The sequence below is a fragment of the Epinephelus fuscoguttatus genome, linkage group LG5, assembly GCF_011397635.1.
Source record: "Epinephelus fuscoguttatus linkage group LG5, E.fuscoguttatus.final_Chr_v1".
Classification (NCBI taxonomy): domain Eukaryota; kingdom Metazoa; phylum Chordata; class Actinopteri; order Perciformes; family Serranidae; genus Epinephelus; species Epinephelus fuscoguttatus.
The window spans coordinates 12,377,851-12,623,770 of NC_064756.1; the positions used below are offsets into that span (position 1 = coordinate 12,377,851).

The 245,920-nt window shown below is 41.1% G+C and overlaps 12 protein-coding genes across 21 annotated transcripts; 7 read left to right on the forward strand and 5 right to left on the reverse strand.

Moving 5' to 3' along the window:
• The first annotated feature begins 612 nt into the window (after nucleotides 1-612).
• On the forward strand, nucleotides 613-31,249 carry vaspb (vasodilator stimulated phosphoprotein b). 3 transcript variants are annotated; one of them, XM_049576623.1, is made up of 14 exons: nucleotides 613-1,086; nucleotides 17,821-17,992; nucleotides 21,920-22,100; nucleotides 23,670-23,736; nucleotides 25,194-25,306; nucleotides 26,526-26,773; nucleotides 27,047-27,174; nucleotides 27,405-27,456; nucleotides 27,611-27,638; nucleotides 27,755-27,794; nucleotides 28,016-28,072; nucleotides 28,641-28,719; nucleotides 29,620-29,677; nucleotides 29,776-31,249. In XM_049576623.1, the coding sequence occupies exons 1-14, from the start codon at nucleotides 1,082-1,084 to the stop codon at nucleotides 29,808-29,810; spliced, it is 1,263 nt and encodes a 420-aa protein (XP_049432580.1). In that variant the 5' UTR covers nucleotides 613-1,081; the 3' UTR covers nucleotides 29,811-31,249. The 3 variants fall into 3 exon arrangements, with proteins under 3 accessions (XP_049432580.1, XP_049432581.1, XP_049432582.1); XM_049576624.1 differs by having other exon boundaries at nucleotides 27,050-27,174; XM_049576625.1 differs by lacking the exon at nucleotides 28,016-28,072 and having other exon boundaries at nucleotides 614-1,086.
• A 1,338-nt stretch (nucleotides 31,250-32,587) lies between these two features.
• On the forward strand, nucleotides 32,588-59,890 carry LOC125888642 (clathrin heavy chain 1-like). 2 transcript variants are annotated; one of them, XM_049576130.1, is made up of 33 exons: nucleotides 32,588-33,103; nucleotides 34,902-35,109; nucleotides 38,625-38,893; nucleotides 40,361-40,522; nucleotides 40,685-40,798; nucleotides 41,237-41,410; nucleotides 43,220-43,417; nucleotides 43,773-43,973; nucleotides 44,782-44,934; nucleotides 45,157-45,279; nucleotides 45,539-45,676; nucleotides 46,000-46,164; nucleotides 46,282-46,462; nucleotides 46,576-46,739; nucleotides 46,868-46,993; nucleotides 47,618-47,760; nucleotides 47,861-48,095; nucleotides 48,255-48,377; nucleotides 48,525-48,670; nucleotides 48,975-49,158; nucleotides 49,308-49,500; nucleotides 49,679-49,836; nucleotides 49,924-50,088; nucleotides 50,247-50,354; nucleotides 50,976-51,143; nucleotides 51,291-51,440; nucleotides 51,626-51,757; nucleotides 51,930-52,040; nucleotides 52,267-52,437; nucleotides 52,555-52,776; nucleotides 54,356-54,376; nucleotides 58,064-58,139; nucleotides 58,250-59,890. In XM_049576130.1, the coding sequence occupies exons 1-33, from the start codon at nucleotides 33,062-33,064 to the stop codon at nucleotides 58,378-58,380; spliced, it is 5,055 nt and encodes a 1,684-aa protein (XP_049432087.1). In that variant the 5' UTR covers nucleotides 32,588-33,061; the 3' UTR covers nucleotides 58,381-59,890. The 2 variants fall into 2 exon arrangements, with proteins under 2 accessions (XP_049432087.1, XP_049432088.1); XM_049576131.1 differs by lacking the exon at nucleotides 54,356-54,376 and having other exon boundaries at nucleotides 32,589-33,103.
• A 3,283-nt stretch (nucleotides 59,891-63,173) lies between these two features.
• On the forward strand, nucleotides 63,174-68,830 carry slc37a4a (solute carrier family 37 member 4a). Its single transcript, XM_049576235.1, has 9 exons — nucleotides 63,174-63,386; nucleotides 63,528-64,182; nucleotides 64,478-64,710; nucleotides 65,380-65,623; nucleotides 66,014-66,172; nucleotides 66,269-66,354; nucleotides 68,061-68,174; nucleotides 68,279-68,417; nucleotides 68,563-68,830. The coding sequence occupies exons 2-9, from the start codon at nucleotides 64,035-64,037 to the stop codon at nucleotides 68,727-68,729; spliced, it is 1,290 nt and encodes a 429-aa protein (XP_049432192.1). The 5' UTR covers nucleotides 63,174-63,386; nucleotides 63,528-64,034; the 3' UTR covers nucleotides 68,730-68,830.
• Nucleotides 68,831-69,347: 517 nt separating this feature from the next.
• Nucleotides 69,348-72,173, reverse strand: trappc4 (trafficking protein particle complex subunit 4). Its single transcript, XM_049576237.1, has 5 exons — nucleotides 71,920-72,173; nucleotides 71,396-71,570; nucleotides 70,120-70,223; nucleotides 69,751-69,877; nucleotides 69,348-69,623 (listed from the first exon to the last, which is right to left on the reverse strand). Exons 1-5 carry the CDS (start codon nucleotides 72,092-72,094, stop codon nucleotides 69,545-69,547), a joined length of 660 nt encoding a protein of 219 aa, XP_049432194.1. The 5' UTR covers nucleotides 72,095-72,173; the 3' UTR covers nucleotides 69,348-69,544.
• Nucleotides 72,174-72,343: 170 nt separating this feature from the next.
• On the forward strand, nucleotides 72,344-74,961 carry rps25 (ribosomal protein S25). Its single transcript, XM_049576238.1, has 5 exons — nucleotides 72,344-72,408; nucleotides 73,010-73,099; nucleotides 73,227-73,410; nucleotides 74,708-74,806; nucleotides 74,896-74,961. The coding sequence occupies exons 1-4, from the start codon at nucleotides 72,406-72,408 to the stop codon at nucleotides 74,800-74,802; spliced, it is 372 nt and encodes a 123-aa protein (XP_049432195.1). The 5' UTR covers nucleotides 72,344-72,405; the 3' UTR covers nucleotides 74,803-74,806; nucleotides 74,896-74,961.
• Nucleotides 74,962-80,390: 5,429 nt separating this feature from the next.
• On the forward strand, nucleotides 80,391-96,198 carry sgcg (sarcoglycan, gamma). Of its 2 annotated transcripts, none has more exons than XM_049575760.1 (8): nucleotides 80,391-80,629; nucleotides 86,383-86,580; nucleotides 87,146-87,250; nucleotides 89,573-89,660; nucleotides 90,535-90,654; nucleotides 92,307-92,379; nucleotides 93,534-93,657; nucleotides 94,689-96,198. In XM_049575760.1, exons 2-8 carry the CDS (start codon nucleotides 86,386-86,388, stop codon nucleotides 94,854-94,856), a joined length of 873 nt encoding a protein of 290 aa, XP_049431717.1. In that variant the 5' UTR covers nucleotides 80,391-80,629; nucleotides 86,383-86,385; the 3' UTR covers nucleotides 94,857-96,198. The 2 variants fall into 2 exon arrangements, with proteins under 2 accessions (XP_049431717.1, XP_049431716.1); XM_049575759.1 differs by having other exon boundaries at nucleotides 80,393-80,629; nucleotides 86,379-86,580.
• Nucleotides 96,199-96,281: 83 nt separating this feature from the next.
• On the reverse strand, nucleotides 96,282-132,733 carry sacs (sacsin molecular chaperone). Of its 2 annotated transcripts, XM_049575756.1 has the most exons (12): nucleotides 132,518-132,733; nucleotides 129,478-129,548; nucleotides 129,135-129,243; nucleotides 127,757-127,907; nucleotides 117,164-117,254; nucleotides 117,000-117,085; nucleotides 116,390-116,501; nucleotides 115,340-115,486; nucleotides 112,763-114,248; nucleotides 112,149-112,240; nucleotides 111,167-111,193; nucleotides 96,282-110,548 (listed from the first exon to the last, which is right to left on the reverse strand). In XM_049575756.1, the coding sequence occupies exons 3-12, from the start codon at nucleotides 129,155-129,157 to the stop codon at nucleotides 98,997-98,999; spliced, it is 13,767 nt and encodes a 4,588-aa protein (XP_049431713.1). In that variant the 5' UTR covers nucleotides 129,158-129,243; nucleotides 129,478-129,548; nucleotides 132,518-132,733; the 3' UTR covers nucleotides 96,282-98,996. The 2 variants fall into 2 exon arrangements, with proteins under 2 accessions (XP_049431713.1, XP_049431714.1); XM_049575757.1 differs by lacking the exon at nucleotides 111,167-111,193.
• Nucleotides 132,734-138,117: 5,384 nt separating this feature from the next.
• Nucleotides 138,118-160,403, forward strand: LOC125889291 (tumor necrosis factor receptor superfamily member 19-like). The gene is made up of 10 exons (XM_049577144.1): nucleotides 138,118-138,513; nucleotides 139,516-139,600; nucleotides 140,375-140,488; nucleotides 146,384-146,562; nucleotides 146,681-146,766; nucleotides 155,756-155,920; nucleotides 157,449-157,577; nucleotides 157,764-157,866; nucleotides 158,675-158,955; nucleotides 159,619-160,403. The coding sequence occupies exons 2-10, from the start codon at nucleotides 139,535-139,537 to the stop codon at nucleotides 159,621-159,623; spliced, it is 1,128 nt and encodes a 375-aa protein (XP_049433101.1). The 5' UTR covers nucleotides 138,118-138,513; nucleotides 139,516-139,534; the 3' UTR covers nucleotides 159,624-160,403.
• Nucleotides 160,404-163,324: 2,921 nt separating this feature from the next.
• mipepb (mitochondrial intermediate peptidase b) lies at nucleotides 163,325-201,003 on the reverse strand. Its single transcript, XM_049577300.1, has 19 exons — nucleotides 200,481-201,003; nucleotides 200,128-200,301; nucleotides 198,007-198,095; nucleotides 197,783-197,869; nucleotides 197,585-197,648; nucleotides 197,291-197,473; nucleotides 196,553-196,709; nucleotides 196,280-196,328; nucleotides 195,387-195,447; nucleotides 195,158-195,210; nucleotides 191,395-191,548; nucleotides 191,126-191,203; nucleotides 190,372-190,579; nucleotides 189,515-189,624; nucleotides 189,196-189,270; nucleotides 187,325-187,441; nucleotides 182,973-183,094; nucleotides 179,670-179,743; nucleotides 163,325-163,948 (listed from the first exon to the last, which is right to left on the reverse strand). Exons 1-19 carry the CDS (start codon nucleotides 200,625-200,627, stop codon nucleotides 163,848-163,850), a joined length of 2,103 nt encoding a protein of 700 aa, XP_049433257.1. The 5' UTR covers nucleotides 200,628-201,003; the 3' UTR covers nucleotides 163,325-163,847.
• Nucleotides 201,004-202,185: 1,182 nt separating this feature from the next.
• brwd1 (bromodomain and WD repeat domain containing 1) lies at nucleotides 202,186-229,437 on the reverse strand. Of its 3 annotated transcripts, none has more exons than XM_049577299.1 (44): nucleotides 229,213-229,437; nucleotides 229,039-229,097; nucleotides 228,899-228,928; nucleotides 228,622-228,681; nucleotides 226,880-227,030; nucleotides 226,547-226,645; nucleotides 223,900-224,060; nucleotides 223,377-223,598; nucleotides 222,423-222,523; nucleotides 220,639-220,709; nucleotides 220,385-220,485; nucleotides 220,184-220,224; nucleotides 219,970-220,071; nucleotides 218,212-218,365; nucleotides 217,984-218,118; nucleotides 217,382-217,510; nucleotides 216,942-217,090; nucleotides 216,661-216,737; nucleotides 216,220-216,450; nucleotides 215,913-216,096; nucleotides 214,380-214,470; nucleotides 213,913-214,035; nucleotides 213,732-213,802; nucleotides 213,221-213,461; nucleotides 212,946-213,062; nucleotides 212,477-212,584; nucleotides 212,110-212,234; nucleotides 211,720-211,802; nucleotides 211,090-211,201; nucleotides 210,485-210,546; nucleotides 210,204-210,359; nucleotides 208,933-209,053; nucleotides 208,675-208,800; nucleotides 208,501-208,567; nucleotides 208,200-208,250; nucleotides 207,823-207,948; nucleotides 207,553-207,705; nucleotides 206,627-206,787; nucleotides 206,282-206,454; nucleotides 205,574-205,699; nucleotides 205,280-205,456; nucleotides 204,856-205,185; nucleotides 204,524-204,679; nucleotides 202,186-204,409 (listed from the first exon to the last, which is right to left on the reverse strand). In XM_049577299.1, exons 1-44 carry the CDS (start codon nucleotides 229,247-229,249, stop codon nucleotides 202,971-202,973), a joined length of 6,789 nt encoding a protein of 2,262 aa, XP_049433256.1. In that variant the 5' UTR covers nucleotides 229,250-229,437; the 3' UTR covers nucleotides 202,186-202,970. The 3 variants fall into 3 exon arrangements, 2 of the variants coding, with proteins under 2 accessions (XP_049433256.1, XP_049433255.1); XM_049577298.1 differs by having other exon boundaries at nucleotides 205,280-205,462; XR_007449453.1 differs by lacking the exons at nucleotides 202,186-204,409; nucleotides 204,524-204,679; nucleotides 204,856-205,185; ... (9 more) ...; nucleotides 208,933-209,053; nucleotides 210,204-210,359 and having other exon boundaries at nucleotides 211,090-211,281.
• Nucleotides 229,438-233,452: 4,015 nt separating this feature from the next.
• On the reverse strand, nucleotides 233,453-237,423 carry si:ch73-1a9.3 (non-histone chromosomal protein HMG-like). Of its 2 annotated transcripts, XM_049577350.1 has the most exons (7): nucleotides 237,245-237,423; nucleotides 236,135-236,161; nucleotides 235,491-235,505; nucleotides 234,946-234,981; nucleotides 234,806-234,835; nucleotides 234,553-234,684; nucleotides 233,453-234,450 (listed from the first exon to the last, which is right to left on the reverse strand). In XM_049577350.1, the coding sequence occupies exons 1-7, from the start codon at nucleotides 237,260-237,262 to the stop codon at nucleotides 234,337-234,339; spliced, it is 372 nt and encodes a 123-aa protein (XP_049433307.1). In that variant the 5' UTR covers nucleotides 237,263-237,423; the 3' UTR covers nucleotides 233,453-234,336. The 2 variants fall into 2 exon arrangements, with proteins under 2 accessions (XP_049433307.1, XP_049433308.1); XM_049577351.1 differs by lacking the exon at nucleotides 235,491-235,505.
• A 131-nt stretch (nucleotides 237,424-237,554) lies between these two features.
• On the forward strand, nucleotides 237,555-241,985 carry get1 (guided entry of tail-anchored proteins factor 1). 2 transcript variants are annotated; one of them, XM_049577348.1, is made up of 6 exons: nucleotides 237,555-237,635; nucleotides 238,008-238,148; nucleotides 238,648-238,813; nucleotides 241,036-241,103; nucleotides 241,308-241,422; nucleotides 241,611-241,985. In XM_049577348.1, the coding sequence occupies exons 1-6, from the start codon at nucleotides 237,570-237,572 to the stop codon at nucleotides 241,682-241,684; spliced, it is 630 nt and encodes a 209-aa protein (XP_049433305.1). In that variant the 5' UTR covers nucleotides 237,555-237,569; the 3' UTR covers nucleotides 241,685-241,985. The 2 variants fall into 2 exon arrangements, with proteins under 2 accessions (XP_049433305.1, XP_049433306.1); XM_049577349.1 differs by lacking the exon at nucleotides 237,555-237,635 and adding an exon at nucleotides 237,653-237,674.
• Nucleotides 241,986-245,920: the final 3,935 nt, after the last annotated feature.

A 245,920-nucleotide genomic window follows, 5' to 3' on the forward strand; every position in this document is an offset into this window, starting at 1 on the left:
GGTCTTACTCTCATTTGCCTTTACTATGACATTTGTGGGTTTAATTTTCATGGTGTTGCACTGTATTTTTCTCGTTTTATCCAATTTGATCTTGCCTCTGTTTTGCCTGAGTTTTTGTTATGTGCCCATGAGTATTAAACTCTGTTTTTAAAGGTGCTATATAAATAAAGTTATTATTATTATTATTATTATTATTATTATTATTATTATTATTATCATTATTATTATTATTATTATTATCATTATTATTATTATTATTATTATTATTCATGACGACAGAGTGAAAACAATGAATTTCCCCTTGGGGATTAATGAAGTATATCAAACTAAAAAATTAAATTATTGGGACTAGGCTTTTAATTTAAGTTTTGGGGTACTGGAGTAAGAAAATATAATATGCCTCCCTGAGATGTTGTAGCAAAAACCAGTAATGAACACATTCACGGAAACTGTGCTTACAGTTAAAGCTCTTGGGTAAATGTTTGTGTTGCTTTCCACCACCGCGTATCACATTTCCAATTTTAGTTTTAGTAGAAACACCTCTCACATTCCTGCATTGGGGCTTTACGAGGAGTCCGTGAACGCACCATGGGATTGTAGCCTACTTTGAAGCTGGCGGGTTGGGCCAGACACCAATGAATTTACACAGACCTACCGACTGACCGAGGGAGCGGAAAAAAAAAGTCTGGCGCAGACACACGGGTCCAGTCTCCAGGAACGGAGCGGTAAACCATCGCAAAGTGTGTAAAGAGAAGTTCAGGTTTCGGTGTAGACCCGCTTCTCCTCGGCTTCACCTCTTTATCAGGCAGAAACCAATGTGGGATAGTGATTGGAGTTGACAAGCCCGCTCCACTACTGTATCTCCTCTCCCCCTCCTCTCCCGCTCCATACAACCAGGAAATCGTCGAGGTGTGCTTTCTTTTACCCGCTAGTTGCTACCCCGGTTTGCGGGTGTAGATGCGCCTTTTTCCGCCGGTTTTCCTCGTTTTTTATTTCACTAGTTTGACTTTGAAAGCCGGGCTTCAGCTCTGAAGTCTGCCAAACTTGCCGACGAGGAGAGGATCTCCACTCTGGCCGAACAATGAGGTGGGTAAAGCGGCTCAAATCCCTTCATCTTCATTGTGTTTCCAGGCTACATTTCGTGTTTCGGCCACTGGTTTCACAAAGGCGACTGCTCATTTCTGACCCATAATATCTACTTGTAGTAATTGAACCCCCTTTGCAGTTTTTTCCAACACATTAAATGGCGTTTTCACTCAGAAATAACTCGGGCTTCTGGCTGTTTTGGTGTTGTTTCAACTCCAGGGGCACACATGACGCTGGGTGGCAGCTTTTTGTGACCTCTCCCAGTGGATAACTTGATGGTGTGTGTTGCATAAAGTGGTACTGAAGGCTTAGTGCTACCTGTTCAAGTGTGGCTGCCTTTGGGAGAATATTCCCAGTGTTGTGGGGTTGTCGAGCCGGTCAGATGACAAAAACATACTTATGTATGTGTTTCAAACACTGCAGCTTGTTTTGCTCCCTTGGCTCTGCAGCAGCTCAGTGTAAATGTGCATGCACCTGAACTAAACCACAACCATGCAAAATGCTAAATAACCGTGATATAAAAGCCCCATAAGTGAACAACAGTGTATTCATAACTGAGGTCAAAGGTCAGGGGTAGTTTGTGGAACATGTGAAAGGGATTCAGTGTCTGGCTCAAAGGCACTTCAGCATGGTGGATTCTCCTCTATACAGGGGGCTCCTTCTGCAGCACAATGAGCACTCTGACGCCCTGCTGCCCCCCAAATCCACTTGCAGTTTGTATCATGTCACGCGTTCCCACAGTCAAACATTAAATCTACACCCTCGTCTACTATTTTTCTCCCTTTGGGAATACAGAGTTTGCACAGGGACCCAAATTTCTCAGGAAAGCTCATGTCCACAAATTCCACATCCTGTTACAGCCTGTGCAGTTGGCAATTACATTCTTTGAAGCCATGGCTCCGAGCTTGGGCTTTTTTTTTTTTCCCCCACTCCTTCACATTTAAACAGAGCAGCGCTCCACTTTTGTCAAGGAGCAACTTTTGTCATTTGAAAGCTTGACAGATGCGGGTTAAATTCAGCAGCGGTGCAGGGCTGATAACCTGTGTGACTAGTTCTTTATCTCGAACCAATTGCGCTGCCCTTTCAGTAACAATATCTCAGCTCAGCACATGGGTTGGTCCAGGGTTTGTATTTGTTTTGCACATAGTTCTGCATGGTAACTTTGATTACAGAAGGAACAGGAGGTGCTTGAGCTGCCAGAAGTCCTGCTACAATCACAGTAATGCATTAAAAATATCCTACTAATGAAGCCATTATGTCAATGCAATGATCAGCAAAGATTACTTTGCAGAATACCTAGGCAGTCAAATATAGTTTTGCTAGCAAAGCAAAATACATAATAGAATTAATAGACCTGCTGTGTAAGAGTTATTGTCAGACACAAACACCCACACATCACCATGACAGCACACTGGCATATAATAAAACCATTACACCACTATACCAGTATAGTACATAATTGAATTATTACACATCTCACAGTGAGATAAGCAAACTGCTTTGTTGTTTTAGCGCTCTGCTGCACTCAAAAAATACTTCCCCAACCATAAATTACTCCAGCAACTAGACTGCACCCAAAACACACAATGGAAATGGTGAAGTTTAGATGCCTTTAAAAGTGGTCTGTCCTAGCTGTTGATAGGTGACATCTGTCTTAGAAGTTTTAGGTTTTACAATATCTGGATAGTGTTCCTATTGGCCCTCCATTGAGTGGTACAGGGATGAAGTTTATTTGTTGGCCAACCTGGAAGATAACACCCTGGTTCCCTGAACTAAAACACAATGGAATTTTTCCATTGGATTTTGGATTGTTGCAGTACGGTCTGTGGCTAACAAAAGTTTGATACTTAAACATTTTGTTCTGCAAATGAATCTTCATAAATGAACGCACTTGTAAGCAACCCCTTTTTTTAGACATGTAAAAGCTTAAAAAAATCATGAGTGGGGTACTCTGCAAAAACTTAAATAAAAATTCTGTTAATTTATTTATTTATTACACTTAAATTGACTCAAGATATTTTACTTTAATTTTAGTTTTTGTTTGGCAGCGGCTGCTGCCAGGTGTTTGACCATTTTTCACTGTATTAAACTGTGCCATCATTTAATTGAAGGTGTTTGATCGTAAGTAGGAAAAAAAAAACTGTAAAATAACAGTGTTTGTCCACAAAACCTTTAATGAAAACTTCTGTAAATGTATGATTTTTGCCACTTTTATTTGAATTAGGATATATTACTGTAATTTTCCAGTTTTTCCAGTCATTTGACTGTTTTCCACTGTATTAAAGGTATTTTATTGTAATAAATCAGAAAAACATCTGTAAAATAACAGTGTTTTTCTGTTAAACATTTAGTGCCATCACTTAATTGAAGGTGTTTAATCATAATCAGGAAAAAAAACTGTAAAATAACAGTGTTTGTCTGCAAAAACTTTAATGAAAACTTTTAATATCATTTATTGTTTTTGTCATTTTATTTGAATTAGGAAATTTTACTGTAATTTTACAGTTTGTGTTTGGCAGCCACTGCCAGTCATTTCACCTCTTTTTTGTTGTACGATTTTCTTTCTTTTTACAGTGTGTTTCCTGACGAATTTTATGTTGTAGAACAAATCCTGAAGATTTCCTAAGCTTATGTTAATCACAGATGTTAGTTCAAGCTAACCAAAAACCCATTCAAAAAACCCACCCCCACTGGATTTGATATCAGGGAACCAGAAGTGCTAACATACTAACCTACTTCCGGGTTTCAGGACTCGTTCCCTGCAGCACTCTGTTGTGGCCTGAACAGTTGATGTCACCTTGCATAATAGGTAAAGACTGGAATGCAGCTCCGCTCCATGTTCATTGTCACTCGTCCCTGTGGTATGTGAATGTTGACACAGAAGTGCAGTCAGTTGGTCAAAAGTTCAACAATTTGACCCAGTTAACAAAAATGGTTTATTAATGCATCCCAACTTTTAGCTGCAGTCAGTAGAAACGTCCTGCTCACCCACTCATACAGGGTTATCTCATCCAACCACCTTCAGCGCACACCTGTTGGTTCAAAGCAGATGCTCCTAAAAGAAAATTGATGCTAAGTGCACTGCGTCAGCATTTCAGACTGTCTCATCCTTTGGTTAGGTGGCACAGGAAGTGCATCCATCTGCATAATGATTCACTGTTATTGTCAGTGGTGACTCCTGTCTCCCAGCCTGACTCACTGACTGGGTCTCTGTGACTAAAAGACCTGTCCTAACTGACATAAGCAATATGGCTGCCTCGGGCTCAAGAAAAGGCATGTGACGTGGGCAGACAGGTGTAATGCATCTGCTTAGCACACTGTTTGCAATCTAACGAGTTCCCTGCGCTCAGTTTAGAAGCTCGACATGCCTGGAAGCGATGCCAAACAGGGCTCCTCCGCTCTACTCCTTACACTCATGCATGAGCTTTTTATTGATCAGCCTTAAAAGCAGGGAAATGGCCTCCCCCTCAGTCTCCTTTGTGTCTCGGCTCCAGCTTTATTTTCTGCCTTGGCAGTAACTGCAAAGGAATGTAGCTCTAACAGTGATCTTTGCAGTTTTTCTGTCATTTCCTCTTCCTCCATCAACTTCTTGACCTCATGTCCCAACAGGCCAGTAGCTGTTATTTAAGGCATTTAGCAATATTATTGCGTAGCTTTCCATGTAAGGATAACAAGATGGAACTCATTGGTGTTGCGATCGCAGTGTGTTCATGCCTCAGTGTTGTGTAATCTTCATGAAGGGGTGTCTGATGTGTTGGATGCTGATTTTTCATGTCTCTACTTGTCTCTTAATTCCCTTGCACAGTCGTTTGAAGTCTGATACCAGTGGCAGACTATAAACAGACTTCAGGTTGCGTACAATGAATACTACACCCTAAAATCTATCTATGATTCAGAATAATATGTAAAGAAATACATGTCTACACCTTCAGTTTTCTGAACCGACAGCTAATTTCTGACTCACCGTCATTGTCCTTTGCAAACTGTATCCTAATACACGGGAGACATTCCGCATACTATACTGTTAACATAATGCAGCCTTTTTAAATATGTATTTCAACCAGAGAGACGTCCTAGTATCCACACTTACCTCTGCAGCACAGAAGCAGTAGCAGTTTAAGGTGATTGAGACGTGCTTGTGGGAACTCTTATCCATGAGAGATTGAGAATAATGGCTTTTTTAATGCTCCAAAAAGAGTTGCATGTTGATATTCACTTCAAAAAACTCGCTGTACAGTTGGTGTGACAAAAGCCTGTATGCTCTTGCCTTGTGAGTTTGTCTCCAACAACACCCAATCGCTGCAACCCCCTCCCCTGAACCAATTTACCCCTCTGGGTCCTCCCACCTCTCATACTCATAAATAGGGTATTATGTCGGTCTGCCCCTTGGATTAGACGCTTTGCTACAGGAGTTGCTCAACATACAAAACCTACTATTGTCTACATGGCGACAAATCCAGTTTCCTTAGTGGTGGCTGGCCTTTTTCTTCTTCATTTGTGCCGTTGTGTTACATTAGGCTGTTATGTTGTTGCTGCATGGTATTGTTTTTTCTATGATCACTTATTTTTAAACTTGACCTTTACCCTAACTAGCCTGTTGATCAAGTAGATTAAGTAGTAGGTGTTTTGAAAGTGAATCTTGTGTCGCAGGAAATTAAGTCAGTACATGTGAAGATGGTGTAAATCGCCTGCAGTGAGTATTATACATACAGTCTTTTGTCATGGTATGGTGCATTGATTTAAAATGGATCAACAATTCTGATAATCTATAAATCATGTGATACCAGAAGAAAACGACAAACGTTTCTCAGTTCAAGCCTCTCAGATATAAAATAATGCTGCTTTTCTGTTTTATATATCTTGGCAAATTGGATATCTTTAAGTTTTGGATTGTTGGTCTGATAAAACAAGCAATTTAAAGACATCACTGTGGGCTTTTAGTACTTAAAATAAACAATTACTGGATTAATCAAAAATAAATGATTTATAAATTGTTAAAAAAAGAAAATAATTGTCAGCTGTACCCCATCAGTGATATACATATTCCAGGAACTCAAATTAAGAAACCTATCATGGATAAAATAACCAGATTGGACTGCATCTGCTTATGGATATTGCAGTAATTAACTACCTAGCAAAACATGGTTCATCATCAAATTTATGTGGATGTTGTGTAAATCCAATATGGCCGTAAAACAGCCCCCATTGACTGGTTAAATACACCCACAGATATCAAATGGATGCCTACCTTGTTCTAATGGTATGGCAAAGATCTCTGACAGTCAGTACGTTTACGTGGACAGTTTAATTCCACTTTTATTCGGAATGAAAGGCCATTCCGATTAAAAGTGGTCATGTAAATGGTCATTCCGATTGAAAATGAAATCTGACTAAAGGGGGTGGTTTATTCCGTTTGTCATTCCGAATGAAAGAATTTTGTGTACATGTAAACGCTCATTCCTCTTTAAGTTCATTCCGGTCTTTCTGCACATGTTTGTTTCCTTGCCCTTCTGGTGCGATGACGTATATAGTGCGCATAGCAACGCGCTGAGATAGGGCAATTGGACTCGTTGCACTCACCGGTTTCCATATGCCAAAGCGCGGTCTTCTGTCTCCCTTCTTCAACGTTCTACCTCCCTTCTCCTCCTCAACAGACGAAGCATTAGCAGAAAAAGGTTGTTGTCGTACTGCTGCTTCAAGAATATAAGCAAAACAAGCCCGAAAAAGGCACTAAGAACGGCGTCGTCAAGCATCTTGTTATCCGGAGCGAGGACTACAGTGTTTTCTTCCGGTAAAAGTAAACATGTAACATCTGCCCTGGCCCCTATCCAATCAGAAATCTTTCCTGCCCCAAACCTTGCGCAGAACTGAATAAAGGCGATTAAACTGATCTCTGTGTAAACCCTCATTCTGAATGAATATTTCTCATGTAAACTACCTGGAAGAACTGATGAGAAGCGTTCATGTAACCGCACCCATTGTCTAAGGGTATTGTCATTTCTCCCAACCCTAAGAAGTAAACCAGGTCCTTCTAATGCCAAAGTTGTTGCTGATAAAGCTGCAAAACTCAAAGCAAATATTCCTCTGGAGACTGACCATTGTGCCGATACAGATAAGCATGACTTGAATCATAGGAAACTACCTCTGTTTGTTGGGTGTTAGGGTCCATTACAAGCAGAATATATTGGCCTGGTACTCACGCTCACTTCATTAATTCTGCCTGACACTGTGTTTAGGTGATGTTTGCAAATTTCTTGCTTTGAGGGAGTAGATTTTGTCTGGTTTTGCTTTGACCAGTTAGCAGCAGGTGATGTATCTGTTTGCTTAGGTCATTTTCTGTCAACACGGAAGCTGTGGTCGTGGTTACCCAAAGCAGTTATCTAAAGAGGAGATGTTGATTTAAGAGTCGTAATGTCTGTTAGTTGGCATGGAATAATCTGTACAGCTGCCTTGATCTCATCCAGCTGCTTGTGGCAATTTTGCTACCCATTCTTTGGATGCAGTTTTTTGACGAATGAAGTAAGGTGACTAGAAATAAAGATGGATGACACCACCGTTCTTCATCTGTTCTATAAAGCTCTGACTGGACAATTGTCTCTCTTTCAGTGGGCACAACACCAGACATTTGAATCGCTGAGATGTTTCAGAGATCTGACACCAGGCTAAAAATATAAGGGTTTTTGGATTTCAGTATTTTAGCATGTATGTCTCATCTTCTAGCCGTCACCAGTGTTAACCCGAGCAGAACAAAGAGCTCTACAGTAGGATGAAGTTACAGACACATCTACAAATCCGTTGGTCGTTTTGCATTAGTCAGACCGAGTGACCTCATCCCAGCTGATGGAGAGCCTGGGTCTAACAACGTAGTGAAACCCAAGCTTGTTGTGGGCAGAAATGCTATAGTGATATACTGTATGGTCAGCACTGCTAATGGGCACAAAGATACATCAGGTTCATCAGGGGTCTGCTGCCTAATGGAGCGTAATGGATGCCAGTTAGTATAAAAACTGCTTTATGCTGTTAGCCATCTTAAACATTCCTATCTGTCAGATGGTCAGATCTTAACTTCACTTATCTGATGGTGATTGCTGATACACAAAGGCTGCATTAGATAAAACGGTATTGGAGGAAACTCAGCAGGTGATTTGCTGGGGAGCAGTTTCCTTACATTACCATTAGGCACCACTTAGATTCTGGGTTGTAAAGGAAAGATAATATTGTCCCAGGAGAGTTTGACCAGATAAGGGTTTATAAGTTAACAGAAAAGGAGAACCTGTTTTGTCTTCTTCAGTTAAGGACTGAACCATTTCATGCATGGCTGACACTTTTTTTTTCTTTGCATGATTAGTGATGCACATAATCTTGTTTACAGAAACCATTCTCATTGTTGTGGGTGCTGCATGACGCTCCCACTCTGTCTCTTTCTAACTATTCTGTCTAAGTGGTATTCGTATGGTGCAAGTTTCATTCAAGGACTCGATGTTAAGGTCAGCTGAGAGGTCAAAAGAGGACTGTCCTTTCGTTGAGTCATCTGTTAAAATAGTTAATGCTCAACGCTTAGTCATGGGTGAATATTGGCCTCAATGTAACTTCTGCTGTTTTGTTTGTGCATAGTTCCAGTCAGTACGTGGATTAACATCACTATGCCAACCAGCCAGTTTATAGGTCTGTCTTTTTCATTATTCTTAACTTAGTAGTGCAAAGACATATTGGATATTAATCTCAATTATTTTGCTGACCTCTATATTGCCCGTTGCGTGTAGGCTACATGTATCTTTGTTAACATGAGAATGTGACCCAACGTGATGCCAGAATAAACAGAAGAGTTTTCCCGTCCGTTATAAGATTTGGGCGCAAAGATTCTCTCTTTTTTGTTTCTCTCCACCCGCACCTACTTGTGCAGCCCGAAGAAGAATAAAACAATACTTGAAAGGTGACACTGCAGGTGCACTTTTGGAGTGGAAGATGCTAGAGATGCACCGATCCAGCTTTTTCAGTTTCGATACCGATCCCAATGCTGTGGCTTTGAATATCAGCCGATATGGATCCGATACTATGGTTGACCTAACAGCTACATACCTTTACATGTAGAACAGAAAAGACAAGAGGCATCAGGCGTTGATGACGACACAGTTCTTTCCTAAGATAGAATGAAAAAAGATGAAAGAGACTATTTATTTTTAACAGAAATAAACAATTGTCCAACAGCAGTTGAAATAGTGTGAAATACCTCCACATAGCAGATTCTCTCCTTCGCTCCATGACGTATGGTGTAGCTCGCATCGCAATACATTTAAAGGGGAAGGATTGCCTCAGGTATAGGTTGCATTTTCCGCTACCCGATTCATGTATTTTGATGATATCGGGACCCATATTTGATCCAAATATCGGATCAGTGCATCCCTAGAAGATGCATAGTCTTGATAGTCAGGCCTGCCAACCCCTGACAAAGAGCCAAATAGTCCATCCTTTGCAGTTTTACCCTCCAAGAACTTTGTCCTGAGCTGTTGGTTTTGTTTTTGTTGGCCAATTTTTGTATTAAGTCCCTAGATGACTAGGTTTGGGCCACTTTTAGAGAGGTACTATAGCTTTACACATGATTTACTCGTTAAAAAAATCCATCTTTCAATTCTAATGTCTGATATTATCATGAAGTAACAGATGGCTGCTCTTTGAAAGGGTACTTGCAATTTTATGCAATTATACTATTATGTCAATGGCAAAAAAATGGTGTTAAAGTGAGAACAATATTGTTTATTGCAGCTTTTTTCTGGTAACAGACCTAGCTGTTATTGGCAGCAGAGCTTTCACATGTGAGAAGAAAGAAAGAAGTGTATTTCAAGGCTTCAGACTCTATTACAGTTTGTTTGCCATCATCATAAACTTGGTTTCCTTGCTGATTAATTTATCTCAGCTGGTGTAATGCATTGTACGGCTATGATCCAAGTAGCCACTATCTGCAAAGTAGACTAACGTAAGGTCAAAGTCTACACCGTCGGCTGCTCGGTGTCAGTGAGAAGCAGGAAATATGATTAGGTGTTGGCCCATTGTTTTTAACAACTTATCAGTCTTTTCTCATCTATGGGCTCAGAGCTGAGTGAAGATTTTCCTCAGTAGTGTTTAGGAAAGAGTGTACAAGTCAGGGCAGCTGAGTAAGAAGGAGGTTGTCTCAGTTAATTGTTCTTCTCCGGAGAAGTGGGCCGGCCTCCTCCTCGGCCTGAGTCGAGGAAGATATGCTCCAACCTGTAAAAGGAATTGAGCTCGGTAAGGAGGACAGAGGTGAGATGGTTCCAAATATGGGCATTGAGTGTGCCAGGAGTGCCTCGCTGTCCACACACACACACACACACACACACACACACACACACACACACACACACACAACTGCCCCACACTGCCTCACAAGCAGGAAGGAATTCATCTCCACTCTTGATGTGGCCACAAAACAAAATGAAAGTTCCTGGCCAAACGTCTATTCAACTTTTCCACAATGCTGGATAAACGATGCCAGGCAAAGGATGAGTCAGCGCTCAAAGAATGCTGAGGGGTTTTCTTGGTAGAGGAGGTTCAGCCGAAGATGTCTGACTCCATTCAGACGGAGATATTAAAAAAGAAGAGCGTAAGAATAGCTGAGATAGCCTGGATGCCTGTTTCTGTGTGGCTGACTCGTGGAGGCAGAAAGCAGTAGCCTGCAGCAAATGTGTGTGTGTGTGTCTATTTGTGTGCTTCAGCAGCATGCAAGGACCTGTGTGAGTAGAAACAGGCATGAGGGGAACGACAAAGAAAAGGGGGAGTTAAGTTAGCAGAGATCTCCTTTTCCAGCCATAACCTTAGTCTTAAGTCCTTTCATTTTTAGGGCCTGAGCAGCAACTGGTGCAACAACCCTATTGAAGTCGCTACGATAATTACCTGTGCAAATGAATTTAAACATGCTTTAAGTTATTCAGTTGGATCACTGTTGGATATTTAACTAAGAAGAAAGCCTCTCTGTTTCTTTCATATATTAGTACAGCAGAATCCTCTGAATAATTTGCATTTGAGTTTAGATTCTGGTTTGTGTTTTATATTTGAAGCAAACAAGCTGCATCAACGGGGAGTTTATTCTCAAGTCTGGGCGTCGGGCTACATATTAACATTTATGGGACAGCTGGCTCTCACGACTCAACAGCTTATCTTGAACTACTTTTACAGTCCGTTACAGTCACTGATTATTGACACGAGAAACAAATAGGTTGGATGATGTATGTTGTTCAGAGAGAGTAATTTGGGCCCAACTTAACATCACTGGCAGCCCGTTTACATGGCCCGTGGGTGGGTTGAGGACAGTGTACTGTCAGATGTCCATGCCAACATCAACAGGCTATTGTGTGAGCTTTCCATGTCCGAGTCAGCACCAGAGGTCAAGTACTTTACCACCATCATGACCTCGATCCAGCAAGTGCAGTGAGGCAGCAAATTAATTACTTCAAAGGAAAATTCGGTCTCCTGCGATATGGAAATGAGTAACAAGCAAATGCAGTGATGCCACACCAGATGAAGTGTGCAGCCCGGGTTTGAGAATATTGTGCATTCAGATACTGTCACATGCTGGGTTTGCCCATATTGCCTCTTTGCAGCCGACACTTCCTTCTTTCACTTCTCTCTGCAGTCTGTGTGTCTGTCTCGAACGTGACTTTCCCATGTGTGCCTCGTTTTGATTATCCAGGTGCTGGGGTGGAAAGGGAAAGTTTCACTCTTCACTTATGAATGAGTTCTCACTATATATATATATCCACCATAACATAAACCAACCCTGTGAAGTCCAAGGTTTCGTTTTCTCACATCCAAAGAAAAAAAAGTAGCTTTCAGTCGCCCATAACATTAAAAACACGGAGAAATTCCCCTGTAAATTGTTGCTGTAAAAACATATATAACATTGTTCTTCTACACATTATGTAGATGCTTTTTGTCATATCAGTATTTACCATGTGTGACTATCATCTGTGAAATGTGGTCTCTATTTTTATCAAGCGGTGAAGGAGGGGGAGGAAGTGGTTTGGTTAAACACAGACATTACACACTATAAAGTGACTTATTTTCGTTTCCTGTCTGGTTTTAATGTGACGCTTTACTGTAGCAGAAGAAGAAGAAAAAAAGGTAATGATTCACTGTTCATTCATCGAGGGTGCAGCACAGCCACCTATGGTTTACTAATTCAAGTGTATCACCTGTTTCTCAGCTTATGTTTCATATTTGGCAGTGAGTGTGTGTGTGTGAATCAATTATCGATGCTGTGAAAATACATTCCTCTATTGATGAGACTTGAAGCTGTATCGTTCGATTGCACGAGCTTGTCAAGTGTTGCGAGTTACTCCTGCAGGTTTCAGTCTTCCCTGTTGTCTCTTTACCACAGAGAAAGACACTTATTCCTGGAGGCAAGACTACCTCAGAAAGCCAAAGTGAGCATCATTAAAAAATGATAGTTGGCTGTAGTTGTGAGGGCAAAAAAGGCTTTTTATATCGTGGTATTATGAGCTCCTGGAGGAGAAAGAGGCCTGATGAATTAGGAGGGACAGTGAGGCAGGAGTGGACACAGAGACAAATTCCATTACTCTACTTAGTGTCTAGACAACACTGTGTAACTTCAGTGTATCTTGGCTCAGCTGAATGTACTCTTTCCATTTTCGCTGTACCTTAGGCCTTCTTATCCCTGCACCAGACATAGATGTGAACTGTAGTATTATGTAATGTATATGTCTCTGCATTAATGCCACCAAAGAGGCATCTCTCAACAGATCTTGGTGCTTTGTCATTTGATTAGGAGAGAATGATGAGGAAGTGGAGAGGAGTGGCAGAGGAGTGTGGTGGGAGGGTCAGGTAAATGGAGGAGGAGGAGGAGGGAAGAGACAGAGCCACTGGGCCTGACTGTACTTGCCAGCACATTTGGGGAAAAGCTCTGAGAGCACAGCCATATACAGACATTTCCAAGAGAGCTTGTGCCCCGGCCGTGCACTGCGGTTTCCTGTTAACCCCTTACTGACCGAGAAACCGCAGAAGGATGAGGAACTCACTGGGGCTGTGATAACAACAAGTGAGGACAGACAGTTTTTAAGTGCTTTTCAAAGTGTAGGTGGAATTTGAATATCATCTTGGCAATCAGTCTCTGTCCTCTGCTGTATTGAGCAAGTCCTTTGCTTGAGGTATTTGGTGGCTCAAATCCCTCCCAGAGCATCAGCCAGTGACCTATTTGTGCTTAAGAGAAAACCTCTTAAGCCAACTAAGTGACCAGTTGACTTAGCTTTACGGCCAGCGTCAGGTCCTCACTAGTGGAGTGGTGGTCCGTGTTCGAGAAGGACAGGAATAGTTTATGGCAGCGCCTGTCACAGTTTATTCCAGTACCAAAACTCCAGTCCAGTCAAACCCAACTGTGAGTCCTCTGCAGCCTGTTATATTCAGCGGACTGGGTCAACACATGGACACGTGTTGGCAGGTTGACAGGTGCGAGGGTGCGCACGAGTCCTCGTCTTTATGCGCGTGTGCCACACGCTTTTAGCGTCTCGGTGTCCGTAGTTCTATCAATAATGCAGCCGCTCACTCTCAGTCTCACTCCCAAGCCCTCGCTTTCTCTGCCATTAAATATGCATCCATTTCCCAGTCCGGAGTCTCTGTCCCCTCCCAGTTCCCATAAGCCCTCTCTGCCCCGCACATCAACAGCATGCTTGATGCAGATGAGATCAGAGAACGCTGCAGTATTTATCCATCCAGCCTGAGGTGATTTTAACCTGCTTGAAGTGGCCGCTGAGTGTGGATTTAAGGCCACTGTCAACGTTAAGCCTGTTTCTAGAGGGCCTTGTCTTCCTTCTAAAAAGCTTGTCTCAATTTGCTGTTGTTCAAATAGTTAGTGACTTAGTTTTCAAGTGTAGTTTTCGTTCAAGTTCAAATATTAAAACCACAGATCCCAGATATTACAGTACCAACCCACAGGGCTGTAGCTTTGACAGACCTCCCAAAACTGAGAATCAAAGATTATAACTCTGTGAAAAAAAGGAACTGATTTCAAAACAGTTAAGTATTGCTTTTATTAAATTATTGCACACCTTAAGGATATAACTTGGCAAAAGAGACACCCAAATATTACAATATTTGTGTCCATATACCTCAATATTGACTCAGTACTTCAAACCTGTCCAAACATGGTCCAAGATAAGATCCCACCTCATACAAGCCTTTCCCTTGATAGCTTTTGTCATGCAGAGGAAGCTAAGACTGACCATTAAAAAATGCTGACACAAATATGGTAAAATAGAAACATGTTAATTGCTACCTGATTTATTTTGTCACACTTAAGTTACGTCCTGGATATCTGCAGAAATCTTTGTAGCTACACGTTGCCAAAAAGCACTGAGGAGGGGAAGGTATGATGAAAGTTTGGACTAACATTCACTGTGGGCACACTCATAATAAGACGTGCCAAATAACACAATTGGCGGAAGGTGTTTTGAAGTTTATATAACACACTTTTCCGTGATTGACAGCGAATCCCAGAGTGATCTGATGTGTTTTGAAATGTTAACTACTTGCAGGATAATATAGGACCCACGTGTGTGTGTGTGTGTGTGTGTGTGTGTGTGTGTGTGTGTGTGCGCATATCGATTGTTCAGGCTGAGGCAGTCCTTATTTGGCAGTGTTGGCAGCAGGAAGTGGGCTGTGGCTTTGGTGTTGTGTCACAGGAAGAAGCAGATTGTATCACGGGCGGGACAGATGGAGGGAGACGGGGAGAGATGGAAGACATGGATTAGGGGACTATAGGGAGAGCACGGGGGGTAAATAAGGAGAGGAAGGGGAGGTATGTTTAAAAAATGGGATTGACAGTCAGCCACCTTTGTTCCTCTTCTGTCTGTATTTTTTTGTGGTATTCAATTCAACAGTGAATGATTCACTTATCACTATTAGATCTCAGTGTCTGAAATGCAAATATGTATGCACACTGTCTGCAGCCTCTAATACTGCTACCTAAACCTGCATATGTGCAGGCATTCCTCTGTGTGTCGTAACTTATGTGTATTCCGCCTGCATGGCGCTATAAATAAATGTTTTGTCACTGATCTCGCGTGTTTTCTTGCAAAGTGTGTGGAGGTGGAGGTTGATGTAGAGCAGGTGGAAGATTCCAGAGCCTCGTCCCTTTGGCAGAGCTCGACACAACTTCCCGTCTTTGTCTTTCTCCATTGTTGTCTCGCGGCAAACTAATCTATTTAACTATTCTCAAGTCAACACTTTGCTGCGTTCACTCTCTTGGTCTTTCACTTCTTACCGCTTGTATAATGTCAAAACATATTGTTTTGACATAAGAGGTCCTGATCTTTGATCTGTGTAGAGTTTAGTTCTCCATGACTGGCAGCTTGCCAAAGCACTGTATAAATTTCAGGAACTCCATCATCAGCAACACTCAACATGTAAACAAGTCATACTCTGTGATCCATCAGATGTATGTTTGTATCCATGCACACTTTTAAAAGCACTGTTGTGACAGTGTGAGATCTGGAGAGGATGCCTGGATGTTTGTCCATCCGGTTCCTCCTCACCTCCCCTTGTGTTTGCTTCTTCCTTCCAGCTGCAGTCCACACTACACATTACATCATGTTAATTAGCCTGAAATCTGATAATAGAAAAATAATTTCAGCTCTTTCATACTTGTACACAAGGTAACATGTTGGGCTCACCAGCTCTTAGATCGAGTACATAACCTGTCACTCATAGGCCCAATAGACAAGATGTGCCGCAGCATGCTGGAGATATGGCTTTGAAGATTTGTGATCTCTGTAAAAAAAAAAAAAAAAAAAGAAGTCAAATGTTTGTGGTAGTGACCGCAGAGATCTTTGATCACCCCTTTTTTTAGCTGACTGTGCAGTCACCAGCACAGACCCCTGTGGTTTTATTTTTGTCACTACCGCTTTATGGTTTGTGGTTGCCAGTATGTTCTGCTTTAATGTACACACTTTGTGCAGAAGCGTCTTTTTGTTCTTCATGGCTGCATGTACTGTAGATCGATACCATATGTCTTGTGCGGGAATGATGCACCTTTCAGCTGGGGCTGGACGATACGGACCAAAATTTATGTCTCAGTATTTTTCAGACTGAGTGGAAATACACTATATAGCTCAATATTTTCTACAAAGTGGGCTAAATGTTCAGTTGTCAGTAGGGCTGCCATGATTAGTCGACTAATCGATGATTAATCGACTATTAAAATAATCGGTGACTATTTTAGTAGTCAACTAATCGGTTTGAGTCATTTTTCATAGAAAAGTACTAAAAATGTACCCCAAAATACTCTTACTGCAGCTTCTTACGTTCAGATATTGGCAGCTTTACACACTCTCCCGTGACAGTGAACTAAAACCCTTTGGCATAAGTATGAAACAAGACATTAGATGATGTAATTTTGGGGTTTGGGTGAGACAGGCCGACATTTTTCAACATTTTAACACATATTTCGATTAAATGATTAGTCGACTAATCAAGGAAATAATCGACAGATTAGTCGACAATGAAAATAATCCCTAGTTGTCAGTCAAAGCTGCATGTGAGATGCCACAAGCACCTTAAATTTAACAGACTGTGATCAAAATAAAATGTAAAGACAGGGTTTCCTTCCCTGTTGACAAATTTACACCTGCACAACATATGAATAAAATAAATAAATATGTATATATATAAATATGTGTGTGTATATATATATATATATATATATATATAGTAAAAAAAAAAGGTAAGCAGGACTGTACATTGACCTTTTAAGCGCACAGAACGGTCAGTTGCCCATCCCGCCGCCATCTCACCATCGCAGGATAGACTACAACTACCAAGTAAAGTAACGATGTGCTATCAATTTACCTCACCTCTGTCTCACACCAGTTGCACAGCTGTATCACATGGATGCAACTGCAGTAATTGTAATTTCATTCATTACACAGACTGATTAATTCAACAATAATAACATTCATTCATTTTCTGTAACCGCTTCGCCTATAAAGGGTCGCGGGGGCTGGATCACAGCTGACACTGACCCTTGAGAGGTCGCCAGAGACGGGGCTGACACATAGAGACAGACAACCATTCACACTCACTTTCACACCAACGGGCAATTTAGAGTCTCCACTTTGGTTTGTGGGAGAAAGATGGAGAACCCGTGGAGAACACAGCAGGGCCCCAGCCTGCTGGTGGATTTGATTTCGGCAACCTATTGCTGTGAAGCGCCAGTGCTAACCACTGCAGCACCATGCCGCCACAATAATGACAGACTGACTCAAATAGAGTACCGGCGCTGTGTTTACCTCCACGTTGCAGGAGAATTGGTGAGCAAGTGTGGGCAGGGTTGTGCGGAGAGTGTGAGAGAGGAGAGATGCAAACTGGCATGGCATTACAGGTTATGTAACGCAGCATTAAACTATATCTTTATAAACAGTATTCTCTCTTAGTCTTAATCTTGTTTCAAAATATATTGATTAATATACCTGAAAAAGTTGCCATATCGCCCACCCCTTCTTAATACGTATAATGAGATTCGTCTCATACTGTTTTGTCATTAATATGAAGCTTGGTTGCCACTTGCCAGTACCTTTTATTGAAAGTATAACTGCATCCCAAGTGAGATTTTTCACTTGTGACCCTCATACTTTCAAAACTAAACTCACATTAATGTTCGATCTTAATTAGACCTAATGTTCTCTTTCTGTCTTCCTCTCCATTTTCCAGTGAGTCAAGTATTTGCCAGGCTCGGGCCACTGTGATGATCTATGACGATGGCAACAAGAAGTGGATACCGGCAGGGGCTGGACCCCAGTCCTTCAGCAGAGTCCAGATCTATCACAACCCCACCAACAATGCCTTCAGGGTAGTGGGACGCAAGATGCAGACAGACCAGCAGGTACATTACATCTGCTACCTTTTGGGCTCACTGTGCATCTGACAAACATTGTATGTTTGGGGCATGTGTATATGACTTTGCCTCTGAAAATATGAGTGTACGTATTTGTGTGTGGGTGTGGGGGTGTGGGGGTGTGTGTGTGTGTGTGTGAGTGTGTGTGTGTGTGTCATGTGGCTCGTGGGTGCTCGTGGTCTCCAGGAAGTACCTTAGGGTGTATGACTAAGAATGTATGTACGAGACAGTCTATCTTTGTATGTGTCCATTCATTCACATTATCACCATCTATCTGCTGCCCTACATTATAGCTGAGTGACTATAGAGAACATTTACTGTATATGATATGATCATTTTATAAACAGTACCTAAGATGGCCTTATTGTCAGTTGCTCAGTGATTTTATAGCTGATTTTAAGTGCATTCATTGTGTCAATTATTTACTTGTCATATATGACAGCCTGGACTGTGTTCCAGCAAGACATTTAGTGTAAGCACAGCCAGCATCAGTCTGAAATAACTGGTGACCTACTGAAGGATTACACCAGTTCACAGTTTCAGCAGAGGCAAAGAGTTCATCACCCCGAGTGATTTATTACATTTAATTTGATTTTAAATCTTAACATATGAGAGTGACAGTGGCTCAGATTTATTTATAGATTTATTGCTGAAGTCTGAAGTCTCTTGCTTATCTGGTCAGCAGCCGCAGTCACTGTCTGTGCTTTTGTTCTTTGGTAATGAGAGAACATTGAGAACAATTCTGCAGATGCTTGAGAGGAAGCAGGAAAACAATACCAAGCTCACCAATGAGTTCGTGTTTTGATTGTGTAAAACTTGCTGTGATGATTTCAAGTGTTGGTCATTTGTAACGTTGCTGTTATTTGCAGCCAAAATTATATATTGAATATAATAAAAAAAAAAAATGCCTGCATTCAGCCAAAACCTGCCTTCTGGTCATCTAAAGGTTCTGTATGCCAGTGGTTCCCAATAAGCCACAGGGTCCAGATTTCTCCTTAGTCATTAGTTCAAGGTCCACAAAGGTTAATCTATTCAGCATTATAAGCCCCTTTTACACTGCCAGATTTTCGGCGAATGTTGGGCCGTTTTGCCGGCAAGCTGCGAGCGTTTAGACACACACAGCCGGATTGGCGAGTTGATCCGAGGTGCCCAGTTTTCCACCTCTTAGGGCAGACATATTGGCAGAACCTTTTTGGTTTAAAAAGAACAAGGCAACCTTCCACCACAGAAGGGGCTGTTGATGAGTTGTGGGAGGAGCTGTTGATGACGCTGCTCGTGCGACCCGCTGAAGGTGGATAAACAGGAAACAGCTGATAGCAGGAATGAGCAGCTAGTAGCAAGAGGGAAACACAAACCTGACAGACACTGTAAAGATGAGCAACTGGGGAGACAAGGAATTGCACGCCCTTCTTGTCCTCATAAACAAAGAGGCCATTAACTGTCAATTGAAGGGGACGGTGAAGTACGGGCCGACTTATGAGAGAATCGCCGAAGGACTGACCAGCCGCGGCTTCCCTCCCATGTCACTGTTTACGTCACATGCTGAGCTACACGTTTTGTTACTTGTTCACACCTCCCATTGACCCGAAAAAGGCGCATTCTGTATGAACAAAAGTAAGTAGACGACATTTTGCTGCACTCCCTGATTTTGTTTTTATACTGCCAATGATCAACGAAGACTGATTGGGCTTTCCTGCAAATTTGCACAATTCCTATTTAAAAAGGGCTATACTTGCGTTGGCCATGTCGTCAAGCTAGTTTGCTGTCTCTGTTTCATAGCTGCCCATTATTTGCTCACTCTACAGCAGGAAATGGCACTTTAAAAGCTTGTGACATAAATTACTTGTACTTCTAAAATAAAGCATGTTTTCTGCACACTTGACACGTTTGTGGGCAACGTGGGCGGGGAAACCCACTTTTGGACCGCAACCCACCAGTTGGGAACCACTGCTGTATGCAATATTCAGAGCATTAACATAGCAGCAAACCACTATTTGCTATGTAAAGATGTAGTGGAGTAGTGGTGTCACGAGCAGAGAAATCATGGTCCCTCTGTGTTAGTTGAAATTCAGGCTTCTTTGTGGTTTCTTGTTGTTTAAGCCGGTCCAGTCATGTGTGTGTGATAGTGCATGTGTGTATTCCACTTGCTAGCTCATGGCTGCTGCTTTCCACTGAGCTCTTACATTGGTTACTGCTGATATCATGGATGACATCGTTGTGGACGAATAGCACCCACCCTCCAGTACCTTCCTAGTTAACACTGTTAGCTCTGTCAGCACTTTGGCAGTTGTTTGGTGCTGTTTATGGAGCCACCTCCATGTTGAGAGCCATGTGCAGATGACTCATGTTCTGAATTTAGCGTAGAGTCCCTTATTATAAGCCCAGTTTATTAAGTATTTTAATTTTATTATGGTACTGGTCTGTGTAAAACTAATTGCATGTATCAAGAAGGGTTATTAGGGATGGTTGTTGTAAATTATATCCTCTTGTAACACCATTTTTAGAAAGAAAATACATGGCTATCAAGACATTTTAGATTTAGTTAGTTACTAAGCCTTGAATTAGCCATGATGTCAGGCGTGCATTTGTCATACGTTTGGCTTTGTCCTTATTTTTATAACTATTGCCTAACCTGGCAGGGGATACACATTAACACACTCAGGCCTAAGGAGGTTTTCTTGGAACATGTAGTGTTCATTTTGGGCATGACGTTGGCAAAATGGGAAGGCACACTGTCCTTCAAACCTGAAAATCAACAGGTGCTTTGGAAAAGCAGACAAAGAGGGTTTTTATTGTTGTTGTCAGCAGATTATGACTCACCAGATAAAGGTGGGCAGATTCCAAGTTAAAGAAGCTGTGTAAACTGAGTTTGGGTGGGTCTATTCTTGACAACGCCCCTGCTCTCCCCTGCTGCCTCGGTGTCTCTCTCCTTCTTTAAACATTCAGGACTCCAAAGTGTTCCCCAGAGACAGGTCTTAAAGTGGATGATGTTTCCTGAGATAGTTAGCGTGTTCAACCATTTCCTGTGACAATTTAGGAAGAAGCCTGATACCCAATAAGGACTCTATATTTGTGTCTGATGGAGACATGCAACTTGGTTTAAGATGGTGCTGGATAAGAGCACAGAGAGAATATAGAGTGGTGGTTATTTTCTCTGTATGATGTCTCCTGTTTCCTCTCTGACCCACTGAATGAAGAGTAACTTATAGATTTGCCTGTCTTTTTGTTTTATATATCCCAGCCTGATTGTATGATTAAACTGCATTTAAGTGGAACCATGGTAATAAGGTTTTTCTACAGGCTTTTCTTTCTCTTAAAGATATAAAAGTGCCTCCTAGTTTTTAATGTTTCATCTTGCAGTTGGTCCCTCTCGCCTTTTGACAGGATTGAGGAGAGTTTAGGAACACCACTGTCTGCAGTGGCAGCTGAATTCGCTACTCTCCCTTTATAGTGCATGTTGCCCGCTATGATATTCACCCTGACAGGGTCTCCTCTCCTCCTCTCTGCTCTGTGGAATCCAGTGGCTGTTAAACAAATAGTGAAATGGCGCGTCAGCACATTCAGGCAATGCTCAAACCCAGAGCATTTTTTCCCTCCTGGTTAATAGGCGTCACGCCACCTGCTGGGTGGAATATAAACCAGGATAATCCAACAAAAATAAAGCGGACACTATAATTTCAAGCAGACAAAGGGATGTGGGTTTGTTGGGTTGTCTTAACAGTTTTTCCAGTTTTCTAGGGAGGGTTACAGCTTCCAGAAATGACCCTTTATTTGTCTTGTCCTTGTACCTGTTTAAGGCGTTTATTTTAGACACCATTTGTTTGAATACAGACAAAAGCCACTAAGTATTTATTTGGCTCAGCGTTGCTACCAAAAGGATCCTTGTCTTGATCATGCCTACTCTTTCCTCCCCAGGTGGTTATAAACTGTCCAATCGTGAGAGGTCTTAAGTATAATCAGGCAACACCCAATTTCCACCAGTGGCGAGATGCCCGGCAGGTGTGGGGGCTCAACTTTGGCAGCAAGGAGGATGCTGCTCTATTTGCCAGTGGCATGGCTCATGCTCTGGAGGTGCTCAACTCCATGGCAGACGCAGGTAAATGAGTTCTCACTAGACTCCTAGTTCCATCAGCAGCTGTAGCTATTTGATATTTGATCAAATCTTCAAATTATGAACTTTAGGACTAAATGATAGTCTCCTATTTTCAAAATATTAGACAACAAAGAGCAACATTTTAATGTTGTTGGTATGACTGACAGATGTGAACAAATTGTTGTGTATTGTGGCAACTTCAAAGCCCTGAAATAGCAAACAACCAGGAGTGGAAACGTATTATATATCTTTTATTATGTCGTCAAAACTGTTTGGTCGAGATTAACAGAGACTAGTTTTATCCATAATCCTGTTGATATTCTGTCATACTCCTTGTCTCAGCTATTGGAAGCTTACTCCAATATTTTCTGCAGAATTTACTTTTTTTCTCTTTGTGCAAAAACGTGATAATAACTGGTCGATTTTTTTTTTTTTACTAACAGTTCTTTTTCTTAAGGAGCAGTGTGTAGGATTTAGTGGCAGCTAGCAGTGAGGATTGCAGATTGCAACCATCTGAAACTTCTCCCACGTGCCAAGTGTGAACTCCCCATTAGAAATCCCTTAGTGTTCATACTTCAGGAGGTTTTTATGAAGAGCTGAATTATCCGGAGAGGTCTCATCCTCTCCAAAACCAACGGACCGGGTGATTAAAACCAGTAAAAACACAAATAAAGCAATTCACGTTTCAAATCAGTGTTTTTCTGACGCTGTTCAGCTCACTGCAGATGGGCCACCAGCCCAGCATCTGCTAATTTGTGCTCACCTTTTTTCTCTGATAACTTAAGATCCAGATGTTTGGGAGGTATTTACCGGGAGCCAAATTATCCACAGAGGTCTCTTCCATTCCAAAATAAATGGATCTGTTGATTTAAACTGGTGAAACAGCTGAATAAAGCAGTTTACCATTAAAAATTAGTGTTTTTCTGACACTGTTTGGCTCATCGCGGAGTGGCTGCTAACTACTGTGGCCGACGCGAAAAAGACATATGGTCTATCTAGGATCTGTCTATGTAGTTATAAATGGCTCATTCTAAGAAAACGAGAACACAGCGATTCTTATTTTCAAGCGATTATGCACTGAAGAAAACATACTCATTATATCATATCCCATTCCCGCTGATATATCCCCCTAAATCCTGCACACTGGGAGTTTAATTTTCCATAGTTAATCGGTTTTATTCGCAGTCTTTGTTTCTGTTTTTTTTTTCTTTTTCTTTTTTATATCAATTCTTTGCTTATCTTATGCTGTTGAACCATCAACAAAACAGAATAAATGCCATGCCAAACCTAGTTCACTTGAAGCCCATAAAATGCCTTAAAGATACACCACCCTTTGTTCCCTCTGTCACATCATGGTTGTCTTTACCGTCCTCAGACTTTGCACACTCTACAACATGGGTAGAGAAGGTGTGTACACAAGCACGTAAACAACTGATTACATTTCAGATGGTCATAAAATACAAATCATAAATTGTTCAAGCGCATATAAACCATTCATAGCAATGTCTTATCTCATGTTCCATAAACCTTTTCGCTTATATTAAGAATGTTTTCTACGTTGTATTCTGGCAGGCTATGCAACCCTCCCACGCCCGGTGACAAATGGACCTACTCCAGAAGAGCTTGAACAACAGCGGAGGTACCTTCAGGCTTCCTCTAAATGGAACCCATCTCTGTTTTACTGTGCTACATTTTATTGGAAATCCTCTTGGATTTCCTCTGGGCCTGATTCAGCAAAAAACAAACAAACAAAAAAAAAATCAAAGTAATACATCCAGCTGATAACTCTGGCAACATTGCCAGGTTTTTTCTGGGTCTGCAGGCTGGATGGTTTTACCATGTGGACAAGTTGGGTGTCCTGTGATGCCATTTGAAGTCGTAACAGAAGCAAACTATCCTTTGGGTTTAGTTGCATAACAATCAATAGCAAGTCAAGCTGTCTTGGCTTTGCGGTAGTCCTGTTGGCATGGGTGTACACACACGCATATGTAGAGGATTTGATGGCATTAGCCTGTCAGTGCTAAACCCTCCGTCAGCCCCTGTAGGTTAAAGGTTAAAAAGACAGCAAGGCAGACACCTCTCACATTAGCCCCACCTTCTCTCCATCCATCTATCCGTTTCTCCCGCGAGACCCTTTGTGGTGCCACCATGCACGCCTAGGCATTAACCTTTTAATCTCATTTAGACTAAAAGGTAATGTGTTGCACAGTAGGGGAGTCTTTGTGATTGGCTGTAGGGACTGTCTGTCAAGTTTCTAGCCGCCCCAGTGGCTGGTGAGATACTGTAGCTTAGAGAGCCTTTAAAAGCTTTAAAATCCAGCATGGTCGCTGGTGTTGGTGGATATAATTTGCATTTATGCCTTCAGGTCTGATAAACATAAATTCATAATATCCACCAGTATCAAATAGTCGTAAAAAAAATTTATAAGAAAAATATATGGACGTCATCTCCCCTCCCCCTGTCCTGGGCACTCAGCCTAAGTGGATCAGCTGTGTTTTAAATCACAGTGACTCTCACTTTGTGTGTTTGATTGTGTGCTTGTGTGTGGACCTGTGCATTTTTGAGTGGGTGTATGTGTACATTGTATGTGTGCTGCTCTGTATGCAGCTGTTGTGAGTGGCAGATGTGATGAGGGCGAGGGGAGGGAGCAGTGGTGAACTGAGGCAGCTGGAATTAGGCCACCGTGTCCAGCTGTGGACTTTCAGTGGTAGGCTAATCAGGAGCTATGAAATCCACCTTTTTATTCTTGTACCAACACCGGTATATTGAATACAAATCCTGATTAAAGCTCTCCACACCAGTGCCAAGTACTATAATTAGAGAGAGGTGTTTGGAAACAATGGATGTTGCATAAATAATCAAATAATCTGCAGGACATTTACACATTAATTGGGAGTGGCTGAAAGCTGGCACTGCCCATCATGCCCCTGTGCTCTCTTACTCTCTGATTTATCTCACGTTTAGCCCATCTAATCCCAACACCCACATTAAACATAATAATTAACGGCTGCATTTAGCTGTCCTGTTCTTCCACTGATTTATTTGGAGCATGTTTACATAGATTTGTCGCTGACAGATGTGTTTGTTTGTTTGTAGGTTGGAGCAGCAGAGGCTGGAACAGCAGGAACGGGAGCGACAGGAGAGAGAAAGACAGGAGCGGGAACGGCAGGAAAGAGAGCGACTGGAGAGAGAAAGACAAGCTGCTGCAGGTCAGGAAACACCTGGGCCGGTCATGAGTGAACACAGCCAACACTATTTCTTAAGGCCCCCACAAACCATGATAACATCCATGTTACATTGCTAACTGGGCGAGACAGGTAAAATCAAGTCAGTCAGACTGTGTGACACCAGCTTTGAGGGATGTCAGATGGTGTAAAAGTCAAGTGATGCATAGTGCTGCAAAGTAAATAAATGAAAAGGCAAGCTGAGTTACATTATCAGCAACAAAGAACAAGCTTTAGTAGAGTTTTTACTTTATTTTAAAACGTAGGACTGGGACTTTTCAGACCCCCTTAGCAACTTCATTGCTGAAAAGCAACCTGCAGCAAATTAAGTGACTTATCAGACCATCACGGAGAAAGCAGGAAGTATATTCAAATACATCATATTATAATTCATTCCCATGTATGTTACTCAGAGTAATCGCAGCCCATGGCTCCTCTGCCAACAGCACAGTCTCTCTCCTGTGTCAGTCAGTAGTTGTAGGAAGCTCTCGCACTGTACTTTGGAAGCGTGAGAACGCTCTCATAACATTCACCTGTTGTTTGAGGATCGAATTCTAATAATTGAATCCAATCTAATTCATTGAAGTCGTAAATTGCTTCCATTATCCCAAATGAATGCACAATGATGTCTCTAACATGCAAATAAGTACATGACATCCCCTTGTGTCTTTTAGTGACGTTTGGAGCTAGTAGCTACTTTCATTGGAAAAGAGTTGTCAGTTTTTGTGCAAAAAAACAAAAGTATTGGCTTAACAGGTACAACAGTGATAGAAACGGGGCAAAGAAAATCCAAGGACAGACATTTCTAAATAGAAATGTAGAAATAAATAGATAAAACTCTATGGTAATAGTAAGGGTGGAATGCAAAATTAACAAATAATGAATAGTTTGATATTAAGAAGTCTAGCTTTGGTAGCAGGGACGCAGAGGAGGGATCACTGATGTCACTGGCAGTAAGAGGAGGTTGTTACTGGGGTGAGGTGTGTGATGTAAATTGGTGTTGATGTTTGTGAATTGGGTCCAACATCACAAGACCGTGTTTCGATGCCCAAAGCTCTAAATTGTAGTTTAAGATGTCACCATCGACAGCCACTCTGGAGCATTTATTGACATGACAGTGCACATGCATTACAGTGACAGTGGCAAATTGTTATTGTTAAATAATTTTGAGAATGGTTACTGATGGTTCCTCTGTGTTTTTTAGTCCCTATTCCTCCAGCTCCGCCACTGGCCCCTGGAGGCCCTGCTCCTCCACCGGCCCCTCCTCCGCCCCCTGGTCCTCCCCCAGGTCTCAGCATCCCTCCCCCACCAGGACCACCTCCCTCAGGACCTCCGCCGGCCCCACCCCTGCCTGCTGCAGGAGGAGGTGGTGGCAGTGGAGGAGGAGGGGGACTAGCAGGAGGAGGCTTGGCAGCTGCCTTAGCAGGAGCTAAACTCCGCAAAGTATCCAAGGTGAGTAAATAAATAACAAAACATTTTAATAGACCTGTGGATTTTGACAGTCCTGTTACTTTGTAGCTGCTTTTGAAGGCAAAGTAAAATTGAATCCATTATTTGCTTCACTAATAATGCAGATGGACCTCTGCTGCCGTATTGATCCAGTCTTAGAATTGTTCCTGCTTGCATCGCTATGATACCTGCATCCATTAGTGTTTACTGAGTGATCATGCCTACACAAATGTCTGATGAACTCCTCTGTATCTTTTTGCTATTTGCTGCCCTCAGCAGGAGGAGGGAGGCTCTGCAGCTCCAATAGGCAGAGCTGACTCCAGCCGCAGCAGCAACTCCTCTATTGGAGGAGGAGGAGGAGGAGGAGATTTGATGGGTGAAATGAGTGCCATCTTAGCACGAAGGTGGGTGACATCACAAGTCTGAAGTCAGATAGACTATTCAGTGCCCACACTCAATTAATTAATTAGGGTTACTATATTTTAGGTTTCATATGGAGTAGTTTATATCTCAATTTATGCCCTTTTGCCTTTGATTTATAATCCTAATTATAGTGTGGTATATATTTTATGACTACTCGAAAATTCCCAGCCTGTTTAAGCGTACAACTTAAAGAGATTCCTCTTTCCATCAGGAGAAAAGCTGCAGACACTGGAGAGAAGCCACCTACGAAGACACAAGAGAATGTAAGGGTCTACTTTTGTCACATGATTTTTTAATCCTGCAACACAAATGTGTTTTCATATGTGGCCCAACACTGTAGGTGATGGATAGTTATAAAATAGAAGCAGGTTGCTGATGACTCACTCTCAACACAAGGTTTTGGTCTTTTCTTCACAGGATGATTCAGAGCCTCAAGGTCAAAGTGGTGAGCACTGAACACTTTTATCTGTTGCATGCCACCTACCTTCATTCTGATATTAATTTTACGTAATATTCAAAGCGAACATCAACGTTTATGTGTTTGTACATTTTCCTCCTCAGACACTCTGAGAAGACCTTGGGAGAAATCGTCTATGATCAGGTAATTCACGATTTAGTCATATCCACGTTGCCATCGTCAGTAAGTCTGAGACCCCCAGGTGTTTGGTGTCACGTTTGAACTCACCCTAAGAGTAGCTCTCCATCAGTGTGTGTGTTTGTGTGAACATGTGTGTCTTTATTTGCCTGTGGAGAAGCCTGCTGTTGTGCGTGAATGTCTTTCATTTCCATTCTAAGAGGAGGGTGTGTGTGTCTCACTAACAGGAATAACTCCATCCCCAAGAGCATGGACTCCACCCCCTCATTGTCCCAAGGTCACAGGTATACATGCTGTCCTGTTCACTCATGACCTTAGTTCCCCTTGCTCTTCTTTTCTCTTCAGGTTAGCGCAGCACCACTGCAACCTGCCTACTGGGGTAGCTTTTTTTTTTTTTTTTTTTACAGTTGATAGCACCATCTAATGGATCAGAGAATGGCATGCACCCAAGGGACTTGTAGGTGTACCAGCTGAGCGCTTTACCTTCTGAAAACTGAGTAATAATAAGCCTGAGAGTGTGATGAATGCTTATTTTTACATTGACTTCTGAGCGCTGGTGTCCATGTTGTCCTCTCGCTGTAAATTTTACATCTGCTTTATATCGGTGGCATCCTGGTTGATATCAGTTCAGAAAGGTAATGAGCTCGGACAGGCTAAGCATCATGGCATCTTTGGGTGTGTGGACATTTCTGCAACTCTACTCTCTATTCCTTCATCCCTCTGATACTCCTACTGGTGATGTGCTCAACTGACAGCTGGCCTGTCAATGCAGCGCCTTGGACCTTTTTGTCTTTTTCTGAAACACAAACATAATTATTTGTCTGTATTTGTCTGTCTCTTGTCTTCTTACAGGCCGAAGCCTGCAGGTGGCAACAGCAACAGTAATGATGCAGGTGGAGCGGATGACTCAGATTTAGAGAAAATGAAACAGGTGAATTTCTTATCACTCACCAAAAGAGCTGAACGTGAATGAGGGAGATTACATGCACTTACAGTCAGCTTTCTCTCCAGTAAGCTGATTTGGTGAACCTTTAAACTGCGCAGTCACTCTGCTGCTCTGACACAGACACACACCATAAAAGCAAAACGGACAGACGCAGTGTGTTCTTCACAGTAAAGTTAAAATAAGAACACCATGCCTCCAAAATAAGGTTGGTGTGGGGGAGAAATCATATTACAGACCCACTGTATATATGGATTTATGGTAACCAGGTTAATACGGTGCATGTAAACGCATTCTCTGATTACATACAGCTGCTGCAGTGAAGGAATTCTCCTGGTGTTGATTAAGGATGGCTCAAAGGCACAATATGTGATATTAACACCTTTTTTTTTTGTTGTCGTCATTTTTACAAATGACCTCATTTATCCTGACTTGAGTACTACACAATAAGCTTTATTGTTCGGCTATTATTACATATATTGTTGCTTTTAAATGACAAAGATAACGGGCAGAACACATAAGGGGCCTAGCGATTTCTTCAGCTAGTTGCTATGATAAGAATATCCATAGAAGTAAAAATGTCTGCTCTGGATGAAGGAAAGGCTGAAGCTCCTAGGAAGAGAGGACGCACCCGCTGGTCCGTGCAGCTCTCACCCATGAATAGACGGTTGGCACCTAAAAAATAGGCTGGCCTCATGGGGTAAAAAAATAAACTGTGAACGCAGTGGTTGTGGCAGTTGCTTGCCATCCCCTGGAGTTGGCTTGTCAATAGCACAGTATTGCAATATTACGGTTATTGCGTCAGCACTATGATTAACTGCATAACCTGGTAGTTTCTCAACTACCGTGACATGACTGACAGTCTGTTTGTCAATCAATTTTCTGCAGGAGATCCTGGAGGAGGTGCGAAAAGAGCTACAAAAAGTCAAGGATGAAATTATTGGAGGTGAGATTACTTTGTGCTCTCTTTAAAGAAAAATCTTTTTGTTTCAATCTACATTATTCCAGGTACTTTATCCTTGTCTTTCTTTTTTTCCTCCACAGCCTTTATTCAGGAGCTACAAAAGAGAAGCACATAGTTCTGCTGAGTGTCAGGTGTAACGGAGGGATGCTATAGATGGAGGTGGTTGAGGACCGCTGGGACCTCTCCTCCACTGCGCCCTCCCATGTAGCCCAGGGATTTCTCTTTTTCTCCTACACATTTTCTCCTTTCTCTCTCTCTTACACAGACACACGTGAGCTTACTTGCTTATGTGTACATCATGCATATTCACTTCATTTAAATGGTAACCCAGGGAACCTCCTCACATCGCCATCCGGCACTTTTGATGATCACTCACTAATATTGCGGCAGTGATCCCATCTATTCCATCTCTCCCCCTGTTCATTCATCCCGTCCCCTTGTGTCCTTTATGCGTTCTGTCCATTTGAACCAAATCAGAACACATAGCTACAGCCACAGTTGCTCTTCCAATATGTCATCATGTACACTCATCATAACCCTCTTTTGTGCAGAAATCCTGCTACTTGTGTCTTCTCCCCTCTGCTATCAGATGCACCATTTACTGATAGAGCAGTCTTCAGTATTCAGGGACAATGTATTAGTCATGTTTTTACTGTAATAGCAAGATGCTGGCATGCTGGGATCCGTTTTCTCTCCTTCTCAGTTGGCAAACAATTGTTCAACCTCAAACACTGCTACAGATAGTTCAGGTCAGACATCTGGTAGTAGGTTATTGTCTCTAATGGTAGTTGGAGGTGGAAAAACATTAATCGAGGATGGATCAGAGAGCCCAGCTCCCTGACTACTGCAGGTTCTCTCCGTCAAGTGGACTTTCAGTTCCCAGCAATGGCTAAGAACTAAAACAGCACAACACAAGCCTTCACTGCTGCAAGATAGAGAAGTTTAACAGGAAGAGAAGACAAGCAAAGGGAATCTGATGGACAAGCTGAGTGCTGTGAAAGAGGAGTGTGTTGTAGTTTTATGATGAGTGAGAAGTCTTTTCTCTTTGCATTGCACTTGTTCCAGAGGAAGTGTGTCTGTGTACTACACTGCCTTGACAGACTATTCCCTCTCACTCAAAAGGAGATATTTGTTGGCCAGTGCAGTGGTCCTACACTGTGCTTCTGCTAGTTATTTTCTTCCATTCTAGCTATGTTTTCTAACTTTGAAACATGAAAAATGGCCATTATGAGGTCAATTAATTTGGCCATGACCAACTGCCTTGAGAATAAATATATAAATATATATATATAAGGAAAAATATATATTTGTTTTGAGGGAAAATGTTAGCAAAAAATGAAATGGTGTTTCTATTTTAATTGAAATGACTGGTGAATGGGGATTTTGTTTTCCTTTTTTTCAATGATTGTTTTCTTATGAAATGTTATTTTGGGTTTACTGTTTCTTTTTTCTAATAGAGTCTAGGCTTTTTACACTGAAATATTAAGAAAACAGCTTAGAGACACTGGATTAGAAATGCCTTTATAGTCGAATACAGCTGCTTCTTGAAATGCATTACTTTGTCTTGAGTCATTTTTTTGCATCTTGTAAGATTTCTTTGAATTCAGACTAAGGAAATTTTATAAACTTTGGGCTGTATTGCACAAACGTCCTTACACTTAATAATGTATGAATAAAATATTTATCTCCAAAGATCTTTGCCATATTAGATGAACAATTTCAGCTGTGTGCTTCACGACTGAATTTGAGCTTCGAGACAGTAAAGATGGGCAGATTGACTGTATCGTCACCACGGTAAAGGGATAGTTCAGATTTTTTTGAAATGGGATTGTACGAGGTATTTATCCATAAACCGTGTAGTAAATGTATATCAGTATGCCCCGAGTTTGGAGAACAGGCAGGAGTGCTGAAATGGAAGCTTAGCAATGCATTGCTGTCGATAGGGGTCAGTCTGAAAATGTATTTTGGCCACATCAGTTTAAGTGTACACTATAATAAGAGCATTTTCACCACTTAAACTTTCCATTGGACGACCCATTCAAACGGGGAAGCTGTTAACGGCTTCAGATCTACATCTATGTTCTCGTCAAAGCCACCAGACTCTGTTGAGAAAGACTAATTTTGGCTTAAGGGTTATTTCAGACTCAACAGTCACAATGATGAAAACTAACTGAAAAAAATCAGTAGCAGTTTAAGTGTATTCGATATTGACAGTATTTTTACTGCTTTACCTTTACACCAGGCAGCGATTTCCAATGGGGAACTGAAGCCATTATATTGCTTTGATTAATGTTAAGGAAAAACGGCAATTTAACATCGCTGAACACAGGAACTGCTGGTCTGCCGCTGCCTCGATCAGTTATTTTATTTAAACTTTGTCATTTAAAAGGGTTATTTCGAATTCGCCAAAGTCACACAATGACCAGCAGCTCCTGTGTTCAGCGATATTAAACTGCTGTTTTCCTCAGTGGAGCCTGACACTAATGAAAAAGTGTCCTGTCGGAAACTGTTTGGTGGAAAAGTAAAGCAGTAAAAATACTGTCAATATAGCATACACTTAAACTTATATTGTTTTTTAGGTGGCTACAATATGTTTTTTGCTGACCCCATCCACTGCAGTGCATTGCTTTGATTTTGTGTTAATAGTCCTGTCTGCTTCTCCTTCTTCAAAATAAGACTAAAAAATTCCAAAGCATCACTTTAAGTTGGACATTTTAATAGCATAGTTTTACTAATTTTAACCAATTGTTTGCATGTATTTTCCAAACTAATATTTTCCTTAAAGGGTTAATGGTTGGATTTAAGCTTTAACAATATGCTGTCATGATTTTAACAAATGTGGTTTACTTGTTTGGCACGGAACTGACGTAACGGTATATGGGCGATTCGTGAGTGAGTTATATTGAGAATAGATTACAATGCGTTTAGCTGTTGAGAGTAGAAACACAATGAGTGTGTTATTTTGCTGAACATTTTAAAATTGATGATACCCATCCCTAACACAGGTCCAGAGCCAGTGTCCTTCCAGAGCTCCCTAGATGCTTCCGGATTGAGAAGGCTCTGAGCCGTTTCCGCCGCCATTGCGGATTTTGGACAGAAGATCAGCCGTAGCCACTGCTATCCATCGATGCAGGGCAGAAAGCACACACAGAAGGGGGACGTATTTAACATTTTAACTGAGACCAGATTCCGGGAACACGACTAACAACGCCGCATATTACCCTTCATCGTGTGTTTTTTGTTTTCACTGACTGGCTCCGACCTACACGTACAGTGAGGAGGTCGTAGCTAGCGCGGTGCTACTGCCTAGCTAGCTAGCTGTACGGCTAGGATTTCAGGACTCCGGTGAAGCTCAAGGAAACCACCATGGCTCAAATCCTGCCTATCCGCTTCCAGGAGCACCTGCAGGTATGTGGGCAAACCTGAAAACTGTATGAACACTAACATCCGCGTTATTTGTTGATTTTCCCCGCTAACGGCCGTTTGACAGCTTGCTAGCAAAGCTAACGGTAAACGTCAATACCCGCAGCAAATGAATGACCTCCCCTCCCCCGTTTAGTCAGCAGCTAAGCTAACAACTAGCTTTTCAGGCTAGCAGCTCTCATTCATTGCACTGATGCTGTTGCCTCGCCGACTCAACGCTAGCCGATGTTAGCTGTCAACGACGACCAGGGGGAGAGACTAGTTATCATTGAACACTTATTCTGACCTTCAGTGACCAGTTATTGTGTTATTGACCTATGCATGGCTGCATTTTGGTTAGCAAATAGCTATTACATGAGCTAGCTAACCGTCTCAGTTTGTGTCGTGAGGGATGTTGGAGTCACGTCATTTAATTGCAGCCGTGGTTTCCTTCGTTGAACATCAAAGTGTGTCGTTAGGATGGCCGATTCAATGCAGCTGTAATGTTATTATCACACAGCCCCCCTGGTGATGCTGATGATGTGTCAAGTGATGCACTGAAGCTAGCTAGTAGCTGTGAAACCGTGGTCAGCTGCAGTCCGACTGGAGCCTATGTCATACGGTGATGTTGTGTCACGACAGGCCATTTATACAGCTGAAGGCAGAGAGGTTGTTCTCTGCGTTAGATGGTGCTCCATGTGAAATGTTACCTTCCCATCCTGCTGTCGGAGGTGAACCAGGTGGTCCACCCATCCTGCCTGTAATGACATCATCATTTTTCTCTGTCTTATACATATACATTATGAAAACACCTAGAAACGGATTAGAGACAGCTCAGTCAAAGTCAAGATTAGCTGGTACATCCCAGTTTCTGATTGTGTGCGGTTATTAGACGTATCCAGTGGTCTCACCAAAACCTTAAATTCGAGATTTAACCCTACAGAAGGCAGTTTCTGTGTGGCCATGTGCCTGTTAATTATATTTATATGTTTATATAGAGACGGTTGTTTGTTATCTAGCCTACTCATTGATAGAGACAGGGTGGACAAAATAACAGAAACACCTGTCAGTTTAACTTGGTACAGTCAATAGTGTTAGGTAGGTGTGCCTAATAAGCTGGTACATAGTCCACACCACGGGTGATTACCACTGGAGAATGGCACGATACATCTACTATTCCAGTACAGTTCATAATGACTTTAACAACAGAGCCCACATGTATCGAAAACAGTATAGAGTTGGAAGAACTACTGCAAAACAGACTAATAGTAATCACAAATTCCATATTAAGCTCCTCTTTTATAACCCAAGGACACTTTACATATAGAAAACAAGACTACAAATAGTTGTTTTGACATGTGCTTGTTAGGGTTCAATACCAACATAGCCACTTGTTCCATTAGGTTTGTTTGTACCAATAATTTGAAGATATCCTTGCATATTTAGGATTTAAAAAAAAAAAAAAAAAAAAAGCGTAATTTTAAAAAATAAAGTAAAATTGTGGCTTATGAGACACTTAAAGTGTAAGCTCATCATCCTATTTATAATGAAAAAAATCAGATTTTTTTCTGATTTATTTTTAAGTGTGACTTGAAATGACTTCAGAGATGATGATGCCTTAGGTGTTAGTAACATGATGTCACCTGGCCACATGAGCTCCAGAACATCTGCTGTCTTTACATAAAGAGCTACAATGTAAATAAGTGAAGTACTTTAAATTATCGTTTCATCCTTGACATCATTTTGTGGTAAATTGTGTTGGCTGTGGATTGCTCCTAAAACAAGTCTATTGTTAATATCTCAGCTCCAGAATCTGGGAATCAACCCAGCCAACATTGGATTCAGCACTCTAACCATGGAGTCCGACAAGTTCATCTGCATAAGAGAGAAAGTGGGTGAGCAGGCGCAGGTCGTCATCATCGATATGGCCGATCCCAACAATCCCATCCGCAGGCCCATCTCTGCAGACAGCGCCATCATGAACCCTGCCAGCAAAGTTATTGCCCTCAAAGGTAAGCTGTAGCTGAAATGCATTTCTAGCGCTGTTAGCACATAGCTTTATGTGCCACCTAGAGAGGAGTGCGCTAGTTTTCTGGGAGCAGATAGAAGTAAACAGTTAAAGTTTTGGCCGGTCACATATGTTGCTTTTCTAATACATTGGGTCATTGTGTAAATTTTGTTTGTGTTGTCAGTCAGTTATGTAGCTTTCACAGTCTGCTTTTCATTTGATGTTCATATGTAGACCACCCCATTTCTGTTTGTCAAAAGAAGGGTTGAGTAACTAATAGTGTAACAAATTTAAATGTACAAGACATTGATATCTTAGGGAAGGTAGTTATAGTATTAGTGGTAGTAAAATGTCATGCTGTCATGAATGCTTTGTCTATTTTGCTTGTTTTTGCTCTTTTTTTCATTTCCTACTGCTTTCTTATGTTTGCAGACGGTGAGTTGAATTTTACATATCATGAGTTGTCAAAGTGTAATCCTGTTTGCACTGTCTTGAGATGTTTGCACAGTTGGTAATTTTAATGAATGCTTGGATTTGCAATAACACAAGCAAGCATAGCAAAATTAAGAGGGCAGCTTAAAGGACTGTCTTTTTTTTTCTTTGTTTGTGTGTGTGTTTGTCCCATTTGCTGTACATATATTTTATATTACAGCTGGCCATTTTCTTAAACATAGTTGAAGGAATAGTCTGACCAGACGTTGCCTCACAAATAGCAAATTTGAAGGCAAACATAGGTAATGTGAAAAGCATGTAAAGATGTAAATCTGGCTGCCTCTTTATTAGAAAAAAAAAGCGTGTCAGCATTCAGTAACACAGCTGCTGTAAGCTGTCAGTCACAATCTGAAGGCAACCACATAACAGAATACACATCTCCGCTAGAAAATTGATATGTATAAATTGAGTGTTAAAAATTCAATGAATAGCAAACCCTGGCATAAATGGAAAATCAGTTGAATTTACGGAAATGTTTCAAATTATTATGTGCATTGGAAAATGGTTGGTAGTAATGTATAGTACGTATGTATGTAGTAAAAGGGCTTAAACATGCAGAAAAAATGATATGGTCATTTAAACAGCGGCAAAATTAAGCAAGCAGTGACATTTAGGGTAGTCTTGAATAAATAGTGCATCGTTGTGTATTGGCTGTCTTGTGGACAAATTGGTATGAGGTTGAGCCAGTTTAGTCTGCCTGATGTGCACAGCACAAAGGCTACACTAGTTGTTCTCATTTGAGTAGTGTGCCACGTGTGTGATTATATTAACTGAATTTATTCTTAATATTTGTATAATGTCCGTCTTCAGAGGACCATACATTTGTTCGGATTTGTAGATGACTGGTATGTTGTTTTGTTTTGTTTTGTAGTCCAGTGATGCAGTCAAAGACAACATTGTGGCATGTAGCAAAGCACAGAATAATCACACAGGGAGAGGCACAGTCACTTACAATAATACATAATTTAAATATACATATTTTATCAATTAAAGAGCAAGCTGAAATGCACATTTTATACTTTGTCTTGCCTGGGTCTATTCCAGCTCCCAGTAAGAGAACAAGCAACCTTGACAGTGACCTGGCAAGAGAGTGAAACTGAGCTAAAACAATGTTTTTTGTTGCTAATTTTATGCATCAAAAATCTGTTGTTTAGCGTTATTGTGTAGGCAACTAGAGTTGCAGTGTCAGGGTTTTGAGAATGATGATGATCATGGGTTAATCTGCGACACCAGTCCCCCAAATCTGCTGAATGTGCAGGGAGAATCTTGACCAGCCAGCCCCAGGACACTGCAAAGACCAATGCCAAATGTTGGTCTTTCTTGTGGTTGCTTTCCTCGGTTTGGCCTGTTTGTGGACGCTGCTGCTTTCTGGGTTTACGAATGTTCATAATATGTCAAAGGAGTAGTCTTAAGTTGCTTATAGAACTGCTTCAGTATGGGTTGATTGAAGATAACTAATTGCAGATTTTCACTTCACTACATGTCACTGTATTTTATGTAGGCAGTGTATTTTTCAGTGTACCGTACACATAGTATTACCAAAACATTTGTTCAGAAATGTCACTGTACGCATTCCACTCGTATATTTTATTAACGATGAGTCATAGGGTTTAGTTTGGTTGAGGCTTGCTTGGGCCTGATTGAATCTAAATGTATGTCTTGGGCCTAAAGAATTAATGTTTCCTCCAATAAGACCAGAAAAAACAGAATGGGCATTAGTGCATCCGTCCAGCATCCTTCCTATCATTACATCTGTCTGTGTGTTTTGTGGTCTTCTTTTGCTAATCTGCATTCAGACCCAACCCAAATTCCCACATCCCTCATTTTAGGATTAAATTTTGATGTGAATCCCTTAAGAGCTATAACAACACGCCTGGAGTTTCATTTCTCTAGTAGGTGGTGGGGGTGGAGGGCTGGACACAGGCCATAAAGCCTCATTTTGACTTGCACTGGGCACCGTGTTTTTCTGCAGACGTTGGTTCCTAGAACTGGTTTTGGCTGAAAAGACCTGTGGAGAACTGGACCATTGTATCCAAACATAATGAAAAAGTTATTGTTGATCCATTTAAGAGGAACAGGAAGTGTAGTAGTAGCCATAGTAGTAGTAATATCACTAAGCAAGCATCTAGACTTAAAATAGCACTGTTTTATTGATGCAGGCATCTTTTTACAAGTACAACTGGGATGAAGAAATTGGATCCAGGAAGTCCAGTTTGAGTGTTAGATCCTGGAGTTTAAAGGCTAACTGGACACCACAACACTGCACAACATTGTACATCCTATGAGACAGGATTTTATAATTTAGGAAAATAATTATAGTGACAATCGTTGTAGCATCCTTTGTAGTGATACCCCAACATTGCAAATGAATCTAGTTGGACTCTGCACCTGTGCAGATTGAGCCAAAGTAGCACCTTGCCTCATGACATGCATAGCGTGGTGGAAAAAGTTGACCCAGGTTCAACTTTTTTTGGCACTGTCCTTTGCAGTGTCAACCATGGACTCATTGAAATGAATGAGAGGACTTAATTTTTGATGCAGTGCTGATGCCAGTCTGATTACAGCCTAGTGTGTTTGACTTCCTCATAATTAAATATGTTTTAAAGATGATTTACGCTCCAAATTATCAGAAGAGGTTTGCATATCCAGCCTCAGCTGAATGGCTATTAGTTGGCAGTTTATTGCATCAGATCGAACTGAATGCAGATCCAACAGTGGTTGCCCTTTTGTTGGTCTTGCCTCTTGTTTTGACACTGGTACTGGCTTTCTGTATGGTCCTTTGGTGTTACTCAAACCAAACCCTGACTACTACCAACATTTCTCCAGCAATTGGAAGTTGGTATGCCCAAATTGTAGGCTATGTTTACTCCCAAAGTCTGCTGTGTGTTGTGTGTGGTAGCTTTAGACACTAACTGATTTTTTTTTCACTGTTATTATTAGAATGTTTTTGGGGCAGGGTGGGGTGGGGGGGGGTCACAGCACTTATCTGTGTCACTGTATATTAACCTCAGCTCTGAATGTTTTCAGCTGCAAAGACCCTGCAGATCTTCAACATTGAGATGAAGAGCAAGATGAAGGCTCACACAATGACAGATGACGTGACCTTCTGGAAATGGATCTCCCTCAACACTGTTGCCCTGGTCACAGACAATGCAGTCTACCATTGGAGCATGGAGGGAGATTCTCAGCCAATCAAAGTTTTTGACCGTCACTCCAGCCTGGCAGGCTGCCAGATCATCAACTACCGCACTGACGCCAAACAGAAGTGGTTGCTGCTCATTGGCATTTCAGCGCAGGTAATTATTTTGAACAAATAATGTTAACACATGTATTTGTCTCTTGTTTCGAAAAACAGTTAACTGCATTAGAGAGCAGCAGTGTCACAGTTAAATAATATACTTAGATCTTACTTGCCAGTAATATACAGGAGAACCATTTTTTTTTGTTAAGTTACTTACAATAACATTCAAAAATTTGGAATCACCTGTTATATTGATGTTTTTCCTCAAAAATAGTATAATTCAGAGTACTGCTGTGAACATCCCCCCCCCCCCCAAAAAAAAACCTTCAAATGTGAATTTGTTTTTTCAGTCCCATAAAGCACAAGTGACCCTTGATCATTATTTGACCCCAACAGTGCAATTCTAAATACACTGGAAAGCCATTTTTCATTGGATCTTGGATTGGATTGAACAGATTTAAACTGTGATTCGTCAGTCCGTAGTATGTTCAACCCTTGGCTAAACTTCCATTTCTGTTTTGACATTTTAAGAATATCTTTGCTTAAGTAGCACACTGCCTGTTAATTCCAGCTTGTTACAGGCATTACTCTGTACTTGACACTGAAACAGCAAACTGTTTCTACATAAATCTGCACACATTTTGATGCCAAGCTTCCAGTTTCTTTTACCTGTGGCTGGTATTTTGTTCCACTTGTTGCTTAGAGGTATCTTTCCCTCTTTCTGTCCAGTCAGTTGTCAGTCTAGTTGAGCTATTGTACAGTAGTCTGTTTTCAGGGATTTAAATATCTGCTGCATATGCACGGCAGTGTGCATAAATTTAAGCTGTGCATGTATTACACAGCTCAGTTCAGGGCTGCCAACTCTCATGCACTAACTGTGAAACTCACAATTGACACTTTTTACATGCTGTCATGACACATCCGTTTTCTTCGGAATTAAAAATAATTTAATAACACAAAGAGGACACAGACAAGACAAGATAGTAGTCATGTTCAGAATGACCCTGACTGGGCATTTTAATGTAAATGTTTGAGAGGATTAAAATGAAAGTTAGCTCAAATTACAGGATGATCCTGTCTATAACCATGTAAAATCAGAAGTAATTAAACTATCTTGCTTGAAATTAAATTGAAAAGTTGGCAGCCCGGCGTAACTTGGTACAGAAAATAAAATATGTTGTGAACAGCATGTTACTGCCAATACACTGGCATTCAAAATATACAAACTGTTACTTAAATATTGTTGGTGTGCTTATTCTTAATAAAATTTTGGTAGAAATTAAAAAAATGTGAAAATCCAAACCATTCAGTTTTTTTCCTTTTAATTAGGCCCCCATCTGTATGTTTGTATTAAATATTGCAGTTTAAGTTTGGTCACAGAAACAGCAAATTTGTTATCATAGACTTCATTGATCTTGGTGATGCTGGAAGCAGAGGTATTAAAGATCAATAAAGCCTAAAGGGAATGATTATAAATCACAGACGCCTTTGGCCTAACTTGTGGCCTTTCTCTCCTCTTCAGCAAAATCGTGTTGTCGGAGCCATGCAGCTGTACTCAGTGGACAGAAAGGTGTCTCAGCCCATCGAGGGGCATGCCGCAGGCTTTGCACAGTTCAAGATGGAGGGCAACACTGAGGAGTCAACCCTGTTCTGCTTTGCTGTGCGAGGACAGGCAGGAGGAAAGGTAAGAATTACCAGAACTGCGACAACAGACCTATTTGAAAAGAGAAAATCAATCAGAATTGGGAGCATGCACAATCCTAATCAAATGTTCTTCTTTTAAAAGAAAAAACAATCCCGTAACCTGACTTTGTCTCATTTTGTGTTAACCCCTTTTTGCTCTTAGCTGCATATCATTGAAGTGGGGACTCCGCCGACTGGGAACCAGCCATTTCCAAAGAAAGCTGTGGATGTTTTCTTTCCTCCAGAAGCCCAGAATGACTTCCCAGTTGCCATGCAGGTACAAAAACTACTTACAAGGAAACATATAGAGCCTGTACTTGTTGCCTGATGTGATTTTTCAGTAAACAATATTCCCGCCTCCTTTGGTGGGAAGCAAACTCTTCACTGGTTCATCACTGCCTTTAACATTTTCTTTAAATGGGTATTCTAAAACAATTATGAATTGTCTACACTTGGGTTGGATTTTGCTAATGACAGGTATTATTTAAGTGCTGTTAAAACATGAAACTGTTACTGACTCATCATTTAATGGTGAGTTAATGTGTTGAAATTGCACAGTTTCAAAAAGGCCATTCTGATCTGTGTGAATTCAGACAGGGACCACCTGGGTGTACTTAATCAGCTCAGGGTCGAATGGTTTGTTGAAGTGCATTTTCATTTATCTTTTTGTTTAGCATTTACACTTTCTAACCAGATTTCTCTTTTGTAAATCCAGATCAGTTCCAAGCAAGATGTAGTCTTTCTCATTACCAAATATGGCTACATCCACCTGTATGACCTGGAGACTGGGACTTGTATCTACATGAACAGGATCAGTGGGGAGACTATTTTTGTGACTGCCCCCCATGAGCCTACTGCGGGTATCATTGGAGTCAACAGGAAAGGACAGGTACTCTAATGTACACACTCTGGCACACATTTATGTAAGAGAGGGAAATTTGTGTTGAGATTAAACTTCTATCACTTTTTTACATTCTTAAAGTGACAGCAGGGCACATAACATGGATGCATGTTCACGATAAGATCAAACTGGATCATAAAACCTCTTTGCCTGCATGTTAGTTGGTGTAAGTGTTCAATAATTGGCTATAACAACACATGAAAAAATAATTTCTCTCTTGTGAAGAAGAAAATATTCTTGTAAAGTAATTTAATATAAATTTTAATTATCAAACATTAAAAGTAAGCAGTGTTTGACAGACGCTGGATTACTTCTTATTTGGACTGACTAATGAGACGGTATCAGGCTTGCAAATCTTTGCAGTATCCATGCAGTGTAATGTCAGTGAGTGCAGGCTGTTTTATAATTGTCTGTGGAATAGCCAGGCTCATCATAAATCTTTATTCCTGGGTTTCTTGCAATTTGACCTCTAGGATACTTTGCTAATTATCTATCAGGTTTAATTTGGGGTGTTGGTTGTGCCAAAATGGTGTTTGTGGGGGTTTGAAATGGGTGACAAGTGCAACCAATTATAACCATGAAGCAGTTGTTTTAAAAAACAGTTTGTATTAATATCTTCCACAAACATGACGTAGGTGTGCACACAGATATAAACCCATAGTGGTTATATCTAAATCTGCCAGTTTGAGCCTCAGTATGTGTGTATGCATAGTGGATTCATGCCTGTGTTTGTCTGTCACTGCTGACATTTGTTAGTGATTCACTTTCCCTGTGGTATGTCAGCCCCTTTTGTCTGTCAACACGGGTCCTTGGGTGTTTCCGTGTGACCTTGACAGAGGAAATCTCTGAAAATAACAGACTGCCGCAGCATCTTCGGTGTCAGGCGGCATGTGACATTCACAGCAGGAGGGCTAAGCTTGGCCAAGCAGACTGCACAATCTAATCCTGTTATTGCTCTTGGCTCTTACCTGCAGGTCTACCAGATAGAGCTCAGTTTGTTGCAGGCACGCACACACACATACACACAAAATGTAATACTACACACCACAATCCCTCTTTGTAATTGAAGAATGTGACAAGTACACGTGTTAGGATGTAAATCATTTAAATCTATTTGTGCATAAGGAGGCATGTACAAAGGAGGTGCCAACATTTCACTATTACAGTTCAGAGTGCACTGGTTATATGAGCAGGTGTCAAATTGTTGCTAATAAATTTTCAGTATCTGTTCCTTTCTCATTGAAAGGAACATGTGGTGCCACTTCAGTTTCCTTCACCTCCACCAGATCCTTGCTTCAATTTCACTGAACTACCATAGCCTGCAAACTGTAATTTGGAAGGCAAGGATGTCTTTGTTGTCCACATAGCTCATGAGAAAGGCAGTTGTTGTCACGCTGTTGACTTCAGTGAAGCAGGATATTTTCCATTTATGTTGTTTCTCAGTCATCTCTGACTCCTGCAGTGGCCATGGTGTCTCAAAGTGCAGCTGTAGGATTACAGCAAGCTACGCTGTGTCATCTTTAAACATTTTTTTTAAATCTTTGGGCGTGCACATCGACGTCGGAGGGACAGCGATTCTGCTTTTGGCATTTATATTGAAAGCTCATGTTGATTAATTTTTGATTCAGAATCAAAATCATGACACCCATAATAGTGATAGTTGTTTCTTTTTTAATGGATTAAGGAGTAAAATACATGAAAACGTAACATGGACTCTGCATTGTTTTAAATGCCATCCATCCATCAAGAACCCTCAGTTGTGTACAGATAATTAAGCTTGCAAACATGCTTTTCCAGGTGTTGTCGGTGTGCGTGGAAGAGGAGAACATCATTCCTTACATCACCAATGTGCTCCAGAACCCAGACCTGGCTCTCCGCATGGCTGTCCGCAACAACCTGGCTGGCGCTGAGGAGCTCTTTGCCCGCAAGTTCAACACCCTCTTTGCAGCAGGGAATTACTCAGAAGCTGCCAAGGTGGCGGCCAACGCACCCAAGGTACTGCCAGTGTGCCATCGTGCACTCAGTGCGGGGTCAAGCAATGTGACATTATTCACAGTTCAACTAATACAAGCTCAGACTGTTAAGACTAAGCAGATTTCTTTAGCTTAGCATGACAGTAAACACCAGTTTTATGTCAAATAAGTTTAGATTTGCATACCAAAATGGTTTAAAAGCAGTTGGACAGATTAACCCCCTGCAGAGGAAGTTTCTCAAAGGAATACAGCCATGAATGTCACTTTAATGTAACTTTACACCGCCATTTTTCTATGCAATACTCAAAGGTGATTTTCCTAAAACCAGATCTTCCCATTGTCACTTAAGTACTTTGTCAATTATCTTTTCTTTCCAGGGTATCCTGCGCACCCCAGACACCATCCGTCGGTTCCAGAGTGTTCCAGCCCAACCAGGCCAGACGTCTCCTTTGCTCCAATACTTTGGCATCTTGCTGGACCAAGGCCAGCTCAACAAGTTTGAGTCTTTGGAGCTGTGCAGGCCTGTCCTCCAGCAGGGACGCAAACAGCTGCTCGAGAAATGGTTAAAAGAGGACAAAGTATGTGTCCAGTTGTTGGTCATTATTTGGCCTGAACTTTAGTGCCATGAAAGTAAAGTACATTTTAGTCTGAAACGTAAAACTGCTTTATTCAGTCCTTGTGAAGAAACCTCTGTGGATAATTTAGCTCCTGGTAGAAACCTTCTGAACAATGATCACAGAAAGAATTCTGATCGGGAGAAGCTTCAGTTGCAATCTGCAGTTTTCACCACTAGATGCCACTTAAATCTTACACACTGTTCCTTTAAGCCTATGGCATTAGCATAAATTAGCCAAGTGGCCAGCAGACTTTTCCTCTACTCATAGCTTAAAAATGGCATGTATTATTTCTACTTTTTCTTACTCACCATTGGTCTTGGTCACTGCATCTCCCAACAAAACTGCACTGGTTTTCAGCCTAATATTGTTGAAACAGATCGGCTAATATTGCTGCAACGAGAGAAACAAGTTAGCAGAGTTAGATGCCTAGAGAGGTTCGTGGTGTTTGCATATAGCATGTGCTTTATTTATTGAATCCACAGTATTACCACTCTGCTCATCTGTTCCTGGGAGGGGAGTAAATATCCTCATTGTCTTGTTTTGGCTGCTTGCCATTATCTGCCTGGCACTAGCACTGTGTGGCGGTGACACAGACGTGCTCTGGAAATTTCAAAGTAAAGGCATATCTTTAAGATGATGATATGGATTAATGTTTTCACTTTACATCAATAAAATTAGATTGTCGATCCTTTAATCGATACATTGAACCAAATCAATGGAACATTGCACACCCAGTTTTGAATTGCACTCTTTGCTTTTGTGTTTGCAGCTGGAGTGCTCTGAGGAGCTTGGAGATTTGGTGAAGTCAGTAGATCCTACTCTTGCCCTCAGTGTCTACCTCAGAGCCAACGTCCCCAATAAGGTCATTCAGTGCTTTGCAGAGACTGGACAGTTCCAGAAGATTGTCCTCTACGCCAAGAAGGTTTGTGGCCATGCCTGACTTTGTTATTCCAAGTTTATCTTGTATTATATTAGAGGTACAGAGAAAGGAGAGAGAATATGATCCTCCGTAAGACTATTTCGCAAATTTTTAATCAATGTTCTGCTGTTGTCTTAACATTTCTGTGTTTTATATGGTTCAGTTGTAGCTATGACACACCTCAGGTGTAGGACTATTTTGCTTAAAGATGTGTTGTCCCTGTAGGTGGGCTACACTCCAGACTGGATCTTCCTGCTAAGAAACGTAATGCGGATCAGTCCAGAGCAGGGTCTTCAGTTCTCCCAGATGCTGGTTCAGGATGAGGAGCCACTTGCTGATATTACACAGGTAAAAACAAAGACCACATCTCAACCATTTATTAATACCACAAGCACCTACATGTCAGATAGACAAAAATAACAAATGGTTTTCATCATGTAAGATGGCTTTCACCAAGAGAGCAGGATTATGCAAATGCTACTGCTCCATACCCAATGACCAAACAATTAAATTGAAGGAAGCTGTTACTTGATTAAAAAAAAAATCCAAGCATGCAGTCTTTTGGTGAGGAGTTTGACATGATTATTTCCCTTTTTTGTGTCTACAGATTGTTGATGTGTTCATGGAGTACAACCTGATCCAGCAGTGCACATCCTTCCTACTAGATGCCCTGAAGAATAACAGACCCATGGAGGGTCCACTGCAGACACGCCTGCTGGAAATGAATTTGGTGCACGCACCACAGGTACATAAACAACCTGATTTAGAATTGGAACACCACAGTTTATTTTGGCTGACAGATGTCCACATGCCCAAAAAATAAAACAATCATCATCTTGTTCAGTTACAGATTTGTTTTATATAGCTTCAGTCTTTTGCAGTTAGACTTTCTTTTTCTGTGCTTTTAGAAACTAACCCTTGAGCTTTCGCTCTCTTTTCTCTAAAAAGTGTCTCAGTATGTTTGCTTTGTACAAAAAAATCAAATTCCCCATGCCTATATGCAAAGTTTCTTCACAACAAAGCTTAAAAAATGTTGAAATGTGTTTGTCCCTGTGTCATGTCTTGCAGGTTGCAGACGCCATTCTGGGCAATCAGATGTTCACCCACTATGATCGTGCCCATGTGGCACAGCTGTGTGAGAAGGCCGGTCTCCTGCAGAGGGCACTGGAGCATTACACCGACCTGTATGATATTAAGCGCGCTGTGGTACACACACACCTTCTCAACCCAGAGGTACAACGCAATTCAAAGAACAGAAAATACGAACACTACCAGCAACAAATATTGATAACATGTCACTGTTTTGTGTTCGTTGTTGTATTGTTGATTGTTCTATGTTTGTCTCTGCAGTGGTTGGTGAATTTCTTTGGCTCCTTGTCAGTGGAGGATTCTCTGGAGTGTCTGAGGGCCATGCTGTCTGCAAACATCCGCCAGAATCTGCAGATCTGTGTCCAGGTTGCCTCTAAGTACCATGAGCAGCTCACCACACAGTCCCTCACTGAACTTTTTGAGTCATTCAAGAGCTTTGAAGGTAAGACAGGCATATACTGAGCGCCATTTGCCTTTCCTGTGCATTTTAAGAAGAAGATTTAAAAGATAGTTGCAGTTAGTTCTCCTGCTGATTTGGACTTTTTTGTCTTTCAGGTTTGTTCTACTTTTTGGGTTCCATTGTGAACTTCAGCCAGGATCCAGAGGTCCACTTTAAATATATCCAGGCGGCCTGCAAGACAGGCCAGATCAAAGAGGTGGAGAGAATCTGCCGAGAGAGTAACTGCTACGACCCTGAACGTGTGAAGAACTTCCTCAAGGTCAGAAATGGATTAGTGCAGAATAAACATTTCACTACAAACATTCCTGCTAGTACTCTATTCAGACCAACATTCAACAAACATAGCATTTACTAGCTAATACTTTTTACTGTAATTCTCCTCTACAGGAAGCCAAGCTGACTGACCAGCTGCCTTTGATCATTGTGTGTGACCGCTTTGATTTTGTCCATGATCTGGTCCTGTACCTGTACCGCAACAGCCTGCAGAAATACATTGAAATCTACGTGCAGAAGGTACGTTACTGCTCGAAGGAAGACGTATAACACGCTTAAAACGCCTCACAAGGATCTGCAGGCTTGTCTGGTGATCTCAGAGCAGGGCAATCTTGTATCAGGAGAGACTTCAGAGGTTTGGGTCAAAGTATATTGGAGCACACAGACTTGGGGCAACAAACCTTATTAGAGTGCTTAAGTTTTGATACCAGGTGCGTCTTCATGAGAGTCAAACAGTACAGAGACTCGCATTCTCTTAAGTAAATAGCCACAGGCGGGACAATAAACTGCATGTAGGCAGGGTTCATAATTCTACACTAATAGAATAGAGAAAAGGAAATGTATAGATACCTAGCTTAGTACTGGCACATCTCTACTTCTGAGCCTGGTGGAAATGGTGTTTTTTAAAACCCAGAATGATGAATAAAATATCACTCAACCTACATTGAAAGGCTTTTGTTTAGTCTGCCATGACTAAAAACTGCATCCTGTGTCGTGTTTGCTCTCTCAATCCCCCTAAGTTTTATACTGCCTCACTGATGCAAACAATACCTTAGATATTGGACTGCCTCACTCCACTTGAAGAAAACTATTTCTGTGCATTTGTCCTTGAATATGTAGTAACTTCATGATCATTTATTCCAGGTGAACCCAAGCCGTCTGCCAGTAGTCATTGGAGGGTTACTGGATGTGGACTGTGCTGAGGATGTGATTAAGAACCTGATTATGGTGGTTAGAGGGCAGTTCTCTACAGATGAATTGGTGGCTGAAGTGGAGAAAAGAAATCGGTAATTGAACTGCATGGCAATAGTGGAATCACTGAGTCATGAGTCAGCAGCTGATTTTCTCTTCAGTCCTGTGAAATCCTTATTGTCTATGTTTCTCCAGACTGAAGCTGCTGCTGCCTTGGTTAGAGGCCCGTATTCATGAAGGTTGTGAGGAGCCTGCCACCCACAACGCCCTGGCCAAGATCTACATCGACAGCAACAACAACCCTGAGCGTTTCCTGAGGGAGAACCCCTACTACGATAGCCGCGTGGTGGGCAAGTACTGTGAGAAGAGAGACCCACACCTGGCCTGTGTGGCCTATGAAAGAGGACAGTGTGACCAGGAACTGATTCATGTGAGTTAAAACTGAAATCATACTTTTAAAAAGGGGCTGAAAAAATATGGGTAATTTTGTAAATTAAGACTATTATGTTGGAAATGTGCATACATTACTTTCATAACATGTCACTGTTATTGTCGCTCATGCTAACTGTTTTTGTGTATCACACTTCAGGTGTGCAATGAGAACTCCCTGTTCAAGAGTCTGTCCCGCTACCTTGTCCGTCGCAAGAACCCTGAGCTGTGGGCGAGCGTGCTGCTAGAGACCAACAATTACAGAAGACCACTCATCGACCAGGTCTGACCCCTTGGCATATCTGACACTAAATTATGCCACATGAACTGATTTGCTTAAATTGTTAATACAAAAAGCTGCTGGCATTTCAGATATTTACTTAAAACATCAGCTGTAGTTCATCAAGTCTGTCGTCACTCTTTGCTGCAGGTTGTCCAAACAGCCTTGTCTGAGACCCAGGATCCAGAGGAGGTGTCTGTTACAGTCAAGGCCTTCATGACCGCCGATCTTCCCAATGAGCTCATCGAGCTTTTGGAGAAGATTGTCCTGGATAACTCTGTCTTTAGCGAGCACAGGTGAGAGGGGCTTGATGTTACCTGTATATCCCAAAGTTTTTTTTTTTGTTTGTTTGTTTTTTTGCTGGCTACATTTTCATGATTGTGAAGCTGATAGACGCAGCTACAATCTCCAAAACGTCAAAGATATTTGTAGGGCAGTAAGCAGCAAGTCACTTGAACCTAATCTTCAACTGATGAACTGCTGTAATTTTTGTAGAAGCATCTTGAACTGCGTTCACATTCAGAAACACTCAATTGAGAATGTATTTTGCTTTTTTTGGTGAAATTATAAAGTGAGTCTTTTGTTTGTTTGTTTTTTCAGAAACCTCCAGAATCTGCTCATCCTGACAGCCATTAAAGCTGATCGGACACGTGTTATGGAGTACATCAATCGTCTGGACAACTACGATGCCCCAGACATTGCGAACATCGCCATCAGCAATGAGCTGTTTGAGGAGGCCTTTGCTATTTTTAGGAAATTTGATGTCAACACCTCTGCTGTGCAGGTCAGTGAATCACTGCTTGTCGTCACATAAGCTTTTATACTGTTTTAAATGGGGCATGCTATTCTGGTGTCCATACTTGATCCAGAACCTGACGATAATGGCCACCAGTGTTATTGAGCTTGATCTGAATGTTGTCTCATCTTGTCCAGGTCCTCATTGAGCACATTGGTAACCTGGACAGAGCCTATGAGTTTGCTGAGCGCTGCAATGAGCCACCAGTGTGGAGTCAGCTGGCAAAGGCCCAGCTTCAGAAGGGCCTGGTCAAAGAAGCCATTGACTCTTACATCAAGGCTGACGACCCTTCTGCTTACATGGAGGTGGGACAAGCTGCAGCCCAAAGTGGTAAGATGAACTTTATCATAAAGGCTTATTTGGTGTTTGGATCTGGAGAATTTTAGATAAATGTTAAATTCATTGTGCTTTATCATTTATTGTTTTATTTAGTAAAAACAGTGTTCTGGTAAATGTGCAGTAGATTGATGTGCTGTTGAAACTGATTGGAGTTGATTGTTGTGTTCAGGAAACTGGGAGGACCTGGTGAAGTTTCTGCAGATGGCCCGTAAGAAGGCCCGCGAGTCGTACGTTGAAACAGAGTTGATCTTTGCTCTGGCTAAGACCAACCGCCTGGCTGAGCTGGAGGAGTTCATCAACGGACCCAATAATGCTCACATTCAGCAAGTAGGTCCTGGGAAGCATACGCACGTCCAGCACACATCCACACACACACATTACCTTAATTCACTTTCACTGTCCATTTTTCTTCAGGTGGGTGACCGTTGCTATGATGACAAGATGTACGAGGCAGCCAAATTGCTTTACAACAACGTGTCCAACTTTGGCCGTCTGGCCTCCACTCTGGTGCACCTGGGCGAGTACCAGGCAGCTGTGGATGGAGCTCGCAAGGCCAACAGTACTCGCACCTGGAAGGAGGTGAGGAATGATGATACAGTTTCATTCTTAACTCTTTACAGAGAAAACGTTCTTTGGAGAGTAAAGAGTCAGAGTTCAAACAGCACGAAGCCTTCCTATAGTGTCAGTAAAGACAAAACACATTGTTTGATTCATGATTCAATTCTGTTCTCCTCCAGGTGTGTTTTGCGTGTGTAGATGGGAAAGAGTTCCGTCTTGCCCAGATGTGTGGCCTGCATATTGTCGTCCACGCTGATGAACTGGAGGAACTCATCAACTACTACCAGGTAACTGGGGTTACTGGGGCCTGTGTGAAACTCACCTGTCAAACTAATGTCTCATTTCCACTAAATGGTTCTACTCGACTTACTTTTGGTACCAGGTCCTTCTCTCTCAATTGTTTTCCAGTGCAGATAGTACCCCCTCAGTGTAAGCGGGTTTCTCAGCTGATCGCCATAGTGATGCCACATGAATCTGCCAATGTTACACTTGCAAAATTATTTCATCTGCAACCAAGTAGAGGAACGTCTGCACTTTGTTAGTTGTGCTGCGTAGTTTTGTCAGTGGCTTAGCTATTTAAAAATGGCAGCTTTTGCAGGATGTCCTGTGTCGCACAAGTGATATTCTGCAGAATTTAACCCCCACTATGCAGTTTCAGTGAAACTTAATATTTCAGTTCCTTCAATTTTTTGCATTTAAAACTGTAACAATAATAAATATATGTATGTGGGGGTGGTGAGAAGGTGAGATATTTAACCAAACTTCTCAAAGTCTCCAATGAAATAATCTCTTTCCCCCAAAATTAAGGGTTGAAAATGCAAATTTAAGGTTTTGCAGTGTTTATTTTGGTTGTATTTCTGGTTTAAAGCGTTATGGTAAGTGTCATTACGTCTGCCTGTACCCTCCAGGACCGCGGTTACTTTGAGGAGCTGATCACCATGCTGGAGGCCGCCCTGGGTCTGGAGCGTGCTCACATGGGCATGTTCACTGAGCTGGCCATCCTCTACTCCAAATTCAAACCCCAGAAGATGAGGGAGCACTTGGAGCTCTTCTGGTCTCGCGTCAACATTCCAAAGGTGGGCAAGGGGAACAGCAGCAACATCTTGATATCATCTTTACAACATAAACATGTAACATCCTCTGATAAACTTTTGCCGAACTAACCTATTTGTGTGTGTGTGTGTGTGTGTGTGTGTGTGTGTGTGTGTGTGTGTGTGTGTCAGGTTCTCAGGGCAGCAGAGCAGGCCCACCTCTGGGGGGAGCTGGTGTTCCTCTATGACAAGTACGAAGAGTATGACAACGCCATCATCACCATGATGAACCACCCAGCTGATGCCTGGAAGGAGGGCCAGTTCAAAGACATTGTCACCAAGGTTAAAAAAAAAAAAAAAAAAAAACGACTTATACTTGATTAATGATGCTAATTTTCATTTGTCATTCTGGTAACAAGTTATACTATTATAACAACAATTCCAAAGCACAATACTGACCTGTTATTGTGGTATAAATCATTTGTAGATGTTCAATTTGAGTATACAAGTGTTCTTTTTTATTGTAGGTGGCCAATGTGGAGTTGTACTACAAGGCCATCCAGTTTTATCTGGAGTTCAAACCATTGTTACTGAACGACCTGCTCATCGTCCTCTCTCCAAGGCTGGACCACACACGTGCTGTCAACTTCTTCAGCAAGGTCCTGGGCCATTATTGCTTTCTGTAAACAATTCTCAAAGTGTTCGGTTGTATGTATGGTTATAAGTTATAAGTGACTGTTCCCCATTCAAGTAGTTGGTTTTTGGTTGAGAATGATATATAAAGCAGTGAAAATGGGCATTAATGGTTTATTTTTCTGATTGATTGTTCAGGTGAAGCAGCTGCCTCTGGTTAAACCGTACCTAAGGTCTGTCCAGAATCACAACAACAAGTCAGTAAATGAGGCACTCAACAACCTCTTCATCATTGAGGAAGACTATGCGGTATGATATTTTGATATTGTACACTGTGTATCATAACAGATAAAATCATAATCTATGTTTTAGATGTTCGGGGCTCTGGTTGAGGTTATAAAAAAATGTTTGTATTTGTTGTTTCCAGCACAGCGCACTCAGTATCAGTGATCAAATGTTTCATCTGCAGGATAAATGTTTTCACAAAGTTGTATTTTCAGTTGTATCTCATAATCCCCCCCTCTCTCTTGTCTAGGCACTGCGCACTTCTATTGATGCTTACGACAACTTTGACAACATCTCGCTGGCCCAGGGCCTGGAGAAGCACGAGTTGATTGAGTTTAGGAGGATCGCAGCCTACCTGTTCAAGGGCAACAACCGCTGGAAACAGAGTGTTGAGCTCTGCAAGAAGGACAAACTCTATAAGGTGCGTGGCCCCTAAAACACTTTCAGAATATGCTCCAGTTCTTTTTAAGTAAAATTTCATTTTTCACTTTCCCCGAGTCTGTTTTATTGAGCTGTGTTTGTGCTTTCATCTCTGCAGGATGCCATGCAGTACGCATCAGAGTCCAAAGACATCGAGCTGGCCGAGGAGCTCCTGGCTTGGTTCCTAAATGAGGACAAGAAGGAGTGTTTTGCCGCCTGCCTATTCACCTGCTACGACCTGCTGCGGCCAGATGTGGTGCTGGAGACCGCCTGGCGACACAACATCATGGACTTCTCCATGCCATATTTCATCCAGGTCATGAGGGAGTATCTCTCTAAGGTGGGTTGGCCAGAGGTAACCAGCGTTTGTGGCGTATCAGGACAAAGTAGATGGCTTTGTGAGAAGGTTTTGTAGAGAGAAAAGTATGTTGCGTCTTGTTATAGATACATTTTGCAATTCTAAGGTAACTACAGTGAGAGAATATTGTAGAAGGTAGAGAGGCAAGAATACCCAAAAGTTGACTATGGATTTTTTCTCCTGCTTCCAGGTGTTGTTTTACTTGTTACATAGTATTTGCAAACTTGTACTGATCTGTGGAGACACGCACGTCTCAGGTTTACCATGTCAGACCTGTTCAGATTGCACCACAGGAATAAATTAAATCAATTGAATCTTAAATGCTTTTCCACTGATAGGTGTCCTCATACAAACGCACCAGCAGCTGTTAAAACGTGTTTGCAAATACTATTCAGCTCTAGGCAGTGTCAAACCGTATCACAGATAAGTCCCCCAGTACTGCCTATTCTTTCCTCCATTCATGCCCATCTTCCTATGCTTCTGTCAGTCACGTGTCATCACTGGTGTTTTCCTTTTCATTTGGGTCTCCATCCATTCAAGCTACTTTTCCATACAAATGTGTTCAGAGGAGGTTCATAACTGCTGTGTTGCTTGTCCTGCCATATTTCTCTGTTACATGGCGTCAAAAACAGCCTACCTATTGCTTTCATAACAGACAGCAGAAAAAGAAGAGTGTACATTATGTAGTTTATCTTGTTAACGTGTTTAAAGGCATACTGTGCAGGATTTGTTGCTTACTGTTTGTAAACACTACGTTCAAACTTGGCCTCTCCTCCTTGGCTCAAAGAGAAGGAAAGAGCAGTGGTGGACAAAGCAGTAAATGAGAGAAATAGAGTTTTGTTATGTTATGTTTTAAAGCAAAGAAAGTCCACCCACCTTCGCACAACCCTGCAGGAAGGTGCTGCATTTCTGGATTTTGTGCATTTCCAACTGAGGTGCATTCGTCATCCTCTCTGCTTGGCTTCTCTGCTCTGTGTGCGCGTGCGGCTCAACCTCGCCCTTGATCGAAGAGCACACACACCTGCAGCTGGTATCCACAGAGCAAAGGAGAGAGACGACTGGTCGCTACTTTTTTATAGAGTCCAGGCCTCACACTGTTATTGGCTGGAGGTTACACACCACTACCCATAGGTTGACACCCAGAAACAACTCGAACAAACCAAATTAATAAGAAAATACAGGCAGAGGGCAGATTCTCTGCAGATACAGACATCACCACACACTGCTAGTGGGTCACAAGTGATAATTTAGGAGGATTACTTTGTCTAAGTCTATTTTTTTTGCATAGTATGCCTTTAAACTTACTATTAGTAAATATATGTATTGTATTTGTTACACTGTTATAAGCAACAAGGGGAGTACTCACAGTACCAGAGTGATCTCAAGTCTGCATTTGTATCAAAAGTGGCGTTATTACCCGCATCTGTCTCTCAGGATTTTTTGTGTTTTCTTTAAGTGACAAGCCCTGTGTTTGCTCTTCTCTCTGTCAATTTCTATTTTGGGAGACTTCCATTTGGTTTTTTTTTCCTCCTTAAGTTGCCTCTCTGAATTTCCTTTCCAGGTTGATGCGATAAAGGAAAAGGTGAAAGTCTTTTTGACCCCTCTCCCCTGTCCTGTAGCCTGTAGTTTGGAGGAGTAAAATTAGCAGAAACTGCATGACTCCTCTCCCCCCATGTCACTCTGCTGCTTCTGATTGTAAACTCCACATCTCCACTAGACCACCTACCAACCCACGAGACTCCAGAGCAGGGCTCTTCACACTCATCCCTCAGGGGTCTGCTCGGTTTGCTGTTGTCTGTGATGGCTCTAGATCAAGCAGCTACTGAATTAGGCACAAAACACACAGCAGGAGGAGGTGTGGAAATGTATTTCTTCAGTTCAAGACATGACCGTTGTATTCCTCTTTGACATTATTAGCGCTGACTGTAACTGAAGCTAGCCAGCATTAGCTCAGGATTTATATTTAATTTGTAGGATGACAATTTTGTTTGTGTATACTTGCACTTTGCAAACAGCTGTTAAACACCATGAGATTTTGCTGGAGGCCATTGCTAATTTTTCTTGTCCCAAGCCTGACTTAAACCTGCAAGGAGGGGTTTTTTGGCAGCAGGAAACACACTGTGAACACAACCCTGACATATTACCACTTGATCTGGCAAACTAGAGCTTAACACAGCTGCCAAAGACACTAGGGCCTCATTTCCACTGCATGGTTTGCCTCGACTTGACTCACATTTCGGTACCAGGTGGTTTTCTCTCTTTTACTTTTCACTGCAGATACTACTCCCTCAGTTAAGGTATCAGGGGATGTTACATGCGTTTAGCTTGGCTATTTAAAGATAGTGGGTTTGTGCAGGATGTCCAGTGGTCTTTTATACTGCACCTTCTAGTATTGCCTCAGCTTACTTGGAAGCCGTGTCCTATGGCACTATGCAGTGGAAATGCGGTATATGAGCACAGTGAGAGTGAACAAAAAAACACAAAGTTGTTGGCCAGAAAACCCAAAACAGAGCTGAAGATGCCCCACAGCACTGAGGGGAACAGCTTGGTCCGGTGATAATTTGCTATGCCCCATCACCATTTTCTCCTTAAACACACTGAGCCATCCACTTAAGCCAGCATGCCCATCAGCTCTCTTCAGGCTTGGGTGAAGAGCGCCGCTCTGGATAGGTCCGGTCAGGTCCTTTTCTCACCAGACCTGTAGATCAGTTCTAATGTTAAACTGTCTTGTAACACCGCTCAGCTGCAGTCCGCTGCTACGCACCATCTGGGATCATTTCAGGAGGAATGTGTTTTCACCTTGTAGACATTGTTAAGGGATTATCAAGGCTTATCACATTGATAATTCTTGATTATATCTTTATGTTGAGAGGGGTGAGGGCATGTTTGTATCTGTGTGTGTTGACAGTGGTGTTGTAGCATAGACTGCAGCTAAGTATAAGACCTAATTTCAATAATAGAAGAGCCAGTGAGGCATTAGTTTGATAAGGTGACCATCAGAGACCTTTTTATTATTATTTTCCATGTTTGTCTGTACTGCTGAATTTATCTCAACGCCATAGAAGAGCACAGAAGATAAAACCCATTAATTGTAGTACAGGCATTTTAAGAAAGAGGTATCCTTTGCTACTGTAAAGTGTGGTCTCTATAAGCAACAAACAGCTTGAGTTTTTGAGAGCAAAATATCTGTTTGGGTATGTTTCTTGGGGGAAACTTACATGTAGAGCGACAAGCATGCATTTCCCCCTCCCTTGGTAGCATCAGCAGCACTCAGGCCAGGCTAGGAGACATCGTTGTTGGCTGTGCCTGCTTCTGGAAACCTTGAACTGGCTGTACAAAACCATTCCCCTCCGCCCTCTTTCACACTCCCTCCACTTTGCTCTCTGCTTCTGTCTTTCTCTCTCATGCACTCTTCAAGAAGACAATAACTCAACTGCCGCTTCAGCATGTCTCTCAACCCTTCTCTTCTGAAACGAAAGAGCCTGTCTTTTCTCAAAACAGCCTGCTTAACCAGACTGACTGACTCTAGTAGTAGACCAGAAAGTATGTAGAGAACTGAACCCAAAACCACTATCCTGTTACACCATTTAGCATTGTCCTTAGCTGGTTTTATCAGGATATAAGCTGTGCACTGTCATCTGAGGGTAATATCTGAAGCTTTTGGCTGGCTGCTTAACTCTCTGAATTGTTTTTTTAGCTCTATCTTGAGTCCTTTCGCTGCATCTGAGCTGCTTAGCAAATACTAAAGCACCACAGAAATACCAGCAAGTTGATACTCCAGACAGCTTCGTGCTTATTGTAGCTGTTCGTACGCAGGCAGTGACTTAAATTGGCTTTGTCTAGGGGGCCAGAAGCATGCATTTCTAAATTTGAAAATTCTCAAACACATTGACGCCTTCGCACATTGTTGGCGATCACTTGTTTCCAAATATTGGCAATTGGAAAACACGGAATAGGCAAACATGGCGACAGATGTTTGCACAATGTTAATTAATACCTGTAAGTATTTTTGATAGTTTCCACTAAAGGCAACACAATTAGTCAATCAATTATATAAATAAATAAACTATTTTGTTATGTAATTAATTTAATTTTCAACCAGATATGCATCGAACGTATTAATAAATGGAATATTTTTAGGTTTTGGACCAATGGTCAGACAAAACAAATCTTTTGATGACATAACCTCGATTGTGATGGGCATTTTTCACCATTTTTTGACATTCTGCAGATCATACAATTAATTGATTAATTAATTGAAAGTAACTGTTAGATACAGCCCTATTTTAAGCGTACCCCATACTACACTAAACTTGGTATATGTGTTTTTTAATCCAGTACATTTTCAGTACTGTTAAATATCAGTTTATATTATTCCTGTAACCCCAACATTGACTACAAAAAGTTTTAAAGGACTTTTATAAAAGAGCATTTTTTTGAGCACTTTACCTGTCTCATAAATCAAGGCTAAGACTTGGGGCTGACAGTGAAGAGTGCATTAATTTTTGTGGATGGCACACAGGCGCAAAGCATGTTTCAGCCCCAAGTTTTACTAAATAAATGTATTATATTAATTAGTACGCAGGGATCTTTAGAGATATGTCTTTCATAATCGAGTCTTCACCTCTGTTAGGTTCATAGAGCTTAAAATTTATCATAATTATTACTGATAAATGCCTGCAAAAGGTTAATCAAGTTGTGTTTTGGTCTGTTTCCACCAACTTTAAAGTAAAAGTGTGCAGATATTCTGCTGGGAGATGAACAAACTAACAGGGGTGAAAATGATAAATGTTGGTCTTTGTAAATTTATATGTGCTGGTGAGGGGTTGGTTCTCTACATACATTTCCAACATGTTAGAGTAGATGATTTGGGTGGCTGGATGGTGGGACCATTATTGCCCAGTAGCGGTTTGTCTCTGTCTCCTCCTTAATCCCTAATACTCTCGACAAAGAAGTGGATGTCCACCTGATAGACTGTTATAGCCAAGCTTCATAGAGTAGCCAGTAGCTCTCTAGTTGTAGTAACTCCTTCCGCCTGCTAGAGGGCCTCCCAACACATTAGCAAGGCCTGCCTCCTGCAGCCTGTTTTTATTTAAATCTGGACTGTATTCGTCTTCGCCTGTCAGGAATGGTCCCATCCGTCAGCCAGTGAAATAACCCAGAGGTCAGTTTTTACAAACCCAGCGTCTCAGCCCTTGCTCTTCAAGAGCCCTGTCGGCCGCAGCGTAACTGAAGTCTGACATTGTCACTGTTGTTGTGTTTTCCACAGGTGGACAAACTCGAAGCCTCTGAGTCACTGAGGAAACAGGAGGAGCAGGCTACCGAGTCTCAACCTATTGTTTACGGTAAAAAAGACAACTCATAGTTGATAATTGTCATAAAGGAAACCTAGAGAGCAATTTTTGACTATACAACCACAGTCATGCACTTTTAACTACTGATCTTTCTGTTGCAGGCACACCCCAGCTCATGCTCACAGCAGGGCCCAATGTGACCGTGCCTCCCCAGCAGCCCTACGGCTATGGCTACACAGCAGCACCAGGCTATGGCCAGCCCCCACAGCCCAGCTTCGGTTATGGCATGTGAACACCCAACATCTCCCCCTGCACCACAACTTGACTCAACACCTTCCCTCCATTTGTCCTTCTCTCTTTGTGTTCCTCACCAGCTTCCCATGGTCTTCTACTCACAACAGGGGCCACAAGCAAGCAACAGCCCACTCTCATTTTGAGTACATTTTTTTTATTATGTGAAGATGTTACAAGAGAAAACATTTAACTGCATTGAAGGACTTTTATTTGTATTGTTTGAAGAGAAATTGGACCACGTTTGTTTTTTTCACATTCCATATTTATGACTACTTATTTAGAGTATTTTTTTGTCGTTATGTTATTGTCATGTTTTTTTATTGGTTTATGGTTTGTGCAGAAGTGGACTTGCTGAAGCTCAGCAGCAAACCTTTGAAGTAGGTGGAGGAGCATTGGATTTTGCACTCGTGAAGAAATTAATGTAGAGAAGCTCTTTTTGATGTACTGAACGTGAACAGCTTACATTGTCTCGTTTGTCTGTATAATGCATTTCATCATCATTGTATATTCTGAGGAAAAAAGGTTACATATAATATTTGAACATATATTGCCATTTCAATGGCTATAGCTAGCAACACTAAGTAATGATAGTATATTCTGCACAGGCGTGTAGCTTTATGGAGTTTTAAATGCATACAGATGTATGTCACTGTGTGGATGAGGGTTTGTGTGCGTGTGTGCGTGTGAGTGTGTGCGTGCGAGTGTGATCTGATGGTCTAAATAAGAATTTTAACCCCCTCTCAGCCTGTACTGGGCTATCCAATCCACCCTCTTAGGTGTTAGCTCTCCTTCATCGGCTCCATGTATTTAGGTGACCTCTTGTGCCGTGTACAGTGCTTGTGTGAGACTGTATCTGTGTATGTGCAAGGACGGGACCACGGCTACCAAACCCCAGGGCCCTTACCCCTCAACCGTACCGTGTGTGTGTATTTACTCGGAACCCTCCTCGTGCTGAGGTCCGCGTATGCCAGGTGTTGTAGTGTTTCCCTCGGTCACCATTACTTTTTTTGCGTGTACAGATGTGAACATGAAGAATTGAAAACTTTTAGATGGACTCCCCACCCATCTGTCCTCCACCCACTCTCCTGTCCTGTTTGCTCCTCCGTTAATGCTTTAGCAGCAAGAACAAACAAGGAGGCAGAGGACGACAGGCAGGTGGAACCTTTGGTGTCCTAATGACAGCTTGACTAGATCCATAAACACTCCTGTAGGTTGTGTGTTTAGATGGTTATGATGAAGAAAAATAGGTCTCAGTACATCCAGTTCTTTGTCAAGAATGGTCTGAAATAAGAGCCTGTATTTACCTTGATGTACTTAACTTCCTTACATGCTTTAAGCTGTGTGTGTAAAGTGTCATTCTAACCCTAACATAAGTTGAATTCCTTTCTGTTGTCATGCATATTAATAATAAAGGGGATCTGTCATTGATAAATGGAAGAATATGACTCAACTGAAAGGGAAATACTAGCCTAAATAAAAACTAAAAATTGTACCCAGTCTCTCGTGGAGTCACTCGGTGTGAGGGGAACTAGTAGAGTCTCAAAACCAAGTTTATGCTTCCACTTTTTATTTTCCACTTAGTTGCTTTCATTCGGGCATAGTGAATTCTGGCAAAGGAGCACGAGGAGGAGCCAGAGGAACCTTATTTTTTAACAGATTTACTACTGTGATGATATAGTGACAGTTTCAGCAATCATGAAATTCAAACTCAAATTTTAACATTTTAGAATTGTAAAGTTAAAATTTTATACATAAGTTAAAAATTCTAGAATTACAACATTCAGATGTTGATGTGAATTATCAAATTCCAGCATGTAATTTGACTTTCTAGAACTTTAATTTTATATTCTGTAATTATAACCCATCATTCTACAACTATATCCTTACATTTCATAGTTGTATCTTTACATTCTGGATTTTTTTCTGTTCTAGAAATGTATCTTAACATACAGTTGTTACAGAGACCTTTGGTCATGGCAGTCATGTGGATGCCACTTGACACCCTCCACCCACCTGAACACCGCTGTGGGCTAAGTAACCCCTGCTCACGGCAACTGTGCTCCCTGATGGCAGTGGGCCCCCAGCAGAAGAATGCGCCATGCCACACCACAAAAAACTGCTAAGGAATGTCCTGGGGAACATGACAAAAACCTAAAGGCATCGACCTGGCCTCCAAATTCCCCAGATCCAAATCTGATCGAGCATCCATGGGACGTGCTGGTACCTCTGAGGTACCCCCAATCCATGGAGGGGCCTCCCTGGATCGGACTTTTCTCTCACGTCAAGGCCTCTGGAAGGTGTCCTGTGGTGTCTGGCACCAGGAGCTCCGGATCATCTGAGACCTGTCAGTTGGGAGGTGGGGTACCAGCACATCCCAAGATGCTCAATCTGATTGGGGTGTGGGAGATTTGGAGGCCAGGTTGACACCTTGAGCTTTTTGTCATGTTCCTCTGGCCATTCCTGAGCAGTTTTTGTGGTGTGGCATGGCTCATTTTTCTGCTGGGGTTGCCACTGCCATCAGGGAGTACTGTTACTTAGCCCACAGTGATGTTTGGGTGGGTTGAGGGCCATGAACAAAGGTCTCCCAGCAGAGCATTGCACTGTAACAAAATGATCAATGTTACTCACTTCACCCACAAAAGTTTTAATGTTTTGGCTGATCGGTGTGTATGGGCTACTTGTTGTAGTTGAACAATCAGCCACTAGATGGAGCTGTCCCAACACAATACACAGAATCCATTGGAGGATAGATTTTTATTCATTCATTTATTTATTTATTTATTTATTTATTTATTTATGTATTAAATTGAAAGATAGATACTAACAAGGCACAGAATAGACATACAAAACCACATATTTTTTTGCCCTGGGTTGAGCAAGTTCAATATGAATGTAAAACATACATCATGAACCTAATTATAATACAAACATAATACCAAATAAAATAAAAAACAAACAAATACAATAAAATAAAAAATAAATCACAGGGGACATCTCATATTAACTTAAATGTTTCTAGTAAAGAAAATAATTTAAGGGCTTTCTTTTCTTTAACAAGACTCAGGGACTTACTCAAGAGTTTTAGCTCATTCCTCCAATGAGTCAAACACGGTTTGGTCTTAAAATATCTGCATTTGTGAAGGAAGAACTTTCCCAATAACACCAAAGTTTTGAGGACAAAGCCCACGTTCTTATTTTCACCAAAAACACCAAATATAATTGTCTTCACTGTTAAAGGTAACTCAATTTCCTTGGACTGTAGCCAGCTCTGCATCTCGCTCCAGAAAGACTGCACTGAATCACAGTGAAAGAAAAGAGGTTCCAAACTTTCAATTTCTCTTTCACAAAAAAACACAATTATTCAACTCAAAGTTAAACCTGAATCTTAAAAATTCGTTCATTGGGTAAATTTCATTTAAAATTTTGAATTTGACCTCTTTTACTTTAGGTGGGATTTTTTCTTAATTTTTTCTTATTTTCTTAATCTTTTCCTTCAAATTCCTTGAGAATATACATTCTTTTTACTGGGTTAGGGAAATACTCTTTTAGCAAAATATTTCTAATAACTTTGTTGGTACATTTAAAATCACAAAAATACAATCATCCGAAGCAGAGCTGTGTCAGTTCAGGGGAGACCTCAGAGTACCTAATGTCTTCTCTAACCATTGACCTCAGAGAAATTGGTATGGCTTTTATCACTCTATTATAATGCTTAACATTACATTGAAGTTGGTATTTTTTACAAAAATCCTCATGCTGTAACATGGTTCCAGTATCATCCAGAAAATGTGCAACAGCCTAGATTGCTTTGGATCTCCATTCCTCGATATACACAGATTTTCTGCTAAGCAATATGTACCTGTTATTCCAAACTGGTGTGTTATGTGGTGTAAAATTATGACTGTAAATTAACTTCCAATAGAGAAGGACTTGCTGATGGAAAGCAGAAAGTTTAACTGGTAATGAGTTACATTTAAAGTCACATCGCAGAAGAAAGTCCCATTGGAGGATAGATTCAAAGACGAAGCTCACAATTACATGAAAACCAGTTGTGTTAAAGACCAGAATGTGAAGCTCAAAATACCACTGTGCAAAGTTTAACTCTGGTGACTAGAAAAAGTAAATACAAATGCTAGTGTGGCCTCTGAGCTAAAACCAAGTGCAGGCAGAAAAGCCTACTGATGTACCTTAATACACTGTGACAGATCCGTGACATTGTATAAGTCACAGGCATCACGAGATCATCATGTAAGCTGACTGACTACATTTGGTTTCACGTTTAGGCTGCATAGCCTATTGTTAGTCGTCTTATCAATGAGTCGTGTGTGTGTGTGTGTAAGTGTGTGTTAAGATGCCTTTGCTTCACAGGCTAACGTTACGTAGCGTAAAAGTGTTATTGGGACGCGACCTTCACCACTAACACCAAGGTCAATGATACAACCGTTATTTTTATTTCTATATAACTGTAACATATATCATATTAACTTAGGTTAAGTAACGCTAAACAGCAAATAACTTGGGTAACGTTACCAACGTTACTGTGTATGCTAGCATAAGCTAACGTTATTGTACACGAAATTAGCATTAGCTAACATTAGCTAACTCAAGGTGAGTGGTGTTTAACGTTAACGTGTCCGCTGCTTGACGTTACGTTACTTAACATAACTTTATCACTTACAGTTTTTTAAGGAATTAAAAAGGGGTTGTACTGTTTACCTTGGTGTTATTGGTGGAGGTCGTGTGGCTCACGCCTCGTTTCCACTTTACTCTGAGTACGTATGCGAGTTAACCGGAAGTCCATTCATTCCTATGAGAGCCTCCGTGATGTCTGATGTGTCGGCGAAACTCCTCTTATTTTAACTAATGAGCGCTTGATATCGGATCCTGATGGTCGTTAATTACGTACACAGTTAGCAATTACCTCCCTTGATCAAGCTCAGGACCAGGAGGAGTCAGACGGAGACGGAGGGTCCGAGCACGGAGCTCTGCAGCCAGACCCTACCCGTAAGTACTTTCTTTTAAGCTTCCTTAGCATGTTTCCAGTCACATGTCATGCCTTATTCACATTAAATTCCCCACAATGCCCGTGTAATCTGTCTTTTGCAACTCTTAACACATTTTGTACATGGTGTTTTTGTCTGACAGGACCACTGAAAATCACCACAGCTCACACACCCACTTGAAGGAGCCTCCCCCTGTCCTGCTCCAGCCATTGGACTCCCCAGTAAATGATTAACCGCATCAATCTGAGGACTCCTTCCGCAACATCCTCACATGGACGAACAGCAACAGATGGAAAGAACACCTAGGTCATTGTTCAAGTAGAGGGACCCTGTTTTTTTAATAGGTGCCCAGAGAAAACAACAGATTTACACAGTGTTGATGTCACAAACTGATTGATTTCCCTCTGAGTGTCCTGCAGCTCATAGTAACAACACAGATAAAATCAACTCCGGGCCAGACAAGTTGACCATTAACCTCCCCTGCTGATTGCGCGCACGTTTCTGCTTGTAGGCAGCCTATTCTGCAGGGGATCCTGTAGCAAAGTTCACTGTCACAGGCCGCAGAAACACCAGGAGCTTGCTCCCACCTCTGGATTTGTCCTCTGTTCTTTCCACCTTCTGCCATTTTTATAGAATTTAATCCGCAGACATGGCTAAAGCAAGTTATGGATACTACCGAGCCACTATATTTTTGGCCATGTTCGTAGGCTACACACTGTACTACTTTAACAGAAAAACTTTCTCTTTCGTGATGCCTTCGCTCATGCAAGAAATTGAGCTGGATAAGGATGACCTGGGTATGACACTCTTGATTTTATACTTTGTCATTTTTTGCACATTTTATTAAAGATAAATCACAATTAATGCTGTTACAGTACATAGATAGCATTTTGCATACTTTTTTAAACTTGAAACTTGTTGAAATACAAAGCTTGACGAATTATTTAACCCTGAAAATGTCTGCATCATAAGCACAACTGACTAACTCCCATACATGCTATTACATATTATACATGTCAGGAATATTTAGGACCAGAAAAATCTTCCTAGAAGTTTCATCTGCTCCTCTTCTCTTGCCTCCCCTTTGATCAGGCATGATCACCAGCAGTCAGTCTTTGGCCTACGCTATCAGTAAGTTCATCAGTGGCGTGCTTTCGGACCAGATCAGTGCCCGCTGGCTCTTCTCCATTGGCCTGTGCATGGTGGGAGGCATCAACGTGGTCTTCTCCTGGTCCTCCACTGTTGCTGTCTTCTCCGTCCTGTGGTTTTTCAATGGCCTGGGCCAGGGCCTTGGCTGGCCTCCCTGCGGTAGGGTGCTGCGCAAGGTACCTGAGCCACAAGCCAGTATATTACATCACATTCATCACATGTTATAAAGAACAAATAGGCACCATATTACACCTGATAATTAACTGAACTGGGAACAGGTATAGATAGAGAGACAGTCCGAATCAGATGCATGTAACACACAAAAATAAGGAGTTAAATGTGTTATTTATTGGGAATTTAATGCTTAAAATATCAGACAATCTTCATCAGGACTGGGTGTGGTATTTACATTGTTTAAAAATGTAAATAAATCCTGATTGGATTTTGCAGAAAATAGAGTGTTCATGTAGAACCCAGCAGCTCATAGTAAGAATGTAATGAAACAATACTTTGCTTTACCGCAATACTGTTTCAGTGTTCCTCAGTAGATGTTTGCAATGCATGCAAGCTTAAGAGATGTAACCGGTGTTATAATGTATGTACAACATGAGTGAAATGTTCCTCCTGTCTCTGTTTGACGTCACTGATTTGTGGCCTGTCACATCATCCAGTACTCCAACTGTCAAATGACATTGTCATTTCATTCAGTTGTTACCTGCTGTCAATTTAGAACGCTGCACTGGTTCAATTATTCTGTCCTTCCTGTACATCAAAGGCCAGATAATGACACTTCCTGTCTGCTCTGTCATGATTTCGTGTCATTATTCCCTCTCCTCCGCCGTCAGTGGTTTGAGCCCTCTCAGTTCGGGACATGGTGGGCCGTTCTCTCCTGCAGCATGAATCTGGCTGGCAGCTTGGGCCCCATTATTGCTACAGTGCTGACCCAGAGTTACAGTTGGAGGACGATACTGTCGGTATCTGGGATGATTTGTGTGGTGGCCTCCTTTTGCTGTCTGCTGCTCATCAAGAATGAGCCCAAGGAGGTGGGGCTGCCCAATATAGACACAGGAGCCAAGAAGAGCAAAGGAGGTGAGGGTGACTTACTGAATGATTTGTAATGAATCCTCAGTTTGATGACACTCACGAGTTTTTAGCCACTGCGTATACACACAGTATATTTGTTTAAACATGTGCAACACTCAGTTCACATATAGCTGTGCATGCTCCAGACGTGTGTGTGTGTGTGTGTGTGTGTGTGTGTGAAGCATGTGCCTCTCGTGTTGTGACTAAAGGTCACCAACATGGTGGACTCCGTACCCAGTGTGTCCCTCACATGTCATTTGTGTGAGCTGTGTCTAGCTCTTATGAAGGCAATGTCAGATAGAAGATATGTTTTATGCATTAATCTGATTAGAAGTAGAGATCCTTCCCGTCCCCACCTCACAATAACACTCTGTCTTGTGACCGCTTCCTTTTCAGGAGCCTCCACTGATGAGAGCACCCTGTCGGAATTCCTGCTGTCACCCTATCTGTGGCTGCTATCTGTGTCCTATCTGGTGGTGTTTGGGGTGAAGACAGTCTGCACAGACTGGGGCCAGCTGTTCCTCATTCAGGACAAGGGCCAGTCTGCGCTTATGGGTATGGAAGAGTTGGTGGACACCTCCGATTTCTGCTGAGAAATAAGTTGAGAGTTCGCTTATAATTTCTTTTGAATCACTATGTTCTTCTTCGTAGGTAGCTCATACATGAGTGCCCTGGAGGTTGGAGGCCTGTTGGGCAGTCTCGCTGCAGGTTACTTCTCTGACAAGGCGGTGGCCAAAGTGAGTTTATATCTGAATACATTCTAATACATTTTGTCATATGGCTTTGTCAGCGTCAGTTTTCTCCAGGTGCTCCAGCTTTCTCCCACAGTCCAAAGACATGCAGGTTAATTGGTGACTCTAAATTGTCCGTAGGTGTGAATGTGAGTGTGAATGGTTGTCTGTCTCTATGTGTCAGCCCTGTGATAGCCTGGCGACCTGTCCAGGGTGTACCCTGCCTCTCGCCCAATGTCAGCTGAGATAGGCTCCAGTCCCCCCGCCTCCCTCAAGAGGATAAGCGGTTACAAACATGAATGAATGAATGGTTGCCACACGATCCTGAAAGATTTTCATAGCAGAGAGCACAGAGCAAGTACTAAGGAGGTGCAACTTTATGATCATTAACCAGCACAATGATTAGCCCTGAATTGCCTCTGTCCTTCCTCTTCTTTTTTGCATGCAAGTTAAAGGTGCACTCTGCAGGATTTTTCTAAAAAAATTACATATAGACAGAAGACAGACAGAAGTAATCCCTCTCAGTCATCACTTGCAACCGTCTAGAAGTGTGGTGTGGTGTATTTTTCGCAGGTCCCGTTTCCTGTATTTTCTTTTATTCTTCCCATTTTATGTATTCATGTTAATGTGTTTATGCGTGTGTACCCCCACGGTGCTCAGGTGAGGTTGGGGCTTCATGGAAAGGTAGTGACCATGTGCCAGACCATAAGCAGCAGCCATCTAAGAGAGACAGCACAGAAAAATGCAAATACACTGAGGAAAATGCTAAATGAGTGAATCTGGGGTTGGCTTTTGAATTCTCTTTCGATGGCTAGTGTGTTTTCAAACCGTACCTGAGAATCCTGCATTGTATACCTTTTAAGCATCAGCTGCTCTTAGTTACTCCTGAGCCTTTACAATACACCAGTGGTTTACAAACTTTTTGTGCCCACGGCACACCAAAGGGAAAGCCAAAATCTCAAAGCACACCTGTATTTATATCTGTGCACAATAGCTTCTATAACGTGTGTTATCACTCTTATCAGGACATGAGACAATAAAAATAAGGAAAAATACGACAGGAAGCTTTCGTGATACTGTCTACTTTCGGAGGTAGGTTGTCTTCACTGGTGCTTTGTTGTAAGTTGCGCCGTACAATAAAGCGATCCATTGTCCCACTAATGACTGTCTCCTTTTAACTGTTACCATCCCTCACACTGGCTGCCAATCAGGGCTTTTGATGTGTCACACACTTAGAATTCCTAAGTGCAAATGGCGACAAATAGGTTCCCCATGAAGGGTTTTTAAATGAAATTAAATAAATTGCTAGAGTTTGCCTCTTTATTAGGAAATTGGTGCACACAACATACCGATACAGTCAATTAAAAATGAAATCACAACTTTTTGTATAGGCCCAGCTGAATATTGCAGTAATAATGTGTGGTTGTTATAAAGTTCCACAGCACACCTGGATTGGCATCACAGCACACCATTTGAGAAACACTGCAACACACCACAAAGTCGTATTTGTGTTAGTAATTTGCACAGAAGGGAAACTGCCTCTGTGAAAAGAGTGACATGTTCACTGTCAGTACGCTGAGGCGAAATATGTTAGGACCACCTCTGTGCATATTCTAAGTCTAAGATTGTCTCACAACCCTTAAAATGATAATAATCTTTGCTTTTTGGCCTCCATTTCATGACTTACATGTATATTTCCCTACTTTGTACAGCAAGGCATGAAACTCTACGGCAACCCTCGGCATTTCATCCTGATCTGTATGATGGCTGGGATGTTTGTGTCCATGTACCTGTTCAGAGTCACAGTTTCTCCTGACAGCTCAAAGGTATCCGCTCCTACACTGACACCCCATTGGACAAAAAATGACTTACTCATAGTTGCCTTAATGCATGCTCATCTCATGACTGTACTTCTCATTTGTACGTTCAGGTGTGGATACTCAGTTTGGGTGCTGCTTTTGGTTTCTCCTCTTATGGACCAATAGCTTTATTTGGAGTTATAGCCAACGAGAGCGCCCCATCCAACTACTGTGGGACGTCACATGCTATTGTTGCCCTGATGGCCAACAGTAAGTTGATTGGTTTTCATTTTTTGAACTGCTGCACCAGTAGTGTCTAAGTGATACAGTTTACTTAGTTTAGTTTATATATCAGACAATTTGCTTTCTATAATCTCTAATCCTTGAAGTACTTATAATTTTGTGTCCTCCTCAGTTGGCGGTTTCCTGTCTGGACTACCCTTCAGCACCATTGCCAAGCACTACGGCTGGGAAACAGCCTTCTGGGTAGCAGAGGTCGTCTGTGGCATCACCACTATTGGATACTTCCTGCTGCGCAACATCCGCACCAAGATGGGTCACGTGTCCAAGAAGACCGACTAAAACATCATCACACCTCATCCTCCGCACCCAGAGGAAAACTGAGTATTCTGAGCCATCATCGTATTGTCAGATATTTCTTACTTGATTTTTTTTTTTTTTTTGTATACAACAGTATTTTCTCTCTTCGACCAGACATAAACAGAAATGAAGCTCTCTTGAGTTGAGGGCTTTTTCTTCAGAAGCCTGTTGTGAAGGTGCTTTTCTACAAACTGTATTTAGTCTGTAAACATGGCATCAATGACTCAGCAAGGGAACATGAATGACTGCACATTATGTCATATAATGAAGTGTCGCAAAACACAATTACAGGAAAGTTATTTCAATCATAGGAGCACAAAACTGGAACCTGGTTAGGAAACTGGTACGTTGTACAGTATCTGTGTTAAAGAAACAACAACTCTGTAATATGACTCGTGATGGAATTACAACACTTGCACATCTTTTTTGTAGAAAGCTAAAATGTGGGGTCTTCCTTCTGAGAACAGTCAAAGGCTTGAATAAATGCTACTTTGTTGTTACGTTTTTTCAGTCACTTTCATTGTTTATTCTCAGTGTCCCTTAGACTACAGTTGAATGCCTCATTAATTCAACGTATTTGCAGCAAAAACAAACATGATGTGAAATTTTCGCAGCATTTAATCTTCAAGTATTTACAAAACAAAATGTATTTACAATGTGTCAACTGATACCAACTTGGAAAAAGACACAAAATCCACTTGTATTTCCCGCAAACTGAACGTAAACCAACTTTAAATGAAGTCAGGGGATCTGCTGTGGTTAGAAATGATAGCACGCTCTTTCCACTCCTCTCTGGTTCAAGATCCAGCTCCGAAGTTGCCAGCTTTCTCTGCGATCTCCAGCGAGCTCTTCAGATTCTGGTCAAATAGTTCACACCTGAAAATCCGACAAATAAAGTGACATCAAAGGACACGTGGGTGTTAGACACTGGACACTTGGTTTGTAATCTGAAATGTACCAAGTGCCAAATACTAATTTTCATCATCCTGAATCCCTCTGTTACCTGATCGGCATTTCCAAAGAATAAAAGGGGTTCTTGAGGGCAAAATCTGAATAGATCTCATAAATCTTCCTCAGTAGCGCATCAATACCAGACTGTCGAGGGTCCGCGAGCACGATGAACTTTATCCCTGAAAGAACAGAAATGGAACAAGCATTGAGAAAGACATCACTTTTAAAATTGCTACTGTCACACTTATAGTAAATAGATGTGTCATGTTGACGGCTCATTTATAAGGATGTAGCTGAGTGGGTGGATTTTTAGGGGGACTGGATTTCTCTGCTTTTTTCTGTCAGTGGCTTTATGACTGACAACAAAATCACTGCATGGGCCTTTGGTTCACCTGCAGTGACACTCACTTACACTACCGACCTGTGAGAGTCTGGAAGCAGTGGAGTTTGAACATGTCCGTCTCTAGCATCTCAATCCCTGAGCTGCCAACCTCAGGAGACAGCTGTGAACCTATAGCAAACAAGCTGGAGAAACACAAAGATAGGCAATTTAATGTTTGAGACAGGGATCAACTGATACTGACTGGTGCCAAAATTTACTTTAGTGAGCAGATTCCGACGTGACTATCTACAAGACAATACACTGTAGCTTTTACTGTGAAATCAGAAGTAGTTTTAAACATGGAGCCAAGCAACCAAACCTTTTTCCTTAATTTCCTCAATTTAAATTTGCACAAGCTGAAGAAGGGTGTTGATGTATGAATGTCTCTACTTATAGATATCAATTGATGTGTAGTTGCAGCCTCTACTGTGCACTACAGCCTGATCCATACTGGATTTTTGGAGTTGATTTTGATACTGATATTAGGGAGTAAAAAAAATCCAATATTGATATATCAGCCGATATTACTTACACATTATATACATATACAAAAACACATATTTTCTTGCAACTAAACACTTATGACAAGGACATATAATGGAGGCAGGAAATTTTACATTTTGACAATAAACTTTACAGTTAAAAATGACCTCAGAGCAATGAAACAGTAAACTTCATGGGTGATTTAATGATTATAAATTATCCCAAGCATCTTTTTGTGCTTTGCGTTATGCAGAAATTTTCATATCAAGGCATATTGGATAACATGTACGTCAACACCGATATATCTGTGATAGGGGATGTATCGGTCAGGCTCTATTATGCACATAGAAGAATGACTTTAATTTGGTCCAGTTAGCAGGAAAATAGCACTGGTCTTGTGCTGGTACTCAGCACAGACAAATACCCTGAGTTTGGGTATCAGAACTGGAATCAGGGTAGAAAAAGATGCTTCATAATATATGGTAACCTTTACTGTGAAATCACAAGTAGTTTTAAAGAGCCAAGAGCAGGGGATGTGGTTTGGTGAAGAGATGAAGAAGCATGTACTTTAACTGAGTGAAGCCTTTTCCTTAATCTCCTAGATTTAAATTTGCAAAAGTTAGACAGATATGAATCGACAGAATATGACCTGATGTGTAGTTAGAGCCTGTCATTACTGTACAAATAGAGAAATGATCGTAATCAGTTCCAGTGAGGGGGGTTGGATAGAGAAATACCCTGAGAGTAGGTATCGGAATTGCCAACAGGATAGAAAAAGTCATGTCAGACACATCAGGCCCTGAGCTCTCTGTGAGACACTGATACGACTTACGAATGGAACATAGATGCCAGCATCAGCTTCTCATTGGAGCTCAGGCGTGCTCGTCCAAAGCGAATAGACACTGGGTAATTTGAGGGATCCTTTAAGTATTCAATGATGTCCTTTCCTTCTGCTGTGTTCTTGCCAAGCACATCGACTCCATTGATGGACAGCACTGCATGGCCCACTGCAGAATGACAACAAAGGTCATTCAGTTACAGAAAACACAGTTTAAAGTTAGACTTTATTGTGAAATACTTACACCACAGAACATTCAAAGGCATTTTCACAGCTGTAACATCATAGTAAGGCCACTTTAACTGCAAAATGTAGTACCATGCAGAGGCAGACTGCAGAGTAGGAACATTTTAGCCAATGTTTAACCAGAGGAAGCAATCCAAAATAAATGCTATCTAGTTAAACACTTGGCATAGATGACTGGTCCATTTATTAGTACATTTACTTGATTGGTTTAGATCCCACTTCCCTCCCTAGCTAGCTAGGTTAGCTAGTGAAATGAGCTACCGATATGTTACCTCTGATTCCGTCCCGCTGTCCAAACGACACGACGACCTTTTCATCGTGATGTTTGAGCACTAAATCTAAAGGATAGCTAAATGTTTTCTCGGCCTCCGCTCTCGGGACATAGTTGTCATATTGGTAAATTAAACCTCCAGCCTTGTTCACCACATACACACTGAAGATCACCATCTTTGCGGCGCCCTGCTCAGCTGACACAACTGTCACGTGACGTCACAGTGTAAAACGACTACAACAAATCTATACGAGCTCATATTTAGCTAGTTTGTATTTTCTTTATTAATTTAAATCTTCGTTTTAATCTCAAACCTGTCGGTATAACTGTTGCGCAGCAAACTGTTGAGCCAATAACAATAAGAACAGTTAAACACGGAAGAACTCAATTTCCCATAATTCCCTTTTCCGTTTCCGCATATACAGGTTGACTAAGGGGCTCTTGCACGGGTGAACTTCCTTTCGCTCCGACATCTTGACGAGGAAACATGGTGAGGATAGATATTACGCGTTTTGTCGAAACAAATGAGACATTTCCCATGTTTCTGTAACTCATGCCGAGTTCTAATTACTGGGATTATCTGGCGGTGGATTTATATTATCCAACGATGTGATAAAAGTGTGTGGCCGAAGCAATAAGTTGTTAAATTTTACTCAATTAGCGGCTGGCTAGTTAGCTAGCTAGCTTGCTAATTCCACCACGCTTTCATGCAACACACATAGCCTGGCTAAGTTGTCAGTCACAATTCAGCTAAAATGAGGGCTACATTTATACATGTACACATGCCGCTAACAGTGAAAGGTTAATACAATGTCTTCTTATTTTGACAATGACAATAATCAACGTAAAATGTGAGCCTTGTAACGCTTTTTGAGGACGCACACTAGGCCATCCCATGCCGGCCTGCCGAATTACTCTCAGGCTGCTGGCTCTGGTCATAACCGGGGTTGTTTTTTTGCCATCATTTAACTGCATAAGCATCCTTTACTCAAACACCCAGATGTTGAAGCGTGTGCACACAGGATCCATCTGTACCCACAGTTGAAATGTGAGACGCTGGAGGGTTATAATGTGTTGTCATCTGTTTTTAGCCTCCCAAGCAAGACAAGAAGAAGGACACTGGGAAGTCCAAGAAGGACAAGGACCCAGTCAACAAGTCCGGAGGCAAAGCCAAGAAGAAGGTATGCAGTGGTTAATGTTCATTGAGAGGGGCGGTACACATTAGATGTGGTTGCAGAATATATTTTTGATCTGGTACCCTGTAGCGCTCACCTGATCGAGACTTTATTCCTGTGTGGTTCTGAGCAGAAGTGGTCCAAGGGAAAAGTGAGGGATAAGCTCAACAACCTGGTCCTGTTCGACAAGGCAACCTACGACAAGTTGTACAAAGAAGTCCCCAACTACAAGCTCATCACCCCTGCCGTCGTGTCTGAGAGGCTGAAGATCCGTGGCTCCCTGGCCAGGAACGCCCTCCAGGAGCTGCTTGCCAAAGGTGAATTTGTCTGCCCCATAATCCCAAATAGTGCAGACTGGATCAGATACAAAACCTGCATCCAAATCACAGTCATATTACGAGATCATCTTGATGGGCTGTATGAGAGGGCTTGCGTCAAGGCAGAGTGGTACTACACGCCTCTTATGGCTGTGCATTTACTCAATTCTGGTAAAATTTGTATTGACGGTTCAGTTGTTAGTTATTTTGGATACATTTAGATTAGATTTTTTTTTTAAAAATCGTATTTCATCAGTCAGTGATAAAGTAATGTAATCAGGCAAACTACAAATTGCTTGGCACAAAGAGTTTAATGGCAGTATTTTAGCACTTCAGCTGCTCAAGTCTGATTGTTTCCAGGGTGTCCTGACCAACATTGTTTGTTGGTTTATCTGTATGTTTGTATTCGTCTGCATATGTTTGCAATCAATATTTCACTGAGAAGTTGAAAGTTAAAACTTGGCTGACTGTTTCCTTCAATCTTTTGAGATATTCCTCTGCTGTAATTCATCTTTTGCATTAGAGGCTGATGTGGAGATGTTTCTAACAATAAAATTTCTCACCATCTACAATGTTGTGATGCAACATTAAACTCGTCCCATCAGTAATCCCCACAGTCATCAGCAGTTCTCGTCAGCTGTGTCTAACGTTTATGACTGCTCACACACTCTGTATCCATGTCAAAGTGTTATTCGTAGCAGTGCCATTTGTGACAGTGAGTGATTTGCATGGTTGATGCGAAATCCCTGACTCTTCTCTTCTTAATTATTAACAGCAAACAGTTATCTAATGGTCTTATCTAATATCTAATGGTGAACTTGGCTCAGTGTCTATGTGAAATCTGCCACTTGTAACAAAACAGTTTGCTGTCCATCATATTTTTTTCAAATTGCAAAATGCATTGAGGTAGGAACTTGTAATGAATCTGTTCACCCATCACTTTTCAGTTACACTGTCTTCTAGACACTCAAATCCATACAGCTTAAAAGATGTATTACCGTAAGAGTTCAACTGCATTCATCTATGTAAAGCGTAAACAAGTCTTCAGACTGTGCAGATTTGTTCTGATAAATTAATCTATTGTCTCACACACGGGGCAACATCATTTGCAGTTCGACTGTTTACACTTAAACAGCACAGAAGATGGATCTGTAATCTGTATCTCAGGCATTTAGAAGCTTTCACTGAGACACTGGGAATGACCTGATGTACACGCTGTCTGAAGTGAGATGCAGTGCAGGGAAACTAAAATAAGCTAATATACTGACAGACAACATGGTGCTGTTTTGTCTTCCAGGCATGATCAAGCTGGTGTCCAAACACAGAGCACAGCTGATTTACACACGTAACACCAAGGGCGGAGATGAGGAGGCAGCAGCAGAGAAATCATAATCAGGTACAGCAACAATAAACTATACCTGCTTGAGTTTGGTCTTTTTGTTTTTAGCTGCATCCACTGACCTGCAGTCTTTTTTTGTCTTACAGGTTCTCCTGAGTTTCCTCTGATGAGCTGTTTGTAATAAAAGGTGAATAAAAACTGTAAAGACAAAATCACAGTTGTTTGTCACAATTCATTTCATAGTTCTGTAGGTAGAAAATGACAGCCCTGAGTGAGTGTAATTAGGGTTGCACTAATAAAGCATGCACTACACTGGTGGCACAGTTTTACAGTTCACACTGTCTTCTGCTTTAGAACGGATCATTCTGTGTAAAGTAATGAGCATACTCTTCATATTCATTTGGATTTCTTGTGGGTGCTTGTCTCTTCTCACCTGAAAAGCTCTGTTTGGTATAAATAAGGTAATAGTACATGTTTTTGCACTGGACCAAAGCGCTGGTCTTCAATGTTGCTGGTCCCTGGCCTGCTTAATGCTCCTTAAAGCAGTGGTTCCCAACTGGGGGGGTTGTGGGCCCATTCTGAATGGACCGAAAAGTGACCTGCAAATGTGTGAAGTTTGTCCAAATAAACCACAGTTCAGTAAATTTCTGTTAGGGAGCTTTTATAATGAAGTGCCGTTTTCTGCTGTAAAGTGAATGACTGACAGTTACTTGACGGAGACCGCAAACTAGCTCGACAACGTGGCCAAACACAAGTATGACACTGAATGTGTAAGACTAAGACCTCAAACTGATGACAAAGGAGAAAGCTGGACCCATGGATGGACCAGTTGGGACCCGCTACCTTAAAGGAATGCTTCACCCACAAAATAACCTTTTTGTAAATTCTAGTTTTATTGTTATTCTCTATATACAGCAGCTACATATACAGTGAACAAAATGTTATTCACAAATCCAGGTGTAGTCAAGTAAAGAACGTACAGCAAACAACATTCCACATGGCCAGAACAACATTAGAGTGCAATAAAGTGAATTGTGAATACTCCTAAAAATAGGTTAGTGCAGAGGGAGAAATTTTGCATAGTAATGAACCGATACAACAATAAAATGATTTAAATTAGGTGTATTATAAATGTACATGAAACACAGGATAATAAATGATGAAAAGCAGTGGACAGGTTTAAAATCAATAAGTCATACTGTGTTACCTTGAATACATGAACAAAAGACAAACCAATTCATTGACTGGGGGCCATGTTTAACAGCACTACGAAATAAAAGCATCCATTTACAAACTCAGCACGTGCAATATAATCCAAGTCTCATTTATCCAGACGTATCCTCTACTTCCCAAACTATAAAAACCTTAGTGTTGGAGTCTTGTTTTAAAGGGACAGCATAGATATGTTTCACTTTTAATTTTACATATTAAGGTTTTAGTGAAATGCATGTTTTTGGAAGCACTGAGTAGGAGACTTGAATTATACTGCACAAGTTGTGTGAGTTCATAAATGGATGTTTTGATGTGGTTCTGCTGTTAGACGTGGTCCCCAATCAATAAATCAATGTGTTTGCAGTTTTCTGTGGAGGCATACAAAAAAACCAAGGCTTTCTTCACACATACAAAGTAATATGGCGTGACTAATTGACTCACAGGTCATTTTGTTGGTGTAGTATTACTTCAAAGTGAGGATGAGTTGATGGCAACAACAGTTGTCCCAATGGGTGGTCATAATCCTTCTTGTGCTATGTTCAGAAATGCTCTTGGAATTCTGATATTGCAGGCGAAGTTGCAAAACCGGCCATAAAACCAAGAGTGGAGGCTACTTGGACCTGACTGTAGTGTAACACAAAGCAGGTGCTCCTGATGTAGGTGCAGGCCAACGTCCACAAGAAGGGGAATAGGATCGTCTAAAAATAAAACCACATTGCTTCATGAATGTACAAAAGTTAAAGGCTTTGTAAGTGTAGCTAGATTTGGTCCTAAATTACCCAGCAATTATGAAGGCTTTTTAACCTTTGTGCATCAAAGGGTGTGCTTTCATTCTTTTTTTTATGTGGGTTGGAATCCATCTCTTTACTTGTGTACACTGCAAATGAAATATTCTAACTGATGGGTGCACGTTCTTTCACATTTTGTAGGTTCATTCAAAGCTCTTCAGTCGTGAGTGTGGTATCGACTCGGGCCTGTGCAGCTCAACACATTCATACCTCATTTAGTGTGTGTGTGTGTGTGTTGTGTTCAATCATTACCAGTGTCCTTGGTAATGAAAGTCCCCGGTTGTGCATGTAAACAGCGTACCAAGTGTTGTCATCCAATAAATTCAAAGGGACACCTTGACTCGACTGATCTCGTTTTCAGTGTAAAATGGATCATTTCGTACTTGGTGCAAGAGATTTATCATTTATGTCTTCCATTTGTCTGTTAAAAGCCACAGGCAGTGAAAGCTTATGAGATATTGATAAGAAATGGCATGAAATGAAGCTATCCCCACTGTCAGATGTTTGCTCAGGGCACCAAAGACACAGGAGTCTCGTGATGGATGCTGTCAGACGTTCCCTTTGTCACCAGCTCAGCGCTACCTCGAGCAGCAGCGGCAAAACAAACTGCAGGATGCATGCCACTGACAGATGCACCACCCATCAGCTCCTCCAGCATCTGCCTGTGAGAACACAAAGACATTACCGCCTATGTTTTAATGTGGGTGTCTTAAGATATACCTCACTAGTGGCTTTATAACAGGCCAACTATCACACCTAATTTAATTCTTTGTACTTCTGTTTATTTTCCGAGGTCTGCTGCTGCTTCTGGGTGGTGGTATCTGTTGCATACTGAAGCAAAGAATGGACCTGTTAGTGGTGTTTGATTTATTAGACAATTTCCAGCTTGCACATAAATAATTTTTGGAAAATCAAATTTCAGTCATGTATTAGAACAGAGAGAATACTGCTTTCTTTCTCTCTCTAACTTTTTATGCTGTGTGTATCCATTGAAGGTGCCTGTGTGACTCCGAAAACACATCTTAACATGGACCTCACGTTCCCATAATTCTGGGTAATGCAATTAGTGTTTGTAATTATGTTTGACTCCTCTAAATATAATGTAGTAACAGTAATTAGTTAGCAATTTCCCTTCGCATCACTGGAAGTTATTAGAGTACCAGCTCTGAGAAATCTTATATTTATTTTTGTATATTGATTGCACGCTTGTTGTTTTCATTTATTGCGACCGACTTGTCCTCTGCACAGGTTGAAGGTGGATGGACCTACGTTGGGTGTTTCGGGAGGTCACTAGACCCCATGTAAAGTAGTGGTCACATTAGCCGCCAGTTTAATTGCTCCACACTCAGCTTTGAAAAAGGGAGTGAGAATAATAAATAAATATTGAGCGGAGCAATCACAGCTGTAAACAGTATATTGTATTGGTCACAGTTGCTGGGAGAGGTAGTGAATATTCATACTGTAGGTCAGAGGTGTAATGTGTGGTGTGTACTTACCTTTAAGGTGTAATTTGTTCCGCTCTCACAGGTGCAACAAAGCTAACAGGAGAGTCAGGGGGATGTCAGTCAACCTCAGTGTGTGCACACCTACACGATCCTGAAGTCTAATCAGGATTCAAATCATTGTGTGGGTCACCATGTGTGTGTAAATAGTAAGACTAATCATGGCTGAATTCCATTTAACTGCTTCAGTTTCAAGGTCCTGGTGCGTGGCCTTGAATGGAGCAAAGCCATTGTTATTAGTTACACCTGCACTTTTCCTATCATGACAGGTCAAAGCAGATCTTCTTTCACAGCGGACATTTTGACGACTTCTAGCAGGAAAAGCTCATGTGCGTTGACAGCTGTGTTCCATTACGGAGCCATCGGTGATGAGAGTTGTTTCACCTGCTCTTTTCTTGTTATTACAAATCAAAATGTCTGCTGTAGAAATGCCTGGGGCACGTTGCATCTAAAAATGGTGTAGACCGCTTTGCTGTAGTTTTGTGGTTTGACGTCACCTTCAAATGGTGTAAACTGGGTTTGAAGTATGTTTCCCCTTGTTTGGAGAGCATGTCAGAGGTGTTACCCAATCAGCATCAACATGAATTAATATCTAGTAGATCCTTACTTCTTGTACATACAAATTTTGTTTTTATTTTACACTTGCTTTGGCAGTGTTAATCTGTTTTCCATGCCAATAAACCTGGCCATTTTAAAGGGTAGTACGCTTGTGTAACACAACACAGTGTTCAATGCACTTCAGTTTCAATTTTAATAAATGTTTGACATTTTGTCAGGGTTGATCTATTTACTGTAAAAAAACAAACAATGGATGAGCTACCGTAACGTCACCCATTGGTTTTTGGACTCCCATTTTGAAGTCGAGTTCAGCCTGATGATGTGAGCTCAACTTTCTGTTTCACTCTTTGTATCAGTCTGGACACTGTTCCGCCCCGCCTTATATCCAGAGCTTAAAATATGTGCTCTGGATATAAGGCCCTTAAATATGTGGAACTTTAATAAAATGTTAAGGGGTGAGTTATCGTACAGTTGTCATGAAATTAGCTGGGGGGTTTTTTTTTGTTCCAGGCTGTTAACATGTTTGTTTCTGATGTTAATGTGGACATTTTAATATGGAGGTCTGTGGGGATTGATCTGCCTCTGGAGCCTGCCTCATTCAAAGAACTGCAGTTTTTGGCACTTCCATGTTGGCTTCATTTTTCATCCCTGGAGGTTGCCACTTGTCAAGAGTGCACGGCCTTTAAATGTTACGTATTGACAAGAATGATAAAAAGGTAATTTTACACATCCAACCTCAGCAGTCAGTTGGCTGACACGGGAGGATCGTCAGCTGATTAGACTCATCTGGTCCCTCCCAGCTATAAATGTGCTCGCTGTTTCTCTTCCTTCCTTCAGCTGACAGCCATCCTGCATCCTGTTATTTTGGTTCTGCACCTTCAACACCTGTACAGCACACATGCTGTATATCCTTGCAGTGCTTTTGTTGCTGATCTACCCACTCTATTGTTTGTTTGTGTGTTTGTGTGTAACATTAGTTTGAAGTAAATCTCCCTCATCACTTTCCCATAGCCAGTTTGTGATGCTTCATAACAGCATGAACATTGTATATTTTACTTATATTGAATGATGACCTAGAGTTATTGATATTTGTTCACCAAAAATACACAGCAGAAGTTCTGAAAATGAGCTGTGTTTTGTGATTGTAATAATTCAACACCATGACTCCAACAATTTCCATTTCAACAACCTTCACCCCCCCCTTCCTGTCTATTAATACGCTGTGTTTGCTGCCTGTCTCTTCTGCCACTCTGACTTACTAACTGCCCTCTTCAAGGTCCGCCCATCCTGCTGCCTGTCACCCGGCGCAGCTATCTGAAAGACCAGCTTAACTTTATGTTGAGAGCCATGACTGAAGTCTCAAATTAGACTGGACTGCACCGAGCTCTGGGCTGGGCAGTGAAAGTGACTCACTGGTATGCATGACAAACAACTGCCTCTGCTCATTATGGATGGTTTCTCTCTGTGTGTGTGTGTGAGAGAGATTGAACCTCACCACTGATAGTTAATTCTCCTCCCTCCTCCTCCTCCTCCTCTTCCTCCTCTCTGTGTCTCTCTCATACACGCTGATGATATTCAAATGTCTGCAGGAAGGCTAAAAAGGCAGAGGGAGTCAGAGTGGGTATACAGGGGAGTGGGAGCGCCGTCTCGTGGTGATTAGCCGGGGCACTTCCAGAGCTGGATTTATGGCACGCAGCTGTTGAGTGGCTGACAGACGTGTGAGGGGCTCAAGCACTGCTGCTTCTCAAGCTGCTCGTACCAGCTCGAGCTCTGCTTACTGTTGCGTAGGAAAGAGGACTGCTGTGCCTGAACACACAACGGTGAGTAGCCTGCCTTTTCCTTTCATAAATACTCTGTGGCGTTTTGCTTCTTTCATTACTTCGTCTTGAGATCATGTTTTCATAATAGCAACCTTTGACCTACTGCACAATATCTTTAAATGTGTTTTGTGTCTTCTGTTGTGCTGTGATCACTTTGTAGTCCTTCACAGAAGTAGTTTGGGGTTTGGAAAAAGTGTTTTAGGTTGCCAGCTGTCTGCAGTTTTACCATACATGGCCAGCAATATTGGAACACAAAAATAACTTCAGTGAAAGAGCACCTAATGTTTTCTGTGAGAGCAATACTCCAGTGTCTTATCATTCCATTAGTTATACCCATAGTGTGTGTGTGTGTGTGTGTGTGTGTGTGTGTGTGTGTGTGTGTGTGTGTGTGTGTGTGTGTCCTGTGCTTTTTTAAATTTAGTTCACAATGCCATGTCCTATTTTTAGAAGTTAAGGCATCACAGCAGAGTGGAGCCATGACGCCGGCTACTCACTAGACACAGACAGAAACTTCAGCCCTGCGCTCAGCTTTCGATCCGTCCTCACAGCAAGCTCCTCTGAGTATTCCTCTGCGAACGTCCTCCAGCTACACAATTTGAGCTTTTCCCTAACTCACTGAAACTTTTGGCATTCGGTCAGGTCAAGCCTCGGCTCAGAGGGAAGCCTGGATTCTCAATTACAGCCGGATCCCTGTGGATTTTAGGCAAGCAGTTCGCCTGTCCGGCTCGGCCCTTGCTCTCATCCAGAGGTCAGAGACGGAGCCAGGCAGGGAGCATCACTTGTTTAAGGTTAATTGAGAGGGTGCCCCTTTAAAAATTGCCCTGCTAACAGAACTGAACTGAGTGCTCTTCATCTTTGGGAGCGGGGGATTGTGTTAGAGGTCTACAGCGCCTTTGAAACTTGTCTCTCTTGTGGTATAGGATCCATACCTGCTTTAAAGTTTTAGACTGACTCATTTTAAACAACCAGTTTTCAATCACCAGGAGGCTTAAAAAAAGCACAGACCCAATAAAAACTATTTTCTCTCCAAGGTCAGATTCTATTTCCGATCATAAAGCCTCATATATCGAGCATTCCTGGCACTTGAGCAGCGAGACTGTTCGGGGTATGTTTATTTGGGTTGCTATGGAGGGAGCAGTCTGTGGCTGAAGGGCTGGTGGTAAAACAAACCGGAGCTGGAAGACGCCTCTTTGAGATCCGGCCTCAAAGCTGCCTCCTCCTCCCACTGCTGCTCAAGTACAGAGGCCTCTTAATGCTTTCATTTAAAGTAATTAGACTGGGTTAGATCAAATTCATTACCAATGTAATGAACAAACCCAGAGCTCTTCCACCCTCACCGCTCATTTGCTCAGAGTGGGCTGATCAACGTGTTAACACGCAAATGATCTGTGGTTGTTAATAGGTATAGGGATATTGGAATCGGTCAATTTAACAGACACTGATTAATCTTAGTCCTCTTTTGAGCCTCGGTCGAGAACCCCAACTGAATCCATGTTGATTAAACTAGCTAAGCAATGCCATGTTGCAGCACACACCCTCACTGTAAGAGATTCAGTTTGTCATCATGACTCACTCTCACAACTACGATTTCATCACATAAAAATACGGTGAGATGCAGGGTAAAATGAGCATTTCACATCACCTACTACTTATCAACCCTTGATCTCCTCTCCCATGTGGAAATGGCACAAAGTCATTTTTTCCTCTTTTCAGGCAAGATTCATTTGTTTGGTTGTGGAATAAGGGCTATTCATCACAGCTGGGCTCGCAGGCCATGTGACAGGTCCTGTGGAGAGGCAGGTTCGGTCATAGAAATACTCTCAGCCTTTTATGCCAACACGTCTCCTCCCAGTGTTTACTGCAAACAGCAAGAAACGAGCTGCGGAGACTATGGGCCTTTATTATCGGCTCCCTTACACCTCCTGGACCTCAGTGAGTTCAGACCCCAGCAGCGAGCGAGTTTGCTTTTATTCATCGCCCCTTGCTGCGAAGGCGGAATGATATTTACTCCATTATTTATAGAGTTTGCTCATACAGTAGGGGCTGTATGCAGAGTCTGTGTGCTCGTATCACACGGGAGTCATGGCAAGATGATGTGCCCGGCTGAACATCTGTCAATGTCAAAGAAGAATGACTTTTTGGTTTGTTAAGCAGCTCCTTTAACATGATGGAGAACGTCTTTACTGTGGCAGTAAGACGCAACATCTGTCCCGTATGTAAATCAGCCTGGCTACTGAGTCTGAGTCCCTGGCAGGTTCAGAAAACACTGCTGAGACAACCTAAATACATCTTTGTTCAGATAACTTTTCCTATAAAGTTTAGATGTTGCAGCTCTAAAGAATTGATAAAGATGTGGAGCAGGTTGTTGCTTGGAGAAAGCTGCAGTCTGTCTTTGTTTCTGCCTGCCCTGGGTGTTTTATTGACTCGTAATAATCTACAACCAACAGCATTTCCTCCAGGCCTTGTCCTCAGTGAAAACAGCTTTTTCTGCAGCCTGCGTTGGTTATTAATTCAGATTATTCAACAGAGAGTGACACTGCTCCCCTCTCTGTGGCCCTGTGTGAGGCTGCGTGGTCCTTGGCTCCACTGTGCTCAAACACACACTCCCCGTGTCGTTGTGAAATATCTCCCTGAGGTTCCCTGTTGACACATTGTCAGATGGTCCAAATGTGCTGACTGGGGGGCTCGCTCGCAGGTTCTGCAGCCCTGCAGTTGGAGCTCTGCTTGCTCTCACATGAGCTGAATACAGAAAACCACTATTGGCGTCATAACTTGTAGGACTTGCTGTGGTAAACGCTAACATTCATCTCGGTGATTTTTGTCACTGATAGCCTGCTGCTGTGGAGCCAGAATGTTCCGCCTCTGCTCTGTAATAAGTGGCATTTTCCTTTGCCGTTTGACTTTTTGAAAAAATGCTGGAAATTCCATCAACTTTTCCGTTGGCGCAAAGAGCCAGATATCCACTGGTTCTGTGCACAAGCTCTGAGCTCATGAATGATATATTGTGCACTGTGTGAACAAGGGATTGTTAAGAGGAGCAATCAAACAGCTGGTATGCATACAATTAAATATACAAAGGCTTGAAGTGAATATGGTGAATTCAGATTTTAAAGGAAGTGTAAAAGCTGCATGTCAGAGATGGAAATCAACCTCATCATCTGATACAGACAGCAAAGACCAAACCAATAGAAAACATCTGTTGCTTTCCCTTTTTTATGTATATAATGTAGATACTAGATTTATGAAACAGTGTACTGGAAGCTAAGTAGGCTAAATGAAAAGGTGGATCTCCTCTTGAACTGGCAACACAGTGCAATAAGTATGAATATGTTAGTAGTCACTGTGACTACAGACTTTATAATCATACTTAAAGCTTCTATGATGAAATATTCCCATATTAAAAAAGAGTGTAAGAGGCTTCTTGAGAACAGAACAGAAAATTAAAACCCATCGCTGCTGTTGCCCTCAACTCTGCAGAGATTTATAGCAACTTCTAGCTAATTTTGGTTTTCCAGCCTGTAAAGTTACTGTTCTGTTTCCCTCTAACCACCTTAATTGAGTAATTTTGACCTCAGCAGACACCTGTTTTTGGCAAGAAAGCTATCAACACAAACTGTACACCACCTGCTCACGCAAAGGAAAATTTTGCTGCTCACAATAGTCTTTGTCTTTTAGATATAAATCTACTTCTTATTTGGAGATGACTAAATTCTGATCTGTTTCTCTTAAACCCCGTTTAAGGAGCAATAAGGAGCTAAAGAACACATCAGCAGTTCTTTTGCTGTGCTCATAGGTTTCTCAGAAGTTTCTCAAGTCTGAGAACAGATAAAATACACAGAGTTGGGACGCGAATTTGAGCAGAGACAAATTCCTGAAATTTCTTTCTTTTCTTTCTTTTAGATCTTACTGTTATCTAAAGAGCTGACTATTTTAGACTAATACAGATTACTGCAGTGAGAGAGGAAAAGGAGCAATTTAAGATCTGAAATTAGGATTGGGCTGAGGCAAGAGGAAAGTATGAAGTATGAAAAAAATGGACAAAGAAGAGGTTAGCTGGTGAACACATGCTGCGTTTCTACTGTATGGTAAGGTACAGCTCGACTCACTCGTAACCATTGTTTTTTTTTTTTGGTTTTCTATTGACAAAGGTTGTGGATAGTACCTGGCACTTTTTTGGTATCAGCCCAGTTGAGGTTCCAAGAACGCTTAGCCAATATATTGAAAGTGGAGTTAAAGACTGCAGACCACCAGTTGGTCAGAGAAAAATGTCACTTGTGAAACAGTTAATATGTGATATCACTGGTGAACCTGTCCCTTTTTAAAAAGCCAAGCCATCAGTTGAGACCACAGTTTTTTTATTCACTTGACTCAGAGTTTTTAAAACATGAGATTTTTTTAAAAAGGCATCCTGAAAAACCCTGTGGTTAACTGATGAAGTACAGACGTTCCTCTGTTTGGATGCTGATAAAAAGATCCAGCAAGAGTACACATTGTGTTTGTGTTGAGGTGAAGCTGATGTCACAGCAATTTCATGCAGCATCGCTATGATGTTTAGCTAAGAATCCCACCCACATTGAGAGCATACTATCTGCAGTGAAAAACAAAATCGAGAGAACCATCTGATGCCAAAAGCGAATCGAGCCAAACTACTGAGTAGCAATTCGGCAACAGTGCAGCATTTAGCAGCTTAAAAGCCCAGGACTGGTTGCACAAAACACCTTATGTTTTCTCCTCAAGTATGACACTTGAGGCTTAATTTCTTCTTTGTTGAGGGACTTGCAAAGAATCCCTTGAAAGGTTTCTTTTGTCAAGGAAAAACATAAACTCATTTATTGCGTTAAAAATGATTTTACTGTTCCCATGAAAATTGTTTGTTTGGACTCACACTTGTGATGCCTGTTATTGTCTCACAAAGTTGGCTCATAGTTAGACAGTAAAAAAACGGGTAGTAGAAGTGATAGTGGGAGACAAGAAAATTGGTCATATTGGTCAGAGAAGGAAGAGATTACACTTCTGGAGGAATACAATCATAGAAGCACAAACTACAAAGCAAGAAAATTGTTAAATCAGAAGCATATCCAACAGGTTTTCCTGGTCACAGAAGATTCTTCTCGGGGTGCTCTAGTTTTTTTCATTCATCACCATAAACTCCATCATGTTGCACTTGAAATAGAGTCAGAGATACCTAATGGGTTTTTTTGTTTGTTTTTTTACCTTGCTATGGTTGCTAAGGTCTTTTGTGCAATGGTCTAGCTTCCTTAAGTAAAAGACCAAGACAAAGGGAAATCCTTAAATACATTTTATGGAAACCTTAACGAGAAGACTTCAGGGTGTTTTGTGCAACTGATTTTATTTTGAGGAAACCTCAACTAGGACTTTATGGAAAATCTTAACTTAAGGTATTTCCCTCAGGTGATGGTGTAGACCACAATCGGATCTAAAAAAGAGAACATTTATGTTCTGTAACTGCTTGATGTGTAAATAAGCAACGTTTTGCGCATGAACTAAAAAATGTGATAATATGTCATTATGTTGTCTCGTTGGCCCCCAAGTGGCCAAAAAATGTTATTGCAGATTTAAATACAGTGTTGGTTTTGTCAAAATAATTCTCTCTGTGACTCTGTAGCATGTTATGTCCATATTCACTGAACAGCACAAAGGAGCAGTATGTCTTTATGTGTTTTTTTCTATTTCTTCTTAAACATCTGTTTCTGTTGCCCATGTACCTGCCTTCCCGCGATGTGCCCAGCCAGCAGATGGTGCGGGAGCAGTATGTCACCACCACCCAGGGCAGCAGCTCGCCCAGGCCGGTGCCCGAACACGTCTACAAGATCGGCATCTATGGCTGGAGGAAGCGCTGCCTCTACCTGTTTGTCCTGCTGCTCATCATCATCCTGGTGGTCAACTTCGCCCTCACCATCTGGATCCTCAGGGTGATGTGGTTCAACACGGTACGCATGACTCACCTTGGCAGTCTGTATTTTCAGCTGGAATAGTTTCTCCCCCTCTCCATATAAATCTTTAGTATAATTTATCAGTGTCACATCCTAAGTTCAAACCAACCTGGTGACCCTGCTTATTATTATCAGCAGTGGAAACAGTGGTATTGTCTATCGTTAACGGATACTTGGCTGTCTAAGCAGGATAGTTTGTGTTTCTTATTTCATGGAGTCTTGTCAGCTTTCTGTCTCAAGTCCAGATGGCAACCATGGATTTATGCAGAAGCAGAAAAAAGGATGCCACAAACCTACACACACACACTCATGGACACACACACTGCTGCGAAGTGCCTGCACAGCTAAATCAGCTGGTTGGTTTAGTCCTACAGGGAACATTTCACTCTTGGAAACATAACGAAGTGACTGGAAGACACAATTTTAACTCCCAGCCTACCATATTTTGGATTCTTACTTTGCATACTTTTATTCAGCTTTACTTGCAGATTGTAATTTTGGTGTTAAACCTTCCTTGCTGCATCTTTATCTGAACATATGTGTGTCTTCATTTTGGTTGTAGGAAGGAATGGGACTCCTACAAGTAAACTCAGACGGGGTCAAGCTAGACGAGGGGGAGTCTGAGTTTCTTTTCCCCATCTACGCTGAGGAGATCCACTCCAGAGAAGTAAGATAATCAAGAACACACACTTTTCTCGCTTGTCTTCCCAGCTGCCTCTCCACTCTGCTATTCCTCTTTTCCTCCCTGTCTGGCTTTCCTCCCTCTTTGTATCGTCTTCCAAGATAATTCTCAAACTTCTGTTTGCTCAGCTAAGTGGCCCAACAGCCTGGCCATTATTGCATCTCACTGTTTACAAAACTTAAAACTTGATTGTGAGTTGGATCTGTGAGGACTACACGTCCTGTCATCATCTAAATCTAATTTCTTGCAGACACTCAAGCAGTCTTTATCCAGCTGTAGTGAATGAACTGCATATTTCTGACTGTACTTTTTTTTGGGAGATGTGTCAGAATAAACTGGATTTGGCAGTCCCGCACCGTGCACGTGGTGGTTCTGCGAGCTCCCCATTAACCTCAGGGATATTTGTGGTGGAAAGTAGTTTATGGCCCGCCTGCTAGCAGCAGATGGGAACACTTTGCTGCAGTTGTTTACATGTTATGGCTTTTCTTGCTCATAGCAGCAATTTTTTAGCATTCTTTCTTCTTTATGGGCCTCATTAAAAAGGTAATGTATTCCTCATTTATGGACGGACACTTTCTCTAATGTAATCTATGGACGTCTAATGAGATTCAGGATTTAGTGAGCCACCACCTCACCTTCCACATGAAAGTTAGTTTCTTAGATTATTGTTGTTAATGGGGCTTCCTGACAGCTGCAGAGGAGCAGTGGTGATTTATTGTTAAGGTCGCCTCATTTAAACATTTTATAAAAGCTTTTTATAATCATGTCCCACTCACCTGGTGTCTTATCTTCTGCTAATATTTGTGTAAAAATCTGTACCATTTTCCACAAAGCTGGCCACCAACGTCATTAGACACTTAATTTAGGTTGACGTCAGGTTACCAAAATTCCTTGTCAGGACAACGCCTGATGCTACTGTCAATTTGACGTAGCATGCTGACGACAGATGACACTGATTGTCAAGCAACGAAAATCCAACATCTCATGCCAACATCACTTTGAACTAGCATAACAACATTTAGGTATGGAGAACAAAACCCAACATCTGCAAAATGTCATAATGTTAGCATCCACACAACGTGAAATTCTTATGTCGTTAGACATCTAAAATATCGTCAACACAATTTTCATTTCAACCAAATTTATAGGTTGAAAAGTCTCTCTGGTTGTTGTATAACCTCCTTCAGCAGGATGATCTTAAATGTTAAGTCATTAATAAAGGATCTTTATAATGTAAGTCTCCATCCATTTTCAACCGCTTATCCGGGGCCGGGTTGTGGGGACAGCCGGCTGAGCAAAGCACCCCAGACGTCCCTCTCCCCTGCAACGCTTTCCAGCTCCTCCTGGGGGACTCCAAGGCGTTTCCAGGCCAGATGATATATGCAATCCCTCCAGCTGTCCTGGGTCGAGGCCTCCTACCAGTAAAACATACCCAGAATACCTTTAATGGGAGGTGCCGAGGAGGCATCCTGATCAGATGCCTGATCCACCAAAACTGGCCCCTTTCAACATATAGGAGCAGCGGCTCTACTCCGAGCTCCTTCTGGGTGTCAGAGCTCATTACCCTATCTCTAAGGCTGAGCCCAGACACCCCACGGAGGAAACTTATTTTGACTGCTTGTATCCGCAATATCATTCTTTTGGTCACTACCCAGAGCTCATGACCATAGGTGAGGGTTGGGACATAGATGGACCAGTAAATTGAAAGCTTTTCCCTCCGGCTCAGCTCCCTCTTCACCACAATGGTCCGGCACAGCGCCCACATCACTGCAGACCGCTGACCATCTCATGCTCCATTCTACCCTCACTTGGTGAACAAGACCTGAGATACTTTAACTCCTCTGCTTGGGGCAGCAACTCACTCCCAAATCAAAGGCGGCAATCCAAAACAAAAAAGACAAAGCAAGAGTCTCCAGCCATGTTAGTGGCTCTGTGAGGCTGTACTTAAGCACAGTGGTGCTAAATGATAATGTCAGCGTGCAAACATGCTCACAAGAGCAATGGTAACATGGTGGTGTTTAGAGGGTTTAATGTTTACCATGTTCACCATCTCAGTTGAGCTAACATTTTCTAATTAGCACAAAAAAGTACAGCTACACAATAGAACTAAGGCTGTTGGGAATGTCAGTTCCACAGGCATTTGGTCATAAACTAACCTGATCTAATTTCAACCAAGTTGTGAAAATATTAAATATTCTTTTACATAAAAAAAACTGATTTCTATTCTCTAATCTCTATGTTACAAATGTGTATCAGTTGGACATATGCAGCATGTTAAAATTGCCTTTCCCCCTCCCTTTTTTCCAGGACTCTTCACTTCTAGTGCACTCATCGGAAAATGTTTCCCTTAATGCCCGCAATGAAAACGGTGATGTCACGGGGCGGATATCTGTGGGTAAGGGCCCTGAAAGAGGACACATGTACACACAGAGAGACACATAGAGCACTCATGCATAACAAAGTATCCCACTGATGTATGAGGGCGATAGTAAAGTCATTCATGCACTTGTCCTGCAGCAATTTCTCATCTAACATTAACAGTGACAAGAAGCCATCTTTCCATTTATATTCTCTTCGATTTCCATTTAAAATCCATTAAATGCAACATTCCTCTGTCTACCATTGCTTCTAGGTCGTTCTATATTACGCAGAGGGCCCGGGGCCTGTGGAGGATCATATTTGTGCGTCTTTTATGGCTCACCAACGGCTGCATTGGAGTGTTTTGTCATAATTAAAAGGCCAACAAATGACCCAGCTAATTGCCGTGTTCCACGGTGCCATTATGTGTCCTTGATCATTAAGCCGTAAAAAGCATAGCCTGCATCCTCTCAGCCCTCTGTGAATAAAAGTAAAATGCTTGTTAGAGGAGATGACATGCCGGTTCACAGTTGTAGGTGATAAAGTGGGTTAAATATCTCGCTTGCTGATCTACCTCCTTTAGATTTACCTCTCACAGGGCTGTGAGGATTAATGTAGAGAGGGCTAAAGTCAAAAGACCTCAGATATGTCACCTGCCAGTTTGAGCAGTATGGTCACTGATTTATCTTGTGAATTTACACATTTTTAATCTATACATTTCTTTTATTTTGCCACTTCCTGTGAGGAAATTTGAAATTGTCACACAACAAAGCATGCCTCATTATATTCTCGCAGCACTGCAGATTTGAAAAGTAAAACAGGAAGAGAAAGATTTGATTTTGACTCTTTTATCTCCATGTAACATTGCCAAACCCCTTCAGGTATTCTTGCTGTTGTTTTTGTTGTTGCAGGCCCAAAAGAGGCTCAGGGACACGCTCGGAATCTGCTCATTAACTCCCACAATGACAACATGCTGTTCACTGCAGATGGCGACCAGGCTGTGATTGGACCAGACAAACTACGAGTCACAGGTATTCCAACGGCTGCCACCTGCTGTTTCCATGGAAATACTGCACACCTTGTGGCGATTTTTTTTGTTTTTTTTTTTCAGATTTGGAAAAAAAAAATAATATTGACAACAGATGTGAACTCAACAGGAGTAATTTGGTTTGATGGCAGGTATCTGTGCAACAATCCAGCAGCCAAGGACAAAGACAGATGAAGTCATTTCTGTAATCATTCATGAATACAGTTGAGTGTGTGGATATCTCTAAATTGCACCAATTTAGAAACTCAGTTATCTATTCCAATCAAGCGTCTTTTCATCTACAGTTTTGAGCCAACAAAAGAATATCACACCTCAGTACCACACAGTATGTCATATCATACAACCAAGCAATGAAAGAAACAGTATTACTGGCTATCAGGCTGAGCCATCCACGTTATATGTTCTGTCCTGCTTTCCCTTACTGTCTCTCAGTGTCCAGTGTGTGTATTGATTGTGTTGTGGGTCACTGACCACACTCTGACGGCTGATTAATGATGAAGGGAGTGTCAGCTGATAGCCTCATTATGCCCGAGGTCACTGTGCTCCACAGAGAGTAGCCTGCTCTTACTTTTCAAAAACAAGCTTCATATAAAATGAAGCAATGTACAGTGAAAACATGACTGAGAGTACAGCCACACAGGCAGCTCTGTGAGACTGTACAGACAGCTCTTTGAGCTAAATGTTAAAGTCCTCATGCTAACATGCACCCGATAAGGAGTCTAACATCCTGGCGTGAATCAGGTTTAGGCTACTGTTCTTACAAAGTCAAGTGATCAAATCCCACTTAAGGACTGTTCCAGTGTCAAGGATCCTTTGAATTCTGCTGGAACTGAGTCCTTCCTTGAGAGAATTTTCAAGGATGCATGTGTGTATCCTCAGTGGGCATGTAGTACCCACAATTCCTCGTGCACAGTTTACCTTAAATGAAGGTGGAGCCTCTTCAATGACACACCTGGGCACTCGCTAGCCTGTTCTAATGTGTGTTCACCGAATGCCAGGAAGGAGTCTCTCCTAACCTCTGTAGGAACCTGACCGAGGAAGAATCCTTGACTCTGAGATGCACCATTTGTCTTTAGCATGTTAGCATTAGCACAAAAAACACAAAATGGTTATTTCACTAAAGGCTCAAAAATGTGGCATACTGTTGGTGCTAGGGGTAAAACCAGGGAGAATAAGATGAGATAATCTTTTCTTATCAGAGTCGGTATTCATCCTCTGGGGACCATGAATGTCTACTAAACTTGATACCATTTATATAATAGTTATAAGATATTTCAGTCTGGATCAAAGTTGTGTACTGATCAACAGACCAGCATCTCTGGAGCCACGCTATTAGCATGGGTAAACATTTAAATGTTTTGCTCAAACGCAGCAGATGTCTAACAGCTCATTAGATGCTCATTTCAAGTAGTTGCATATTATTTTTATCCCTTATTTTGGTCTATTTTGACTGCAAGATAGCAGGAAATTTGGAAATCACAGAAACTGTGCAGGCTATTCCAGTGATGAACATATCATCAGAGCTTTTAAGAGTGTATTAAAAAATATTGCACATGATTATATCAGATCAGGCTACATGTGTGTGTTCTGTTATGCACCTTGAGTCCACCTCTGAAGTGTCTCTTTCTTCATCAGGACCTGAAGGAGCATTGTTCCAGCATTCAGTGGAGGTGCCACTGCTGAAATCTGAACTGCTGAAAGACCTGAGGTGAGTATCTCAGCCATCTTGTATGGGTCATATTGTTGGATAATCAGTGGTGCAGTTGATGAAGTGGGTCTACTATAGACAGGTAGGTTACCAAGGAGGATACTTTCCTATATACTCCACTGGCTTTTTGTCAGATCGGTGGGTATAATAATAATCATAATAGTCATAATCTTTATTTATAACGGATTTTCAAAATAGAGTTACAAAGTGCTTTACATGTTAATAAACGAACAAGACACAAAAACAAGAACTTCTAAAAGAACTAATAAAAACACTTTGGTATATAAACCTGAGGAAATAAAAGACAGTTTAAATGAACTTAAAACTCAAAAATCGAGAAAAGGCTCTCCGATATAAGTATGTTTTAAGAAGGGCTTTAAAAGAGATCACCGACACGGCCACCCTGATTTCCTCGGGCAAACCATTCCAGAGCCTTGGGGCCCTGACAGAAACGCTGTGTCCCCCTTTAGTTTTCAGCTAGGCCTCTGGAACAGACAAAAAACCTCAAAGTATGTCCTGGTGTGTACCACACTAGGATGTTGGAGATATAACTGAGAGAGAGGCCATGACGAGCCTTAAAAGTGACGAGTAAAATCTTCAAATATTTTCTAAAACATACTGGGAGCTGGTGTACAAAGGCTGAAACTGGAGTGATGTGATCACGTCACCTGGCAACTGAATTCTGTATTCTGGCGTCAAATAATAGATTTTTGATTCAGGCAAAACAAGAGGCTGTTGCAGTGATCCAGGCGTGAAGAGGTTAAGGTGTGTAAAATTGTCTCTGTCTTTAAAAGTTAAAATGGATTTGTTTTAAAAAATATGTCTTAAGATCATGAAAGCATGATTGCACAAGCTTTGTGACGAGCTGCTCAAGACTTAAATGACTGTCAAACCAGACCAGATATTTGAACACTACAAGTCACGTGGAAGTATTAGAAAGATATTCAGAATGTTCAGTTGATCGGGCCAAGTATGTTTGACATCCACTAAAGAAATACAAAGTGTCAAGGTCACTCTTAAGTCTGTAATTTTACCTCCCTTAACATCACCCTGTCACCACTGAGGTGCAGACTGTGTAGAGTGAAACTGCAGAGGATTCGATTATATAATGTGGATGAAAGCTGCGCTTGTTATGATGAGTTGCTCTCCTTCAGGTTGGAGTCTCCTACCCGCTCCCTCAGTATGGACGCGCCAAAAGGAGTTCATCTCAAAGCGCTGGCTGGCAACATCGAGGCTGCTTCCAACATGGATGTTATCCTGCAGTCGAGCATAGGGCTGGTAAGAACAACTGTGTTCACTTCCTGAAGTCTTCTACACAACAACTTCTGTTTATTCTTTTGATTAAGGGTATATAGACAGTATGCTTTTGGAACAACATGCTGCTTCACGCTTGTGTAATCTCTCACAGTCACATCTGGGAGCTTTTCATCCGAGCGAGCCTCACTCAAGTGCAGTTTGACAGTAGCTTTGCTTTTTCCATTTGTTGGAGTTGTTCAGCCAAAATACCTCCACCCTGAGAGAGCTCATTAGACCAGTTCTGCTTTTACATTTCTACTTTGGTGTGTTGTAAAATGTAACATATATCCGTTGTGTGGCTGTAAAGCTAAGAACACTGGTATTATACTGTACTGTACTGTACTGTATCTGTGGACAGAGTTAAACACAAGGAGCTCTTCATAGAGCCAAGAAAATCCCTGAGATCCTCATCTGGCAACTGTAACGGGTTCATTAACTTACAAAACATTTATCTGGGCTCTGTAGGTCTGTTGTGGTGTAGCGGTTTGCAGTTTCCATGTTATTGTTTAGAGTGAGCTTTGGTGATTGATTGTGGCTGAATCTAGGACTGGATAAATTGTTGTGGTGTGGCTAAATGGCAGAGTGAAGCACTGTTTTGACCTTTTTTAATGCATTCTCAGTAACGTTGCACATTTATATGACGCCATAGTTGCAGGGTATAACACACCCTCGTGTCTTTTCTTGCTCTGGGGAAGAAAACTGGGTGTTAATCTGCACTGAACTTGTCACGGATAATAGTAAAAGTTATTTGACTGCTCACATTTTCTGGTTTTCTGCCACAGGAATGTGGACTCAGTGTCACATCCTCTTTATTGTATTTTCCTTAGGGATCAGTGCAGGGTTTATGAACTCACTGAACATCCCTCTACCTCCCAGCATACTGTGTGTCATGTGTTTATATGCACTCGCCTTAAGTGGAAAGAATTAAGTACAGTGATATTTTCTTTTTGATTTAGTGCATCTCTGTTGTTCTCCTTGTAACGTCCTTGCTCTCTATGCTGTCTGCCGTGCAGCTGGTACTGGATGCTGAGACTGTGCGCATGCCGAGCCTGCCCCTGAGCGAAGGAGGGGTTTCTGGAAACGCTCAGGGTCTTTATGAGGTCTGCGTCTGTCCCAGCGGCAAGCTCTTCCTGTCCAAGGCTGGGGTCACCTCCACTTGCAGCGAGAATCAGGAGTGCTAGAAAGACTCTGACAAGGTAATCGATTTCCCATCTCTCAGTAGATGCATCTACTGGGAGGCAACAAGCACAACTGTTTATATCTGGCCTGAGTGTTTTTTTTTTTAAATCTTTATACCACAGTGGGTCTGTGATGATCTCAGAGCTAAGATCCCACTTGCACATCAAGGCCTGTAAAAATACAAATGCCTGCTGGCGTACATGTTGGAGATGTCATGAAATGCATCCTTTTAGTTGCATTTATGACCTTCTAACCATTCAGCTGAAAGAAATTGCTACTCAGTTCCAAATTTATCTGCATCAGAGCTTTGTGGAGGATTTTCTTTTTACACACACACACACACACAGTGTTATGGCTGGGCTATGAGGAGCTGGTAACAGCTTACATCCTATGCAATATATGTGGTGCAATAAATAGAAAAACATGACACATATCAAGGGCTTGGAATAATCAAATATCTTTAAAATGCAGACTGAATGTTACTTAAAATATTTATTTTGGTTTACATATGCCCGTCTGGCTCCAAGCTCTTGGTATGTAGGAGTTTTTGTCTTAGTGTTTAGCATGTTTTTATTTAATTGGGGGGAGGGATGAAAAATGCTGGTTAATATTTAGTTATCAGTGTCACGTCAGAGATTTAGAGGTGGATATTATCTTTTTTTTTTCAAGCTCAGATGCAACTAGGCAGCAGACTTGTTTCTTATTTTGCTTTATAGGTTTGATAATGAATATACCACCATGTTATGGTACCATAAAGTGTTACTATTGTAATTATGTGTTTGGTTTTTTGTTTTCTTTTTACATTTAAAAGATTATGTATGATTTGCCTGTATTAATTCTAAACCTCACATAAGCATGCAGTTAGGCATTAGCTACAAGACAAGATTTTTTTTGCAAGTAAGCTGGTCTGTGTTTACAGCCAAGAGTCTGTGACTAACAAAACATTACATCTGACCACTGTGACATGGAAGCAACAACAACACATCTATAATACTGTAGATTATGATTCTGAGTGAGAAAAATAGTGGGATTGTTGTTTCAGTTTTACTTTGCATTTTGGGTCAAATATACTTTTGTTTTTACAGAGAATGCATGGCAGGTCATCAACATGTGCATCTGTAAGATTTTCATTCACTACGTCAAAGGGCAATATTTTGTATATTTCAGTTTAGCATCAGACTGTTTATAGCATAAGTAATATCTCATGGCGTTGTGTTATCATTGCCAGTATTGACTGAAGTAGATATTTTGCAGTTCTCACACATGTTCTGGCATATTTTGATAAGGTGTGTAATGTGTATTTATTAATTTTGTATGTTGAATAAACTTTGTGCTATTCTTTTATGGTATGTGTCAGAGCTATTCAATTGCATGTACTTGTTCCTCTGAAGACTGGTGTCAGGTTTTTCTAATCAAATCTTAGGAACAAAAAGGCTACAGCTTTAAATTCAGTATATAATTTTTCAGTGTCCACTGTTTCTTGTGTTCTGTGGTGCACTGAAGATGTACTACAGAGATGGATACAGGTCTGATCATTTCCTAACCATGTTTATTGGCTCTCTGGTGCACTCTAGTGGAAAAGCTCTGCAGTACCATCAGGATGCACAAAGTAGATGAGCATCAGCACAAACCCCGAGGACTTGCAGCTGCAGGCTAAGAGAGCAAATTTTCTGATCTTATTCAGTGGGTCCTACTGGGTTTTTGTTGCAGCACAGATTTATGGCCTTTGTTTCAGTGTCAGATCTGGCTCTGAATTCAACTTTTTCCAAATCCAATGGTTGCTTACAATTGTTCAGACTTAACCCTTTGAAACCTAAGCAAACTGGCTTGATTTCTTTTAAAAACATGGGAAGAAGGCAACAAGCAACGAAAAAAATGACTCAAAAAAATAGCAAGAAATTGGTTTAAAAAGAGAAAATTAAAAACAAGAAAATTAGGATAAAAAAAGAAAGAAAATGAGAGACAGAAAGTTAAAAACAAACAAACAAACAAGGAAATAACCTGGAAAGAGTGCATAAAAATTATAACAATTCTGTAACACAATTTTAAAATGAGGGTGGCACGGTGGTGTGGTGGTTAGCACTCTCGCCTCACAGCAAGAGGGTTGCCAGTTCGATCCTGGGCGTGGGAGCCCTTCTGTGCATGTTCTCCCCGTGTCAGCGTGGGTTCTCTCCGGGCACTCCGGCTTCCTCCCACAGTCCAAAGACATGCAGATTGGGGACTAGGTTAATTGGTAACTCTAAATTGTCCATAGGTGTGAATGTGAGCGTGAATGGTTGTTTGTCTCTATGTGTCAGCCCTGCAATAGTCTGGCGACCTGTCCAGGGTGTACCCTGCCTCTCACCCGATGTCAGCTGGGATAGGCTCCAGCCCCTCCGCGACCCTCAAGAGGATGAAGCGGTTAGAAGATGAATGAATGAATGAATGTGTTCAAAGGTTTAACTACTTCCAAAAGGTGTCTGAAAGCAGCATGAGAAAAGTGATGTTGCTCCAGGTTTCAAAAGATTAAAACGAAACAAATATAATTTCAGAAAATCTGATTTTTGTACGTGTGCATTTGACTCTAAAAACAAATTTACAAGTGAACTTTATCTCTAAAAAAAAATATTAGCCACTCTGGCCAGCTGTGTCAATCAAATAACAATATTATATAATAATAATAAAAAAAATTAATATACAGATTAGTAACGTTATTAGTAACAGAAATTGACATCGTTTATTTAAGGGGAATTTATTAGGCCTTCCTATGGCACAATGTACATCAACATGTATGATACACAAGATTCTCCACAGTTAATTTGAGGAGACAATCTCAGCTGAGTCACCTCTCGCTTGAGGTGTAATAAGACAACAGATACCAAGAAGCACATTTTAAATTATGTTTGAAGATGACATTTACATTATGTGGTCGATGTGTGTACAGTCCTTCAAATTAAAGGTAAAATAAAGCCAAAGTTACAGTAAAAACACGCGAGCACCACAGTTTGGTGCTGATCTATGTCCTTAAACTGGAAAAGTTAAAATTATCAAAAATGTATGAACGTGGTTTCATGCTGGCAAAAGTTAACTTGTTAAGATGTTGTGCCCTAATGAAAGTATATACTGTATATGGCTCTTTATTTTATCACACTGGCCTACTGAGTGTCCTCAAACAAACCATCATTGTAAAAAGAAACAACTCTTGGATGACTTGTTAAAGCAAAAGCTGAGCTACAGTCATTGCTGCCCTATCCGAAACTACAGTCATCAAAGCAGACTTGCTGTAGGGCCCCCAGAATACACATGGTTCATTTGAACAGGTAATGATGCAGAACTGTCAGCAAATGTTACTGTGTGGAGCACAGCAAACATTTCACATAACAAAACAAAACATATCCCCATTGAAAAAAACAACAAACAAAACTGCATTTAAAGTAACAATGAGTTTTCCATTCACAGTTGGATTCTCCCGAGTTGTTGACACAAGCGCTCTACAGTGCAAGTACATGAGGAGTTTCAAAAAAGTGCTTTGTCCTTAAACAAGTGACTGGCTATGTTACAGAAAAATTTACAACCTGTAGAGAAATGATATGAAATCAACCATAAAAATACAAAAAAGAAAATTTACAAACATGATTGTAATTTCCTTGACTTGCATGACAGTATTTGCAGTATTTGACATACAGAGTTTCTCTATTTCTTCATCATAAGCGCATCCTCTCAGTACAGTCAACTGGTTTTCTGTAGCAAGAAAATATATATTTATACATTTTTTTAATTTATAAAAGATAAAGTAAAAAAAGCAGCATTTTTTTTTAATCTAACTCAGAGCAAATACAGTCAATGTGGGGACTTTGGTAAACAAAACGTATTGCTTAGGCATTTGTATGTACAGCATATGCAGTTGTTTTTTCACATATTACAGCAGATGTATATTGAGACAGCCTACAGGGTTATGGGAGCCATACATTTATTTACTGTGCATGGGCCACAGCACCACCATAGCAGGTAGAAACTGCATATGTACCAGAAGCTGCCAGCTGGATACTTCAATTTTATTCAAAGTGATACACACGATCTGTATTGCAGACAGCCATGTGTGTCCTCTACTCCACAGAGGATCTATGCATACTGTAGTTTCACTGTCATCTTTAACAACAGTATTATATTTTTTGCTGCACAAAGGTTTCAAGCTTAATGATAATCCGTGCGGTACATTCCATTACTCTCATTGCCACCTCCGATGTGTATCTGTCGTTGGGAATCTGTGGAAATGGCAGGAGATCAGGATAGCGAGTTCTCAGGCTGTCCACGCCATATCCTTCCAGGATCTGGACATCATTTGAAAGGCCTTTTAACTGGGAGTTGTATTCCTCCACTTTTTGAGCCAGAGCAGTTGGTTTCACATCTTTGTCCGACTTTCCTCTGACTGCATAGTCAGCAGCGATCAGTGCAAGCTTTGTGGCCAGGTAGCATTTGAAACAAACCCACTCATTGGCATTTTTGTGGAGATCATTCCGAGCAGCAGAGTAGTTTGCTCTTGCTTGCCTCAGCCATCTGCGAGCTTCCACGGGGTTTCCAACTGTCTTAAAAGTAGGGGGCACAAAGAAACGGTGAGAATGTGACGAACCTGCATAGCTTGTAAAATGTTCCCTGAACTGTTGCCTTTCTGACTTGTGACTTGTTGCTTCTTGGTTCCACGATGAATAAAACCTTTGAAATGAGAACTTGTCTGACTGGAAACGGGATGATGATGTGGAGAAGGATCTCCTGGAAGCTCTGTCTGTATTTTGCTGATCAGCCAAAGTCTGTTTCTCCATCCTGTTGATCTCGTTTTGTAAGTGTTTGAAGACTTCCGTGGCGATGTCCAGATTCTCTGCGTTTTTGTCTGGATGCCACTTGAGATACAGTCGGCGGATTATCTTCTTTCTTTCTGTCTCAGAAAGCTTCCAAGCTTGTTCAACAACTGAGGTAACTTCTTTCAGAATCTCAGGCAACGCATGAAGTTTGATCTTTTTTGGAGACTGTTTTTGAGGGGGAGGTCTGAGGTTTTCCTTGCCAGAAAAAACAGGAGGGATCAACTGTGGACCAGAGGATCGCCTGTTTGGGCTTGTAGGAGGTGATGGGGCACTGGTGTCTCTTGCATGGGCACTTTCATCTTGTCTTGAGAATTTGTATAAGTCGAGGGAACTGACTATTTTATACTCACTATAACCAATGTCAATCTGGAAGCATTTCCCAAGGAAACTTGTGTTATCGTCCTCTTCTCTCTCTACTTCTTGAACAATGATGGCATATGTATAGGTAGGCTGGTAGGACCCGTATATATCTCCACCCTCAGAGTCTACAAGGTAACCCACATACTCTCCGGGGTAAAATACATTCATGGGATCCATGAGGAGTGTGTGATGTATCTCAGCTGGTATGGGGGTTCCAGGGAGTGGTAGCTCAAGTTTTGAAGGCTCTGTCGAGTCATACTTAACCCCAAGGTTGTCCAGCTTTTCTGTGATTCTGTAGATGTCATTACAGCCCAGCATGGCAATCAGATAGGATGTGTCTGAAATCAAATTGTCTGTAGCAGACTTCAATGTCATAGCCAGTGCCAAGAGAAAATTAATGTCTTTGCTGTCTGAATGCTGGATGTAGAGGTGAATCACAGCTGTCCCATATCTCTTGAGGAAGGCAAGTGTTTCACTGCGGCTGTGTGGAATGGGGCTACATCCTTTTACTCTTAATGTTGTCTGGAGTTTCTCAAAGCAAGAGACTTTCAGTCCTTCACAGAGTGCTTTGCAGAGACGTATGGCTTTTTCCTCATTCACAAGGTATGCGTTGTCATTCTCATGTTTCATTATTCTGATCAGTCCTGTGATGAACTGCTCTGATGACAGCAACAGCTGAAGGCGACCTTGAAGAGAGCAAAGAGCTCCAAACTGGCACATTCTTGGAGAATCCTCGTCGAGCTGCTCTTCAAGAATGCCACTCAACAGTCTAGGCCTTAGTTTCTGTGGAAGTAGCATGATGAGTTTTGTGTGGAAGGCATGATCTTTGCCCAGATAGCACTGGCTCATGTCCACAAGCATCTGGACTCCAACATTACCCTGAATTCTGCTCTTGTAGTGTGGGGCATCATCAAACACCAGGCTATTGGATTTTGCTAATCTACCATCATGACTTGGCAGATAAAATATCAAATCTCTGAGACTCTCAAGATCTTTGCGAATTTCCACTGGATCATTATGGAGGGACTTGAACAATCCCGAAACAACTCTTTTCACAGTTCTCATTTCATTTGGGTCAAGCTGCTTGCCCTCTGAACTTCTGTAAATTCGCCACAGCACTTCAACATACTGTTTGGTTGACACAACGTCTTCCGTACCAAGAAGTTTAAACAGCTGATGAAAAGTGCCAAGTTCTAGAGGCAGTTTGTACAAGTAGGGTTTAAAGTCAGATTCATTGTCCAAATTAATGACGACCTCTTCAGGTTTCAGCAATTTCCAGCCATCTTCAACCATGACAAAAGCCACCCCACGTAGCTGGTAACGGAAATCTCTTTTATCTGCATTGAGAAACTCGTAGGTGGACCTTAAAACTTTGTTCCTTGTTTTCACCACTTCATCATCTGGATTGGATATGTTGCAGATGTTCTTGCAGTTGCTTATGACTTTATCCAATGGTGGGTCCAAGTTGACACCTAACATGTTCAGTACCTGGTCAAGTTGTTCCTGTCCAGTGAGAGTGTTCCCCTCCTGGTCTTTTATGCTTGATGGTGTAGCTTTCTCAGGTAGAATTGGACAAGCTGTCCAAAGCAAGTGAATGATATCTGTTTGTTTGAATTTTGGATTTACCTGGGACCCACTGAAGCGAATCAGAGGAAGTGTACCACTCATCTCTTGGTACTGTGAATGGAGTTTGACGAGTTCTTTGGGGGCTCTCTCAGGACACAGGAATGGTATCATTGAGAGCTCTTTGAGAAAAGTACCCTGGAACAGGTCTGCCCTCTCTTTGAAAATGTGGTTCAAGAGAACATCAACAATGATTTGCACTTTTTCTTTGGTCCAGCTCTCTGTTTGGGCTTTGATGCTGACCTCTTTTGCAAACTGAAGAACTTGCTGCTGTGACACTTCGTGCTTGAGACCAATGTTTCTCAGAAAGGTTATCCATGAGGTGAGCAACAATGTCCCATTTTTGGGTTTTGACACTTGCTCAACTTTCTTAAAAAAGTCACTTGGTATGAATGACTTTGCAGGTAACATGACTTCAAACACCTTCACTGTTTCATCATAAAAAAACTTGGTTGGCCTGAGTCTGTTTGAGTAGTCATAGATGAACATCAGTCCCTCCAATTTCTCATAGAGCTGATCCTTGATCTCGCATGATTCTTCCATTGACAAAAGTCTCTCCTTCAAGTAGACAATGTGTCGAACTTTGGCATCGTAGGAAAGACTCTCAAACTTTGGCAGGAGATGTTGAAGGTAGATTTCTAAGTCATCAATTGGCATGCAGCCAAGAAAGGTGTACAGTTCTTTCAGCTGTGGGTTGTCAGCCAGAAAGGCAGAGGTGGTTGTGTGCGCCCATTTGTCTATGTCCGCAGTGGGAATGCTTTTTGCAAGGACATAGTTTGTCGCATAGTTTGCAATGCTGATGTATTTCCCACTAACTGATTTGAAACATGGGAGGAGTTTTATGCTCTGTGCATTCTGCTGTGTGAGGTTGGCTAAGTTGCAGTTGAAATACAACAGAAGAGCCTCAAAGTCCTTGTCAGTGAGGTTTGCTGCTTTGAATGCAGATGTCTGGATCATGTACTCTACAGCTTTCAGAACACTTGATGGATTTTCAATGTTTGCTGTGTGCTGTGAAAGAAAAGGCATTATGGGACTCTCTTTGACACAGATTTTGTTCACTGCAAGCTGAATGCACCCTGCTTTCATTAGGGTGTGATAGACTTTGTCGTTTTGGCCCTGCGGAAATATGGCTATGTTCATCAAGCTCAGAGGTAGGAGCACATCATGCTCAGGGACAACTATCTTTTCTCTTGCCATGAATTTGATTCCAGGTAGCAAAGCCCAGTCTCTCAAAATGTCAAGCACTGTGTCGAAACTGGGTTTGATGTCCATCTGATCCTCCTTCACAGCGACATTCTCAGTAATGAAGTTCCACACATTCTTCAGCCATGATTCACTTGCAAAGGTGTCCCTCCACTTGACAGGGGTCCTTGTTCGATACTCTCTTGGAAGAACAGACCCCAGTAGGTCACCAAAGCAGCTGATGTCAAAGTTCTTTGCAGCTCCTGCCTTCAACAGGATGTTGCTATACCTCATGTACAGTGTATTCATGAACATTTCTTTCCTTGATGAGATTAGTTCATGATGTGTTGTCAGGAATTTTGGTCTCTTGGAATCAAACACCTGAAGCATAGTGTCCATTGTTATCAACAGAGGCAAGCCCTCAATTGTCACTTCATCCGCTTCTATATCTTTGAAGCAGTAATCAACAAGAAGCTTCAAGTTATGGACTAACTTGTAGTTTGACTGTTGGAGACGACAGGGGAGTTTTCCAACATGGCAAGATGTGTCTGGTGATGAGAAAGTGTGAAGAAAGTTGCGGACATCCTCTGGTGTCACATAACTGACTGGTATCCCTGCATCTTCCAAACAGAAGTAGAGATTTGCTGTCTCATCGCAGTTGTGGACCAGGTTGAAACCAATATCCAGAAGCAAGGTTTTCAGCCTGTAGATATTTTCAGCGACAGACTTCCTTGAAGTGATGTTGTACTCTGTATTTTTCAAATGCTGAAGTTCATCTTGAAGCAGGTTATCAAAAAAGGCTCTGCCTTTGTTTGCAGTGGATGTATTCACCCACGAAATGTAAATGACAGAATGCATGTCAGAATTGTCCATGTGGGCTGCTCTGACTACAGGTAGCAGACGCTTCGCGTCACCATGGATACAGTTGTACACTGCTTTGACCAGGCAGTACCAATCTGGCTGTATATCAAGTCTGTTGACTGGGAAGAAGAACAGATATTTCCGCAATGTGTCTTTAACAACATGGAGTGGCGTTCCTTGTAGTACAGTCATAGTGGGATCAGGACCTGGGAAGTATCGACGTTTGAGCTGAATCAGCAGTTCCACACAGGCAGGGGCTATCAGAGATGTCATCAAATTGTTATTCCAGTCACTTCTTACCCCAACTCCGTTGTCATCTCTCCATAGGTTTCTTCTGGCAGAGTCTAAGGCAAAATGCCCATTGACATGAAAAGGTAACCCAGTCTCCAGTGAAAGGGGCAGAAAGCAGAAGGCTCTGTGGGGTTTTTTGTAGTTGTGGCTTATACATGCAGCTACCCCTCCACGTGGAAACAGAGTTATGTCCTCATTTTTGTGAGCTGAGATCACACTTTTTGAAACATTTTCAATGTTAGGGAAGCCAGATCTGTTGCAGATCATCCATGTGGTCAGATTTCCATCGTTGTCCTCTATGTCCATTGTGTAGGTTATCTGTTGGACTGGGATAGCAGTGAGCTGCTTCTTTTTGGTCACACTATCAATGACAGATGCATGAAACTGTTTGCGCTTTAGCCGATCACCATCTGTTATTTTTGCTGTCACAGAGTAGAGCACCTTTAGGTCTCCAGATGCATTATCAATTTCACAGATTGATATTTTCTCCATGTGGTTGAGGAACATCAGGAGCTCTGCACCGTCAGTTTTAAGCTTATCCAGAAGGTTCTGCACCATTCTGTCTGATGCAGGGACAGAACTTATCTCTGATGTCCTTGCCATCTCCTTTGAGCGGATGGGGAATCTGAACATTGTGCTGCGTTCTAGCTTAAAATGGACTCCCAAGTAGAGACTTAGAACATCTGAAAACTGAGATCTGAAGTCAGAGTCCAAGTCTCTGAACATTCTTCCAGGACTCACAGACGTAGCTCCAGGTGCATACTGTGCATGTGGATCAAAGATGCACAGAATGTCATTGTTTGAGATGAAGGATGGGCAGTCAGTGATGTGATAGACAGAGTTAAATCCTATACCATACTGACCGGTTTTGCCTGGATTGGCCTCTTTTGTTCCTCTTCCAAGGTTCTGTATACCTCTGACATCATCCTCTGTGAAGGGCTGGTTGTTATATACACAGAGGGCAGGACCTTGCATTGGGATCCATTTATCATCAAATATTCTGTCTGAGGGATGTGTCCTTGAATCAAAAACAAAGTAAATTTCAGTGGCTTTGGCATCATCTGCATTTTGTAGCAGCTCTTTTAGCATTTCTTTTTCTGATGGATAAGCATTGAGAATGCTTTTAATTCTGCTTGTGAGTTTTTCTTTCTGTCCAAACTCACTCCCAAGTGTAGTGAAGCAGACATTTGAGGCATACCTCTCCAGGGCTTTGTGACGTTTTGGGACTGCTCCTAATTTCACAGCAACCTCTCTTGGAATATCCCCATGACAGTATTTCACTGTAGAGTCTCTGACTTTGATCCAAGGGCAATCATTGTAGCATAGCGATTTTGATGGCTGCAATGTCAGATTGGAATCAGGTAACAGAATCCCACCGTAATTTGCTTGGCAGTATTCTTGGTTTTTGTCTCGTATCAAGCTCCATATTCCCTCACTAATAATTCTGCGACACAACTGGAAGTTCTCTTCGGTGAGTACCCTTCTCCCACACTCTTGCTTCACAGTTTCAAGAACTGTCGAGAAATCCTCAACTGTGAAGCTGGGCTGCACACCAATATTTTCAAAGAGCTCACGGCAGCTGTTTCTGTATTTGTTAGGGAGCTGATAAAGATGTGGAGCGGCATCAAAATTCAGGTGGAATGCCACTTTGGAGGGATTGACATATGTGTTCTCCACCAGGATGGAATTGAACTCCTTCAGCTCCTCAGTTATTTGTACTTTTGCATTTTCATCCTGTAGCATTTCCTCATGAAGAAACTTGTAACAGGCATTTGTTATATTTTCCTGATATAGTGTGACACCGTCAAATGATTCCGACAGTTTCTTAAGTTGACTGATGACCAGTTCAACTGAGGGCTTCCTTATGAGACCAAGACATTCTTTCACAGCCAATGACATTGCACCACAACCTTTGAAAGAAGGAGAATTCTCATTCAGGATTGGCTTCATCAGACACACAGTTTCTTGGTGTTCAGTTGTGAAGAGTTCCCTGGCAGAGAACATTGTTGAGGGGGAAAAGTTGTTCCCATGCCATGGCAGTGAGAAGCCTGCAGGTCTCGTCAGGAATGGAAGGAACTTGGTGTCGTGTAGCTTTTCTAAGAGCTCAGCTGCTCCTGGATCGCTCATCTTCAGTTTCTCATCAATAAGACTGAGTAGTATACTGCTACGAAAGCATGCAGCTGTGTGATCATTTTCATTAAGATCAATAACAGATTGAGCACGTTCAATCAGGTCCTCCCATGACAGGTCATCTTTGACCATGCCTAACTGCACTAGCTTCACTAAACACACAGGGTTTAGGTAGTCTTTATAAGTCCCCTCAGGAAATCTTCCATCATCAGTGTTGTAGAGTTTAGCAACTCTTCCCTCTGGGTGAATGAGTCTGGAAGGTAAAACCAGTTCCTTATTTGGGCCAGAGCATGGGATACAAGGAGTAACCCTGAGGATTGATGCGAAATCTTCAAGTTTCTCATTCAAGACATAGTGCATCAGAGGATCTCGAAGCTCTTTTTCGATTTCCTGGATGTGAGGAAAAAAGACATCTGAAAAGAACTGCTTCTCTGTCAGGGTGTTTTCCATCAGCTTTCCTTTACATCCAGCATCATCAAATCCCTCTTTTACCCAGTCGGGTAGCTCAACAGCACAGAGGTTTTGTGAGCCACTCTTCTTGAGGTATTTCAAGAATATCTTGAAAGCAGCAGGACCAATGTCTGGCCTACAGAGTAAGGCATCATCAAGGAATCTGACGTATTTGATTGACACCCAGGTTTTCCCATCTGAGAAAACCTTTGCTTGCTCACTGTCGCCACCTTTGGCTATTTCTTGGTAGACACCCTGGCTGACCAGTGTGAAGTCATCATGCACCTGACTTGGATCTGGCCATGCTGCATAATAGCTGTAGTCTAGCAGTTCTCCACTTTCAGCCATTGAACGTAGCATTGTGAGTGCTGCTAAATAGGCCTGGACAATGACATGTCTCATGAACACAGAATTCCACTGTCCTTTGGTGTCTGTCTTCCAGATCTCTTTGCGGTTAGAAGTCACAGCAAAGCAGCCGTTAATGTGGACTGGTAGGCCTGTTTTGATTCTGAGAGGTAGGTAACAAAACACCTCACCAATTGGTGTGGTATTTGTCTTTACTGTCCATTTGCGATTCTCTTCTTCTGAGAGTAGAACAGCCACTCCTCCACAAGGCACTAGTCCAAGTCTTTTTCCACTATCACTGAGGGAAAACTTGAGTGCCTCAGATGAATCCATGCATGAGCAAATCAGCCAGTTGGTGACTTCGACTGCCTTTGGGGGCATTTCATCTGTGAGTCTTCTTGTCTGTACACCTTTAGCAGCCATCTCAAAGTACTGGTTAGGATCTTCCTCTGAACCTCTGAACAGTGGCGAATGGAGATCAACGATGCGTTTAAACACGTTATGAAACTCCTCCACCACAACACGTATGATGCAGCCAGACTTGGGAACATCAGCAGGTACCCTGTTGGTGCTTGCTACTTTCTTCATAACTTTTGCTGCAGATTTTAGGATACTCAGCGGTCCATACGAGGATTTGGACGACCACACACTTTTGTTGATGGTGACGACATCTTGTGCTCCTGCTGGATTTGGTTCCTCATATTTCAGGTATTTCAAGACCATACTTCCAACATGCTGTGTAAACAGAATGAACCTATGGCCACAAATGCTGAACTCATCAACCAGGGAATAGATGTCAGTGGTGTTGTAGTACAGACTACTGATTTCACTTACTGAGGCTTCCTGCTCTGTTCTGAATGGGAGTCTGAACAGTGTACCGTTGTACTTGTATGGGGAGTCCTGAGCTAGAGGAAGCTGGCAATTGAAGACATTAATGAAAGGTTTGAATTGGTTGGGGAATTTTCTCAGCCTTTTCTGTTGTTTGCTCCAGTTGATTTTGATCCCTGGATTAGATCTGTCTCTGATGTGCTTGCTGATGTGATTGATGTTTGGATCAAACATGATCATGAACTCTCTGCTCATTATGATGGGGATATCAGTGATGTGATAAACTGAGTTGAAGCCCAAGCCAAACTTGCCAACTTTGTCTGCTTCACATCTTTTCACTGATCCACCTAACCTTGTGATGTTCAGAAAGTCAACGTCTGAGAATACAGAGCTGTTAAAAGACCACAAAGAGGGTCCATGGCAAACAATCATTCCAGGGTCAAGGAGATTCTCTCGAATGTCCATGTTTTTTCTCATGTCAATGAGGAAACTGCACTCTGTTGCACTTGCATCATCAGCATTCTGGAGGAGCTCTTTAAAAATGTCTGCTACAGATGGATATTCCTCCAAGATGTTCTTTATTCTCACCGTCAGAGGTTCTCGTTGGCCTGACTGCTCAAAGCCAAGGTTCTCTGGGTTGATCAACCTGGTGCTCAAACATGGCACCTTCAGCCACTCTGCAGTTTTCATGGGTATGTCATCATGGACTAATATGATCGGCTCTGTTGCATCCTCAAGTAAGTCATTCAAATCGTCAACCTTGATGTCACAGTAGGTGCATTCATGAATGGGCTTCATCACTAATTTGCTTGGATCCTTGTAACAAAGAATCGGCACATGCATGTTAGTATCCACCTGTATCTGGTTGTTGTATAGCCATCTCAGGATGTTGACTAAAAGTATGATATCGTGTTTGCTTTCCTCCTTCGTAAGCTCTCCTTCACATCTTTGTTGGATGGTGCTGATAACTTCAAGCACATGGCTTGACAAAACCTCTTCAACTGAACCACAAAACTTGAAAAGCTTATGAAACTTTCGAATTGTCTTTGGCAGGGAGTACAGGTAAGGCTGCAAGTCTAAATCAGGGAGTGGTTTTAGGACTGTCTGGCCAGGTGTTGAGAATGTCTTCCCTGTCCATACCCAATCAAAAGGCAGTGATTTCATTGCTTCTCTAGCATCCTCAAGATGAGCCTGCATGAAACCATATATCTCAAACAAGATCTGCTGGAATTGATACCAGTCCTCTGTGGTGAATGCTTGAGATTTATGCCAGTCATTCACTGCTTTCAGGTGCTGTAGTACTTGATCCACTTGTGGCTCTACGGTTAGTTTCAGTGCTTTCTTCATACCTGCAGATGTGTGTTCAACCAGTGCTACTGAAGATCCCACAAGCACTGCATGGGATATGTCACACATCTCTGACAAAGAGCAGATATTGAGAGTATCTCCAACCCACGCAAGGGATTTAGGGTATGTTAGAGGTCTTTCTTTGCAGACAGGTACCCATTTCAGTTTTAGCAATGACGTCTGAGCATCAGCTGATTTTACCAGCTTGGTTTGTCTGTTAAGTATCTGCAGGAGTGTTTTTGCCTTTTTCATTATAGAGTCCCACACAGGCTCCTTGCTGCCTTGTAACTCCTCTATCTTCTTTGCCACTTTGAGAGCATCTTTTTCATTGAGCTGTACTTCATTTCTCAGTCCCAGTTGTCTGAGTGAATGAAGTATATCAGGGGAAGATGTGAATGTACTTGTGGGAAACCTGGTTTTCTCTTCCATGTAGAAAAGATTCTGTAGAATCTCCAGTTCAGGGTCAAAAAGATCTGAGGCTTTTACAGACTTTCCACAAGGCAACTGAATAAATTTCAGAGCAGAAAGCCATCCAATCACAGATGAGTTTTCATTTTTTAGAAATGCCAGATGTTTAAGTGCCCAAAGCATGACGAGGTTTATCTCACTTGTTGTATAGAAACCCTTTTCAATATCCTGAATAATCATCTTTAGACACTGTGTTGTTTTCACTTGTTCTACATTCAGCATCTTGATGAGGCGGATTGACTCTTCATCACAGCAACCCACAAGATTTATGGATAATTTCACATCTGGTGGATACTTGGCTCTATGGTGTAGAGCTCTAGCTCCTCTCAGTGATGTAAATACTGGTGTACCTTCAGAGCAGGTCCCCACTTTCTCAAAGATGGAAAGCTCAAGCAGGGTATGCTTTTCTCTCTCTGTGATGTCAGACAGTCCTGCAAGAAAGCTTCTGAGTGCAATCTTCTCTTTGACTGAGAAAGAAGAGACTTGATTGGATAATCGCTGTGTTGGCAATCTATCCATAATTTGCAGAAGCATACCGGGAGAGGAAGGATGGATGTAATTCTTTAGCAGAGGATGCTGCAAACATGAATCCAGCTTTTTTACCACCACTCCTCCGAGCTTTTCCATGATGTCAAGAAGGTTTTCAGAAAGCGGCGCCTCTTCCTCATCCACAAGAATTATTGGGGATGGAGTTTTGAGACGCAGAAGCTTAACTGAGTCCATGTTTTCCTCAAGTGGCACAAGTGGGATTAAAGGCATGTCTTCAAAAGTATTCAGGTCATCAGCAAAATGTATATAGAGATGCTTCCAAATCATCTTAAGCCAGGAAACTGTAGGATGTTTCAGCTCCCTGTTTCCAGGCTCCCATTCAACCATGAAATCTCTAGCTGGCCAGGCTGTCGATAAGATCTCCTTGATGAGTCGAGCTGATCGTTCAGGGTTCAGAACTTGTAACTGAGTGCAGGGTCTTCCTGTTCAAATAGCAAGAGAAAATTCAGTTAGCCTCAGTTATTATTATAGAAATAAATGTTAACTATCAATGCCGACGAAGTTAGGTTTGTTGCTATTATTGCATGATGCAGCAGAGAGCAACACAGCACACAGAATTACTTTTGAATTAATTTTGTTAAAAAAGACTAAATATGATTAATTTGTATATTCATACTCAGCATTCAAGACTTACAAAATTACTGCAGCACATATTGCTGATGTGACCAAACTTGCACAAACCATTTTCTGTACACACACACACACACAGTTTGTTGAATTCATACTAAAATCCTGTCAATCTTGAAACCACTCTTATCATTTCAGTGCAGGGGAAACCATTTCTAAAAGACACAAGTACACAGAAAGACACTGCAAGTCATAAAGTGCAACATGACCCACTGCAGGAAACCTGTGTAAAGTAAGTTGGAATGATGATGACTAAATGTGTGGTGTCTTATGAGACAGAATGGGAGTTGTTATTTTACTTCTCATATCTGTGGGAGTCTTTTGACTGCAGTCACCATGGTGTTCATTTATAGTCATGCATTAGTTTTGGTTAATAGTAAAAAGCTTCAATATTTGACACACGAAATACCTACCTGAGCACCCCCAAAGATATTGTTGCACTGTAATTCAAGTGACACAATTTTAGAGATCTGGAGTGAACTTACTTTGTTTCTATCTTACCTGTATTTAAAAAAAAAAAAAAAAAAAAAGTTTTCAGATCCAAACACACCAACCAGGCCTTTCACTCAGTAGATGCTTTGACTCATCACAGTCGGTAAAAAAACTGGTGTAACTCATAACATTAATGATGGCTTTCAGTGTATAATCGTGAACTGTTTCAGCCTGTCTCAACCTAATGCACAATTTGGAGAAAGAGTTGTTGCAGAGAGTGAAAGAGAGACATAGGTGGAGAGTGGGAAGTTAGTGGATGTCAGAGGATCTAACTCCAAAGTGGTTCTCTAATACCATCAACAGGGGTGGCGCCAGAATGGGCAGCAGAGTAATAATTTCTGTAGACACAAAAATGTACAAAATGTAGCGGCTATACCACACTAATTACTAAAAAGAACACCAACATCCAAATAAAAATGAAAAGGAGTCCACATAGCTCTAGTTAAATTACAATTTTCTCTTTGTCTTTCATTTTAGGCTTAGAGGACAAATCCGTTACACAGCACATTTCCTCTGCCTTGCTCACTGCTGCCTTGTCATAATCGTGGTTGAGTACGGCCGTGAGTGCACTCATGATCTGATCTCGTGGGTTGAGTGGAATGTGTGGCACAAAAACAACTCTTCCATGAATCAGCATGCTCACTCTCTCTTTCCCTTTCTGTCTCTCACTCCTAAATTATCTATCAGCAGTGTACCAGATTTAATGGCCTGCCGGCGCTGCAGGGGAGTAAGGTGACCCAGTGTTACCACAACATGGCTGAAGCCACACAACCCACAGCCATCACAGTGTCTGCGAATCTGCGAATTAACAATGTAAAAGTCTCCCTGTTACTGTTTGGATGAAATTATTTACATACATGTATTTTTGTGTGAGAGATTATATGCAAAATAATATTAAATTACCTCTGCTTTTGGCTGCTTTCTTCAAACTGTCCATTACTGAAGGTTTAATGCTCTCCAATACAAACCGACTCTCAAGTCCTGGATACAAAGACCTTAGGACAAAGCAAAAGACAAAAAAGGTATGATTTTTAATGAACTCAATCTACATACACACTTTGTTTTAAAGTTGAATAATTTCTGTGTACAAAGCTTGACTGATCTTGTTATTTGACTCCAAATAAAAGGGAAACACATTCCTCTGAATACTGAAAAGAAGGCACAGTGAGGGCCAAATTAAGGACAGCAAAATATGCGTTTTGCCTGTCATTCAATTCGTGTTTTCAATTTGCATTTAATTATTGTCTAATTTCAAAGGCAAAAGCAAAGCCACTAGCTAATCACGCAATCAGCCGCAACCTCTCTTTCATATTCCTGCGCAAATTAGCATCTGCTTGTCAGATGTGGACATTTTTCACCTTGGAAATGTCTTTGTAATTTGCAGTGACCTTACCAAAGCCATGCAAAATAAACCACACTTATGTCTGTCCTTGTATACTGTTTACTAACTCTGAAGAACTGAGGTATTTCAGATAAGATTTGGTAGCAACTTGGTAGTGAAAACACACTATCTCTACCTGGGGTATTCTTCAGATGCGATGTAAGTGGCATCCTTTTCACTGACAGAGGATGAAAATGCTGTAAACGTCTCATCTTGCAGTGGCAGGAGCTCCAGTCCTATGAGGTCACTGTAATTGGCGTCACTGAGCGCAAACTCCAGCAGCAGCAGCTTCTCCTGTGAGGGACCTTTGTGTTTGTACTTCCTGATGACCTGCCGCAACAAAGATGGAGTCACTTTATTTATTTCGGTGGACTCAGTCGTGTAAGCAGCCAAGGCAAAGTCCACAGCAGCGGGCACTTTTGCCACGTGCGTTCCTGAGCTTTGGAGGTAGTTGATCACCGTCTCTGAAATGTCCTCATCTGTGTTCAGCTCTGAGAACACAGCCTGGTCCACCCGGATCCAGCTCTCACTGAGGGAATAGATGATTTGCTCCTGCAGCAAGTCATGAAACAGCGGCTGGAGGATGGGTTTCCAGCGGGACTTGACCTGCTTAGGGTCTGGCCAGGCCCCATAGGTCCCTGCAGGGGACAGTGGAAAGTCTTGGTCCTTTTTTGTCTGTACCCTTTTGATAGCCTCAATGATGAGCATGAAGTAAGCCCTCGGGATGACAGTGATTATCAGCAGCTCATTCCACAAGGCTGCTGGATCCCTCCACTGGTCCACCTCCCGCCACTTGATACTCCTACGGTTGTCTGTGAGGCCGAAGAAGCCGCTGACATGAACGGGAAGCCCTGTCTCACTCTCCTCGCCGGGGGGAAGAGGAAGGAAGCAAAAAGCTCGTCCTGAGAAGCCTGATGTTGCACCTTTGTCTTCTTTATTGATCACAGTAAGAGGCAGAGCAATGCCAATGGAAGGCAAGAACTTCAAATCATCTGCCAGAGAGTCCAACTCAGGGCACATCCCTCTGCCCCCGACTCCATTACACACCAGCCATGTCATCCTCTGAGTCTCTTTAGCTGTTTCATCCTGAGTCTCTATGTTGACCTGGTAAGTGACGCATGTGATGGTAGAACTGGGAACCCCGTTGCTGTAGCTGTCGATAGCCTGACCCAACGTCTTCAGTGCATTTGGCCTTTCCAACTTATCATCAGTATTCTCTGTTGCTGTAACCTGAAACAACATGCGCTCTGTGCCATCAGACTCACGCACATGCAAGGAGATCTTCTGAACGCTCTTGAGGAAGAGGAGCACTGTGTCTGCATCTGCTTTGAAAGATTCAAACAGCTCCAAAACCTTTTCTTTGTTGTAAATGTTGCCGCTGAGCTGGGAGGGTTTCAGGCGGAGCGGGAAGCGGAACAATGTGCCAGGAAAGCTGCCATCCTTGATGGTGTTCTCCGAGCTCCCAAACATCCCGGTGTAGGGCGCAAACTGGTCAGCCAGTTCTGTGATCTCCTTAATGTCCGTCTTCAAGTTCCAACACTGTCCAGACTCATTCACTCCAAACAGGGTCTGATGAGGGTCCAGCATGGCAATCTGGTCTCCACTGAATATACTGGGAGCATCTAAACATAGAGAAACAGAGAACATGTATAAAACTTTAACAGGTTTTATTTCTATAGCGTAAAACACAAGTGCTTTAGTTTACAGTTTTAACAAGTATCAGTCATTTCGAGTCAGTGTGTGTTATATATTATTGTAAACTAAATATCTTCAGGTTTCGGGTTCTTGAAAATTGTGATTTTTAATATTTTGTCATGATGTATACACCAAAAAATTGATTTACGTACAAGAAAAACGTAAGTTGCAGCCCTACTTTAATTTACATGAAATATATAAATGTAAAATAAATACACATCCCAATTTAACAGCTAGTGTTGCACTGCCTGGAAACCTTAACAATTCTTTTATTCATTTTTCATCATTTATGTCAAAGCAAAACCTTGAAAGGCCCGCCTACGCCTTTATTTCCAGTTGATTACATTACTGCAATGCTCTGTCTGTAGGAACAAGCTGTTCCGCAACCTCAGCTTATTCAGAATGCTGCTGCTATAGGTCCTGACAATAACTACGAAATATGACCTCATTACTCCAGATCTAAAATCCTTACGCTGGCTCCCTGTCACTCAGAGAATTGATCTTGCTGCTCATGTATGAATCACTCTGTGGCTCAGCGCCCAAATATATCTCTGACATGCTTGTGACATATGAACCTTCTGGGACCCTGAGGACATCTGGGGCCAGCCCCAACTGACCTTTTGACTTTTAAGTCAAAACTAAAAAACAATTCCTTTTTACACTGCCTACTCCACCCTGTAATGACTGAAATTTAAATTTTAAATCATTTTACAATGATCTTTTTATCTTTGCACTTCTTCTCTACACTTTTGCTATTATTAATGGTGATTTTTTTTTTAAATTGTAAATCATTTAGTAATTAATTTTACCCTTTTTGTCTTGAAAAAATATTTTGGATGTACTGCACAAATTAATCATTTACACTGAATCTTAATGGGAATTTTGGGGGGAAAAAATATGTATAGGCAAACATTGGAAGAGTTACACAGAAAACACTTAAATACACAAGAAATAGGTTGTAGTGTACGTAAGCATTTGATACCAGAAATCATAATTAGCATTTCAAAACAGTACTTACCTGTAATATGGTACACAGAATTGAAACCGATCCCAAATCTTCCAACTTTCAAAGGATCCTCTCTCTTCCTGCTTCTCGCAATTTCCTGAATCCCATTCCAGTCCTCCACCGTGAACACAGCATCATTGTAGACATACAGTGCCGTACCTGCGAGACAGTGAGTTAAAACAAGGTCAGAGTTTCCCAACTGGCATAGAAGTGTCACATATAGGTGATTGTATATGAGTTAAAATGAGGTTATTTAAGTGCCTGTTTTGCTTCTGCAAACAAAATCTGAATAACATGGGTCGATGTGAAGCTCACATTTGTCATGTGATGTATCATGTTTGTTTGCTGCTATATAATTAGGTAAGACTGAATTTGAAAATAAACATGCAAAAAAAGCATAAACAGGTAAAGACAACCTAAAATTATAAATACAATAAAGGTACAGTGGAAAAATATTTCATATTAAAGGTATACTATTCTGGATTGTCAGTGAGTGTTCGTAAAATGCTTGAAGTGAAAGTGAAAGTAAAGGACAGCCCCAGATTTACTCTCGTTTGGCATTTTGCCTCCCTATATATGTGTTTTTCACAGCTGTGTCTCTTGGACTGCCTGCTGCTGACAGTCTGGCACCTGGTCACTACCCTTTTATAAAGCCATGACCTCATCTGAGTGCTGAACACCCCAAACACAAAGAAGAAAAATGAGAAAATACAGGCAAAGGGGAGAGTCTCTGCAGGAAAATAAACCATCACACCCTTCTAGTGGGTCTTAAGTGATGATTGAGAGGGATTATGAGTCTATATATTGAACAGGCATTGTTTTTAATAGGAAAAACCTGCACAGTATACCTTTAACAACCCCTGTAACAAATGTATTTGTGCTTTCCCTGTTCACAGGAAGGTCAGAGCAGAGGATCAGCCACAGAGCAGCTGATTAACGATACTTAAGCAGGACAGACTCTTGCCAACACAAGGGCTTGAACATATGCCCTCTAATTAAGGGATAGTCTCTCTGGTGACTGGGCTATCCTGTCGTGCTTAATGGTCAACTGTAACTACTAACCTTGATGCTGAGCCATGTCAGGTGACCACAGCGACTCCACTCCATACTCTGTCTCATCATACATGAACTTGACTTCTGTGGCTCCAGCATCCTCTGCATTTTGAATCAACTCCTTTGAAATAAAACACAACAAATGCATACATTTATGAAGGCAGGGCCTTTATAGAGGTTTTAAGAAATGCAATGTGCGCCCTGACATCATCTGATTTGGTGGATGCTTTTATCCAAAAAGCCTGTACAGTGAAATGGGCACATTATTAGAGTGGATGGCTCCAGTGGGACTGCATCTCTCTACCCTGGCAACGTTTTATCTTACCATGTATGGTAATAGAGCTGATGCCAGCAAGAAAAGCCAAAATAAAACTATGCCCTTTGTTTTTGTGCAAGCTTGACATCTTTCCTCACTGCAAACCCCATGACATCGGTGTTATTGACTATAGCCTCTGCCCTGGGGGAAATCTGGACCGTAACAGCATGTTAAGACAGCAACTAACAGAGAGGCAGTTGTACCAAGAATAAAAACCACACTGTTTTTCCTTGTATGAAGGGATTGTATCAAGCCAACATCCACAAAATGATGCTAAATTCAATTAACACCAATGGCACTTACTTTCAGAATCTGTCCACCTTCAGGGTACCTTCTTAGAATATCTTTCAGAAATTCAACTAGCGGTGGCGTAGTCTGTCCAAACCTCCCTGTATAAGCAAAAACAAGTAAGCCTCACTGTTGTAAGAATTGGTTATTGTGCAGAGATGTGGTGTTTTTAATCTTACCTCCCCCTTTAAGGCCTCTTCCCTCCAGCGTGACAGATACGTCCGGGCTTCCAGAGGGCACCAAGGTCCCGATCTGCACGCTGTCGTCCAGCTGGGAAGGAAGGATGTGAAGACAATGCATAATTAAACATATAACAAAAATGTGTTTTATTGTCTGTTCTGTCTATAATAAGGTACTGACTCGACACAAACAAAATTAAGAGCTCTTCAATTAGTTAAAGTGCTTGCAAAAGATAAAATGAATGATGAAAAAATACTTCGGTCATAAACTTAATGCACTTGTGAAACTGTTTTAAAGCCAACTGGAATGCACTTCTTTTTTACAACAACTTTTAACAGACTTCCAGTTGTCCTCCCGTCAAAATGAATGTATCATCAGTGTGATGGACAGTCATTTCCTGGTGTATCTTTCAGGATCAGTGCAGCAGGGAGCCAGAGCTGGCACCAGGCCTAACACTGCTGCTCCTGCCATTTGAGGTTTTTCAAGGTGACACTGTGACCCACTGCACTCAGCAGTCTTTGCACATCAATGTGCTGTCTGGCAAACTGAGCTCTGCATAAGCAAATCTCTCAGTCATCATCCTCGTCATGGTCACTCCACCGTGCAATAATCGTTTGTACAGTTCAGGATGACGGATTTTAAGTCTTTAATGTCATATTAATATTTAATATGGGAAACAAAGAGCTGACAAGCGACAGTAGACAAGTTGTGTAGTCACATACGTAGACTAAGAATCAGCACCATAATTCAATGCTTATGTCTTGAGTATTCAACATTTATCTAGAGGACTGAGTGCTTCGGTTGTACATTTTCTCCCCTAACAAAGATGCATATACACTAGCGTAACGCATGGTTGTGTTTTACTTCATTTGGCTACTGGATTGGATGTTTTATTTTATCTGAGAGCACCCTAAGACAGGCATTTATGCTGGAGAATGCTTTTAAAACTCACGGAAAATAAGATAAACTTGCCTTTCAGTTCCTCCTAAAAGGCATATCACTCCTCAGCTAAGTACAGTGTCTGGCACAATGCCCCCTCCATCAGACTGCTGCACATTTTAATTGCATCAGGGAGAACAGGGAGGCAACTTGAAATCTAAACTTACATCTACGAGGAGCAATGGAAAACTCTTAAATGTTTTCTTCTGGGAAACAATTCCCATCAGGAAATACTCACACTCACAACAGAAATCAACCTTTAAATATTCCTTTTATTTAAACTCATGTCTGAACTGCAGGACCTGACCTTGTGGTGAGTGTGGTATTAGTTTGTGGGTGTGGCCTGCAGCTAATTTCTGCGTATGAGATCAGGGGGGTTGAAGAGCACTGACCACCACCTGGTGCTTTCCATCAACTGAACCCCAAGAGAGGGGGGTCAGCTGCAGTTATGTAAGGACACACACAGACACTACAACCACCCCAAACTAAGAGCCACACTGTACAGTTATATAGTAGTGATCCAGAACAAGTTGTTTATAGTAATTGTAAGTGTAATTTATGAAACTATGTAAAAAGTATTTACTTACAATTTTATAATGTATCTATAACAATATACCATTTTATGATAATAATTCTTACAGTTGAGAATTATTTTGGAGATATATAGAAGCTCTCATTTTGAATTATTTTGTTTCATATGCTGAGAAAGCAGCAAGCAAACTACTGTATTATGTTCAGACAGTGTGACGATGAGGTGCCGAGTCATGTTCCCCACAGTATGAGTCAGATCATTTGACCGCAGTCATCTTTCAGGAAGACTGCATTACTATAGATAGATAGATAGATAGATAGATAGATAGATATGACCATCAACATGATTAAAACAGTTAAAAGATCAATAACATAACGAAAAAACTTATGAGGTAAACTTGAGTCACAGCTTCACAACAACGATGTAGTAGGTAAATCGTAGTATAGTATATCATCGAAAAAAAGTCATAGTACAATATGTCATCAAAAATCATAAAAAAGTCACACCATACTGACTTTTTTCATGGTTTTTGACGACATACTATACTAAGGCTTTTTTCGTCATTTTTGACGACATACTATAGTATGGCTTTTTTTCCATCAATCATGACGACATACTATCCTATGACTTTTATTCATGATTTTTGACGACATACTATACTATGACTTATTTTAGGATTTTTGACGACATACAATTCTATGACTTTTTTTCATGATTTTTGATGACATGATATACTATGACCTTTCTTCATGATTTTTGACGACATACTATACTATGACTTTTTTTTCATCAATCATGACGACATACTATACTATGACTTTTTTCATGGTTTTCGACGACATACTATAGTATGACTTTTTTCCATCAATCATGACGACATACTATACTATGACTTATCTCATGATTTTTGACAACATACAATACTATGGCTTTTTTTCATGATATTTGACGACATACTATACTATGACTTTTTTTTCATCAATCATGACGACATACTATAGTATGTATTGTTTTCATCATTTTTGACGACATACTATAGTAAGTCTTTTTTGCATCAATCATGACAACATACTGTATGATGACTTTTTTTCATGGTTTTTGACGACATACTATACTATGACTATTTTTTCATCAATCATGACGACATACTATACTATGACTTTTTTTCATCATTTTTGACGACATATTATAGTATGGCTTTTGTTTTCATCAATCATGACGACATACTATACTATGACTTTTTTCATCAGTCATGACGACATACTATACTATGACTTTTTTCATCAATCTTGACGACATACTATACTATGACTTTTCTTCATGATTTTTGACGACATACTATGACTTTTTTTTAGGATTTTTGACGACATATTATACTATGACTTTTCTTCATGATTTTTGACGACATACTATACTATGGCTTTTCTTCATGATTTTTGACGACATACTACACTATGGCTTTTTTTCATCAATCATGACGACATACTATACTATGACTTTTTTTCATCATTTTTGACGACATATTATAGTATGGCTTTTGTTTTCATCAATCATGACGACATACTATACTATGACTTTTTTCATCAGTCATGACGACATACTACATTATGACTTTTCTTCATGATTTTTGACGACATACTATACTATGGCTTTTCTTCATGATTTTTGACGACATACTATACTATGGCTTTTCTTCATGATTTTTGACGACATACTACATTATGACTTTTCTTCATGATTTTTGACGACATACTACACTATGGCATTTTTCATGATTTTTGACGACATACTACACTATGGCATTTTTCATGATTTTTGACGACATACTACATTATGACTTTTCTTCATGATTTTTGACGACATACTATACTATGGCTTTTTTTCATCATTTTTGACGACATATTATAGTATGGCTTTTGTTTTCATCAATCATGACGACATACTATACTATGACTTTTTTCATCAGTCATGACGACATACTATACTATGACTTTTCTTCATGATTTTTGACGACATACTATGACTTTTTTTTAGGATTTTTGACGACATACTATACTATGACTTTTCTTCATGATTTTTGACGACATACTACACTATGGCTTTTCTTCATGATTTTTGACGACATACTACATTATGACTTTTCTTCATGATTTTTGACGACATACTACACTCTTGCTTTTTTTCATCATTTTTGACGACATACTATACTATGACTTTTCTTCATGATTTTTGACGACATACTATGACTTTTTTTAGGATTTTTGACGACATACTATACTACGACTTTTTTATGATGTTTTACGACATGCTATACTATGACTTCTTTCATGATTTCTAACGACATACTATACTATGACTTTTTTTCATCATTTTTGACGACAAACTACAGTATGGCCTTTCTTCAATCAATCATGACGACATACTATAGTATGGCTTTTTTTCATCAATCATGACCACATACTATACTATGGCTTTTTTTCATCATTTTTGATGACATACTATAGTATGGCTTTTTTTCATCAATCATGACGACATACTATAAGATGGCTTTTTTTCATCATTTTTGACGACAAACTACAGTATGGCCTTTCTTCAATCAATCATGACGACATACTATAGTATGGCTTTTTTTCATCAATCATGACCACATACTATACTATGGCTTTTTTTCATCATTTTTGACGACATACTATAGTATGGCTTTTTTTCATCATTTTTGACGACAAACTATAGTATGGCTTTTTTTCCATCAATCATGACGACATACTATACTATGACTTATCTTATGATTTTTGACAACATACGATACTATGGCTTTTTTTCATGATGTTTGACGACATACTATACTATGGCTTTTTTTCATCATTTTTGATGACATACTATAGTATGGCTTTTTTTCATCAATCATGACAACATACTATAGTATGGCTTTTTTCATGATTTTTGACGACATACTATACTATGACTTTTTTCATGGTTTTTGACAATATACTATACTATGACTTTTTTTCATAATTTTTGACGACATACTATACTATGACTTTTTTTCATCATTTTTGACGACATACTATACTGTGACTTTTTTCATGATTTTTAACGACATACTATACTATGACTTTTTTTCATGATTTTTGACGACATACTATACTATGACTTTTCTTCATGATTTTTGACGACATACTACACTATGACTTTTTTCATGATTTTTGACGACCTACTATAGTATGAGTTTTTTCATCAATCATGACAACATACTATACTATGGCTTTTTTCATCATTTTCTACAACATACTATACTATGGCTTCTTTTCATGGTTCTTGACAACATACTGTACTGTGACTTTTTCATGATTTTTAACAACACTGTTAGCCATCACTTTAGGCAGAATCTTCGTGCCCTCCTCCACCCCGTTCAACTCCAGCCATCGTATCCAGAGTCCAGGACAAGCTCAACAAAGACTCATTCCTTTGCTCATCCAGATCATCGGCACTTCTCCATCTTCCTCTCATCTCATCTTTAACACCTCTTCTACCACCAGCGTCTAGACCCCGGGGAGGGTGTTCCCTATTCAGCTATGGATTCATCACCCTCCTTAAATCATACCATCTCTACGGGGTCTAATTGCCAAAGACTTATCACATTTCGCAGTCCTATGTGCACATGTTAATAAATATTCTTTCGACTATAAAAACGTGTCTCTCCTGATTGAAATAGTATCTATGTTGTCAAAAGTCATGATAAAAAGTCAAGGTATAGTATGTCGTCAAAAATCATGAAATAAAGTCATAGTATAGTATGTTGTCAAAAGTCATGAAAAAAGTCATAGTATAGTATGGAGTAGAAAATCATGAAAAAAGTCATGGTATAGTATGTTGTCAAAAAATAATGAAAAAAAGTCATAGTATAGTATGATGTCAAAAACCATTAAAAAAGTCATAGAATAGCATGATGTCAATCAAACCATTAAAATAGTAATAGTCTAGTATGATGTCAAAAATCATGAAAAAAGTTATAGTATAGGATGTCATCAATCAAACCATGAAAAAAGTCATAGTATAGTATGTCATCAAAAATCATGAAAAAAGTCATAGTATAGTATGTTGTCAAAAATCATCAAAAAAAGTCATAGTATAGTATGTCGTCAGAAATCATGAAGTCATAGTATAGTATGTCGTCAAGACTGATGAAAAAAAGCCATAGTATAGTATGTCAATCAAACCATTAAAATAGTAATAGTATAATATGTTGTCAAAAATCATGAAAAAAGTTATAGTATAGTATGTCATCAATCAAACAATGAAAAAAGTCATAGTATAGTATGTCGTCAAAAATCATGAAAAAAGTCATAGTATAGCATGTCATCAATCAAACCATTAAAAAGTCGTAGTATAGTATGTCATCAAAAATCATGAAAAAAAGCCAAAGTATAGTATGTCGTCAAAAATCATGAAAAAAAGTCATAGTATAGTATGTCATCAATCAAACCATTAAAAAGTCGTAGTATAGTATGTCATCAAAAATCATGAAAAAAAGTCATAGTATAGCATGTCATCAATCAAACCATTAAAAAGTCGTAGTATAGTATGTCGTCAAAAATCATGAAAAAAAGTCATAGTATAGTATGTTGTCAAGAACCATGAAAAAAGTCATAGTACAGTGTGTCGTAAAGATTGGTGAAAAAGAAGCCATAGTATAGCATGTCATCAAAAGTCATGAAAAAAACAGCCATACTATAGTATGTTGTCAAAAACCATGAAAAAAGTCATAGTATAGTATGCTGTTAAAAAAATGAAAAACAGTCATAGTATAGTATGTCATCAAACATCATGAAAACCAGTCATAGTTTGTAGCATGTCGTCAAGATATATGACAAAAAAGCCATAGCATAGTATGACATCAAAAATCATGAAATAATGTTACCGTATAGTATGTCGTCAAAAGTCATGAAAAAAAACCACAGTATGTCGTCAAAAATCATGAGACAACAGTCATAATATAGTCTGTCGTCAAAAATCCTGACAAAAAAACTCAAAATATAGTATGTCGTAAAGATTGGTGAAAAGAAGCGATAGTATGGTATGTCGTCAAAAATCATGAAAAGCAGTCATAGTATATAGCATGTCGTCAGAAAACATGAAAAAAAGTCATAGTATAGTATGTCGTCAAGATATATGACAAAATAGCCATAGCAATTGATTTTGTGAAAAAAAAAAATGAAAAAAGTCATAGCATAGTATGTTGTCAAGAACCATGAAAAAAGTCATAGTATAGCATTTCGTCAAAAATCATGAGAAAACAGTCATAGTATACTATGTCATCAAAAATCATGGAAAACATCATAGTATAAAATGTTGTCAAGAACCATGAAAAAAAGCCATAGTATAGTATGTCCTCAAAAATCATGAGAAAACAGTCATAGTCTAGTATGTCGTCAAAAATCATGAAAAAAATCCTAGTATAGTATGTTGTCAAGAACCATGAAAAAAGCCATAGTATAGTATGTCATCAAAAATCATGAAAAAAGTCATAGTACAGTATGGTGTAAAGACTGGTGTAAAAGATGCCACAGTATAGTATGTTGTCAAGAACCATGAATAAAGTCATAGTATGGTATGTCGTCAAAAATCATGAGACAACAGTCACAGTATAGTATGTCGTCAAAAATCATGAAAAAAATCCTAGTATAGTATGTTGTCAAGAACCATGAAAAAAGCCATAGTATAGTATGTCATCAAAAATCATGAAAAAAGTCATAGTACAGTATGGTGTAAAGACTGGTGTAAAAGACGCCATAGTATAGTATGTTGTCAAGAACCATGAATAAAGTCATAGTATGGTATGTCGTCAAAAATCATGAGACAAAAGTCATTGTATAGTATGTCATCAAAAATCATGAAAAAAGTCATAGTATAGCATGTCGTCAAAAATCATGAGAAAAGTCATAGTATAGCATGTCGTCAAAAATCATGAAAAAAGTCATAGTATAGTATGTCGTCAAGATTGATGAAAAAAAGTCATAGTATAGCATGTCGTCAAAAATCATGAGAAAAGTCATAGTATAGTATGTCGTCAAAAATCATGAGAAAAGTCATAGTATAGTATGTCGTCAAGATTGATGGAAAAAAGTCATAGTATAGTATGTCGTCAAGATTGATGAAAAAAAGTCATAGTATAGTATGTCGTCAAAAATCATGAGAAAAGTCATAGTATAGTATGTCGTCAAGATTGATGGAAAAAAGTCATAGTATAGTATGTCGTCAAGATTGATGAAAAAAAGTCATAGTATAGTATGTCGTCAAAAATCATGAGAAAAGTCATAGTATAGTATGTCGTCAAGATTGATGGAAAAAAGTCATAGTATAGTATGTCGTCAAGATTGATGAAAAAAAGTCATAGTATAGTATGTCGTCAAAAATCATGAGAAAAGTCATAGTATAGTATGTCGTCAAGATTGATGGAAAAAAGTCATAGTATAGCATGTCGTCAAAAATCATGAGAAAAGTCATAGTATAGTATGTCATCAAGATTGATGAAAAAAAGTCACAGTATAGCATGTCGTCAAAAATCATGAGAAAAGTCATAGTATGTCGTCAAAAATCATGAGAAAAGTCATAGTATAGTATGTCGTCAAGATTGATGGAAAAAAGTCATAGTATAGCATGTCGTCAAAAATCATGAGAAAAGTCATAGTATAGTATGTCGTCAAGATTGATAAAAAAAAGTCATAGTATAGCATGTCGTCAAAAATCATGAGAAAAGTCATAGTATAGTATGTCGTCAAGATTGATGAAAAAAAGTCATAGTATAGCATGTCGTCAAAAATCATGAGAAAAGTCATAGTATGTCGTCAAAAATCATGAGAAAAGTCATAGTATAGTATGTCGTCAAGATTGATGAAAAAAGTCATAGTATTGCATGTCGTCAAAAATCATGAGAAAAGTCATAGTATGTCGTCAAAAATCATGAGAAAAGTCATAGTATAGTATGTCGTCAAGATTGATGGAAAAAAGTCATAGTATAGTACGTCGTCAAAAATCATGAGAAAAGTCATAGTATGTCGTCAAAAATCATGAGAAAAGTCATAGTATAGTATGTCGTCAAGATTGATGAAAAAAGTCATAGTATAGCATGTCGTCAAAAATCATGAGAAAAGTCATAGTATAGTATGTCATCATGATTGATGGAAAAAAGTCATAGTATAGCATGTCGTTAAAAATCATGAGAAAAGTCATAGTATAGTATGTCGTCAAAAATCATGAGAAAAGTCATAGTATAGTATGTCATCAAGATTGATGAAAAAAAGTCATAGTATAGTATGTCGTCAAAAATCATGAGAAAAGTCATAGTATAGTATGCCGTCAAGATTGATGAAAAAAAGTCATAGTATTGCATGTCGTCAAAAATCATGAGAAAAGTCATAGTATGTCGTCAAAAATCATGAGAAAAGTCATAGTATAGTATGTCGTCAAGATTGATGAAAAAAGTCATAGTATTGCATGTCGTCAAAAATCATGAGAAAAGTCATAGTATGTCGTCAAAAATCATGAGAAAAGTCATAGTATAGTATGTCGTCAAGATTGATGAAAAAAGTCATAGTATAGTACGTCGTCAAAAATCATGAGAAAAGTCATAGTATGTCGTCAAAAATCATGAGAAAAGTCATAGTATAGTATGTCGTCAAGATTGATGAAAAAAGTCATAGTATAGCATGTCGTCAAAAATCATGAGAAAAGTCATAGTATAGTATGTCATCAAGATTGATGGAAAAAAGTCATAGTATAGTATGTCGTCAAAAATCATGAAAAAAGTCATAGTATAGTATGTCATCAAAAATCATGAGAAAAGTCATAGTATAGTATGTCGTCAAAAATCATGAAAAAAAAGTCATAGTATAGTATGTCGTCAAAAATCATGAAAAAAGCCATAATATGTTGTCAAATAAAAAAATTTATTGGGTCATCACGACTGTTTGTAATCTGGTATTTGTTAGGCTTTAGTTTAAAATGGTATAAAAAGTAGTACATATATTTACAGATATATACATATATATATATATATATATATATACATAGATATAGATATATGTATATATTCCAACATGTTAGGAATTACTTTGGAGATGAGAACCTTTGTTTGTACTTAAATTATTTTGTTTCTTATGCTTAGAAAGCAGCAAGCAAACTACTGTATTATGTTCAAGACAGTGTGATGATGAGGTGCCGAGTCATGTTCCCCACAGTATGAGTCAGATCATTTGACTGCAGTCATCTTTCAGGAAGACTGCATTACTCCGTGGGCATCCAACACAAGCCCACAGTAAAGGTAAGGATAGATAGATAGATAGATAGATAGATAGATATGACCATCAGCACATTTTAAAAACAGTCATAAGATCAATAACAAAACAAAAAGGGTTTAATTAATTGTTCACAGCAACAACAAATTAAACTTATGAGGGAAACTTGGCTCAGAGCTTCACAACAATGAGGCACTGTTAATAGTTTAGGTCAGTATCACATCATTTGTCCTGCAGTTACGGGACAGGATCATTAAAATAGATCTGTGTTCTGCTGCTGGCAATTAGCTACCATGAGAGAGGAAGACCTCAGTTATTCCTTGTTCCTCTGTGTAGTATTTTTAGTAAAATGTGACAAAACCACAGAACAGCAAGCAGGCAAAAAGGCCAAAGAGAAAAAAACAAATAATGTGACATTTTCAATAAGCAAACTGAACATGGGCGAAATTAGAAACTTGTGTCATGAGTATTACATTTACTCAACAGTGACTGGGATGGGATCCCAACTTAACTGCACACTGAATCATGGCCAATTTCAAAAACAAGATTTCTGTGTTTGTCTTTGGTTTGGACAAAAAGGCAACGCTACTTTCCAATGTTTCCTTTAATCTATCAACATGCACTCTGTTTTTCCAGTTCATTACAAAACAATTACCAAGCAGCCCCAAAAATCATAAACATCAAAACACACAAACTCACACAGTGTATAAACACAATGACAGACATCTTCCTCTATTGTCACCTAATAACCATTTTGCTAATCTGGATCTGTTTTGTATATTAGTGGTATATTGACTGTGCTGTTACAAGGAGAACAAACATACCACTCTCCCATTGTGAGTCAGCCTTTGCTCTTCGATGGGCAGGTCCGTCTCCTCGTAGAGCAGCTGTTTGACATCTTCAACAGATGTGGAGGGAGAGACCTGGTAGGTCCTCAGGCCAATGTACTCATGACGAACTGTCACCCGTGGCAACCTAAGAAAAAAAACATAGGGGCACAAATTTAATTTAACGTTTAGATAAAATTATGATTAAATTGGGTGGGATGTGGGTGTAGCTTTGAAGTTGCAGCAGTAACAAACTCATTGAGAGAAACATTGCCCTTATAAGCTGTCTGAAGACTTGTTTGCTTTTATTTGATAGTGAGAGACGAGGAACAGACAGGAAACATATAGAGAAAGAGGGGTGTGAAATGCAACAAGGGATGCTGCAGTTATATAGTATGTGTCTTAACCACTAGGCTACAAGGATGGTCTAATGTTTGAACACTTTGGTTAAAAATCCTGCAGATGTGAATGTAAAATATTATATTAAAGGTTTTTCAGAATTGATATAGTGCACTTAAATGAAACTTGACTTTTTCGATGTTCGGAGGACTCTGTTTTGCATGTATTGACATGACTAAATAGTTCCTGAAAAAGGGAGATCAAAGATCAAATTTAATCTCAACTCTAGAGGACACTGGAGTTTTGCTTATAGTCGTTATTGATCAAGGGTTTAGGTTAGGAAGAAACATGAGAATGGAAACCCCACCAGGTCCATCTGTTAATGGTCCATTAGGGCCATGCAGATATCTGTATTATTATCTAGATTTTGATTTTGAGAACAGTAACTTGTATACCTTCACATCCAGCCTGCAGCCTTGCTGCACTTTAGTGCTGCAGGGTGATATTAAACCTTTAAAAATATTGATTCATCCCCTCCTCAAGAGAGTTGTGCTGTTTCTCATCTGTCAAATCTGCCTCCATGACCATTACTCTGGCTGCCACCCACTCTATGATAGACTGTGCTGCTATTTAAGGGGACAACATGGGTGTTTTACTTATGCAAGGCAAAGATATAAATTAGCCTGTCAACACGTTAAACAGCAATAAAGCAAAGTATTCTTGCTTATTCAGCAGCAGGACACTGGACCCCTGCAGCCAAGTCCACAGTGGTGCAATCACTGGGGCTGGAGTGGGTGTGGCAGCCAAGCATAGGATGGGTGAAAAGCAGCCCTAAATAAACAATACTGGACCTGTGGTGCCTTATAAACATAGATAGAGACTGACACAATGCAGTGGTGAGTCTGGAAAATGTTGTTATTCCTATCATCTCTGTGTCAGTCCACTTATGAGCAACCTGAGCAGTGTGGAGGGCCCATCAGCTGCTAATACTCAAGATGCTGTAATGTTTCCAGGAATATATTGCAGTTAAACTTACCACGGGTCTGGACAGTTGGCCATCTCGTTGCTGCTATGTGTCCCAGCACATACACATGCATTGGACTATCTTCTGCACTGAGCGCAGGAATACTCCGCCCGGAAAACGGCTGTCGCAAAACAAGAAAACCCGTTATTCTCCTCAAAACACCTGCTTGTTCTGTATAACTGCGATATTAATATTAACCAACAGTCCTATGGTGATGTTTAGGATACAAGAAGACACATAAAATCAATATGTTGTTGTGACTGCGGCTAAGAGGCTTTCTTTTCATCGTGTGCCGGGTGATGTGTTTAGCCTCTTTAGGGAGCGTTATCCCGCTATCCAAACAAACCCCACTCACTTGAATCGGTCCGGTGTGCGCCGTTAACGGTCCTCTCAGAAAGCTCGTGCATTTCACGGCAGGCTGTGTTCCTAGAAACAATAACAACAATAGCAAGTGACATGCTTGTCTCCCTCCAACAACATACTGACTCCTTCAAAGGCGATGTTCTAATAATAATGAATTACACTGCGCGAGAGAGCAAAAACCGCGGCGACGAAGCGAGAGCCTTCACTCCCTGTCACTTCCGGGTTGCTTTAAATCTCGACAATCAGACTCAGTCCGCTCTCAAATATCGCCTTTTGGCTGAAAGTCCGCAAATGTGTATTATGGAGACATATTATTGTCTTATAAGGGGTTTATTTCGTGTTGTATGCGCATCTGCTACCTCTATAACACTAATACACACAGATGAGAAACACTCTTTTCTTTGCGCATGCGGAGTAGCCTACTCATGGTGTCTATTTATAACGGTTCTTGTAAGCATTAACTGTTGCATACTTTAACTCCTAACTCTTCTACTAACTGTTTTTGATACAGTAAATCTACACTAGTGCACACGTTTTACTTCTACTTAAATCAAAATCAAACGTCTGCAGAGATTATAAAGAGTCAAAGAGCTCTCACTCTGTCCTATTCTACCAGCCCAGTGTTCCGGAAGTAAACCTATTGATAAAGTGACTGACTGGCAGTTGAAGCACTTCCAAGACTTGGGTGGGCTTGAAATCATCCTGTCAAACAATGAGCATCTGTGCGGAAAGGGTCAGGTTGATTAATAGAATTTAAAGCTGTGTTAATTGATTATTTTGGACCACTTGAGGGCAGAAGAACTCCAAGATGCATTAAAATATTGTTGAATAATATAATAATTACTGACTAAAGTTGGTATGGCTAACATGTTAGTAACAATTGCCTATTTAGACAACCAGCAGACATGGATCTGCTCTCCACCAACTCTTTACATAAGCTTAATTGTAATTTATAGGCAGCACTCCTGGAAATTTAATAGCTTAATTTCTAGGACTAGGAGAAAAGGTGAATGTGCCTTTTAAGTAGTGGCTCCAACACTATGAAACTCTCCTCCATTAGGTTTACAGTCGGTGGTCTCCTTAGAAAGTTTAAAAAAAACAAACAAACAAAAAAAAAAAACAACTGAAGACACACCTCTTCAAATTGCTCTATGTTTTACTTTCTTTTTGCTGCTTTGTTTTATTTGCTATATTGCCTTCATTTCTATTGATTGCATGTTTTATAGTTTGATTGCTCAATTGTATTTTGTGAAGCACTTTTTTGAATTTCATTTCTGTGAAAGCTGCTATATCAAATCAATTTTATTATTATTTTTATTAATAGAGTAGTTGCTGGACTTCAGAAACGATTAAATGTATGCCTCTAGAGAAGATCACCTATGTCCTGAAAAACAGATATGATGCCTTTTTACCTTTATCAACTGTGGACTCACTGTAATCTGAACTGGTAAGCTAATAGTAACGTCCCAGTACAATGGTTGAGATAGCTTAATGACAAGAGAGTCACCTTTTTTTTTGCATGAAATGTGTCTTCATATTGATTTTTTTTTGTTGTTTTGTTCTTTTGTTGTTGTTGTTGTTTTTGTGGACGGAATAGGTTGTGATCTTAATGCTAAATTGAAAAAAATTAAAATTAAATATTCCAAAAAATTAATTGAATAATTTCTAGGAAGCACAATTTTACACATTTTACACATTTTCAAGCAGTTACAAGATAGAAATAGCATAATGCAAAGCAGGAGGAAAATGAATGGTGAAATTAAATATAACAGGAATAACCTTGTAAATCAAGTTATAATTCCTAATAAGAAAAATAATTCCTTAATAAATTTATCTATTGTTTATCTAATGTTATTATTTTTCATCATTTTAATTTCAATAAAAAAATGAAATAAAATTTGTTTATTCATTAATTTTACCATTTCATTTAAATGAAAATTTAAAAGTATTATTTGATTAGACTAGATTTATTAATTTTGACTGATCACACTCAATCCTGGTGGCACACTCCAGACTCATATTGTTTCAGTCACACCTGATACACTGTTAATAGGCCAATTTTAAAGGATCGGTCTGTACATAGTGCAATTAATAACAACCCCACCTGTGCTGTTGATAACATTATATGGTTCAAAAGACACCTGTCAGGTAGTCCAGCCTACATCTTTCTTCTCTGTGTGGATCACACTGCAGGTTGACAGTGACAGCAGGGACTCTAAAACATAGTCCCACCACCAGCCTGCAGCTGTATTACTTTGATTAGCCTGAACTCTTTATACCGCTGAACTCTGGGACTTGTAGTCGGAACACCCAAAGCATTAGACGCCAGCACACTGCAGTCAAAGATGCGCACATCAACTTTGTTGACGATAATGAGAGGCTGGGATATGCAGGCCTGTCCCACAGAGCTGATCAGCTGCATTCATTAAAGCCCCAGCATCTGTCAGATTAAAACCCGTTTCACTGCATAGACAATGTGGGCCTATGAGGAACTCCCACTGTGCATTTATTTTTAATTAGGTTGGTTTGAATGCTGACTGCAGAGGATTTTCCTACATTTATATTTAAAGCAAATACCATAGCCTACAACATTTCTGTAATGTTTTGAAAGCATTCAATGTGGTGCAATGCTTTTGATAAAACCAGCAGAATTACGTAGAAAATGACATCATCACCTCAAAGTCAAGGACTTCCATCACCCCAAAATATAAACTGCTCTCAGTTGCATCATGTTAGGTTTCCACGCACTAAATCTAGCCTACTGAATACCGTCCTTTGCAGAAAAAAACTATGGCAGGACACACTAAAATAAGACCCAGATGGCATATCCAGAAATATGTCAAACTACAATGTCAGCTGCCCGAGGCTACGTCAGTGCTCTCCCCTCTTGTCTCATCTATTTTCAGCTGAGAAAAGTATTCACTGTTTTATAACCTTAAAATACACTTATTGCTATAACACATTTCCTAATGCTCTATCACCCCAGTAGCCTACATCTTACTGCCGCATTGAAGAGAGAGAGGGTTACTCACAGTAGGATATCTGCAGGTTGGCAGCAGCATCAGTGCAGCATCTCTGTCCTGTCCTCTGCACCACAGCGGAGGGCATAAGTTCCTTAAAATGATCGCATAAATAACACCGTGCATAACTCGGACACTTCAGAGGTGGTAGTTGGAAAAGAGTGCGTGTCCAGATGAGACGTCTAAGACTGGTGAACACGACTGGACAGTTTCACACTGCAGGTTTTAACGCACAGGTCTCTTAAAGTGACAGCTGCGGTATGAAGCTCCGATGGGACACAGCACACCAGCAAATATGGGATGGGCGAATAGACCCAAACAGACTAGAGAAGACGAGACGAGACAAGACCAGACTAAACAATACAAGAATAGAATAGAATACAGCTAAACTTGCTAAGGAACATATGACATATAGTCATAGAGTAAGTATAATATGCCTATTATATACTTTACAATAGAAAAGAGTAGACTGGACAGTTCATGAATAGATAGAACAGAACAGAATAGAACAGATTAGAATAGACTGCCTCCTGGTCCTGTGGACAAGCGACCCATCAACCACTTAAAGGGCCAGTCCGGTATTTTAAACAGTCTTTAACAAAGAGATTGACATTGTCAGACACTTGGAAACAATCTGAGCATGTCAGTGGCAAAATCAAGCACAGTTAGTTCCTGGAAATAGATGGTGCTTAGTTGCCCACAGGGATTACATTGCAGCTGGTTTGGCCGTTGATCACTGCAGCAGTCTTGCTGTGGATCAATTTCAAAAATTGTTGTTCCCATTATTCACTTAAGCCCTGTTTCCACTGAGCAGTACGATATGGTTCAGTTCAGTACATTTTCTTTCTGTTTCCACTGTGAAAAGTTGTGGATGGTACCAATGGAACCGTCCGTACTGTCCCTATTTTTGGTCCCTCCTCTGTTGGGGTACCTAACACACAGATCTGGTACTAAAAGGTGGAGCTGTGAACACTGCAGTCTGTTGATTGGTCAGTAGAAGATGGTCACTCTGCTCAGGGCTGTTGTGACTGGTTTTTAGACTTATGTAACCACTGTTCATACTGTGTAGAGTTTTATTTGTTGACAGTAACTATAAAATAAAGAGTGTTTTGCTGCCTCCTGCAGCAGCTGGAGTCTGAGAAAAAATAATTCACGGTGACTTTTAAGGTGGAACGTTTACTTGTAATGTTACTCAATGCATGAGTTGATGGCATGAATCCATCAACACACCTTAAATTTCACTGTGACAACTTTGACCATTACTTTGGTTTTTATATGACATACACTTTTAGTAATGAGTGGATCTTCAGGGATTATACATATATATTAATTTCAGCTGGGTTATGTGAGCTGCATATATCCCAATCCACACTGGGGCATGGAGGAGCGTTGTTCCTGTGGGCTCCGACAGCACTAAACCCCTGAGCTTGCCTGAGAAGGACTAAATGCACAAACCTGCTATCTTTAAATATCCCATGGAGAGAGACTCTCACTGCAGCCTGTTCTGTTCTGTTACGAAAATGTTGGCATGCAACCCTGTTCTGTGGACGATAAACGAGGTGCAGGCTTCCCTCTGTGTCACAGGTAATGAGAAAGTACAGTGAGTGCTGGATAGAGCAGTGAGTGACAACAACCCCGCCCACATTTAAGAGTACTGTTTGCGGTGGAAACGCTAGGGTCCATGTCTGAAGGGTTACTGTTGGTTCCAAAGGTACCATACCGAAAGTGTTTGGTGGAAATGGGGGTTTGGGTACAATATGGGGGAACAGGGGCCAGGTGATATTTAACCAAAGTTGCCCCTTTAAGCCATCACAGCACTCAGAACACTTACAAACAGAAAATTAGACCTATCCAAATTATGATGAAAGAAAAAGAGAAATACATAGATTATTGGAGAGAACTAATACAATCCCAGAAAACAAGTACAGACCGAGTGAACACAGCCTGGCAGTGGGAGTAGGCAGACTCCGGAAGACCTGGCTGCCCAGAGAGGACAGGTTGCGTTCTTACCATGACCAGAGAACACTGGAGACAGAGCTGCACTTCCTAACTCCATGCAGCCAATATGAACGTCTTAGAGACCAAGACTTTACAGAAATAATAAAAATATTTTGGTCCAACAAGGACTGCCGATCTTACAGCCCCTTGTCTCACCAGGCAAATAATTAATATCATCTGTTGTATATTTTTACATCTCATGTTAGATGATAAGATAGAATATAATGTCCAAACAATCCTTAATTACAAAACTGCTCAACAGATGTTTTGTAGCAGACTACAATAAACACACTCAAACTTCCTGCGGCAGTTCAGATGAGCTAATAAACCATGACACCAACGTCCCAGCAGATGGAGACAACAGCAAAGCTTGAGTCGCCTGCTCTCTGAGGGAAACCTTTGGTTGAGGCAGAATGCTCTCACAGCTACATGACTCGTGACAGTGACGTGCAGATCATTAGCCAACAGATTTACCCTCAACACAGTGGAAATGAATACAGTATAAACATTAACAGGACTGTTTTTATTGTGACTGCTGCAGTGTGAAACTATTGTTCTGTGATTTAATAGAAAAGAAGAAAACTCATAAAGCTGCTGAGAGAAATATGACAGACAGAGAAACAAACATGTTGTTGTTACATTAGACATGAAGCATTTAGAATATTAATATTACACATTAGAGAAGAAAATAAGAGCTAATTACATTTGCAGAGTAGACACTGATTCCCTGGAATAGATGTACAACATGCCCAGACATGTACAGTAATTGGCCACTTTAGCTGCAGTGCTGAACTTTTGTCCTCTGTGTCTTTGCCTCAGTGCAGACACACACCAGTGTTCGCACTGCCTGTTTTTTTAACGAGAGGTGGATATGATTATGTACATTTTGTGTCAACATGGCCTTTGTCAGATCAGTGGAAGCTGCAGATTGTGTTGCCGCAATCTTCACAAATTAACTGACATATAAACAAACGTTTGAAGACAATTTTAGGATGATAGAAAATAAAATGTTCATAGAAAGACTTTAGGCAGGTCCTTTCAATATAACTGTGGCATTTTCTTGTGCATTTAGAACACAAGGAAACAAAAGTTCATCTCCACCATTGATATATTTCTTTCAAGTGGTTTTCTTCACACTCAATGGAATTCAACTTGCTCCCAATGCTGTATTTTGATTGAAAAAAATCTAATTTGTAATAAGCAACTTAGCTTTTTGAGGACAGTTTACAAGTGGCCCGGCACCGGACATTAGTCCCAATACATGCATGGAATGATTTGTATGAATGAAGCATCTATTTCCCAGTGTGCCTCCACCATGCAGACAAAATCAGTAACTTGACATTGAACCCTACTTAAACAGATGGGTTAACAAGTCAGCCGAGGTTCAGCCAATCCTGGAGCAGCATACTGATGTCATGACATCTGCAGTCCATTGAGATGAAAGCTTCCCAAATAATTTAATGATGACAACCTCCAGCAGACAGGCAGATAGGACTCCAAACCAGCATTACATGTCATGAGAAGTTGCGTAAAAATAAGAAGTTTGCATGTCTATGTTGACTTCTCTAGAGCAGTGGTTCCCAACTGGTTCGGCCATGGGTCCAGATTTCTCCTTAGTCGTTACTTCGAGGTCACACAGTATCATACTTCCGTTGAGCTAGTTTGCTGTCTCTGTCAAGTAGCTGTTGTTAGTCACTCACTCTACAGCATGAAACAGAACTACAAAATAAAAGCTCTGTGCTGGAAATTTAATGTTTGCGAGTCACTTGCGGTCCATTCATATTGGGCCCACGACCCACTTTTGGACTGTGACCCACCAGTTGGGGACCACTGCCCTGGAGAAGCTGGTCTGAATAGTTACTGGGTTAACTTCCAGTCTACTCTTCGTTTGCGAGGACAAGGAGGGCACGCAGTTCCTTGTCTCCCCAGTTGCTCATCTTTACAGTGTCTGTCAGGTTTGCGTTTCCCTCTTGCTACTAGCTGCTCGCTAATTCCTGCTATCAGCTGTTTCCTGTTTATCCACCGCCAGTGGGTCGTATGTGCGGCATCATCAACAGCTCCTCCCACAAGTCATCAGCAGCCCCTCCCGTGGTGGAAGGGTGCCCTGTTCTTTTTATACCAAAAAGGTTCCGCCAATATGTCTACCCTATGAGGTGGAAAAATGAGAGTTTACTCAATTCGCCATGGCCGAAGAGAGCAGCAGCGTCAGACGGCCAAACTTCTCCCAGGAGGAACCTGATGTTTTGGCCCGGGAGGTCCAAGCTCGCAGTGTCCAAATATACAGAACTGCGAGCAGACCTCCACGGGCTGATGATGCAAAGGTAGCCTGGGAGGAGGTCACCACAATTGTAAATCAATGTTGCGTTTCTCTTGTGCGCATGCGCGCTCTCTCTTTCTCTCTCGCAGTCTCACTCTGTTTCTTTTCTTTTGACTTTTCTAAGATGACAGATGCTGAATATATACTCCCTATCTGATGCTGTGGCTGTTTGTGGCTGGCTGAGAGGGATGTGAACTCATTAGTTTGCAGCTGTGTTAATCAAATCAGGTTGGGTTTCCATTACGCGTGCCAAATCCCCTTTGATCTGACATGGACAGTCGATATAAAGATACATTTATGTGCTGACTGCAGATAGTTGCATTGAATAGTGTTTTTTGTGGGTATTTATTTTACTGTTAATGTGCCTGACATTCTGGAAACCTGCCTGTGAGGTTTTGGTGATGTGTGCGCACTGTCCGCCGGTCAGCCAAACTTCCATTTACACCCACTGCACTCTGCCTGCACTGACAGTAGACCTGGTTTCAGCTGGTGAGCTTTTAGTGCACCTTTGGCGAAGCCTTTTGGCAAAAATTGTCACTGTGCCAAGCTGGATCTGTCAACACCTCCCTATGCTGCGCCGCCACACCCATCTCAGCGCACCTCGGTCTGCCAAACTACCAAACTGAGCGCGCCTAGGGTTGCGCCGCTCGAAACTAGCTCTGTGCGAGGTTTGCCACCCTGCGGCACCCTGCGCTGCACCGGGAAACTAGAGCCCATAGAGACAGACAACCATTCACACTCACATTCACATCTACGGACAATGTAGAGTCACCAATTAACCTGCGTGTCTTTGGACTGTGGGAGGAAGCATTCTTCTTTTTTTCATTATACAATTCAAACTGACATAAGGAAATGAGAAAAAAAATGTAAATGTGAAATAGATTTTGTACTTGAAAATGCACAAATTCAAGTGTTTATAAAAAACGAATGAAATAAGATAGAATAAAATGTTTTTTTTCTGTTTAAAAATAGAGGTTCTCTTCTTTAGTTTCATGTATAGACTGTTTACATATTCACAATGCAAATTATTCAGTGGGTCTTGAAAGATTAGTGGATATGATTAAAGAAAATGCTGCTGGTGGTTGGCAACTTAAAAATTAAACTCTGGCAGGGAAAGTGTTAAACTTAAAAGTAGGGACCGGCAGGGACGCTGTGAAGGACCTCTGGAGGTCCACGGACCACAGTTTGGCTGTGGCTCAAAACTCAGAGGGCTGGCTGCCATTAAACAGCCATCAAATAAACCACACACACACACACACACACACACACACACACACACACACACACACACACACACAAACAGGGGAGAGACACACAGAGAAAGAAAGTCGTCTTCTTCTGCTTCGACATTCCTCAACAACATATCGACTCTCTAACCAGCCGATCAGTGATCACACTTTGCTCTGCCTGAGCTCGGTCAGCGCTGTGTGGGACCGGGTCTTTGATGTCTGCGGGCTGATCCCAGATCAGATACATGCGCCTCAGATCCATAAAGCCACCCCCCTCTCCCCGCCTTTGATGTGTGCGCTGAGTGTAGTCCCCGGGCTGCTGCTGCTGCTCCTCTGAGCTGGGCTGGAGCTGCAGCGCTGACATGGTGAGCGGACCGGTGCGGGAAACACAGCACCACACCTCTCACCGGTCTGCCTTCGACTTTTAACAACCAGTACTTTGATCAACAGGAGCCTTTTAGCAGGTAAGAGGAGCTTTATTAGTAGGTTTTGGACGTTCACGGCTAACACTCTCAGGACAGACGACTCGGAGCAAGCGTTTGGTTAGTTTCAGAACACAAGGTGTAAACTTGAAGTCTCTAAATTCACATTACAAGTATGATATTGTGTTATTAAAGCAACACTATACGAAACTAATGTCGCTTTAAAGCCACGAGCTGCTAAACTACATCTATACTTCCACTCGCTTTACACGTATTCAGTAACTTTAAGTTGGGGATGTTGGATACCTGTGACAATTTTAAGGGCTTATGAGATTTTTAGGCAGTTTTATGAAATGGTTTTATAAGATAATCTTCCTAATGTAAAGCTATGAAGCTGTCTGAACTTCTATCTGCAGCTGCTGTTGAGACTTTAATCAAACAGCATCAATTAACTGTGCTACAGTTCGCTCGTGCGTGTGGTTATTTTTTAATTAGTGCGTCACAGCCTACACCTGCTTTATAAAGCTGTGGAAAAATGTGATTTAAAAGGTGTTTAACCCCTTATCATCCAGTCTACCCTTTCATTAGACGCCAACTAATGCAGCTTTAAGGTTGGAAAGTTCAGCATATTTCACTCTATATGACAACATCATATAAATATTGTGTGTGCTTATCATACTGGAGCTATGTCCTATCGATGTGTACAGTGAATGCAAAGTATAGGGCATACATTAAATGGAAATATTTAGATGTGTTGTGCGTCCTTTTCTTTGGACTTATCTTGTAAATAAAATAAAATTATGCAGCTTTAAATAAAGGCAGGCTGCACAACACGTTTATAATAACTGGATTTAAGCGGTTAAACAAACCTGAACTGATGGTGGTGATAATAAAAAACAAAAGTTTATCGTTTTACTTAAGAAAATTTGACCCAATCAAATATGTCTGTCTGCTCCACAACTCATTAAGTGTTTATTATAGTGTAGAGGCAATATAATGACATAATTAATCTCAGTTGTCTATTGTTGTGTCCCTTTTTTTCAGCTGCAGGCAACTCATCAAAATGGTTTGGATCCTTCAACACACCTTCTCACTTCTACTGACTGTGCACATCATATGTTCAGCTCTGGTAAGTGTTTCAGTTTTTTCATTTAAACACAAGAAAGCAAGATTATTAGGTGATTTTGATTCTCTGACAACCTATAATTAGGCTACCCCACATCTGTTAATATTATTGTGTGTATAGCTTGTATGTTGAAGTCTTGCAACCTGTGTAAAAGTCCATTTTTGACATGTAGGAAATCGTAGTTCAACAAAAAATACTAACTCAGGATCCACATTGTAGCTATTTTCACAACTTTCAACTGCATTCCCATCTTTCGAAATGAAAACTAACTTCTGGGGAACATGTAAAATGTCTCCAAACGTGAGCTGCAGAGGCTACAAACTTTTTGCACAAGCTGCACACATGAACTTGAACTGCACGACATGCCACTGTTAAACAGGCGACTGCTCACATTGCAGGACCCGTTAACTACTTGCTGGTAACACTCTGACAATGCTGAGTATCACTTTACCTTTGTCCACAGCACTGTCCTGATTGTACTTGCTATCTGTGTCCTAGTCTCTGGTTTTGGTGATCCCTGCATTGTTGCTTGTGACTTAGATTCAGCTGCTGCGACTGTGTTGTTTTCCCACAGGGCTCATTAAAGTTTCATCTTATCTCATCCCAGCAGCGTCAGACTTGTTTTCAAGAAGAGTCCAAAGCGAGGGTTGATCCCCTTAAATAAGAGAGATTATGATGCATAGTTGCGGATTCTGTTTCTGCTTCTTTCTGTTATGGATGAAAATGGTGATGAGTTATAGGAATCTCTAACTTTCGTCAAACCACTGTCCCTGTCAGATTCCTGTGGGGGCTGAGGAGGAGACCAGAGAATGCAGAGAGCAGGAGTACAAGGACCGCTTTGGGAACTGTAAACCCTGCAAGCAGTGTGATGCAGGACAGGAGCTATCAAAGGTTGGAGCAAGATTGTTTTACTTATTCTGTTTTTATCATCTTACATGAAAGAACTTAAAAAAAGAGAAGAAGTAATGTGATCATTCAGGAGCATTTTCCATAGAGCCACTAAATGGAAAACATACTGCCACTTGTTTATAAAGGAAAAGGAAAGTGTAGTAACACCAGGGATCCATAACAGGTCAGTTGAATCGACTTCCTCAAACTGAAAAGAAGTGGGATGGATTCCAATCTCTTAAAAAAACGCTGGGTTCATGAAAAGAATGGACATCAGTGTTTAGAAAAGTGTATCTTATCCAGGGAACCAACATTATTTATTACTTCCTCTCTTTCATGCAGAGAACAGCCAAGCCGTTATTAGCTTTTGTAGAACACCGACCCCTCTTTAATCAGTCACACCCATACTTTTGACCTTCTGCAGCTGAATGGCTTCCATTGTTTTTCCCCATTGCACCCTGTCCAACTTATTGTCTTCGCTGTTTGAAGCAAGCCATGCCTAAGCTTGCTGCTCTTTCGACTGGGAATACAGTTTTTTCCACCACCTTAGCCACAGGTTTTTGTGTGCTCGCTTTGTACAAACAGGCTTTTATAGTGTCAGCTTAGGCTTTCCTCTCTGGCAGCAGCTACTTTTGTAAGTGTAGGCAGCAATGTAAAAGTGAGTGAAGTATAATCACTGAATCGGTTTGTGGCAAAGCAAACATTAATTTAACAGTGAATAATGTGACACCTCAAAACCTCTCAGTCTTAACAAGTTGTGCATCATATGCAGGTTAGATAATTCTACCTGTGCAGTTTGTTTTAATATTTAAAAAGATTAGTACAAGGCAGGAAACTTGAATTTAATTGATCTAAAATTAGAAACACTTATATCCATTGATGGATTTAAGGGCATCATAAAGAATGTGGCGATAGAGACATGTGCTTGATTTTCTTGAGAGGCCTCTATGTTTGAATAGTTGTTGTTTTATTGTGGATTTTTGTATTATATGTTTTATTTGTTGCATTTTAAATGTGTTTTGATTGGCTCAATCTCAACGGCACTTCCTGGTTAAATAAAAGTTAAATATTTGAAAAAATAAAACAAGTTGAATTATATTTAGGGCCGTTCCAATACGGCTACCAGTATCGGTAGTGCTTCTGATGCTGCCTCAAATGCTTGACTGGCTATGTATGAGAGTTTATGCACCGATTAATAAACTTCAAAGTAGTTTCACTCCCAGATCAAACAGCAGTTTTCCTGGAAATCAATTCTTCGCCTCTCTAAAGCAGGAGCCTACACAGCGAGTTGCGCTGTGTAGCCACTGGCAAATAGGTTAATGGTTTACTATGAGCCATTAGCAAAATATTGTTGGCAGTATTTTACGCTGGAAATCCCCACTAATAAAAAGGAGAATGTAAAATATGCAAGGCTTTAGTTCCAAGGGGTGACACCTTGCCAAATTCATGCTGTGTATGTATTTACGCATTTTTTTACAAAGAGTTTAAGCTAAGCCATGCCATAAAACAATTATGGCTATCATTTCACATCCATACAGGGTTATTAGTATCCAGCTGTTATTGTTATCTTTTTTAACGCAATGGTATCAGATTGATACTTGCTATTAGCCGACACACAAGTTCAGAGGCCAAAAATGGCAATAGAGCATCTCTAATTATGTTAAAGGAAAGTAAAACAGTCAACTGACTTGCTAATTGTTTTAAAGTTTAAAGGCACAATCATAAAGAGTAATCACCATCCATCACCTGACTTTTAAACATTAGACTGTAACCTGTTGTTGCTCCCAAAGTGGTTGACAGGTCCTCCAATAATTCAACTGTAATACACAGACTAATAGTCACTGTTAAACACCATTTATACGGACGACGGTCAACTAAATATTTCAAATGCTTCCAGGTGTTGCGTTATACAGTTCAACAGCTCACAAAACGACCATAAAGTTTAATTAAAACAGTTTAAACAAAAGTTGAACATTATAACCTTCATTCAGGATTTATTGCAGGGCTGTCAGACGAGCCAGGTGTACCGAATAAACAAGCAAGTGAATTCATATGAGAATATATCTGCCACGACTATATAAACAATTTAGTCGAGAGATACTGATGGGCCTTAAGAAAAAAAGATAGCACTGTAAATTAAACTTCATAACTTAAGGTATGTGTTTGTTTATAAGGAATAATGTTAGTAAGTAAGTATTCCATTAATAAAAAGGCTGATAGACTGACTTTAGGTGAGTTAACACTCCACTACTTCTGTGAGCACTCGAGAAAAAAAGCTCTGTATCACCCTTGACATCTGTTGCACACATGCATTTAAGCCAAGTTGCCTTTAATCTCAGTGCACACAGACATGCACTCTGTGGTTGGTAATACGCTTCAGTAGTCCTCGTGTTCCTCTGCCAGCTCAACAGGCTTGAATGCTGCTAGCCACCCTGGGGTCCTGGTTAATAATTGGCTGCCTCATTCTTTCTCTGAAGGTAGCGGGATACCGGCTCACAGTGGCGACCTGGGCCTGCACTCAGAGAAAGTTTCCCAGAGAAACAACTTCTGATCTGAGCTCCGCGTAACCAAGACAATCTGTCCATATTCTGAAAGGCAGGGCTGACTGTTGGGAGGGAAGCAGACTTTTGGAGTCACTCTGTGCAGCTGCCATAGAGATCCCAGAGGAATGTGCCCCAGTTTGCTCTGGAAGTTTGCCTCTGGAAGCCGCTCTTAGGCGAGCTGACAAACATCAATTAGCCCCTTCACACTAACTGTAGCTAAAAGAACCACCCACACAGAGGGGACGTCCATTAAAACCAGTTATTCTTTGTCGGACATATTTCATTCTTGGTTTCATTCATTGCGAATTGCTTCGTCTCTTGTGTTGTGTCAAGCATGAAGGGGAAGGGGTGAATTGCTTTCCAGTGCACGCTGGAAAACTGCCAGTGGCAAAAAAAAAAAGGCAGGAACACAACTTTGATGTGTCAACATCTTGTAGTATGTAGCAAGAGTGTAACATTTCCTTCAGCCACACTCCCAGGGCAAAGGACTTCTGGATGGTACTGGCTAAAGAGAGAAACAAAGGAATGCATAAGCAACAGAGTGGTCAAAATCTGAGCAGCCTGACATTAGCTGCACCATTCTTGTGTTTGAAGAAGTGAGGCAGTAAAAAAAAAGCTGCTTAAATACTGCTTTAACTAACATGCATTGTTTTCAGCGTCGTTTCATTAATCAGATGACTGGCCGCCCCCCTTGTGATTCCCTCCTAATCTCAGAAATATCTCTGCGTCTGAACATGCTTCAGGTCCCAGCCAGCTCTCCCCTCTCTCGCAGCTCCTCTCCCCTCTGCACTGCTGTTATGCTTGGCAGTCTCACCCAAACTAGATCAGGAGATAGGACAGGGAAATGGGATGTTAAGCATCTGCCTTTTTTGGATGGCTTTTGACGTGAAAGCACCTCAAAGTACAATATGGAAACGGACATTCAAGTTGAATGTTGGTTTGCTTCTTTTTCTTGCAGTTTCTTCTTGACTGCATCCCCTGTGGTTTTCTCAGATATTGTCCCTGTACTTCCAGCAGATGTATTTAATAGAGAGTTAATTTGCCTCTGTGTGTACTGTGGTGTTTTTGCCATTATTGTATCCTCTACACACCCTGAAAATATGGTCTTTTCATGCAGGTTTAACGGACTGAGTATGTCTTCTTTTGTGGACACTGGTGGCAGTTGTATCGTTATGCGTTGGAAAAGGCTTACACATTGTGTACGCACCTTTTCATGTAATAATAACTTCAACATCACAGATTACAGTTTAGAGCAGTCTTTCTTTCAGCTGCTGAACGAGTCTCAATCAGCGCAGGATGTCAGCTCTGTAGAGCTTTGTTAGCAGGGATAAAAGAAGAAAGAGATCACTCCTTGATGATCTGTGCTGCCTGGATCAGAGAGGCAGAAGTTGGCTCCATTTTCCTTTTGTTTCAGTGCTCTGACCTGCTCGTGTCTACGTGGCATCAGCCCCCATCCTGCCATGCGGTGCCCCACAGGCAGGGCTTGTGCCAGTGCTGGGCTCAGGGGGGACGAATCATCGCTGGGCCCCTTCCTTCATGTGGAAGTGGGTCACAGAATCACTGTGAGGTACCCTGCAATGGCCGGGCCCACAGTGCTTTCTTAAGGACCAGTGTTAGGGTTCAGTGCCGTGGTAATTTTTCGGCCTCCGCTGGCTCAGTCTGAGCTTCATTCCCCTCAAACAGGCAAGACCATGGCTTGCAGCAGTGGGCGGCCGAATCTTCTTTATTCCCTCTTTCCCCTTTATATCACTCATCAGCCACCCCCTTGCTGTTTCTCACTCTTTCTCTGTCTCTTCCCTCCCTCTGCCCCCCCCCCACCTCCACTGTTCCCTTCCCTGCTGGAGAGCAAGGCCATATATGGAGAGTTCATAACAACAGCTGCAATAGTCTAGCCCTAACTGGTCCACCTCGGGCCAGGCCTGGTCCAAGGGTTCAATGTCAGGCTCACATGTGTTTGGCTGGAAGGACTGAAATCCTCATCTTCTGTCCCCGACTCTATGGTGCCATCACACGATCGCATCTTTGCCGCTAACCTCCCGTTTTATTTCTTGCCAGCCTGCTTCCCCAAACCCAACCCCCATATCAGACTCTTGTGCCCACATTCCAGCAGGACTGCATGCCCGGGCAGTGAAATGGGACACGGGCGAAGAGAGGAGAGAAGAGAGAAGCCCTGTTTGAAGCTGGCCTTCACTTTAATGATATATGAGCACCTCCCGCCCCCCTGTCCGTCCTTCTGGCTTTGGATTGCGTGTGGCAACACCAGACAACAGGGGGGCAGCTGCTCTGGAGCTGATAATGAATGATCAATGTATGATGTCATCCCTGCAGGGTCTTTTCACTCGGTGTGGTGTACAGTAGTATCAGCTGTCATGTAAATGTCAGTTTGTCATTGAGGTCACCAGTCTTTCAACATAACTTTTAGGGATATGACAGAGAACCGATTAGGAAAGAGACAAAACAAGAGTAACATTGGCAGATAGAAGTAAGCAGCTGGAGTAATACTTAATATGAATTCTGTTCCGTATTTACAGCCCAAGTTAACAAATACAATTTGGGGTGAATTCAGTGTTGAGATTGGGTTCCTCTCACCATAAATATTCCTTTAAACTACATCGTATGTGCATTTCTACATTGCCAGTTTCTGTATAATAACATAATGTGGAAGACTTGACACTGAAATACTGATAAGTTATTCAACTAAACATGATAAGTGTTTGATCGTCTGTCCAGACTATATATTTTAGTCACTGGAAAAAAAATTGTTCCTCTAAAAAATGTCTTCTCTAGTTTAGATTTTACTCGGCCCAGGTGAACAAATCCCCAAAAGGTGGCTCAGCATTAGATCAGTCACAGGGTAGTAGGAAGCTGTGCTTTTTAAGTGCACTTTCCATTGTTGAAGACAAAAAGAGTATTCATCTTATTTTCTCCATATACCTCTCCATAATCCTTGCCCCCTTCCTGAAGCGTTTCCTTTGCTTGCTGGCCTCTCAATCAACGGGACACTCACAGAGTCTGCTTGGAGAGGGAGTCACACAAAAACGCAGCAATAAACTTGCAATAATACAACAGTGGGTGTCCCCCGAGGCCTTTATTATTCAAATGCCTGGCCTTTCTGGGTCTTGCAGCGGAAGGCCGCTCATTCATACTAAGAGAGTCAGGGAGATTATTGCCAGTGTAAGATGGACTCTCAAAAGAGGCAGGCCATTGTTCTCCCCTGATCCCGCGAGCCAAGATCATTCTTTAATTCCAGACCCCCGATAGTCCACATTCAAGCCCTCTTTTCACCAGCTGCACATCTCCCCAAACCACCGACCCCACCTCTTACCCGGTGTATTTCTCCCTTTAATCCCCACAGGAATGTGGCTTTGGTTATGGAGAGGATGCCCGGTGCGTGCCCTGCCGGAGCAGTCGCTTCAAGGAAGACCGGAGCCTGCAGAAGTGCAAGCCCTGCCTGGACTGTGGACTCATCAACCGCTTCCAGAAGGGCAACTGCTCCACCACCAGCAACGCTGTGTGTGGCGACTGTCTGCCGGGGTGAGAGGACAGAGTTGTGATAGTGCTCATTGATAAGTCTGACAAACATGTATCGTAAATATGTTACATTATGAAAGGTTGTTGCAGGTTTGAACGTGTCATTTTGTGTCTTCAACAGATACTACAGGAAGACAAAATTAAGTGGCTTCCAGGACATGGAGTGTATACCCTGTGGGGACCCTCCACCTCCTTATGAGCCGCACTGTAAGCACCTTCCCTTTCTTTTATCTCCTCTAACAGTTGGCCTAACATCAGTTGGACATTTCGTTAAATGTTCCAGTGAATAGAGGCTATTCATCTAAGCCCACAATAGGTGATGTTTAAAGATGAAACAACAGTGGTCTAAAAGCAAACATCACCAGCTTCTGCACACAATTGAACTTCTAGCCAAATGCTACCAGAACCAAATCTCAGGCTGCAGTGCCACAACAAAGCCTGCACACACACACACACACACACACACACACACACACACACACACAACATGCCAGCACACGGTCTTTGGTGTAACCAGAACTGCAGACGTTGAAGGGTGGAGCGAGCCACAGTTCATTCACTAAGTCTCACTGAGCCAAGCGGCCGAGCTATATGTGCAAATAAATGCTTGGATTTACAAGCTAAGCAGTTGAAAAGCTGAAATGGATACCGCTAACATAATACTGGATTTGCCAACACTGGATTATGTTAGCTCAGAGTGTCACTCAATCTTAGCGCTCATTTTGGATTAAAAGAGCAAACTTCCTTGAACAAAACCTCCATTTATATTTCTAGACAAAACACGTCTCAATGGCGTTTGAAAAAGGGCTGCACTGTTCTACGTGTTTTTGTTTCAGCACCAGAGTAAACACGACAGGGAGTGTGCCGGCTCAAGCAGCACAATTGATTACCTTTTTGCGCAGATCCATTATGCAAAAAGGAGACAGGAGGTGTTACAGTATGCTCACAAAGCAGGGTTTGCATTCCAGTAGGCTACAGAGCCAATTAACGTCTGTCTTCCGGCCATTAGGAGTAGTTAAATACAACCTTATGATTTCAGGTTTCCACATAAAACCAACAGGCGAACGAACTTATACCTTTGGTAATTGAGTGTGACTTCCTGATGGTAGAGGAGGCTGCAGCTGTTTCTGAGGAGGCTTTTTGGCAGCGTTAGCATCAGAGCGGTCCCAGACCAGGGTGAGCAGCCTCACGTTAAATGAATGGAGACAGCTCTGGGATAGCAGACAACTTAAAAAAAAGTTGTTTGCTCACAAGCCCCAAATGGGAAGAATCACGATTTCATCAGATCATCTGCTGTTTGTTTGCTTTTATGTTAGTTTTTTCAGTCTGTATATTCAGTCTGTATATTTTTTAATGTGTTGTTGCAGTGTTTTGTGATGAATGTCGGCTTTGAAACAACTGGCCTCCCTCCGTCTGCTCATTTGTCCATCTGTGGCGCTTCCCGTTTTGATACTGGAGGAGGCCTATGAAACAAAATGGCTATTGTGTCTCAGAACATAGCTGGTAGTTAGCTCCTGCAGGGACTCTCAGTGGAGCATTTCCAAATGTTTGAAAGTCTTGCTCCCTCCCTCCAGTGTTATCTTGAGGAGGGTGGTGAAAACTTGAAGGGCAGATCATTCTAATAGGCCACACTGGCCCCGGGGGCAACGGTGCATCTGTGTAGGGGAGGCAGTCGCCGTCTGGGACGGACTGTAAATCTTAAACCACCCCCCCTTTTCTTCTCCTCCCTTTCCCCCAGTGGCTTTTTTGGAGCCGAGTAAAAAACGAGATTGTGTTTTATGGATTCCTTCAGCCTCTTTAATGTGTTTCATCTGCTGGAGTTTTTCACTGTCATGGTACACCATGCTAACATACATAGGCATGCACACAGACACAAGTAGCGCGAATCCCTACCTGTGCTTTGTAGTTTATCCCTGCATTGTGCTTATTACTATTTTCAACCGGATTACGCAATTCAGGTGGGAATTGTCTCTCTTTGTTCAGTGTAAAGAGAAACAATGGTGTTGGTTTAAGTGCAGCCACAAAACAACAGTTATCTTTGATATTCGAGGCAGGATATCCCTTCTTTCACAAATTAAATATCTCAAAGAAATGGGGCAAATTCTGGAGAGCAGCTGCTACTGGTATTTGCCGCGTATCCCTTTTTCCATGCTGCTATTAGAGCTTGTGAAGACTAGCCAAAGGACACATGATCAAATGAACCTCTGTCCCTCCCGATCGCCTCAACGCCCCATCCTGTCACATGGAGAAAACTTATTCACTTCTGTGGCATGCCAACCGACTTCAAAGCTTCATGCAATCAGTTCTCACCACAGATGGGACACAACATATCAGGCTGGCAAGGTACGGGAAACATTCCTGACTACAATTGCCTGCCAGCAATTCAAACCAGAGCGTCTCAGTATTGTCAGACGTCAGCAGCTGGAATGACGATCTCTGGTGATTGCAGATCAGTTTGTCCTCACTACTGTCTTAATTAACTTATCATGCAATTATCAAACCACAGCCGCACAGCAGCAACGATGTTTGGTGGTGTTACATTACAAGACGTGATGATTGTAAAATGTTTTACCACAAACATCTTGGGTGTCGTGCTTTTGTATATTATAAATCATCCCAGCAGACATATCCAGTTTCACTTTGAAAGAATGCAAAGTGATGATTTAATACGTTGTCTGTGGCACCTCTTAATGGTACAGTTTGTCTCGGGTACTGAACGTGCAGAAACAGCTCCTGTAAAAGTGTTTTTGTGTTCAGTGTATGTGCATCTGGAGGATCTAATCTAAAACAGACTTCCATGTGAACGCTCTCTCATAAAAGACGAGGAAACTGAATTCATGATCACAAATTTAAAGGAATACCAGATGATAAGATGCTCGTCTTCTTGAACTTTCTGTCTGAAAAGGCATCAAATGAAGCAAAGCTGTTAGATTTCCAAATCTTTGAAGAAGCAGCAGCTAATTCCCTTATTTATATATTTACTGAATTACATTTTTTGAACATGCTCAATAGGGCTGGGCGATATACTGGTTCGTACCGAAAACTGGTATTTATTTTCGTTATGATATGAATTTTTCATATACCGCAATACTGGTGAATAGCCCAAACAATGTCCGGAATGTGCGTGGTGGGAAAGTGTTTCAACGTTGCACACCACAGGCGTGCTAGAACCGGCAAGAGTGAGAGCATAGAGAAAAGTTTAGAGGTGAGAATGGCTGCCGGAGAGAGTCTGCACACGATGACCCAGAAGAACTCATGCCAAAAAGAGCAGTGTTTCCGCTATAAGCAACTTGCGGCTGCGCACCGCTGTTTACAATTCTCCTCTGCTCTCTGTATCTGTGTCACACAGACACGTGTGCACACACACACAAAGGTGAGTACACTAGAGCACAGCTTGGGCCGCATTTTCCTGACCGAAGCCGACCCGTCCCGAGTCTGAGACAATTATAACTGAGCACAGCACTAATGGAGCGGAGCCTGTGTTGCGTTCAGGCGTTGTCACATAAATAACAAATTCCGGCACTTGAATAGACCATAGCACGACACAGCAGCATGTCAAGTGGGACGAACCCGAGCAAAATACCGTCAAATACCGTGAAACTGATATGATTAAAAAAAAAAGTGATGTGAAAATTTTGTCATACCGCCCAGCCCTAGTGCTCAAGTTACAAGTTACTGTAGAGCTGAGTAGAGACATCAAACCTTAACAGCTAGCCTACTTTAAGCTACTCGCCAGGGTTTTTCTAGAGAATAGCATCGCCTCTAAAAACGATGTATAGTAATTTTATAGTGATTTAGGTGCCTTTATTGTTTCTTGGGGTGGGGGGAAAAATCAATACTGCATAGTATCGCGATATTTTTATGTGGCAATATTGTATCGTCAGTAGGATCGTGATAATATCATCACAAACCTCTGGTGATTCCCACCCCTTATCGTTTCTCACGTGACAATTGAGTCACAGTGATCAATTCAAGGTTCTGGGAATAAATTCTGTGTTAAACAATTTTAAATATCTTCACATAAAATAGAAACACTGTTTCACAGCTTTTAGGACTGCAGTCAGAAAAAACATTTATTCTCTCTTTATTCAGAGTTCTGAGCAAAACAAAGCTCAGTTCTCCTGAAGAGCCTCTTTGTGCAGACAAAAGTCAAAGATCCCTCTGAGGTGTAAAGAAGTGCCTCTTTTATTTGGAGTATGTGGCATCCCATAAAGTCAACAGACAGGGAGTGCATGAAAGGCTGTGGTTTATTGGTCTGGTTTGTGTGGAGATAATATCAGCAGGTGAGCTCTCTTCAATGGACTAGTGTTTATCTGTGTTTGCTGCAGCTGCTGGGCCTCTGATAACAGGCTGCCTTTGTGTTGAGGAGCAGATGATGCTCACCTTGGATGAGTTTAACTTGACCTTGACAGTGAAGGCGGAATGTAAACACCATTGTCAGTTGTTACATCTGTGGATTACCAATACAATGCAGTACAGTTTCTGTGTGTGTGAAGTGATCTGTGCAATGACAACTCATTATAAGTCTCAAATTTTAATATTACACATGACGGTATGACACCATGCTATTATGAGAACAGGGTGTCTCCGGACTATTTTCAAATTTAATTAATTTAATTTATTTTTATTTTATTTTATTTTATTTTATTTCTTTTATCGCTTTTAACTCAGGTAGTGATTTTACTTTCACTGGTTTATTGGTTTATTTAATATTTTTCTATTATTTATTTTTAATTTTCCATTATTTTATTTTCTGTTATCTATTATTTCTTATCTTCTTTTATTGGTCTATTTATTTCTTTTTTATCTTGTTTTTTTATTTATCTTTTACTGTTGTTTTTTTTGCTCTTTTATTTTAATTCATATGTATTATCTTTTTTAATGGTCTACTTTTAGTATTATTCTTTAAATTTAATAAGATTTTCTTTATTAGTCCAGCTTTTACTGAGGCAGCATACTCCACTCATGTCTTTGCATCTTTTATTGGTTTATTCTTCATCTTAATTATTACTTAATGACATTTTTCCTTGGTTTTAATGGATTTGATTCACTTTTATAGTTGGTTGCTGGCTTTATTTTGTGCCTCCAACTTCTTCCTTGTACTTTGTGCAGCACATTGTGCTTTATAAATCTTTTACAAAGCTTTTCTTTTGTTTAAAAAGCCATTTTTTATAGATATGAGGCCATAAAAGTTATTAAATAGTCTTGAATTTGAACTTGTGGGGTCTTAATCTCCACAAACATTTTATCTAATTTAATTTATTCATCTTTTAATTGCTTTTTTGTCAAAATGAATCAAGCTCTTGTGCATGAAAGTCACTGAACTTAACACTGCCTTTTACTTTATACAAAATGTAGATTAATCGAACTCACTTCCATAACTCTATTCCTACATAAACGCCTGCCTCTGCAACATATGTACTCCTTACCTTTATACTTACCAGCAATGCTTAATAACAAATGAATGATTTGTCTTAAATTCGGTTTAAAATAATTTAAAAAGGTCTTAAAAAGCATTAAACATAAGTGTTTGATACCTGTGGACACCCTTGAGAAATGGTGCACCATTTTTAGTCACATATATGTAGTATTATATTTTAATAGTGAGAGAAAGCTTCTATCTGCTGTGATTTAATGCTCATTTATGTCTTAATGGGTGATACTTTGTCTTCAAGTGGGATCAGTAGGATTACATGCACATACAAACGTCACAGCTAAACTGTTGTACGTCTTATATAAACTTATATTTATTTAGAGAGTTTCAGTGATTGTAAGATCTGGAATGTGGCAATATGTAAAAGAAAAAAGTAATACGTACTCTTCAGTGCTCATATGAAAGTGCTCCTTTACTGTGCCTTCTGGGTCAGACAAAGTTTCACAGCACTGCTTTGAGTTTTTCTCTTTTTTTCCTGTCAGAAGGAATGTTAAAATACCCTTATCCCCTATCTGGCTGAATAAAAAAACTGCCCAAAGCTAAAGTAATGTTTACAGTGGATAACAAAGAGCTCTTGGATGTGAAAAGGTTGAAACCAGTTCCCGTTATGATTAATGTACTGAAAGCAAACAGCAGGGCTCACTGAAAAAGATTTTCTCAAACAAAAAACCATTCATTATATTTGCCATATTCATCAACAGTCCTTCACATTTTCTTTCTCTCCCTCCACATTGTTGTGAAATGGTCTGTTTCTCCGTGTCAGACCAGCGTACCTTTAATGTTTGCTCTGCAGTAACCCACACCTTCCCTATCATACATTGATCAGAAAAATTATATTTGATTACTGATAATGATCTGAGACAATTATGTTAAGCTTACATGTGAATGGCCTCAGAGGGAAATGTCACTCAAATGGAGAATTAAGGCGTGCTACTGTTTCTTCTCCAACTTCCTCTTAAAGCTACAAACCAGAGAGCTCATGAGGAACGTGCAGATCTGATGTAACGCTGCTCCCTCATATTTCGGTTATCACGCCGGATGTCTGGAAAGTGACAGACTGCTGTTTCTTTGTTTATAAAGTCTGTGTGATTAACAGTAACATGCTGCAGCAGCCACTGCTGGTTTAGGATTTTCATAACTCAGTTTCCCAAATAAACCCAGAAAGCCGCATGATTTGTTCATGTCATGGTTCAGTCTCAACCTGCAGTCAGACATTAAAAAATTTGCTACTTATCTCTGAGCGCACAGATTACTTGGCAACTTGAGAACCACAAAGTGGAGCTGTTTTTTATTTGAAATTACACATCACTAATCAAGGAAAATATAGAAGAAGGAAGGGTCATGACGACAGTAACAGCGTTCCAGGAGCCAGATTTTGGTGCCGGTTGTATCAGAGTCAATGGGATGGATGTAGCAAGTCACACTATAACCCATCTTATCTTTGCTGTTTCAACTTTGACTGAACTATCCCTCCACCAGATTAAAAAAACACACATTAAGTGATGCTTACGGACATTTCTTATCTAAATATGTGTGTTTGTTTTCTTTGTTATTGGTCTCCAAACAGATCATGGCTCTGTCAGCTGCATCTCAGCCACTGCAGGACAGAGCCATGATCTGTTTGGAGACCAATAACAAAGAAAACGAGCACACATATTTAGATAAACATACATAACGCAGGAATTATCAGTCAAATTGGAAAACAACAAAGATACAGTGGCTTATTGTGAGATTTGCTGCATCCATCCCATTGACTCCAATAGAACTAGCACCAAAGTCTGGCTCCTACAAACGTGTCACTGTCATCATGGCCCTTCCTTCTTTTACATTTTCCTTGTCACCAATCAGGAACTGTGTGGCAACAAGACACATAATGATGTGGTCCAATCTAACCACTGTCACTGATCAGTTTTAGGCGCAGCAGGCAGCTCTTTGTAGCGAAAAGCTCTTCCTGGTGAGGACAGAGGAGAATTTCGTAGCTATAGCAAAACATTTAGTAGGTATCAGTATGAACGCTGAATGAGAACAACTTAAAACAGCTGACTTTTTGCTAGGGCAGGGCAATATGAAGATATTAAATCGTTATTGAGATATGAGCTTATATACCATCTTAGATTTGGATATTGTTGTATCATGATATGGCATAAATTGTGTTTTTTTCCCTAGTTTATTTGCATCAGACAGGGTATCTGGTCAAAAACATTGTAAGGTTCGATTTTGTCTCCCAGTCCTAGTCTTACTGAAGTGCTTGGGAGAAGATTTAAAAATACTGAGATATATATTGTGTATCAAGATATAGCCTAAAAATATCATGCTAGAATTTTCCGCACATATCACTCAGTCCTACTTTTTGCATGGCATAAGGTGATAATGTCAGTGTTTGGGTTACAGCTTGTTTCACTGCATCCAAGTGGGGGAAACAGGTCAGGTAATACAGCTTTAAATAGTATTACAAAATGTGCATAACACAAAGTTTAAGTTCTGCGTTGTGTTGGTGGATGATGAGGACGGAGACGAGTACAACCTCTGCCTCGCTATTCTCTGCAAAGCCCATTATAATCAGTACAACAGCTTCTCATGACCAGCTTTCCACAAACCAGAGTGAGAAGGATAGTGTAAATCTACAGGAAATGGCGTCACCGAAATGTCAAAACAAAAATTGGGATTTACCAGAATAAAATCTCCCCCAAATAAATACAGAAACAAGTATGAACACGTTAAAAAAAGCAACAACAAAATATGAACAAATATGAAAGATGTATTTGGTGAAATATAAAGCTATTACAATTATACACCGGTTACAGCTGCAACCCTACTTTAAATAAAAAAGCCCTTCAGTTTGAGGGCGATGGAAAGTTTCAGTTTTGTTTTGCTACTCTTTAGTTTACATTTGAATCATGTATTGTGCCTTTATCTCTGATGAGTGTTTGAGAGGATAATTACATGGAGCAGGTGCCAGGTTCATCTGTCTTATGTTATGATATCTTGCATTAAGCCGTATTAAACCCCGATGTTCTGTATTTGTGGGAACTTGTATAATGAGCAGCATTCTTGTGGTCAAAAATCTTCACATGAGAGTGTGTGAAGGTTCCCGAGGGCGAGGCAAATCGTGACATCACGTTTCCCCTCAGGCGGGAGCAGAAGTGTGTAACAGTGGCTTAATCATGAAATCAGTGCATGTGCACACAACTCACCACCACAGACACAATGACAACACAAAAAGCAGCAGAAAAGAAAACACGACACACTCATACGTGACCCACTTCACTTGCTGCCTGGCCAGCACGTCTGCCTCTTGATTTCAGGGCTGTGTGACGAGCATGTGAGGGAGCCTTGGGGCGGGTGGGGGGGCAGAGATGTCTGTAAATCATCTTCTGTGGGGAACGAGACAGAGGCAGATAAATAGGGAATCCACCACAGGCGTTTTCTCTTTGAACTCCTCTGCGTATTTCATTAGACTTTAGCAACGAGATGACTGGCTCGAGGCGCAAAGGAATAATTTGTCTCATGTTACCCAGCTCTGATTGGCTGAATAGTGTCGAATTATGTGAAGCTACTGCTCCTTGTTATGTGTTATGTGCATAACTGCTTAATATGAGAGATAAGTTGTGTATTTACTTTGGTCTAATGTGAATGCCACTCATCACCTTGAAATAAGCTGACTAGGTCCGCTGCCATGTGGTCAATCAAAGAGTCAGTCAACATTTTACGCCCTGCTGTTCAGCTGTATATCACACTCACCTCCCTCCACTTTCTTCGCAGGCAGTGGGCGTGTGAACCTGGTGCCACTGCCCTCAGTGGTGACCAGCCCGCGGGACATGGCCCTGGCTGCGGTCATCTGCAGCGCTCTGGCCACCGTGCTGCTGGCCCTGCTGGTCCTGTGTGTCATCTACTGCAAGAGACAGCTGCTGGAGAAGAAGCCCAGCGGTGAGTCACAACATCTGCACACACTTGTTCACATTGTCCAAAAAGTGTAAATTTAATAAATGCCAAGAAGAAGCTTTAAGGGCTTCTTTAAAACAAATTACAAATAATGAGTGGTGCTTTGAAGAGCAGCCTAAAGTTAGGTTCACATTTTAAAAGACTTTAAATGCACCACTGCAACTGCTCTCTATAGACGCAGTGCATTCTTCTCAAGCCAGGATTGCATGTAGGTCTATGCAGTGAGCATTGAACTTTGACCCCCTCCCCAGGTGCTGGCATTTCAATGCACAGCCAATGAATCTCCGGTACAATTTGTTCTGTATTCGAGATTAAAGGGAAAGCTCATACTTTATATTCAGTTATCACACAGAGCAAACAAAGAAGATATACATGCTGATATGTTATCCCCAATGTGTTACTCGCTTGTGTGCTTCGAGGTGTACTGAGCAGGCGCTTGTGTGGAAGTTGTAGCTGGAAGCTTTTTTTTTTAGCGCACTGCAGGGATCAATGCTGTTGAAGAGCTAAATACTTTACGATATGAGTGGCACTTATGGAGCCCTTAATAAGGTAAATGAAGAGGAGTATATACAGCTGGATAAGTATGATTTCATCACTCTTTTGTGAGCTGCACAAACAGAGTGCCAGTTCATCTGTCAGTCGCGAGCTCCAGTGTTAAGCCTTATTAAACCCTGATGTTGCATATTTGTGGGAACTTGTATAATGAGCAGCATTCTTGAGGCCAAATGCGTTTTGAGTATGTGAAACTTCCCAGGGCAAAGAGTTAATGACATCATGTTTCCCCGGTGAGCTCGCCCTGAAACAAAGAGTGTGGCAGAAGTAACCAAGGCGTTACCACTTGTGTGTTTTTCTCACTGAAATGGCGTAAGGTGAATGCACGAGTTAAATATTTTTCGCTCAGTCCAAACATGCACCCCACCCTTCACCCAAGCTGCTGCAAAACACTAACATAGTCACTTTTTAAATTATACTAAAGAATTTTAATCGGCCTCATGGACCCGAGGGTGGTGAGGCATCTCCCAACGCATAGGAGGGCATGTAAGTTTAGTCAGATAAACACCACGACTGAAGCTGCGAGGATTTCACCTGACAGCAACAATTACTCATAAAAAACCCAGACTAGTTTCTCTTATCCTTATTGGAGTGAAGTGTTTATGCTATAAAAGTAGAAAGACACCAACTTGTAATGAGGCATACTTTATAAAAGGTCATGTTGGGAAAAACTTCTTTGAGTGTCTGTTTGCTAAAATGATTAAAAGGTTGTTAAAATGCATTTGGTCCAGATGATGAATGGTTATGTCAGTCCAGACTGGTGAGATTTTTCACAACCTGGCAACCCAGAAGTTGTTCTTTTTATTGGCTTAACTGAGCTGTAAATCATTAGAAAGACAAAATGTAAAGCCCTGCTAAAGGATACGCTATTATTTTTATAAAAGTGGTACCTGTAGACGAGCTCAGCTGTATGGGTTATGGGTGTATGTCTCAGTTGTTGACTGTCTCCATCTTTCCTCAGCGGCCTCTCTGAGGTCCCAGGATTGTCCGTACAGTGGAGCAGAGCTGTCCTGCCTGGACCCACGCTGGCTCCACGACTTCCCCCAGAGACCCTGCTGCCAGTGTCACCTGGGCCCCGGACACACCTGTGGTAGGTTGTGGTTCAGACTAAAGAGACTTTATACTACAGCTGTAGCTGATCAAACAACTGATGACTATAAGGAAAGCATTGTATTCAGACTTCAGTGGTGCACTGTGGAGTGGCTTATTGTGCTTTTAGACTAGGAGGTGATGGCAGGTGGGTGAATTTCCATGTTTCTGTATGTGTGATGTTCAGGTCCAGTCCACCTGATCCCGTCTCTGTGCTGTGATGAGAGCTGCAGTCTGGGCCGCAGCCTGGACAACAGTCCCTTCCAGTCCCAGATGAGCCTCAGTGACGGGTGAGGAAACTGTGTGCTCGTTAATTTCAAAGAAATGTGACCAAAATTGGAAAAGATATCATTTTCCTAACCATTTGAAAGAATAGTGGGTGGTGGGAAAGGACAAAGAACATGAACACTAACTCGGACTGAACAGTTGCAGTTGATGAACTCCACATTAAGACTGAATGTAGCACAGTGTTTGGGGAACACCTATCTAAACTGCCTGGCAACACCATGACTGCCAACATTTTTCAGCCCGGAGGGAAATATCTACAAAACCTTGCAATGTTTGCACCACGCTCTGCTGACTGAGCTGAACCTTTGCAGCTGGCCTATAGCCAAACCTAACATTAACCACCCAACAAACAAAATACAATTACAATCATGTACACAACTGCATGCCTTTGCAATGTAAATAAATCACAGCGTACATATGACTCAACGTATAGAGGATGATTAGTGTGGCTCTGCAGGTCCCAGAATATTAAACTGTTAGAAAATAAAACATGTTAGGTAAGAAGTGAACTTGCGGTCATACACTGAGAATAATACAAAGCTAAAAGTAGTTCACACAGTGCTTCGCCCCATCAGCTAGTGTTTGCTACGCCCACAGTAAACCTGGTAACAGCAGGCAGGTAAACACATGACAGCACGCTCGTTTCTGCTGCTATTCAGGGTGCTGTAGACATAATTTAATGGGGTTAATTAGATCCTTTGAAGCACTGAGAACAAACAGACATCGTGCATAAAAGTGAAGCACCACAGGGTGTGGCTTCAAACAGAGATTCACGGTGATAATAATCTCTTTCTTCATTACGCTCCCCAGAAATACACCCCAGGATGAGGAGGGTCCCCCGACGCAGCTGGAAGAACATCCAGAGTCTGCGTGCAAAGAGGCTGATGGGATGAGACGGAGTTTAGAGCCTGCAGAGTGTCTCGGGCTGCCTCAGTGCACCGCCGATCCTGCAGGGAGACTGGAGGTGGAAGAAGATGGGGATGAAGAGGAAGGGCGCAGGTCAAGGGAGAACTCACCTGAGAGGACCAGACAGAGCTACAGTGAAGCTGTGACAGATGCACTTCTCCCCAAACAGCACTCAAGTCAGGAAGGTGAGGTGACGTAATGCTCTCATGCAAAAGACCAGAAACCTATACATGATTTTTGATTATTAACTTTGCAGGATTTCCAATTTCGAGACACAAAACTGCACACTTTTTTTTCTAATGGTCTCATCTGGTTTGTTTATCACTCCCCTGGATATGAATCAGTTTTCTTCATTAAAGTTGCAACAGGTGTGTGAGGACACTCCCTTGGCATTTCAGATTAGTTGCCTCAAAGCAAACAGCTGAATTTTCCTCTGATTCTTTAGAGTGTCAAGCAAAGAGGGAAGTACAGTATGTGAGAGCAAACTTCAAAGAAGAAAACATGGCCTCTCCCACTCCAGAAAACTCAGAGAATATATTACATAAATAGCGTCAACCCTCTGAGCTGTATCTGCGAACTCCTGCAGACATTAACAGACTGATTCTGCGAGAGAGGATGCATTTTCTCTCAATGTGCTGCATGTGATTAACTCTTGGGCTCCATTTTTATGGCCTGACACATTGCTATGTGTGTGTCCATGAAGAGCAGCTGGTAAAAGAAACAAGAGAAAGCACAAGCTCTTTGATGTAGACAAGACTATCCTGTTTTAAGTCGGCCCCTGGCTGGCTCTGGGTAGATACGTTACTAATCACTGTGTGTCTGTGTTCCTCTTCCTGCTCTCTTTCCAGGATGACATGGATTTCTTTGGCTCGTGTTCCACCCTTGAACCACCCTGGACTCAACAACAGCCGCGGCCAGATCCCAGATCAGATTACTCACCCCCCACCCCCCCATCGTACAGACAAGCAGCAGCCACTCTCAAGTGTGGTCGCACCCCGCCTCTTTGAAATGCCTTCCGCTGACCTCAGAGCCCCTTGTCACTGGGTCCAAACAGAACATGTACATACTTAAAACAACAAAAGCACTGCTGAGGAAAGCAAAGCATGAGGGCAAAGGGATAGAAATACACACACACACACACACACACACACTCTCACATGCACACAAAATGTGAACTCGCTGGCCCAGAAGGTGAAATCAAATGAAGTTCAAATGTCAAGGACTATTGACTTATCAGCGCCGAGCAAAGTGAATCAAAGTGAGCCTCTGCTCCGCCTCGAGAATGTCTCGCATCTTCACATGTAGGAGAACAAACTGTACCACTGATCTAGCAGCAGCTGGTGTTATGAAGCTTTTGTGTGTAAAGGTAACAAAATTTGAGGTGTGAAGAAAAAGTGTCAAAAGTAATTATGTTGCACATTGAAGACAATCTTGATAATATGGAACAAGTAAAGACAAAGGAATGTTTAAGTGATAAATGTGTTGTAGATACTGTAAAATAGTAAATAGGTCAATATTTTTGTAACATAGACATGACTGACGATGTTTTGCTTTTCTTCCCCCAGTTATAGTGTTGATGGTTGTGATTGGTCACTGCCACATATTGTTTTTGTAAATAAACCACTTGAACACACCGTGGAATTTATTTTCTCAATTATTCAGTGGATTTGTTGAATCAAACAATTAGGTAATGCACTTTCATAATGTTGAAGGACTTGTGTAAAACAAATTCAAAAAGAGGTTTGACAGTTGATACCTCAGACCGACTCATCCCGCCTTTTGCCCCTGTTTACACCTGGTATTAACACGCAGCTTGGGTGATCAGATCACACGTGGACAGCACTAAATATAAGGACGCATTCACGCTGGCGCTATTTGGTCTGCTTTAAACGAACCCTGGTCCGCTTCCACGGATAGTTGGGTTCGTTTTGAGTGGTGTGGACGCTCATTCGAACTCTGGTGCGGACCAAACGAGCAAATCCTTGTCCGCTTGAAAACTGGTGGTCTCAGTTCACTTGCAAGTGAACCCTGGTGCTGTTTGCTTGCAGTGGGAAATGCAAGTGGACTATCCAGCGAACCAAAGAGAGGAAGTGAACCGAAGAGAGGAAGTGACACAGGGCAACACACTGGGCAGCTTCTTGTGAAAAAACAATTTAGTTTGAACACCAAAGTAAAAGCAGAAACCCCAAGACTGAATAAATTTGGTGTTGGTCCATTGTTTTTGAGGTGACCAAGCCGGCTGAAGGGGATGGATTTACATTTTTGGTCCTGGCCTGTTTTCTTCTTCCTCATGCTTTTTTTTCCTCCTGGTCAGTGGTCATCTCGGGCAATACCGCCCCCAAACAATCAGCTGTTACAACTGCGTGACGTTGTCCAGGCGGTTTGGTCCGCTTTAAAAAGTGCAGTGTAAAAGTGAACCGAACCAAATGAAGGTGTGAACTTTTTCGGCATTCCCCGCCCAAACAAACAGAGTCCCCCGACCTGCCCTGGTGCGAATGCCTCAAAGTGTAAACAACCACCAAGACACAATATGATCTGATCACTCAAACCACTTACTGAGGTGGTCTGGGACGTATTTGATCACATAGCTTTTGTATTGTGTTTGCTGATGTATCTCTGACAAGGACGACGTCATCAAGGCAAGACATCGTGATTGTTTAGGTGACACCACACTAACACTCTGTAACTTAACCATTTTACAAAGAGTTGGACGAAATGATCCGTGTCCATCCATCGTTTTGCCATATGGAAGTGGACATGCTGAATTCTGCTGACAGCATTATGTTCTGACACAACCGCTAATACAATGGTTCCCAACTGGTTCAGCCACAGAGCCCAGATTGCTCCTTAGCCATTAGTTCAAGGTCCACAATGTTCAGTATATTCAGTGTCATACTTGCATTTGGCCGTGTCATCAAGCTAGTTTGCTGTCTTTGTTAAGTAGCTGTCCGTTATTCACTCACTCTACAGCAGGAAATAGCACTCCAAAATAAAAGCTTGTGTTGTAAATTAACTGAACTTCAAAATTAAAGTGTGTTTTTTTACAAACATGACACGTCAGAATGGACCCACAACCTACCAGCTGGGAACCACTATGCTAATGTGACTAGCGAGCATGCTAGTGAGAGTGTGGACATAAAAACTGCATGCAGGGCTCTTTGACCTCGTGTAAGTGATGTAGGTAATGATGAAACCTGAACGCAAGTGATCAGCTGCAGGCATGAGACACATTTGTGAATGGCGATGTATGTTCGTATCACTGAAACACATGTTAATACCAGGTGTAAACAGGCTCTTTGTCTCTAGTTTCGTTTAAGCCTCAAAAACTCTGAATCCTTCCCATAATCCAACTTCAGAGCATAAATCAATCAACAGAAAATTTCGGGGATCAGACAACACAAGCATTATGTAGACTTTAAGAATTTCCCCCTATTTTCCACATTTTATAGACAAAACAATTTATTATTCTGAAACACATATTCAAGAAGATCTTTAACAACCGTTAACTGCAGCTCTAGAACTCAGTGTCTTGACATCAGACCCTCTCTGTAATACAGGCTTACCGTAAATGTCTGTTGTCTCTAAGCCCAAATTGATGACATCATTGGGTTTTTCCAAACTTTACAAAGCTCCTCCAGAGCCACAGAAGACACACTCAGATGCCAGTTCATTACTAATTAAACCTTGCCAAAACTGATGAAGTCTGATACAACGATCCTACAATAAATCCTATCTTATCAAGGTTATGATGCTCAGTGGTTATTTAAACAGATTTTTAAACTCGTTTAGCGGTGCTGGTTAAAGTTAATGATCATTTTGGAGGATGTAGTTGAGGGTGAAGTTAAGTCTAAAATGACGGTCACATCCAGACGATAAGTCAAGTTGCTGTGTGGCCAGAGCCACCCAGCTCACTCAGTCTCTCTCATTGATGGCGTGTTCGCACCTTCAATAACCATGAAAAGCTGCTTCTCGCTGCCTGCCTCGGGTCTCATATCTGAGCGAGGCAAGCAAGGACATTGTTACAGGCAGCAGCTGCAGTCCCAGCTCAGCTGATAATTACTGGCTGAATCTGTCGAAACAGATGCAAACAGCCGCTTTGTTGAAGAGACTGTTCTGGAACGTCTGTGGAAAAAGTTCTTCAGAGACCAAACTGCAAGAGGCTCTGCTTCAAAGTGATGTTTGAGAGACTTTAACGCAGTGCAGAGTAAAAAGTTCTTGGCTCAGACAATCCTGTTTAAAATGTCCACAACTTTCTAATGTCTCTGAAAATGCCTAACACAAAGTGTTGATTTTCTCTCTCTGACCTCCAGCGCACCAAACACTCCTCCTCCTCCTCCCCCCTCAAAACTCCAGACAGACAAAACAGATGGAGCGGCATTAATTTAGAGCCTAAACAATGACCACATGACAGGAAGAGCAGATTAAGTAGTCTTCCTCACGCTGATTTGATCAGGAAAAAACAATGTGCTGCTCGTATGGGAGCTGAAAACTGACATTTAATGAGGGGATACTAGATGAGGAATTAATGATAATAAAAGCACAATGAGAACCACATAAATAGGAACTTGGTGACATTTATATGAGTATGTTACATTACAGAGAACATTTTCTGTTCATTTTAACAACAATCAGTGCAACAAAAAAGGTGAAAAAGCAAACGTATAAACTCAAAATTGTTTTATGATGTTGAACCAACAGTATGTGGCTCGGCTCAGCCCATTAATGATGACACAACAGGAGTCTAGAGTGTTGGCAAAGTGTCTATGAATGGGACAAACCATAATCTGGAATAATCAATATTCAGAGATAATCAGGAGCTTTTAGCGGTTGGTGGAAAGTCTTCACTTCTTTCCATATTATCCTTAAATTACAGCAGAATTAGCCAAATATATAAAAATAAGTCAATGTAACTTCAAGAGCAACCAGCAATATATCATTTCTAGAAAAAGTAAAGATGCTTAGTAAGAGCGTGCACCCTGATGCCACGTCTTTCACCTCTTGGCCCATGCATCATTAGTGTATTGTCTCTTTGACTTGTGTGGGTTCAAGTCTGTTTCCATGGTACCACAGGCATCTTTCAGCTTTCAGAGTCCATGATGAAGGTCTCAAAGTTTGGGTTGAGCTCTGACACGAGCGCATCAACAAAGTCCTCTATGGTTGGCCGTCTCTGCAGCATCCCTGTCACACACAAACAAAAAGCAGAAAGTCTTAGAGCTTGTGTGTGTGTGTGTGTGTGTGTGTGTGTGTGTGTGTCCGATGCACATCTGTCTCTGGGAAGGGAAAAGCTCTGGCTGGGCACTGGGATGAACTAGTTTTCCATTTTCCATCATCTCACCTCATTCTAACAGGAAGAGTGCAGCTTTTCTGGAACATTTAAGCTGAAGTCACTGCAGTGGTTTTACATTATAGAGCACTCTGAGGTAGAAGAGGGGCTAATTTAAGAAAGCCTTTAAAGAAAATAATTTTTTTTTATCCTAAATTAAGATGAGATCTAGTTTTTAGATATATAGATAGATTTAGATACAAGTTGCTGCTTCTGAGACTAATAAGGATGGATTTATTTTTGACATCTGGATGCCCAATTTGATGTGTGTAGTCCAGGCATTCTCAACTTGTATTGCCCTGGAGCCACTTTTGAGAAAAGACAGGATACAAGGGGCAACTTAATAAACGATCATTAATAATATTAAACAGTATATATAATACATGAATTGCCTGTTTTCAACCTTTCAGTGTTTGGATTTGCAAAGAGGCAAATTCAGGCACAGCAGCCCTGCACAGGTCAGGTGTGTGCAGGGGCGGGTCTAGGATTTGAGGACATTTGGGGCTTAGCTTCGACCTTTATCAGGGGGTCTGGGGGATCCTCTCGTGGCAATAATTCAATTCTTTTTATGCACTCTGGCACCTTATTTACATTCAAAGTACAAAAAAATTCCCTGTGTGAATCGAATTATTTTATTGTGAACAACATTGGATTCCTTACAGTTCCACTTTAAAGTGGAACTGTAAGGAAATTCCCAAATTTTAAACTGTAAATGGACTGCACTTGTAGCACCTTTCTAGTCTTCCAACTACTCAAAGTCCTTTATACTACATGTCACATGCACCCATTCACACACATTTACACACTGCTGGCCAAGGCTACCATACACGATGCAACCTGCTACTCACTTACCATTAACATTCTCTCACACACCGATGGAACAGCCATCAGGAGCAATTTGGGGTTCAGTATCCCACCCCAGGATACATTGACATGCAGACTGGAGGACGCGGGGATCGAACCACTAATCATTAGATGGCCAAACTCAGTTATATCCAATCATTAAGGCCAAGACACATCAACTGTTGCGTCTCCGCATGTTGCCAGTATCTCAGCCAAAAAGTTGCACTTGAACGCACTGTAAAGACTACAGCAAATGGCCAACTAGCACATACTTTCGGCACCTGTGTGACAGGAAGTAACTCTCCATACATGTACTGGTAGGTGGTGGTAGTCTGTATTCGTCATTCAAAAGGGAAAGTAGACGACCAACAGGACGGATTCAAGATGTATCAGTGAGCCAGTTGGCACATTAACGACACAACCCAATGTTGAAAGACCAAATTATATTTATCGTGCCACAGCAAACAATAGCACTAACCACTGCGAACCGATTATGCTAAAGACTCAGTAGCTGAAAACATAATCTTACCTAATATCACAAGTCTGTTTAGATCTCTCTCTCTCTTGACTCTAGCTGTTTGTTTACTTTCCTCACTTCTGTTTCACTTCTCCTGCACAGAGCTGAACGGTCATCCACAGACAGGTTCTGAAAGCTCAAATGCCGATTCAACATGCTTAACTGGCCAAAAAACAGGCGACAAGGGCCAACTGGTGCCAACGTGCAGGACAAACCACAAAAACTAGGGCAACTCTGACCTACGGCCCAAAACTGGCCAACAGCCGACCGTCGGCTTGGTTTGTCAAGACCCTTAAAGACCTGCACCCTACACCCAGAAGTGTAACAGGCTCAGAGCCAGAGAAACAAGCTTTGTGGACACCTCCAGCAGGCCTCAGATGGTGTTATGATCCAACAGACTGCATGTAGTAAAACACAGCTGTGAAGTTCTCAAAATCTTTCTGTTTCTGCCTTTAACAAAACTAAAAAGGTACAACGGACATTTTATAGTGTTTTATAGGGGTGGTACTGAGCTCACACACACTCATACACACACTCTCATTACACCAGACTGTGACTAGTGCTGTAGAGCAAATATGACTGCGCAGCCGGCGAGTGAGCCCTGGGAATGTCTGTCTGTGTTTTGAGAGCCTGTCTGCCAGCTCATGCGTGGAGGACTCCCTCGCTCGCTTTACAATTCAGCTGCACGCCCGCTTTGAAGTCAGTTCATTTCCCCTTGTGTAGCTGCCAATGTAAATAGGCGCTCTCCCCCACCCCCTCTTTCCTGCATGGGTCACCTCCAACGCACACACACTCAAACACACACACGCTCGCTCAAACACAAGCATGTCTGCACAGGCACGCATGAATGGAGACGCAAAGAGTTTCACACAGCGATTCTGAACGCATGGACGCACAGAAAGGTACGGGCAGTCAAACACGCACACACACCGGGGGAGTCTGCGGCTGCCATCCTGAAACTGGCTCAGCAGGTAGAAAGTGAGCGCAGGTTTTGCCCGGCCTGCAGTGAAGCGCCTCGCATGAGAGCACCAGAGAAGGGATTATCATCTCTTCTTACCCACCAGTCGCTCCCTGCCCCTTGGCTACAAGATGATACCAGCATACAGGGGTCTCTAACACGCCACAACCACAAGGCCCCTGGATCCTGGATCCCTGGGAACAAGGCAGCCACATGAAAGGGATGATTCCCAACCATAAATGATAGACCTAATGAAAGGGCTGCAGAACACTTCTGCTGTGACCACTGTTGACGTCTATGGCATTCAATGGCCCCTTTAAAGTGGAGTCCAAAATCTTATGAACAGCTCAAGCTGCATTAATAGGCGTTAATACGAAGGATATTGAAGCTAGCTGATCAAGTTGCACTTAAATCCATCTTCAGAGAGCTGGCACTGTAAGGAAATTTAATTCATTCGTATCCATATAATAATAAAAAAGTCTAAGACTACAGTCATGTCAGCATTCAGCCAGCTCGGTTTCCATTTATGTGCAGTAAGAACGGCTGGCATCCAAAGCAAAGGCTGGAATGCTTTCCTCTCTTCTCATTTCTCACTTTGAACATCCTTGATTCCTTTCCTCGCCTCCTCTCCTCCCAACTTAGTCTTAGTGGAGGAGACAAGGGGGAAACACAAGGAGAGAGGAGTCAAGGTAACAGACAGTTAACAAAATGAAACATCCATGCGTCAGAGCCTTCATTTTAAAGTAAGGTCTATTGAATATGACGAGCTGCATCATCAGCTGTATGTTACGCCTCTTTTAAGAGTCACGGGTACTGCAAAGACTTCCACAAAAGATTCACCTGTGCATTCTCAGCTTTCCTCCCTCCTCCCTCCTTTAGAGGCATTTTAGGAATTGAGGCATCCTTCAAGACGGCGCGCTGAGATTGATTTATGGGTCACACGTAGGAGGGCGGAGAAAAGAGCAGATGAGGAGGCACAAAACAGAGAAATGGATTACTAATGATTTGTTTTGCAGCTTTAAAAACCTACCAGCCTCACCACATTAACAAGAACAGAAGTATTTAAAGCATAAAGCGCCATTATTTGTGTCAGAGTCAAATCAGGGACTAAGTTTGTTACCAGATCACATGCCTGTGCGAGACAGCCGCTCTTGATTGGTCAGAATTTCCATGTGGGAAAAATCCAGGAAGTAAAGCAGACATTGAAGTAGAGTACACTTGCAAGATAAATGTGACACTCTAATGTCACAATGGAGGGTCAACTACGCAGGCTGATTTTAGCGCTGGTCATCGTGGACTATATTGCTGTCATTGTTCATTTTAGTCAAACCATACAGTTTGAAAACGAGGCGCGGCTCCAACTAGAAAACAATGTTTTGATGCATTGGATGTGCTGAATGTGCATATTAAGGCAGTACAGGAGGAGGTGCACATTAATAATCCTCCAGGACTGTAACATGCTCATGTTTAACCCAAACAGTTGATTCACATCCAGGTCGGAACATGTTCTCACCACAAATAAACCGCACCAGAGCTTGTTTGTAACTGGACTGAGACCACCTCTTCAAGAAGGTCTCAGTCCTGTTGTTTGGTGCGCACCTGAGTGTGATTGCTGTGTTCACACCTGCCCAAATGAACCGCACTTAAGGGGCAAACAAGCCCGAGTTTGACTGAACTGAACCAAACAGGGCAGGTGTGAAAGCACCCTAAAATACTGAGGAGAACTGCCAAGTCAGGTGATAACTGTGGGTTGTCATTACGAGGGGCCCCTTTCACATAACACACAGTTTTAACTGACCCTTTGCTGATTAAAAAAAAATGGTCAGCGCAGCTTTAATCTAAAATTATTCTTGATTAGGGTTCGTCATGATTGAGAGTAATTACATGTGAATGAGATATCTCACTAATCCTTACATGAATATCCCCTTTTAGTTTTCCAACTCCACACAAAGGTCAGAGGTCAGTCGCAGAGCAGCCTCAAGGACTGAAGGGCAGTTATCTTCCCAAACACTCGAGCAGTGTGCAGCAAAAAAACAACACTGAAAAAAGTGTACACGTACACACATGCTCTGACATGACATTTGTTTACTTGGTTGATTTTCACAGCGTGCGAGCAGACAGGGCTGTGGGCTCAGCTACTGGTTTGAACTCTCTGTACACTGTCTGTAGCGTCACCGGCACTTTCTCTAATGGATGTAATTTCCTGACTGTGTGTGTCCACAGGGGGATCTGATGTCTGCAGCCTCGCCTGCCACAGGTTAGCGTGTTAAACAAGCAAAGTTAACATGACAGGAGTGATGAGAGAGGCAGACAAGAGGAGGAGGGGAGAGAAAGAGAGAAAGTTAGGGATGGAAAAGGAGGCGTGAGCATGAAAGAGGTTAGTCAGGTAAACAATGGCGCCCTCGCCGGCTTCTCATCATCAACAGCTCGGGGTGTCAGCACCTGGGTCTCACACGGCGACCGACAGTACATGAAGAGAGGTGCAACAATAAGCGGCGAGGAGTGAGTCTTCTCTCAGCCCACATCCCAGGGGAGTTTGAGAGGAATGCGCAGATAACCTCAGAGTCATAACAACACTGTGGAGGAGTATCTGATCTGAGGAGCTGCTTGTGTAGATACACACAAGGAGGTCAGACAAACCAGACTGACAGGGTACGATCAGCAAGCTGTGAAGAGGTGAGCGTGAAAGCTAACGAAAAAGATGCAGCAAACAGATTAATAATGGAGCAGTGCACAGAGGTTAAACAGTATAAATCACAGCAACGTGTGCAGAAACCCTGTATACTACTATGACCATAAAAACCTGGACAGCGGGTTGCTTGTGACTGTGTTAGGGACTGTACTATATTTATCAGAGGAGGGGGATGGCTTTTATACCATTTTATTTTATTTTAATTATTAAATTTTTTTATTAACCATATCTGAAGCTACAAATATTTTTCCTTGAGCCTCCATGAGTGACTAGGGGGAAATGCATTACCCTCCTTCCCCCATATTTAAACATATTTTTTTTATATTCACACCAACTGTGTGTATTGGAGCCAATGCAATGAGCTAACAGGTAGGTGTAGGGGGAAAAAAAAAATCGATACAGCAAAGTATTACGATATTTTTGTGGTGTAATATCGTAGAGTAAAGTGAATTTGATGACATATCCCAATTTCAAACTCAGATTTGGATTCCTGACTGAAGTGTTCAATTGCGCATGATGTGTTCAAGGACCGCCAGAAATTTGAGACTCTTAAAAATGAAGTCGTTTTGGTGATTTTTAAAGAAAACATATCTTTCAAATCCACAAACAGGTTCTATGATTCAAGAATAATCAATACAAAAAATACAAAATACTAGAATGACTTGATGTTTTACACACCCCTCCTCCCTCATTAATAACAAACAGTCCCTTGCACACATTTTTCATTTGCATTTAAAGGGTCGGTTCACCCAAAATTCATAATCATCCATGGAAATTAATTTCTTTACCCAGGTCTTGAGCATTCTACCTCCAAAACAATGCAATGGAATAGAATTTTATTTTATTTAAAATTACATTTAATAATTCAACTGCAATGTGTTTTGTCCAAAAACACCAGTGTCCCCTCACTGTCCCCACTCCTAACTGGAACTACTTTGGTGAAAAGTAGTTCCAGCCACTTTCTGTTTACAGCAGAAGTACCTCCGCAGTGCAGATACTGTACGAGTTGACAGCATTACAGTGGGCAGACCTATACACCCACTCTTGGCGATGCACCGAGGAAACACAGAGCCAAACTAAACATAGACTGTTCTTTGTGTCCATTGTTAGCAGAGCCTTAGGACAGAGGCTTTGCCGTGTGAGTCATCTCGTATTTAAGAGTTTCCATTTCCATTCATAATGGCACTGACACGGCCATTGAGGAACAAGGCTTCTACCCATTACAGTCATCTCAGGGCCTGGAGCGTCAGCCAACTTGGCCAGCGGAGTTTGGACAGGTGTTAAAAGACACATAGCGAACAAAGTACTTAAAATAACAGTGGATCTTTCTCAACAACTGTATCCTCAGATAAATTGCTGATTAACTATGCACATTTTTAGCCAAACTCTGCTTTGCAGTTTGGCCACTGAGCAGCCCCACTGGAGCTATTTGGCAATGGAGTACCTCGCTCAAGAGTGCTTGTTGGGGAAGTAAAGTGCACCATTCATTCTCTCTCCCTGCCCCATCTCTTCAAGCTGGTGTGGGAACGTTCAAATCTCAGATCCTCTTCTTTAGCTCGACTTCCATGGCCTCTTCTGGTCTGAAATAGTTATTCTCTCAATACAGATCAGACGGTCTGTGATTTGAACGTTACGCTGAGAAATGGAAACTCATTTTAAGGATTATTTTTGGGGTGTTTTGCCTTTAATTGATAGGACAGCTAAGTGTGAAGGGGGCAGAGCAAAGGGCCACTAGCCAGAATCGAGCCCGGGCCAATGTGGCAAGAACGAGGCCTTTGGACATGGGGCGCCTCCTCTATCCGCTATCAACCGACACCCCCGGAAGCTCATTTCATATCACATAACTCTTGGCTTTTCCACTAATGCCACCTGCTTTAATAACAAAACTAAACCTGTAAACCCTACTAAATAACTAAAGCCATTACCGTTTGCTCTGTCTGATCACAAAAGAAGCTAGGCCTGCCAATTATACTATCGACTTATCAAGGTTAGCAAAAATGATCAAGGTCATTTCCTGTTGCCCTTGTATTTTCATCTGTTTGTTCACATAAGAACATCACCACCATCTTGGCCAACATGATGCCTGAATAAATAACAGGGTTTCCCTGACCATTATAAGACTTGGGCCCAGTGCCTACATACATTTTCACAGTGCCTAAGTCAAATGAACAGAAAAAAACTATGCTGTGCAACATTTTGCTGCCTTCTATCTTTTTAAATTTTTATTTCCAATGTCCTAATATTCGTAGCAATTCAAAGTTAACTGCTCTTTGAAAGGAAGTACTTGCATTATCATGATGAGTGGCAGTTTAAAGATGAACTCACAAAAAGCAGTGTTTGTTGTTTTGTTGCAATATTCAGGTGAACATTTGCAAATGGATCCCCAGCTGGTCAGCCAAAAGATGGAGAAATGAAGTTCAGTTACCAGTGCTTGCAGAGGCAGTCATGCCTCACAACATCCTTAGTTCCCACCCTTCAGCAGTTGTCTCTTTATAAACACGCAGTATTTCGTCTGCACATCCAGACCTTTGTCTGGGCCATCTTTGTTTACTGGGAACTGATAGTAAAAGGCTGAACACCATAACTCAGTTTCAGTAACATGTTTGTATGACACTGCCTTGCTCTCTCACACAGAAACAGAGACACGTGCAGATTCTTTGGCTACCTGAGTTAGGTAAGATGAAAAGGTCAAGATTTGCCAATTCTTTTTGCTATCATTTTAACATTAGGCATTCATAATGAAACATAAAAGGCCCTGCTGCAACATGTCCTCATATTTTACTACAACTGCACTCGCATTTCGAAATTAAAATAATATCTTTCAAGTAAACAGAGCTTTATCTCTCGCAGCAGAACATACACAGCATGCACACAATAATTTATTTACTTGAAGGGTGGTGGGCGATGGGTATCAGTCAAATGAAGACCTATGTGGCTGGCTAACAGCTCTGGACCTTGGTAATGACACCACTGGGGACGAGAATTCAGTGGAGATGGTTCAAAATTGCTGCCCAGCCTGCAGCGACTGCTGGTTGAATTTATCAAACATCTCAGTTACCGCCTAGAAAGAAATTTTCTTAGAGTGGGAGTGAAGTTTCTGATGACCCACATTCTTCTAAGATCAGTTACATAAAACAGTGTTCCCTCTTTTGGGGTGGGGTGGGGGAATTTTTAATATGGGTATCACTTAAACAGATAGGATTTTGATCACCAGTCTAACATGCATTTTCAGAGTAAAGAGCAACCTCTGGAGTAGTGCAGCTTTTCTACAAAAACCCATACATTTCTGTCCTGGCTCGCTGAAAGTGAGTGTAGCAAGCACTTTTACACTTTTAGTGCCCCAACAGCAGAATACAAGTAAAAAAAAAAAACTGTGTTCTGCCATTAGAGCACAAATCAGCACTGCTGGAAAGTATCTTTAACCAATCAGAAGGCTTTGCTAAAACCGGCTGTTTTCTAAGAGCCATTGATCCCAGTCCCTTGGGCTTGGCCGCGTTCTGTTCTTTCATGATTTAATTGGTTGCTTTTATAGGCCAATTACACCCACTTGCAAGTTAGAGGGAGCAGCAGTACGCCACATTTGTACATTTAAAATGGGAACAAACTGCTGCTTGCAGTAACTTGAGCTTCTGTAGTGTTACATTCTCTGTATGTGCATGAAACAATATTCATGCCGACAAACGCGCAGAGCTCCGAGTCACTTAAGAGTTTATGATCACACATTTCAAAACGCGTTCCTGGCTGCTTCAGAAGCTGTTCAGCTGCTGCTTGTAACCATTCGAAACATGTCAAGGTGTGAAAAGTGGTTCCCTCTGTCAAACCTGGAGGCAAACCTTCGGCTCACTGCCTCTGTAATTACTCCCTTTGAAGTTCAGGAAGCTTTTTCTACAAACAATACTTAAGACAGGCCCAGAAAGCAAGCAAGACAAGGGTGATGACAAACAACACACAGGGAGGCTCTTTGTTGAGTAAGTGGCTTTACAAAAGAAGAAAAACCTGCAATGCTATTGAGGATAAACCAGTAAACCAACCTCTTAATGTAAGGAAACGTTCCCCACCTAAACACGCAAAAAATTAATTAAAATACACAATCAGGTTTATGCAACGTAATGTGTTCAAAGTCTGAGAAACGTCTATAATTTGGGTCTAATTTTTCCTTAAGAAATACTTATGCAAACATATGATTTTTAGCAACATAACAGGAGTGACGCTGTGATGAGTGATGCTGACATGATGCTGAGAGATTGGAATTCCTGACATATATTGTTTGGATTTCCACGCTATTTTGACATTCATGGTCCCCAGAGGATGAACCCTAATGATACCCCAACATTTCCCCTAGCGCCACCATGCAGTTCACGTTTGTGACATATTTAAAAAACTTTTGGATGGATTGCCACAAAATTTAATCCAGACAATCATGTCCCCGGCAGGATGAACTGTAATAACTCTGACAATCCTCTGACTTTTCATCTAGCGCCACCATCAGGTCAAAACCTGACTAGATACCTGCCAAACTAAGTGGATATATCGATGTCAGTTATCTGCCAAATGAGTTGTTACATATCAGCATATTGGATATCGGCAAAAACTCCAATATTGTGCATCCCTACCCAATACATAGTATGTCAAATGCAGTGTACAAAAAATACCAGTACGAGCCAGCATGCTTGCCATGAAGATGCGTCACATGGACTGAGCCGCAGACAAATGGCCGCTCACTGACAGAAGCCGAAATGACTATAATCTATAAATCAGCCATCCATCCATTTTCATCCACTTAACTGGAGCCGGGTCGCGGGGCAGCAGGCCAAGCAAAGCACCCAAGATGACCATCTCCCCAGCAACACTTTCCATCTCGGCCAGACCAGATGAGATATGTAATCCCTCCAGCATGTTCTGGGTCTGCCCTGGGGCCTCCCTCCAGTGGGACGTGCCCAGAACACCTCTAACAGGAGGCGCACAGGAGGCATCCTGATCAGATGCCTGAACCACCTCAACTGACCCCTTTCGACACAAAGGAGCAGCGGCTTTACTCCAAGCGCCCTCCGGATTCCCAAGCTCCTTACTGTATCTCTAAGGCTGAACCCAGCCACCCTATGGAAGAAACTCATTTCCATCTACAATTTATGCTGTTGTAACTTTAAATTGCATATATGGTAAAGTAACAACAGCATGGCTCTGTGGGTCTCTGGTGAACTTGGCAAATTACATTTTGTTGTCTCTCCACAGTAATGTTTAGTGATAATGTTAAGATCTGCTGTGCTCCAAATCACACACATTTCCTGTTTACTTTAAAGTTCGCGCCAAGGACTACTTTGGATATATGAGAGCAAAAGGGTCTAAGTTCAAGACACACTATTATACCATTAAAGTACCATGCATACTCCATGCGATAGTACATACTAATGTGAGGGCAGCTGCAATACATACTGAAAGCAAAAAGAAAAAGTATGCGATTTGGAACGCAGCATTAGTCTTTCTGAAACTCAAGATAATTGTCAGGCCTGGAAACACACCTGTAAGTGTTTCTGCAACATCACATTTAAACTTCATCCGTTTGTTTAGACTTTGATCACACAAAAGCTACACCAAATGCTACAACATCTCTGTCTGCAGTATTCCTCAAAACTTTTCAGGACTTTTATTATTTCTTTCTTCACAGCACTGTGCTCATCAAAAGGCAGACTGCTATCAGTAAATCAAGGACGCAAGCAGACACCTTCTTCTGCTCGGAAGAATCACAAATCATGTCTGTTTTTAAACGAGGATGATAAATTATGTATTTCTACAGCTTTACATCTTTGCTGTGTGAAGTTCCTCTTCTGTTCAGACTGAACTATACATCATTGTCACAACTGTGCTGTGGGACTGTACAGACCACCGTGCTCTTGGGGTTTATTAGCGACTATGCGAGCAGTCATAAGAACTATTCAGCCACACTGCCTCCGGACAAAGAACTCGGCTATCGAGCCGGAGTAGATCCATTTTCTGCGCTCGGGAGTCGGGGCTATGGGAACAGTCTAGGCCATGAAAGCCCTCTCTGTGGCAGGAGCCGAGGTTCAGTTCAGTCAGTCGATCACCTTTCACTCTCTCCTTCCTTTTTCTTCCCTCTTGCTCTCGCTTTTTCTCTGACTCGCTCACTCAGTCCTGATGCCGCTGCTCTGGATTTAGTGGTTTACATTTCAACACCGTCTTTCCTGGGAAACATCCAGTAGGGCGGAGGGAGCCGTGCAGATAAAGACTGGCCTCTGATTAGCCTTGCCGGGCCTGCTCCGGTTCCTTGTGCGCCCTTGTGCCCTCTCTACCACCTCGCCAAAGGGGAAATGTTACACACCTCCATTTACAAGGGTCTTTGTTTGAAAGGATTATGTGTAATGGGTTGTATTTGGATTCTGTGTCCCCTCTCCAGTCTTATGCTCTCTCTGGCCTAAAAACTGCTTTAAAAATAAAAGGGCCCTTCTTATTTAAAAACCCTTTTCCATTCCTTGATAGGAGTTCAAGATGGTTGTTATGAACCGCTCAACCCCACAGTGAATAGAAGACGAAAGCTAAATGTTTCAGCACATGCGCTGATGTACTTTTATAACTCTGACTAAGGTTTTCATTATGTAAAGGTAAATTATGAGGACACGCGTGTATGTGACCATCGAAATGGCAAGGCGGCTGGATGAGTGTCTTTTAAAATATGGGCACGTTTTATCTGAGTTTGAGCGTTTCTCCAGACGTGAAATAGATTTTATTATGATAAAAAGAAGAAAGAAATGGGTTTCAGATGATTATCATAAATGCAGGTGTCCAGAGAGGACTGAAGAGCCAAAAATGTGAGACTGGAACTAACATCTAACAATTTCAAAGCTCTTTGAATTTGATCTACATTGTCTGTTATAAAATGATTTGGCTAAGTATTATTCCCCAAGCGGACGTTTTTAGAGTCATGAGGCCTGCAAAATGACTTATGGCTGCAAAAGACAGCCAGAGGGATCAATATAACCCTGATAACTGTTCTGCACACAGGGCTTCGGCCTATAATTAGAGCAGCGTTCACTTCAAAGGAAGCCATAAAAGCAAATATTGTCACTCCAACAACAGTTAATTGGACGGAAGATCTAATAACAAGGATCTGATCTGTTGGTGGGTGTAATTTCAGAGGCTGGGCGCAGCCCTGGTTGGAGCTGTCAGACGGACAATCTGATGGAGGAGGGAGGAGGTGACCCTGAGGGAGAGATTTACAGTACACTCCCAAATGTCACCTGATATTACTGCTCCCTCTCTCTGGCTCAATCCTGCTCTCCCATTGTCCTGTCCAGACATGCCACAGCGGCTGCTCAAGGAGAGGAGGAGGAAGTGATGGGAGGATGAAGGGACGAAGGCAACAGGAGGAAGTAGTTTGTTTTGCCCGTCATGCCTGTATAAAGATAAACTATAGCTTCTGCTAAAACAAACATAACCTTTAAATGATATGAATTTAGAGATTAAACAAGAAACACTGCAGATTACATCTTAACAAGACTAAGAGTGTACAGACATGCTAGCTGCTATGTGAGGCTGTGCTTAGGTTAAAGCTAAATGCTAACATTAGCATGCTAACCTGCTTATAATGACAATAATATTCTGATGATTAGCAGGTATATTTCCGAACATGTTCAGAATCTTAGTTTAGCATGTTAGCATGCTACGATTTGCTACTGAAACACAAAGTACAGCTGACATCGGTGGGGATGTCATTAGTTTTGCAGATACAGTGGAAACCATTAATGGCAATCATGTCTGTCCAGGTCAAATTGATCACTTACGGATAATTATTATAACATATTCTCCCCTTTTTCTTTATTTCTCATGCAGATTAACCTCTAATTGATATTTTTATGTTTATTACATGAATATAAACTGCTAAAACAAACAGCTTGGCTATCTAATTACTTTTATTGACTGTTTCAAAATGCAGTAGAGCTGTTTCAAACATTACATGACCAGGAATCATCAATCTGCTTCAAGCAGGTGACTTCAACAACTGGTGCTTCCTGTTTACATCCTTTTTCTGTCTCCATCACTAGCAGCCAGCTGCCATAAGCTTTTATGTATTTCATTGAGAGAAAAATGACTCTTTTCCCCGTAATGTTTGCAATGCACACGCAACACCAGCCTTAAAATTGCCAGCTGGAAACATATGGGTTACCACAAAGCAAAGTACCATGGGAGTAAAGTTTAAAAAAAAAAAAAAAAACAGAAAAAGTAAGAGAAGAATCTTTGTTTTAAATTGTTTTTCCATATGTTGTCTAGGGCTGGCCCCTAAGAGTCGACCAAATGTCAGTCGACCAGAGAGGTCAAAAACGTGAAAGGAGGAGGAGGAGCTGCACCTTTCAAAATAAATAAAACTTATATGACTGGACCATGTGGGAATTTAATTTGAAAAGACAGACACAGGAAGTGTCCACGCTCAGCAGTCAGACAGGAGTCAGGTTAATTTCCAGGGCTGGTACCTGCGGTTATTCCACAGGCTAGTTAATAACATGTCGGGCAGGAAATCCAAAGTGTGGGATCATTTTGAGAAGGTGAAGGACGAAACCAAGGTGATATGTAAACTCATCTTCATCGGTCGACTACAAACGTGACGTATCATCTGAAACATGGAAGTAACTACATGCCCATTAGCCGACAGTGTCATTAACAGGTGGCTCGCTCAGTGTGTGACGTGCACTTGTAGATAAAATATAGGCCTATATTAATGAAGGTTCATTAGTACGGTTTTGTATTTCTCTGTAATGTAGCACAGTGTTAACAGTGTTACTGATACTATTCTTTTTTTTTAGACCTTGAACTCAAACCATTAAATAAAATTATTGAACAAATGATGATGGCACTGGCTGAAAAGCCAGAGAATCACCAAATTTGATCCTGGGGGGAATATTTCATTTTATGGCAGTCCATCCAGTATCTGTTGAGATGTTTCAGTGTGGACGGAAGTGATGGACCAACTGACTGACACCACCATCTCTAGACCCACGCTGCTAGCATGGCTGAAAAATGCTGGTTAAACACAAAGTGGAATGCACCACTCTGTGTTTTCAGCCCTGCAGAGTCAGCAGTTCTTAGGGCTCAAACCTGTAATCATCCATGTCTGTCTTTCCTGCCTTCTGGATTTTTGTCTGTGCTAAAAAAAAAAAAAAAAAGCAGCAAACCACTACTAAGTTAAGATTTTTTTTTTTAAGCGGATCAAATAACTGACCTCAGAAAAGTGAGGGACTAGCATGAAAAGTGTACGGTTGCCGGAGGGAGCTGACTCGATAATTCACACCACAGCAGGACTGGCTGTGTCTGGGTTGACAAAGCTCTTGTAAATAAAGATGAGAAACATTGGGAGGTGTGTTAAATCGGTAAATAGGTGCTACTCAGGGAGCTTGAGCGCAGATGGAGCCAAACCACAACAGCAGCAGCTGTGAACACCTGAAAGAAAAACTACAACATGACTAACAGACGCACAGCTGCTTCTGTCTGATGACAAACTGGAGCTAAATTTCCCCTCAGGAGAAAACAGACTCTACTGCTGAGGTTAAAGGACTGTAACGGACAGAGAAACCTTGTCTGTCTTACTTAATATATAAACCACTATTTGAACCCAGTATCTCCCAGAACGGATGGTCAATCAGTAGCAAGTACTTGGGGCAGAGGTGTTTTATGGTACTTGTAATATGATGCTGGAGCCTATCCCAGCTGACACTGGGTGAGAGGCGATGTACACCCTGGACAGATCACCAGACTATCACAGGGCTGACACATAGAGACAGACAACCATTCACGCTCAAATTCACACCTACGGGCAATTTAGAGTCACCAGTTAACCTGCATGTCTTTGGACTGTGGGAGGAAGCTGGAGTACCTGGAGAAAATCCACACTGACACAGGGAGAACATGCAAATTCCACACAGAGGGGCTCCCCCACCCTGGAGTTTGAAACCCCACCCTGAATTCAAACCGGGAACCCTCTTGTTGTGAGGTGACAATACTAACTACTGTACCACCGTGCCGCCTGTCAAAGTAGTAAGGACTAAAAAAATACTTGCTTGTGTCATTACAAACACATATAAGACAGCTGACAAAAAAAAAAAAAATCGACAGCAGTTGACCCTCCAGGCTGTCAAAACAAATTCAACAGCATTACTTAACAGTAATTACACTCAACCAGTTTACTGGAGCTACAGGAAGTTAATGGACTGACACTTTAATAACTAAACTGAGGGAAACCTGGAGATGAACTCTGGGGAATCCTAAAACTGTTAAACTGTGGTCCAAACAAGCTAAATCTGCCCGGGGGGGTTGGGGGGGTAGTGGTGTCCTGTACGAGGTGGGACAACTGTTGCCTGAAGGCTGTAGGGTCAAAAGGTCAGCAGAGAGCCCAAAAATAGAGGAGAACTGACGTCTAGGAGTGCAATTCCTAAGTCTGATGTGACTAGAAATGTTTGAGATGAAGTGGTAAGAAGTGATTTGTTGAATTTTTTGGGTAAATATAAAATGGTTCTTTCAGCATTTTTTGGGGATTAAAAAAAAAAAGGTCTGACGTGTTACCTTCCACCATGAGCATGGGCTCCTTGGCTCCTCCGTGGGCCAGCATCTCCCGACGGTAACGCTCACCCATGTCCCTGACAAAGACAGCAAAGGAAAGACAGACACAGAAGAGAAGGAGATAAGGTTACAGACACCTGTACTCTCTGCCGCTGCCACTAGCAGCCCACGGGCCAAGTCTCCTAAGCTCCCTGTTCACAACAGACAGGTGACAGGAAACAGAGATCTGACAACTGCAGGTGGAACTAAAACAATCTCAAAGGAAAAGAGAAGACAAGAAGACAGAGGAACAGCAAAGAGAGGCAGGGGGAGAACGCTGCAGGGCTCCACTCGATGGAGGTACTGGAGACGCTTCGTTTTTCAAAACAAAGCCTTTGTGCTTTGTCCAGCGGTGAACACTTGTGATGGAGGGGGTGGGTCTGCATACTCCTGAGTGTTTGTGAATTACAGCAGACACCTGCCAAGTCGGCGTGAGTTTCATATTAACGTCATGTTCGATGTCAGGCAGCAGAGGCCTAAACAGTATCCAGGGGAAGGTGGCCTGTCAGGAGGCATCTGTCTCTGCGCTCTAAACGCAAAACAGGTTTACGCTGTGCTTTTACAGCGTGTGCGACTCTCATCATGAACACAAGGATACGAGTGGATAAAAAGAGAGCGTAGACTGTGAGTTAATCAAAACATATCTCTGTGGAAGCTCAAGTACAGGAGCTGAACTAATAACTTCTCTGAGCTGTAAAACACACCTCAGTGAACTTCACAACCTCACGGTTCTACTGTTGTCAACTTGATTGTTTTGACTGGAAATGGAGTCAATGAACTGGTCATTTCCATCACTGTCATGCAAATCAAATCAATTCAAATGTTGCAAATGATTAAAATCAACGCCATAACAATCAATCAAAAAATCATCATCAATGCCATCATGTAAGAAGTAGCAGTGCCAAGATTTTTCTGACACCAAACATGCCTGCAAACATTATACAAAGGCACTGCAGGTACATGTCGATAAGATTAGACTGCTCTGAAGTTGCAGATTAGGTTCCTCACTTGCATTACATAGTACGTGGAGTTTTGGAGGACTTGTCTTTCACTTACTGTTAAGAACTGGGACAAAAACTTACTTGTTTGGGTTTTTGATTTGTACTTATCAATTAGGCTGGAAAATGTATTATAAAAAATCAAGTCTTGACTATTACACATTGTAATGGGCCAACCTCCTAGACATTTAATGTCTTCTTTAACAGCAGAGGTAAAATCTGACGGAGTTGACAAAAAAGTTACATATATTTATTAATTTCACAGCAGTTGTAGCAAGTAGCCATTTTATTTTTCAAAGTTGCTTAGAGTTCTCATAATGCCAATCAAAATACTCATTTGTAATCCATAATTCTTATCTTGTTATGATTTAGCAGGGCTACATAGTTGACGTGTCATGGTTGACACACACCTGACAGCAATATTATATAATGAATTTATCGAAAAGTAGAAAGTTTAACAGTACTTCAGCAGCATTCCTGCCTTTTTAGAGACAAGGAAGTAAGACAGGAGTCAGCGTGATATAGCTAATCCCTTTGATGCCTGATTAAACTGTATTTTTGTAGAAATCTGACGGAGTTAACAAAAACCTGGAGCACATCATTGAAGGGCAAACTTTTTCACAAAATATTATACCTTAAAACAAAAATGATTATAGTGGTACATTTTTTTTTTTAAAGATATTTTTATGGGCATTTTTTTTGCCTTTAATTGATAGGATAGTGAAGTGTGAAAGGGGGAGAGAGAGAAAGAGAGAGAGAGACATGCAACAAAGGGCCACAGGCTGGAGTGGAACCCGGGCCGCTGCGGCAACAGCCTTGTACATGGGGCGCCTGCTCTATCCACTAAGCCACTGACGCCCCATAGCAGTACATTTTTACACAAATGTTTTCAGTAGTTAGTTTTAGATTTTGAAGGCTTTTAATACATTTTTTAATTGTTTAAAGTTGTGAATTCTTGCCCGGGACGTGGGTGTTTTCTGGCACAGCACAAGTTTAGAAGTTAAAAAAAATGAAAGCAGATCAAAATATTGTATAAGATCATATTTCTTCATACAGACAAATCCTTTAAAAAGAACATTTTACCCCAGAAACAAAATTAGTGTGTTGATAAGTTATAACTTTTAAGTTTTTTTTTTTTTTTTTAGGACATGATTTGTCAAAAAGACTCCCGCACACTGTCTAACTTGCAAAAATAATGATTTTTAATGCTTCTGCCACATTTCGGTGACTAGACCTTCATCAAGCCAACCTGAGACAGCTGCCTGATGAAGGTCTAGTAGCTAGTAGTAGTTTTTTTTTTTTCTTTTTTTACAAGTTTTATTCTTCTTGTTCCTTTGCACCTGTTTGAAAACAGATGTGCGAAATATTCCTTTGTTTTGAGGACATGATTTGTCCCAGTTCTCAAGAGTGGGTGCTTTACTTGAAGGATAACTGAAGAGTATTCCTCATTAGCCCTTCACCACTGAGTGTCACTCACACAGTCTATGGTGTCACTGCACATGAAGACACATTAGTAGGTGTGGAGGGCACTCTGCATTAGAGGGGAGGGCACCATGAAAGATAAACTGGGGCACACTTGTAATTCTCCACCATGAGCAGGAAACGGCTCTACAACCACTGCTCGTGTTTTTCCTACTGAAAATCTTCACTATTTCAGCCTGTGTAAATTAAAACGTGCAAGGACATTAATTTCCCTTATTTATTTTACCTTCACTATTCTGTATCTTGATGCAAACCGTGCAAAAGGTTTGAGTATTTGACAAAGTTGTAACATGAAGCCTACATTCATTTGCTGTGCTTCCATTTAGTAGAGTTTGGTGAGTCACAATCACTTTTAGAGGATCTTATCGCTAAACTTTGATTTTGCTCGTTTGGGACGACCCTTTCACAGTAAAGGTCTTTAAAAAAAAGAGACACACTTTAATCACATTTATCCGAGGCTGCCACAGATTCATAACACTTTCTTTTTTAGCTAGGCACTGAGTTTTCCCATTAGAGAGAAGAATCTACCACTGTGTTACAGTTACATGTTATATTTTTGTGCTATGAAAAGGAGGCTCAGTCATTCTATAAAAAGTGAAACTAAGTTGATGCAGCCAAAACTCAATTAAGTTCAACTCACCAACTGTTTCCTCCCATTAAAACATGTACCCAATTTAAGCTTGTTGTATGTAGGAAGTTGAGGACTTGAGTATTTCCCCTCCTGTTTCTGTTGGCTCAATTTGATAGTTTGTTATTGATTTTTTTTAACCTTGAGTAGCTGTCTCACCTGTTTAAAGGATCCTGAACGAAGCACTGTTTCCACACCATGGAGGCCACAGCCCGGGACATGAGGTAGGAGTAGTATTTGGCCCCGTAGCCAATCAGGTGGCCGAATCTCAGCTGCCATGCCTATGGAGGATAAAAATGTAAAAAAGAGAACATTACCACCTTCACCTGAGTGAGAAGACGCATCAACTTAACATAATCTGGCTGTCAACAGGTTCCTCTTCATCACTCAGACAGGAAGTGACAGAACAAACTCACTGAGATGAGAAGTGAGAGCAGAAATCACATAAATGACACTATACACATGTTCTTTGACAAAATGAAAAACTGTTACAGGTTTGTTGGCTACAGTGTGAGTGTGAGTGTGTGTGTGTGTGGCGTGTGAGCAGTGTGACAGAGGGAAGATATCACAGCCTTAAATGTTTCTGCTCGTAAAAACTTGTTAAGAGAAGCTGTTCCATGACCGTGGCTAACTATTCCCGTAAAAAGCACAAAGTGAGGCTGGAGATGTTAACTACAACTGAAACTTCAACTTGGCATAAAAATATCTCCATAAATTTGCAAATTTGTAAGTGTCAGCCTTCTATTCTGTCACTGCAACTACAATGAAGTGGATAATAATGAAAAATTAAATCACAAAACTATTAAATGGCTGCTGACAAAAATGTCAAACACTTTTTTTTCTTTTGAGCTGCCTCAGTTTTCTTTATGATGTTAATATATTGGTGGGAATAAATACACCTTTTCCTCCGACAAACCTCTGTAACAAAACATTAAATCACAACCTGCCAGCTCCTCTTTTAAAGGACAAAACATGGAAATTCCTAAATGGTAGAAAGCCCCCTTCTGCTCTCCTCTGTTCTCCGTGCAGTTGCCTGCGGGGGCCCCTCTCCATATCTATAAAGACGAGCTCTTTTATGATCTCTGCAGACGGGGACTCTGGGGGAATTCAGCTGGCAAACACTCAAACATTCAGCCATTTAGAAAAGACAGCAGCTGCCATACTTAACAAAACCATAACAGACTGCAGACGCCTCCCAAAACTCCACATGAAAAAAAAAAAATCAACGTCTTAATGATTTATGCTCCAACTGCAAGTGAAATAATTGTCTGACTTAAAAGGATGTAGACAACTTATGTACATAAATTATCTTCACGCCTCAGTGAAAAACCTGATCTATTTTGATGTCTTTAGTAATTAAAGTGACTTTAATCTCTGCTCCAAACAAAACCTTTTTATGAAGAGAATGCCTGATACAGCAGAAAAGTTTTTTGGCCACTTGGGGGCAGCAGAAACAAACCATAAACAAGACTGACATATTGTCACCTATCTTGTTAGCAAACAATTGCTTTTTACACATCCAGTACATATTAAGTAACATTAGCACTTATTTGGAGTTGTGTTTTTCCTCTATCCACTCTGCGTCACATATCACTTTTCATATTTTAATTCCTGAGAGAAATATCCCGCTCTTTAGCTGCTAATTGTTCCACTATGTTCACCAGCTGGTTGATAAATGTCTGCAGTTTGGTGCTGAGCAGGTGGCGTACAGTGGGTTAACAGAGCTTTTCCCTGAAAATGATGCCCATGAGAGCAATGAAAGTGAACTGACACAGTGAAGTTATGGGCCATGAAACCAAAACAATGAATTAAAATACGCTAAAACGCTCCACAGAGCTGATATTTTTCTGCGGGTTCATCACTACAAGGAACTCCTTTCTAATTATATAGCCATGTGACGCCTTGTTTATATAGAAATAATGACTACAGCAGCTTTAACGTGGTAAATCTCAATGAGATTGAGGTCTTATTTTCAAGGGAGACCTGGGTACATACTTTGTAAGGCACTGTATACTTTAGAAAATGATCTTAATAAAATGTATCAAAAGTATCCACTAGATTTGGATTAATCTGATTATGTACAGGGTGGTATTATGAAGTCATAATCATCATCACGAGGTCAGCTGTAGAAGGTATAGCACGGAGAAATGGATCCTTAAAGGTACTGGGCTTTAATTCTGATAAAAATTTATTATTTGTTATATTCATGAAGCTGTTTAAAGCCCTTGTAATGAATGAATGGTTAAATTAAAATACTGCTAAGTGGACAACTAATTAAAAAACTGCATCACAAAAAGACACCTGCTAAAATATATAAATAAAATATTATTACTTTGAAGATAAATACCTTCAAAATTATGTTACTGGATGACAAGGTGTAATAAAGTTTGACGCAGCTGTGTGAGAGCTTAAACTGGGGGCTGTTCATCTTTGATCCAACAGCGTAAGAAACGCTTAAGCTCCAAAGTGTCGAGTTGACGAGACTCCTCTGTGCTGTGGTGACTTTAATAAGAGTAAAAAGCTCTCCTGAGAGGAGTTCTGGCTCAGAAAACCACAGGCAAGCAGAAGTTGACAGAGTTTGCTTTGTCAGCTGGACGCAGCAGTGATACAGTGCCTCGGTCACGTCGTGCCTTGCCGTCGTGCAGGTTAGAAGTCTGCTTTAGCTGTTTGGAGTTAATTCACACGCTGACAGAAAAATGTTCTGATGCATAAAAAATGGTTTTTAATTTGAACTTAACTTTTGATTTTTGAGTTTTAAACCTATGGGACAGCCAGCTCTTTGACTTCATTGTATTTCCTCTGTGGTTTACAGTCGCTGACACTCTGGAAACAAACAGGCAGCTTTTTACTTTGATGTTCAGTTTGAGTCTTTGACAAGATGCTTTAAACACTCGTCAAAATGCAGCACGAAAATGATTTTCTGACTTCCAAGCTCCTCTTTGTCTCCAATCCCTTTGCCTCACATCAAATGATTAATGTCGACTTTTGTGAGAGTGCAAGTGGGTGACATGTCAGCGAGATATCCTTTTGATCCATACATACAAAAGGAGACAAAGTCAGCACAGGCTTTTTACTCTGTTCCTCTTGTATGTGAGATAAAAGACTTTATGTTCTTTCTAAACTCAACTTGTGTTTTTTTTGTTCCTGGTGCTTAGGTGAATTTCCACATTTTTATAAGAGTGTGGATTACATGTGCTTGAAAACACTGCTCATTAAAAAAAGAGGAGCGCCCGCTTTGGTCCTGAAGCATTCAAGCCAAGAATCGCAGATTGAGGAAATGTCAACACAGCCAGCAGAACATCTTGCTTTCTGCCATTTATTTCCAAATATTATCTTCGGCTCAAGGGTGAGCATGTGGTCTGTGTTACTCACAGCTGATCCTCTCTCTGTGCACACAGCGGGAAATGATAGCCCCGCTCTATAAACTATACACATGTCAGCGTCACCCTAATGTTTATAATCTGTGGCTCTCCATAACCTATTAGCCACTCAAATGTTCGCTTTGCTGTGGAAACTTTTCCTGAGCTGTGTTTCCATGAGGACGGGTGAAAAGTGAGACACAGAGGGCAAATTCGGAAAAAAACAAGTTTAAGTAGAGTCCGTCGCCGGTCACTGAGGGATCTAAACAAATCTGTTTTCACTTGCTCTGATCCAACTCAAGAAACTGCAATCATCTTCAGTTTCTGTGGAGTTCAAATAAGGAAAACCATCCTGCTGTGGTTAGCTGTGCACACGGACGTAAAGTGTCTGTTAGAGCTTTCAGTGGGGTTTGAGAAGTTGAAGAGGAACGACTGCGACAGTGGGAAACTATATAACATAAACCACAATCTCTGGAGAGGCAGCTACAAAGCAGGGCACAAGCAGAAGAGTGGGAGGACTTCTGGGAGGAGAAACACGGGCCAGCACACTGACGTTTGGGAGAATATACAGCACTTCTGTAATCTCTATTCCTGATGGCACCCCACATAATTATAGCTCAGAGTAAATGCTCTATGAAGGCCATTCCTGGCTAAATTATGACTGTGTGTTTGATTCCCCTCTCCCTCCTGGCCTCATCCCCTCGCCCACAGCTGCAAAAGTTGGGGAAATAGAGAGCTTTTTTCATTAAAGGACCGGGAGGAAGGGTTTCAAATATTTCCCCCGGGGAGAGCTCATTCAAAGTATACCTCTGCTTTGTTATTTTAGCAGGGCTTCAAAAAAAAAAAAAGAGGCTTTAATCCCTTAAACGCTGCTGTGCCTGGGTAAAAGATATAAAACCAGAGAGAAAGGAAAGAAGGAGAATTGGAGTAGAAAGCTAAAAGGACTTCTCAGTCAAGTTTGTGTTGTTTCTGTGCCGTGATCAACTGAGTAGTGAGAGCAGAGTCTTCAGGGATTCGTGCACAGAACGTTCCCCAAATGATCAAACCTGAAAAGGCTGTAATCGATCCAAAGACACAGTATCGCAATGACAAGCTACTCGAAAGAAGTCAGACACAGTGTGTTAAATAGCACAAAGAGAGTTGGGGATGTACCGTGTTGGGCGTGTAAGGCAAGCCGTAGTATTTCTGCTGCATTTCCTTCAGGATGTCTGTGGTGGAGCGGTTCTGAGGTTTGCTGTGGTAGATCTGGTCCAAGACAGCGTAGAAGATCTGTCCAGGAAAAAAAAAGATCATACCAAATCAGTCCAGCACATAAAAACCTTAAAGAGGACCTATCAAGCTCCACTGTATTGCGTGTCATTTATATGATATAATGTCATATTTTAGTATTACCTGTGATCGCAAATCTCAGGCTTAAGATCGTTCTGATACTTCATTTTCACATTTTTTCCTACTTTTAAGACAAGGTGACGTCAGCTCGTGATGGAGTTCTTCGTGGGGTCATCAGCTCCACACAGCTAACGTTAGGGTAATGTGTCATCTTGGTTGCTGATGATGTTAATTTCTCCCTGATTTCAGCTCATAATTCTTCTCGAACATGTCCAGTTGTGCAGACTTTGGTTTAAAAGCTTTTACTGGTGATTTTTCAAAGTAGAAAGTTCATTCCCCCAGCTGCAATGATGGTGCAGGGATGCTGAGATACAGAAGACCCTGAAACACTCACCGATCAACCAATTATGAAGCTCTGATGCAGATGCTTCCACCCCACATTTCATCATTCTGAACTCTGTCCTCACATAATCTTGGTACTCGCTCATGGAACAGGTCGTTGCTTCACATTCCCTTAATCAGAACAGAACTAGGAAGAATGTCATTCTCTATCAGTACACCTTATACATGGAATAATCTAAAACAGACCTTAAACTTGGACACTCTGCCACCATTATGGCGGTTTACGTGCCTTATTTCTGATCGTTTTAATTGAGTGTAAATGCTTTTAGAGCTCATTTATTGTTATTGTTGTTTTGAATGATTTCATTTGTTTTAATTGATATGCATGATGGTTCTTTGTTTGCTTACTGATTGTTTTAATGTCTTTGTTCATGCACAGCATCACTGAATACGTGTTTCTCCCTCAATTCATTTCCCGAGTCTTAAAAAAAGATTTGAATGAACGAATGAACGAATGAATCAGAACAGACTGGGTTTTTTCAGCAGAGAGGCTTAAAGACACAGGTGCTAAAAGGAGCATCTCAGACAGAGGGAGTTTACAGGTGCTCCAGCACAGACAGTGTGAGGATAAGAAAGTCTTTTTTGAACATTAAAGCATGTAAACATGTTCTAGAAGAAACTCAAAAGCATAATAGGTCTTCTTTAATATTAGAATAAGATAAATCAAGCCCAGTGCTGCTCTGCAGTGGTAGAGGTCTGCATATAAAAAGGGGGAAAATACATTCATCATTACTGCAGAGCCAGAATTTCTTTATTTACCATCAATAACAAATCTAAAGCAGTTTAGGACTGTGTAAAACTTGTCCGTTAAACCAGCTAAAAGACAGATAACCCCAACCAGCAGCCTCTGACAAAGGAAAAAAGTGTGATATGGTTTAATCATCTGTTGTTTTTATCTGTGTATTTGTAGTGTATGTTTATTATGTTATGCAGTTTTTTTCTGTATGTTTTTGTTCTGTATTTGTGTCTGGGGACCCCCTTGAAATCGAGATGCTAGATCTCAAGGGGTTATCATTTCAATAAATTGAAATTCATTTAAGCAGCAACATCTGACAAATTCAGTGTTGGTTTCACGAACACTGAGTTAATAAGAAGCTCGTGTGACCCTTTTCAACAACAAGAGGCTGGATCCACATTAAAGGACTGGAGGCTTTTGTAATTGAAGGATTGTTCATCAGATAACACTCGTTTACCTGCGGCGATGTCTTCTTGTAAAAGAGAAACATCCTTTTAGATGATAGATAATTGAGATGGATAATTGTGAGCAATGTGTGTGAGGTTGGTCATTGTACCTGCAGCTGGGTGTCTGCTGCTCCACACACCTTCTTCGACTCAGACAGGCGGGACACCATACTCTCAGGCAGAGGCTGAGAACACAATGACACAGACGCAGACATGACACATCAGTTTCATCTCATCCAAGTCCGACTTTTTTAAATCAGTGTCATCACTGGCATAACATCATCTTAACTTATAACATCACAGCTAAATTAAGACATTAAAATGTTAATATAACTATAATTACAATGTTTTGGAAAATGTCTATCTGCAAAGATTCACAGTTTTTCACAGTGCTTTACATTGGTCTTAATTCTGAGGGTTTAGGTGTACCTGTCCTGTTTCATAATGGCGTGCAAACTGGCTGATGACTCTATAATCTGTGGCAAAGTACTCCATGAGGATGGATGGGACTTCAGCGAAGTCAGTCGCACATCTGGTTCCTGGAGGAGAGACGTCAGAGCTTAGATATAAATACCCCAAAATTAAAACAGAGCATGGTCTGGCACAACCAGACAAGAGCTGACGTGACACACAACTGTAGTGTGCTCAGTGCTGTACGTCATTTTAACCATCCACAGATGTTTTAATGTAATATCAAACACAACATCTGATATAAAAGGAGATTTAGAGGAGTGAAAAAGACAGCATTGAGTTACTCATAATGCAACTGTTGTGAGCTTTCAGACACAATTGTAATTTAAGCAGCATGTCTAAACAGGTGTAAACATGGTTTTACGGAGGAAACAGCCTCCAGTTGAGTTAATGGATACTGTTATTAGTGTAAAATAAATACTTTTGGGAGCTTGAATTACTGGAGAAGATATCCATCAACTTTATCTGACAAGGGAAACAGTATTGGATGACGACTTTGGTAGCCAAGAATAATCTAAAGCTCTCCTCAGGGCTCACACTTAAAAATCGGATTACCCCCCATTTTCAATTTGCCACGCTGTAAAGAATAACCTACAGCTCCATATCTAGCTACATAATTCTACTGTGTGACATTTGGAGAGTGCACAGCCATTATTTAAAGATACAGTGCTCAGAAAATTTGCTAAATCCTCTGCCTGGTTAAATAGCACTTCCTGAATGATACATGCGTACGATCCTTCATTATGCCCCACTTAGTTATTTGTAGTTTCTATATAGATGCAAAGTGCAGTATCCAGTCTTTGCCCAAACCTCACCTGTCACATGCTGGTAGCGAGTGCGTCCTAACATAGAGTGCATGGCGTGTCCCATCTCATGGAAGAGGTTCTCCATCATGCCCGGCGTCAGCAGGGTGGGGGCGTTCTTGGTCGGGTGGGGCAGACTCAGCATCAGCACCACAACAGGAAGCTGGTACTGACCTGTTTCCTGGCACCAGCGGCCACCACGGATGGTGAAGTGACAGTCCTGGTGGATGAGGAAGTCAGGGAAAGGAAGGTGAGATTGACAGAGAAAAATAATAATGTAGATGTTGCCACTGATTTAATTAAGAAAACAAGATAAGTGCATGTCACTGATCGCAACTATGTCTTTTCTTTTCTGTCACCTAATGGCCACAACAGAGTATATTACACTGATTAGAGGCCTTTTTTTCTTTAAATCTACTATTTGGGATATTTAAGTCCAAAGTTTTACATGTTTTTCACTCTTTAAATTGTTTAACAATAAGATTTATTGAAGTATTCTTTTATATTTTTGACTCGTTTGGTAACCTTTTACTACATCTCGTCATTTTCAAGGTTCCATACTGCAGCATGTCAGTAACATGTGCTTAATTCTTTTATGCCAATAGAGAATATTTGATCTGAAAGCTGAATTGAAAAGTAAAAAGTCTGCAGTTTAAAATAAACAACACTAACAAGATCTTAAAATATGGACAGCCCTCTTTTCAAAGGAGAAATCAACATGGAAAAAAACAGCAAAAATGATTTAGCTGAGCGTGTGTATGCACACCTGATGAGGTTTATCCTGTCGGTGGAAAAAGTCACAGTAGATATATCCCAGTAATCCCTCCGTCTCATGTACCACAGCCTGGGAACACACGCACACAGACACGAAGACACATTAAACACACACACAGTGGTGTAAAACTTTGATCTTTGAAATACAGACGTTTAATACCACAAGGTAAAAGAACTTTTTTTGGTTTAACGTGGGACATGAAACAGACTTCAACATATCAAAAACTATCCCAGACATTTTGCACTGTTAGTAAGATTTACCAGTTTGCGGACATCCTCGCTCCACACCTCTCCAGCACTGGGGTGTTCGGACATGAGACACACACCGTATAGCTGAGAGAACAAGTTGTTCAAACCCTCCATACAGGCGCCCAGAGACAAATATGGACTGTACAGACTGGGCTCGATGTTGTACCTGCCATGAGCAAAACATAAACCAGAACAAAGGATTTTATTATTTAAAGCGTTACATGACTGAAGATTACCACGTGTCTGGAGACGGCTCCTCTTCCAGCAGATTCACACACATTTATTTACAGGACAGGATAAATAAAAGCATTCCAGTGACACCACTATTTCAATTGACCACATAATTCTGCACGTCGCCTTGCAGGCTCGAGAGCAGTCTGGCTAAAACTCCCCAGACCGTTACACGACTGTGATATCAACTGGTAGGACAAAGCCGCAAGACTGCCAGAGCTGAGAGCGAGTGCAGGGCCACCCATGCTTAAAATGGCTGCATTCATGCTGCTGTGAGGCACTTTAGATAAAGACCACCAAACCAAAACGCTTGTTTAGCTTGAACACCACATCGAGTGTATTATCAGTGATGAATAACAGACTGCTGCTGAGCACGGCGCTGTTTACCACACACACAATCTGTACCTCATTTCAATATGGTTTGAACAGTTTCCAGTTCAAATGATGGAAAAGCAGAGATAAAGTGAGCATGATTGAGTGAGTGATTGAGAGAAAAAGCACAAGATAGCAACTGGTGTTTTTGTGCGAGAGCTGTTGGCTGTGTGTGTGTGTGTGTGTGTGTGTGTGTGTGTGTGTGTGCATGTGTAAACTTGTGTGTAGCAGAAAACAGAAGCAGCTCAGGGGAAACCGCTTTTTAATGCAATCAGACTGCATCCTACATTTCTTTAGGAGGCTCCTGCCAACTAGCAGAGCCCAAAACCACAAACAGGAGAAGACTAGCATGACGGAGACGAGGACAAGCAAACAGATCCACATCTCCTCACCAGCCTTGGGAACAGTCACCAACACATGGTGAAACACACGCACACAGAATCTGGTGGTCGCTTGAGTCCAAAGGACACATGAGGGATCCATAATGTCTGCAATAAAGATTTATTTAAAACTTCTCTGGAACATTTGGCCCGACATGTTACTAGTCTCTGGAGAGTGCTGGGAAGGAAAAGTGAAGTTCATTAAGAGCACAGATATCTATAAAAGTTGGAGACACTCAAAGGGGCTAATCGCTTAACTTAGAATATATCAGCTTGATTTTTTAAGACTGAGCCGCTGAATGCCAAAGATGATCACTGTTTAAGTAAGTTTCAGAAACAAGGTGCCCTGTTGACCCGGGGACTATGAACTTCAACGTCCCCGGGACTTCTGCTGCATGTTGCTCCCCATCGCGCCCTTCCCTCATTTCCTGTTATCTCTCTCATGGATCTGTCCAATAAAAGGCATGAAAACAAGTGTTCCGGTAACAAGATGAAAACAGCTTGAAACTGTTACGACATAAAAAGCAGCTGTTGGTAAGTGCAGCAACTAACAATTTTTTATTGAATTAAAAAACAATGACTAGACTGATTATTTTTTTCCAGATGTCTTCCATTCTCTGCTCTCGTCCAGAGAACAATCAAAAAGGTTTTGGATTAACAAAAACAGAAAATAGCCTCAACAGCTGCGAATGTTTAACATTCATACAGTTATTTCTTTAATTAACGACCCGTTAATTGAACTGTTTCAGCTCCATCGTCAGTCACTGGAGATGTAAATGTCCACATTAAGCAAAGTTATAAAATCCCTCCGATCAGCTGTTTAAAGGTATAATATGCAGGACAAACAAAAGTAATCTCTCTACATCAGTGGTTCCCAATCGTTCCAGCCATGGGGTCCAGATTTCTCCTTAGTCATCAGTACGAGGTCCACACAGTTTAAAATATTCAGTGTTATACTTGAGTTTGACCATGTCTCAAGCTAGTTTGCTGTCTCTGTTGCGTAGCTCACTCTACAGCAGGAAACAGCACTTCAAAATAAAAGCTCTGTGCCAGATATTCACTGTATCAAAATAAAGTGTTTTTTTTTTTTTTTTTTTTTTTTACAAACTTGACACATTTGCGAGTCACTTGTGGTCCATTCAGAATGGACCTGTGGCCCATTTTTGAACTGTGACCCACCAGTTGGGAACCACTGCTTTAAATCATCTCTCATGACCCACTACAAGTGTGCGGCGGTGTATTTATCTGCACACACCCTGCCCTCTGCCTCTATGTTCTTATTTCCTTCTTATTTTGTTGCGTCCAGCAGGCAAATTTGTGTTCCCTAGTTTTTCCTTATCCACTGAGAGTCCAAAGGACAGAGAGATGTCATATGCTGTTAAGCCCTCTGAGGCAAATTGTGATTTGTGATATTGGGCTGTGTAAATAAAATTGAAATTGAAATAGTGTAATGTAGGTATAACCCCCTTTACTCTGCCTCTGATTGGCTTACCCTGACGTTCTTACCCCAACCCTAACCAACCCAAGCAACAAAGGCAACGACTACTAGCCAATCAGCAGGGGAATAAGGCGCATCATGCCTTTGCTATCCCAGGAAATGCAAATTCGCATCGAGGACGTTCCTGGGCAGAGTGTGCAGGTGAGGCTGAGACTTTATGAAAAAGGTAGCGACCAAGTGCCAGACTGTAAGCAGCACACATCCAAGAGGAAGCTACTAATTTTGCACTGATGATGACTTTATGATGATGAATTTATAGCACATTTTTGTAATCGTGATTTTTGTCAAGTTATTTTATTAACTTATCATTGTATATAACCGCATTGTTTGACTTTATGATCTATGGCTGCATTGCTGCTTGTTTTTTAACTGTGTCTTATAAGGTGTCCTTGAGTGCTTTGAAAGGCACCTATAAATAAAATGTATTATCATTATTATTGCAGACACAGTGCCAAAAAACATATATTGTGCAAGGTGAAGCACCAAGCAGTTGGCTTTCACTTTGCTGGCGATACAGTTTACAAGTCAACAATTCCTGAGCAGCATTGTGTTGCTAGACAACATGTGCCCTCTAAATACAGCTTTATTGTCACATTATGTGACAATGATGGAGAAATACAGATACATAACAAATACAAGTTTTAAGGCCCAAAAAATACATGCTATTTATATTTACCAATTACTACTATTACGACTACTAAAGCGAACAAGATTCTTCAAATTCAGATGGAAGGAAAGAGAAATTAAATTAGGCAACGAGCAAAAACACCATTAAAACAAGACAACAAATCAAAATAAAGTGTTGTCTTCATGTCTAAAAGCAACAGTTTGACCACAATAATGTAGCCACATGTCAAATGTGACATTCAAATGTTTTTCAGAGGCTATAAAATACACTGGAACCTAATGGCAGCCCTGTATGGAGGACAACAAGTATAATGCTGGGACCTAACACACACTGTGATTTAGGGCCTGAACACAAACTCTCCCCAAAGTGATCCAACACACTCTAAAAAACAACAATAACAGGCTGAGGCAGGAGATTACACCAGATCATATTGTCTTGGATGAGAAAAGAGTTGCAGAGAACATTCAGACAACTCCCATGCTTCTCCCTTAACACCTTTTGTACAGTCTGACACCTGAGGATGAGCTGAGACACAGTAATAACTTACACCTTGGTGAAATATGGAATTACAAACATCTAAAAAAAAAAATGCAGAGATACTGATCGAGATGACTTTATCAAGTTACAGCAGGCTGAAAAATAAGAGAGAGGATAACATCTACTCACCTTTCAGCACGCAAGACACCACTGAGGTACGGATGATCCCATGGCATGAGCTCCTGAAAGCACCAGGAGTGTTTTATTTACAGGTCATATCAAACAAATTACACTAAAATAGATGAAACTGAATTATCAGTCTAAAATAAAATGAAAATAAGTTATGTTAACCCGCACATTACTTTAAATCTTTCCTGACTGCACAGAACACATGTTGTGTGAAAAAAACGAGACTCACAGAATTACGTGGGTTGAGTTTTTTCCTCATGTTCCTCATCATCGTAAAGTCTTTGGCTGTTCTGTAAGATTAAAAAGGAAAGCACAAAGAGTTAAGAGCTAACTGACTTGAGGCGTTCATTCCAGTCTTTACCCACCTATCTCTGCTCAGGGGTCAGAGCCTATCCCAGCATGCATTTGGCTGAAGGCAGGGAAACACCCTGGACCTGTCCAGGGTGTTTCCCTGGAGAGTGTCAGGTGCAACTGATGTGCTTCTTTTTGGACTGTTTGAGGGATCACGATGTTAAAAAAAAAAGGCTTAGGGAATGCGACAAGGAGTCCACGCTCGAGATTTAAATAAATAAATAAACCAAGGCCAGCAGAAAACAATGAAGGTGGTAGATTGGTAATGTCAGCAATGAAAGCAGAACTGAACTGAAGCCTCTTGGATGAGAGGCAAACGTCTTCTCGAAACTCAAGCAAGTCCAGTTGCCCACGATACAGCACTTATGATTACGATGACCTGGATGACTGAGAATCGTCACATACAAGAGCTCTAAAATTAGGTAGGGAAAAAAGTGGATGTATTGGTATGGTTATTGGTCAAAAATATCCAAAATCGTGCATCCCTACAGGCTAACAACACAACAAATCTGTGGCCCTCTGAATGTGAACAGTCAAAAAGTGACAAGAAATAATCAAATCACAACCACCCAGAGAAAATAAATCCATGGGTCACTCATTTCAGGAAACAGAGACTCCTGGGCATCATGTACCATCTTATTATTATAACAAGCACTAATTTAATAGTCTTCAATGACACAACAGTCTTTAAAGATAACATAAAAAACAAAAATCAGATCATGATAAGAACCCCTTAACAGAATACTGAACACTTTCAAGAGCAGACTGTACCTGTCGGACAGTTTGTCTGTTAGCAGCTGAAGAAAGCTCATCACCGTCTCTGCAAAGGGCAATAAAACTAAAGTTACAACATGTAAAACTATTTGAGATGAGCTGCCAACGGCACAAAAAGAGCAGCGGAGAAAAATAATTTCTGTAGCTCATAAAATGATTCATCTAGAATGATTGTGTAGCTAATTCTCAAGTATTAATTACAACCACTCAGTTATAGCACTGACTAATTATATTGATGCTGTTCATGCTGAAGCAAAGAGACAAATTAACCTGGTGTTTTGGCCATCGTTCCCTTCAGGGCTCTGTGTCCGTAGGAGTCGTAGCCCACCAGTTTGGCCAGTTTGAATCTGCATTTCAGCAGCTCTTCCAGACACTCCATTATATCTGAATTTGGGTAAAGGTAAACTCTGTAGGCAATTTCTCGCACCTGCAAGTGGAAAAGAGGACAGAGCAAAGCTTTTAAAAAGCAACTTGTCAACAAGCATGAAGAGGAAAAATACAATCTGCTAATCGAGAGTTTCAGGGTAAATCAAGAGATGACAATTTACTCTTACCTGCAGATCATGATATGTTAATGCAAAGTGTCCCTTTTCATGGGCCTTTGACTGTGCTCTTGACTGTGCCTTGCTGTCATATTGGTCCCTACTGTGATATTTGTCTGGATGATGCTTTTAGCTTCCTTCATGAGAGACACTGGCAATGCTACTATTATATTATGATAGAAAAACTGTTAAAATTTAGGTTAGTCATTTTGAGAGAGAGAATATTTGGACAGATTTTATAAGTACCGCAACTGCTTAGTGCTCAGTAAATGCTAACAGGAGGCTGAAGCCAATATTCTATCAATAAAAATACTCTCAAACACCTTTTTTAGCATTTTGAGAGAGACTTTATTATCATTCAGGGCAGAATGGGCTGCTAAAGTTTTGAACCTGCCAGTCCTATAATTTGACATATGACAATGGCGCCACCTGCTGAGCAAAAAAAAGAAATGTTCCAGTGACATACCAAGTCATCAGGGGAGTCTGCATGTAATCCCCCAACTTGTATGAAGCTTCCTTCACTTGCAAAGTGTACGTGTAGATGCTCAGGAATGGCAGACCTCGCAATTCTGTTGGGCAGGTGAGAGCCAACCAGGAACTCGTTGTTTAGATCCAACAGCTTCACGTGAAGGGCGACTGCCTCCTTCCTCTGCGGAGAAAAAACAGCAGCAAGATCAGTAAATATATCACACTGCAGAGGTGAGAGGTGTATACATATATTAAATCTTTATGTGTTATGAATAACTTATGAACATCTCACCAGTTTGTCATCGAGATGAATTCCACTGATTTCAAAGTCGAACATGAACAACTCTGCCACTCGTCTGGAAAGGCAGAAATAAATCCGTAACTTGCCACAACTTAAGATAATTTTAACATAGATATTGATATAATTATGGAGAGAAAAACACAATAAATCCTATATCCATATACTAACTAAGATGGCAGTAAAAATTACCTTGTATCAGGGTCCAGCTGAGCCACAACGTCCGGGTTGTCAAGCAATATTTTTAGGCTCTTGCATAGTTCAACATTAGTGTTTAGCCTGAAACACAAAACCAGCAAACATGAACATCTATTATGTGCAATTCAAGATCTGTCTCAAATGAGGCTTGCAGAAAAATGTCTTTTAGTACTAGCACTGTACAGCTTTGAAAGGATTTCGTAAAAGGTGCCTCTTACTTCTCCACAACTGTGCCAATCTCTATGCATGTCTTCTCTGCAGCCTCGCGGAACGCTGGATCTGGATGTGCTACTTTAACAAAATCTGCCTGTAATAGGAGGAAAATGACACTTGGCTTACAGCTCTGCGTATAACATACGAAGCATAAAATGCACAATAAATGAGTCATAGGTAGCAGCACAGTTTTAGAAGCAACAAGTGTTAAATTTTGCCTCTGGGAAACATCATAAGAATGATTTGTCTTTGATTTTAAATGCATGTGGTACAGGTTGTAGGGTTGGTGACTCACTAATTAATCACCTTATGTACGCAGATGATCTGGTTATCTTTAGCCCATATAGTGCTGGTCTCCAACAGCTTTTGAGAATATGCACACAGTATGGTGCTGATTTTGATATAAAATACAACACTAAAAAGAGTAAGATCATGATTGTCAGAAGTAGAGAAGACAGACAGTCAACCTTCCTTGACTTCTATCTGTCTGGCACTGCACTCAGTGTGTGCAGTGAGATTACATATTTGGGCCATATTATCGCAAATGACCTGTCTGACGACAAGGATATCTTTAGGCAGCGTCGGAAGCTGTATGCCCAAGCGAACATGCTGTGTCGTAAGTTCAGCATGTGCTCTGTATCTGTGAAGATCTCACTCTTTAGAGCGTATTGTACACCTTTGTATACTGCCTACCTGTGGTGTCAATATAAACAAGGCAGCATTAGAAAACTCACAGTGGCTTATAATGACAGCATGAGGCTGCTGCTGAGAGCTTCAAGAAGCTCAAGTGCAAGCCATATGTTTGTTAATGTTGGGGTACCTACCTGCTCTGCTGTTCTACGTAACCTGATTTATGGATTTATGTGTAGGGCATCTGAGTCAGAAAACGACTTAATTGCTGTTTTGGCTAACCCTGTACGCAGTTCTGTCAGATTTTCTTCCAGACTGTGGAATCATTGGCGAACATATCTGTATGTTAGACACTGAACATCGTGGAAGGCTTTGTATTTTGTTTATCTTGTGTGTTATTTTTCTTTCTTATTTTACTCTGCTGTTTTTTTTTTACTGTGTTTCTTTTTAATTGTGATATGGATCCCCCTGGGGCTGAAATAAAGAATAAATTGAAATTGAATCATAAAAGAGCATGAAGTTGATTTCCATTCCTACACTGACGATACTCAGCTATATATCTCATTCTCTTCAGATGATACAAGCCCAACTGAAAAACCAGGATGTCCTAAAATTTCTTGCAACTAAACAGGGACAAAACTGAAGTTCTAATAATTGGATCAAAAGAAAGGCAATTTCAATTTAATAGTCATCTATAAAAGCTGCCTCTGAGCAAAACGCATGAAGAAATTTGGTGTTATCTTTGACTGTGATCTGTGTTTTGAACCCCAAGTGAGAGACATTTTTCCATCTTAGAAACACTGCCCATGTGCATCTAAAGAAGACATCAAAAAACTTGTTCATGCTTTTACCTCAGGCAGACTTGATGACTGTAATGCCTTGTTCTCAGGCCTCTCAAAGAAATCTTTAAGCAAACTTCAGATGATCCAAAATGCAGCAGCACACCTCCTCACCAAGACATCAACAACACATTAAACTTTAGGTTTTTAAATCTCTTTATGGACTGGCTCCTGACTATTTATCTGGTATGTTGGTCAAATACATTCCCTCCAGATCCCTCAGATCGTCTACCTTTGGTCTATCAAATGTCCTCCAGAGAAGAACTAAAAGATATGGTGATACTGCGTTCTGTATCACTGGCTCTCGTCTCTGGAACAGCCTTCCAGAGCACATCAGTCACTCTCTGATTCAGTAGACAGCTTCAAACAAAATCTTAAAACCAGTCTTTTTACACTTGCATTTTTGTAGCTTGTATTTAACTAATTGGTATCAGACCTAATTTGTATTTTTTTGTGTGTGCGTGAGTGTGTGATTATGTATTTGAATCTTATTTACTCTATCTTATACTGTCTTTTACGTGTATTTTCTCATTTTATTATGTAAAGCACTTTGAGTTGCACTTGCTGTGTGAACTGTGCTATACTCTCACTATTATTATTAATTGTACAGGTCACTTACATTGCAAAGTTTTAGTACATTTGGGGAGTTGAACTCACCAGATCAGCCACTTTACACAAACCATCTGAGAGCTGGTCAAAAGTCTCTACTGTCTCAACCCCTGGAGGACAAGAACAAGCTGTTTCCACCAGACGCTCTGTGTTCTTCAGAGCTGCATCTGTGACCACCTGGAAACCTGCAGGACAGCTCAGCTCTGGCACCCCAAACAAACCCTGCAACCAGAGGTCACACACACACACACACACACACACACACAGACACATACACAGACTGGGAATGTCATCACATTTTTAATCAGAAAATGAAAGACTTTATTTGCATTACTTCATTGAGGCTGTGTATATTCATGTAGAAGTAACAACATCTTAACACATTTTAGACAAATACAAACCACGTTTTTCTCGAAGACGTTCAGTCTCCTGTGAGGTCTGGCATTGAAGGCAGCTCCAACAGGAGACCATGTTGTGACATTCCTCCGAACATGCGTCCATAAGCTCCGGTGCTTTACAAAGTAAAGCAGCCTCTTACACGCAGACATTATGTATCGAATCTGCTGTCTTGTTGATGTCAAGTGTTACTGAAGCTTGTAGTGCTGACAGAGGCTGTCAGAGGACATGCTAAACTTTAACTTCAATGTTAGCCTGTTTGTAAATCACGGAAATGTTAATACCTTATGTAAATAGTGTTAACATTACAAATATTTCTTTCCAGGGAAGGCTAATTATTTATTGTCATGTGTAAAGTGACGTACCTGTCATTCCTACAGACATAACTGCTCACATGTTAGCTTACTGGCTAGCTACCAAGCGAATCTAACGGACTGTAGCAGGCGATATTTTCGTGAAACAAAATAAAAATAATTATATACTTTAAACAGTTATATTGATGGCAAATAGAAGATTTTTGGACTTTGTAAACTATTCGGGATTGTGCTGCATATTTCTAATGTTTAAAATAATAATAATTTAAAACCGTACGTTTCAAAATATGTCGAAAGTGCGATGGGCTATCGAAAAATCGTTACTTGATGACGTAACACGGAAGCGACGCTCGGGTCTTGTGTTTTGAAGCCCCTTCACAATAAAAGCAGGTTCATGTCGTGCACCAAAATACATTAAATCTAATTTTTACTAGAATATTTACACGCTGTATGAAAATGCCTTTTAACTGTTCAACATATTCAGATAACAACGGAAAACGGTGTTTGGTTTCAGTTGTTATTTCACCGGAAGCTGGTGAATTATTAATAAATAAATCAATGGTTTTGTCCTTCAGGATTTCCTCTTAACTTCTTAATGGGTGTTTGGCCATAAAACATGATGAGTTAGAGTACAATAACACATAACAATAAAGATAAAAGTCTTAAAATAGACTCAGTATAAGAGTAGTAAATGTTATTTAAATAATTTGATTTACTTATTGGAACTACCTTAATCCCTGTCAGCATATTTCCCAAAAGAGTGAATTGTTCCTTTTAGTCATAAATTCCTTGGAGGCAGAAATACAATACCCCTGTCCTGAACTTGGTTTATGTGTCAAAATCTAATTACCTCTGAGAGCCAGGATAAAGCCCCCTTCAAAATAATGCATATGTATTACTGCATCTCTTGCTGCCTGTTAAATTTACACCCCAAAACAATACACTGAGCAAGACCGATGCAGTTTTCTGTGTACTCATGATGTCAGTAGATAAGATTAAGTCAAACACAGAATCCACCTTGAAATGATGTCTTTATTAATATGAGGAATAACTCATTCATTGCACTCCACAACCACATTGCGTTAATAGTTTTCCCGTGAAATCGGTGTAGTACGAAAAACATTAAGCAAAAATGTCATAAAGCGACTGCATTTAGAAACCTCCCCTTAAACAAAACTAAACCATGTGACTGGCAAAAATGTTTTTAAGTCAACTCTGAAAAAGAATTTAATACTGAAATTAGGTAACACAGGACAACAATAAAAAGGTCTTCCCAATATGAGAAATCACAGTTATTTTGCAATAAGTACTTTGGGTTACTTGTACTTGGCAAAAAAGTACCAATTTGTGACATATGGCAAGACAATGGTTTTAAATGTTAAAAAAAGAAAAATGTAAAAAAAAAAAAAAAAAAAAAAAAGAAGCTCAAATTTAAATAAAGATTTTGCTACTGACTGATCGCCAAACCTGTCAATGGATTTTCAATCACATATTTACATCTATTCACTAGAATACAACACAAAACTAATAAAAAAAAATGAAATGGTACAGGGGAAAGAATTCGTATTTGTTCATTTGGCTCATATCAACTTATAATACAGTCAAGCATTAAGTGTGTGGATTTACAAAGGAGTGCTGTTGTCAAAAGTCTAAACATGGATTTGTTTTGTCCCAGTGAGTGTGCTTGGACATCTGCCGACCTGGAATTGTTTCTTGTCCTTTGCCTTAGCTCAAAAAACAACTGCATGTCTGAGACTACAGTAAACTTAGTTGACCCCTGAGTTTCTAATGCAAAACTAGTGTATGAAATACCTCATTACAGTGTATCTTAGTGCAAGCCAGCAATATGCTTGATTAAACAGAGGTATATTAGATAGCACCCAAGCTGACAAGATTCCCCAGAATGGTTACTCTGCTGGCCAAATCACAACAAGCAGTATGGGAGGTGGCGTTTTGCTCTGTATCCTTGTGAAAACCAGCAGTTCAAATGCTTGAATTTGTATTACATCTATAAACATGTTTTTCATAGAAAATATAAATATCCCTGAATGAAACAGATTCACAGCATTTTCTCTCGAGGACTCCAGTGCTACTACCATAACGTGGCCATCAAGTGTCTTTAAAGGTCTCCAGTTAATGTCCTTCTCCGTCTATCCTCTACAGTTCCAGCCGCTACGTCCTTTATTCGCTGTCGTGATAATTTACTGTCCGCTTTCCACGGTTACGAGTGTTCACCCGTGATTTTCGCTGTGGTTTGCTGTACGACACATCGCTGTCGTCGTCATCATCCTCCTCCGAGGCAGGCCGCTGACGGCGCTGCCTTAGCTGACGGCTGGCAGTCCTGTCACCGACCCCAGACCGTCTGTGACTTCTCCTCTTTGGACTGCTGCGGGACCCTGAGCTGGCAAACGAGTTTTCAGAGGCTGAAGACGAATGCTCGCTTTCTGAGTCAGAACTGTGATTGCTGCTGCTGTAGCTTTCCTTTTGTTTGTGTTTTGGCCGCCTCGCATTCTTCTTCCTGCTCCTTGAACAACCAGCATCTTCCTCCTCCACCTCTTCGCTGGAATCAGATTTGGAAGAGGTGTCTTCCTTGTTGCCGTTACCTTCCTCTTGTTTGGATTCCCTTTTGGGACGCTTTGTGGAGCCTGACTTTTTATTGTTCTTGGACACTGGCTCTTTCTCCCCGCCCTCCTCCGCATCTTCAGAGTCTGAGGTGTAAATACGTTTTCTGGTGGAAGACAGCTGATTCCTGGCTTCAGTGGGAGAGGTCCTGTTAGACTCTCTCTTATTATACCTGTCTTCCCTTGATGCTGTGGCTTTTTTGTCACTGTTTCCCCGTTTACGCTGGCTTGCAGACGCAGAGTCTTCCTCAGAGAGAGAGTTGTCACTGATGTATTTCTTTTTTGGTAGGGCTCGAAGGTTCAGTCGTCTGTTAAATGTGTTGTCTGAATTGTCCGACTCTTCGTCTGATGAGCCAGTGGAGCATTTCCTCCTCGACTTCCTCTTGGGTTTGTACTCCTGCTCAGAACTCTCTGAAACGGAGGTGTTGTCACGAGGCCGTTTAGATTTTGTCTTGTTTCTTGTTGGCCTCTTCGACTTGGTTTCAACCTCATATTCTTCACTGGAGTGATTGCTTTCTACTTCACTATCTTCATCTTTTTTCAGTCTTTTCTTGCGTGGGCTGGCTCTCTTTGGGGAATCACTGTGTTCCTCTGATTCAGCACCATCCAGTTCATTAGTTGAGGCAGATTTTTGTTTGTCTTGGCTTTTTGACGGTGAGACTTTTAACTTCTTCTTAGAGTCCTTGTGGATTGCTTCCTCCACATTTCTTCCATTTTGGTGTGGGTGTTTCTGAGAACTGTGGTCCTTGTCCTCTTCATCGGAGCTGACAGGAAGTTTACGTCGTGTGGTCCTGTGTTCAGTGTCCTCTACCTCCTCCTCTTCCTCCTCACTTGTAATCCTCTTTTTCCTGGCTGGAGTGATTGCTGTGCTTCGAGAGGGTTTCTGAGGCACAGAAACTTCAGCTTCTCCAGAGCTCTCCTCTGCAGCTTCCTCTTGCTCAGAGTTGCTGTCAGACTTGTGATGTTTTGCGCTGTGGCCGTTCACATGGGACAAAGTATCTACAGAAGAAAGGAGGGGAAAATCCAACTGATTAGAGATACTTTTATCACAATTCCAAGCAGGTGGCAACTAGAAACCAGAAACTAATGATGACTATTGAGAACATTTCTCACCATTTCCCTTAGGCTTAGCAGCTTGTCTTGATTTCTTCTGTTTGTTGGACCTCGTGTCTCCGTTCTGCTGATTCTGGGAGGAAGATGAAGCATCACTGTCATTGCCATCCTCCTCGTCCTTCGATTCGCCACCTGATTCCTTTGTTTTCCGAGACGCTAGAAAGATAAGCAAGGGTAGAACTCAGCAAAACATATCCTGTGAGTAGTAGTACTAAGTATTTAGAGGACAAGATCTAAGAGCATTGTATCTGTGTCCAACTCTTTGTGAATTTCATCGTCACGGTTAAATTAAGGATTCATTGATAAAAGTACAGAGGAGAAGTTGTGCATACCCCGTCTTGACGGCTCTTCCTCAGAATCTGAGCTGCTCTGGATCACTGCGGTGCGTTTGCTGGTCCGGACTGGTTGGCGGAGGCGACTGCTGCTCCTCCTTGGCTTCTCTTCCGTCTCCTCCTCCTCGTAGTCCTCATCTGACGCTTCCAGTAGTTTAATTTTGTTCACAGCTGCCCTCGCCGTCTTTCTCTTGAGTGACCTGCGACCTGTGATTTCCTCTTCTTCTTCCCTGTCAGAGCCCGGGGACGTGGCTCTGTCTGAGTCCTGCTGGTGACGTCTCTCCCTGCGAGACGACCTGCTGCTGTGACCGTTCACCTCCGCTCTGCCCTCTGAAAACATGCCGTGCAGAAGAATGTTTAACATATTGGCAGGTGGATTTTGGGATTTGCAGCATTTAAGGCTGAAGATAGTTGTAGCGTTTACCTGAGCGCTTCCTGTCAGCGCCAGCGCTGTTTCTGGTCAGCCGTGTGCTCCTGCTGTTCTTACTCCTGCTGGGGTAGCGACGACCTGAAGACTGGGAGGACATCCCTCCGTCCTCTCCATCTTCACCTTCACTGTCATATTCTTCCTCGTCTTCATCCTCTTCTTCACTATCACTGTCTGCAACTGACAATAACAATACACATGTACTTTTTCCTCTTATTCTGATTACAACCCCCAAATTTATTAAGGCGTGATTGAAAACTGGATTTTAAAAACAAACACTTAAATCCCGACCTTTTTTTCTCTGCTTGGCACAGTTGCTTCTCGTAACTCTTGCTTTCTGTCGGAGTTGAGCGTGCCTTGAGGAACCAGGGCGTTTCTCCTCCTCTGACTCACTCAGCTCGCTCTCACTGTCAGACTCTGAAATAAAATTTTAAAAAATGACACATTAAACATTACATTTAATTTGGCAGACATCTTTTTCCGCATCGACGTACAATAAATGCATTTAAACTCAAAATGAACCGGAGCCAGAGAACTGGAATTGCAGCCCTCCAAATTAATCTGCTAAAAGCCTGTTAAGAGAACTACTTCGCAATCTGTGAAATGTACGATGACTCTGTTTTCCTGATTTCAGTGAGCAGTTCATTTCACCACTGAGGCGGGAACAGAGAGGAGCTCGTTCATTAGAACACATCAAGATTCAAACTGATTCCTACAATGACATTACAGGCTCCATTTAACGCAACACAATTCAGTGACAAGTAATTAAAGTCCAACAACTTCAGACTTCACAAGTTATTGCAGAGTTTTCTGAAATGTTTTTACTTCGCATCTAACTAGGGGAAGTAAACTTATCATGTTAAACAAAGCTTAAAATGTTAATCTGCTTCCATAATAACTCTGACGTAGGTGAGAGAATATGTCATGGCACTGCTGTAAGCCATCCCACGATACAGCTACTGGTAAAGAACCTACTGTGAGGCAAAGATCCTTTCGTACCTGGTGTTGATGAAGCAGCTTTGGAGCCGGAGTCGTCGTCCGAGGAGCTGTGACCTGAGCTGCTGCTTCGACTCCTCCTGGCTCTCTCAGGAACAGACACTTTGGCTGAGGTAGATTTGGTCACTGACGTCGATTCCACTTTTTCCTGAGTTTTTACAGCAGCTCTCTTGTGACTTGAGAAAAAGAAAAATGCAGTTTTTCCATCAGACATGAAAAGGCAACGTGCAAATGTGCCATCATATACGCCCCAAACCCGAAATATTGTGGCCTGCTCTGACTATTTACACCTGAACCACTTCCAGTCAGATTCTTGTTAAACATTTGTGCTCTGTAACTCAAACAGACCTTGATGTGGCATTGGACTGATCCTGCTGCTGCATTTTCTTGCGGAACCTCTGACTGCGGCGGAGCCTGTCGCTGCTCTTGATGGCAGTTTTGTACTCAGATATGATTGATCTGATGTGCTCCTCGAAGAAGGCAGAGAGCCGCAAGGTCATACTGTAAATCTAGAACGGAGCAGGAAAGGTGAGTCAGAGAAGCTAAAACATAAACACAAAAGTCAAAATATACATAAAATGGCAGTATGTGGGGTCGCTCCACAAGACACACATCTTAGATGCCAAAAATGTCTCTCACAGCTAAACGACATGCTGATTAAATGGAAGACAAAATTCCCACTAACCTTTTAACTATGGTTTAATGACCTTATTCATTTTTTGACATTAGAGAAAAGTTGTTATTCTACAAGAGGGTGCGCTCAGAAATTTTCTGCGATATGGCAACTATTTTTAATCTCTACAGAAAAAATGGACACCAGTTTTCTACTGCTGACCCCTTATATATTTTTTTATTTGTAGCTTTTTATTTTATTTTCAGGGTCTAACTATTACTTCTCAATTATTTTTTATCTTTTTTTGCTGTATTTATTTTATTTTATTTTTTGTCTCACCTACAATTTTTACATGTGATTATTTATGAAATTGATTGGGTTTGATAACTAAATGGTACAATATAATGATGTGCCTCTGTGGGTGGCAAAAACATGGGACTATTTTGTGTTTATCCAACTGTATCTGTGATTTATTGCATTTTGTATGACTTAACATATCAATAAAAAAGACCCTGAGCACAAAAAAAAATACATAAAATGCAATAATGTTTCATTACAAAATCTGAACCCAAGGATGATTTTTATTAGATGAACTCCAGCCATTACATTTATACGACTGTGTCCTGACATTTCTTCCACAAGCTTTAATTACTCCTCTTACCTTGGAGCGTTTATTGGGTGTGTACGCTTTAGCATTGGCAAATATTAGCCGGGTGTCTTTGCACAGCTCCACAGGGTTATCATAGCGGTCTTCCCCCAGGGTCCTTTTCACTGTGCCAAAGTCCATTGGTGTATCAATGATGTCATGGTAATCCTGCACAAACACATAAAACGTGATGAAGATTAAGTCTAAATCATAACAACGGGACACAAAACATATTTCACTGGCGTAATGTTGACAGCATGCTCTTAGTTTGTGGTGTGAACTTACTGGATAGTTCTGAGGGTCCACAGGCTGTCTGAAGGGTTCAGAGTCCTCACACTCAAATATGTAGTTGAGCAGATTCTTGCACTGCTCCTTCCAGGCGTCTCTGTCGGGCACCACCTCAACAGAGCGCTGCAAATATCAAAGAGAAAGAGAGGAACTTGTCATGACATGTAATGCATGCCAGCTGCTGCTGTTGAATCATTAATAGTCAATCTGCTACCAAATCCTACCAAAAATAATTACATGCTTCAGAGTGGCAGCACTGATGATCTAATACACAGTCTAATCAGCCAGTGATTGTTCATTCTTTATTTGTGCTCGCTTGTTTTTTATATAATGTCAAAGTCCTTTGTATGTAAGCTTTTATGTTATCTGTTTACCTGACGCAGTCTGTGTCCAGAGGATGTTCCCGGTGCTTCTGTATCCTCTTCCTGTAGGCAGTTATCAAATGTGAATTACATGAATCTGATTATTAACTGATTGTTACTTTCTCAAATGCAAAGGTGACAATTAGATATAGGACTAAAAATGGAAAACAAACTTCCTAACTAGCAATTGTAACTTCCTACGGGCACCTTTCCGTATCATCCACTCTATTTGCACACATTCACTGGTCAGCAGTGCATGATATTAAAAAAATATAACACTAGTGACTAAAGCTGTTTTAATTTTGCCACTCACCTCATCATCATCGTCCATTTCTTCGACAGCATTGTAAATCTCCATGATATCTGTGCAGCTTGGATTACTGAGGAAGGAGGAAGAATGTGTCAACACAGTGTGCAGTTTATTTGAATGACACTGTTCCTATAATTTGGGTATCAGCATCTAAAAAGACAAATAAGTAAAACGTACTTGACAAACTTCTGAAGGACATTTGTGATGATCTTTGCAGAGTGGGCGATCTTGCTCCTTGGCTCATTGAAAGTGCGGGCGTTATGTGCAATATACCTGGCGTCCCAAATTAATGCTGATAGGCGCCTGTGGATCACCAGATGTGATTAAATACACAGTGTCTTCATAAATTGTACAAAACATTTCTGAGACAGGGCTGGGTCGACTGTCTGCTGCATTATCATGTACATGGAGGGAGGAAAGACTGGTGGAACTGACCTGTAGAATCTGTTTATGAGTCGCAGTCTGATGGTGCCAAGGTCAGTAGGATAGGCGATCACAGTGCAGTAGGTAGGATACTGGATTAAATCCACAGGACCAGAGAAAGGAGCTGCAATCTCTGTAGCAGAAACACAGGGGAAGGTGGGCGAGTATGACTGGGAGGAAATTCTTTCAGTCAAAGAAGCTGAAACTCTTGTAGAAAACTTTTCGGACGTGTGTTCTGGGCAACATTTCCATTCATCAATTTTAGTTTCCACGCTACAAGCTACCACACTTCACGGTCAAAAAACGGTTTGCTTACCCTGTCGCACACCTGCTGCTCATCACCTGCACCTTACCTATTATTATGACCTGTGCTACCAGTTCTAGTGCGTATTTACATCTAGTCACTGTCAGTTAAACATGAATCAAAACAAATACAAATGGTGTTTGTGGCTCCAACAACCCTGATGCAGGGTCTGAAAATAGCACCTGCAACCCAGCAAATGCAGGTAAACTGTTGGCAGCGGCAGGAAAAATCAGCACGCCATCGCCACTTTGATGGAGAGGGAAAACCCACAATAAAAATACACATTTCAAAGTAGCTTGCAACAGTTATCTAAAGGCAACGCTATTGGCTGTAGAGCCTTAATTGTTCTGGCTGAGAACTGAAGTTCACTGAGTTCTAACCAATAAACATTAATAAAAGACATGCAGACACACATACACTCCCACTTGTTACTGTATCAACTTCACTGACTCGCGCAGCACTTTTATTTAAAGGAGCAGCTCAGTGCGTCGTGAGTGTGTGCTTGAGCGAGAAAGAAAGTGACAATGAATGTGCTCAGAGCAGACAGTTGTTGGCAAGTGGAGCAGAGGAGAAATCAGCAGTGAAGTTGTCAAGTCGTCAGGATGAATTGAAATGTATTGATTGATTTAAGCGTGTATGTGTACAGTATCCTTCCACCCCCTCCCACCCAAAAACAGGGCTCCCCCAAAACCCACGGTGTAAATCAAACACTGGAATTTACCCTTCATGTGATGTTTTTTGTGTAAATATGTTAATGATTGAATAAAGCTCTTTACATTAAAGGTCACATTTGGTGCAGACATTTCAGAAGTGACAGATAAAATATCTGAGTGGCAGACAAAACAAAAACTTGCCCGCCACAGTAGGCAGTGAAAAAGTTAATTTCCAGCCTGCCGTGATGTGAGAGAACCCAGACCAGACATGCGAAAGAGGAAGTGTGTGAACGAGAGCAAACAAGAGCCTGTTTATGCATACACACCAACGGTGATGAGCTGATCGATGCCGGCGACGATGCGTTCACACTCCGCGTCCCTGCTCCTCTCCCCCCACTCCCCAGGCAGAGGTTTGTACATCAGCTCACTCATCTCATCTGCAGTCACAGGGATGCCACCTCCTTCTGTCTCTGGCTGCTGGGCTGCACGGCAGACAGATTCGTTCAATATGCAATTACACCCCATTAACCCCGCTTTGTGAGTAGACACCAGTACAGTGTTTATGTGCCGATGTGACAGCAATAAGCTGGTGAGACGTCTTAATTACCATCATCTGGAATGGGCTCCACATCCCAAGGGCTCAGTTTCTCCGTCTCCCCGTTGTCCCATCTGACACAAAAACAAGTGTTGCCAAAGTCAACTATCGCACTTTAAAGTGCCACCTTATATTGTTGTAGTTCAGACTAATATGATACGGTCATCAGAAAAGATTATTTGAGTTTGTTTCAGTTAAATCTAGTAATAAATGTTACTATCAAAACAAGAATGAAATGACACTGTCATGCCTCTTAATAACCACCAGGGGACAGATTAGTCCTAGACTGGATATGCAGTGCTCACTGTAAAAATAGGTCTAGATTTACTAAAAAAATAAAGATGTAACAGTCAACATTAAATACAGTTTTGGGGAAAAAAGTCGATTGTATTCACTCCTTGTTGCCTTTGTGGCGGTCTCGAGAGGCAGACAATCTACAACTGTCAGCTACTAACTTCCCTCACTCCTGTATGGCGAGACAGCGTCCAAGCTTCGCTTCCTAACAATGACAGTATCAAAAGCACATGTCCCAGAAACTAGCTGATATTCAGAATTGGTGCTGGAGCACAACCACCACATCTCAAGCTGCCCTGTCACAGTAATGTGCGTTTCCCTACCTGACTTTGAAGCACTGGAAGAGACTGTCAGCATATTCTGGCTGGTAGGGTTCCTGACAGACGATGGTCCCAAACCACCAGGCGTCGTCTATCACTGAGCGAAACCGGTCGTCTGCACAGGAGAGCATGATAACCAATTTAGGAGGAGGAGGAGGAGGAGGAAAAATCCACAGCATGCGTCAAGAGGCTGCACTGATGAATCATTTGAAAGGCAACAAAACATCATTCATCAGCGCCTCCACTGAGAAGTGGCAACACGGTATTTAAGAATAATCCTCACAATGGAAGAGTGCTCCCCTCAAGAGTGATTATTAGTCGCTCTGAAATGGTGACAAAGTGAATTAAGTCTCTGCTGGGGAGCACCATTCTCCTAGTCTTCCTGTCATTTCACCAGGGTAATACAGCATGACAGTATTTGTCGCTTGTTCCACCAGTACAGACTGACCTCTGGTAGCGCATGCTGTGCACTACAGCTCCATATAGTTAAATTAAGAGGTTTGACGATACTGAAAATCATACTGTTAGGATTTCTACTGCCCAAACCTACTTCCTTTTGTTTTTTAAATTGATGAAACAGATACACAGAGGATAATACTTAATTTAACTTTCCTAATGAGGTGCGAAACTTACTTGGTTGCCAGTTTCTACGGAGTGCTTCATCATAACTTTGCCTCAAAACAAGGAAATCTATCACATCTGGCATGTCGTGATACCTGCAGGAGAGATCAGACAACAGTAAAATAAACACTCAAGATTTTGTCGTTATGAAACTGATGCTTAATTCTGCTGATTTAATAAGACAAACTATAGGAACGGAAATTCAGCCAGCATGTCAAAAACCAAAAACTGACTTTTATCCTCATAATTGTTATTGTAGGCATTGACCATATGTTTTGGAATCATAACCACGATGTGTATATATATGCACATTTACTTCAAATGCCACCTTCATGTTAGAACTGCAACGATACGTAATGTGTTTCTCAACAGAGAGCTGGTGAATGAAACTGAGCTGCTTACTTGACAGAAAACGACTTGTCTGATATTTTGCCAGTGCCGTGGTCGATAAGCGTCAGCTTCAGACAGCAGAGTGTCGGAGGGCAGACTTCATATTTGATCCCAGTAATCTTAACAAACTCTTGGTCCTAGAAAATATACAGCAGGGTTTGAATTTACACATTTGAAAACCAAACAAAAAATAATAGAGTGAAAAAGTGCCTACATTTATAACAATAAAAAACAAACAGGAATTTGTATCCAAGATTTCTCCTTCTATCGTTAATCACCTTATTGTTTAGCGTTTTCATGATGATTTTGTTAATTATGTTCCTCAGAATTCTGTGTATTTTCCCAAACAAATTTATCATCTTATTAGTATTAGTCTTACCCGCAGCTCCATTTTCTTCCAGGGCTGTTTGTCTAAGTTGATGGGGTACAGTTCACTACGGCTCACTGCCTCAACGTAGGCCTCGTGTCCCTGCCGAAAGTAGATCACCTGACGGACACAGAGAGATTCAGAGCTTAGAAAGTACATTTTCTACATGATAAGAAACAGGATGGTGCTGACGACGCTCTATTAAACCACCACAACATTTCCTATAAGTATTTAGACTACATCTGTACAGTAGCTTTATATTTAAGAATAATCCCTACTGTCATTATTACTAACATCTAAATAAACTATTTTCTAAATCTTTCAAACTTTGCAGCCTGCCTGATATGATGAACTTGTCTGCATGTTTTTACATTCTTTTTTACAATTCTTCTGTTTCTGTTAAATACAAAAATCTTTGGACAATCCAACTAAAGAAATCATGGTTCTGTGAAGTGCCTCTCATAATGTCTAATGTACCTACCTCATCGCCCATTTGTGGAACAAAAGGAGACTTCCTGGGAATGACATCAGTGATCCATGGTGAGGGTCTGAACTCATTGGACACTTCTCTGTTGATGGATGGTCGCACCTTTGGACGCTGATTGGAGCACCAAGATATAACACATTAAATGTGTGAATATGAACCTGTTTAATCCTATTTGTTACAGAATTCATCATTATAAAAATCTGGACATGATTAACCAGTCAGAATTCACATCAGGATCAGGTAGGATAGTGCTGTGTACACCAACTCACCCTGGGCGGCTTGTTCTTTGCTTTCTTGGACTTCTCTTTGCTTTTCTTGCCAGCTCTTTCCTCGCCAGCTTTTTCTTCCTCGTCACTCTGCTGCTTCTCCTCCTCTTCCTCATTCTCCTCCTCCTCCTCTTCAGAGCTGCTGAGTCTGCGCTGCACTCGTTTCCGTGACGACAAGGGGGTGGAGGGCTGCAGGTTGATGCCAGCGTCTGCTGTCCAGTCTGAGTACTCGCTGGATGTGTGGCTGTCCAATCAGAAGCAATTGTAATCACAGTTTTAAGTTACATATATGAAAACAGGCAGAAATCTGAGATCAGTAATTTGTTTTAACCTGCTTGGGGTACCAGATGGGTGGAGAGTACCACCTAAGATGACACAAAGGAGTAACACAAAGCGTTAACATGAAAGTCAATGCTTTTCTGTCCGTCAAAAAAATTTAGTTTAAGGACAACTGGTACCCTAAACAAGTTCAAACAAATTCTGAGGACGACTTTCCAATAGTATGTGATTATACCTCGAGCTGTCACTGTTCCACTCTTCCTCATCATTGGATGAGTCAATGTCACTGCCATCCAGTTCATTGTCCTGAACAGATTAAAAATAAAACAGAATATAACTTTAAGTCCCCCCAAAAGACCACAAGTGCTTGTAAATAACACTTAACCAAAGTCACAGGAGAGCAGAGACTGCAGTACCTCAGAGTGCACCTCTGAACTCGCAGTCTCCTCTCCCTCTTCACATGACAAGTCGAGGAGCTCCAGCGCATCACCGCGGCCGTGCGCTCGCTTCGCAGTGGGAGGCTCTTCATCTGAATCATCCTGAGGGAACAGATGGGGCTGACTCAACACCAGTGCAAAGATTTGTACAGAACAGTTGTGAACAAAGAAAAAATAAGAACAATTCCAACAATCACTTCAATCTCTGATTTTAAATAAACAATCCTATAGAAGGCATATAAAAGATAATATATATATATATATATATATATATGTATAAAGTGTATATAGTATCTTTATACCATCCAACACATAACAAATATGCTCTTAAATGCAAATACAGTACATACTGTTGGATGACTATCCACAAAACACTGGTACACAAACCATTTTTCAAAGTGCCATTTAAGACTTTCTACACTGAGGCAAAGCAAAAAGCAACCCACTCGACAGCTGCTGTAGATAATGCGTCTCTTCTTTGCGTTGTACAGAGCCACCTCCTCATCTCCTCTGGTTGTTCGAATGTCCTCCTGGTCCCTGAAAGACAATTTCCATGATGTTTTCAAATTCAAGAGGGATATTAAAAAAAAAAAAAAAAAAAAGCAAAATAAATGCTGTAAAATCTCATCAGGTAAGTACAACACTCTCTGTTGTTTGATGGGTGAGTTTAGACAGCCTGCATTTTTTACATTAATGTTTAACATGATGAATTCTGTTAGATGTTATTTAAATACTGATCTGATATTTCATTATAAAAATAATCAATTTTGGGGCGTCGGTAGCGTAGTGGATAGTTCCGGCGCCCCATGTACCGGGGCCACGGCCTCGCTGCGGCCCTTTGCTGCATGTCAGTCCCCACTCTCTCTCTGTCTCCCCATTTCACCTTCTATCCTGTCAATAAAGGCAAAAAGCCAATTAAAAAAAAAAAAAAATCAATTTTGCTTCTTAGAAAGTCTAATGCCCCTTTTACACATGCACTCCACCCCTGAGCTTATTTAGACATCACCCAGAGGAGCTGTATGTGAGAACACAATGTCCGAATCAGTTGGATTTAGGTTTGCAATGGTATGAGATTTTTACGGTACCATAATGGTTTTACGGTCATGTTCACACAATGACTCTTAAATGAAAATAAAGGGGTGTTTTTAGTTGGACACTATTATAACTGAAACGGGAATTAATTATTTTTAATGAAAGAATGTCTAAAAAGGACGAGGAAAGGCAATGCTCACGCACAGGTGAGATTCTCCAGCCTGTTGAATTTTTTCCCCAAACCGTAAACAAGCAAATACAGATAGTATCATAACCATCAATTTTCCTACCACTGTATATGGTTTTACAGTGCACAGCTGCAATCCTAGTTGTACTGGACATTTCATTTAACAAACTCTAACCCTGCCAGCCAGCTCCCTGATACAAAGTCTGTGCAATGTCTGATTGAGCCCATGTGAGAATAGAGCAGGTCACTGTCTGGAGAATTCAAAGCAAGCAAGTGGGTGTGTTCATGATGTTTCTATCATGTGGCTGGCATGAAAACCAGAAGAAAATTAACATCCAAGGGTGAAGAGGAAGGGTCATTCACACGAAGATGCCGATGAAAATGTCGAACTGGAGAGACTTCTGTTGGTAAGGGCTGACGTTGGGATCTACATAAGCCAAACACTGTGACTTCTACAACATACTTAATTGTGCCGTGTGCTGCCTTCAGCACACACTCCCCAGGCGCCCCCCTCGCCTAGACTTAACAGAGTATTTTCAATATGTGGGAGCACATCTGACACGGACTATCTCCTGTTGTGTGCTACATATATGAAAGGTTAACTCTGGACAGGATCCGCACCTGATTCTCTGAAAATTGTATGGATTTTTTTTTATGAGAAAACAGTTTAATAACAACATAAAAGTACAGACATGTCTTGTCACACACATCCTATGTCTTCAGCTTCAAATGGTAAAGCTAATATTGCTATCTCAGATACCTGTAGCTGCTGGGTGCTATCTCAGGCACCACCACCCTGCGTCTCCAGGCCTGCAGGTCTCTCTCTGTGGCCATCTGGCTGCGAGGAGCATTCTGGTGCATCTGCCGAACACCCTCCACCTGTCCGCTGCGGCGCAGACCCACATTGGGGGGTGACTGCACATCTGCTCGATCATTCACAGACACTGCAATGTAGGAAAATAAAAAATGTTAACCTTCAGTTAATGAGGACAGCGAGCCTCCAACAGCTCAATAAATCAATACGTCAGCTTAAACAATCCAACAGAACACTGGTGGCGTATTGATACCTCTGCGTGGTGTGCTTGGTGCTGGTGCCAGGGCTGGGCCCTGTGCCTCAGCTTGCCCTTGTGGTTCTGCTGCAGCCCCCGGAGCTGCCTCCGTCCCTGGCTGGTTCTGCCGGTCCTGCTGCGCTTGAAGATTTCGGATGGCTTCATCCAAAAGGCTGCTGCGTCTTATTGCACCCTCATCGTGCTCTGCAGTCTGCTGGCTGATCACTTGCTCCACAACCTCGCCATCACCTGAACAGGTTGGTAACAGAGGTTCACACTGGTCACACACTTGCAGCGGCTTGTCACGACGTTGTAGCAGGAAACATATGGTTGAAATGTTTTTAAATCAAGATGACTGATAAAGCCAGTGTGATTTATACATCAAAACATAACTTTCCCACTGTAAACTAGCCAGATAGGGTCAAGTTAAGACCTGCGTGTGGTTGCTTCCAGTCTTACTTGTGGCTACGTATCCCAGCTGAGGAACTAGATGCTCAGCAGCGATGTTCTCCCGGCCTGGGACGAGACGCTGATACCTGAAAATCAAGTAGACATTTAAAAGATGTTTAAACACTGAATGAGTTCATCAAGATATTTTATATACACCACAGCTGACCAGCATTTTAACTGAACTATCCTGCCTAGTATTGTTTTTCATGGCTTTGAGAACTAGCATGGACTGAAAATTCACCCTTGAAGACTGTATGGCTGCTGTGTGACTGATAGAAGGTCAAGTCTACCTTGGTGGATGGGGGTTTCCATCCACGTCCACCAAGAAGGGTGGGGGCATGAGATGGGGTGCCTGCTGTGTCTGTTCGTCCAGCACAAAGCCGTTGGTGTCCCGGATCAACGGTCGGTAGTCTGTGTGGAAGAACACCTGGTCTGGAAGCTGTGTGGAGACCAGGGGAAAGACGGAGGTTTGAGTTTAAGATTCGGCTTCAGCCTGCAGCTCTTACTGTATTCATGTCATGTAGGAAGATTCACAAGCTCTTATACAGTTAGCTATACAGTGAGCTTTGAAAATGTTTGGATTCAAGTCTATAACAATGTTCCTTATCTGGAGAATGAAAATACTGTGTATTTATCAAGTGAAAAATGGTGTTACTGTAGTTTTCAACCGGCTACAGTGATGGATTGTTTGTGTAGAAATGTAAATGCAAGATGTGAGATTTATCCTTGCCTTCTCATATGGCTTGGAACTGCCGAAGCCAAAGATGAGCAGATGGCCATGGGAGTCTGTGCAGGCGAAACGATGGCCATCAGGGGTGAATTTACAGTCGAAAACGGCTCCGTGACCCTGGCCCTCAATCTGGATGAGAAACACGAAAATCACTCAGGCAGGTACAGAACTTGTCAGTTGAGAAACAAACTTTCTTACATGTTTTGGGTTTTTTTTTCATTTTTTGCTGCCTACTCTTACCCAATTTATGCAGAGAGAACAAAAAATACACAATAATTGAGCAGTCGAACAGCACACAAACAGATAGGAGGTGAACAAAACAACTGAAAAGCACTGCAAAAAATGAAGCAGCAGACTGAGGAGAAATGACAGTTACAGGATGGCAAACACTTGAAGGTGCACAGTGTGACGCTGAGGTAAACTGATGACAAACACATACTAAACTAAGTCTGTTTTACTATACATACTGCTGTCTTTGTCATGTTGTGTATTATTGCGAGTCTCTTAATGAGTATTGTTTGTTCATTATGATGCAGAACAGTTTCAGTTTTGTTAACCAGAATTTGAATGCCATGCTCTGACGGTGCTCAGTGTCAGCGTACCATGTTGAAGTAGTGCTGTGTGTTCGTCCCTCGCAGCAGATCCCATATGAAGACATTCCCATCGTGGCCAGCAGACAGGATGATCCTGGGGTCAAAAGGGTGCGGCTCCAGGACAAACACCTCAGCCTCATGGCCCTGAAAACAACGTTCAAAGTTAGTCTCTATTTGTTGAGGTTGGTTGTGATATCCACTTGACTTCCATATCAACACAACATTAGGCACGCTTACTTTAAGGATATGTAGCAGCTGTCCTGTGTAGGAGTTCCACACTTTGAGGAGATGGTTGTTAACAGCCGTGATGACTGTATTATCATGGCGATCCCACGCTACCATGGTAACTTTGGGTTTGAAGTAGGTTTCCTCTTCACTCATTGGTTCAACACTGAAATAATATACACACATTGTATGTTACACAAGTGACAAAAACCATGGGTAGCCTGTATCTAATGCTGCATTTCTAGAAATAAATTCATCCACAAATTTCCCTTTCTTTTCTGAGGCAATATGCATGTTGCTGCCTGTTCCCTTTGTAACTTCTCTTTTCTCTTTCACAGATCTGTAACATCGAACAGACTGGTTGCATTCAGTGTGATCCAAGTGTGACTTCCTAAACAAAAAACTACGTGATTCTAACTTAACACATAGTACCAAATTTGATACATCTACTGAATATGGTGATATAACAGCTCTGAAAAATGTTCTTGTACTTTTGTGATTGAGTGTTACTTGTGAAAATAGTTTTGGCAGACAGGCCAGTTATAAAAACTACCAGTGAGGATCCTTTATAGTTCCTCTCAGGGAAGACAGATAAGCTCTGGGTGGTAAACACAACATTTTTTGACTACATTAAATGATAGTGAATGTATCTTTGGAGCCATTTAAGTGTGACACTGAACAAACTGTCCAGAAAAATGTTTTCCTAGAAAGCTACAACACAGAGGACCCAAAAATCATCCTTTGCATCAGCACTCAAAAGGTTTTCAGCTATCAGAAGTCATCTAGAAATAATGCTGCACAGAACAAAGTAATATTGTTCAGTCCTTAGATAGTAGTGAGGTAAAGTCTTCAAAATCTGTTAACGACTGCTTCACAAACAGGTGAGAAGGCAGCGCAAAGACTTACACAATCTGACAACTGAACAAATAAAACATTTGGTAAATGGATTCCTCAGCTGACATCAGCAGCACCTGGTTTACATGTACATGCTCTGACAGCTCTTTGAGGCAGCCAGGGGAGCAAATGATTGCGCTTAATTTAGCAAATCATCCAGATACTTCTTACAGCGAATAAGAATCTTGATCATGCATATCCTGTTGCCTATACAGTGAACACCCTTTTGTTTATTTGAGAGAGACACACAAATACTGAGGACACATCTGAGGAATCTACATAAAGAATCCACACTAGTACCAATGCCAGTTCCCTTAAAGTGATTCAAGTACTTCATACAACACCCATAATGTGACTGGAGTGGTGTGTAGTATAGACATAGTCTTTCAAACATTTTGGTGGTATCTCGGCACGCTAAGCTGCCAGCTCTGTATGGGCTATAGGTGCGGCTGGAGTGTGAGCTAGACACCAGGGACAGTTCAGTTGTGAGTCCATCCGGCTGTGCACAGACACAGTGACAAGGCTAACTTTTAGCACATGGCTAAAGTTACCCAACAGTTATTTACGGGTTTTACGACAGAATCAAGCGGTTTCAGTGTTCAGGACTGTTTAATGGCTTGGTGTTGGATGCTAGCTGCTGTTGCTGCGCTAGCTCATGCTAACTGGGCAGACGTTTAACATACTGTTTGCTGGGAGGAAACGACAGAAAGTTGGCTGATCCAGGAGTCAGGACGATACGGGATCAGACCTTCGGTGCAAAGAGGATTAAATGTATGTTTTATCTGGCTGAAGACATTTTGATACTATTGTTCATACTTTAAAAGGTATCGAGTACCAATACCCAGCCCTACTGGTGTACAACAAAATGCTCCTTACCCTGGAAGAGTGGCAGACATGTTCAGCAGGATGCACCTCCACTGCTGCCGCAGATGGAGCTTCCAGATCCGTGCTGTTCCATCTCGACTTCCACTCACAAACCTGAGACAAGACAGCACCAAACAGCTTGCACCATCACTTTATACATGGTTACTTTTAAATCACTGTAGTTACTATGAAAAAAGAGTGATGATGAGCAAAGATTCTTCCATACCTTTCACCTGAGTGGCAAAATTGGATGCTATCAACTTTGTCCTGGACAGAGAGCAGAAACATTGCGAGCGATCATCAGTAACTGAGTAATATACCTGCTGAATGTTTGATGAGCTGAACCAGATAATCCAGCTGAGAGTCAATGTGTTCCCTGTACGCAACACTTTGTACATCAGAGTTTGGCTTTTGAGGGGGTGCTCACCGTGTGCTCGTGAAGCTCTGATACCTTCTCTGGACTCCCGCCTCCCAAGTAATATATTCTGATGACATCATCAGTACTTCCTGTTGCTAAGAACATCCCACCTGAAAAATTAAATCAGATGTATGTTATAACTCTATGTTAGCTAGATGATAATTCTGAGAACTCTATGCACATGAAGTTGCATACGTACAGGTTCTTTCAACACAAACACTATTAACATTCAATGTTACAGTCGACCTAAAGTGACAAATTACCTGGACTGAATGAGGAGCACACAGTCTGAACTCCTGGCCTTGGCCGCTCAGTAAATTTATGTGGCCGATCACTTGAAGAATAGAAGAGAAAATGTTACTGATTTTAAAAACAAGACAAGTGACTATATTGAACTGACAGAAAAAGTGCATTTTACTGACAGAAAAAATTACATAAGAACACATAGTTAAAAATCCACAATATTTGAATGCCTTTTTTTTGTTTGTTTTTAAAGATGTCTGATTGTTTTAGATGTAAGCGTGTTGAAATATTTTATACCAGTTTAGACTAACTGACATTTCCAGCACCTTGCCAAGACCAAGATGGGTGGAGCAGTGATTGTTCTACATCAGAAATTTAAACTGTAAAATCTTTTTTCTATTTTAAATAAATAATAACCATAAAGATAATACATATCTTACTTAAATATTAAAGAATTGTCTTGACACATGCGTATTGACAGCCATACTCTTTATAGCTGTGTTTACTTGTTGGCCCATCTGTCAACAAAACAGCTGAAAGGTTTCACCTAATCTGACTGGCATTTCAACTTCAGACAGGTGTGAAAAACACTCAAGATACTGGTCCAACATTCCTTTGTCAAATTAGACTCATCAACGTACTTTGAGAAAAACAGACACCACTTAAAAAAACATAATTCAAGTATCTCTTAATGTCTCAACAGTTCATTTATGTAAAATTTTACCTGGTTGCTTTTACAAGTAGATGCTCGCAAGTCAAAGCAGGCTCTTTAAATGAGATAACAGAAAACTTCCATCCCAATGCAAATAACTGAAATGCAGCTATATTGAGGGTCTATGGTACCAATAAACTAGTCAGTGTTGGAAGACAAAAATGGCTGTCAACCCAGTATGGCTCGCCTTCCAGTATTTGCTGTGGGCCTATAGCCGATTCCCAAAAAACACCCTCGTATCCAGCTACCATTTTAAGGTTAATTTGCACAAAATATCCTCAGAAAATACAACAATATCAGAAATACAACAACAAAAGCAGAACAACTTGCGCAGGTGAGATTTAAGAAACCCCTGGAGTGTTTAACCTCAGTCAGCACATCAGCCTTGCCAGTTCAACTGACATACAATCAACTGATATCAGCAATGCAAATGTCTCCTTGAATCCATAATACACTAATCCTAATCTCTGCTCCTTTGCAGGGGAGACTTTTAAAATTACATTTCCTCATAACTGACCACATGAAACCTATGAGAAACATTCACATGAACACTTAAGTATTCTTATTAACTTTTTTAAAGGGGCTCTGTCAAAATCAGAATATACGATTTGTTTGTCCATGGTTCCCAACATGGAGGTGACTCAGCTAATGGCTAGCAGCTAACAATGCTAACTCCATAAACAGCGCTAAATGATGGCAACATTGCTGACAGAGCTAACGGTGTTAAACCAGGGGGGAACCTGAGGGTGGGCGCTACGCATCAGCGACATCACCATCCTGATATCAGCGATATGCTACCTGAGCACTGTGTAAAGCAGTGTCCATGAGCTAGCCAGATACATACATGCACACGCTGCCAGACCAGCTGACAACAAAAAACTACAGAGAACCTTGGATTGCAACACACACACTGAGCATGACTTGATTCTTTCTCTTTAGACATGATGGCTCCAATATATCTTTACATAGCAAATAAAGGTTTTCTGCTATGTTAATGCTCAGAATGTCACAAGCAGAACCTTTAAGTACTACAACGAAATATCCGTGAACCATTTCAAACATGCTTATATAGCCATTTAAAGCAGCACTCACCTAAAGTTGATGTTGTTGACATCCCACTGCCAGAAGCAGACAGTAGCATCAGTTCCAGTGGACAGCATGTAACGTTTGGAGCCCTTGGCAAATGGTGAGAACTGAAAACACAAGACATTCACAGGTCAGGCACCTGAATTACTCAGATTATATTAACATCAGAACATGTATTCTACATGGAGGGTTAAATATTAACACACATGCACAATTACTGTAGACAACCAGACCAGAGCACACACATTAATGGTAACAGTATGTTCCCACTCACTCAACATCCTGTGCATCTGCAAAAATGTTTTTACATTTGGCTGAGGCAAGTTGTCATAGCAATAAAGAGAAGATACAATGAAGGCTGGTGGAAACATATTTTTAGTATAAAACAAGACTTTGCCAGACCTGCTACCACCTCCTCTTTTTGTTTTATTTCAGGCAGAATCATTGCAGCGCAAACGTATACTGCCACCCAACGTTTCAAGCCTCTGCTCCATTACACAAACTAATTCCGTCATAGGTAGAAGGAGGAAAAGATGAATTTGCGTTAACTCTAAGACTCAATTTTTTTCTTTCTTTAACTTAAAGCTTTAATGTGAACATACTTAGTAAGCCCTACATCCCAGAAATAGTACTGCATTATGAGGTTGAGTACAATAAAAGTGTCTAACAGTGGAATTATGAGAGCTGTTATGGTTGCAAATACTCAAAATACAAAAAAAGGTATTCATGATTCTTGCTCCTTTGCTTGGATGGCAGTAATTTCTCGACAGTTGCTTAATTTTGCTGAGGTCATGTAGACAATTTAGCATGCCCAGAGCAAGGGGATTATCCTAATCACATTCAAATGATTATAAATCACTTTTGTATGGAAAAAGGAACCTGCTTCAATTCGTCTTTTGAGACACGGGACAACCCCATTCTTAAAAAGCCGGCATATCATCATGACATTGATCTGTTTACCTGTAGGGAGGTAATGGATCCACTGTGCCCCTGCAGCACTGCCACAGGGGCACAGGTACGAAGGCACCACACACGGATGGTCTTGTCACAGCTTCCTGCGGCAATGAGCGTGTTCTCATAATTAACCGCCAGGTCTGTGATCTCTGCAGAGTGTCCACGCAACGTCGAATGAAGCCTTCCATCAAACGAAGACCAAATCTTCACCAAACAGTCATCTGAGCCCTGACAAAGAAAAATACCAACATAATCTTTAATATTCTACTTTAGTATACATTAGAAGACAAGCCTGGGGTGTATTCACATGGCGTAGCACTTAAAATCTAAGATCTGATCATAACGACATCAAGTATGTACAGTCATCGGTAGTGGAGTGTGTAAATGTGATGTAATCAAATTTGCATTGTTTTCCCACTATGCTAATTAGTGCTTCAGAGGAGCATAAGCAGAACTAAAATCCCCATTATCACTGCACATTAAATATGGGTTCATTTTCGAGTAGGGAGGTATGATGACAAGTTCTTACTGTGAAGATCCTGAGACCAGTGCGATCAAATGCAATACAGTACACTGCAGACAGATGCCCCAGGATCCGCCTATGCAGCCGCATGTGCTCATAGTTGCTGACAGGATTGATGGAGCTGAAGCGCTGCACTCCCGTCAGCTCTCTTCCTCGACAGACCTTCACTGTTGATGATAAGACGCCAATCATCAGAATAAAGATCGTGATGAAATTACAGGGCTGCAACAAGACGGGGATCAAAACAAACACAGTGGATGTGGGATACATTTACTTTATTGTGGGTGGAGGGGTGTACCACGAAGCAAGATTAGTGGGTCAGCGAGGTATGTTGGGCCTAAAGTCAGAGTTTTCAATTTCACAAAAGGTGGCTCTTGTTTAACCCTGCTAAATCACCATGGTAACTTGTGCTGCACACCTAACCTGCTCCAAAACAGGTTATGTTTAGTGTTTCGGACCGAAAGGAAGTTTCTCTTGGGAGGGAGAAAGTGTTAAGAGACTGAATCAATCTGGTGGCTTTCCCTTTTTCTTTTTCAGATTATCTTTTGGGCTGTTTTTTTGCCTTTATTAGATAGTATCAGCTGAACGTAGACAGGAAAGAGGGGATGACATGCAACAAACGTGTTAATCAAACCCCAGCCACTGCAAAGGACTCATGGACTAAATGGGGTGTACGCTCTAACAAGTGTGCTAACAGGGAACCCCAGGCTGGCTGGTCCTTACATATCTATGATCAATAAAGAATCTCAGCTGAGGGAATACATTATATATGCAAACTTGTTGATCCGTATATTAGTAATGCCACTGAACAAAGCTATGCAAATACAGCTGTGCAAACTCTATGCATCCCGTTACCCGAGAACCTAAGTGCGTGTAGCTGGTGATGCAGAAAATCAGAGTAGGAATACTGTGTGCTGATTTTCATGAGGCTGTTCTTACTCTCACTGAACTACTAAATATGTTTGTAGTATTGTCTGGCCACTTGCCCGAGCTGGCTCTCAAAGAAGCCTTCTATAAAACCACAGGTATCACACATTAATAGTTCACTTCTTTAGTAATCAGGATGACGTTTACTTGCGTATGAAATATGGTGTCATTCCCTCAAAACATAACATACCACTCTGGATAATGTCTTTACACTTAGAAATAGAAATAAACAAGAGTGGCAAAATAAATAGATAAACTTTTGAATTCATACAACCAGCATTCCTCCCTTGCAATAACTGGAGCAACTGTGCTGCTTTTTGCTGTACTTTTCTATATTGTTCAAAGGTGGAAGTAGGCAGCATGTGAATGATCCATTTTGTACGGTAGAGAAGTCAAATGACGCACTAAACGCATAGTATAACCTTTTGGATGTGCGCACAGGGCCCAAAGAACAAAGCCAGAGTTAACATACACAACTGATAACCACCAGTGTGGTACCTGTTATCTCTGACTGGGGCTTCAGGGTTTGTCAAGCCAGCTAAGGCAAAGAAAGTCTGACTTTCTCGAACTTGCTTCGTGGTGTAGCCCTCGGGAGTGGAGGGGCATTAATATAATGAGATGAAATAAAAAGCAGAAAAATAAAAGAGGCTGTTATACTTGGGCTTAACTGAGCATGTAAATACATCATCTTCGAATAAACCTTAAAACCTCTAGAGCCAGCACCAAAAACAGTTAGGCTTTAGTTCAGTTTGTCCCTCTCACTAACTTGCTTTATTTCTCTTTTTAAATGCACCGTGTTGGTCACATAAATTTGATTTAAAGTCAACAGCATGAGAAAAAACCTGCCATCCTCATCTCTAAACAATAACAATATCACTGCTGCTCCTAAGTCTGATACATCTGGTTTGTATCTGTTGCCATGGGTAACGACAAAATATCAGAGCAACAAGAAGACCATCCATACTGTTTTCATCTGCGTTAAGTTCTCACTGCCTCAAAATGAAGTTGTTTTAAAGCTTTTTATTGGCCTCCTTGTTGTGCATGTCTTCTAAAAATGTGGCTTAATCAACAGTTGAGTAACTTCAACAGCATTTCTTTAAATAAGCGAAAAAATCCAAAAAGCCAACATGTGTACATTTTCCCTGAGGAGAGACAGGTTTTAAATAGAGAATACTGATGCAAACAGGCCGAACAAGATTTTTCTGCAGCAGTGTGTGGAAGATAAATGCCTGAGCAAAGAGGGATTGTCGAAAAAATCCTGAAGAACTGGGCGAGTAAAGCATTGAAATAATAATGATTCCCTGCAAACATCTAGATGAAATGATGAATTGTGATCAATATATAACTGTCCTCTCAAGAACAACAAGCACTGCAATTTAAAAGACTGCGTCAAGGCGACCCATCTGGCTCAGTAATGGCAGCCCACCAAACTGTTACTTGACAACAATAGCCTGAGAAAATGTCTTCTACTAAAATTTGGACAGTCAGGGAAAAGAGAACTACATGGTGGTAAACACAGGGCAGGTGGCGTATAACCTCAGTCCTTCAGGATTAAATGACAATTTGAATTCTTCAAACTTTTTAACATGCACATGACTTGTCAGCACACATGCAGCATTAGTGGCGAGAGGCATGTGTACATGTACCAGTTCCCTGCATATCCGTTTTGTCCATTTCATCTTTTAAAAACACAAAACAGAGGAATATTGAGTGAAGCCAGACCTACCTAGGGGTGGAGGTTTCTTGCAGTTCAAAGGCCTCTCTGGTGGTCTGCCCCGGTGAAGGGCTGCATATGATGAAGCATTACATCGTACACTGTCGCAGTCTGAAAAACAAAACAAATGGTTCACAGAATGATTCAGCTGATCACAAGCTGCATGTGGGAGGAGAATAGTATCAGTTCTGGAGACTGCATAAACCAAGAAACTATTCTTTATATTACGTAAAACAAAGTATTTACCAATGCAAGAGGCATGTAAAATGTCCACTACATGGAGAGCACAGAAAAAAACCCATTATACATTTCACCCCCCAGACAAACATCTTGAAGACTGTGTACCTTTTGAGGTCCTAAGCATTGACTGCTTTCCAGACCCCAGCAGAGAGTGTACACCTGGGACACATGATGGCACCTCTTTGTCAAGAATTGGTCCAATCTGCTTACATATTTGTAGCAAATGGTCTGGAGCAATATGTCTGTTGGCTGCGACCTGTCAAAGAAAAACAGAGTAGTGACATGACATTAAATACAGATAACTGCTGAAGCAAAGGTTTAAATCAGTAACAATTTTGATAAGTGATTAGGAGACTAAGATGTCGAACAACATTTTTAAATGTAAAGGTTGGCCACTCATGTTTAGGTAATATAATTCTAACCTGAATAGATTTGGGCTCAAACAAGATTAGCAATCTGAAGATGGCACCTTGAGCTGTCAGAACTTGTGATCGACATCCATGTATCATGATATTTTCATAGAGAGAACAATGAATCAGAATCTCGGGGCAGCAGTGGCTCAGTCCATGGGGACTTGGCATGGAAATTGGAGGGCCGCTAGTTTAAGTTCAGAATTGACATTAAGGTTCTCCTGTTTGTGTACCCATCCTATATCGCAGACCTTCTAACGCCCTATTCTAGAACTCGTGGCTGTCCCATGCTCTAGGCATTAGTTTAGGGGTGATCGTGCCTTTGCTGTGTCTGCCCCCAAACTGTGGAACAGCATCCCCCTCCCAATCAGATCTACCTCCAACATTGACGTGTTTAAGTCCCCCTGAAGTGGTTTTCCCTGATGTGTGCCTGTGTGAGATGTGTACCTGACAGTTATGTCGTGTCTTAGTATTTTCTTCCTCTTGTACAGCACTTTGGGCAATGCGAGTTGCTTTTAAATGTGCTTTTTAAATAAATTTGAGTTGAGTAAAGTCCCTGTACGGACCAAGTAAGGAGCGTGGAAGCCCACTTGGTCTGACATCTCTCCATTTAATGTATGTATAGGTCCCGTTCTTGCATGTGTGTATATGACAGCAACGTGAGAAAAAAATTTCTTCTGTTTCTTCTTAAAATGATTTATGAATAATCAAAATAGCTTTTCACACAGGTGATTGTTTTTGTGGTAGGATTTTACATAATGTAGGACTATGGTCTGGTAAAGCTGATTTCATATATGAAAACTAGCAACCAACAAACAACATTTCTGGTATATTGCTTGATTTGACACATATATATATACACACATGAATAAAATGCACTATATTCATGACACAGATTGGTATTTATCTGTGTGTAATATTCCAGGGACTGCAGCCTGCCTAAAAAGGTTTTGTCAGAATAAAAACCTGACAGGGGTTGGTGGTTTCATGTGCTTCTCAACTCATATCCTGAGAGGCGTGGCTTCTTATGCAAAACTTTCTCTTTTTATGGACCAATCAGAGCGCAGGTCACATGCAAAATAACGCAGAGACAGCGCATCTCGCTCTCTGATTGGCCAGCGGAGCCGTCTCGACGTAGCAAGAAGCCGAACTACCCACCCTTTCTGCAGTACAACAGTCGGGGCTAAATAATATTAAACCCTCAATCCAAATACAGTTTTCTGAGCCACCGTACACTTCACATAGACAAATTAAGTCAGTGGGAGCCAGCTGTGACCTTGTCAGTCAGCCCAGCTTGAGAAAATCCAACAGTCGTCCAACAGGAAAAAGAACAAAGAGCGTAAACAAGAACAGAGCATGGACAGAGAGCAGCCCTGTCACAAGACAATAACAACCGCCGACAATGAACTTAGCGACAGATATTAAGTGTAATCTCACCACATCTTCATATGTTCTCGGGTGCGCGTTACCCAGCCAGTCCAATCTCCCCGGTAAGAGCTGTGGAAAACAGAGTTTGGTAAAGCGGAGTCACCACAAAACGCCAGTACACATTAAGCTAGTAGAAAAAACGGGTGATGTCAAAGGAGTGAGACGTAACGTTACAGGGGTATTAAAAAGTCGACTGAGTGGGACAAGTTTTATACCCAGACTCAGTCTAAACCAACGGATAGCAACTAGCCGTTAACAAGCAGCAAGAGGCAGCGGGGATACACACCTGATATTCCTCTAGTTCGCTCGCCAGGACCTGCAGTGGATTAAAAGAGGCGATTCAGATTAGATTGACTCGATTATAAACTAGCTAGTCAACTATTTTGAAATACCACACTGTGTACTAGTCAAAGCACCCCAGCTCACCTCAGCCGCTCTCCGACATGGACCCGTTGTTAGAAAACGAGATATCAAGTAATAGAGCTCTGGAATTGAACAGGGAGGAAATTAAAACGTTAGAAAAGCCGACGGGATATCAATTAGCACCAGCGATATCGTTGTAAATTAAGCTATCAATTGGGGTTTACTTCTGCGGCTTACCCGACTCAAGGAGCGAAATGTCCCGATTTTTGGCCATTGAATCGGCCGTGATTTGGAGAGGTGAAACAAATTTCAGGCTAACTTTATGACTACAGAGAATAGGATATATTTATTTAATTTCGGCTACACAGCTCTGACCCCCTCCACGGTTGCTCCCGCTTTCTATTCAGCCTGTTTGCAGTCGCCATTGGAAGGATGAGGCCCCAGCGATACGACTTACTTCCGCCACAGCGGAGTAACACAGGAAAAAGGGGGTGGGGAGGAGCACTTTCAACAAAAGACCAAAGTGATCGTCAGCCTGTTGGTTAGCGACATTTGCATTATCTCGTGGAAGTCAAGCGGCAATACAATTCCCCACAACCCGCCTGTAAAGATAAAATCAAGTAAAAATAAATTCAGTTTTAATTTTATATTTCGCACAGCGCATTAGACAAACGGCCACCCCCCTTTTTTCTGATCAAGGTCGTGAGTTCTGCACATGACGTCATAAGTAATGGTTGCCAATTTGCTCTCTTGATTGATAAACTTGCTTTATCATTTTGGTAGCTAGTCATTTCTCAAGAAAAGAAAAGCACAATAATCCTAGTCTCTGGTTGTGGTGAAATGTAATAATTAAGTATATTTACTCAAGTATGCTACTGTACTTAAGTACAATTTTGAGGCACTTATACTTGAGTATTTCCATTTTATGCTATTTCATACTTCTATTCCAATACACTTGTTTGACAGCTTTAGTTACAAGTTACTTTGCAGATTAAGATGATAACAAATTATAAATCAACTAATAATTTAGGGTGCATTATTATGGATTAAATTAGTTTGGACGAGGTGATATTACATTTGTTTATATCTTGGATGTGAATCAAATGGCCACCTCCTTTTTTTCTGATCGAGGTCGTGAGTTCTGCACATGACCTCATAAGTAATGGTTGCCAATTTGCTCTTCCATCTCTTAACTGATAAACTTGCTTTATCATTTTTGTGTGATTATCAAAACAGTCTTCAAGGGCAAAAGTGCCCAATAATTATATCATCAGTAACTTCATTTTTTTGAAGTGGGCTACTAAAAATTAGTTTATAATGTCCTATAAATCCTAGTTTTTGGTAATAGTGGAATGTAATTAAATACATTTACTCAAGCAGGCTACAGTACTTGAGTATTTCCATTTTATGCTACTGTAAACTTCTACTCAAATACATTTTTTGATAACTTTAGTTACAAATTACTTTGCAGATTAAGATGATTACAAATTATAAATCTGCTAATCATTTAGGGTGCATTATTATAGATTAAGTTACTCAGCAGTTTTAGTCATGAATCATTACTCAACTCAACTCAACTCAAATTTATTTATAGAGCACATTTAAAAACAACTCATTTTGACCCAAGTGCTGTACAAAAGGAATAAAATGCTAAAAACGTATACATAAGAGGCAACATAACTGTCAGGTACACAGCTCACACAACACAGGCAGGCACGTGTCAGGGAAAACCACATCAGAGGGGGATGCTGTTCCACAGTTTGGGGGCAGACACAGCAAAGACATGAAATGAATCACTCCCTTCCACATTTATGTTGGGATGGCTGTGGTGAGGCAGGATCACTCATGCATCTGTTGTGGCATTGCCCCCCAGTGAGATGTTTTTGGGACAAGGTGATATTGAGTTTGTCTTCTATCCTGGATGTAAAAATACCTCAGTGTCCCTCAGTCTGCCTCTTAGGCTCAAGGATAGAAAATATACAGACAAAGCTTATACCTTGCATTATTGCTCCAGTTTTGATGTCAGTCAAACGTATCATTATGATGAATTGGAAATCACACAAATCAAATTGTTTTAATATAGATAATGGATTAAAAGAGTTTATGGATGTATCATCAATGAAACAGGCAGCTTCAGCTCTTTGAAAATGGTTCATGAATGAACTTTATTGTACTTATTCTCTGTGTTATTGTTTCACAGTATGTACACTATATGTTGTATGTCAGTGTGCGATTATCTGTAATATGTCAATTTAAAACTATTTAAAAAAAAAAAAAAAAGACTTAAATCCACCTTAACCTGCTGCAACATTTAAGGAACAGTGTGTGAGATTTAGGGGGACTTTGTCGCATTGTCTGCAGAGGTCTCCTCCTGCACATCTGTGTTTCTCAGATGCTGGTGGGCATGTCCAAGACAGGCCACTAGCCCAGCACCTGCTTATGTGTGCTCACCTGTCATCTCTGATAACTTAAGATCCAGACGTTCAGGAGGTTTTACCACGAGCTGAATTATCAGCAGAAGTCTCTTCCTCTCTAAAACAAACAGACGTGGTAGTTCAAAAGGCAAAAAACATCAACTACAACACTCTCACTATTATTTTTAAGTGTAGTGATTATACACAAAAGTTAATGTACTTATATTATATTTCTATTCTGCCACTATATCACCCTAAATCCCACACACTGGACCTTTAAAGTGATGTACACATGAATGTCTTAATATATATAGTGCAGTAATATAATATGAAGGCTATTATTCTGTAGTGGGCCTTTCTGCCGAATGAGCACTTTTACTTGTAACAGAGTATATTAACACTGCTGTATTGCTTCTTTTCCTTTAGCCAAGGATCTGAACACGTCTTCCACCACTGGTTTTTAGTATGTTTTATCTTGGTATGCATTACTTGTTGGATATTGTTTGGGTTAGGACAGCAGTTCTCAAGATGAGAAGTTAACCGGCAAAGTGGCCAAAGGCCCCAGGGGCCCAAAGTCCCCCAGATTCTTCCGTGGGAATGTGCATCACTAAAGGACAATATCAGCTGGTTTCCTGTGTTATTATGTAATGTTGTGGCCCTGTTTGAAAGAAGGATCCTGTCGCACTGTACTCACATAGTGCTATTTACTAAAAAAAAAACCTCATGTTTCATCAAATTAGCACAAACTGACATATAAAATAAACACAGGTCCAGTTAGCATTCCAGTCAGAGTACTGGTTTGTGGGTCATCCATAGTGTGTTGTGTAAATAAAGTGGTCACTGAGAAAACCAACTAACATAACATTTTTGCTCCAGGGTCTCCAAACAGGTTTTTATTTTTAGCCATGGGGCCATTACCTGTAATGGGAAGCCAGAGTTAGGGAACCACTATTGATATTATAGCGCTGATGTTAAATACATTTGTAATATAGGGTAATATCAACATGCAAGACTGGATCCGGGATCACTAACTGTGAAAAAGCAGCCAACTGCCTTGGGGGCACCAGATCCTCAGCTTCACAAAGTGGCAAGTGTTAGTGGCAAATGATTGAAGCTGGTGAAATGAGAAGATGTGTAACACAATTTTAATTGATCTATGAACCTCACAGTGGGCCCCATTTCATGCTTGAGGCCCTGTGCTGGAAACTAAATCTTTTCTCAAGACTGCTGCAAATTCTACTTGATATAATGCTAACATGGGGCATAATGCACTCTAAAAGTAAGTTATTTAGATGTATTTAATCAAACCACAAAACAAACCTCGCAAAAATGTTCTGTCCACAATATACAATGGGAGGGTTTTCAAGGGCAAGCTGCTCATTTCTAAATGGGCCCCCAAGCAGGTTAACGTGACTATGTTATTGATGCTTGACAAGTTTTACCAGCATTCAGTTTTTGACATTTTGTCTAGTAAAACTGCATGACAGATGCACTAACCATTTTATTTGGCACCATCTGTAAAGGCCTGCACTACATTTGAAGGTAACCAGCCATTAGTCACTTACTTCACCCATCACTAGAACTGTTTTCATGAGTGCATATGATGTAATTACAGATTGAGCAGCAAGCAAATTGGCCCACCTATTGTAGGTTAATGTCCTAAAGAATTTCAATTACACCAGTCCTCACACAGTCCTTTGTCCTGTTTTAGTATTTAACATGGTAGCATAATACACATTTTATTTCTACTTTTAGTTATTGCTCTATATTCTCTATTCCTTGCATCAAAGCAGCTGTATTGGATCATTTTTCATTATTTCTCCTTAGGGAATCAATTAAGTATTTCTGATCAACCATCCCCACTAGTTCTTAAAAAGTATACTGAACACGGGTTTCAGATGGAAGTGAAACATTTAGGAGTCACAACTATAACCTACTTCTCACTGTAGTTAAAAATAGCATCAATAATTCTTTTCAGATATAAAAAAAAGCAGACATCTAAAACCAGTATTTATCCTGTACACAGGATGCAATTCAACACAAAGCTGATGAGAAACAGACACTTGAGAGGAATTCCCACTTTAATTGGCGTTTTATACCATTCATAACAAAGAAACAATTTATTTTTCTTTTTTTACCTTTTTTTTTAAAAAATGAGGAAACTGTACATTGGTAAAGAAATCCCAAAAACCGCACTGTATAAAGCCACAAATATGTGGCATATACATAACTATTGACTGAGGTGAAAGCACAGTAATTCTAAAAGAATAAACCATGATGAGTATGATTAGCTCTGTAATGCATTGTGTTTTGAGTACAGCTGAGTGTATGGGTCAGTCTAACCAACCTCAAATGTACCATCAACTGACAGCATAAACAAAACAAAACAAAACAAAAAACAACAACAAACACAACCAAGTCCAGTACTAGTGAACACGATTTAAGTGAACGTTGTGAACAAGACTTAACTCGGCAATGATCACAACTCTCAAACTTTCAATCATCCTATTCCCTATCAAACACACAGTATTACGATGTATTAAATTCCAAAACAGTACAGGTTACAAAATCCCTCAAGATGCCTTGGGAATGTCTCAGGTAAACTCTCCCAGAGTTGAACATCAAATTCCTGATATAGGCACGACTTCGTGTCATGCAGAACTACAACCTAAAGGCAAAATAAGGAGCCGGAGAGACGAGAGAGAAAAAACAAGTACAATTATGAACTCAATAAGGAAAAAAAACCCCCAACATAACGACCGACACTTTCCCTTCACAGAAGCCATGAAACTGAGTGGAATTTGTATTATTTTTAAAAATGCATTTCTGCAATCACATGCCTAAAAACATTAACTGTCTTATGAAAATAGTAGATAAAAATATTCTCTGCATTGTACAAGAAACAATGTACAGGGAGCCCTGGCAAGTGAGTCTTGAGGTGTCACTACTACTCCGCTGCTTTCTCTTCCTCCTCTTCCTCCTCCTCGGCCTTTTCCTCCTCCTCCTCAGCTTTCTCCTCTACCTCTTCTGCTTCAGGTGCGTCCTCTGTTGCTGGAGCCTCCTGAAGGATGGAGAGAACATGCTTTGTAACTTAAGTCCTCCTCATGTTGCTGCAGTGCAAATTTCACATAGCAAGAGGCACTAAGAGGGAGGCTTGTTTTACCTCCTCAGCTTTGGCCTCTCCATTTTCTGCAGGAGCTTCCTCCTTCTCAACCTCGGGTTCTTCTTTCTTCTCCTCTTTCTTGGCTGGCTTTGCTTGCTGTTTGGCTGCCTTTCTGCTGGTCTTGACAGGTGCCTATCATGTCAAAAACAAACCAAGGAGCATGAAACGCACTGTCAGTGTGTGCAATAATTAATGAAACTGTGCATTTTAAATGAGTACAGTGCTGGTCCACTGATGAAACTAGATTTCTTACCGGTGCCTGTTCTTGCTGCGTTTCCTCTCTCTGCAAAACACACACACATACACGTCATATTATGCCAACAGCATATGCATAGTAAGGAATAGTAGAATAGGCACAGATGTTTAAAATGGCATGATCCTTGCAGAACTTACTGCCCGTATCCTTTTAGATGCCCTGCGCTGTGGCTGCTGAAAAACACAAGATGATTATTTGATATTAGTTCAGTCATTAGAAACTATTGTCCACATAACACATGTTTGCCATACAATTTATAATGAAACTATTTTTCTCCATCTAGGGAGGGGTCTTGAGCACAGAGGAGGTAATGACCGCCTCTAAATTTTTGTTTTGTCATTTATGTTGTCTCCTCACGATGTAGGAGACGACGAGTGTGGCGATAAAGTAGTAAAACTTTTTATACATCAGTTTAACAGTCCTTACATCTCCATCAAATGCATCAACTGCTACATTTCAATTCTAACCAGACTAAGGGTGAGCAAGACTTAGCAGAGGTGTTTTGAATACTTGTACATCTATATTGTGTCCATCAAAAGCATACTATTTGCAAATTAGCTTGATGAAACACACTAAATGTCTGTGTACAATCATTCACAATCACAATCAACAGGCACACGGTAAATATAGAACAAAATGTTCATTTGGGTGCTTTTGCATTTGTTTATGAGTTAATACTAACCTCTCCATTGTTTGACTGAAAAGAAGGAAAGGGAGAGAGAAATTAAAAAGATGGCAACAACCACCGATCATGGATGAGCTTAAGTTTTATCCATTCAAAATAGGCAGTCACCCTGGGATGTCTATGGGGAATAGTAAACTGAGATTTCAGGTGCTAAGAAATAATTGGTAATGCTGAAGAAGTGTACTTTGTGCCATCCTCTTTGGGGGAAAGTGAAAAATTGCATTGTGGGACTTGAAGCAAAATAGTGTTTTAGCTATTGAACGAACATGAATTGTTGCCTTCTGAGAATCTGTGTCACACACCACTTAAAATCATGGCACTGAGCAAAAGAGCAAAGCAGCAAATTTGGACTTCATGTCAACCTGCGCCCCCTAGAGGCAGTGCAGGTCCTCAACCCCAATGGAAGCTTGGCTCATAACAAATATTTAATCCAATTAATTGTCACTTTCACCTTCAAAACCCCAGTTTCTCATTTGCAGGGTCAAAACTAGGCAGCACTAATGTATGAAAAAAGCCACCTGGTATCAACCAGGATCTTTTTTCAGTCTTGACACAAAGTAGAACAAAATGTTCATTTGGGTGAAAGTTGGGGTGTCGAGAGCAGTTTGGGTCAGTCTGCGAGCAGATCCTTGCACGCTCACCTCAGTGCATGCCTCTCCATTGTTTGCCTGTGAAAGAAAGATAGGGAGAAAGATATTAAAAAGCCGGGAACAACAACCATTCATGAGTGAGCTAAAGTGGGTGTGTAGCACAAAGGGGGGATGGGCACCTCTGCCTCCCCTACAGTCACAAAGACATTATGCAACCTTATGGTGGGGAGGGGAGCCCAACACGTCTCTAAGTTGAAGAGCTTTAGTTCTACTTTCTTCCCGCCAAGCAAGTGTTTGCATCAGTCAAGAGACCGACATGTTTTTGTTGAGTAAGCATGGAGCTGTAGGTACTTTGTAGGGAAGAGGGAAGTGTGGTCCCTGTGCGTCCATATGCGCTCCCACAGGCCTGCATTAACACGCTGATTACGCGTAATGCTCCAGACCTCACCAAACCTCGCAGCTGCTTTATAAAACTAATTCTGAGAGCTTGCGACCAAATGTGTCGCTGTTTTGTCTTTCGAGGATAAATCCGCTGCCATGACGAGAAAAGCCTGAACACCTCAAGGGTGACGCGCACCAGCTTTACAGTACGCGCAGGCAGAGGTCATAAAACCGTGCGCTGCAAATACGCATAAAACAACTCGACATTTATTCTAAGTGCAAAATCCTACTCGAATAACGACGCATGGCCTACAAACCTCGATCAGTTCGGATATATTAAAAAAAAAAACAGTTACGCAAGGAATTTCCTTGAAATGGCAACCTGTTCAACGACGGTGGTTACACCCCTTTGTTTGATCTGAGCACACACTCAAACCAGATTAAACCACGGCTAAATGTGCGTTATGGCACAAATACTAGCCCGTAGTCATATAAGAGGAGGCCATGCATTATTGCAAACTTGTTCGACGATAAAGCATGTTGCACAGCGCTAAGTAAAAAGGCGCCACTTCCCTGTATCAACAGGGCAGCCACGACAGACCTGAGCGCAGCAAGGTGGACTTTACGCATGCACATGGACACACACATTGTAGCAAGTATTTTAAACGTGACACTGTAGCGCATGCAAGTGTGAAAAGATATACTGTAGCAAAACACATCGAATGTTAAGAAACATTGGAAATGTATCCTATTTGACACAATTCACACATTTTAACTTACTTTACTCTTCCTTCCCATTGTTGCTCAGGTGGTGGCCTACAGTAGAAGTAAAAGGAAAACGGCACAGCTTTTCACAGTTTAGCTGACTAAATGAAATGTGGATCAGCCGTGCACTTCTGCCTCCAGAGCAGTCTGTAACTTAACATAAATGTCCGTCCAGGACTAGAACTAGCTCAAACCGGATTGGATCCCCCTCTCTGTATATTTTATCCCTTATCCTACCAACCTAGCAGGGAGAGCAGTCCCCGCCCCTTGCATCCAGCGATTGGCTTTGAGGTCGAGACAACACATTTTTGAACCAAAACATCTTACCTGTGTGGGCAGGATGGTGTGCCAATCAGTCAGGCCGAGCCAACTCTCTCTTTTTAATCACAGCCTGTTCCCAGGCAGGGTGTGTGTGTGCACGACTTGGAAAATGCATGACAACGGAGTAAATGTTGTGGGCTGTTAGATAAGAATGAACATGCATAGGCATTAAATATAAAGAAGCAAATTAAACTGTGTGATCTGTTTTTTCTTGCTTTAAAACCTCCCACATGCATGCCTACATTATCAAAGCAACAGATCAAGCATTTAGATTACTTCAGCTGCAGACACCATGAAGACAACACATTTCACTAAATCATATTTAAACACAGTTATCGTAATAAAAACATGAAGCAAATTTGTTTATTGGTGCTGAAAAGACGTCGTGTTTAAAAGCAAAATCACAGGTAACAACCAGAATAAGCTAAATTAGCCTAATTATTATGTAACTTCACAGTCCAGCAGCTCCACAGCTGCAACAAGGAGGCTGAGCGGTGGAGTAACAAACATGGCGTCCGGCTATGCGTGGTTCCTTGTGCTGGGGTCGGTTTTCCTGTGTAATCTCATGAAAACACTCCTGCCGACCATTTCCTCTTTCGTAAGTAGGGGCTATTTATTCAATAAGATATATATTCGCATTGAATGTACATTTATAGTTTCATAAAACGAGTGTTAGTGTGATTCCTGTCGCCTCGTCCAACACACAGCAGACTATTGTTGATTAGCTTAGCTTACTGTAAGCTAATGCTAATGATGCTAGCTTCACGTATAGCTGGCTAGCTTGAAACAACGCAGCCGTTCAGACACTCAGAGGGTGGGGTTTTCCCGGGATCCCGCTGTAGCCACTGCACATAAGGGGAGAACATTTTGTGCTATACCATTGTTCAAATGTATGGAGCCCATTGTAACGCGAGGGAATTGTATAACTGCTAAAGATAGCTTAGCAAAAATGTAAAAACACTACCCTTAAACTCAGGGGAGGATGTATTCATACACTTTATTGTCTTGCAGGAACGTGTAGGAACTGCGTCCATGTACAGTCGCCATACATTACAGTGAAACTGTGTCTTAGTGCTTTTCTTTGTCCCCCATTTCAGCTCTCCAAGATGGTGCAAAAAGATGCTGAGCAGGAGAGTGAGATGAGGGCTGAAATCCAGGAGATGAAGAAGGAGCAGGCCTCAATTAGCATGATGGATGAGTTTGCAAGATATGCCAGACTGGAGCGCAAAATCAACAAGATGACAGACAAGCTGAAAACACATGGTGAGGGGCAAAACTAGTTACTGTGGCAAAGGACAATGTGATAGTAGCCCCAAATAAGTCCAATACAATATTAAGAGACTGCAATTCTGCTGCATTAAATTCTCAATATCAGGAACATCTACATACGGCAACACCACAAACTATGACTTCTAAATACAGAGGTAGGAGCAAGTAATTATTTTGCAAATCACAAGTCTTTGCACTCAAGTCCCAAGTCAAATCCTAGGTCCTAAACTTTGAGTTTCCCGTCCTAACCAAGTCATAATGTGCTTTTCAATAAGCGTAATGCCATTTTAACAACAAAGTTACAGTAAAATACATTTACAAAACACATGAATGCTTTTTAAAATTTGTATTTACTTGTTAAAACAAGCGCACATAATCGTAATCACTAACTTGGCACTATTCAGCAGTACCACCACAGTGAATTTTACATATTCTGTGCTACTTTGTTTTGTAAAATGCAGAAATTAAAGTTGTAAAATAGTAAATAGAGCACTATTATGTTGTGCACAACATTGCCAAGCTCAATGTACTTTTTAATCTTTGGGTGTGGGGGAAGGTATCAAGTACTTCAAATCAAAAGGCTCAATTCAATTCATTGTTGTCATTCTCTATATACAGCAGCATACAGAGAACAAAGTGTCATTACTCACAAATCCAAGCACAGTAAAAAACATAGGAAAGAAGAAATTTAACATGGACAGGACAACAAAGTGGATTGCAAATACTCGTGTCCAAATGACGTCACGAGTCATTGGTGTTTATGGCTGCAATTGACAATTATTTTCATTGTCGACTAATCTGTTGATTATTTCTTCAATTAGTCGACTAATCATTTTATCGAAAATGTGTTAAAATGTTTAAAAAATTTCTGTCTCTCCCAAACCCCAAAACTATGTCATCTAATATCTTGTTTCGTACTCACGCCAAAGGGTTTTAGTTCACCGTCATGGGAGAGTGTGTAAAGCTGCCAATATCTGAACGTAAGAAGCTGCAATAAGAGTATCTTGGGGTACTTTTCTATGGAAAAAAAAGACTCACACCGATTAGTCGACTACTAAAATAGTCACCGATTATTTTAATAGTCAATTAGTCAGCGACTAGTCGACTAATCGTTGCAGCCCTATTGGTGTATAGTACATGTCAAGTTGCAAGTTTTATTTGATTTGTCAAGTTGAGTCTGAATTCATCAAATTTGTGACTCACGTCTAAATAATGTCCAGGTTGTGACTTTAAGTCCACACCACTGCTAAATACCAATCAAAATTGAACATAAACGTAAGAAAGTGAGTGTTAATTGTTTTGTATTGGTGTTCCTGTTATTCATTCTACCCAATATAGGTCTACCGCTTCATTTCTTTTGGAAGCGCGGGGGAAGCTATGTGCCGACACACTGTCACGTTTACTGTAGAAGGCACATATTGTGACTTCCACACCTGTGCATGTCTACTACAGCAGATTCACACATTAAAACCACCAACCGTAGGAAGCGACAGGAGGTTTTGGATAACATACTTACTGTGTGTTCAGTGGGAACAGCTGCTGCCTGTTGCTGTCCTTCACCCCCTGCCTCAGGATTATCATGTGCACAGACAGGAAGTGGCTAATCACAATTTCAGTATAGTACATATGTACCGCAGACCAAAGGCTAGTTCAGATTGTTTCCGTTTTGATCATTTCTTTGTCTTAACCACACAGTGACTCAAAATATTACATCTTCCATGACCAAGCTGAGCCTATGTTGTACCGTAAATGTCTTCAAGAACCAGTCACTGTTTTCTACAAGTAGAATTGTGCTCACGGCTCCCAAACAACTGACTCATAGTTTTTACTGTTGGGGTCATCAAGTGGAACTTCCCACTGTTTCAATACGTTACATTACATATTGTGATGTATTGATCATTCCTCTGTGTTTTTTGTTGTTGTTTTTTTTTATCTTACAAATAGCAGACTGCTGTGCTACTTGCTCTGTTCCCCTATGGCTGGGTGAACACAGTAATTGGGAATGCGCAAAAATGGGTGCTTAGTTTGAATTCACACCTTTGAATTGCTGCCCATATCTCTGATTTTCTGATCATTCAAATAATGAAGTTAAATGAACTGGCGAAAATACTCTGATTAGCCTGCTTAAAGGGTCTGCGTTAGAGTTTAAGAAGGCTGCATCACCACAAAAGTCAATGTGTTGAGTCTAATAGTTGTGTTTTTCCTCACGTTTGCAGTGAAATCAAGAACAGCGCAACAAGCCAAGATGAAATGGGTCGTGAACATTGTGTTTTACATACTGCAGGTAGGTGGGAATTATAAGAACATCAAATGCATGTGGTTGTAGATTCTAGTGTAACTATGAGACACACACACAGCTACTGCAGTATAAGAATATAAGCATAGACCTATTCGATACAAAAAAGTTGATAATACTAGCTTAAAGACGAGCTGATAAAATACTCATTATGTATTGTATACCCACATATTTCTTTCTTTTATTCGTCAGGCTGCTCTGATGATCTCTTTGATATGGAAGTATTACTCTGATCCAGTGACGGTGGTCCCCAGTAAATGGATTGCCCCAGTGGAGCGCCTTGTGGCCTTCCCAACAGGAGTGGCAGGTAATAAACCTATTTTTTATACTTCATAAAAAAAAAAAAGATTATTCATAAACAACACACAGAACAAGTCTTCTATGACTTCAATACCTTTTCTTTTATACTGATTCAAACACAACTCTGATGTATATATAAAATACAGTATTTTCCTACGTTATTCATTCATTGACAGAGCTGTTCTTTCCCTTCAGGTGGAGTAGGAATCACATGCTGGCTGGTGGTTTGCAACAAAGTGGTTACACTGGGTCTCCATGCGGTCAGCTAGAGACGTCAGCCAAGTCAGATACACTGGTTTTCTAACTTATTGCTCAACATTTAGTTAATGAAAGCCGTTTGTCTCATTTTTTTGTGAGTTGCTTCAGGTCAACGTGTAAAAATGCAGTGCATTTTGGCGTTGGCTGTTTGATATTGCAACACTTTATTTAGTGATATTTAATTTTGTTATTTTTGTTATGATGATTTTAAGTTAATGGCGCAGATGTTTTGATTGTATTGTTTTGAAAACAATGATTTGGAAATGTTGAAATGCTTTTTTTTATGAAAATAAAACAGAAGAAAACCTTTTATTCATTGTGATGTTATAAATTGGGAGTTGACAAGCAAAAACAAGTCCTTAGACTTGGATAAACTTTTTAATGGGGTGATTTGTGGTACAGCACAGTAAACAATAAACATAATGTAAATATAACTAAAACACAGAACAACATGACACCAATGAAACTCCATGATCATAACCTTTAGAAAATAAATAAGACATATATTGCACATCCCTCTGTATTGCTCAGTTCATGAATCCTGCTGCTGAAGGTCTCCACCCTGACTGGGCTCCTGGCACTCTTTGAGGAAATTATATCCCTTGCTTTTGGCTTTAGCTGTAACCATAGGCTTTTCCAAAATGTAGGAAGTCTTGCCCTCATGTTCCTCAGTTTTCCGCCTTCTTCTAACACCTGTGGGGCCTCCAATGCCTCTTTGCGGCACAGTCTCCCACAGTTTGATGGTGTGGGCTCCTTCTGGTCAACTAATCTGCTAAATACTGAATGAAATCAGCTCCTTTACGGGGCGTCAGTGGCTTAGTGAATAGAGCAGGCGCCCCATGTACAAGGCTGTTGCTGCAGGGACCTGGCTTCGACTCCAGCCCGTGGCCATTTCCTGCATGTCACTCCCCCTCTCTCTCTCCCCCTTCTTATTTGTCTGTCTTGTCAATTAAAGGCTAAAATGCCCAAAAACATATCTTTAAAAAAAAATCAGGTCCTTTACAAAAACCCCCACACTAAATTTGCTTTCGGTGTTTGCTGTCTTCTGTGAGAATTGTTGGTGGATAAGCGCCACTATGCAAGAGCACAGTACCGAATTCTGGGCCCTATGCCTAAGCAGTTTCTGTGGGCCCTCCACCCTTCCTCTCTTGATCCGTGTCTCTCATGCACCTTTGGAATTTTCTTATTTTTATTTACAAAGTCAATTTGCTTTCTTTCCCTTTCCTTTTTTTTTTTTTTTTTTTTTTTGACAACTCATATTGCCCCCTTTTTTAAGGGAAGACACGACAGCATACGTTGGTGCTCCAGCTGCATGTAGAGATGAATCCAAATGCAGTGGTGGACGAAACCATGTACGCCTTTGAGGTTTGAGAGGAGCCTCAAAGTCCAGTCTTTCAGCAGATTTATTCAGCCAATTTTAATTTAGTTTTGGCACTAATTATTTAGAAAAAATTATGGGCCCCCCTCCCATTAATACCCAGATAATCTGGTTAATCAATCCCACTTTCCCTCCACTATGATGACCCCGCCACTATGATATTTTGTCTGTCAGTCACTTTGCATGTGTGCATTGCTTGTCAGTTATCATACTGTGTACATAACATAAAGTGCCCACCTGCACATGTCTCAGTCTCCTGTTGGTGTTTCTCTTCCAATGTAACATTTGCAGAAACCTCTGTTTCTTGATGATCTATCACCAAAGACTCCTAATGATGCAAAGGCTTTATCAGTATAAGAGCAAAACGTTAAATTAATGATAAAAAAAAGACACTAAAAAGTCTCTAGAGATGAGGAAATGTCTTCAAACTCTTGTAGATGATGTTGGCAAACAAGTAAAATGCGACATTAAAGTAGTGAAAATACACCACAATATTTGACTCATACCCAGTTCACAGAGCTCCCCTGTTTTTCCAGCTTCTCTTCACTCTCCGCATATTCTAACTTCAAAAGACTTGAAGCCTCAGTGGGGAGGACTAATCCATCTCTTTGAACCATCCTGTTTTCACTGCCTGTAAATTAAAAAAGACAAAAACAAAACCCACTAAGCCACAACAAATTAAAAATTGAATGATGAATTGTGGTTTTTATTTTGTATGTCTTGTATGTCCTTTGTCTTTTTTTAATTTGTGAATTTCTGAAATTAAGTTTACAAACACTAATGAATTAGTTATGGCCAAACTGAGTTACTTTTAGGAATCTGTGGGAGCAAATATTGTGTGTTACCACTTCTTTACACAGTCTGATACCCTATATCTCTCTTACATGTGCAGCTAATGCAACCGTGTGACAGTTTGTAATATTAAAATGCTAGGATATTTTGAAAATCTACATCTGGGAAATGCTGGTATACAATTTCAATTTATATCGTTTAGTTTTCTCAGTGTCGTTGGAGACCACCGAGCAGGAATTACACCATCAAACAGAAGCATTAAGCCCTCAGAATCAGTGGTTCACTAATGGGCAATCTCCTGTGGAAAATATTGATCCAGACATCTTAACCAAATTCTCCCACAAATGACATCAAATGGGATATGCGAAACATTGTTAATATGGGATACAAACCCCTGTGGAACTGCTACCATCACTTGAGACAGAAGCTCACACAATAAACAACACTGTATGGTAACAAGAACTAGGCCAGGTCTAATGCTGGAGAGAACATCACCTGGGAAACAACTCTTATTTACTTGAATTTCCTCGTTAAGCTGATATATTTGCTCTTGTTCACAGGATGCCTTTCTCACCTTGCTGATCTTTCTTTGTTCAGTGACTGTTTCACAACTTAATGAGGCTCAAGATTCTTCTGCAAGTCCTTGAGTGTAGCATTAAAGCACAAAAAGTCTTGTTTCTATTTATATCCCCACTGTATTGGTGTTAAATATAATACAACATGAATGCTGGAGTGACACTGGACTCCCCCACACATTTCTGTTTTTCCATACCAGTATCCTCTTGTCCTTGTCCTCCCGCCCTGCAGAGGCCCTGGGCAGCCTGAAGGTGAGTTCCTCCCTCTCCAGTGGAGCAGCTGTAGGTGATGGAGACTCGTCTTTGTGCTGCTTAGCAAATTATATTCTATGCCTCGCCGGTCTGTCACAGCGGGTCGCACAGATCAGCCCCTGCAGGACTCGGGGTCTCATTGCTGTGCATGGAGAGGACCTGGAAATGGAGATGGGGTCAAGATAATGTGAGGAATAATTAGTCAATTGCTGAAATTAGAGTTGGGAAATCACACAGGCATTAATTGTAGAATTAGAAAAAAAAATCTGACTTTCAGCCTGGAAAATGAGACCAATGAGCAGTTTTTGAAATTTGAATCTGAGATGGGAGTAAAATGAATAAATGAGTATCTTATTATTCATGTTTAGCCATTTACATGAGCCATTCCTTGTGGGATTATTCAGACACATTAGCCAAGAACAACCAAACATTCAGGTATGTCAATTTGCCATCATCCAACAGCATAATACATAAATATCAACCAGACATGAACACAAACATTAAACACACAAAAACATAAACCTCCTACACAGCTTCAAGAGATATCCCACAGTGGAAAAAACACACAAACACAGCCCCCTTAGCATGAGAGGCGATACATAGATGTAGACAAGATTAAATCTACATCTATATGAATCAGTGCCAAACATCTGCAGTCCACACAAAACAAAACAGAGCCAGAGGGATCCATCATATGTCACTTTTCTCCTCCTATCCCGCACTGTAAAAAGAACTGCAGTAGTAGATGAAGGATTCATGGTTCAGATTGAGTACCCACCAAAAGCATTAAATCTGAGCAATGATACCAAAGAGTCAAAACCAACCAGCCTGTGAGAAGCTGCCCTCAAAGTCTTGGAAGTGCTTCAGCGCCATCGTGTGGCAAAAGTGAGGCCACTTCAGCTGCTTGTTTTCAGTCCAGGCATCACTAAGCTACTGCTGCAGATCCCACATGGGGCCCCTCAGCTCCCTGATGCAGTTCAAGTCCCGGACTGGATTCCTGGCTTGGAAACCTGCAGGAGATTGATTGGAGGGAATTTTAAGACTTGTCTGCTTGTGTTGCCTTTCTGTGTTTTTACCCAAATAAGAGAAAGTTATGATAATGTAAACTGCAACCAATATATTTACATAAACAATGTAAGTTCTACCACACAAAATAGAATGACTTTTTTCCTCTGCATGTATTTGATCTCTGCCACTTGTCTGATGTGTTAATTTCTTGGGTGTGGAAGCGAGTAAGCCTAATCTTCAAA

Coding starts and splice junctions, on each gene's coding strand:
- vaspb (XM_049576623.1), top strand. Junction 28,073..28,640: donor TCATTGTCCCAAGGTCACAG/GTATACATGCTG, acceptor GTCTTCTTACAG/GCCGAAGCCTGCAGGTGGCA. Junction 28,720..29,619: donor ATTTAGAGAAAATGAAACAG/GTGAATTTCTTA, acceptor AATTTTCTGCAG/GAGATCCTGGAGGAGGTGCG.
- LOC125888642 (XM_049576130.1), top strand. CDS start 33,062: ATGGCTCAAATCCTGCCTATCCGCTTCCAGGAGCACCTGCAG. Junction 38,894..40,360: donor TCATTGGCATTTCAGCGCAG/GTAATTATTTTG, acceptor TCTCCTCTTCAG/CAAAATCGTGTTGTCGGAGC. Junction 43,418..43,772: donor TGGCGGCCAACGCACCCAAG/GTACTGCCAGTG, acceptor TTTTCTTTCCAG/GGTATCCTGCGCACCCCAGA.
- slc37a4a (XM_049576235.1), top strand. CDS start 64,035: ATGGCTAAAGCAAGTTATGGATACTACCGAGCCACTATATTTTTGGCC. Junction 64,183..64,477: donor GCTGGATAAGGATGACCTGG/GTATGACACTCT, acceptor CCCTTTGATCAG/GCATGATCACCAGCAGTCAG. Junction 65,624..66,013: donor AGCCAAGAAGAGCAAAGGAG/GTGAGGGTGACT, acceptor CTTCCTTTTCAG/GAGCCTCCACTGATGAGAGC.
- trappc4 (XM_049576237.1), bottom strand. CDS start 72,094: ATGGTGATCTTCAGTGTGTATGTGGTGAACAAGGCTGGAGGTTTAATT. Junction 71,571..71,919: donor ACAGCGGGACGGAATCAGAG/GTAACATATCGG, acceptor GTCATTCTGCAG/TGGGCCATGCAGTGCTGTCC. Junction 70,224..71,395: donor CTGGCATCTATGTTCCATTC/GTAAGTCGTATC, acceptor GTGTTTCTCCAG/CTTGTTTGCTATAGGTTCAC.
- rps25 (XM_049576238.1), top strand. Junction 73,100..73,226: donor GAGGCAAAGCCAAGAAGAAG/GTATGCAGTGGT, acceptor GGTTCTGAGCAG/AAGTGGTCCAAGGGAAAAGT. Junction 73,411..74,707: donor CCAGGAGCTGCTTGCCAAAG/GTGAATTTGTCT, acceptor TTTGTCTTCCAG/GCATGATCAAGCTGGTGTCC.
- sgcg (XM_049575760.1), top strand. CDS start 86,386: ATGGTGCGGGAGCAGTATGTCACCACCACCCAGGGCAGCAGCTCGCCC. Junction 86,581..87,145: donor GGGTGATGTGGTTCAACACG/GTACGCATGACT, acceptor TTTTGGTTGTAG/GAAGGAATGGGACTCCTACA. Junction 87,251..89,572: donor AGGAGATCCACTCCAGAGAA/GTAAGATAATCA, acceptor CCTTTTTTCCAG/GACTCTTCACTTCTAGTGCA.
- sacs (XM_049575756.1), bottom strand. CDS start 129,157: ATGGCCAACTGTCCAGACCCGTG. Junction 111,194..112,148: donor GAAAGCAGCCAAAAGCAGAG/GTAATTTAATAT, acceptor CTTGAATTACAG/TGCAACAATATCTTTGGGGG. Junction 110,549..111,166: donor ATATCTTTGGGGGTGCTCAG/GTAGGTATTTCG, acceptor CTATTTGAACAG/GAAGACCCTGCACTCAGTTA.
- LOC125889291 (XM_049577144.1), top strand. CDS start 139,535: ATGGTTTGGATCCTTCAACACACCTTCTCACTTCTACTGACTGTGCAC. Junction 139,601..140,374: donor ACATCATATGTTCAGCTCTG/GTAAGTGTTTCA, acceptor TGTCCCTGTCAG/ATTCCTGTGGGGGCTGAGGA. Junction 157,867..158,674: donor CAGATGAGCCTCAGTGACGG/GTGAGGAAACTG, acceptor TACGCTCCCCAG/AAATACACCCCAGGATGAGG.
- mipepb (XM_049577300.1), bottom strand. CDS start 200,627: ATGTCTGCGTGTAAGAGGCTGCTTTACTTTGTAAAGCACCGGAGCTTA. Junction 195,211..195,386: donor AACTCAACCCACGTAATTCT/GTGAGTCTCGTT, acceptor TGGTGCTTTCAG/GAGCTCATGCCATGGGATCA. Junction 187,442..189,195: donor CAGCAGACACCCAGCTGCAG/GTACAATGACCA, acceptor TTTCCTGGACAG/ATCTTCTACGCTGTCTTGGA.
- brwd1 (XM_049577298.1), bottom strand. CDS start 229,249: ATGGCCAAAAATCGGGACATTTCGCTCCTTGAGTCGG. Junction 222,524..223,376: donor GATCCATTACCTCCCTACAG/GTAAACAGATCA, acceptor TTGTGTTTTCAG/TTCTCACCATTTGCCAAGGG. Junction 214,036..214,379: donor TTATCTACAGCAGCTGTCGA/GTGGGTTGCTTT, acceptor CTGTTCCCTCAG/GATGATTCAGATGAAGAGCC.
- si:ch73-1a9.3 (XM_049577350.1), bottom strand. Junction 234,836..234,945: donor CATCTAAAAGGATACGGGCA/GTAAGTTCTGCA, acceptor TGTGTTTTGCAG/AGAGAGGAAACGCAGCAAGA. Junction 234,451..234,552: donor GAGAGGCCAAAGCTGAGGAG/GTAAAACAAGCC, acceptor TCCATCCTTCAG/GAGGCTCCAGCAACAGAGGA.
- get1 (XM_049577348.1), top strand. CDS start 237,570: ATGGTGTGCCAATCAGTCAGGCCGAGCCAACTCTCTCTTTTTAATCAC. Junction 238,814..241,035: donor AGACAAGCTGAAAACACATG/GTGAGGGGCAAA, acceptor TCACGTTTGCAG/TGAAATCAAGAACAGCGCAA. Junction 241,423..241,610: donor CTTCCCAACAGGAGTGGCAG/GTAATAAACCTA, acceptor CTTTCCCTTCAG/GTGGAGTAGGAATCACATGC.